Below are 284,919 nucleotides of genomic sequence, written 5' to 3'. Positions count from 1 at the left end.
CTGCTCCAGTAGGAGACACAGGTACTTCAAGAATAAAAGGAGTATCCTTATTAACAGTATGCACATTCTGTGCAGTAAGCACTGACAATTTGGCAGCACTCTGCACCTTCTCTGTCCATTGGAGAAGGTACAGAGAAGGGCAACCAAAATGAAAAAGGGGATGGAACAGCTCCCCTATGAGGAAAGGCTGAAGAGGTTAGGGTTGTTCAGCTTGGAGAAGAGACAGCTGAGGGGGGATATGATAGAGATGTTTAAAGTCATGAGAGGTCTTGAACGAGTAGATGTAAATCGGTTATTTACACTAATTTATTTATTTAAAATGTTTATATACCAGCATTAGTATGCAAACATCATACCGGTTTACATTACAACTGAAAGAATGAAAATACAATGAACAGGAGAAGGAGGGAGGAGTATGAGCAATTACAGAGGTACAGAAGTATAGAATGTGCAAAACAGTAACAATAAATGGTAAACAGTAAGGTTATATGCAATGGTGCAACTTAGCAACTTATATACAAACGGTTCAAGAGAGAGAATATATACAGGGTCCTGTAGGGGTTACAGGAAGTTTTCTAATCTTAATGATGAAGAATTTATTAGAGGCGGATGGGCGCATGAAATTAGAAGGGGGGAGGTCTATGGAAGCAACTATTCTGGGTAGGCTTGTTGGAAGAGCCAGGTCTTTAGTTTCTTTCTGAATTTAGAGTAGCATGACTCAAGTCTAAGTGTAGTTGGGAGGGAGTTCCATTATTTGGGGCCTGCAATGGAGATTGCGTGATCCCTTGTGGCGGATAGGTGGGCTCTTTTAATGGGGGGTACTGTAAGGGTTCCTTTGTTGACGGACCTGATGGGTCAATCCGAGTGGGTGGGACAAAAGGGCTCGTCAAGCCAGTTGGAGTTGTAGGAGTAGATGGATTTGTGAATTATGGTTAGAGTTTTAAAGAGAATACGGGATGTTATGGGGAGCCAGTGGAGGTCTTTGAGTATGGGCGTGATGTGATCGGATTTCCGTGTGTTTGTGATAACCCTGGCGACAGCATTTTGGAACATTTGTAAGGGTTTAGTGGTGGAAGAGGGTAGTCCAAGGAGGAGGGTATTACAGTAGTTGAGCTTTGAGGATAGAGTAGCTTGGATAACAGTTCGGAAGTCATGATAGTGGAGGAGGGGTCTAAGTTTCTTTAGGACACTGAGCTTGAAGAAGCCCTCTTTGAGAATGGAGCTGATATATTTTTTTAAGTTTAGTTGTTGGTCTAGTACTACCCCAAGGTCTCTTACACAGGGTTGGGAAGATATGGTGTTGAAGGCTGTGTCATTGGAGATCAGTGGTTTGGGGGGTTGGTGATGGGGTAGAAGAAGCAGTTTCGTTTTGGATGTGTTTAATGCAAGGTGGATATTTGTGAGGAAGTAATTTATGGAGGCAAGACATGTGTTCCAATATGCTAGGGCAGAGCTTTCCAAACTGTGTGTCGGGACACGTTAGTGTGTCGCCTGCAGTGTGCAGTTGTGTCGCGCAAGCCCGGTCAACTCTGATGCGAGTTTGGGCTTTTTTTTTCCTAGAGATTCACTTTTTTTTTTTCAGTTTATGGGTTGCTTATTATTGGGTGATTTTTGCTGTCAATCGTGTTTTTTTGGGGGGCTTGGTGGGTGGAACGAGCCCAGCCATCCTTGCATTGGCTGCTGCTGCCAATGAGGCCTGGCCATGAGGAGTGCTGACTGCAAGCAGCAGTGTCTGGTGATCATGGAAGGGAGTGAAGCACTTAACTGGCAACAATCAAAAAGACGAGGTACATGAGTGTGGGGGCAAGACATGTGCTGGGGGGGAGAGAGATGAGTGAGTGGGGGGCAAATGTGCTGGGGGGACAGACATGTGCTTGAGGGGGAGAGATATGAGTGTGTGGGGGCCACACATGTGCTGGGGGGAGGAGAGAGATGAGTGTGTGTGGGACAGACAATTTGTTTTATTATTGTTTCTCATAAATTATAACAATAACATGAATCTTGGAATATATATTTTTAATATAAATTTAAGGTTTTCATGAGATAGGTTGTGTTGTGAAACATTTTATTTATGTATATATTTAAGGAAACATACATAAATTGTCAAAATATGTTTCGTTCGTTTAACCTTTAACCTCTGGTTTACTAGTAGACTGAATTACCGTGTCGTGAAATTATGTTTGTCTAAAAAGTGTGTCACCAACATGAAAAGTTTGGAAAGCTCTGTGCTAGGGCATCAGTAAGAGAGTTGTGAATGGGGATGAGGATTTGAACATCGTCTGCATAGAGGTAGAATTTGAGGCCAAGGTCTGTTAGAAGCTGACAGAGGGGTGTGAGGTAAATATTGAATAAGGTAGAGGAGAGAGACGAACCTTGTGGGACACCTTGGGACAGAGAGTAGAGTGTGGATTCGGCATTTCCTATCTTGATGGCGAATTTCCTGTTGGATAGGTAAGATTTAAACCATAGCAGGGCTAGGCCTGAAATACCTATTTCAGCCAGTCGGTTAAGGAGGTGAGTGTGATTGATGGTGTCAAAGGCAGCTGAGATGTCGAGAAGGGCAAGAAGGTAGCAGTTGCCCTGGTCCATGCCTCTGAGTATATGATCTGTGAGGGACAGCAGGAGAGTTTCGGTGTTGAGGGATTTGCAGAAACCAAATTGTGCAGGGTGCAGTATTTTATTGTTTTCAAGGTATTCTGTGAGTTGGATGTTCACTATCTTTTCCATAATCTTGGAGATAAAGGGTAGGTTAGAGATTGGGCGGAAGTTGGAGGGGTCTTTGGGATCTAGCGAGGGTTTTTTAAGGAGGGGTTTAACAATTGCTTGTTTGAGGACATCTGGGACGGAGCCTGAAGAGAGGGAGGAGTTAATAATGTCTGCAATAGGTTTGGCAATAGAGTTAGGGATGGAGAGGAGGGTTTTGGTGGGTATAGTGTCTGAGGGGTGACTTCCTTGGTGGACGTCAGGTCAAGAGTTTCGAGGGTTGAAGTAGTGGGGGTAAGTTGAGGGGGGGAGGGGGGTGGTGGGAGATGGGTGTTGGAATCTGAGGAGGATGTTGGTGAGTTTTGTGTGGAAGTATTGGGCGATTTCTTCACTTCTGGCAGTGGCTTCATTGTCTGGGATAGGGGGTTGAGAAGACTTGGTGAGGTCGGCTACATATGTGAAGAGAGCCTTAGGGTTATACACATATTCGTGGATCTTAGTAGCGTAGAAGTCTCGTTTGGTCTTGAGTGTGGTTATTCTGTAATGTGAAGTGCAGATTTATAGCTTGAGGCGTGCTGGGGCGAGGGGGCTTTGCGCCAGGATCTCTCTCGCTGCCTAAGTTGATTTTTTAAGGCTCTCAGCTCTGCTGTGTACCAAGGTTGGTGGTTTTTCATAGATTGTTGCAGTTCTCGTTTGGAGATAGGGCATAATTTGTCGGCAATATCAAGAGCGATGTTGTACCAGGATGTGATGGCAGTTTCAGTGTTGGAGCAGTCAAGGTTTGGTAAAGCGTTAGAGATTGCAAGGGAAACTTCATCACCTGAGCAGGGTTTTTTGAAAGCAATAGTGGTGTTGTGTGTTGGGCTAGGGGTGATTGGAGCAGTGAAGGGTAGGGAGGCTTCTATGAGGAAGTGGTCAGACCAGGGTATCGGGGAGCAGGTGGGGGGGGGGGGGTGTGAAGATAGAAAAAAGTGGTTAATGAAAATGAGGTCAAGGGAGTGTCCAGCCTGATGAGTCGGGGAGGTGACAATTTGTCTGAGGCCTATTGCTTGAAGGGTGGTGAGGAAAGTTTCGCAAGAGGAGGTGAGGGGGGTGGCATCAACGTGGAGACTGAAATCTCCTAGTATGATGGATGGAGTTTCAATGTTGATATTGGCAGAAATGAATTCAATTAGGGGGGATGGATCTCATTCGATGAAGCCAGGTGGTGCATATACAAGGCAGATCTGTAGCGTGGAGGATTTGAAAAGGCCGATTTCCAGTTTGGGGGTGAGGTTGTGTGTGCAAGTTTGAGGTTGAAGTGTTTTTTGAAAGCTAGGAGGATACCACCTCTTTTTTTTGGTCTGGGGATGGATAGAATTTCGTATGAGTGAGAAGGTAGTTGGTTAAGGAGGACCGTGTCAGTTTCTCTGAGCCAAGTTTCCGTGATGGCACAGATATCTGGTTTGCAGTCGGTGAGAAGATCATTGAGATTTTTTGAAGAGGGACTGGGCATTGAACAGGATGATCAAGAGAGTTGTGACTGGGCATTGAACAGGATGATCGAGAGAGTTGTGAGTCCTAGAATTTGGGTAAAGGGGGTCATGAGGATGGGAAGGAGGGACTTGTGTGGGGGAGATGGAAGGAGGGGTGGGGGCGGGGGCATCTGTTATGAGGGAGGTGAATGCGGGGGATAATGTGAGTGGTCATAGTGGCAAGAGGATAAAGAGAAGGGGAGAGTTAGATTGGATGGGATCCAGTTACATGTAATGGAGAAGGACAGTTTCAGTGGCAGTAAGGTAGGCAATTTCAATGTGTACAGCTGAGAGATATAGAACAATGCAGGTTACAATACTTACAGTTAGGTGTTGGGGAGTAAGGCTAATATTCAGCAGATGTACAGGGGGGGATGTTGGTTGGATACAGGAATGGAGGATAAAAGGAGGAAGAAGACCTGTAGGTAGATGAGGTTAGAGGGGAATGCAAAGGGGTTGTCATATGGAGAGCAAATTACCGCGTGACCCCCGAGCCTGTATGCGGGGGTAGAGTTTGTTCTTTTTAAGGGGGGCACGAAGGGGCGCACAAAGGGTCAGGCCCCTTTGACGCGCTCCTTCGGCGCGCAACGCCTAGGTCAGCGTGCCTTTTTAAAATTCCCTCCGGCCCCTCTTAGTGACGCGATCTGGGGGGCGGAGCAGGGCTGCGATAGTCAGATGCCGCAGATTCAGCCGCGTGGTTCAGGGAGGGCTCCTTCAACCCCGGCGGGTCAGCGCCGAGTGCGCAGGAGCAGGGAGCGAGGTCCGACGGCGAGCAGGTGGCGAGGCGAAGAGAAGGTACCTGCGGGCGGCCTGCCTTTTGAAAGTTCCCTCCGGCTCCTCTTAGTGACGCGATCTGGGGGGCGGAGCAGGGCCGCAATAGTCAGATGCCGCAGATGGGAGCAGGATTCAGCCGCGTGGTTCAGGGAGGGCTCCTTCGACCCCGGCGGGTCAGCCCCGAGCGCGCAGGAGCAGGGAGCAAGGTCTGATGGCGAGCAGGCGGCGAGGCGAAGAGAAGGTACCTGCTGGCGGCGTGCCTTTTTAAAGTTCCCTCCGGCCCCTCTTAGTGACACGATCTGGGGGGCGGAATGCATTCCGTGAAGTTAGCAAGTAGCACATTTAAGACTAATCGGAGAAAATTCTTTTTCACTCAACGCACAATAAAGCTCTGAAATTTGTTGCCAGAGGATGTGGTTAGTGCAGTTAGTGTAGCTGGGTTCAAAAAAGGTTTGGATAAGTTCTTGGAGGAGAAGTCCTTAACTGCTATTAATCAAGTTTACTTAAGGAATAGCCACTGCTATTAATTGCATCAGTAGCATGGGATATATTTAGTTTTTGGGCACTTGCCAGGTTCTTGTGACCTGGTTTGGCCTCTGTTGGAAACAGGATGCTGGGCTTGATGGATCCTTGGTCTGACCCAGCATGGCAATTTCTTATATTCTTATGATCTTATACTGCATATAGAGGACGCAGTATCTGTGAGAGATGTGGTACAAAATTCCACCAGAAATTAAAAATACCACAAACTCGCTGTACCTCCTGCGAGGTGGTGACTGCTATTAGATTTTATTGATCACTGATTCAGGAATATATCGTTTACCTGCCTGCTACCATATACTCAGAAAGTTCACTTTTTTTAAAAATTTTTATTTTACCATTTCAGATCTATTACAATCACTTTCCAAAAGAATAGAGAACTAAACATAATACCAATTATGAAATACCCTTAATTTTCATAAGAACATAAGAACATGCCATACTGGGTCAGACCAGCATCCTGTTTCCAACAGTGGCCAATCCAGGCCATAAGAACCTGGCAAGTACCCAAAAACTAAGTCTATTCCATGTAACCATTGCTAATGGCAGTGGCTATTCTCTAAGTGAACTTAATAGCAGGTAATGGACTTCTCCTCCAAGAACTTATCCAATCCTTTTTTAAACACAGCTATACTAACTGCACGAACCACATTCTCTGGCAACAAATTCCAGAGTTTAATTGTGCGTTGAGTAAAAAAGAACTTTCTCCGATTAGTTTTAAATGTGCCCCATGCTAACTTCATGGAGTGTCCCCTAGTCTTTCTACTATCCGAAAGAGTAAATAACCGATTCACATCTACCCATTCTAGACCTCTCATGATTTTAAACACCTCTATCATAACCCCCCTCAGTCGTCTCTTCTCCAAGCTGAAAAGTCCTAACCTCTTTAGTCTTTCCTCATAGGGGAGTTGTTCCATTCCCCTTATCATTTTGGTAGCCCTTCTCTGTACCTTCTCCATCGCAATTATATCTTTTTTGAGATGCGGCGACCAGAATTGTACACAGTATTCAAGGTGCGGTCTCACCATGGAGCGATACAGAGGCATTATGACATTTTCCGTTTTATTCATCATTCCTTTTCTAATAATTCCCAACATTCTGTTTGCTTTTTTGACTGCCACAGCACACTGAACCGATGATTTCAATGTGTTATCCACTATGACACCTAGATCTCTTTTTTGGGTTGTAGCACCTAATATGGAACCCAACATCGTGTAATTATAGCATGGGTTATTTTTCCCTATATGCATCACCTTGCACTTATCCACATTAAATTTCATCTGCCATTTGGATGCCCAATTTTCCAGTCTCACAAGGTCTTCCTGCAATTTATCACAATCTGCTTGTGATTTAACTACTCTGAACAATTTTGTGTCATCTGCAAATTTGATTATCTCACTCGTCGTATTCCTTTCCAGATCATTTATAAATATATTGAAAAGTAAGGGTCCCAGTACAGATCCCTGAGGCACTCCACTGTCCACTCCCTTCCACTGAGAAAATTGCCCATTCAATCCTACTCTCTGTTTCCTGTCTTTTAGCCAGTTTGCAATCCACGAAAGGACATCGCCACCTATCCCATGACTTTTTACTTTTCCTAGAAGCCTCTCATGAGGAACTTTGTCAAACGCCTTCTGAAAATCCAAGTATACTATATCTACCGGTTCACCTTTATCCACATGTTTATTAACTCCTTCAAAAAAGTGAAGCAGATTTGTGAGGCAAGACTTGCCCTGGGTAAAGCCATGCTAACTTTGTTCCATTAAACCATGTCTTTCTATATGTTCTGTGATTTTGATGTTTAGAACCCTTTCCACTATTTTTCCTGGCACTGAAGTCAGGCTAACCGGTCTGTAGTTTCCCGGATCGCCCCTGGAGCCCTTTTTTAAATATTGGGGTTACATTTGCTATCCTCCAGTCTTCAGGTACAATGGATGATTTTAATGATAAGTTACAAATTTTTACTAATAGGTCTGAAATTTCATTTTTTAGTTCCTTCAGAACTCTGGGGTGTATACCATCCGGTCCAGGTGATTTACTACTCTTCAGTTTGTCAATCAGGCCTACCACATCTTCTAGGTTCACCGTGATTTGATTCAGTCCATCTGAATCATTACCCATGAAAACCTTCTCCATTACGGGTACCTCTCCAACATCCTCTTCAGTAAACACCGAAGCAAAGAAATCATTTAATCTTTCCGCGATGGCCTTATCTTCTCTAAGTGCCCCTTTAACCCCTCGATCATCTAACGGTCCAACTGACTCCCTCATAGGCTTTCTGCTTCGGATATATTTAAAAAAGTTTTTACTGTGAGTTTTTGCCTCTCCAGCCAACTTCTTTTCAAATTCTCTCTCTTAGGCTGTCTTATCAATGTCTTACATTCATATAATCATTTTTTTCACCTCTATTTTACAGAAAGGAAAATGGGGCAAGATGCACTAAAGGAAAAATATAGGAGCTCACCATCTCATTCAGATATAAAGGAAAATAAACCTCTGCTTGAAAAACTTCCCCCCACATTAAATTTAAGACACTTTTCACCCTTTACCGTTCAGAAAACTCCTTAACTGATTTGGTTCAAGAAATAAATACTTTTCTCCTTGACATTTTAATATGCATTTGCACGGGTATCTTAATACCCTATTGGCACCTCGAGATATTACTTCAGGCCTCATTTTAAGGAAATCTTTTCGACGCTCCTGATTGGAGCGGACAATGTCCGGGTAAACCCAAACTTGTTTACCATAAAATGTAGCCATTCTATTTCTAAAGAAATATTTTAAAACTATATTTCTATCTTGCTCAAAGGCAAATGTTACCAATAAAGTACCTCTCGTTTTAATCTCCTTTTGCATTGACATTTCAATCAATTCTGAAATATTCAAAGATTTTTGCTGTTCCCCATTTTCTAATACCGCCTTTTGTGAAACATAAAAAGCTTTTGTAACTACAGGCAAAACCTCCAATGGAATTTTAATACAATCCTTCAAGTATTCCTTAAATATTTCAATAGAAGGTATTTTTTCAATCAAAGGAAAATTAACTACACGAAGATTTAAATATCGCAAAGAATTTTCAATGCCTTCAAATTTCCTATCGGCATAACTTACAGATTTAATTAAATTTGTTTGAATATTTTCATATTTAGCTGTTTTTTCTTCCATACAATCAATTCTCTTACTATGGATATCAACTGTTTTTTCATTCTTAAGTCCTCTTTTATTAGTCTCTAAGACCACTTTAGTCAACAAAGAAATAGCCGATTCAATTGAGACTAATGCATTCCATAGTGATTCCATAGTAATAATGGAAGGTTTCTGAAGAGCAAAACCAATTCCAGGCATTGGCATTACCAAATCCTGCAGTAAGGGCTCCTCGGTGTCTCGTGCCGGTCCTGCCTCAATGGGGTTAGGAGTTGAGGTAGTACCTCCAAACGGGTGCTCTCGTCCTCCCTCTTTCGCGCCGTCTCCATTCCCTCCGTTGGACCTCAGGTCTAGCTCCTCACTCCTCTCTGCTCCATGAGATCGCGATGTTTGTTCGATCTCCACCTGTGTCCGTCCTCGGGGTGGAGATGGCGTTTCAGGAGCCCCAGGGCTAAGCGAGATCAACTCAGCCATGGGAGACATGCCGACCTCCTGGCGCTCTCCCTGCGTGGCCCTCGCTTCCAGCGTCCTCGGGGTAAGTTCGAAAAAACTCTCAATCCTTAATTGCTGGTTGCCTTCCTCAATAGGTAAAATGTTCTTAAGTTTAGCTTTGCGCTTTGTATGAGGCATCAGAAAGGGTCCAGCAAAGCAAAAATTTCCAGGAAATCGGTAACATGTCCAGAGAGGTCATTACGCTATCTCAAGCAGCGGCCATCTTGCCCCTAGAAATTTCACATTTTGACTGGGTCCCTGGACTTTTGTCTGATTCATTAACCACCCATCTTTTTCCAATTCCTGACATAGTAGGACTAAAGCTTCAGCAACCTCCTGTGCATCTCTGGTTGGGCTATGTATGTATCCTTGTGGCAGTCTGGTAAAGGTGCATTGTCGCCCGAGCTATGAGAAGGGGCAATAGGAATACTAAAAAATGCATTACTAATATCTACCATTGCGTACCAGGTATCATTATGTTCTTGCATGCATCTATTAGGTTAGCTATAGATGGGACAGCAGCATGAAGTGGCAGGGTGACAGCATTCAATTTACGATAATCCACTGTAAGGTACCAAGACCCATCTGGTTTTAACACTGACCACACTGGTCTATTAAAAGGAGATTTCACTAATGTTACTACTACTGCTTCTCTTAAATCATCAATAGTTGCCTGCAAAACTGCTGGTGGGCATTTGGTTTTAAACGGTCAGAATGAGCAATCTCTTTAGGTTTGGGAAGGGACACACACTCAGGAAGACAGCCAACATGAACAGCAGACACCATGGTGTGTTTTGGGTGGATAAACATCCGTCCTTGTTTAATTTCCCATTCAAATTGTTTGATAAAGTCAATGCCTAATATGCAATCTTTCTGGGGAGCAATGATAACAGGAAGAAACAGTCGTTGACCATCCTCTGTAATTATATGTGCTAGGACCTGCACAGCTGTTGTAATGGAACCTCCATATCCTTCCAGTTACTGGTTGGCCCCTGTATCGATGTGGGTTACTCCTTATAATGGTGGCCTCCGTCCCTGTGTCCACCACAGCGTTAATCTGTTGCCTACTACCCCCCTTTCCATGAGATAGTAACATTCATATGAGGTCTTTGATCATTCATAGGGGAAATGTATTTTAATGTGGCAACAGAGGCTCGGCCACTTTCCTACTGGAGGTTTGTGGTGTCTGGGAGCTGGGGAGCTGAGTAGCATACATATCAATTTTTCTGTAGGCAAACCATCAATACCCATTCGAATTAAGGTGTGCCAAACCTGAGCCCTAGAGTGCTGCAAGGACGGCTTATGCGAACGATCCTGCACTGAGTAGGGAGGTCGAGGAGCCCATCCACATGAATCCCCCCATCTCCACAGGAAAAATGCCCTTACAGGGCTCCCCCCTTTCCTGTCTCATCTAGTTTCATCTAAACCCAGGCCATATAGTTTCATCTAAACCCAGGCCATATATACCGGAAGACCTCAACAATTACCGCCCCATATCAAATCTCCCATTTGTAGCTAAGATCATGGAGAAAATTGTAAATAAGCAACTTTCAAATTACCTAGAAGACCACAACATACTTCACATGTCTCAATATGGTTTCCGAAAAGAACATAACACTGAAACCCTCCTCACCTCTCTACTGGATCAACTATATATTGGTTTTGTTAAAGGACAGTCGTTTCTCTTAGCTCTCCTCGACATCTCCGCGGCTTTTGATACGGTAAATCACAGTATCCTTCTAAACCGGCTTTCTGACATAGGAATTACAGGTTCAGCCCTCAGATGGTTCGAATCCTTCCTTAGCAATAGAGGCTATAAGGTAAAAATTAAAAATAAGGAATCACCTCATACTAAGCTCCTTTTGGCGTCCCCCAGGGCTCCTCCTTATCACCCACCCTGTTTAATATCTACATACTCCCCCTCTGTCATCTACTCTCAAACCTCAAACTCAAATTTTATATTTACGCAGATGACGTTCAAATTTTAATCCCTATATCCAACTCACTGGACTCAACACTCAGGTTATGGAACTCTCATCTACAAACTATAAACCATTACTTATCCAGCCTCAACCTTGTGCTCAACACTGCAAAAACCGAACTCTTGCTAATTACTCCAGAAGGCAGTCCCATACTACTCCAATCACAAAATATTCCACATATATCACACGCCAGAGATCTTGGAGTCTTAATCGACAGTCACCTGAACCTAAAGCATTTTATAAAACATACCACAAAGGAGTGCTTCTACAAGTTACAAGTACTCAAAAAACTCAATACGCTCCTATTCCACTATGATTTCAGATCCGTCCTCCAAGCCATTCTGTTCTCCAAGATCGACTATTGCAATGCCATTCTGCATGGTCTTCCAGCCTCTACTATTAAACCCCTCCAGCTGCTACAAAATGCAGCGGCAAGAATTTTGACAAATACCAATCGGAGAGAGCATATCTCTCCTATTCTAAAAGATCTCCACTGGCTCCCAGTAAATTTCCGGATCCTTCATAAATCTCTCACAATCATTCATAAAAATATCCACCATCAGACCCCTCTTGATCTGTTTCATCCTCTCAGACTGCACTCGACGGCCAGGCCTTTAAGGGATGCCTACAAGGGATCTTTACACGTTCCTCCAATCAAATTAGTGCACCACGCAAACATCAGAGACCGGTCATTCTCTACCGCAGGCCCTTCCATTTGGAACGCCATGCCTCCGGACCTCAGACTGGAGACCTGTCTAACAACTTTTAAAAAGAAACTAAAGACATGGCTGTTCAGCCAAGCCTTCCCCACTACAAACCCCATTGCCTGATCTAGAATTGTCCACCACTCACCTATGTAAACAAATTTTCCATATTTCTCTTGCATAGTATCTATTAAAGAGGTTGGCTCCTTGCCCCCTCTTCTGTATATAGTATTTATTTTATTTATTTACTCTTCCATTCACCCCTTCTTTATTTCTTGCTCCAAGTTAAGGCATCCTTGTTATAATGTAACTGTATGCTCCGTATCTCTTGTTGATTGGTTAATTATATTTTTATGCTTAGTTCATTGTAAACCGAGTTGATTTGATTTGTATCAAGAAAGTCGGTATATAAAAGCCTTTAATAAATACATAAAATAAAATAGGTCTTCCAATTTAGAAATCAATTATTTAATTGTGTTAACGTTTTCTTCACTGTGTCGCCTCCTTAACAAGAGAGAGAGCCAATCCAGAGCATGATGACCCAGCAGTCTGTACAAATGGGCGCATATCTCTGGCAGTAATATGCATTTTGTCATAATCATCAAGAGGTAAATTCTTTTGGATAGCTTATTGTAACCCTAATTAACATAGTACATGGGCACTCTCATTTCGTGTATTCTGCTTTTCTACTTTACAAGGTCCTGGCCAGTCACCAGGATCTCTATATTTCTCCCAAAGGACTGCCCCAATTACATTAAGGAGACATGGCATTTCTGTCTCAGTAGGTAAAGCAGCAAGTATGTGGCATGCACAAAGCGTTTTTGGCAGATTGGGCCCATCACAGCAAACTCATCATCTGAGAGCTGTACTGACCCAGCAGCCTGTTCTGACAGACACACTAGCCAATCCCCCAAATTCTCCTTTTCTTTTTGGCAAAATCTATCTGCCAAGTGCACTAATTGGGAGTATAAGTTGTGGTAATTGTCTGCCTACTCTGAAGCAGGGATACCTTTTCTCCTGTAGTGTTATCTGTACTTGTTATGGGAACTTCACTTTCCTCTACAGCTTCCTCCCCTCTTGCAATCTCTCATCCTGTGAAAATTTAACAGTGACATTCATAATCTAGTCACTCAGCATCTGCAATGTCCTGCACCTGAGCATGCCAGTATGTCTCAGAAGGATTAGATTTCCAGAATTTAGCAATCGTGAAGTGGGTTTCCAACAGCACATACCCGACTATCTCTACTCACCCAGTAGCATATGGGGGAATCACGTGACAAAAACAGGAGCATAGCAAGGTCAGCAGCACCAGCCTGTACACTTTCTAGTGCAACCCATGATTCATCCAAGCCTGGAGATGTACCAACCGGGAAGCCCAGTAATATAAATGCAAATTGGGCAATGCCATCCCACTTAACTGCTTACGCAGTCAAAGATTATGAAATTGAATTCTGGCGGGCCTATAATTCCAGATAAACCTACCCATCATGCCTTGTAAATCAGAGAAAACCCTGTGAGGAACTTTACATGGGATATGCTGGAAGAGATAAAGTAGACTGGAAAGAATATTCATCTTGAGTAAGTTAATTCTGCCCACCCAAGAAATGAGCATCATGCTACAGAGCTGCATCTTTTTCTTAATATCCCCAATAGGTCCACCAAAACTTTTAGCAAATAAACAATGAGGGTCCCAGGCAAAAAAATCCCCCAAATACACAAAGCCATCTGGTACAACTCAAAAGCTCGAAAAACAATTTGGAATTAGCATTTTTCCAATCAATAGGGAATATCTCAGATTTATGCAGGTTTATTTATTTATTTATTATTTTGTATATACCGACATTCGATCTGAGATATCACATCAGTTTACATTCAGTACTGTAGGTATTTCCCTATCCCCAGAGGGCTTACAATTTTAAGTATTTTAAAAATATAATTAACCAATCAACAAGAGATATGGAGCATACAGTTACATTATAACAAGGATGCCTTAACTTGGAGCAAGAAATAAAGAAGGGGTGAACGGAAGAGTAAATAAATAAAATAAATACTATATACAGAAGAGGGGGCAAGGAGTCAACCTCTTTAATAGATACTATGCAAGAGAAATATGGAAAATGGAGGGTAAAGTGACTTGCCCAAGGTCTAGGGGTTAAAGGGGCACTTAGAGAAGATAAGGCCATCGCGGAAAGATTAAATGATTTCTTTGCTTCGGTGTTTACTGAAGAGGATGTTGGGGAGGTACCCGTAATGGAGAAGGTTTTCATGGGTAATGATTCAGATGGACTGAATCAAATCACGGTGAACCTAGAAGATGTGGTAGGCCAGATTGACAAACTGAAGAGTAGTAAATCACCTGGACCGGATGGTATACACCCCAGAGTTCTGAAGGAACTAAAAAATGAAATTTCAGACCTATTAGTAAAAATTTGTAACTTATCATTAAAATCATCCATTATACCTGAAGACTGGAGGATAGCAAATGTAACCCCAATATTTAAAAAGGGCTCCAGGGGCGATCCGGGAAACTACAGACCGGTTAGCCTGACTTCAGTGCCAGGAAAAAGAGTGGAAAGTGTTCTAAACATCAAAATCACAGAACATATAGAAAGACATGGTTTAAAGGAACAAAGTCAGCATGGCTTTACCCAGGGCAAGTCTTGCCTCACAAATCTGCTTCACTTTTTTGAAGGAGTTAATAAACATGTGGATAAAGGTGAACCGGTAGATGTAGTATACTTGTATTTTCAGAAGGCATTTGACAAAGTTCCTCATGAGAGGCTTCTAGGAAAAGTAAAAAGTCATGGGATAGGTGGCGCTGTCCTTTCATGGATTGCAAACTGGCTAAAAGATAGGAAACAGAGAGTAGGATTAAATGGGCAATTTTCTCAGTGGAAGGGAGTGGGCAGTGGAGTGCCTCAGGGATCTGTATTGGCACCCTTACTTTTCAATATATTTATAAATGATCTGGAAAGAAATACGAGTGAGATAATCAAATTTGCAGATGATACAAAATTATTCAGAGTAGTTAAATCACAAGCATCCACAGACTAATGGTCAAACAGAGCACACTAATTGCTCTTTAAAGACTTTTCTCCGCTCCTTCGTCAATGACAAGCGAGGCAACCGGGTGAGCCTATTACCTCTGCTGAGTTCTCTTACAACAACCACACCCATTCGGTAACTGGCAAATCCCCGTTCCTGACTGTGTTTGGGAAGCAACTCAAACCACCATTGCCTTTGCCAACGTCCAGTACCTCGCCTGCGGCTCAGCTGTCAGCTCAACAGATGCACAACCTCTGGCTCTCCATCCAAGCCAAACTTACTGAGGCAGCCAGGACCGCCAAGAAATGGGCAGACCAGCATCATCAACCTGCACCGGTCTTTCTCCCCGGGGATCGAGTTAGGCTCAGCACCAAAAACATACACCTTCGGGTCCCTTTCCGAAGGTTAGCACCACGGTACTGTGGTCCTTTCTGTGTGGCAGAGAGAGCGGGGTTAGTCTCCTACCGGTTACGCCTTCCTTCTTCCATGCGCATTCATAATGTATTTCATGTGTCGCTGTTAAAACCTCTCATTCTCTCAAGATATCACCCTAAGGTTCCTGAGCCCGCGGACTTGGAGGTACCTGCCGATCCCATCTATCAAGTTCGCGAGGTCCTTGATGTTTGCTTTCACCAACGACGATGGGAATACCTGTTGGCCTGGGAGGGCTGTGTTCCTGAGGACAACACATGGGAGCCCGCTCGTCACATCCTGGACAAGTCTCTGCTTCATCAATTCCATCTCAGTAACCTTGGTAAACCCGGCCCTTCTAAGAGGGGGCGTAAAAGGGGGGGTACTGTTGCGGTCCCGGTCGCAAGCCTTGCGACCGGGTCCTTACCTTCGGCCCTCTGGCGACAGCGGCAGGAGGTTTGGGGCTGCTCAGGATCTTCCGGGGCCCAGCGGCAGAAGGCGCGTCTTGCCGGCCCGGTTCGGGCCTTCTCGTGGCGGCGTCTCCACAAGGGAGACGTCGCCGAGTCTCTGGATCCGGCTCCTCCCTCTCTAGGTGCGTGCGCGGGGAAGCCCAATTTAAAGGGCTTTTCCCGCTAGACCGCGGCCCACCCACTTGAATGACCTCAGACGCCGGCTAGTACTTAAGCTGGCGTCTGCTTCCTCTCTCTGCCTTGCAACGAGGTTCCTCTTTCAGAGTGCTAGTTGCTTCGTGTTCTTCATCCAGCTCCTGATCCTTGGCTCCTGGTCCTGTTCCTGACGTTCCTGTTCCTGCTCTGGTTCCTGTCGCTCCAGTCCTGCATCTGCTTCTGGTGTTCCTGCTCCAGTCCTGCTCCTGCTTCCGGTGTTTCCTGCTCCAGTTCCAGCTTTCCTGCCTTCCGTGCCTCCGCTTCCGTCCTCCCTGGTTGGACTTCCTGGCTTTGATTCTGGCTTGCTCCTGATTCCGCTTCTGCCGCCTGCCTCTACCTCGGACTGCCTCATCTTTTTCCTCGCTCTTGATCTCCTAAGTCCCAGCGGCCTAGGACCTCACGAGCTCCTCTCGGGGGGTCCGCAGGCTTCCAGGGTGAAGACTCCGGATCTTAGTGTGACCTGACACCGCCCGCTGGCCTTCTTCTTCTTCTCTACAGAGTGCCGTCCTCTTCTTCCATCTCACTCTGCCAGGCCGGTCCAAGGGTCCACTACTAAGCCAGTAACAGCAAGCCCTTGCTGCAAGCAGGCTCTTACCTTCTTCAGGCCAGCCGGCCCAGACCCGTCATCCTACCGGCATGGTAGGAGCCGTGCAGGGGTTCTCTGCAGCAGCAGGAGGCTGCTATCGTGCCAGCGCAGCAGGAGCCACCCTGGGGCTCTCTCTCACGGCCGGAGCCGAGCTGTGTCACTCTGTGCGGCCTGTACGCCGCTAAACTGCTCTTCTCACAGCTGGAGCCGCTGCTGGGGTCCTTGGATGGCAGGGAGGCCGTCCCTGCCAGGGCCGGTGTTCTTTGCAGCATGGAGCCGCCCCTGGAGTTTCAGTGCGGTGGGGAGCCACCGCGAGCCAGCCTCCTTTCTCCGTGGTCGGGGCCACTGACGTCATCTGCTTCAGCGCAGTCCAGAGGCCACAGTCCCCGGGGTCCTCTTGCAGCAGGAGCCACCCTCGGACCTCCTCTTCAGCAGCAGGACGCCGCCTCCGTCGGGGCCTGCAAGGCCCAGCTCTGGCTCCCTCTCTCTCAGCAGGGCCGCTGTCCAGGGTCCTGCTGCTTCTTTTTCCTGCTTCTTAGGCGTGGGGCCGTGCCTCCTTACCAGCTTTAAAGGGCCAGTGAGGGAGTGGGCCCTGGATGACCTCATTTCTTGGATCCGCCTCTTCTGCCTACAAAAGGCTCCTCAGGTCAATCCTTCCTCTCCTTCGCAAGGAGTAAGTTCCTCCCTGGAACTTGTCCTCTTCAGGACTCCTGCTCTCCGCTATTGTTGGCATTCTTGTTGTTTGTCTTGGGATCCCTCGTCGTCATTATTCCTGGTCTCTTATCTTCATCGTGATGTCCATCCACTCCTGATGTCTTCAATATCCTGATGTTCCGTTCCAGCCCTGGTGTCTTCGTCCATGTTCCAGATGTCTGTTGCCTTAGATGTCCCTGATGTCTTCATTCAGATGTCCTCAGCTCCGCTCTGACCCATCCCTCGTGGTTCGCAACCAGCCCGGCTGGGTTTAGTAGGGCGCGTAGTGGCCCAGTGGTCCACAACCACCCCTGCTGGGGTGTGTAGGGCGCTGATGGGTCTTCCCATCTGACGGCACCAAGGAGTCATCTCGTCCCTCGTCTGACTTGCCTTGTTCCTGTTATTCCTGACCTCTTCCCAGATGCCTTCTCCTGATTGGTAGTGCAAGCCTCCAGGACCTTCTTCTAGCTTCAGGTTCCAGCCTCGGTTCTGGTCTGTCTCCGAGTCCGCTTCGAGTTCTGCATGCCGAGCCTTGGAGCCTGGGGTTCTACTTTGGATTCTGATCCTGTCCGGGTCTTTGGAGTCCTTCTCCCTACTTAGACCCTTGCCTCTGTCCTCGAATGAACTCTCCTTTGCCTATCCATGGCATGGTCCGCGCCTGGCCTTAGCTGGCTGTGTGTTATGTTTTGAGGTGTGGGCCCTTGGTCGCTGTAAGAGATGGCACCTCCCACAGGGTGGAGCCCTGTGGGGACTTGCAGTGATAGGCTAGCTCCAAGCAGAGATGGACACAGAGAAAGGTAGTCTTTATTATTTATTTATTTTATTTAACATTTTTATATACCGAAATTCATGTAGCAAATGTTACATATCAATTCGGTTTACATTATAGCATTAAACAAGCAAGTATTATACTTGTTCCGGGGCCCAGCGGCAGGAGGCGCGCCTTGCCGGCCCAGTTTGGGCCTTCTCGTGGCGGCGTCATTGCAGTATAAAACAAGTATTATACTGCAATGTAGATGGTAACCCAAGGAACGGGCAATGATCCCTGCCAGAAGAGGAGATCTCTGATGGCAATGTTCTGTCTGAAAGCTGCAGAGTGGCAAGGCAGTCACACAGTCTCACCAGGTTCCGAGAGGGAGATGGGTCCGGTAGTGGTCCACGATGCGGGGTAGGCCAAGGATCTAGGTAGAGAGAGATGAGACAATGCAGAGACAGAACTTGAGCAATAATACTCACTCTGATGCTGGCAGTTGTAGTAGGAGAGAACCCCCGAGGAGTGGAGGTCCGGTAAGGGGTAAAGCTAGCGTGTCGAAAACGTGCGTCGAAAACGCGCGTCCAAACGTGGGTTAACAGTGCGCTCCGCCGGAGCGCACTGTACTGTATCGGCCTGTAGGTTAGGAAATTCTTTGTCACCAAAAAGTGAGGCATTAAATCTCCAGGTAAAACCTCGGGGCTTCGGTGGAGCAAATTGGAGTTGGACTTGAACTGGATGATGATCTGAAATACTAGCAGATGTTGTTGCCGCCAGACATCCACTAAGTGAAACATGTTAACCAAATCATTATCCAGTACACTCCAGAAGCCCCCCTAGTAACCTTGAATGTTTATGCAAAGCAGGGTTAGGACAGATATTTCAGTCCCCCCCAATTAACAATTTATGAAAACCAAAGGAGACAATCTTTTCCGAGAGGAGATGGTAAAAATCTTGCTGATCAGTGTTTGGGCCATAAATATTTACTAGCATGAAGGTTGAATATAAAGTACCCTACAAAATTACATAACGACCCTTTGTGTCTGAATGTGACTGATGTACCTGCAAAGGCAAATTCCTATCAATAAGAATACAGGTCCCACAGCTACAGGAGTTATAAGAGGAGTGGTACCCAGCGCCAACCCAACCCACCTTTAACTTTTCATGCTTCTCTTTAGTCAAATGCATCTCTTGTAATAAGACAATGGAGGCCTTATTTCACCTGGCTAGCTGTAAAATATGCTTTTTTTTTTTTTTTTTAATTATCTTTATTCAAGGATGTACCAAAACAACAAAAACAGTGTCTTAACAATAACATAGAACAACAGGATACAATCCTAATTTTTTGTTTTATATAACTGGTCACCCCATATACCCCCACCCATATCCCCCCCACCCCGAGACAGACATACTCCACCATGAATCAGAAGTGTAACACAAATAATTGTGAAAAACTAAGAAAGTATATTTCTATTACAGAGCCCAAACATCGAGCAGTATCACTGATTAACTAACTGCATTTCTTGGGTAGCGCTTCTGATCTCTAAAAAAAGAAAAGCAAAACATGACCCTAGCCTGTAGACTGCAGGGTAGTCAAACAAACAAACATGGCCCAGTATGGGAAGTGTAGGGCACTCGCCAGGAACCCCCCGCTAATGGTTCAATATGCTTATTTTTAATTGGGGAAGAAATGCCTCTGACACTGAAAGAGAATCATGTTACACTGTTAGTCATGACATAAATCTCGAAGGAACAAAAATATAGTACCTGGGAAGAGCAACCAACCCCAAAGCATCCGATCCATAATAAACAAATCTATCTGAACTGATAAAAAAAGAAGAGCCAACATTTACAGCGGAATTGCCCCCAGTAAGAAAATTAAAGATGTGGAATTGTAAAAAGAACCTGCAACCCATATACGCCTGTTTATCCCCACAACCAAACAGAAACCCATCAAAGAACTCTAAGCCCTTCCCAACATCCCTAATAACCCAAACCAACAGGGATACCATAAGAAGCCCCAACTAGAACAATTACCCCCAGCCCTCCCCCCTGGATCCATCGTCCCTCAGATGGGAAATAAATCGGGATCTAAGGGGAGGACTCCATGACCTCCAACAGCAACCCATGACCCAAAAAGAACCCAAACTTAACAACCCAGGGCACCACCCACCATAGTCACTAGGGTAAGAAAGCGAAACAAACAGAACCAACCACCCCTGCCCAGCCCCCTTCAGTGGTGGGGAGTGGTGACGGAGAGGGCTGAGCCGGGCCTCCAGCCAGCGCGGGTAAGGGAACCCAGTCCCGGACCCGCGTGGCCGGGGATCCTAACAATTACAGTAATTAATTAGCACTAGTAGCTTGTGATTTATCTAATGTTTGGGTACTTGCCAGGTATTTGTGACTTAGATTGGCCACTGTTGGAAACTGGATGCTAGGCTTGATAGACGCTTGGTCTGACCCAGTATGGCATATCTTATGTTCTTATGTTCCTGCCGACAACACAACAAAGTATTGAGATAGTAAAGGCTATAGCGGCCACATATGACCCATAAAATAACACAATAGGACTAGGGAGGGCAAAACCTCAACCAACCCCCCCCCCCTGCACAGAAAGGTCCCATCAACCCCAATGACCAACAAAGAATAAACAATGGGTACCCACAATAATATAGCAATGGACATAGTCCCCAGCCCATCCCTCACCGGAATCACCAAGCGTCTGCTAACCCGAGCACTGGCCGCATCCACTCCATGAGCTGCCCAGGCCCCCAGGCAGCCAAAAACATCTGAAAGATTACAGTGCTTCAGAAAAAAAATATCAAAAAAGATAAAAGAAAGACACTACAGGAAAAGCAACTGACAAGCAGAGAAAAGTCACAGCTCAAGTATCACACTGAGATTTTATGTATTTATTTATTTTATATACCATCAATCTATAAACAGTCTAGACGGTGTACAATAAATAAATACAAAATTCAAAATACATTGCAAGAGTTATTTAAAATTAATTAAAACAAGTGCAAAACAATTAAAATAAGTTCATTAAAATATAAATAACGTCAAGAGAGAAAACAAACTAGGAGTATTTATGCTTAAAATATAGGATACATACATTTTAAAAGTTAGTAAAGTGGATACAAAATAAATTTAAACTAAAATTCTGTTAAAATAGGTAAAATAGTAAGAAGGTTTTCAAGGCAATACATTAAAACAAGGGAAAAGGGAAAAAGAATTGTTTAAGGACAAAGCATCTGAGTGCAAGGTTGCTGCTTAGTCATTGCTTTAAGTTTACATCATCGCGACTGGCTGCTGTATGGGCTTTGACAGTGTTTAGTTTTTGAAAGCCTTTTTAAATAGCCAGGTTTTAAGGGTTTTTTTTTTTTAATATTTTGATGTCTTTTTGGAGTCTAAGCTCATCTGATAACGAATTCCATAATTGAGGTCAATTGCTACTTCCTCACCATATCTTCTTCCCCCGCCTACTCCAAGCAGCGGCGAACCTCCGTAAGAGAGTCAAAACTCCTTGTTTTATTATTGCTAAGGGTGACCCTGAGCCATGCCAGGTAAAGCAGCGCATAGACCATCCCACGTCTTTGCAGCTCCTTCTTGACAGCCCTACTCCGCCCGGGCTTCTGCGTTGCAACAGCAAAGTCCTGAAAGAACATTACTTTCCTGCCTTTAAAGTGAACATTGCCAAGTTCACGAGCCTTGTCCAACACACGCATCTTATTGGGAAATCGTGAACTTGCATGATGATTGTGCGCAGGCACCCGCCCAGCACCAGTGGGGGGGCAAGCGCCCAATGCACTCTTTCAATCTTAATCCAGCCTCCTTTTACCTCCAGGCCCAAGGCTTCAGGAATCCAACACTCAAAAAACGCAATTGGGTTAGACCTTTCTTCTCCCTCTGGGAATCCAACAAGTCAGATTTTTCGGCGGTGCCCACGGTTTTCAAGATCCTCGAGTTTTTCCAAAGCCATTGCAAGCCCTTGGTTGAACCTCTCAGCCTTTCTGTTGCCCTCAGTAGCAGACAGCTTGGCCTCCTCCATACCTGTCTCAAGGCCCTCAATCCAAGTAGAGTTCTCCTGCACAGTGATGTTCTCCATGATGATGGCCAGTTCGCTGTTAATTGTGGAGGTAAGCTTAGCCAAAAAATCCTCAATTGTTTCCGTTGCGTATTAGCATCAAGCAGGTTGACCAGGGCTGCCCATTCCTCCTCTGCCGCATGCTCCTCGGCTTCATCCCCTCTGCCAACGGCCGCTTTTTTTCCAGGAGGTGAAATAATTTTAAAGAAAAAAAATTTTGGTAAATAAATGAAACGGAAGGGAAAGAGTAAATGAGGTGATTGTGAGTGCCACATACACGAAACTGGTTGCAGCCCTTTGTGGGCAAGAGCCAGACAACTGTAGAGCACACGACTATTCTGATACAATTTCCCATAGTAGTAAAAATTTGATTTTGGAATATTTAAATGATAGATTCCTCTAATATTGGGGTTGTTTAATTGTAGGCTTACGTTGAGAGGACTTATAAGCCTAGAAAACAATAATATTTGTGAGTTCATTACGAAGAGATATAGAAAGCACAACTCTAGACATCATGTGAGTGCCAAGTAGCCAATTTTTGACATGGATGTTGAAGGATAAAGAATTAGGGGCCTAGGAGCTCAAGCAGAGCACATCCATTCACATTTAGCTCATCACATGACCCCCTGATATATCTTTGAAAAGCGGAAACACAGCGCTAGGAAACCAGGAACAGTTCATCAGGCACTTCATTAAGCTTTTCTTCTGAACTGTTCTTTTTCTGATTTCAGTTTGTCTCATCTTGCTCTTTTTAAGTTAATTCTTCTGACCTTCGCTCTAGTTTCTTCTCTGGGCTACTCCCATGTGTTCTTGAGGTCCCAACTACTGTCCTTATCACATCGACAGTTAGGTGAGGCTAAGTTTCTACTATCCTGTTTTCCTCTGATATCTGCACAGTTAGCCTCCTGAGTAACTACTCTTTAATATATCTGATCTCATGACTTGTTTTTTTGTTACAAGCAGGCTAATAAAAATAGCATATTTATTCTCAGAACTTATAGGTCTTATATCAAATAATTACACTAATAATATCTGTGATTCTCTGCTTCACTAATTTCTATCGCGGTACAAAATTCTTCATATAAGCTAAATAGCTCCCTAAAATAATTTCCCACAGCCATTTTAGCTTAAACCTGTGTTGTAAAATGCCTTGGAAATCAACCACAGAGTCCCATTTTTTAAAGAATTGCATAGTTGAGGAATCTGGCACAGATGCATGAAGGAGGTCTTTATCAGTACTGAGATGTGCATTTCCATTGTTAGTTGGTGGTTGACTTGCATCCACAGAATGCACATAGAGTCCTTAGGTTGTAAGGGGTTCCTGAGGGTAAAATTGATAAAGACCTTGTCAACTTAACCAAAAGAGTTCAAACTTGAATGGGGTTTGCTTAAGTTTGTGTTTAAACTATTGTTGAGAGACAATCATTGAGATTAAAAATGGTAGTCCTGGGGGAATTCTGCGCTACTGCTGAATGCAGAATTTGCGCAGAATTCTCCCTTCCCATGGATTTCCTTCCTCGCCTCGCAGAATCCACCGCAGCCGAATGCTTCTCCCTTCTGAATGCTCTGCTGGAAGAGGAAGCAAAACCGGAAGCATCACAGCACGAGCAAGGTTCGCTGTGCATGGAGAGTGGAACCATCGCGGCACGTGCACACGCACGGAGAGTGGAGGCATTGCAGAGCCAGTGCAGCACAGGCAAGGTTAGCAAGCTGCACTGTGTAAAGGCCAGGACCCTACAATCCGAGAGAAAGGGGGAGGGAGAGAGAGAATGAGAGGGGGAAGAGAGGGGGAGGGAGAGGAGAAGGGAGAATGGAGGAAGAGAGGGGAGGGATAGAAGGGAAGAGAGAGAGGGGAGGGAGGGGGAGGGAGAGGGAGAAAGAGGGAGGAGAGAGAGAGGGAAGGGAGGAGGGGGAGAGAGGGGAGGGAAGGGGAGGGGGAGTGTTTCTAGTGGGGGCTCGAGGTATGAGGGGAAAGCAGGTGAATGGGGTCAGGGGGATTCATATTTCCATTTGTTCTGAGCCAGAGGTCTGCAGCCTTTGACCTGTCTGCCCTGGCACTGGTCAGTTGAGTGGACTCTGACTTCCACTGCAGAGGTTATGTTTAACCAAACATCTCTTGCTGCGCCAGGCCAGCCCCACAGCAGCGGGAGATGTTTGGTTAAATGCGACTCCTGCTGCTGCATGTGAGGCTTGGAGCTAGCTTTCTGATTCAGGTAGTGGCGGCGACCATTGTCTGCTCACTTGTCCAGTGCCGTGGGTTGCTGCCCCTGGCCTAGAGCTGGTAGAGATGTGAATCCTCCTTTGATCTCTGCTTCTGTTCCTGTTTATCTCCTCTCATGAAAATACTGGATTTTAGACAGTGCTGGGGAGGAGCCGGCTGTCGTGGTACACGTGGGCACCAACGACATAGGAAAATGTGGGAGGGAGGTTCTGGAAGCCAAATTTAGGCTCTTAGGTAGAAAGATTAAATCCAGAACCTCCAGGGTAGCATTCTCTGAAATGCTCCCTGTTCCACGCGCAGGTCACCAGAGGCAGGCAGAGCTCCGGAGTCTCAATGCGTGGATGAGACGATGGTGCAAGGAAGAGGGATTCAGTTTTGTTAGGAACTGGGGAACCTTTTGGGGAAGGGGGAGTCTCTTCCGAAGGGATGGGCTCCACCTTAACCAGGATGGAACCAGACTGCTGGCGCTAACCCTTAAAAAGGAGATAGAGCAGCTTTTAAACTAGAACAAAGGGGAAAGCCGACAGTCGCTCAGCAGCGCATGGTTCGGAGAGATGTATCTTTAAAGGATACTAATGATGCACTAGAATTAGGGCATCCCGACAGTGAGGTTCCAATAATTAGAAAAGTAGTCCAAATGCCTGTAACTAAAAACTCACCTGAGCTAAAAAATTCTAACTTATCCCTATCAATTAAAAAGCAGAATAAAAATACAATCAAAAAACAAACTTTGAAATGTTTGTATGCTAATGCCAGAAGTCTAAGAAGTAAGATGGGAGAATTAGAATGTATAGCAGTAAATGATGACATAGACTTAATTGGCATCTCAGAGACATGGTGGAAAGAGGATAACCAATGGGACAGTGCTATACCGGGGTACAAATTATATCGCAATGACAGAGAGGAGCAGTCGGGAGGAGGTGTGGCGCTTTATGTCCGGGATGGCATAGAGTCCAACAGGATAAACATCCTGCATGAGACTAAATACAAAATTGAATCTTTATGGGTAGAAATCCCTTGTGTATCAGGGAAGACTACAGTGATAGGGGTATACTACCGTCCACCTGGTCAAGATGGTGAGATGGACAGTGAAATGCTAAGAGAAATTAGGGAAGCCAACCAAATTGGTAGTGCAGTAATAATGGGAGACTTCAATTACCCCAATATAGACTGGGTAAATGTATCATCGGGTCACGCTAGAGAGATAACGTTCCTGGATGGAATAAATGATAGCTTTATGGAGCAAATGGTTCAGGAACCGACGAGAGAGGGAGCAATTTTAGATCTAATTCTCAGTGGAGCACAGGACTTGGTGAGAGAGGTAACGGTGGTGGGGCCGCTTGGCAATAGTGATCATAATATGATCAGATTTGATTTAATGACTGGAAAAGGAACAGTGTGCAAATCCAAAGCTCTCGTGCTAAACTTTCAAAAGGGAAACTTTGATAAAATGAGAAAAATTGTTAGAAAAAAAACTGAAAGGAGCAGCTACAAAAGTAAAAATGTCCAAGAGGCGTGGTCATTGTTAAAAAATACCATTCTAGAAGCACAGTCCAGATGTATTCCACACATTAAGAAAGGTGGAAAGAAGGCAAAACGATTACCGGCATGGTTAAAAGGGGAGGTGAAAGAAGCTATTTTAGCCAAAAGATCTTCATTCAAAAATTGGAAGAAGGATCCAACAGAAGAAAATAGGATAAAGCATAAACATTGGCAAGTTAAATGTAAGACATTGATAAGACAGGCTAAGAGAGAATTTGAAAAAAAGTTGGCTGTAGAGGCAAAAACTCACAGTAAAAACTTTTTTAAATATATCCGAAGCAGAAAGCCTGTGAGGGAGTCAGTTGGACCTTTAGATGATCGAGGGGTTAAAGGGGCACTTAGAGAAGATAAGGCCATCGCGGAAAGATTAAATGATTTCTTTGCTTCGGTGTTTACTGAAGAGGATGTTGGGGGAGGTACCCGTAATGGAGAAGGTTTTCATGGGTAATGATTCAGATGGACTGAATCAAATCACGGTGAACCTAGAAGATGTGGTAGGCCTGATTGACAAACTGAAGAGTAGTAAATCACCTGGACCAGATGGTATACACCCCAGAGTTCTGAAGGAACTAAAAAATGAAATTTCAGACCTATTAGTAAAAATTTGTAACTTATCATTAAAATCATCCATTGTACCTGAAGACTGGAGGATAGCAAATGTAACCCCAATATTTAAAAAGGGCTCCAGGGGCGATCCGGGAAACTACAGACCGGTTAGCCTGACTTCAGTGCCAGGAAAAATAGTGGAAAGTGTTCTAAACATCAAAATCACAGAACATATAGAAAGACATGGTTTAATGGAACAAAGTCAGCATGGCTTTACCCAGGGCAAGTCTTGCCTCACAAATCTGCTTCACTTTTTTGAAGGAGTTAATAAACATGTGGATAAAGGTGAACCGGTAGATATAGTATACTTGGATTTTCAGAAGGCGTTTGACAAAGTTCCTCATGAGAGGCTTCTAGGAAAAGTAAAAAGTCATGGGATAGGTGGCGATGTCCTTTCGTGGATTGCAAACTGGCTAAAAGACAGGAAACAGAGAGTAGGATTAAATGGGCAATTTTCTCAGTGGAAGGGAGTGGACAGTGGAGTGCCTCAGGGATCTGTATTGGGACCCTTACTGTTCAATATATTTATAAATGATCTGGAAAGAAATACGACGAGTGAGATAATCAAATTTGCAGATGACACAAAATTGTGCAGAGTAGTTAAATCACAAGCAGATTGTGATAAATTGCAGGAAGACCTTGTGAGACTGGAAAATTGGGCATCCAAATGGCAGATGAAATTTAATGTGGAAAAGTGCAAGGTGATGCATATAGGGAAAAATAACCCATGCTATAATTACACGATGTTGGGTTCCATATTAGGTGCTACAACCCAAGAAAGAGATCTAGGTGTCATAGTGGATAACACATTGAAATCGTCGGTTCAGTGTGCTGGCGGCAGTCAAAAAAGCAAACAGAATGTTGGGAATTATTAGAAAAGGAATGATGAATAAAACGGAAAATGTCATAATGCCTCTGTATCGCTCCATGGTGAGACCCGCACCTTGAATACTGTGTACAATTCTGGTCGCCGCATCTCAAAAAGATATAATTGCGATGGAGAAGGTACAGAGAAGGGCTACCAAAATGATAAGGGGAATGGAACAACTCCCCTATGAGGAAAGACTAAAGAGATTAGGACTTTTCAGCTTGGAGAAGAGACGACTGAGGGGGGATATGATAGAGGTGTTTAAAATCATGAGAGGTCTAGAACGGGTAGATGTGAATCGGTTATTTACTCTTTCAGATAGTAGAAGGACTAGGGGACACTCCATGAAGTTAGCATGGGGCACATTTAAAACTAATCGGAGAAAGTTCTTTTTTACTCAACGCACAATTAAACTCTGGAATTTGTTGCCAGAGAATGTGGTTCGTGCAGGTAGTATAGCTGTGTTTAAAAAAGGATTGGATAAGTTCTTGGAGGAGAAGTCCATTACCTGCTATTAGGTTCACTTAGAGAATAGCCACTGCCATTAGCAATGGTTACATGGAATAGACTTAGTTTTTGGGTACTTGCCAGGTTCTTATGGCCTGGATTGGCCACTGTTGGAAACAGGATGCTGGGCTTGATGGACCCTTGGTCTGACCCAGTATGGCATTTTCTTATGTTCTTATGTTCTTATTTGCAAAAAATAGTTTTATTTTGATACATAAATGTGCAGAGTTTTGCAGAATTTAGAAAATGTGGGCGCAGAATTTTCAATTTTTTTGCGCAGAATTCCCCCAGGAGTAAAATGGCCTATGACTTGTTCTGTCCCTTTTTTGATGAACAGCTTGATGTCATTGGCAAAACAGATGGCATTCAGCGTTGAACAATTGGATGAGATCACATTTCCCACCCAGCATCCGCCTTTGCCTCCTGCTCTACTCAGATTTGCCCTGCCACTCTTTCTCCAGCAGTCCTTGACCCTCTCTTTTTCATCAAACTCCCCCCTTTCTCTCTGCCCTGAGACAACTACGGGTAGAGAAATCTGCCTATTCCACCCTCCTTACTGGTGGTGGTGGTTCTCTGCTGGTCGGCTGGGCCAGTCCTATGGACTCAGTAACAGTCACAGCAGGAAGAGGCACGAGAGGAGGCGGCCACAGCTCTCTGCAGAAACAGCTGCTACATCCACATTTATCTCTGAGGCTGCACCACCCCGGAGGAAGCTGAAAAAAGTGCTGGAAATGACACCAAAGCTGTGGGGCCTCCAAACAGCATTGCATGACTCTGCAGCACAAATGCTGCCCTGCCCTACAGCAACTAGAAATTGCAGGGTCCAGTTACAACAAGAACTGGACACTCCCGCAGCTCTGGTGTCCCTTCCTGGACGCATCCCAATTTCCTTAGGTGGACAGCACAGCCTCAACAGAGGTGCGCAGGACAGTGGCAGGTGCAACAGCTGTTCCTTCACAGCACAAATCATCCCTATATTAAACATTTGCCCATCCTAGAGGATATGTTTAGCATTTTGTAGCATACCTTTCAAAAAAAAAAAAAAAAAAAGGAGACCTATGATATTACTGTGTGTGCATGTGTATCCCTAATTACGTTTCTTAGTGTCCAGTCCACATCAAATTTCTAAGTCAGGAGGATTCTGATGAGGCTGTTTCATTCAGATCCTTTAGGTCTGGATGAAACATCTTGTATAAGAAAAAGGAATTAGTCTAAAGATACCAGTGTTGCCACCAACTGACCCACATCTGAGTAGGGAATCAGCTCTGGATTTGAAAATATTTGGAAATTTATGACTAGAATCTACAAATTATTCCTGAGTAGTCACTCATCAGTTGCTATTCTCCACATATTTCTTATCCCTTAGAATAAGATACTATCTAGATATCTGTGCACATGAAACGTTGAAGGGCCTGGCAGTGCTGCTCTCCTGGTTACACTGTGGAGTCACAGGTGCTGGCCTTACAGGAAAAAGGGGTCACAGTGTGCATACTCGGCACCATGCAAAAGTGGCTTTATTGCACCCAAGAAAATTGTAGCAAGTGTGACCTTTTCAGATCAGTCCTAAAATAATAATGCTGATGTAATGATAATAATAGGCAACCATTTGTGAACGGTAATCATTTTATTAACCATGCCTTTGCATGCTGGACCCTGCAGTCCCTCAAAGGAAATGTCTGCCCCGACGAATCGCTCAGAGACGCTGCCGCCTCCCGACTCCTGACAGCCGCGACGAATCGCTCAGAGACGCTGCCGCCTCCCGACTCCTGACAGCCGGAATCGGTCCTGCGTGCAGCAAGCACGTGCTGTGACGTCACACTGTTCGCCACGCCTCCGCTGCTCCGGGACCTTGTAGAGACTGCAGACTTCTCTGAGCGGTATCAGAAGGGGAGGACGGCTCCAATATCGCCAACTCCCAGTCCTGCCTATGTGAATGCATTTGTCATAAGAATCCAAGGGTAATAAATGCGAGAAGCAGAAAGGTTAAGGTCTGCTCTAGGGAATGCAATAGGCTTTCATGAGCTATTCTGTGGCACTGCCCCCTCGCACCCACTGCGGCTGCTCGCGCAGAACGGCTTCGTCCGCAGCTCTTGACCGCTCGCGGCAGGGAGAAGCACGCGTCGGTCCGCAACGGTCGCCGTTGTGTGATCACGTGCTTGGCTGAGGTTGCGCCGCCCGCAGGGAGAGGGGGAGGACAACCAGAAAGGAGCAATGTAAAGAGAAAGGTGTGCGCTAACAAATAATGGGGTCATGCACAGAGAAAGGGGGTGACAGCAAATAACGGGGAAAGCAAAAGAATAGCAAATGAAGCACTACATGAAGGCATGGAAACTGATATAATGTGTGAGACGCTTTGTATCACAAGATGTGGCAAGGCAATAGAAGACGGAAGGAAAGGCATCCATGGATTGCCTGCGGGGCAGGGCTTGCACCCAGTCGAGCCTCCCCTCTGCCCACTTCCCCAAATCAAAAGACGATCGTACATTATAGTGTGGGGCATGCACTGAGCCTGCCTGCTGAATGAGGAGCTGTGCTTACTTCTCTCTCTGGGGCAGGGTATGCAGGAAACGAGACTATGCTTTAGGGGAGCTTCTCCTCACTGTCCCAGCGCCTATGGAATATGGTGAGCTAGGCGGAGCGCACATTTTTATTATAGCATAAAACTTGCACAGACAGGAATATTAGTACTCTTCCATGCAAATCCCCTATCAATGGAGGCATTACTTATTACTTCCCCATTCAGGGAGGTGCATTAAAGCCCAGAAGGCTATCTGTAAATTTAAGTCTTGGGTCAGAGATGGAAAAGTTGGCTTACATTTCTGGGGCTAGTGTTAGTGTATGGTGCTGTGCCAACATAGTCCCAGACTTGGAGGTCCTACATGCAGGGTCCTGCACTCAGATATTTAATGCGCACTAAGGGGCTGATGCAATATTGTGTGCTAGCCGCTGTGTACATCTTAACATGCGATTGTACACACGTCCATAACTCCCAATCCAGAACAGGGATTAGAGTGTCCAAAACACATGTCCAAATCACCCTGTAGCTAATAGCATTCATCACATGCAAATTCATGTAGATGAGGCTATTAGCTAATCCCCGCAATCCAATATTTATTTATTTGTTTTTATATACCGATGTTTGATTTTACATATCACAACGGTTTACAAACAACTGAGTGGTGCAGGAAACCGGCGTTTCCTTTTGTCTAATACAGGGAACTTTTATAACAGCTAAAAGATTGAGATAAATAGACCTCAATCTAGTCCTATTTATCTCAATGCAGTCAAACCTTAAAACCATTAACCTCTGTTCTTTACTCCAGCTAGTAATAGGCTCCTCAAACTATATTATTTTTATGTTGTTAATCCCAGTTAATTGTATCCAAGTTCAATCATCCTGTTTATTGTAAGACAATCTCTTGTCATGGTTATTGTTTAGAATGTAAACCGATTTGATTGGTAACTCTGTTCACTAGAATATCGGTATATAAAAGTGCTCAATAAATAAATAAAGATAAAAAGTTAAACAAATACATTTTCTGTGCCCTTGAGTGTGGTATATCTTTGGCTGGCGTAAAATTTGCCACGCTGCAAGGGCTCATTGGCGGCAAAGAAAATGTATTATTATTTGAGAAAAAGGAAAAATCCTTTCTGTCATTCCTCCTAATAATACTGTCGCGATACTAAGTAGGAGGAACCAAATAAAGCAGTATTTAGTTAAAAAAAAGTTTTTAAAAAATTCTGGATGCCCAATAAACACCCAAGATACACAGTCCAGGCCGTGTATCTTGTGCTTGTCTATGCCGGTAGTGGAGAAAATGGATGCTCATAGATTGAGTGTCTGTTTTCCCAACCCGCTTGACAGCCACCTCTCCTCCTTTGTAGCACAACCCCTCATTTAAATATTGAATCACTCACCCAGGAGTTAGGAAAACGGGCACTCAACACTGAGCGCCCATTTTCTGTGCACAATTATTGCATGGGCCCCTAAGCATGTTATGCACACATTTTCAGGTCAGATCACTTTTATTTCATTCCCAATGCATTAGCATACCATTAACTTATTGCATCAGGCATAAAGTTGTTTTTTTTTTTTAAAGTAAAATATGGGCTAAATTTCCGCACACATTTTGTACTCACATTTCATCACCCCTGGGGGTGACTAGTCTGAGAGGAAAAGGCCTGTTGAAGCAGCCCAATTGGCTTCCTTAAATCAATGGAAAGGGGCAGGTTTACTCCCCTCGGCTGCAGCTGACTTTTTTTTTTTTTTTACTTTACTTTCCCCCAAAAATGTGAATTTCTAAATTACCACTGAGCTTTTGCTTTTTCTGTCACTCTCATCACCAAGGAAACAGCTCACTGGAAAATATCTGGTGTGTAAACGTGAAAGATAAGTAACAGTTACAGAAGGTTTCTTATCTTGCAGTATCAAAAAAATGCACAGATAAAGCAGAGCAGCGATGCTTTGATCTTGGAGAAATGTTGCATTCATCCGTGCCTTTAAAAGTGGCTCTCGGCCAAGTCCTCCCCATGGTGCCCGGTGGTGGTGGGGAGGGCTTTGGTTTGAGCTTCTCCTGTTCTCAGTTCCTGCAGCTGTAAAAGCCTCAAGCAAAGGAATGGAGGGGGGGCCCGAGCTACAATTTCTGCTTCCAAGGCAAGCCCTGGTCTGTTGGCACGGGAGCAGAGCCAGCGCGGCGCGGCGCAGCGGGTCCCCTGCCAAGCCCCTGTGTTTCCCTTCCACCTGCCATGTGAGATCCTGCAGGGCTGCGTCTCCTCCCCTGGCCCAGATTACAAAAGCCAAGGCCAGGCGAGTTTCTAGCGCAGTGAGGATCACATGGCCTGGGCATGTGAGGGGCTGTTCCAGTTTCTGCGAGGTAGCACCAGCAAGGACATGTGCAAGGGAGGCTTAATCAGGCAGGAGGGTGGGGCTCCTTCCACCTGCCTGCCGCGGGAGCGCCGCCCCGGAACAGGAAAAGGCAGGAGCGGCTGGGCTTTCAGAGCAGTCTGGCGTCCCGTCGCCGTCCCCCTGCGTGATGGCGCTGTAGCTGATACGCCACCTTGCACCACTCTCCACCCAAGAATCATTTCCTTCACAGACTGGGGCGGTCTCGGGGAGACAAGGTGACTCAGCTGGGATCAGACAGTCAGTGACAGAGCTGGGGCACAGGAATATCCCACAGAGGCTGACGATGGCAGATGATGTATGGCTGCCGTAGTTTCCGTGGTGTAAGACTTCTGAGAATCAGGCCGCTTCTAGGTATCCAAGGGCACATTAACACAGCTGCCACCCTTGCCCTCCCTTCCCTAGTTTTATTTGAAGTAGGGGGTCCCAACTTCTAGCCGTTGGGACCCCTGGGGTAAGGGAGAATGGCAGGCGAGACAGTCCCAGGGGCCAGGGCAGGATAGATTGTAGGGCAATTTGCATCCCAGGTCCGGAAGGAAGACGTCTGGGGGTGGATGGACAAAGGGCAGAGGCAGCAGCAGGAGAAAAGCAAGGAAGCTTTACCCCCATCCCCTACCTGCAGTCCCAGCTCACTAGGAAAAGTATTTAGTAGTCTAGGGACTAGGGGCAGGATTTTGTCACACTAAAAGGGCAGCAGCTCACCATTCGGTAGGGGCACCTGGGCTGCTGGTGGGTATTATTCTTAGTCCATTTCACATACCAGAAGAGTAAATAACTCGGTGCAGGATCTGGCTGAACTGGAGATTTAGTGAAAGAATAAATGGTAGGGACAGAACAGCATGGCTCGATGAGGGCAAAGGGGTGGATACGTAATAAATAACTAACAAAAACAAAGAAAATATTGTGAAAAGGCTCCTTGGCAGTAACTTCTGTATTAGCACAGGTGCTAAAAGTTTCTGCATAGCTAATAATTTATTTAAAGTGTTGGCCTCTCTGTTCCACTATTTTGATTCTTTCAACATTGTAGTTGATGTGCTAAGTTGTGTTGGAATAAACTTTGGATTTGAAACAACCAATGTGCCAGTGTTTAATGGAGGAGATGAATGGTGCGGCAAGCACTGTATACATCCATTAGGACTGTGCATTACTATTTTTAGTTTTGTGTTCATGGGGGAGGGTTTATTTCATTTTAGATTTATTGTGCACTACTTTATAATAGCATTGGCGAAATCCATGTCATCTGACTACAAATAAGCCATTCAACCCTCCAAGAACCTCCCTAGCTTTACCCCTCACGCCCCTACAACTAAGGATCCTCTGTACTTATCCCAGGCTTTACCCCTCACTCCCCCAAAGCTAAGGATCCTCTGTGCTTATCCCAGGCTTTACCCCTCACTCCCCCCACAGCTAAGGATCCTCTGTGCTTATCCCAGGCTTTACCCCTCACTCCCCCACAGCTAAGGATCCTCTGTGCTTATCCCAGGCTTTACCTCTCACTCCCCCACAGCTAAGGATCCTCTGTACTTATTCCAGGCTTTACCCCTCACTCCCCCACAGCTAAGGATCCTCTGTACTTATTCCAGGCTTTACCCCTCACTCCCCACAGCTAAGGATCCTCTGTGCTTATCCCAGGCTTTACCTCTCACTCCCCCCACAGCTAAGGATCCTCTGTTCTTATCCCAGGCTTTACCTCTCACTCCTCCCACAGCCAAGAATCCTCTGTGCTTATCCCAGGCTTTAGCCCTCACTCCCCCTACAACTAAGGATCCTCTGTGCTTATCCCAGGCTTTACCCCTCACTCCCTCACAGCTAAGGACCCTCTGTGCTTATCCCAGGCTTTACCCCTCACTCCCTCACAGCTAAGGATCCTCTGTGCTTATCCCAGGCTTTAGCCCTCACTCCCCCCACAGCTAAGGATCCTCTGTGCTTCTCCCAGGCTTTACCCCTCACTCCTCCCACAGCCAAGAATCCTCTGTTCTTATCCCAGGCTTTACCTCTCACTCCCTCACAGCTAAGGATCCCCTGTGCTTATCCCAGGCTTTACCCCTCACAGCTAAGGACCCTCTGTGCTTATCCCATGGGTACCCCTCACAACTTAAGGATCCACTATGCTTGTTACGCCCGTCAGTTGCAGACGGCTGCAACCGCTGTTGCTCATCTCTTTCTTCAAAGCTTTGACTCCGTTGGGAAGACTTTCGGCCTCCGCCAGCTATTGCCGGCCTGCCTACCTCTCCCAGGCCTCCATGGACGCTGCCGACCACCATCCTGCCTTCGGAATACCTTAGGCGCGTGTGCACGGGCCAGTCTTAAGCACATCATGGCAGGAAAATCGGGAGCGTCGCCTCCGGATGACGACATTCCTCTGGGACATTTAAGCCGGCTGGCCCTGCCTACCTACGACTTGGCAATGAGTTCCCTCATTGCTGAATCTGCCTCGCTCACAGAAGACCATTCGTTCCAGCTCCTCCTTCCTTGGTTTGAGACGACCCGGGTACCCGCTCCTCTGAGGCCCTCTCCTCGTCTCTGGCTGTCCGCTCCTTGGAAGGCCTGACGTTCAGGACTACTGCCTGCCCTGTTCCCTGGGGCTTCCCTGGAACCATCGCTACTCCTGCCGTGAGTACCCCGCTCTGCAGATCACTACCATCTCTACTGAGGATCTGTTGCAACCGTCCCTTCCCAACGGCTTCACTACGCCTACCTTTCTTTCTTTGCACCTCCTCTTGCTATGGATGGACGCCTGGCTGCCGCGGCATCTGCCTGCCGTCCTCTCCGGCGTCCCCAGACCGGCTTGGGCGCTGCCTCCCGCCATGTTCAGCCTGTACCTTAGGGGGTGCTCGCGCCGCGTGTCCCTCACTCTTATTTCCTACTTGGCACGAACCTCAGGGGCGTCCCCCTGTGATGACGTCACGCTGCCTGGATATTTAAAGCCTAGGTTGTTTGCTAGCCTTTGAGTTAGCAAGGGGAATTCTTACGGATGGGATTCGCTCTCTGTACCCAGCTACTCTGCCTCTCCAAATTCCATTGGACTTTTAACGCTAACGGGGTACCCGCTCCTCGGGGGCCTCACTTGCTTTTCAGGTGGCTATCAGGAATCCGGTACTCGCTCCTCGAGGGCCCATGTTCCCTGACTCGCTGCCTGCTCCTACCTTCTCTTCTGCCTGGAAGGATTCGCTATCTTCAACACCAGTGAGTACTACCATCTCCACCTCAGAGCTTTCCCTCGAGGGCCTGCCTCCGTTCTAGCCCTAGTGCCCTCTCCTACATGGAACCGCTGTGTGAGTATATCACCTTCAAGCCTCTCAGCTCTCAGGGATCAGGTACTCGCTCCTCGAGGGCCTGCCTCCGTTCTAGCCCTAGTGCCCTCTCCTACATGGAACCGCTGTGTGAGTACGTTACCTTCAAGCCTCTCAGCTCTCAGGGATCAGGTACTCGCTCCTCGAGGGCCTGCTCTCCCTATCCTGAGGTTCTCCATACTGGGGCTTGTGCTTATTCCACTGTACTCATTATTCTCAGTTCTTTCCACTACAGCACTGCTACCGGAGGAGTCGCTGTTCCAGCGCCTGAGGGATATTAGCCCAGCCGGGCTACTTCTACTGCTCGCTACTGCCACCTCTGGTGGCTTCATCACATTGTCTAATAAAAGATCAATCTCTGTGTTTGTGTGTCCTAAGCTGAGCCTGACCTGTGGCCCCACACGGGACTTACCCCCGTGGGCGTGGTCAGCTGCCACAGTGTCCAAGGGTCCACCCAAACTTCAGTAATTATAACAGGATCCTCTTCGGTGTACCCCGCTCCGCGGACCATTAACATCACTACTGAGGATCCTCTTCTGTGTACCCCTCACAGCTAAGGATCCTCTGTGCTTATCCCAAGCTTTACATCTCACTCCCCCCATAGGTAAGGATCCTCTGTGCTTATCCCAGGCTTTACCCCTCACTTCCCCACAGCTAAGGATCCTCTGTGCTTATCTCAGGCTTTACCCCTCACTCCCCACACAGCTAAGGATCCTCTGTGCTTATCCCAGGCTTTAATCTCACTCCCCCCATAGGTAAGGATCCTCTGTGCTTATCCCAGGCTTTATCCCTCACTCCCCACAGCTAAGGATCCTCTGTGCTTATCCCAGGCTTTACCCCTCACTTCCCCACAGCTAAGGATTCTCTGTGCTTATCCCAGGCTTTACCCCTCACTTCCCCACAGCTAAGGATCCCCTGTGCTTATCCCAGGCTTCATCCCTCACTCCCCCCACAGCTAAGGATCCTCTGTGCTTACCCCAGGCTTTACCCCTCACTCCGCCCACAGCTAAGGATCCTCTGTGCTTATCCCAGGCTTTACCCCTCACTCCCCCCACAGCTAAGGATCCTCTGTGCTTACCCCAGGCTTTACCCCTCACTCCCCCCACAGCTAAGGATCCTCTGTGCTTACCCCAGGCTTTACCCCTTACTCCCCACACAACTAAGGATCCTCTGTGCTTATCCCAGGCTTTAATCTCACTCCCCCCATAGGTAAGGATCCTCTGTGCTTATCCCAGGCTTTATCCCTCACTCCCCACAGCTAAGGATCCTCTGTGCTTATCCCAGGCTTTACCCCTCACTTCCCCACAGCTAAGGATCCTCTGTGCTTATCCCAGGCTTTACCCCTCACTTCCCCACAGCTAAGGATCCTCTGTGCTTATCCCAGGCTTTACCCCTCACTTCCCCACAGCTAAGGATCCTCTGTGCTTATCCCAGGCTTTACCCCTCACTTCCCCACAGCTAAGGATCCTCTGTGCTTATCCCAGGCTTTATCTCTCACTCCCCACAGCTAAGGTCCTCTGTGCTTATCCCAGGCTTTACCCCTCACTTCCCCACAGCTAAGGATCCTCTGTGCTTATCCCAGGCTTTAATCTCACTCCCCCCATAGGTAAGGATCCTCTGTGCTTATCCCAGGCTTTATCCCTCACTCCCCACACAGCTAAGGATCCTTTGTGCTTATCCCAGGCTTTACCCCTCACTCCCCCCACAGCTAAGGATCCTCTGCGCTTATCCCAGGCTTTACCCCTCACAACTAAGGATCCTCTGTACTTGTCCTAGGCTTTACACCTCACTCCCCCCATAGGTAAGGATCCTCTGTGCTTATCCCAGGCTTTATCCCTCTCACTCCCTCATAGCTAAGGAACCTCCTGTGCTTAACCCAGGCTTTACCTCTCACTCCCCCCACAGCTGAGGATCCTCTGTGCTTATCCCAGGCTTTACCCTTCACTCCCCCACAGCTGAGGATCCTCTGTGCTTATCCCAGGCTTTACCCTTCACTCCCCCACAGCTAAGGATCCTCTGTGCTTATCCCAGGCTTTACCCCTCACTCCCCCACAGCTAAGGATCCTCTGTGCTTATCCCAGGCTTTACCCCTCACTCCCTCACAGCTAAGGATACTCTGTGCTTATCCCAGGCTTTACCCCTCACTCCCTCACAGCTAAGGATCCTCTGTGCTTATCCCAGGCTTTACCCTTCACTCCCCCACAGCTAAGGATCCTCTGTGCTTATCCCAGGCTTTACCCCTCACTCCCCCCACAGCTAAGGATCCTCTGTGCTTATCCCGGGCTTTGCCCCTCACTCCCCCACAGCTAAGGATCCTCTGTGCTTATCCCAGGCTTTACCCCTCTCTCCCCCACAGCTAAGGATCCTCTGTGCTTATCCTAGGCTTTACCCCTCTCTCTCCCCTACAGCTAAGGATCCTCTGTGCTTATCCCTGGCTTTCCCTCTCACTCCCCCCATAGCTAAGGATCCTCTGTGCTTATTCCAGGCTTTACCCCTCGCTCCCCCACAGCTAAGAATCCTGATAGAATAAAATAATAAAATCTTTCCACAGCATAAGATTGTCCCAAAATAGTAAATAGGACTGAGTAAGGGGGTAAAGCCTGGGATAAGCACAGAGGATCCTTAGCTGTGGGGGGAGCGGGGGGTAAAGCCTGGGATAAGCACAGAGGATCCTTAGCTGTGGGGGGAGTGAGTGGTAAAGCCTGGGATAAGCACAGAGGATCCTTAGTTGTGAGGGGTAAAGCCTGGGATAAGCATAGAGGATCCTTAGCTGTGGGGGGAGTGAGGGGTAAAGCCTGAGATAAGCACAGAGGATCCTTAGCTGTAGGGGGAGTGAGGGGATAAGCACAGAGGATCCTTAGCTGTGGGGGGAGTGAGGGATAAAGCCTGGGGTAAGCACAGAGGATCCTTAGCTGTGGGGGAGTGAGGGGTAAAGCCTGAGATAAGCACAGAGGATCCTTCGCTGTGGGGGTGTAGGGGGTAAAGCCTGGGATAAGCATAGAGGATCCTTAGCTGTGGGGGGAGTGAGGGGTAAAGCCTGGGATAAGCACAGAGGATCCTTAGCTGTAGGGGAGAGAGGGGTAAAGCCTGGGATAAGCACAGAGGATCCTTAGCTGTAGGGGAGAGAGGGGTAAAGCCTGGGATAAGCACAGAAGATCCTTAGCTGTGCGGGAGTGAGGGGTAAAGCTTGGGAAAGCACAGGAGGATCCTAAGCTGTGGGGGAAGTGAGAGGTAAAACCTGGGATAATCACAGAGGATCCTTAGATGTGAGGGGTAAAGCCTGGGATAAGCACAGAGGATCCTTAGCTGTGGGGGGAGAGAGAGGTAAAGCCTGGGATAAGCACAGAGGATCCTTAGATGTGAGCTGTAAAGCCAGGGATAAGCACAGATGATCCTTAGCTGTGAGGGGTAAAACCTGGGATAAGAACAGAGGATTCGTAGCCAAGGCAAAAAACAACAAAGGAACAACCTTATGCCGTGGAAAGATTTTGTTGTTGTTTTTTTGCCTTGGCTACGTGGGACCGTCTTCCGATTTGCTTTATTGGACCTTCCCTATTACTATTTGGCCTTTGTTGTGCAGCCTTGCCCTTGGGTTCTGTCATGTGACATAGTATGCCTGTTGCATCACTCTATGCAAATTAGTGGAGATCACCTGGAATGCAGACAGGCAACAGTTCACCAGTAGTTCACGAACCAGTAGCAACAAATAACATGCATGGAGATTTACATGTGTGTGTGTCAGGTGTTTCTCTTCCTGAATCATGATCACAGTTTGCCCTGGTAGTGTTATTTTCCATTGCTTTGCCTGGGGAGGTGAAGGGATCTCCAAGGTCCCACCCTTCCTTTCTTATTTCAGGAACACTGGTCTTTATTCAGCATGGAAGAAGTTTAGTTTATGGGGATTCCTGGGTTAGATTTTTCTGGAACAAGCCACATTTCCACTTAATAATTTGGCTAGTTTATTAAAATTCTTTATATACCACAATATCACATTAATGTCAAAAAGCGGCATTGCTACCTTCAGATTAATAGAAAGTGCAATCTATCATCTTGTCCTTCCTGCTCCCAGGGAGACCCCTCTGTTTTACATAACACTGGTGATTATTTTGCCAACAGCATTCTTGGCAATAAGATTCCCCTGAATTCAGAAAATTATTTGAATTCCTCCCCAGGAGGAATTCAAATAATTCCCCCCACCAACCTTGTAGTTGGTGGGGGGATGCCTTGAAACACAAAGACTAAAATTAAACTGTTTCCCTCAAGCCATGAGGTCCCTCCACTGCCAACCCAAGGAGCCTGAGGTACAATAGGGGTAAGAAAGGGATTTATCTTCAACCTTCCCCAAGGCTTTTGCAGGTCTTGCTTTTTTAGCTAAAAGCACAGAGATTTTCCAGATTTTTTTTTGTGCTCATTCCAGGCTTCCAGCAGAGGGAGCTATGGAGCTATCTCTGTGCCCTGCTGGAGCTACTCCTATGAGAAATCTCTCCATCCAGCTGAGCATTGCAGAGGCATGGGGACACTAGAACAGGAGGCCAAAACTTCAGCACAGCTGCACTATTTCTAGTGAAAGAAATGGCATGCTCTCCATTTTTTTATTTCTCTCGTGCTCTCATGCAGGAGAAACTCAGATTTCTATGTCAGGAAATAGTAGCAATTCACTCCCACCAAATGAGGGTGTCATGTATCTGATGGCAGCCTAGCATGTCCCTGAATCTGTAAGATGCATGGATTGTGCTGACGATCACTGTATGATCCTTGGTTCCAGGGAGACCATCGGTGTTTCAGCTCTGTGGTGAGAGGAAGACACAGAGCATTGGAAGAAGGGAGAATACTTTGCACATAACCAGGATCTCACTGCATGTTACAGTCATGGCACATTACTACACAGACATGCAGTCACTTCTAGGGTGGATGGTCATGCACATGGCCTGACACATACAGGAATCTAATTCTTTGGGGGTATTGTGAAAAGAGAGCGAATGATATGGGAGAGAATCCCCAGAACAAGGGTATGTGATATAGAGCAAATTAGGGTGGCAGTCGGCACATGAGCTGTTACAAAACTGTGGAAAGCCAAACAGCACACCTCCTAGCTTTGACATTCCTTGAAGACACAGGAGGGCCGTCAGATGCTTGGAAACATCAACAGGCTAATGTCCTCAATACCAGAGAAATGTGGTCCACATCATGAAGCCCTGGTACCTCTACTCCTTTAGTGGAGGAACAGGAAGACTAGATGACCTTCCCCCTCAGTGGGTAATTTTAAAATTGACTGGATAAGCACAAGGTCTGCGGTTATACGAAAATGATCCTGGGGAAACTACCTGCACACATTTACACCTGCTAGTTTGTGTGGGGAGTTTTCTGAAGAAAAAAGTAAGTGAACACAGTTCTAAACCCTTCCACAATGCCTCTTGTCACTGTGGGTTAACTAATCTGCATTCATAGAGGTCCTACGTGCATAAATATGTCTATTTCCTTAGGCTAAACATTGATTTACCTGCAGAAGTGTCTTTAGAAATTACCCTTCTTGTGTCTGGCAGAATGTGACCCTGAACAAACTAAAATAGAATAAAGCAGGGAGATTTACAATCTAATAGCACATTGATATAGTGAACTAGTATGTGCAGTGCTAGAGACGCAATCTTGCTATATTAAATTACTAAACAACTGCTTCGACCTGAATCTGATTTCATGTGGCATATACTAAAACAAGATTTAAATCAAAATATAGAAATATGATGGCAGAAAAGGACCATGAGCCCTATGGGTCTATCCATCCATATCAATCGCTCAGCTCTACAATCCCTACCACTCCCTCTGAGATCCCCTGTCCTCTTCCATACTTTATTGAATTCAGATATTCTCCTTGTTTCCACCACCCTCTCAGTAAAAAAATATTTCCTTAGATTACTCCTGAATCTATCCCCTTATACCCATGTTCCAGAGATTTCTTCTCATCAAAAGAACTTTGTAAACCTTTGTGATCTATAAATGGAACCATGGTATATAAAATGTCTAAATAAAAAAATTAAAAATAAAAGTGCTTCACCTCCTGTGCATGGAAACCTTGAGATATTTAAATGTCTCTATCATATTTCCCTTATCTCGCCTTTCCTGTAATGAGTATATGTTTAGATCTTTAAGTCTATCCCCATATGCTTTAGAACAAAGACCACTGCTCATTTTAATAGCCACCCTCTGGACTGACTCCAATCAGTTTACATCCTTTTGAAGGTGCGGTCTCCAGAACTCTGAGCTCATCAGATGCAATTATCCCCAGATCCCACTCTTGTTTCCCGCTTAGAAGAATTTCACCCCTTATACTTTACCACTCCCTTGTTTTGCCCACATCAGGGCCGGTGCAAGGGTATTAGGCACCCTAGGCAAACCTTACAGTTTGGCGCCCCCTCCCCATACACAATTTTAAATTATGCATTTATAACATATTTTACATGAAAAATGACATTCTAAGGTAAAATTAATATACAAGTTGTTGTGATAATTTCATGCACTGTTGTGATGCCAACAAGAAAACGTTGCATCTTGGAATTCATATGGCCTCATACCTATTATGATATATTTCGGCATGGTCCTCCCGTATCAACACAATACTATCTGCCAACACTCAAAGAATAACAACCCTACCTATGAAAAAGAATACCAAAAATATTACACCAGAATCTAAAATATCAATACACCTCCTATCAGGAAAATAGAACAGGCTAAGCTACTACAAATCCCTACAGAGAAACCACGTTAAAGAATGCTTCATCTCAGTCTTTGCATGCAGAACACAAACCCTCACCAAATACAGAATAAAGCCACATAAAGTATAAATAGAAATGTGCAGACAAAAACGGAACTGTAAAACGCATCACGCCAGACTATATACAGTGTACCAATGGAAAAACAAAAATTTCACCATTCCTCGTGAAACAAATCAGTAAAATAAAGATATATAAATCATTAATCATAATTATAAAATCATACAAATAAAATAATTTCAAAACAGCTGATGAATAGAATATCCAATAATTAAAGACTCATGCAAATTTTGAAAGCTTTACCAAACACCAATAAATATTTCAAACAGCAGACACATCATATACTACCCAATAATTAAAATGATAGTCAATCAAGAAAAATGAACTTAAAAAGCCACCTTTGCTTACCCTCTCCAGCAGTTCTCCTACTCCTTTCCCTTGCAGGCCATACCAGAAGCAGCAGTAGCTGCTGAAGCTGTCCTCACAGATCTCTTCCTTAGGGATCACAACCAGTCTCTTCTCTCTCTCACACACATACACCAGTCACACCCTCAGGACCAGTTTCTGTCTCTCACACACCAATCATCTCCTCAACCAGTCTCTCTCTCTCTCTCTCTCACACACACACACCAGTCATCTCCCTGATCAGCCTTTCTCACACATACACACATCACCTCTCTGGCCAGTCTCTCTCAATCACACATGCTCTCGCTCTCTCTTACTTACACACAGGCTTTCAATCACACACATGCTCTATTTCACTTACACACAAGCTCTCAATCACACACATGTTCTATCTCACTTACAAACAGGCTCAATCATACACATGCCCTCTCTCACAGCCACAAGCCAGCCAAAACATGCTCCATCTCTCTCGCGCACACACATTGACGCACAGAAGCACCCTCCCTGACTCACATATACACCACACACATACAGAAGCACCCTCCCTGTCTCACATACATATTACACTCTCACGGAAGCACCTTGCTTTCAGACTTGCAGCATTTTTCAATTTTATTAAAAGTGAAAGTGATGCTCCCAACCGTTAAATAAGAAAACCACATTCCTATCAAAAGACAAAATGACACCCTTCCTTCAGGTTCTGTCCTCCGAAGGGTCAGCCACCCACACAGTACAGCTTCTCTTGTTTTACGCTTCCAGGCAATAAAGCAAGTGTCTTTCTTCAAACTATCAGTCATATGATTATTCATATGGGTGATATGGAACAGAAAGACATCCTTAGTCAGCTTCCCGTTTAAATGGGAAGATTCCAGTCTTAGTCATTTAAAAATATACATTTTCTAAAGGCTTAAAAAAAAAAAAAGCAAAACCATTTCAGGTTCTAGTCTTCATGCTTAAATTATGCTTCAAAAAAACCCCACCTGGCATCAGTATCTTAAATTTGTGATTTTGCTGAGATGAACATTTTAAATACTTTAATTATTTTTGCTTTAGCATTTGTCTCTACCCACTTTAAGTTAAATTTTATTTTCCTGAAGAGGGATGCTTAAAATTCAGTAATTTCATCTTTCATCCAACTTTTCAAAAGTTCAGGTATATGTATTATCACATTTCATTTTTTTAAACTGGCAGATTCCTTTCTCACTTACACACACATACACCCACACAGAAACACCCCCCCCCCACACACACACACACACACTTACAGAAAGAAGATCGGCACCGAGACTTAGGGGGCACCACGGCAAGCAGGCAGCCAGCTCCCGACTCGCCCTGCCTCCCCCCGAGTGCCACCCTCCCGACACCCCGCTACTGGTCCAGCGGAGGTCACGGGAGCGATCTGCCGCTCCTGGGGCCTCCGCTGCCACTAAGCAAAATGGCGCCGGTGGCCTTCAGCCCCTACCATGTGACAGGGGCTAACGGTGCCATTGGTTGACCCCTGTCACATGGTAGGGACTGAAGGTCACCGGCGCCATTTTGCTTAGTGGCAGCCGAAGCCCCGGGAGCGGGATATCACTTCCGGGACCTCCGCTGGACCACTAGGGGGGGTGTCGGGAGGGTGACACTCGGGGGGAGGAAGGGAGAGTCGGGAGCTGGCTGCCTGACGCGGCGTCCGGTCTCCATCTAGGCGAGTCGAAGGCTGCCAGAATTTTGAAAGGGCACTTTTTGCCCTTTCAAAATTCTGCTGTCTGCCGCGGCGCCCCCTAAGTCTCGGCGCCCTAGGCACAGGCCTAGCTCGCCTAGTGGTTCCGCCGGCCCTGACCCACATACAGTATATTCCCTGATGACCATGCTAGTAAGATGCTTCCTTATTCACTTATAAAATAAATCTTGGTTGTGCTTAAGTTAATCTTTCATCACTGTTCTACCTTTACTTACAAAAGTCCAGACAAAGTAACTCAGAAATTGAACTAAGGTAAAGGTGAGGTAGAGGTGCATAGAATACATGCACTTCATTATGTTTCTATCAAAAATTGGTGTATAGGGTGTAGACTGTGTCTCCGGCTAATATCCTGGTCTTCATGCGTCAGGTACTAGCATATCTTTTTCTGTTGGTCCAATAAAAAGTTTCACAGCTTACAAACATTTCTGCTTTCTGAAGGGCCATTATAAACTCACTCTGGGACCTCCAGCAAGTCAGGCTCAAGCCGTCACGCTTACATTATTATTTGTCTTGATTGATCGCGTTTCTTACATAAAGTAAATGAAATCGATGTACTGGAATTATATACTCTTTGGGGCAGGGACCTGGTAAACAGGTTCCCTATTGTATAATGAAGCATGCGCATTTACTATCTGTTTGTTTGTTTGTTAGTAGTGGCTGGTTTTTATCTTGCAGAGCGAGACCAAAAAGTCTTTCTTGCCCTATACCCGGTAGAGCAATAAAACTATAGAGCTCTTTAACGGCTTGCAGTTGCGGCGCATGCGCAATATAAAGTGCTAGATCCCGCCCCTCCGGAGCTGAGTTTAGGGGCGGAGAGAAAAAAAAAGGCTCGCGGCAGTGACTGCGCAGGCGTGCAGGGCGCTGCGGTGACTGCGCAGGTGCAGGGGGGTGCGCGCGTGTGTGTTTTTTTTTCTTCTTCCTCACTGCGGTTCCGCTGTTGCCCCCGGGAGGAGGGAAAATGGCTGCGGCTCCGCGCCACTGAGGAACTGGAAACTCGACTACCTGTCTATAGACGGCAGCTCCGGACGGTTATAAATTTAATTCTGACAGAACCTCCCTCTCTCCGTCATTGCCCGAGGTGCGGCCCCCGCGGGGCATGGCGGCGGCGGCGGAGGTGGTGGTGGTGGTAGCGGCGACCCCGGCCCGGTGGTGAGAGGAACCCGGCCTGGGAGCTGCTGCTGCCGCCGCCGCCTCCCCCCTGCCTGCCATGCCGTACTGCCGCAGCCTCCGGCCGGAACCCACTGCGCGTTGAGAGTGAGGCGGAAGCCGGGACCATGAGCATGAGATCCACGGCCTTCAAGGCGCTGAGGCTGGAGCTGGAGCCGGCGCGGGAGCAGCAACAGCCGCCACCGCCGCAGCAGCAGCCGGAGGTGGAGTTGGAGGACGGGCCTGGGCTGCAGGGGGGCCCTGAGGACGGGCAGGCGACCGCGGCCTCCGCTCGCAAACCGATGCGCCGCCGGCTGAAGGAAGGACGGGAGGGCTGGGGCGGCCTGCTCCCCCTTCCCGACCCTGACATCTTCGGCAGGATCGGCTCGCAGGCCGGCGCCCTGGCCGCCAAGGAGTCGGCGGGAGGGGGAGCGGCGGCGGTCGTGACCGGGGCTGGGGCGGCTACCACGGCGGCCACCGGCCAGCAGGGCCTGGAGTCATTGCAGGTGACCGCCGAGGGCAAGTGGAAGCAGGTGCGGAAGAGCCCCGGGGGCGGCGGCGGGGGAGGAGGTGGCGCGGGCAGCCAGGCCGTCTGCCTGAAACAGATCGTTCTTCTGCAGCTGGACCTCATCGAGCAGCAGCAGCAGCAGCTGCAGGCCAAGGAGAAGGAGATCGGGGAACTGCAGGCCGAGCGGGACACGGTAAGTGGGTTGGTGGGTAGGGGTGCGGAGATCCCGCCTGGGTCTCAGCCGAACGGGCCAGTCCGCTCTTGCATGGATTTGCAGTCCTGCTAGCCAGGAAGAAAATGAGGACTACAAATCCCTGAATGCAACAGTGCTGAAACCCAGGACTGGATCGGTCTGCTCTTCTGACCCGGAGTGAGGCGGGATATCCCACCTGCATACCCAGCTACTTCCTGTCAATGAGTTTGCCCAGCTGGTACTGAGCAAAGTCTGAGAAATGGTTTAAAAAAATTGGTGACTAAATAGAGGTGGAAACTACCGTAAATAAAGGGTTACAGAATACGGGGGTGGGGGAGCACATTCCATCCCCTCCCCCCCCCCCTGTCGTGGTTTGCAGAGGTGACCCCTTTAATTGAACTTTCTGGAAAGGTTTTATATTAATGATACTGAAAGGGGCTTGGAAGGGAAGTCGTATCAGCATTTTATTGTGTTGTGGAAGTTATTCAACATGGTGCTGTAAATGTTGAACTGTCGGTCCCTTTGCATGCTGGGATTTGTAGTCTTGAGGCGTGGATCAGTAGCCTTGAAGCAGCAACCATGCTCCAGTAATCATTTAACTTGTAGAAACATTGATTTACAGATATTATTAAAGTTGGGAGCCCCTTTCTTCCTTTCCTTTTTTTTAAGTGGCAACTTCCCCCCCCCCCCCCCCCCCAACTATTTAGTGTATGTTTGGTCTTAGCCCTGACTGACTGTTTAGTGTGTTTGGTCTTAACCAGACCTAGCTGGTTTCCAGATCAGCTTATTTTAGTTGTGAATTTTTAGATAAACAATTTTTGTAAACAAGTTTAACTTCCAAGATGGCCAGAATAGGGTGGATGTATGGTTTCCAAAAATCACACTTTGTATCTCTAAAATTAAAGATAATTCCGTTTATTAATACTTGATAGCTAACATAAAGTGATTTCCAGCCCATCCCTGTTTGCAGGTTCAGATCTGAAATACTAATGTTGCATAGGTATTGTTTTTTAGCTCTTACTAAACTGACTGGATAAATGTCTGAACTTGCACTGGCTAACGCTGCTTTTCTCTTTAGCTTCTGGCCCGTATTGAGCGTATGGAAAGGAGGATGCAGCTAGTGAAGAAGGACAGTGTGAAAGAGAAACACAGAAAATGTCAAGGGTATGAGGCAGAGGACAAGGATGAGGCAGAGATTCCTCAGAAAGGACTGAATGCTTGTCTACCGGCGTCTTTAGAAATGCACCAGGTTCCAACATCCAAACCTCCTTCCTGTGGCCGAAGTGGAAAGGGCCACAAAAGGTTTTCTATTCTTTTCATCTTAGATAATGATGCACCTAACACTTTAGAATTGTTTACACACATCATTTTAGGAACACATTTTGATCTTTAATATTGGGGTGGGAAGAATCATCTTTTGAAATTAAATATTTCAAAAGATTTTCAAAACTAGAATTATAAGCTAGATAGCTTATGCCAGAGAAATATTAGTCTCAAACTCTGGAAACTGATAAGCGTTTATTATGATTAGTTTGTGGTAAACCTCTGTCTAGCCTGTTGCCTCTTCCATTCCATAGAACACCTTAAACCTCGCTTTCCAAAAATGAAAAGCCTGTTTGTTTGCAATAAGCAGTGTGGCAATGGCAAAATTCTGACCTCCAAGTACTGTTTGTTTGAGGGAGAAAGGATTAGTAGTTTTATTACCAATACCTGAATGCTTCATGGATTGACTAATAGCTTTTATGATATGAACTAGTTGAGTCTAGTATATTTTAATTTATACTTTTATTCTGGATGTGGCTGATTTCAGGAGTTCAGGGGAGCTACAAAAGGAATTTCAATAATTTTTTAGCAGACTTTTTTTGTGTTTCTAAAGTATTGCTTAACATGATGGGTATAGTTTTTAAATTTTAGTGTGTGTGAAATGCTGTTAGAGAATTTATTTATTTTTTTTAATTTTGGTCTGGCTGCTTGCTTCCTTTTGGATTTTCCACCTGATCAGAAATGGGTATTGCTGTTTCTAGACTGCCGTATCTCTGCAGCATGTCCAATTCCAGTTTGGCTAGGGTCTGGCGTCCCCAAATAAGGGTTGCTGTGAATTGATAGACATCGGATTGACTAACTTTTTTACACACATTGTGTTAGATCTGTTTGATAGCCTGTCTCTTGCATTTTGACTCTGCAGTGGATAGGTCTGCTCTTATCAATTCCTGGGCCTTTTTTATTCTGTGCATTGCTCATTTCTCTCTACTCTTTTTTGCTTTTTAAACAGGAAGTCTATGGGTGGAAACTCAGAAAGAAAAACTCCAGTGAAAAAGTTGGCAGCAGAATTTTCAAAACTAAAAGCAAAAACTCCTAAGCATTCTCCAGTAAAAGATGAGCCTTGCGATTCTTTACCCGAAACTGTTTGCAGACGGGAACTGAGGAGTAAAGAGACTCCTGAGGGAACCAGGTCCCAAGTGGACACGCAGCTCAAATCAGCCACCCCACTGAAAGGGCAGAGCACCCTCCCCAAGGACAAAGAATACACCAGTGAGGCGGAAGAGCTTCCCTACCTTGCAACTACCGAAATGTACCTGTGTTGTTGGCATGAACCTCCCCCCTCACCGTTAAGAGAGCCCTCTCCGAAGAAGGAAGAGAGTGTGGCAAGTAAGAAACCCAGAGCTCCCTCTTGTGTTGCTCAGCCGAACCTGCTTGTTCATGTGAAGACACTGCTACTGGAAATCGGATGTGTTGTGGAAAGTAGTGCAGTCTTGGTAGCTGGAATTGTTCTGGCTCACTCCATGCCTCCCTGTCATTTAATGGTCACATGCACAAGCCAAATACTGTAAACATCACTGTCCTATCACAACAAAACAGCAGTGGGGTAGGGGGTGGAGGCTTCCCTGGGCTGTAACTCAGGTTTCATTCTTGACTGCTAATAGGCTTGTAACAGCATTTCCTTTTGGGTTTGGATGTCACCCTTTGGATTTCTAGTCTGGTTTTTTGGAATATGTAATCTGCTACCCGGAAAAAATGACACAAGTTTTATTGAATAGAATTAAGTATGAATTTAAAAAAAAGACCAGTTTTGACATTTCAATGTCACTTTGTCTGAATTTGGGTTTCTGGAAACCCGAGTAAATTCATCAGTTTTCACTTTCAGAATCTCAGTTACGGGAATTGTGCTGTGATCATATGTTCGGTGTTTTGGTTTAATGAGTTAAAATAATACAAGTGGGAGATATGCAGAGCAAAGAAGCAGTATCTCTGAACAACAGTATTGTAAAAAGCAAGGGTGAGTTATTCTGCAAGCCAAAACTGAAAGCACATGGGCCTGGTTCAGATGTGCTCTGTGAGATGCACAATGGAAGGGACTGGCTGCTCTGTCCTTTCTAGCATGTAACCTCTGTTTTAGAAATACATTCTTGTAGGCAAGTTTAAACCACACCCTTCTTGCTTTCAGTCTTCATTCCACTGATAAGGGCAAAATACATGTCTGTTTTGCTATTATAAATCTCTCAACATGGTAATTTTATAAGTATACCACGCAAGTGATTCCATAAAACAGACTGGTCTGCTTTTCAGGATATCCACAATAAATATGCCTTAGAGATTTGCATTCATTGCTTCCCTTATATATAAATTTCTCATGCACATTCACTGTGGGTCGCCTGAAAACCCGGTTTGTGGCTATCGATGACCGGAGTTGACCACCCGTGTTATAAAGAGTCTGCCAGAGTTCTGCTGGTTCTAGTGCTCTTTCAGAAGGGAGGGATTTTGGGCATCAATCCATGAGGTACTGGGTCGGGCACCAGTGATAAAACAGGGGGTTGCTTGTATTCTTTAGACTCTAGTCTGCTCTAAAAGAGAACTTATTTACTTGATGGTCAGTGAACATGAGCCCTGAAATTGCTTATCAGAGGCTGTAATTTTGCAAACCCCATTTTAAATTTGAGGTCTCTGCTTCATTTGTGAATGTGGTACTGTGATGTTTTGACTATAGAAAAGCAATTAAATCATACTAAACTATGGTTGGAACTTTGGTTTCTGATGTTGCTGCAGGCACATACAGAGTATTGCATTCTCAGCAGTGTGGTAAGCCAAGTTCCAGCATTTTACTGTTGAAATAAGTTACAGCTACCACACTTATGTTCAGAGGACTGGTATTTAAAATGCATTGTTTACAAAATCAGTTGCTATGGTAAGTGATTGCAGTGTAATAATACATGATAAACCCCCTTTATAACACTTCATCCTAGCCAAATGAATTTTAAATGCCACCCGAGGGTGTATGAGAGCTAAATATAGTCTCCAGTTTGTGCTCAGAATAATTTAGGATACTCTTATTTTGTAATTCTGGGACTCTGTTCATGGTGCCATTTGCTAACCTGTATTTTAGAGCTGTACACCCTTGGGCAGCATTTCAACCTAACTATGCAGTGCTGAGTCTGACTGAAGGTGTGTACAGTACCTCATGGCCTGTTATCTGTGCTGCTAATGAACCTGCTGTCTTAAAATAAAATGGTATGTTTAAGCATATTTTGAATGTTCTCACACTTTTTCTTAAGGCTTTAGGAATGTGCATACGAAAAATCCATTGTATATATAGTGCGCACAAATATCCATCTTTCAAATTATAGGTCTTCCAAAAATCAGTATCTCTTTTGTTCTCAGGAATTTGATATACATTGGAAGGTCACTTAAAAACGTGTGCTTATCTGAGTTAGTCCTTTATAACCTCTAGCAGAAGATGGGGTGGGGGGAGGATTTAAGGGAGAAATTGAAGACCTTGGGGTTAAGGGGAGCAAAGGCATTTGCCATCTGAAATAGAATGCAGGTACATCAAGCAAGGATCCCCAACTTCAGGGCTGAACATTTTAGGTTTTATTGGACCAGAAGAGTCTCTTGATAGCGTTACTCAAAAAAATGGCCAAGTTCCTGCTTTTTTCTTTGTGATGGTTCCATTTATTTGTCCCTTCTGATTTTTCTCCCTTATTTTTAACTTAAGTAGCTCCCATAAATTCTTAAAGAAACTGGGTAAAAAATAACCCAGATTTTTATGTACAAAATTGGTGTAAAAGCCTGCCGATGTTTGCATTAATTCAATGTAGTTAATGTTCTTGCTGTCTGGACTATCTCTCTGCTTTGGATCCCTTCTCATTCATTGTTTTCTCAGTGATTGGATTAGGATCTGATTGGCAATCATTTGTAGGCAGTGCTGGGATGGAGGGGGTCTTGAACACTGATGAGCCTTTGGAAGAGATAATACAGAATCCTTCTGGCTTGCCCAGTCACAGCTGGGTAAATGGTACTAGAGGTTTGTTTAGGGCCAAAGGAGGCATTGATAGGGCCCAACAACTCTTCTGTTTCTGTGTCCATACTGTGCCAGACCTGCCTAGAAATCCTAAGGCGTGGAAGAGCATCCTTACTGAAAAGGAATTTTGTTACAAATTCTAAAACTGTAAAACAAAACTGGAGTGTTTATAAAGAAGGTTAGTATCATCTTGTTTGAACAAGTTCTCAGCAGATTTATTGGGCTGTGAGATGCCAGCCCTGTTTGACTTCATACAGTGCATAAGAACCCTCTGAAAAGGGGATCAAGACAGAATGCTAAAATGTATTTGTGTTTAAAAAAAAAAAAAAAAAATTATAGGAAATCCGTGAGGTGCTTATACAGAACGTTACACATGTGGGGTTTTTTTTCACCTGATTTCCCACCCTTTAGAGTGTGCCTGTTTGGATCCGTGTAATACTTACAGTACCTGAATTAATCTGCTTTGAAGTGACTGAAAGGCAAAACATAAATCCAATATAAAATATAGTTCTCTCTATTCTGAGCAATATAAAAGTTAAGTACCAGTTTTGCCTCTTCCAGAATGGTTGATGGTAGAATTTTTAGGTTTTGTTAGTTTTCTCAGCTGAATTAGCCAAGATTGTAGTTCTATGGAGTTTGTTCACAGTACATATGAAATGAATCAGTTTATAGAATATGTAAGAAGGTCCACCTCCATCTAGCGAAGTAAGTGATTCTGGTATTTCCTGGATTTGTTTTCCTCCAAGACTTGTCTGCTCTGTTTGCTAGGAAGTACTACAGAGCTAACTCTTGAACAAGTTCAGGTTCTACTTTTTTTGCACACAATTCTTAAATTTTTCCTCTGAAGTATTTATTTATTTTTATATACCGGTGTTCCTGTATAGAATACATATTGCACCAGTTTACATGGAACTGAACAGTCGCCTCAGGGGCGGATACATTGAAGTAGGAACACTAGCATGATCTGTGCAACAAGCTTGTATTTTAGAGGGCCATGGTTTGTTAGATTTTCAAAATTAGAATATTTTATAGTTTTGTGGCAGGGTAAGTGGACAAGAAGTAAAGAGAAATCAAAGTTCTCAAGATTTTCCTGCTCTTGGTAAAAGTAATAGCAATGTAGTAGAATAATACAGTGATGTTTTGTTTGCCAACAGGACTTGCTGGGAACTTTGACTTACAGGCTCTTTCTCATTTTGGGGGATTTCCCAGGCAGTTGCTGGCAGAACCTCTAGAAACTTTATACATACCTTTAGTCTCTGATCTCAAGTTCCTGTCCCCCCCCCCCCCCCCGCCCCCAAGAAACCAAATTATGAATGTTATATTTATAAATCTTCTTTTCTTTTTCAGTTCCTTCTTGGCGGGAGCAGCCAGTCGAGCCTCTGAGAGACATTAACCTTTCTGATGTCCCAGAGGTATGTAGACAGAAGTTTTAGTGCGAAGGCAAAATAGTAAATTAAAAAAAAAGCCAACCCATACCTGGCTCATTGCTGCTTATGTGACATGGGTCTAACTGCAGCCCCTCTCCCCACAGAACTTGGAAGACAGTGTGTTTTTCAAACGGCATTCGAAACTGGAGCTGGATGAGAAGAGAAGGAAAAGGTGAGAGGAGAATTTGGTATGGGAGATCTTATCCCAGGAGGTGTGGGGCTTGGCAGACAAACTGACATCATCCTATATGTAGCGTATGGGGGATCAATGGAACCCTGAAATACACCAGGATGCCTTTTTTTTTTTCTTGTTCTCATGCAGCAGATCTGTCCAGAGCTTTCTAGGATTCAGGAAACAAAGGAGTCCACATGAAATGCAAGGGACGTGAACCAATGGAGTAGCCTGCTGTTGAAAGTGAGCCTCAGGGTCATGTCTGTCAGAGGGCTTTCCTTATGGTTGCATTTCTTGTTTGCAGGTGGGATATACAGAGGATCAGGGAGCAGCGGATTTTACAGCGATTGCAGCTCCGAATGTATAAAAAGAAAGGAATCCAGGAATCTGAGCCGGAGATTACCTCATTTTTCCCTGAGCCAGATGATGGTAAATTCATTAAAATCCCACTCCCTGTAGAAAGCTCTGTGTAGGTCCTATGCAGCCTTTAAATGTGCAAGGCCTTCTATGGTTAATGCAGTTGTGTTGCTTCTCTTTGTAGTTGAATCTTTGGTGATTACCCCTTTCCTGCCTGTTGTAGCATTTGGACGCCCATTACCAAAACTAACCCCACAGTGAGTATGAATATTTACCAAAGCTTCCTGATGGCTCTCTGCAGAGGGGGTGCTAATGGTGACCACTTTATAGAGAGAAGTTTTTTAAAGTCTCTCAAAGGGGCACTGTTAAATTTGTTTATACTTTTTGTTTATTACTTTATTTTATCCCAGCAGTCTCTGACAAGCCTTCTCCCTAGAGAGTATACTCCATCTGCTCAGGGGCCCTTTGCCACCTCTAGGGCTATCAAAGTAATAGCTGTGTTCTCTGCTGCTCTAGGCCTGAGCACACCACTATCACATCACATGTAGACCTGAATGGATTTCTCATTTGCTAGAACTGCAGCCTGAGCACTACTTTGAGGTGGGGGATGGTTTAGGGACAGAGAATTGACATGTGGCATTGCATAGCAGTGTCCCTGAGTGTATTAGAGCAGTTTTACACCCTACTCAGCCATGTGCCTTGTGACAGGGTCTTGATTTATATGAGATGGCTGAGAGGACAGTGCAGTGGGAATTTTTAAGGTGCAAGTGCTACCTCATTCCTAAATGCAGGGTACTTTTCTGTCCTGGCCCCCTCCCTCCCCCCTCAAAAAAAAAAATTCTAACCATAGGTAGCAAAAAAAAGTCAAACTCTTACTTTCTTTCAGTTTGGGATGGCCCTATCCCAGTAATGGATTTAATTTTGTCACAGTGAATCAGTGTTACCAGTTTGAGTGACAGTCACTCAATGCATGCATTCTGACCTCTGCATGATTACCCTGACACATACATGGAAGAACACTATTTACAAATCCAGTTTTGAAGACCAGAGTGAGGGAAGTGGGGCATTCTCCAGGTTAGCTGTGTTCTATAGCTGCTTTGCTTCACTGTTACCTTGATGCCTTTTCTTCCTGTTCCTGTAGAAACTTTGAACTCCCGTGGCTGGATGAACGAAGTCGCTGCAGACTTGAGATGCAGAAGAAGCAGACCCCTCACCGAACCTGCAGAAAGTAGCTGCAGGGTCATCCTGCATGTCAGAGGCCTGCAAGTTGCACATGGGGTGCCCCGTCTCCACTTGTATAGTCTTGTTCTGCACAGATAAATGATCCTCCTATGAAGTCTGTATGTCCTCTTTCCTATTGGTTTTCCTAGACTGTACAGTATTCCTTTCCTTGCCTAAACAATTATTGTAGCAAGCTCTTAGATCTGCAGAGCAGGAAGCTATGGGATTATAGAAAACCATGGATGTAGGACTGGAGTTCATAAACTGGGCATGGGCAGCGCTGCTATTTAATTCTTAAGACGTGGTGGGAAAACGAATTGGTAGGTTCAGATTTTGGATTTTTAGTTGAATTCAACTTCAGAAGTGTTCCTTACAGCCAGCTCCAGTGGCCAGTGTTAGGAAAGGGGATGAAACAGAGAATGAGAAACTCCACTTAATCCCTGAAATTTTCTGTGTCCCTCCCTGTGTGAATGATGCAGGAAATACCTTAACTATTGGTGCTGGCTGTTTGTAGTGCCCCTTACAACACAGGTTCACTGAACTAGTTTTGGAGTTTATTTCACCTTAGGCTACCACTTTAAGAGGCCTTCTGCTGGCTTAACTATGGTTTTCAAGCTAAGAATAACATTGATGTAAGTTCATTTATTTTCAACAGTCTGTGTTAGAGAGGACCTGCATTTAAAAAGAACAGGTGTGTAGTAGTAAGATTGAAAAATATTCTTCTCACCTAAAAGCCCTCTCCATTATCTCATGCAAAAATGCCTTCCTGCCCTGCAGCTTAACTGCCATCCCCTCAGCCTGAAGTCAGCATGTGGAGCAAAGTAATGAAAGGACGGAACATCTTTCTGTGCTGTTCATAACACAGTGGAGGGGCTAGAGCTGAAGGCCCCTAGTCTTTTAAAGAAACTAGAGTGTTGGATGAGAGCATCCAGACAGACTTTGACATGTTGCAATGTGTCCATTTTAGAGGATGCAGGCAATTGTTTACAAAAGAAATGGCCTTTAAGTGAACTTCAGCTGTAACGTGGAAGCAGTACTGTAGATGGGCCACAGAAAAGTTACAGGAGTGTCACAAAGTAAGGTCTTATCTGAGAAAGGTGGCAGAAGTAGGGTTTTTTTAACTTTATGTTTGTTTTTAAAAAAACATTTACAGCAGAAACACATGCAAATAGCTTAGAGAAAGCTAGGCCAAGAACTGTAAATGTTGAGAACCAGGAAACTCATCCACAGCCGTGACTAGGGCTTACCCCACTTGCTGCTTTCTGGCTGCAGGAAATAGCAGTTATTTAAAACGCTGCTTAAATCTTCTTGAAAGCGTGCACGCAGTGCTTTTGTGCTCCCTCTCAGCCTGGTAGGAAAACCACGTCACACGTGGGTGTCCGTGTTTGTAATGCCTACTTTTGATACCATTTCTAATGTGTAAAATTGGTCCTGTAAATATCTTATTAAAACAGAATACAAAAGTTCATTTGTAAATAAACTTGTGGCTGTTAATTTTTGGTTTTGATTTTTTTTGCTTCAGTTTTAGGTTTAACAGTGTTACTAGGGGTAATAAAAACAATTCTGCTGTATCTTTAAACTTTTTTTTTAAAGAATAAAATTGGAAAAAATTTCCATGAATTTTATGCCCCTCTTTAAAATAACCAGCTGGGGTGATGAGGAAATTAGGGACAGGGGGCACTGTGTGTATGGTAGAAATACAGGGTTACCAGTCCCTGCTCCTAGATTGGGCCACTACGGTTTTACTATTTAAAATCCCAACCAGCTGAGTAAGTATCAGGGGTCGTTCTAGTGCTGTGAAATTGTGCCCCTGCCTCCTCTCCCCTGTTGAAGGAATTTGTTAGTAGGGACTAAGAAACAATTTATTATTCAAAATGTGTATTCTGAAGAGGCTTTGGAATGTGTGAGACCTACCTGAAGGCTTTTTGTGATTGATAGTGGTCAGTTTCCTACAAAGTGAAAGAGCATGGCTCTTCTATCACACACCACCTACATGTTCTAGACATTGTAGGTGGTGCATTCACCAAATGCCATGCGTAGGGGAGTCATGAACTCCAAAAGTTGGCAAATTCTGCACGTGCTGCCTTGTGATGCTATCGGAGAAACTGTGGCTCCAATGTTAAAAAGAGGCAGAAGCGAGAAGGCTGCCAGAACCATGGCTAGTGCAGTAGGTATGGCACAGTATGGGAGTTTTGGAAGGGAAACGATGGCAATTCAAAACTATGTTACAGGTAACTTGATCTCTAGCACCTGGAATAAAGAAAACAATAGAACAGCAGCCTTTTTTTAGTACAGCACGTTGCCTGTCGGCTAGATTATTTTATTTGCTCGGAAAGCTGGAGTCGAATTTACTTGTCTGGTGGGTTATGTCCACGTGCTTCAGAAGGTCCAGCTGGAGGCTGGAGACTAAATCGAACAGATATAGCGAAACATGGGAGAGCGGAGGCAAGGAAAGCATGAAAACAAGATCTTTAATGACATCGTAACAACAGCATTTTAGTTTTACTGTGAGGGTGACAACTAAGGATGGAAAATGCCTGCACCCCCCTTCCCCCTTTAAAAAAGAGGCTAATTCGGCTCTGATTTTGCTCCTACTGCATTTCTTATTTACGCCATTTTTTTTTACCCTATTATATTCTCTGGTTTTTATTTAATTGAACGCCCTAAAACTCAGAACTACAAGTCCCTCTATGCAGCGATTAAAAGCAAGGACCGGATGAACCTGCCCCGTTGATCACGGGGCGAGGGGGCAACCCTTCCCCGCCTCTCAGCTGAGAACAAGGAAGGAGTGGGAGGCACTGCCGTTGTGCCTTCTGGGATGTGTAGTTCACATTGCGCCTGCGCGCTATCTTTTCCCAGCCTGCCCCGCGCCGAGGCGGGAAGATGGCGGACAGGCGGCGGCGGAGGAGGCAACGCGCTTCTCAGGACAGTGAAGAGGAGTCTGGTACTGAGAGCTCGGGATCCGGCGGCCGGGCGCGGGTCGGTTCCGGTTCCGGTGGTGGCCCGAGCGGCCCGGCGACTCCTGCGGTGGCTCCAGTGGTGGGCCGGGGTGCAGAGTGCGTGGCTGGGAAGGAGGAGGAGGAATCCGAGTGTGTGAGTGTCTGGGCCCCGCCGCTGCCTCTAAAGAACCGAATTCAAATCAAGCTTTGGGCCTGGCTCTTCTGGCGGTGGAAACGGTCTCTCCGGGGGTGGAAAACCCCTGGTGCCCTTGATTCATAGTCTCTGGGAGAGGGCTGAGGCTGAATCTGCCTAGCGTTACCGTCTCCGTCTCAGCTCAGGGCAGACCGAACAGGTTGATCCACTCCGGGGCTTGCTCCCCATTGCATGCATGGAGATGAAGTTTGTGCTTGTAATGGGGGTCAAACCAGGAGTGAGTAGCAGCTCACATCCTGAGTTGGACTGAAAATATATATGCAAAAAATAAAGGTGGAGAGGACGAGTGGTACATTCAATGAAAAACGTCCAAAAGGTGTAGCGCTAAGTACATTAGGATATCCAAAGCGACAAGAGGATTCAGTCAATTCCACAAGATTGTGAGTCAATTCCCCTTTTATTATTAATCATCATATCAGAAGGAGTTGATTTCGGTACCCTGGCATGGACCGTGTTTTGCCACTCCGGCTGCATCAGGAGGGACAGAAGTCCAATCCAATGAATAACAGTGTGTTTGAAAAACAGTTTGTCCAAAAAAACCCCCAGCTTCTCCAGACTCAAAGTAGAATACTCAATTCCTCTAGAGAGTTTGTAACAAAATAAATATGCAGTACCCATTAGGGAATTGTCAAGAAATCTGCGTCTAAGGACATAAAGCACCAGGGGAGTTCATCAAAGGCCTTCTAAAGTAAATCCTAGTTATAACAGGCATTCCATCGAGGCATCCTAACATTGGGTATCAGCTTCAGTAACTCTGGGGCCGATGCAATAATTTTCACGGAAAACAGGCACTGACTTTTCAGTGCCCGCTTTCTTAATGTATGCATGGTGCCTGCAAGGGAGGTGCCATGCAATAGGCAAATTAGAGGGTTGCGCTAGCAAGGAGGTGCTAGGGTCGCTTGCGTGCCCTTAGCGCTTCCTTGCTATCGTGACCCCGCAGTGGCTGCCGGTTATGAAGACCGACGCTGGTAAACACGGCATCGGTTTTCATAACCGGCCGTCTGCCAGTAATAAAAACAGATGCCGAGTTTATCGGCGTCTGTTTTCATTACTGGCAGATGGCCGATTATGAAAACCAATGCCGAGTTTACCGGCATCGGTCTTCAATAACTCGGCGGTCTGCTGAGATTTTTTTTTTGTTTCTTTTTTATTGAAGAAATACAGAAAAGCAGTTTTTTCCTTTTCTGTACTACTTTTACATGTGCTCAGCTATTAATGCCTGCTCCAGGCAGGCGTTAATATCTGAGTGATAAATGTGTGTCTGAGATGCACATTTATTTTTTTTAATGCGGAGTGAATGAGTAATAGCCTCATTCACATGTATTTGTATGTGATGAGCGCTATCTCATTCACTCCGCGTTGGAGGAGGGTTAAATAGGCGCTAATCCCCCTATTGCATTAGGGGGTGGATTAGCGCCTATTTAACCCATGTACGTCAGCGGGTTAAACAGTGCGCTCGTGTGAGCACACTGTATTGCATCGGCCCCACTGTTTTTCAGCACACTGTTCATTGGTTTGGGCATCTGCCCAGACCAACACAGCTGGAGTAGCAAAACATGGTCTGTATTGGGGGACCAAGATCAACTCCTCCTGATTTGATTATTAATAAAAGTGGAATTGACTCACAGTCTTGTGGAATTGACTGAATCCTCTTGTCACTTTGGGGATCCTAATGTGCTTAGCACTATACCTACTGTTTTTGGCTGAAAATATATATAACAAGAATAGAAAGGACTCAAATGGAAAAGAAAATTGGAATTTGCTGTTTGTTATACTTTTTTTTTTTTTTTTCAGGGAAGGGTTATACCAACATTTTTTTTTAAATAGGGTGTGGTACGTGGCAGTACCATCTTCTGGGTCTGGTTGTCAGGCTGACTTGGTTTAGGTGCACTGTCACTGTACATTGTTAATTAGAAGTAGGTCATCAGGTTGAGTAGAGGATGGAGGAGGTAGAGAGACCCCTCTCAGCAAGGATCTGCCATTAGACTTTGGCTACAAAATACTTTAGTAGCCATTTCAAATCTTGCTTTACAAAAGTTGCTCTCTTTGTCAAAGAGCATTCATTTCAGTAGTGATAGCCTGTGATTTGGAAATAGATGCCATTTGTAAACGGTACAAAACCAAGTTACTTCGAAATCAGTTGAAAGGTTCTTTTATCAAGGCTGGAAAATTGGAAAAACCTGCAGTAATCTTAATGAGCAAATGTGTGCACATATTCCACTTATGTGATGGGCAAGGAGAGTAATCAACATCAATTCTTGTTCTCTGTCTTTTAGGAGAGCGAAGACTGTATAGCAGAGGATGGTAAGGGTTGCTTTTAGTATTTAATTTGTCTGTACTGTTGAAAAGATGTCTCGGTCAGAGTTCTCTTGTCAAATCCGAGTCTCTTTATTTTTGTCTCCATTTTAGCTGTTCTGTCAGATTATGAAAGTGCAGAGGAAGACTCTGAAGTGAGTATAAAGTGTTTCTCTCCACCAACCCCCCCCCCCCCCCCAAATACATCAGCACAGTTCAGCCTTCCTGACGAGTCCATGCCCACCCCTCCTCCCTGCTGCGTGGAAGAGTGTGAAATAAATAGACTATATATCTCCTCATGCACAACCAGCCATGATTCAGGCAAAATAATGATTACAAGGCCTGCAAGAGCTCCTTGTAAGAACTTTTAACAATGACTGGGTGACCGGCACAGGAATAAATGCCAATGGTCCTGAAGCTCCCCCTGCTGGAATACTGACAAACCAAGGCTGTTTAAGGAGGTGCCTTGTCTGAGAACCAACCAACCCTTTCAAAACATTGGCCCATGTACCAGCAGGGAGGACATCATAGCACATTTCAATCCTCCCCACTGCTCTGTTCTTCTATCCTGACCCCTGAGCAGCAGTGCCAAGGCAAGGAGGAAACGCGGGGTGAATTCAGGCTCCAAAAAAAGGCAATCCACTGCAGTCATTTCTCTTTTTCAAGGTGTTTTCATGCTCTGAGCCTGTTTCTTTTTCTCTTTGGAAATTGTTATAGTTACTGTATAAATGCTGCAAGTTCTGTGGTATAAAAACATGCACTGTATAAAAACAGGAGCCCCCTGAACAGAGGGGAAACTGTGGCTCTTTCAAAGTACCATGAAGCAGTGTCGGCATTGATCTACCCTTTTTTTTTTGAAGGAGGAGGATGAAGAGAGACAATTCAGTGAGGAAGAGCGCCCGAAGGTGGTGCTGAAGCGAGAGGGCCATGCTGCTCAAGAGCCTGCCCCAAAAGATGAGGGGAGGGAAGAGAAAACGGAGCAGAAGGAGTCTGTCACCGGGGAGAGGCAGAGCGGTGACGGACAGGTAGCTCTTGCAGCTTTTCTTGCATATGAGCCCCGTGAGAGGCTGTCTGGAAAGTCTTTTTAACTTATTTCTCAATGGTGGTGGTATTTTCAGTACTGCAGACTCTGGGTGGGGACAGATGATGCATCAGTGCTTTTGGCTTGATGCTTGCTTTACTATTCATGTCAGACTGGTAATGTTCTGATATCACCTGCTGATGAGGGTGCTGATCTTGGGGATTACATCATTAACATGAGTAACTTCACACTTAAAATTACAAGTTGGTCAGTTTTAATTGTGACCATTCAAAAGAAACAAAAAATACACAAGACACTAAAACCAGTTTTCCTAGCATGTAGCCAGATGGACTCAGGACCAGTGGGTTATGCTCCCCTGCCGGCAAATAAAGACAGAGTCAAGTTTCAAAGCTGACGTCACCCTAGATAACCCCTGCAGTGACCTCAGCCCTTCAGTATTTCTCAGTCTCCAGCAGATGCAGACATGCTTTCCCTATGGGGATCACTGTACCTTGTGGAAGAAGAAATTCTACTTTTAAATTGGAGAAAAGGTTGCGCCTCGCTCTCCGGTGATACCTAAAGGTCCCTCCCCCAGTTGAGAATTCCTGAGGTGATTTCCAAGATCCCTCAAAGGTGTGCTTGGTCTGATAGCCGGTTCCCGGCGTGAACTTTGCTGCTGAAGCAGCTGAAAGACAGCGGGTGCAGGAAGCCGAGCGCGGTGGTGACAGCCAAAGCCCTCTCCCCCTGCATAAGAACATAAGAAATTGCCATGCTGGGTCAGACCAAGGGTCCATCAAGCCCAGCATCCTGTTGACAACAGAGGCCAAACCAGGTCAGAAGAACCTGGCAATTACCCAAACACTAAGAAGATCCCATGCTACTGATGCAATTAATAACAGTGGCTAGAGACAGTCTCTGTGCTCAGCCGGTAAGTGCTGAGCCCAGGTAAGTTTGAAAAAAAAATAAAGATTTACCGATCCAGAGACGATTGGAGGGATTTCTGGTAGGTTTCCTCCGGTCTCTGTACTCGGCATGCTGTACTAATGTCGTTTCTGCTCCCATGGGAGTAAGGGGAATTCCTGAACATACCCAGATAAGTCCAGACCAGTGGGTTTTGCATTCCAACCAGCAGATGGCGTCAGAAAAACAAGAATAGCGTTAAGAATTACAGCAAAGAAACAAATTTATTTTAAGGAAGATCGAGCCCTGCTCTCCTGCGGTGATACCTAAGGGTCCCTCCCCCAGTCGAGAATTCCTGAGGTGATCTCCAATATCCCTCAGAGGTGTGCCTTGGTCTGGCAGCCGACTCCCGGCGTGGTCTTAGCCCCCAGTGTGGCTGAAAGGCAGCGGGTGCAGAAATGAGCGTGGCAGTGAAGGTATTTCCCTCTTCCCCCGCAGCTGGAGAAGGTCCGGCAATCGATCGGTAAGCACTGAGACCAGGTAAGAAAAAAATCTTTAAATTCAGGTCTCCGGTCTCCAGAGCTAGGATTGCTGTTTTCGAATCCGTCCCCGGCGAGGTTAGAAGGGAGCACTGAGTGGATGATGTCACCGGGTAAGATGGCCGCCTAAGCCTAGCGCTCGTGCCCCGATCCTGATGATCTGGCAGCATCTGATGCCCTAAGCCCACGGCAAGACCATCAAAATAGAGTGGCCACATCCCTGGACTGACTGGTATGCAATCCACAAAAAAAAGCACGATCTAAAGCGTTTCTCGTTTGCTGCAGTTGCGGCTGAACTTGAACCTGAGCTGGGAAACAAAATGGTGCTTCGGCCTGGAGTACAGCCGGGGGTGGAGGAGGAGACAGGCTTGGAGCAGGGAGGAAGCGAGCCACCCTCGCGTTCGGAATTTCAGACCTGATTCCGGGAATTAAGAAGCACAATATAGACAGGAGATTGGGGAAGTGATCGCTGATATGAGAAGTGAGCTGTCTGACCTAGCCCACCGCGTGGAAGAGACGGAGGAGGGGCTGGAAGAGCAACAAACAGACACCACAAAACTAAAAGAAGATAATCAGAAACTCAGAGAGATCCAGGAGGAAATGTCCTTGCAAATTGAGGTTCCCTGTACGTACCCAGATCAGTCCAGACCGTGGGTTGAGCCTCCTGTCCAGCAGGTGGAGACAGACTAAAACTGAAAGGATATCCTATATCAGGACAGAGCCTAGCCTGCAGCCCTGTAGTATTTGTCTGTTTCCAGCAGATGGATCAGCTCACCCTGCGGTCTCCTGATCTGGGCTACTCAGCCCTTGTTTTCTTTCCTTTTCGGATCAAGCAAGTAGTATCGTACTTTTAACATTAATTTAATCTTTGGCAAAAAAACCCCCAAAAAAACAAAATTAATTTCTTTTGTAATGGACTCTTGTCTCTTTCTTCTTTTTTACAGGAGACGCTTCCATCTCCTGGCTCTTGCCGGACCTAGGGGGGCTGGGCCCCTTGTGCAGGGCATAGCCTAGGTCTGAGACGGCTTCCTCGTGTGGGGGGTCGATACTGGTGGTCCAGTCACTCACCCCCCCCCTCCCCCCTCTGGCTGCCTTGAGGGCTCAGTGCTCTTCCTTTTCTTCTTTGTCCGTCCGTCCCCCCCCCCCCAGCAAGACTAGGGCCTGTTTTTTCGTCAGAATTTGTGCTGCTCCTGCACAAATCATATTTGGCCAGCTTGCAGGAGGAGGAGGACTCCTCCCCTGGTCCTCTGCCGGCAAAAATCCCACGTCCGACTCAGACGCCCGTCCTCCTGGCCTCGGAGCCACAGGGGCCCGTTAGGGTGCGGGTGGTCCCGGGGGTACCCACCATTCCTGACCCCCCGGCGCCCCTAGTCACAGGATCCGGATCCCACCACAGATTTGGCTGGGGTGCACCCCCCCTTGGAGGGGGATGACCCCTGGGTTCTCCGCATGTTTCAAAAAGTCTTCTCTGGCTGGGGCACAGTCTGCCAGTCCCAGTCCACGCAGGGGCTCTGGTCTCCGGTCCAGTCTCGTTGGCACATCAATCGGCTGGAAGCTCAGGCGGTTCATCTGGCTCTACGGGATTTTCTACCCCTGATCCGCGGTAAGGCTGTGAGGGTTCTCTCCGACAACTCCACCACCGTGGCTTATATTGACCGTCAGGGAGGCACCCGTAGTCACCTGGTGGCCCTGGAAGCCAACCATCTCTTCGTCTGGGCGGAACGGCATCTGGATTGCCTGGCGGCCTCCCACATAGCAGGCAAGGAGAATGTACAGGCTGATTTCCTCAGTCGTCAGTCTCTCGATCCGGAAGAGTGGGAACTCTTGGAAGAAGCCATGGACCTGATCGTGAACAGGTGGGGTCCCCCTCAGCTGGACCTCATGGCGACCTTGCACAATGCCAAGGCCAATAGGTTCTTCAGCCGCTGGAGAGAGCACGGCTCGGAGGGAGTGGATGCTCTGGCTCTTCCCTGGCCTGCGGACGTCCTTCTTTACGTGTTCCCTCCGTGGCCTCTGGTGGGAAAAGTCCTCCGGAGAATAGAGCTCCACAGAGGGCCAGTGGTTCTGGTAGCACTCGAATGGCCTCGCAGACCGTGGTTCGCAGATCTCGTCAACCTGGCCACTGACGGACCTCTCTGACTCGGCCATCTTCCTCGCCTGCTTCAGCAGGGACCGGTATTTTTCGACCAGGCCGATCGCTTTTGTCTAGCGGCCTGGCTTTTGAACGGAGACGCCTGAGGCATAAGGGCTATAAGGAGAAGGTTATCTCCACTTTGCTGCGAGCTCGGAAGCAGTCGACTTCTCTAGCTTACGTGCGCGTGTGGAAAGTCTTTGAGACTGTGCGGAATCGGGGATCTCAGCACGCTCTGCTCCGGTTTCGTTGGTTCTTTCCTTTCTACAGAAGGGTCTTTCCAAGGGTCTTTCTTTCAGCTCCCTGCGCGTGCAAGTCTCCGCTCTTGGCTCGCTCCTTGGACGGGTCGAGGGTCATCCCTTAGTGGGCCACCCGGACGTGGTTCGGTTCTTGAAGGGAGTCAAGCACCTCCAACCGCTCGCTCTACTTGCCCTTCGTGGAGTCCTAATCTCGTCCTCCGGGCTCTTTGTCCTGCTCCATTCAAACCTCTTCGTTGGGCTATGGTAAAGAATCTCACGCTCAAGATGGTTTTTCTCGTCTCTATTTCTTCCGCTCGGCGGGTTTCAGAGATTCAAGCATTGTCCTGTCGGGAACCTTTTTTGCATTTTTCCGATTCAGGAGTTTCGCTCGACGGTGCCTTCCTTCTTGCCGAAGATTGTTTCCGTTTTCCATGTTAACCAGTCGGTGGAGCTCCCAGCATTCTCCCCAGAGGAGATTGCGTGTTCCACTGGGGGCGATCTCCGCAGGCTCGATATCAAGCAGGTTCTACTTCGCTATCTCCAGGTTACCAATGACTTTCGGGTCTCGGATCATCTTTTTGTCCTCTGGAGTGGTCCCAATCGCGGCAAACCGACATGTAAGACTACTATTGCGCAGTGGTTGAAGGAGGCGATCTCCTCTGCCTATCTTTGCCAAGGTCGGGCAGTTCCTGAGGGCCTTAAGGCTCATTTGTTGCGTTCTCTAGCTACTTCCTGGGTGGAGGGGCCAATCTGTTTCTCCGCACGAAATTTGCAGGGCCGCTATGTGGACGTCCCTGCATACTTTTGCTCGACACTACCGACTGGATGTGCAGGCACCGATTTTTGGTTCTTTTGGTCGACAAGTGCTTCGAGCGGGACTGTCTCGGTCCCACCCGGTTTAGGGAAGCTTTGGTACATCCCACGGTCTGGACTGATCTGGGTACGTACAGGGAAAGGAAATTTAGTTCTTACCTGTTAATTTTCGTTCCTGTAGTACCACAGATCAGTCCAGACGCCCTTCCCTGTTGCTTTTTTCATTTCACCCACTCGAAGCTTTTCCTACTGGTATTAGGATGACAGTACTGTTTTATACTCTGCGGAACACCGGAAGCATTGGTTATTAATGACCAAGTATATGCAAGAGCGATTCTTCCTACAGAGATCCTTACAGGTTATAAAGTTACTCCATTGAGTTCTTGTTGTTACTTGCTTGATCTTGTTCTTTATCTTGTTTTTCTGCTTTGACAATAGTTATACTGCAGGGTAGGCTCTGTCCTGATATAGGATATCCTTTCAGTTTTGGTCTGTATCCATCTGCTGGACAGGAGGCTCAACCCACGGTCTGGACTGATCCGTGGTACTACAGGAACGAAAATTAACAGGTAAGAACTAATTTTCCTACATTGAAAACAGGGCAAGGAGAGTGAATCTCTGGTTTAGGGGAATCCCTGAAGAAGCGGAGTATGGGGATAGCTTTAAGGTAGTGCAGGAAATATGCACTAATGCCGAAGAAATCATGCCGATTCATTTGGATAGAGCCCTAGGAGTAATCAAGTGAGATTGTCGCATGTTTCCATAATTTCTCTGTAAAAGAGAAGGTAGCGCAAGCTGCGAGGGCGCAAAATACTGTGACCTGGAAAGGACATAAGATAGAAATCTTCCAAGATTTGGCGCTTTCCACTATTAAAAAAACGACGAGATTTCCGGGAGGTGGTGCAGGTGCTACGCAGCAAAAATCTAAGATATCGCTGGTTGTTCCCATTTGGACTGAGTTTTACAATAAATGGAGACACTTCTCCGGTCCGAAAAGTAGAAGAAGCTGAGGAAATCCTGAGAGAAGTGGATCTCTTAACCGGCGAGCAGCTGCATGCGGAGCAAGAGATCCCGGGGACTCCAAGACGTCAGGAGCGACCGAAGTGGCAAAGGGTGGAAGAAGATTACAGCGACACTCTGGAGGGACAACAGCACTGAAAGACATTGGATGAGACATATGGGCCGCCGCTTTCATATAGGAAAGCTGCACAGCTTTGAAGATTGGCTGCATTGGTTTAATTGCAGGTACAGGATCCAAGTTATAGGTTGAAAGTTTGAACTGAGATCGGGACATGGTTAACCAGGGGCTTCGGAACACCAATATTTCTGAGAAAGTTGGGGGGGGGTGAGGGGGGCGGCAGCTTGTACAGTGATGTCATTGCTCTATTTGGGAGGGACCCACAGGAGGGATAGTAGGTCAAGTTGGGAGGGGCTGGGGGAAGGGGAGGAGTCGGGATGGGATCGGGTTCCTATATATCCTAAGGGTAGTGTCAAGAGTGGGGACGAAGAGCTATGGGGGTTCTTTGTCAGTAGATCATAGGATAGGGAATGCAGAACTGAGGGGAGGTCATGGAGTGGGGATATGGCAGACATATAGTGGATAAAAAACAATGGGTAGTATAAAAATATCAATCAATACCAAAGGGCTGAACACAACCATGAAAAGGAAAATTTTCACACATGATATGAAAGCTCAGCATGCTGACATTCGGGCCGATACAGTTCAGTGCGCTCCAATGGAGCGCACTGTTAACCCGCCATTGGACGCGCGTTTTCGACGCGCTAGCGTTACCCCTTATTCAGTAAGGGGCCGAAAACGCACGTCCAACCCCCGAACCTAATAGCGCTCGTAACATGCAAATGCATGTTGATGGCCCTATTAGGTATTCCCGCGCGATTCAGAAAGTAAAATGTGCAGCCAAGCCGCACATTTTGCTTTCAGAAATTAGCGCCTACCCAAAGGTAGGCGCTCATTTCTTCGGGCACCGGGAAAGTGCACAGAAAAGCAGTAAAAAATGCTTTTCTGTGCACCCTCCGACTTAATATCATGGCCATATTAAGTCTGAGGTCTCGAAAGTTTCCAAAAGTAAAAAAAAAATAAATAAAAAAATTTGAAGTTGGCCTGCGGCTGTTGGGTCGAAAACCGGCGCTCAATTTTGCCAGCGTCCGGTTTCCGAGCCCATGGCTGTCAGCGGGCTCGAGAACCGACACTGGCAAAATTGAGCGTCGGCTGTCAAATCCACTGACAGCCACCGCTCCGGTCCAAAAGGAGGCGCTAGGGACGCGCTAGTGTCCCTAGCGCCTCCTTTTGCCTGTTTTTACCTCCGGGCCTCATTTGAATAGAGAATTGCGCGCACAGGAGAGTGGCCTGTGCGCGCGCCGGGCCACTCTCCCGCGGACTTTACTGTATCGGCCCGATTGTGTTTTGTCAAGAAACACATATGACTAAGCGATATGAGCGATTGCTCGCTTCCAAAGACTTTCCACAATGTTATCATGCAGCAGCCACAAATAGCGGCAAATACTGTGGGGTGGGAATTTTGATATCCAATCATATGGTGGTAGAGGTGGTCACAGTTCTGAGGGATGTGATGGGAAGGTACATACTGATGAAGGTCAAAATTCACGATACTCTATATACTTTGGTCAATGTGTATGCACCCAATACTGAACAAGCAGACTCTTTTCATAAGGTGTCTACAGTTATTGTGGAATGGTCAGAAGGACAATTAATTGGGATGGGGGGGGGGATTTCAGTATTACTAGATACCCATATTTTGATAATACTAGATCAGGGGATGTTGGGGGTAGAAAAGGGAGAGGGGCATTGAAGCACTTAATAGAGGATGGGGTCTCATGGATATTTGGCGGTTGATCAATCCCACGTCCCACAATTACACATTCTTCTCCCATCCCCACCAATCGTACTCGCGCCTGGACTTTTTTCTCATTGCAAGGCTTTGGTGACGGAGATAGGCAACGTCATGTGGTCTGACCATTCCCCAATCTGGCTGAAATTACGCTCAGGGGGTGGAGATGGAGGCACTACATTCTGGCACTTAAATGATCAGCTATTAGAGGATACAAAGTTTATAGAAGAGATAAACAACACAGTAAGGACCTTCCTAAAAATCAATGACACCAGCGAGGTGACACACTGAAAGCTTGAAAGCGGTACTGAGGGGAATCTTTATATCAAGAGCTACTTACCTTAAACGGGAGTGATCCCGAAAGAGGGTACAACTGTTGTAGCTGATTGTTAAACTCGAACTTAGACATAAAAGAGCAATGGATGATTTCCCAGCCCAGCGGTTAAAAGAAGCACGGAGAGAACTTAACGAAATAGAGGCCGGGAGGGTGGCATATCAACTAGAATGCCTCAAACAATGTCATTTTGAGTTTGGCAATAAGGCTAGTCGGCCACTAGCAAGGAAATCAAAGGAAAACGAGTCCAAATTCCAAATCCCCAAAAATACATGATAGTAAAGGGAAGTATTTGTATTTACAGGCAGAGATAGGGAAAAGGTTTAATACCTTTTATGTGCAGCCGTACACTTCCGATGATTCAATTACATCACAGGAGATTTCTAAGTACCTGGCTAACATTCAGCTTCCGGCGCTATCTGAGGACGCTAGGGAGTTTCTCAATGCGGACTTGAAGGGGGGGAGGAGGTCTTACAAACGATTAAAGACCTGAATGTAGGAACATCTCCGGGGTTAGACGGATATAATGCAAAATTCTATAAAGTATTTGCCCCACTGCTAATAGCCCCTCTATCATGCATGTTCAATGACTTGAGGGCACAGGGTGAGATATTACAAAATGCTAATACAGCAGGGATCACCATTTTGGCCAAACCGGGGAGGGATCATACATTATGCGGTTCATACCGACAATATTTTAGATATGTCGACTACATTTTCTACCAAGTGTGAACTAGGATAGCCATAGTTCCAAAGTATCTTTATTTATTTATTTATTTATTTATTTTTAGTTTTTTTATACCGATTTTCCTGCATAAAATGCATATCAAACCGGTTTACAATGAAACAGAATAAGCAGGAAGTAAAATTCCTTAGTCTAATACATTTAAACGTCAATAATGAAATAATTTTAAACAAAGCAAAAAGCTAAATAACATTAATACAAGTTAAATTATTAACATAAACATAAATATAATTATATTAGAAGGAGCACAAAGGTTAGCACAAAGGAGAAAAATGCCTGGTGGAATCGCGCTGTTAATCAGGTCTTTAAATTATGATGATGCATTCTGTCCCTGGGTAGAGAGGGTTCCCATATTTTTTGAAACTGGGATAACCGATTATGCCTGATCACTGAAAGATGACTCATGTAATAGATTTTGTCCAGCCTATTGAGCACACCTCCCAGGGTTGGGGTCTCCTGCTTTTTCCACCAATATGAAGTCTCACACCTTGTTGCTACTATCACTTGCATAGCTAGGTACCTTTGCCCAGGTAGTGCCAACATCAGGCACAATGTGTAACAAACACATCTTGGGGTTTGATATCACTGGTATCCCCAATACCCTCTTAATATACGTTCCCTGTACGTACCCGGATCAGTCCAGGCAGTGGGTTAAGCCTCCCTTCCAGCAGGTGGAGACAGACCAAAACTGTAAGGACGTCCCCCTTAAGGAGAGACCCTATCCTATAACCCCTTCAGTATTCGTCTGTCTCCAGCAGGTGTAGCAGCTCCCCTTCGGTTCTCTGCCTTAGGCTAGTCAGCCTTCTCGTCTTCTTCTGTCTTAGGCTTGGGCTGGGGCGCGGTGTGCCTCTCTCAGTCTACCCAAGGCACCTGGTCCCCGACTCAGTCTCGCTGGCACATCAGTCATTTGGAGACTCTGGCGGTCCGCCTGGCCCTTCAGGAGTTCCTCCCTCTTCTTCATGGCAAGGCGGTGCGAGTCCTCTCCGACAACACCACGGTGGCCTACATCAACCGCCAGGGGGGCACTTGCAGCCCTCTGGTGGCTCTGGAAGCCAGCCATCTCTTCAGCTGGGCGGAACGCCATCTGCAGTGCTTAGCGGCCTCCCACATTGCGGGCAAGGAAAATGTTCAGGCCGACTTCCTCAGCCGACAATCACTCGACCCGGGGGAGTGGGAGCTCTCGGAGGCGGCTATGGCTCTGATAGTGAACAGGTGGGGTCCTCCTCACCACGATCTCATGGCGACCCTGTGCAATGCCAAGGCCAATCGGTTCTTCAGCCGCTGGAGGGAGCACGGCTCAGAGGGCGTGGACGCTCTGGTCCTGCCTTGGCCGGCGGACGTTCTTCTGTACGTGTTCCCTCCGTGGCCCCTGGTGGGAAAAGTTCTCAAGAATCGAACTCCACTGGGGACCAGTAGTTCTGGTAGCTCCCGAGTGGCCGCGGAGGCCATGGTTCGCGGACCTCATCAACCTGGCGACGGACGGGCCCCTGCGCCTCGGTTATCTACCTCGTCTCCTCCGTCAGGGGCCTGTATTTTTCGACCAGGCCGATCGCTTCTGTCTAGCGGCCTGGCTTTTGAACGGCGACGCCTGAGGCGCAAGGGGTATAAGGAGGAGGCCATCTCCACCTTACTGCGGGCCCGAAAGCAGTCCATTTCCTTGGCCTACGTGCGCGTCTGGAAGGTCTTTGAGTCGGTTTGTGCGGAATCGGGTGTCCCTGCTCGCTCCGCCTCGGTCGCAATGGTTCTTTCTTTCCTTCCTTCAGAAGGGTCTCTCCAAGGGCCTCTCTTTCAGTTCTCTGCGTGTACAGGTTTCTGCGCTCGGCTCTCTTCTGGGTCGGGTGGAAGGTCATTCCCTGTCGGGCCATCCGGACGTGGTTCGGTTCCTCAGGGGCGTTAAACATCTCCGCCCTCCCCTTCGTGCTACTTGCCCGTCGTGGAGTCTCAATCTGGTCCTTCAGGCCCTCTGCAAGGCTCCGTTCGAGCCTCTCCGCCATGCTACGCTAAAGGACCTCACGCTAAAGACTGTTTTCTTGGTTTCTATCTCCTCTGCGCGGCAGATTTCCGAGCTTCAGGCATTGTCATGTCGTGAGCCTTTTCTGCGTTTTTCCGATTCAGGGGTCTCCCTCAAGACAGTGCCCTCCTTCTTGCCAAAGATTATTACCACCTTCCATGTCAATCAGTCGGTAGAGCTCCCGGCGTTTTCTCCTGAGGAGCTTGTGGGACCCACGGGCGGTGATCTCCGTTGGTTAGATGTCAAACGGGTCCTGCTTCGCTATCTTCAGGTTACCAATGCCTTTCGTGTTTCAGACCATCTCTTTGTCCTTTGGAGTGGTCCTAACCGTGGTAAGCAAGCTTCTAAGACCACTATTGCTCGGTGGTTGAAAGAGGCGATCTTTTCAGCCTATCTCTGTCAAGGTCGACCGGTTCCTGAGGGCCTGAAGGCTCATTCTCTACGCTCTCAGGCTACGTCTTGGGCGGAGAGTCAAGCTGTTTCTCCACAGGAGATTTGCAGGACCGCCACTTGGACGTCCTTGCATACTTTTGCTTGACACTACCGTCTGGATGTCCACGCTCCGGTGTTCGGTTCCTTTGGGCGGCAAGTGCTTCGAGCGGGACTGTCTAGGTCCCACCCGGTTTAGGGAAGCTTTGGTACATCCCACTGTCTGGACTGATCCGGGTACGTTCAGGGAAAGGAAAATTAGTTCTTACCTGTTAATTTTCGTTCCTGTAGTACCACGGATCAGTCCAGACGCCCTTCCCTGTCTGTTGTTTTCTCTGTCCTCTCGAAGCTTGTTCTTGCAGGTTTACAGGTTTTCATACGTTTCTTTTTGTGCAAGAATACTGAGCAATTACACCAGAAGCCTTGGTCTTTCTTTTCCGTACCAAGTATATGCAAGAGCATATAGGTTTGTCCTGTTCTCTCTCTGTTCCATTGTTGCTCTATTGAGCTTATGGTTACTTGCTTGACCCTAGTTGGGTTTTGTTATTTTTTTTCTGCTTTGACAGTCGTTATACTGAAGGGGTTATAGGATAGGGTCTCTCCTTAAGGGGGATGTCCTTACAGTTTTGGTCTGTCTCCACCTGCTGGAAGGGAGGCTTAACCCACTGTCTGGACTGATCCGTGGTACTACAGGAACGAAAATTAACAGGTAAGAACTAATTTTCCTTTATGACTGCTGCCCATGTTCGCTCAATTTTAGGGCACGTCCACCACATATGGTAAGTGTCTGGTAGGCCACATTATCTCCAACATGCCTTTGTATTCTGTAATGACATTTTATGCAATCGTTCAGGTGTCAGATACCAGCGATATAAGAGCTTATAACCATTTTCCTTAATAGTCGCCGATACCGAACTTCTGCTTATGCTAGCATGGCAGCTATCCCAAACCCTCTCAGACAAGGTTTCCACAATATCGCCTCCCACTGCATTTGATGGGATAGCTTGACCCACTTTGCCTCATTCAATAAAGCGTATAGACGGGAGATTAGACTTGTAAAAGAGTTAGCATTTTCACAGTATTTGATAAATATATGCTTCCCTTGCTTTAACTCTCCTGCTATTTGTTGTGTGGTAAAGAAGTGTGACAGTTGTGAGTAGGAGTTAATATCTGATGTGGGAAGAGCATACCGCTCTTGAAGTTCCTGGAAGGAAATCATTTTATGGCCCTGCATAACTGTCCCACTTGGGCGAGTCCCTTCCTCTGCCGTCTACGGATAAATGCTCTATCCATACCCGGAGGGAATTGAGGGTTATACAAAAATGAAGTATGATGGTATACTTTCCTCTTCCCCCATAAGTACCTGTCGCCACTTTGTCCATACGTGCATCACTACTGTGGTGAATTGGGTGGCTCTGGTTCTTGGTCATCTGGTTGGGCACCAGACCCTGTTTACCAATGGTGGATCTCCTGCTATCGCTCTCTCTATCGCCACCCATGGTTTAATAACACCCTCAGTATGCCACATCGCAGGAAAAGTCAACGTCTCAGCAGACTTCCTCAGCAGAGAGAACCTGGACCTGGGGAATGGACGCTGTCAACCACAGCCTTCCAACTGATAGTTAATCGCTGGGGCCTCCCAGCCATGGATCTACTGGCCACCCGTCAGAGTGCCCAAGTCCCCAGGTTCTTCAGCTGCAGATGAGAGCCGCAATCCCAAGGAATCTACGCTCTTGGCCAGACGAAGACCTTCTTGATTGCCTTCCCCCCATGGCCACTACTTGGCAGGGTCATCCACAAGATAGAACATCACAAGGGACTAGTTCTACTAGTGGCCCGGGTTTGGCCAAGACCATGGTACGCAGACACGCAAAGACTTGCGGGGAACCCTCTGTGCCAGCTCCACACAGGGACCTTCTCCAGCAGGGCCCAATTCTTCACGAAGATCGGTCTCTATTCTCTCTTAAGGTCTGGCCCTTGAGAGGACTCGCCTGAAGAAGAGTGGTTACTCCAAGGCCGTGATTGACACCCTGCTCCGAGCAGGGTGTCAATCACGGCCTTGGAGTATGTATGACATACTCCAAGGCCGTGATTGACATCCCTGTCATACATACGGATCTGGAGCGTATTCGAAGCCTGGTGTGAGGAGCGCGGGATTCTCCCGTGGACAGCCAAGATTCCCATGATTCTTGAGTTCCTACAGGACGGTATGAAGGGGTTGTCTCTCAACTCCCTCAAGCTCCAAGTAGCCGCACTGACCTGCTTCAGAGCAGAAGTGGACGTTATCCGGCTATCAACCCATCTGGACTTGTCTCGCCTCCTGAAAGGGGTTAAACAACTCCGACCACACCTAAAGTGGCTGGTGCCTCTATGGAATCTCAATCTAGTATTAGACTTCCTAGGTGGGGCTTCCTTCAGACCAACACGCGATCTGTCACTACGCCTTTTAACATTGAAGACGGCATTCCTGGTGGCAATATGTTCAGCTCATCGCTTCTCCGAACTACAGGTTCTATCCGCTCTATCCTGTCTATCCTGAGGCTCTATCCTCAGGTTCACACCTGGAACCATACAACTGCGCACTGCCCCTCCCTTCAGAATGTGGTTTCCGAGTTTCACTTGAATCAAACCATTTTCCTACCAGCTCCGGATGAACATAAGGACTCTGAAGACTCACGCCTTCTTCGCCACTTGTATATCGGCAGACTCCTGATGTGATACCTGGAAAGATCAGAACCGATGCGCAAAACGGATCACTTATTCGTTCTTCACAGTGGGAAGAAACAAGGAGAAGCGGCCTCGTGGGCAACCATAACCCGCTGGATCAAAGATGTAATCAAAGCAGTCTACACAGAGGCAGGACAACCCTTACCTCTACAGGTTAAGGCTCATTCTATGAGGGCCCAGGCAGTCTCCTGGGCAGAAACCAAGCTGCTGTCGCCTGCTGAGATCTGTCGGGCGGTGAAGTGGTCCTCCATACACAGCTCCAGGTTCTGCCGCCTGGATGGTCAGGCCCGGGAAGACGCAGCCTTCACAGGGGCAGTATTAAGTGGGCCACGGTCAGCCTTCCGCCCTGACCGGGAGTAGCTTTTGTATCCCATTGGTCCTAAGTGCATCTGGCTACATGCTAGGAAATGGAGAAATTACTTACCTGATAATTTAATTTTCCTTAGTGTAGACAGATGGAGTCAGCATCCCGCCCACGGTTACCCCGGAAAAGGAGAACCTCGGATAACAAACCTAGTGACTAAGGAAATTACGGGTAAGCCATGGCCTACCCCTAGTTCAAGACACCCATAGTTTGTCCGGTGTTGGTGTTAATTGATTGAGTGCACTGGCCGTCTCCAGTTTAGAAGTTAGTTGAACCAGTTCAAGTTTTACTCAAGTTAAATCAAGTTATTTAAGCAAAGATATATCCACAATCACTTTTCGAAAAGAATACTGAAGAGCTGAGGTTACTGCAGGTGTATATCTAGAGTGATGTCAGCTTTGAAATCTGACTCCATCTGCTAGCAGAAGAGCGCAATACCCATTGGTCCTGAGTCTATCTGTCTACACTAAGGAAAACGAAATTATCAGGTAAGTAATTTCTCCATTTTTGTAGATTAAAAAAAAACCAGCCAGGCCTCCCGAGGAGGCGTTTCATTTTCTCCTCGGTGGTAGGCCGGCCAGGGAGCTCCTCTTCGCTCCCACGACCCAGGAGAAGCTGCCGGTGAGTGACGGGGTGGGTTTACTGGTGGGCCCGGTCCCCTCTCCCCGGCCCAGAGACAACCGCGGGTTGTGAGGCCAGCGCGTCTGTTTTTCCGGATTCAAAAAAAAGAAAAGTGTTATTTTTCGGCGGCGCTGCTTTCCTCTGGCCTCCTGGGCTCCGGCATTTATTTGAGCGCCTTCCCCTCTCCCAGAGCACGGCGGTGCCACACGCTTCAGCATGTTGTGCCTGCGGGGAGCTGGCGACCCACTCTCCCGCAACAACCTCTGCTCCCAGTGTCTCCCCGGGGGTGAAGGTTCGTTGGTTTCAGCGGCAGGAGATCTGCCTGTTCCCCCAACAGGCAGATCGTTCCCGTGGTGCGGGCAACCTGATCCTGCCTCATGGCGCTTGGCCTGCCACACTCCTGCGAATCTCGGGAACGGCGGCCATTTGAGGGGCTGCAGATGCCGTTGCAGATAGCTCGGCAGGGGGAGTGGATCTCTCTCCTCAGCTTTTTCCGCATGATTTATGCCCCGTGTCTCCCCGTGACTCCTTTCCCACCTCGCCAGCTCCTTTGGAACCCCCCCCTCCCACGGGAGAATTTAAAGGGCCACCCATCATTTTCTGCTGATTCTGTGTTGCTGATGGCTAAATCATATTTAGCTAGCCTTATGCCCATGGGCGATCCTGACCCTCCTGCAGGTCGGCCTGGGGCTGGGTCCTCTCCTCCTGCGAAGGTTCTTAGGCCAGATCCTCTGGAGGTTTCCCAAATTCGGGTGGTCCGGGAAGGGTCCGGTTCCGGGGACCAGGGGACTGTTTCGCTGGGGGATCCGCTTCAGGCGGATGTGAATGAAGAGTCCGAGCGTGTGGCGCAGGTGGAAGTGCTTAGGCTTTTTAGAAGGGATGAATTGGAGCCCATGACTCCGCATGTCCTCGCGGAGTTGAGCATACCAGCCGGTCAGGCGCCTCAGGATCAGGGCACAGTGGATCTGGTTCTGTCTGGTCTTCGTCCCCCGGCTAGGACTTTTCCGTTTCATCCTATGCTTCTTCAGCTGATATTTCGGGAGTGGGATACTCCGGAAGGTAGCCTTCGTGTGGGCCGCACTATGGACTAATTGTACCTGCTGCCGGAGGACTCTCTCGATCTCCTTAAGGTTCCTAAGGTTGATGCGGCCGTATCCGCAGTCACGAAGCGTACAACTATTCTGATGGTTGGGGCGGCTGCCCTTAAGGATCCCCAGGATCGTAAGCTTGAGGTTCTTCTCAAATGTATCTTTGAAGTGTCGGCTCTTGGGGTTCGAGCGACTGTTTGCAGTAGTTTGATGCAGTGTGCGACTCTCCAGTGGGTACAACAGCTCCTGAGTGCCAGGATATTTCCCCGGAGGAGACAAAGCAGGCTGATCATCTGGAAGCGATGGTGGCGTATGAGGTGGATGCCTTGTATGATCTTCTTCGTATGACTTCGCGTACTTTGGCTTTGGCGGTGTCGGCTCACAGACTTTTATGGCTCCATAATTGGTCGGCCGATGTTTCGTCCAAATCGCAGCTGGGGGCCTTTCCGTTTAGGGGGAAATTCCTTTTTGGGGATGATTTGGAGCAGCTCATTAAGTCATTGGGGGAGAATAAGGTGTACAAGCTCCCGGAGGATAGGCTGAAAGCTTCTAGGGGTTTCGGCCCTTCCTGTTCATGTTTTCGAGGTCAGTGCCGTTTTCGCCAGTCTAAGCCGGCGCCTTTTAGCCAAAGGCAGGCGGATCTCAGACTTGGTCCCATTCCTTTCGTGGCCATAGACCCATCTGCGACGGCGGTACCCCAGGTGCGGCAGGAGCCAAATCATCCCAATGAGATAGTGCCGACCCATTCCGGTCGTCGGGGGACAGCTGTCCCTATTTTGCGAGGAGTGGGTCAAAATCACGTCGGACCCTTGGGTTCTAAGCATTATAGAACACGGCTACGCCTTAGAATTTGCTCGTCCCTTGCGCGACCTGTTTCTGGTTTCCCCTGCGGGTCCCTGGAGAAAAGGCACCAAGTGTCTCTGACACTTCGTTAGTTGATAGACCTAGGGGCGGTGATCCCGGTTCCTTTGGATGAAATACGGACCGGCAAATATTCAATTTATTTTCTGGAAGAAGGAGGGCACCTTCCGTCCGATTTTGGATCTAAAGAAGGTCAACAGAGCTCTCTGCGTGCCCCGTTTTCGTATGGAGATGTTACGTTCCGTAATCGCCTCAGTCAGAAGTGGGGAATTTCTGGCATCACTCGATTTGACGGAAGCGTACCTGCACATTGCAATTCGGGAGGACCATCAGCAGTATCTCCGGTTCATGATCCTTGGCAAGCATTACCAATTTCAGGCCCTTCCCTTCGGGCTGGCTACCGTCCCCCCGTACCTTTACCAAGGTGATGGTGGTTGTGGCGGCGGCTCTCCGACGAGAGGGGATCCTGGTCCATCCCTACTTGGACGGTTGGCTCACTCGAGCGAAGGTGGTGCAGGCTCTTCAATCCCTGGGGTGGATAATCAATTCGGCCAAGAGCCAGTTGTCCCCTGCCCAGGTCCTGGACGTTTTGGGGGCCATGTTCGATACGTGGATCAAGAAAGTATTCCTTATGCAGGAATGGATAGACAAGCTCATGTCTCAGGTTCGGCATCTATTTCCCTACCAGTTCCCAAGGCGTGGGACTACTTGCACGTGCTTGGTTCTATGGCATCTACTCTGGAGTTGGTCCCATGGGCTTTCGCCCATATGAGGTCATTGCAGAGGGCTTTGCTGACACGGTGAGATCCCAAATCGGAGGAATTTCAGGTTCCCTCACCGCTCCAGTAGCCGGCCAGGTCCAGTCTAGCTTGGTGGTTGATCCCCGAACATTTGTCTCAGGGAGTGGATCTGGAAGTCCCTCAGTGGATCATTTTGACGCCAGATGCCAGTCTTTCCTTTTGGGGGGCAGTTTGCGAGTCTCAGGTGGCGCAAGGCCAATGGACACAGCAGGAGGCGCAATAGTCAATCGTCTGGAGACAAGGGCAGTATGGTTGGCCTTGCAGAAGTTCCTGCCTCTGGTTCATCATCGGTTGGTGAGAGTTCTCTTCGACAACGCAATGATGGTGGCATACATCAACCGGCAAGGATTTTTCCCCAGAATTTATTCTTCTTTTACATGAGGCCTACCTAGCCAGGAGAGACTCCGGGAGAAAACGGGCTGCAGAGCGTCTCCACTGCCCCTCATAAATAAAAAGCCCGGGAGGGCCTCACATGGGGCTGTTGATATCCTATGTCGCCTGGGGTGGGGATGGTGAGGATTCAGATCACTCGCAGGATGACTGGACGGATCCAGAGGCGACGTCAACCCCCGATGCGAATGGCTCCAAGGATGACCCTGATCCAGATGAGTTTCCAGTGTCTGAAAGGGATGATCCGCAGGGGGTGTGTTTGTTCAGGCGGGAAGAGCTGCGGCCTTTGATTCCCCAGGTTCTGGAGGAACTAGGCATGAAGGTCACTCAGGAGGAGTCTGATAACAAAGGGGTCAGTCCAGTCCTGGATGGGCTAGAGGGCCCATAAGTGCCTTTCCTTTGCTGAGGAAGATTCGGAAGTTGATGAACTGGAAGTGGGACTCCCTGGACACGGGTCTGAAGATGGGCAGAGCAATGGCTAAGCTGTATCCCTTTTTGGATGAAGCCCTTGACCTGCTGAAGGTTCCGAAGGTAGACATGGCTGTTTCGTTTTTTTACTAAGAAGACAATCCCAGTGGTGGGGGTGGCCGCTCTGAAGGATGTTTAGGACTGCATACTGGAGGTGCAGCTCAAATGGTTGTTCGAGGTCTCTGCGTTGAGTCTTCGAGCGGCAGTATGCGCCAGCTTGATGCAGAGGGCCTGTCTGTGTTGGGTTCAGAAGGCCCCGGAGCATACGGCGTCAGGAGAACGTGGTTCCCTGCAGGCGGCCCGTCTGAAAGCTGGGATCGCCTGTGTGCCACGTACGTCAGCTCATAGCATGGTCTTGGTGGCAGTTCATATGCTTCTGTGGCTGCGTACTTGGTCGGTGGATTAATTGTCTAAGGTCCAGCTCTGTAACTTCCATTTCAAGGAGAAGCTTTTGTTCGGGGAGGACTTGGATCAGTTGATGAAGGTGTTGGGGGAGTTGAAGGGGAACAGGTTTCCGGAGGACAGGAAGCCCACTAAGGTGTTTCCAGCTCAGACCCTTTTTCGGGATTCGGCAAGTCCTCTTCTGGCTTTGAGGCGAAGCAGAACATTGGACGCCACCAGTCCTTTCGTGGAACCCGCAGGTCAGCTAGAGATGGGACAAGTCAGGGTTCTGGAGGCGGAAAGTCAGTCCAGTGAAGACAGGGGCCCTCACTCATTTGTAGAAGCTGTAGGAGACAAATTGTCCAGCTTTTACAAGGAATTAACTCAGACTGCTGGGTTCTGGAGGTAATGTGAGAGGGCTATGCTCTAAAGTTTTCATGCCCGGTAAGGGAGACGTTTGTGGAGTCTCATGTGGTCTCTCTCAGCAAGCGGGAGGCGGTTTTGGGGACTCTGCAGAGGTTACTCGACCTAAAAGCCATTGTTCCCATCCCAATGTTAGAGCAGGAACAAGGAAGGTATTCAACAAACTTTATGGTGCCCAAAAAGGAGGGCTCCAGCTGCTAGGTCCCCTTCCGGGACCGGACCAACAACCGCCCTTGCCGCTGTGAGTGGGAGGAGCCGGGAGCCGTGAGCCATAAAAACGCCGCGGCGGCGGCGCTCCACCGCCGCCGGCGCGCCACCAAAGCCGTGCGCACCTAAGGGGTGCGCACGGCTTTGTCCGGCTTAGTCCGGATTACGACGGATCGAGGGGAAACTACAAGCCTGAGTCTCCAACTGAGAATCAATGGACAACAGGTGCTAAGTAAAGCGTTTATCTTACTGTTTTTGTTTGGATTTTACAATGCCTGCTAAAAGAAAAGGGAAGGTAAGGGTGTTCCCCTCAGAACCCCTGCCTCCCCTATTGCAATTGGAGATAGACCGCTATATGACCCAGTTTAAAAAAGGAAATGCTGAGGATTCCTTTGGAGGCCACTTGGTAGGAGAGCAAGCAGCCTCCCAGGAAGAGGCTTCTCTTAGTCCTGTCTATCGTCCGTCTCCTTTTCAACGAGGTACAAACGGAGGAACTGAATCTTTGCCCACAGAAATTGTGGAGTCAAAGATTTCATCTGAGGGAGCTACTTCTGTTTTAACATTGGGAGTTAAAGGAAATGAGGAAGTTCCTCCAGAGATAGGGGAATCCTCAATATCCGCAGTAGGTCCACAACAACGACCTCCTCCTAATGATACCTCTGTTGAAACCAGCCAAATAACAACTAGGCCAGAGACAGTTACACTGACAAAGCTCATTTGTTAAAAGGTGTAATATCGAAATGTTATACTATTCTTAATGGAGCTTTACCACATACAGTGAGACATAAAGCATGGGAAAAAGACCTGGGAGTTTCTCTGATGGAGGGAGAATGGGATGCATGTTTCTTGATGGTAAGCCGCAGCTCTCTTGCTGCACAAATGGTGGAACATAGCTATAAAGTATTGTTTAAGTGATACTTAACTCCATACAAGCTACATAAAATGGGGCTAAAGAAGGACAACTTATGTTGGAAAAAATGTGGGATGGTAGGTGATTTTTATCACATGTGATGGACATACCCCGTTATTCAACAACTATGGGAGCAGGTAGAGAAATGGCTTAATGATTTATTACACGTAAACATGCGATGGACTGCGCAAGGGGCCTTATTACATGCTTCAGTGGATAATATGTCCTCCTTACAGCAACATTTCCTCAGAGCTGTGGCACATGCTGTGCGGGGGGAGATTGCGAAACACTGGAAAGAGGATCGTGCGCCGCCTTTGTCCTCTGTTCTTCAGAGACTAAAATGGATTCATTATATGGAATACCTCACTGCCTTGAAGAGAGACAACATGCTACGATTTAATAACATATGGAAAACCTTTCAACAAGGGATTTGTTCCAATAAATGTTAAGTGGCTTCTTCAGAGTTAGGTGAGATAAGAGGGATGGGAAGGGGGGGGGGGAGGAATATCATGACTATATGGTTATACTGTTTGATGCATAGCAGAAGACAGGAGGCCCTCTTGCTTATTGCTATTGTTACTGCACCTAAACTGCTTTGCAAAATGTGTACATAGGTTATATGATATATGATGTTCTTGTACTAAAGACAACAGATTATGTAACATTGTGATGACTGTTGTATTTTATTTGTAACCATTTTACAATAAACAGATAATTACAACAAAAAACAAGAGGGCGGCTCCTTTCGGCCCATTCTTGACTTACAGAAGGTAAATTAGTCCCTTTGAGTTTCCCGCTTTCGCATGGAGGCACTACGTACCGTAGTAGCGGCGGTGCGCAAAGGGGAGTTCTTGGCTTCTCTAGATCTCATAGAGGCGTACCTGCACGTTCCCATCCGGGAGGGATCATCAGAAATTTCTTCGTTTCATGGTATTGGGTCAGTAATTTCAGTTCTGGGCCCTCCCTTTTGGTCTGGTGACGGCGCCACACATGTTCATCAAAGTGATGGTTGTGGTGGCGGCGGCCCTTCACAAGCAAGGAATTTTGGTTTATCTGTATCCGGACGATTGGTTGATTTGAGAAGTCCAAGGAGGAGTGCAAGAGATCTCTCCAGAGGAGGATGATCACCTTACAGTCGCTCATTTGGATCATAAATGTGCAGAAGAGTCATTTGGAGCCGATGCAGTCCTTTGTGTATCTGGGAGCCCTTTTCGACACTTGGTGGGGCAGAGTTGTCTGGGCAGCAGTCCGGGTAGGGAAGTTGCAATCCCAAGTGAAGCATCTCCTTCGGTTCACGGTGCTAACAGAGTGGGACTATTTACAAGTCCCGGGGTCCGTGGCTTCCACATTGGATTTGGTTCCCTGGGCGTTTGCACACATGAGGCCTCTTTAACTAGCGCTGTTGTCCAGGTGGAGTCCTTTGTTTGGAGTATTATCTTCCATTGCCTCTGCCTCAAGAATCCAGCTCCAGTCTCTCGTGGTGGCTGTCTTATCTAATTTAGAGAAGGGCATGGCCCTGGAACCCCCGGATTGGGTGGTAGTTTCCATGGATGCAAGTCTCTCCGATTGGGAGGCAGTTTGCTTGGGCCGGTTGGTGCAAGGTCTTTAACTACCAGGAGAAATATCCTGGTCCATCAGTCGTCTCAAGACAAGGGTGGTCCATTGAGCCCTGGAGGTTTTCCTGCCCTTGGTCAGGGGGCGAATGGTTCGGGTATTCTCAGACAACGCTACCGCTGTGGCGTACATCAATCGGCAGAGCGGTACGAAGAGTCATGCTGTGACACTGGAAGCTCGAAGGTTGTTTGCTTGGGCGGAGCGCTATCTCAAAGGTCTAGCAACTTCGCATGTAGTTGGGAGTAGACAATGTGCAGCCGGATTTCCTTAGCAGCCTCCCACTCTCCTGGATCCAGGAGCCTCCCACTCTCCTGGATCCAGGAGAGTGTTCCCCCCGTGGCCCCTCATCGGTTGGGTCTTCAGGCACATAGAGATGCATCCTGGGAGTGTGGTGCCGGTGGTGCAGGAGTGGCCATGGCGACCGTGGTTTGCAGATCTGGAAGAAGGTCCCCTCAGGCTAGCTAATCTTCCAGGGTTGCTGCGTCAGGGGCCCATATTTTCGAATCGGGAGGATTGCTTATGTCTCACAGCCTGGCTTTTGAGAGGCGGAGGCTGCCTTTGAAGGGTTACTCCGAAGAAGTCATTTCCACGCTTCTGCAGGCTAGGAAACTGGCTACGTCCATGTTGTATGTAAGGGTCTGGAAAATTTAAGAACATGCCATACTGGGTCAGACCAAGGGTCCATCAAGCCCAGCATCCTGTTTCCAACAGTGGCCAATCCAAGCTACAAGTACCCAAAAACCTAAGTAGATCCCATGCTATTGATGCTAGTAATAGCAGAGGCTATTTTCTAAGTCAACTTGATTAATAGCAGGTAATGGATTTCTTCTCCAAGAACTTATCCAAATCTTTTTTTAAACCCAGCTACACTAACTGCACTAACCACATACCCTGACAACAATTTCCAGAGTTTAATTGTGCGTTGAGTAAAAAAGAACTTTCTGATTAGTTTTAAATGTGCCACATGCTAACTTCATGGAGTGCCCCTAGACTTTCTGTTATCTGAAAGAGTAAATAACCGATTCACATCTACCTGTTCTAGACCTCTCAAAATTTTAAATACCTCTATCATATCCCCCCTCAGCCGTCTCTTCTCCAAGCTGAACAGTTTTAAACTCTTTAGTCTTTCCTCATAGGGGAGCTATTCCATCCCCTTTATCATTTTGGTCGCCCTTCTCTGTACCTTCTCCATCGCACTATATCTTTTTTGAGATGAAGTGTGGTGTCTTCGGAGTCGGCTTGATGACTTGCATATCTTAGAATTTCTGCATCACGGTTTATCCAAAGGTTTAGCATACAACTTGCTTCGTTATCTATTTTTTATTTTAATTTAATTTGCAAAATGTTTTCTCTCAATCCTACTTACGTTTCCAATTAATACATTGTCCCTTATTTTTACTATTATTTTATTTGTTGTATGCATTCTATTTTAAATTTTTATGTATATACTCTTGTTACCCACCCCAAACCTTGGAGGGCGTGAGATACAAATACAAATAAATAAGGTGGTAGCTTTGGGTGCGCTCAAGGGCAAGTTTCATGGTCAAACTCTTGCCGCTTATCCTGATGTAATCAGGTTCCTCAAGGGGGTAAAGTATTTGCAACTTGACCAGATTGGAGTCTAAACCTGGTTCTCCACGCAAAGTTTTTCAGTTTCAGGGGTTTCCAACCCTCTGATTCTGCCCGTTCGAGGGGTGTTTAGATGAATCTTGGCTTGGATACCGGTCAACACTGAGGGACTACAGGTGGCACTCTGTTATGTAGCAATGCCTCAAAGTTTAGTTTCTCTGACTCCGTCTGGGGGTAGGGAAGCAAAACCCACTGATCTGAACTGATCTGTGGTATTACAGGAACGAAAATTAGCAGGTAAGAACCAATTTTCCTTTGGGCCTCCGAGCGGGTTGAGTAGCACCCAGTGGGCTAGGCCCCGCTTTTGGTACACCATGTGGTCAGCCTCATCAGCACCATCTTGCGTGCATTTGTGAGTGCGGCACGGCCCTGCATAGGACATCAGTACGCAAGTGCATCTGCTCTGGGCGCGCCTAGTGCGCATGACGTCAGTGTGTACTTGCGCGCACGTCATAAGTGCAAACAAGCAAAGCTGAGCGCACGGACTGAACGTGTGCCTCGTGCGCCCCATCTGGGTGCTCTAAATTTGGGCGCATATAATTTTTTTAAGCACAAACTGATTGGAACACACAGTTAATGCCGCCAATGGTGCTGGCACCAAGAAACCTAAGTGCCTTGCTCTCTGCGCTGCTTGTCGTATTAGGGCTTCACAGCCTGACCTGAGTTCCAACCTGTGTCAGCACTGTGAGGAAGCCCTAGGATAGTTGGCTTCCTCAGACTTTCCTAAGCCCGGCTCCTTCCATTCAGGTGATGGTTAGCCACAGTTTTAACTGGAAGCCAGATCAGAGTCATTTGTGGGAGAGGAAAATTCAGCGGCACCTACCCCAGTACCTCCTGGGCTAGGCATGGACCCGGCTACCTTCTCTTGGATGGAATTTTTCCAGGGCCTTCAAGCCTTCGTACAGGCGCAGTCTGCTACCTCACTTGCTCCTGTCCGTATGGTACCTCAGCCGGTAAGTCTTCCAGTCCTATCAGCAGACCTCGAGGCATGCCTCGCCTCACCAAGGGTATCCCTGGCAGGGACCCGGATGACACGCAGGAGGATACAGATTCCTTGGAAGATGGGGAAATTCCCCCTGGTTTAGAACTGTATTCAACCATATTACGGTTTTTCCATAGAGACTAATTGCTGGTCCTGGTTTCCTAGACCCTGAAGATGGTGGGAGTTCCTGGGCCGGACTGACAGAACCAAACAACAACCCCATTCTGATTTCCCTAAGGAAAGCCTCTTGCTACTTTGCAGTACTGGAAGCCATCCTAGAATTGATTGACCTGGAATGGGATGCTTCAGAAGCAAGTTTTAAAGGTCTATACCCATTTGATCTGGCAGTGAAAGAACGTTTGCATTTCCCTATAGTGGATTCGCTGGTCTGTGCCATCTCTATCCCAGTGGAAGGAGGAGTGGCCTTAAAGGATGCACACGATAGATGGATGGAGTCCATCCTTTAAACAGGCCTTTGACGCTGTAGAAATTACCTTACAGATTGCTGCTTCTTGTGTCCTGATAGCTCGTTCTTACCTACTCCTTTCAGGAAGTGGATGATTCGGGGGGTGAATTCCAGAGCAGTTTATTTATTTTATTTATTTATTTAAAGCTTTTCTATACCGTCGTTTAGTAGTGCACCATCACAACGGTTTACAGTTAGGCACAAATATGTGGTTTCTAAATTATCCATGGGGTGCCATTATTTTTTTTTGCGAGCAGGACTCTCCAGATCCCACCCCAGCTAGGGGGCTTTGGTACATCCCAGGAGTCTGGAATGATCCGGGTATGTACAGGAAAAGGAAAACTGGTTCTTACATGCTAATTTTTGTTCCTGTAGTACCACAGATCATTCCAGAGCCCGCCTGCTTGATGGGAGGTGGAGAGTCTTCCACTTAGCTGTACTCTTTTTGCTATGCAGATTTTTCTTCAGAGCTTTAACAAGTGTATTCAAGTTTTTGCAAGTGAGTTTTTGTGCTTGGGTACATATTAATACTGAGGAACTGCAGGTGACACCAGTGTATATGAAGCAGTGTCAGTTAAACTTTCTCTGTCTCCATCTGTTGGCATGGATGCATAAAGGACTAGGGGGCATTCCATGAAGTTAGCAAGTAGCACATTTAAGACTACTCGAAGAAAATTCTTTTTCACTCAACGCACAATAAAGCTCTGGAATTTGTTGCCAGAGGATGTGGTTAGTGCAGTTAGTGTAGCTGGGTTCAAAAAAGGTTTGGATAAGTTCTTGGAGGAGAAGTCCATTAATGGCTATTAATCAATTTTACTTAGGGAATAGCCACTGTTATTAATTGCATCAGTAGCATGGGATCTTCTTAGTGTTTGGGTAATTGCCAGGTTCTTGTGGCCTGGTTTTGGCCTCTGTTGGAAACAGGATGCTGGGCTTGATGGACCCTTGGTCTGACCCAGCATGGCAATTTCTTATGTTAACCCAGGAATCTGGAATAATCTGTGGTACTACAGGAACGAAAATTAACAGGTAAGAACCAAATTTCCTTTCATTGCCATCCTTAGGTAAGCACAAGGATTCGAAAGAATACTGCCTCCACCATTTGAATATCAGTAGGCTTTTGGTGTGGTATCTGGAAGTGGAAGGAAGCAGGGCGAACCAGCTTCACGGGCTACCATAGCTTGCTGGATTAAGGAGGTGGTCACAGGAGCCTATGTGGAGGCAGGAAAGCCATTACCCCTTCAGGTTAAAGCTTATTTATTTATTTATTTTTAATTTTTATATACCGATGTTCCTGTAAAGAATACATATCGCACCGGTTTACAAGGAACTGAACAGTTGCCTCCAGGGCGGAAATACATTAAAACAGTCGCCTCAAGGCAGAATACATTAACACAAGTATACAGGAAAACTATTAAAAGAGAAACTTTCATAATTATTCCACTCATAGATGCCCACTAGGGCTCAGGCAGTTTCAAGGGCAGAAGCTAGACTGCTGTCTCCCGTTGACATCTGCAGAGCGGCAACATGGTGGTCCTTGCACATCTTCTCCAGGTTCTATCGCCTGGAAATTCAGGCTTGCGAGGATGCAGCCTTTGCAAAAGCAGTGTTATCTGGACTGCGGGCAGCCTCCTGCCCCAATTGGGATTAGCTTTTGTACATCCCATTGGTCCTAAGTCCATCTGACTACACGCTAGGAAATGGAGAAATGACTTATCTGATAATTTCATTTTCCTTAATATAGACAGATGGACTCAGCATCCTGCCAATGGCTGCCCAAGAATGATGCCAAGGATTCGCCCATGGAGTGGATATCAATTCCTAGAGATTACGGGTAAACTGTCATCCAGTCCCTAGATCAGGGCATCTAATGTTTCGTTATGCTTAACTAATGTTTCGTTATGCTTATTACGGTTACCTAATTTGAACACAGTTACCATGTATTTTCAAACATTGCTGTATATTTAACTTTTATATTTCAAACATTGTTGTACCTTTTTTTTTGTTTCATTGTAAAGCATGTTGCTGCATTATGTTCCACTGTAAACCGAGGTGATGTTCCAAACGTGCCGCGGTATATAAAAAACCCTTAAATAAATAAATCTATAGTCTTACTGGGGTTCATTGTTTCATTGAGTACAGTTACGGTTATCCATTTTTAATCGTTTTTTTTTTCGATAGTAGGTCTACAGTGGCTTTTGAGAATACCGAAGGGCTGAGGTCACTGCAGGGGTGTATGTAGGGTGACGTCAGCTTTGAAACTTGACTCCGTCTCCATCTGCTAGCAGTGGGGCATAAGCCCATTGGTCCCGAGTCCAGCTGTCTAAGGAAAACAAAATTATCTGGAAAGTAATTTCTCCATTATTCCTGCCCATTATAAGATGGTAGGTGCTGTTCTAAGATTTCAGGGTAGCGGGGTTCCAGGCATGTTTACCTTCATGGATTTGTTGCTTAAGAATGCAGAGGGCAGCATCCATAATCTGAGTACCTGGGAAATTTTCTGTTTTATCCTTGCATGGTACCTGTCTATTGATCTGTTGAGAAGAACAGTTCTAAAAGAGTTTGTGGGATTGGCTGCTGCCACCCAATAAAAAGATATCCTTAGCATGCAAGATGTGTTCAGTAACCTTGAACAGGAGGTCAAAAACCTATTTGATGATATCGCACCAAGGGAGAAAGCATAATGGGTCTTCCCTGTACGTACCCAGATCAGTCTAGACCACTGGTTATGCCTCCCTTCCAGCAGATGGAGTCAGAGAAAAAAGCTGAAAGGCACCCCTGATATCCCGGTGTGCCACCTGCGATCCTTGAGTATTTCTCTGACTCCAGCAGATGAAGGATGGCATAACCTGCAGTCCCGATCCTTTTCCAAATTTTGGTCCTTATTTAAGTGAGAGGGGTTGTATCCCTAGTCACCTTTGACTAGATCAACTTTGAGTAAGTTCCTTTAAACAAAAAAAAAAAGGTCTAAATAGGAAATGGCGTACAGGCCTCCCAAGGAGGGGGGCAGTCCCTCCACTTGGTAGCAGGCAAGGCTGGGCTGGGTCCCCTATAGCCTATATACTCGGAGATTTTTTTGCCAAAGCCCGGTGAGTAGGGGGGTTAAACCAGTGGGCCGGTCCCCCCCCCTAACAGTCCAGAGAACTTTATTCCTCTGTTGGGAGCTCCTATTAGTCTGTTAAGCCCAGGGACGCGTCATTCCCCTGGTTTACCGGCACAGTTTATTTATTTATTTTTATTTATTTATTTATTTCAGATTTTTATATACCGGCATTCGAGACAGCAGTCACATCGTGCTGGTTCACATAAAACAGGGGTGCATAGTAAACATAACTATAACAATGGTGCTGAAAAGGCAGTTACATATAACAAGGTGATAAGAACTTGGCTGAGAAGGAAGAGAAAGGACAGGTTATTAATTCACACAGGTAAACGATAGAAGATATGGTTAACCAAGGTGTAGTTGGAGATTAGTTGACCATGTTGGCGTCCGGGAAAGCTTGTATGAATATCTTTAGTCTTTTTTTGAAGGTTGAGATGCATGGTTCTGTTCTGAGATTTGACAGAGCCGGTTTCAATCTCCCGGGTCTCCGGAGGGGGTAATTTTTTTACCCGGCTGATTTTTTCTATTACAGCTCAGCCAGTCATGCCGCAGGGAGCACGGTGCTCCGCCTGTGGAGAGCTGGCAGTGCAGCTCTCCCGTGATGGACTTTACCTGTGGCAGGCAAGAGAACATCTGTTCTGCAGTCGCGAGGGTTGGAGAGAGGAGTCTGCTTGCTCAGAAGCCGAGTGTTGCGTCTGTCGGTTTTAGACAGCTTCGACCCTTGTGCCTCACCTTTTTCCCCGGAACGGCTATGGCAAAGCCTCACGCCATGTTTCTCCTAAGGGCCTCCTAGAGTGCGCGCGCACACGCCATCCACATCTTTATCCATGTCATGGCGGGAACCTCGGGGGCGTCCCCCTCGAGTGACGTCATGTCATCTGGGTATTTAGCCTATGCTTGTTTGCTAGCTCATCGAATTAGCAAGGATTGGATTGAAGGATTGGACTCGTTCGGTCTAAGCTACTCTGCTGCTTCCGTACTACCGCTGGAAGCTCTCTCTGCCCTTTGGGGTATTCTCTAACCTGGGTACCTGCTCCTCGGGGGCCCTCTGCTTTCTTTCAGGTGCCTTACTGAGATCAGGTTCTCGCTCCTCGAGGGCCTGCTCTCCCTGCCTCGATGCCTGTAACCATCTACTTCAGCCTGGTGGAAACATCAACCTTACAGCTACCATCTAGTGAGTAATCTATTTCTCAGTCTGTCTCATCTACAGCTTTGCCGTGCTGGGAAACCTACACCTGGATCTCCCTATACAAACTTGGTGAGATGGTTTCTCTTTGCCGAGGGTCCCTGGACTGCTACCTCTGGATCATCTCACTACTGCCACCTCTGGTGGTATGCATCAGCTGTACAATAAAAGACATAACTCTGTGTTTGTGCGTCCTGAGTTTAGCCCAGTACCGTGGCTCCCCACGGGGCTCCTCCCCATGGAGGAGCCCCGTGGGGAGCCACAGTACCCAAGAATCCACCCAAACACCGTTAAACCATAACACCGAGGCCTGACCCGTCCCCGAGAAGTGCGGGAATGGCAGCCATTTTGCCTAACTCAGGCTCCAATGATGCTCAGGGCTCCGGGAGAGGGGATTTCCCACTGCAGCTTTCTTCTCCAAATTTAAGCCCTGAAAGGCCTCGTGATTCGGGTCTTGATTCCCCGCCTCGTTCCACCGTGCCTCTGGGGGGGGCCTTAAAGAGGCAGCACCCCTTTTCCTCTCAGTTTGTGTTATTACTACACAAAGCTTACATGGAGGCAGAGGCAGATTTGATTTTACAGGGTCCTCCGCCAGCAAAGCTCCCTAGACCTTTGGAGGGTCCAGAGGCTCCTAGGGTCCAGCTACCCCATACAGTTCCTGATGCGGGGGTACCACCACCCTCTATCCACCCAGATCCCGCGCCCCAGGATCCTCCCGAGAGCGATGACGTTGACAATGCCGCTCCGGTTGAAGGGGATGACCTGCGGGTGCTCAGGTTATTTCGCAGGGAGGAGCTGGACCCTTTGATCCCTCATGTGCTAGCGGAACTCGATATTCAGGCTCTGCAGCCAGTGGCAGAGTCTTCCTCGGGGGATCCGGTTCTGTCGGGTGTTCGGGCTCCCCCTAGAACTTTTCCCTTTCACCCGATGCTATTACAGCTTATGACCCGGAAATGGGACACGCCTGAAGCCAGCCTGCGGGTTAGTAGGGCCATGGAAAAGCTTTATCCGCTTCCGGAGGAGGCCTTAGATCTGCTTAAGATCACTAAAGTGGATGCAGCCGTGTTGGCGATTGCCAAGCGCATTACCATTCCAGTGATGGGAGCGGCAGTGCACAAAGATCTCCAGGATAGGAAGCTGGAGGTTCTTCTCAAAAGGATTTTTGAGGTGTCGGCGCTAGGTGTCCGGGTGGCCGTCTGCAGTAGCCTTATGCAGAGAGCTACCCTTAGGTGGGTGCAGCAGGTGCTCACATCTCAGGAGCTTTCCCCGGCAGAGGCAGAACAGGTGGAGTGTATGGAGGCGGCAGTAGCTTATACAGCAGACGCCTTGTATGATCTCCTCCATACCTCCTCACGAACAATGTCCTCGGTGGTTTCAGCGAGAAGGCTCCTTTGGCTCCGCAATTGGTCAGCGGATGTCTCTTCCAAGTCATAGCTGGGTTCCTTCCCGTTTAAAGGGAAGCTTTTATTTGGTGATGATCTGGAACATCTCATTAAGGCCTTAAGATACAATAAGGTTTACAAATTCCCTGAGGACAGACCCAGATCTTCTTGGCCCTTCAGCTCGTCTCGGGGTCATTTTCGGGGTCAACGCCTTTTTCATGCGAGTAGAGCCCTGTCCTTTGCTCCTCGGCAGCTGTCGACGTGGTCACAGGCTTGGGCTCATTCCTTTCACGGTAGGCGGCCTCCTCATGATGGAGCCTCCCAGGGATTCTCCGCAAACAAGTCTACCCAATGAAGGTGTGCCAGCCCATTCCTCTGTTCCGGAGATCGGAGGTCGTCTCTCTCTCGGTTTTACGAGGAATGGGTGAAGATCACTTCAGATCAGTGGGTTCTAAACATTATAGAACACGGTTACGCTTTAGATTTTGCTCGCCCGCTATGGGATTTCTTCTTGGTGTCTCCGTGCGAGTCCCGGACAAAACAGCAGATGGTACTCCAAACCCTGTGTCGATTGAAGGCTCTGGGAGCGATTGTTCCAGTCCCGCCGACCGGACAGGCAGGTACTCCATTTATTTCGTGGTCCCCAAGAAGGAGGGCTCCTTCCGCCCGATCTTGGACTTGAAGAAGGTCAACAGGGCGCTTCGGGTACCTCGCTTTCGCATGGAGACTTTGAGATCCGTCATTGAGGCTGTCTACAAAGGTGAATATTTGGCATGTTTGGATCTGATGGAGGCTTACCTTCACATAAGAATCCAAGAGCATTATCGGCGGTTTCTGTGGTTCATGATCTTGGGCGAGCATTACCAGTTTCAGGTGCTTCCATTCGGTTTGGCGACAGCTCCCCGCATTTTCACCAAGGTAATTGTGGTAGTGGCAGCGGCTCTCAGGCGGGAGAGGATTTTGGTGCATCCCTATTTGGATGATTGGCTCATTCGGGCAAAGTCGGAGGACCTTTGCAAGATGGCGGTTCAATCAGTATTGCATCGTCTTCAGTCGCTCAGATGGGTCGTCAATTATTGCAAGAGCCAGCTGGTACTGTCCCAGGTGTTGCAGGTCCTGGGAGCCCGTTTCGACACAGTTGTGGGCAAAGTTATCCTTCCACAGGAGAGGATGGACAAGCTGATGACTCAGGTTTGCCGATTTTTGGCCCTCCCCTTGCCCAAGGTATGGGACTATTTGCAGGTTCTTGGCTCTACGGCATCTACTCTGGAGTTGGTCTCATATGAGCCAAGAACCTTCACTCATATGAGACCTTTGCAGAAGGCGTTGCTTTCCCGCTGGGTCCCCAAGTCTGAAGAATTCCACTAACCCTTACCGCTCATGGATCCCGCCAGGACCAGTCTCAAACGATGGTTAGTTCCCGAGCACTTACAACAGGGAATGGATCTGGAGAATCCCCAGAAGTTGATTGCAACAATGGATGCCAGCCTCTCCGGTTGGGGGGCGGTTTGCTAGTCGCCATCGGCACAAGGCCAGTGGACAAGTCAGGAGACCAAGTGGTCCATAAATCGTTTGGAGACAAGAGCGGTTCATCTAACACTGCAAAGCTTTCTGTCTCTCGTCCAGCACCAGTCGGTAAGGATTCTATCCGACAACACAACAACGGTGGCGTACATCAACCATCAAGGGGGGGCACAAAAAGTCAGCTGGTGGCTGACGAAGCGGACAAGCTGATGGTCTGGGTGGAACGCAATCTTTCCCGGTTGGAGTCTCACATAGCCGGGGTGGGAAACGTGCAAGCCGATTTTCTCAGTCGTCAACGGCTAGACCCCAGAGAATGGGAGCTGTTTGAGGAGGCGATGCAGCTCTTGACTCGTCGATGAGAAGTACCCCGACTGGATTTGATGGCAACTCATCTAAACACAAAGGCGGCTCGATTTTTCAGTCGCAGAAGAGAGCACGGGGCGGAGGGAGTGGATGCCCTGGTCCTTCCGTGGCCCCACGATGTGCTGCTCTATGTGTTTCCCCCTTGGCCACTGGTGGGCAAAGTCTTGAGGTGAATAGAGTCTCACCAGGGGTCAGTTATCCTTGTGGCCCTGGAGTGGCCATGCAGGCCTTGGTTCGCAGACCTGGTCAACTTGGCTGTAGACGGCCCCTTGCGTCTAGGGCACCTTCCGAATCTACTTCGACAGGGTCCAGTATTTTTCAATCAGGCGGCTCGCTTTTGTCTAGCAGCTTGACTTATGAGCGGAGACAGTTAAGATAGAAAGGTTACCCGGATGCGGTTATTTCCACTCTTCTATGTGCGAGCAAGACTTCTACTTCTCTCACCTACGTTCGAGTTTGGAAGGTGTTTGATTCATGGTGCAGCGGGTTGAAGGTTTCCCCGCGTACAGCCTCTATTGTGCACATTCTCGCCTTTTTGCAGGACGGCTTAAAGAAGGGATTGGCGTACAGCTTGCTCCGGGTTCAAGTAGCAGCACTGGGCTGTTTAAGGGGAAAGGTTGATGGTACGTCCCTTGCAGGCCATCCGTGGTGCGTTTTCTGAAGGGGGCCAAGTATTTATTTATTTATTTATTTTTAATTTTTATATACAGATGTTCCTGTATAGGATACATATCGCACCGCCAAAGGGCGGATACAATGAAACATGAGTTACAATGAACATTCGGAAACAATGGACAAGTGGAACATTAGAAATACACTATAATATAATAATAAAAGTAAAAATAATAGTAAAATAATAATAACAATAATAAGCAATAGAAATGTAGGGCTATGCCTAATGGAACTTCTAAATAATCTTTAGGAAAATGCCATCAGGATGGGAAAGGAGGCGTAACTGATGGATAACAGGTTAAGGGGGAAGAAATTCACAAAGTGCAAAAAGGCGTTTAACTTAAAAGGAATCATGGAGGGACTGAGTGACTTGTAGCTGTGTGAAGGTCCGCGGCTAGCTTGGGAATTAATGTAGTCTTTGTCTCCTGGAGTAGTCCCAGATCTGGGGGATATGTGGAGTGCCGGTATAGATAAGAAGGCTTAGAGTCGCGAATCTAGTCTATAGTTGGACCTAAACCAGGGTAGCCTTAGTGCGAGGAATTATCTCTCCGAGAAGGCCTGGCTGAAGAGCCATGTTTTCAGTTTCTTTTTGAAAACCAGAGGGCAGGGTTCTTGGTGGAGGTCCGGCAGGAGTGAGTTCCAAAGGGGAGGACCAGCTGTGGAAAGGGTGCGCTTCCTTAAGGAGGTTTTATCAGGACAAGCCGATTTCACCCTCTAGTTCTCAAAGGGTTGTGCGGTCCTCCCTTTGAGCCTCTCAAGCGGGCTACATTGAAGAATTTAACACTCAAAGCGGTGTTCCTTGTGGCTATCTGTTCAGCCAGGTGAATATCTGAGATTCAAGCGTTGTCCTGCTGAGAGCCGTTCTTGTGGATCTCAGAATCTGGAGTTTCGCTTAGGATGATGTCTTCTTTTCTACCAAAGGTGGTATTGGCATTTCATGTGAATCAGGCAGTAGAGTTGCCGGCCTTTCCTGATTTGGACAGAAATTCTCCTTTGGCTCATGATTTGAGGAAACTGGATGTTCGCCGGGTACTTCTTCGGTACTTGGAAGTGACTAATGCTTTTCGATTGTCAGACCATCTTTATGTCTTATGGGAGAGGTCCTAAGAAAGGACATAAGGCATCCAAGGCTACTATTGCCCGATGATTGAAAGAGACACTAGCTTTGGCTTACATATGTCATGGGCGGCCGGTGCCAGATGGTCTTAAAGCTCATTCGATCAGATCTCAAGCGGCATCTTGGGCAGAAAGCCAATGTGTTTCGCCGCAGATTTGCCAGGCAGCTACTTGGAAATCTTTACACACTTTTGCTAAGCATTATCGTTTGGACGTCTGAGCTCCGGATGTCGATTGTTTTGGCAGCAGTGTGCTTCGAGCGGGACTTTCCGGGTCCCACCCCATTTAATGCAGCTCGGGTACATCCCAGGAGTCTGGACTGATCCGGGTACGTACAGCAAAAGGAAATTTGGTTCTTACCTGCTAATTTTCGTTCTTGTAGTACCACGGATCAGTCCAGATGCGCCCTCCCAGGGGGTATAATGTTCTGGTTAGTCCGCTCAATTTCATTCTTTTTCTGCAGTGTTTGGAAGACTATGAAGAATTTATAAATAAATAAATAAATAAATAAAAGCATCTCCATCCATACTCCTTTCATGTACGTAGTTCTCATAGGTTATTTTTCAGATAAGTTCTCTTGATCTAGTCATTGGTTGTTAAATTTACTTCATTCTGCTTTGATGTTGATTATACTGAAGGATCGCAGGTGGCACTCCGGTATATCTAGGGGGTGCTTTTCTCTGACTCCATCTGCTGGAAGGGAGGCATAACCCAGCAGTCTGGACTGATCCTTGGTATTACAGGAACGAAAATTAGCAGGTAAGAACCAGTTTTTCTTTCGCCATTCTGTGTTGAGAGCTGTTATCTTTACTCAGGAGAGCACGGAACCTGCTGAGAACAAAGTTGGTAAAAAGTCCCAGAAGCCCCTGGATGATGATGAGGACAGAAAAAATCCCGCATACATTCCTCGCAAGGGGCTCTTTTTCGAGCATGACCTGAGAGGGCAGATCCAGGAGGAGGAGACCAGGTAATGCTTTAGTATTGTGTTTTCCCCTCTGGGGAGTGGGGGGGGCGGGCAAGAGAAGGGCTGCAATATCTTCCCTCTGTTCCAGACACAGTGGCCTCTGAATGTCTAGTCTGTTTCTGTTGTAGGCCAAAGGGCCGCCAGCGGAAGCTGTGGAAAGATGAGGGACGTTGGGAGCATGACAAGTTCCGCGAGGACGAGCAGGCTCCCAAGTCCAGGGAGGAGCTGATTGCCATGTATGGCTATGATATCAGATCTGTGAACAGTGCTGAGGACATACGTCCGAGAAGACTGCGGAAACCAAGGTGAGCAAGACTGAGACTTTTGCATGGCTTTGTGTCCAGACTACAGCATCTTGACTACGGCATCTCAGTAGTCTATATCATTATTACCATTGGGATTTGCATAAAGGTACACATGCAAAGCAATAACTCGCTCTGATTCAGGAGCTTTTATTGTACATCCTTTGTTTATCCAGTTGGGTATTCACGATTTCCACAATCAATATGCAAGGATAGAGGCGCATACCCCGGGTCTCCACTGTAAGCAAATCTTATCTCGATGGATCTCCTGAAAACTGACGGGTTAGGTGTGCTTTCAGGAACGGGTTGGGAACACTTTTCTAGATGTTTAAATTACTGTCCTATGGTCCCCCCTTAACACTTGGAAACAGGCATGTGGAGCAGTATCGGAGAGCAGCTCTCAGAAGCTCCCGGTCGGATCCATTGTGCCCTCCATGACTTTTCCCATGCATAGCATGAAGTATCCCTGTCCTGTTGCAGCTTGGGAAATCTGTGTTCCCTGTACGTACCCGGATCAGTCCAGACTCCTGGGGTTTGCCCCCCCTCTAGCAGATGGAGGCAGAGAAGTTTTCAAAACAAAACTCCGCCTTATATAGGATGGTGCCACCTACAGTCCGGCAGTATTTCTCTGTCTCCAGCAGATGGTGGAGGTGCAAGGCCTACAGTCTGTGCTGATTGCTCATTGGAGTTAAAGTAGTGAGTTCTATGAGTTTTAGGGAGTTTTTGGTCTGTAATAAAACTTTTTTACTTTGATTTAAAAAAAAAAAATAGAGCAGTTTCTGTCCTGAGCCTCCCAGGGGGTTTGTAAGGTCCTGAGGGGACCATCCCCCGCTGGTTGTTGAGGCAGCTGTATTATAGGGTCGAGGGCCCTCTTGTCCAAGCTAGCAGCTCTGGGTGCGACACCGGGAAGCCAGGTTCAAGCCACCCCGTCGGATCAGGACCGTGGACCACTGCCGGGCAAGTCTTTAAAAAAAAAAAAAAAAGTTTTGATTTTCTTTCATTTTCTGTCAATGTCACCGGCACTGTGGCTCTCTCTTCCCTCCCTGACTCTGCGCTTGGGCGGACCGCGATTATTTTTCTGTTTTTTACAGAATTGAATTTTAGCTTTCTCAGGCCCGCTGCCCGATGCTTGTCTGCGTGCCGCGCATGTCTTTCTCAGGAGAGGCTGTGCTTGGATTGTCTTCCCGGGGGGAGGGATCCTCCGTGGCCGCGAAAATGGTTAAAGGCAAGGCTGTCCGAGCTCCTTCAGTGTTAGCTGCACCGAGATCAGCTGAGGCAGATCCGTTCCCGTTGAGCGCAGGAACGGAGGCCATTTTGGAGTCTTTTAGATCAATGACTTGTGCATCTATGGTGGAGGGGATTCTCCTGCCTCCTCTCTCTCCTCAGCCAGGGTTTCCTGGAGGGAGCGAACCTTTACAGCCTCTCTCACCTGCAACGAAGGATAGCCCCAAGGGGGCTTCTGACTCCTCCTCCTTCTCCTCGGAGTTAATTTTATTTCTCCATAAGGCTTTTAAAGCCAGGAGGGAAGGGAAACTGCAGGCTGGGGGTAAAACGTCCTTTAGTGGTCTTAAGTCTCTTTCTCGAAAGCGGTCTAAGTCTAAGGGAGTCTCTGGGTCCTCCAAAGCTAAGCACCCTTTGTGTACAGGGGCCCATCAGACCGATACTGATTCCACGAGTCAGGATAATGGACCCAGGGGGCCAGGACCTGCAGGGCAAACCTCCGATGGGGGTGGATACAGACCCTGATCAACATCCACAGGATCCAGCACGAGGCTCTCACATTGTGAAAGGAAATGACCCTAAGGTGATCCGTCTGTTTAGGAGGGAGGAGTTTGCTCCGCTTATCCCTGCCATACTCGAAGATGGGCCGCCAGTGTTGTTGGGTCTGAGGGGCCCGGCTACTTCCTTTCCTTTTCATTTTTCTGCCACGAACTTGCTTTATAGAGAATGGGATACCTCGGATCTGAAAGTTAGCAAGGCTATGGATAAGCTATATCCTCTTCCGGAGGAAGCAATTGACATACTGCGGGTGCCCAAGGTGGACGCGGCGGAGTCCGCAGTCACCAAAACGCCAACAATCCCGGTTACGGATGCTACAGCCCTGAAGGACCTGCAGAATAGAAAGTTGGAGCTGCAGCTCAAGAAAAGTTGTGAAGTCTCGGCACTGGGAATGCAGGCAGCTATGTGCAGCAATTTTGCCTTACGAGTGGGCCTTCGCTGGGTTCAGCAGTTACAGGCTAATGCTGGTCTTTCCGATGCAGAAGCAGGGCGTCTGGAAGCTTCAATCGCTTATAGTGCGGATGCACTTTATGATCTGTTACGGACTTCGGCCAGATCCATGGTGTCGGCAGTCTCGGCTCGTCAGCTCCTGTGGTTAAGAAACTGGCTGGTGGATATTTCCTCCAAGGCTCAGCTGGGGTCGTTGCCTTTCAAGGGTAAATTGCTTTTTGGCAAGGACTTTGAGGATATGATTCAATCCCTGGGGGAAAACAAGGTTCACAGACTGCCAGAGGATAGGCCCAAGTTGAGGGGCTCCTTCACGGTCTCTATTCAGAGGGAATCAGATTTCATCTGTCCAGAGCTCCAGCTTCTTCCTTTCAGCAAGCGTCCAGTCGCCAGCAGTCCTAGTCTCAGCCCTTTCGTGGCCGACACTTTGGCAGAACCGGGGCTACCGAGTCCGCATCTGGGGCCATGTCTTCCCAATGAAGGGACGCCGACCCATTCCTCAGTTCCTGCTGTCGGGGGCAGATTGTCCCTGTTTTACGAGGAATGGGTCAAGGTGACGTCGGACCAGTGGATTCTTACTGTGATAAATCAAGGCTATGCTTTAGATTTTGCACACCGCCTTCCGGAGCGGTTTCTGGTCTCCCCATGCGGTTACGAAGAGAAACGACAGGCATTACAAGATACCTTGCAACGCCTTCTGCAACTCAGCGCCATCACCCCAGTTCTTCAGGTGGAGCAGCGAAAAGGGCATTATTCCATTTACTTCATAGTCCCCAAAAAAGATGGGTCCTTCCGACCCATTCTGGATTTGAAGTGCGTAAACCGCTGCCTCAGGGTGCCACGTTTTTAGGGCGGAACCAGGAGTCAACCAGTGGTGATCACATGGGCAGAGCAGAACTTAACATAGCGGCCTCTCACATTGCTGGGGTGGAAAACGTCCACGCGGACTTCCTCAGTCGACATTGCCTAGATCCAGGAGAGTGGGAGCTCACGGACGAAGCTTTTCAGATCATCTGTGCCCAGTGGGGCATGCCTTGCATGAATCTGATGGCGACGTTCAAGAATTCCAAGGCTCCCCGCTTCTTTGCTCGTCGCAGGGACACGGGAGCGGAGGGAGTGGACGCCCTAGTACTCCCCTGGCCAACAGATGTTCTGCTTTATGTGTTTCCACCTTGGACTCTTCGCCGAATAGAATTGCATCTGACGCAGGTGGTACTGATAGCTCCCGAGTGGCCGAGACGTCAATGGTTTGCAGATCTGGTCAATCTGGCCATAGAGGGTCTCTTGCGGTTTCCGAACCTGCCGAACTTGCTTCATCAGGGACCCATTTGTTTCGACCAGGTCAAGCACTTTTGTCTAGCGGCATGGCTTTTGAGAGGAAGCGGCTGAAGTCCAGAGGTGGTACTTGGATGCTGTGGTGACTACTTTATTGCGGTCATGTAAAGTTTCTACTTCATCTTATGTACGAGTCTGGAAGGTCTTTGAGGCTTGGTGTCTCACCAGGGGTATTGTGCCTACCCGAGCGGGCATACCAGACATTTTGAGTTTCCTTCAGGCTGATTTGGCGAAGGGGTTATTGTGTAGTTCCTTGCAAGTGCAGGTGGCAGCGCTTGGTTCTTTACGCGGTAACATTCAAGGAGCGTGCTTGGCGGCACATCCCGATGTCTCGTTTTCTTTGGGGAGTGAAGCATTTATTTATTTATTTTTAACTTTTATATACCGATGTTCCTGTATAGGATACATATCGCACCGGTTTACATATAAACTGAACAATCACTGTGAGGCGGATACAAAGAACATGAGGTATAATGAACAAGAGGCAACAAAGAACATTTGGTACAATAGAAATATACTGAGGTATAATATAAACATGGGGCTATATTGGATGAAACCTCAAAATAAAATTAGGGGAACGCCATGGTAATGGGAAATACTGGAGTAGCTGATGGATAACCGGTAGAGATGAATCAGCTAGTGGGCAGTTACAGTGGAAGGATTATCTATCCACGAAGGCCTGGCTGAATAGCCATGTTTCAGCTTCTTTTTAAAAACCAGGGGGCTGGGTTCTTGGCGGAGGTCCGGAGGGAGGGAGTTCCAAAGGTTGGGACCAGCTGTGGACAGGGCACGCTTCCTTAATGCAGTTTTAGCGGTCCTCCGGTGAGACAGCCGTGTCCATCTTGGAATCTGAATTTGGTTCTTTAAAGCCTTTTGTGCAGCACCCTTTGAACCTTTGTGAAGGGCAACCTTGAAGGACCTCACGTAGAAAGTGGTATTTCTGGTGGCGATTGCGTCTGCGTGTAGGCTGTTGGAGATTCAGGCCTTGTCGTGTGGGGAGCCCTTTTTGAGAATTTCGGATTCTGGAATTTCCCTGCGAACGGTTTCTTCGTTTCTTCCCAAGGTGGTGTCTTCCTTCCATTTAAATCAGTTGGTGGAGCTTCCATCCTTCTCCAATCTGGATAGGTCGGATCCCTTTTATAAGGATATACGGATCTAAAGAAAGTCAGAAATCACTTGATAACAAAAAAATCAATCGAAACAATCTCATTAAAGTAAAGACAACAAAAAACGCAACCTCACTAAACCTAAATAGACTAATAACCTTAACTTTCATTCTAGTAAATGCTCAATCTGTAACTAAGAAATTCCCTATAATTACAGACCTACTATATGACATTAAACCCAATTTCATAGCTATCACTAAACATGGTTAAAAAAATCTGACATTGTCATAAAAAATCATATAGCTCACAAAAACTATGACGTTTTCTCAATTCCAAGGATAAATAAACGTGGTGGTGGAATAGCTCTAATTATTGAAAAAAAATTTAAATGTAAAATGATACCAACAACACCCCCTCTAAACCATGAAATTGTACTATTTGACACTGAGCACACCCAAATATGCATTATCTATTGCCCACCCAGCTTACTTGACCTAAATATATCCCCATTAATAGAATATTTAACAATAAATCTAAACACATCAAAACCAACCATCATATTAGGAGACTTCAACCTTCACATGGACGTATCTCCATTATCAAATACATGCCAGACACTAAACGATATGATGGAGGCACTGGGATTCTCTTTAATTACAAATAAACCCACACACAAAGCAGGCCATTCACTTGACCTAACATACATCAATCATAGCTTCTTTGAACACATGAATACTAGCTATAGTCAAATTCCATGGTCCGATCACTTCTTAATCCAGTCCGACATTAAATTCACAAAACCAAAAGAAACACAGAAAAATGAGCCCTTAGAATTTAAATTTCGTCCCCCCTTTAACCATGACATACTGAAAAGCAAATTAGAGGATAACCTCTAATTGAAGAGGCTGGCCGGTCACGCGGCCAGCCTCTTCGCTCCGCCTACAAGAAACCGCAGCAGCCAATCGAGGAAGCCCTACCTTGACGTCAGCGGTAGGAGCGGGGGTTTTAAATTTGAAACGGCTCCTCGGCTTCCCTTTCTGCCACGATCCCCTCAGCGCTTCTCCCGGACGAAATTGCTGCTAGGCCTGCGCATCCAGCGCTGAAGCCCGTCGGGGCAAGGCCTTTTAAAATCACTCAGCACTTGTCACCGGAGCTCCGACGCCGGTCACACGGCCAGCCTCTTCGCTCCGCCTACAAGAAACCACAGCAGCCAATCGAGGAAGCCCTACCTTGACGTCAGCGGTAGGAGCAGGGGTTTTAAATTTGAAATCCCTTCCTCGGCGCCGCGCAACAAAGGGGCCTGCCCCTTTGTGCGCCCCTTCGTGCGCCCCTTCGTGCACCCCTGACGCACAACACGCTCCCATAACCGTCAACTTCCACCACTTTTCTTCAACTACCAGGTCATCAATTCATCCGACCATTCTCCAAGTCTACAAGCAATCCGCAATCAAACTTCACCTCTCATTCAAGCCTCAGTCACAAAATCCATTGTGAAACTTTCCTACCTATCCACCCCCATTCACACAACAGACCACTAATTTCTACTCTTCAACATTAACAACAAGACCTCCAACCTTTTCTAACCATCATGCTCTGCGGTCTCCTGATTCCGATTCTCCATCACAGGAGACACAACTCAACTAGGAACTCTCTTTTGACCTCTCATCCTCACACCTATAAAGCCCTCATTCCCATTATAGCTTCCCCCTTTACACAATTACTAGGGCTAACATTATTCTCACTATTTCTATTCAACGCCCAATCCATCACTAAGAAAACCCCCATTCTCAATGATCTTCTCCTAGACGCAAATCCAGACATATGCGCTATTACAGAAACTTGGCTCAAACCAACAGACACTGCACTAATTAACCAATTACCTACACATTCATATGACTTCTTCTCCATTCCCCGACAGAAAAGAAAAGGTGGAGGAATTCTTCTTGCTACCAAAAAAGATTTGAATTTCACCCAATACACAGTCAACTCTCCTAACAAACTGGAAACAGGCCTTTTCAAATCAAACCTTCTTCAAATCCTTCTTGTATATGCCCCCCCAGGCCTTCTCGACTCAGATACCTCCCCTCTCCTTGAACTAATAGTCTCCCACATTAATCTAGATTCTCCAGCAATTATACTCGGTGACTTCAATTTACATGTCAACAATCCCTCTCTATCTACAAATGGGAAAACTTTCATTACCGCCTTGTCTGCTTTAGGTTTCAATCAAATTATCAAGAAACCCACCCATAAAGCAGGTCATACATTGGACCTCATCTTCACCAATTCTGGTATCTCTAACTCAACTCAACCGATCTGCGAACCAGTACCCTGGTCGGACCACTCTCTAATCTCGACCACCATCACACTGGCACAAAAAAACAGCACCCTCGCCCCTCAACAACAATTCTCCTACAGGAAAATATGTGCATCTGAGGACCTCCACAACCACCTAGTCTTAGAACTACCACACTTGGACCTTTCCTCTCCTAATTCAGCACTTCATTCTTGGAATAATATTACAGAAACTGCAGCTAATAAACTCTGTCCTCTAACAACTAAAAAACTAAAACACAACCTTCCAAAAAAACAACCTTGGTTTAATGACGAACTACAAAATCTAAAACTTTCCCTCAGACGGAACGAAAGCAAATGGCGCAAATCTCCTTCAGTTTCCACCCTCTCTGCCTACAAACTTGCTCTCCACCACTACAAAAATTCCTTGCTAAAAATCAAAAGAGACTTCTATGCTCATAAGATCCATCATATGATCTTTGATGCTAAAGCCCTTTTCGCCTACGTCTCCAACTTAACTCAAATCCAAATACCTGACATTCCATTTAACAAAGCCCAAGAAAAAGCAGAGGAGCTTGCCCTCTTCTTCAACAACAAAATAGCCAACCTTCTTTCTAAGAATTCGCTCATTACCTCTTCCCCTCACAGTACCTTTATACACCATAACAAAAACATCTCACTCAATTCATTTGAACCCACTACAACTTCGGAGATCCTTAGAATACTGAAAAATATGAAACCATCGACACACCCATTAGACCAAATCCCTTCCAAATTACTCCTCCTTATTCCGGACACCATATCCAAAGCTCTGACAGACATAATCAACTGCTCTTTATCTAAAGGACTCTACCCTGACGACCTCAAAATGGCATCAATCAAACCGCTCTTAAAAAAACCAAAGTTAGACCCAGACGACCCCTCCAACTTTCGCCCTATCTCAAACCTCCCATTCATTGCTAAAGTCATGGAAAAACTGGTTAACTCTCAATTATCAGACTACCTGGAAGACCACAAAATTCTCTACCCTTCACAATATGGCTTCAGGAAATCGTTAAGTACAGAATCTCTACTAATTTCCTTAATAGACTACCTCACCCTAGGCCTAGACAAAGGCCAGTCCTACCTTTTGATTCTCTTGGACCTCTCAGCCGCCTTTGATACTGTTAACCACTCCATGCTCCTAAACCAACTATTGAACATCGGCATAACAGGCTCTGCACTATCCTGGTTCCACTCATTCTTAAAAAACAGAGGCTTCAAGGTAAAAATTCACAGCAAAGAATCTAAACGCTACCCTTCATCTCAAGGAGTTCCCCAAGGTTCATCCCTCTCACCCACCCTCTTTAACATTTACCTCCTCCCTCTCTGCCAGCTATTAACCAACTTGAACCTTAAACACTACCTTTATGCCGACGATGTCCAAATTGTGATACCAATCAAAGAATCCATTAAAAAAACCCTCGATCTTTGGGATTATTGTCTGCAAGAAATGAACTCCCTCCTTTCCAGTATGAATTTAATCCTAAATTCCTCAAAAACGGAACTCCTTCTCATATCCTCTGAGATCTGCCACACCCCCACAATTCCTCAAACTAATTTACAAACAACAAAAGTAAGAGATTTGGGCGCAATCATCGATAATAGGCTTAACTTAAAAGCTTTCATAAACCAAACTACTAAAGACTGCTTTCATAAACTACATGTTCTAAAAAGAATAAGACCACTGTTCCACAACCATGACTACAGGACTATCCTACAAGCAATAATCTTCTCCAAGCTAGACTATTGCAATTCTTTATTATTAGGTATCCCATCAGCTCACACCAAACCGCTACAAATGGTTCAAAATACGACAGCCAGAATTCTAACAAATACAAGGAGAAGAGAGCACATCTCCCCAATCCTTAAAGATTTACACTGGCTGCCAATCCATTTCAGAATTCTTTATAAGTCAATCACCATAATCTACAAATCCATACAACAAATCGCTCCTCTCAACCTACAAATCCCTTTCATAAAGCATACATCCTCCAGACCCATAAGAGAGTTCTACAAAGAGTCTCTACAAGTACCGCCTTCCAAAACGTCCCTCCACATAACTTACAGAGATAGGGCTTTCTCCACAGCAGGACCCACTCTTTGGAATTCCATACCAACGGAACTTAGACAGGAACCCTGCTTACTGACATTCAGGAAAAGACTTAAAACATGGCTTTTCAAACAAGCCTTCCCAGACTCAGATTAAAAACATTTCTATCCGATATTCAACCTCCAAGCAACATCTTTCTTATTATAACCATCCTGGTAACCTACCCCTAAGCATTATAAACATTCAGAATTTTCATTACTTATGATTTATTCTTTATTGTTAAAAACTACATATTTATACTGAACAATTCATTGTAAATCACTCACTTCCATTATTGGAAATTCTACCATTCTACGGGTTTACACACTATGTTAAAGTTACTATCTTTTCTTCTTCTTGCTCCTAGTTGTACGACTCGTTGTTTATTGTAACTGCATTTATATTTTGTATTGTACATATTATCACCCCATTGTTTACTGTAAACCGGCTTGATGTGATATTATCACGAATGCCGGTATAGAAAAAATTAAAATAAATAAATAAATAAACCTAAAAAACTTTGAACACAAAAACTGTATAGACGCAACAACAGAATGGCTAACAAACACAAGTAAATTGGCAGATGACATTAATCCTACAAAAACGATGCAAATACATGAGCCCAAACAAAAAAACCCTTGGTTTAACGAAAAAATAAAGGAAATCAGACAAAATCTAAGGAAAAAAGAAAAAAGTGGAAAAAAGACAAATCTGCAGATAACCTAACTAAATTTAGGAAACAACTAGCCTATTATAAAAAAGTAATTCTTGATACAAAAAAACAATTCTTTAGTTCAAAAATTGAAAAATTCTCAAATAACCCAAGAACACTATTCAACATAGTAAAAAAATCTGACCATTGATAAAGCAGAAATGCCCCAAACACCACAAGAAAGCAAATGCAATGAATTAGCTCACTATTTCTCAGACAAAATCACTAACCTTAGGGCTAAGATTCCGATCCTAAATAAACAAGAAATCAAAATGCAAAAAAGAGATGTGACACAGTTCTCCACATTTGACGAGGTATCACAAACCGAAGTAGAATCCTTGATAAAAAAATTAAACCCTGCTCCACATATAATTGACACCATTCCAACCACAGACATAAAAAAAACTAGCTGACATAACCTCCTACACATTAGCAAAAATAATTAATCTATCACTCAATGAAGAAGTAATGCCAGACCCACTGAAGAATGCAATAATCAAACCAATTCTGAAAATAACCCTAACGTCTTAAGTAACTATAGACCGGTTTCAAACCTGCCTATGCTCGCAAAATTAATAGAAAAAGCTGTACAAAGCAATTAGCAGAACATCTAGACAACAATAACATACTCTACCCATCACAACATGGTTTCAGAAAACACTATAGCACCAAAACATTACTAATCTCACTAACAGATTGCGTACTACGCGGATTTGATAGCGGCAAACACTACATTTTGATACTACTAGATCTGTCCGCAGCATTTGACACAGTGAACCATAACATACTATTAAAAAGACTGGAAGGAATTGGATTACAAAAAAAAACAATTGACTGGTTCACATCATATCTTACAAATAGATCTTATCAGGTAAAGATAAAAAACACAATATCAGACAAGATTGGCCTAAAAACAGGAGTCCCCCAGGGCTCAGCACTCTCAGTGACTCTATTTAACATTTACATGCTCCCCCTCTGCCACCTACTAGCAGGGCTAGGTATCAGACACTACATATATGCTGACGACATCCAACTAATTCTACCAGTGGAAGAGTCAATTGAGAAAACACTGAACTTTGCAATGATGTATCTAGACATAATAAAACAACTATTAACTCAAATGGAACTAGTAATTAACATAGAAAAAACGGAATTTATACACCTTGAACGAAAAAACATTGTAAGAATTCAAAATCCCATCAAACTTAAAAATGATAAATTAGTGGAGTTAAACAATAAGGTTAGAAACCTAGGAGTTATTGTGGACACGGAAATCAGCCTTAAACAACACATATCAATAAAAGTAAGAGAAGGCTATGCCAAACTAATGGTCCTTAGAAGACTAAAACCCTTATTAACCCAGGAACACTTTCGTACAGTATTACAAGCACTAATATTTGCCAGCACAGACTACTGCAACACACTCTTCCTAGGTTTACCATACACCACAATCAGGCCACTGCAAATACTACAGAACTCAGCTGCCAGAATACTTACTGGAAAAGGCAGAAGAGATCATATTACCCAAACACTTGCAGATTTACACTGGCTCCCAATAGAACAGAGAGTACAATTCAAAACACTTTGCACAATTCATAAATTAATTAATGACGAAAACGCCGACTGGCTAAACACTGCTTTACGATTACATGTCCCACAAAGAAATCTCAGGTCGGCCAATAAAGCACTGCTAACCATACCCGCAGTCAGAACAGCAAAGTTGACCCAAATGAGAGAGAGAGCTCTATCTTTGGCAGGACCATTATTGTGGAACACATTACCACTTGAACTGAGATTAATGAAAGAATTAAAACTTTTCAAAAAAGGCCTAAAAACTTGGCTTTTCAAAAAAGCATTTCACAATGAGAGCGATGACTAACAATACATACAGCTGAAAGTCACCAACAAACGGAAAATTTGACAATTTTATTATTTGTTACCCATTATTAAATATTAAATTGAAACAGTATACACATATATGATTATCCCAAAATCATATAAATGGTAACCCCAACCCATCTCTCATTTAGAGTATATTACTGAACTATGTAACCATAAAATATTGGCACACCATGGATAACCTAGAAATCTAACCAACCTATTTCGTGCCGAAATGTAAACCGTTGTGATGGTATATTACTAAATGACGGTATAGAAAAATTTTAAATAAATAAATAAATGTTCATAGGATGTTGCTGCGCTATCTGGAGATTACCAATGGTTTTCGGGTCTCGGATCATCTCTTTGTGCTCTGGAGTGGGCCAAGAAGGGGTAACATGGCTTCTAAGACTATGATAGCTCAGTGGCTGAAAGAGATCATAAATTCTGCTTATTTATTGGGCGGTTGGTCCTTGCCAGTGGGTCTTCGGGTTCATTCTACTCGTTCTCAAGCCGCATCCTGGGTGGAATGTCAACAGATTTCTCCAGAGGAGATTTGCAGAGCGGCTACATGGAAGTTATTACATACCTTTGCCAGGCATTACCGGCTGGATGTTTGGGCATCAGGGACAGGAGGATTTGGAGAAGGTGTGCTGAGAGCGGGCCTCTCCGGATCCTATCCCAAGTAAGTAAAGCTCTGGTACATCTGTTAAAAAGACTCACACCCCTTCTGTACCTCCACGACTTCAGGACAGTCTTACAAACCATGCTCTTTGCCAAGATAGATTATTGTAACGCTCTCTTCCTCGGACTCCCCATCTCCACCACCAAACCTCTACAAGTGCTGCAGAATGCCGCAGCAAGAATCTTGACCAACACCAATCATGGAGAACACATCTCCCCCATCCTCCGGAACCTACACTGGCTGCCAATCAACTTCAGAATCCTACAGAAATCCCTCACCATAATACATAAAACGGTCCACAATCATCTACAGCTCGACCTTGAAATCCCTTTCAGACTCCACACCTCAACCAGACCAATTAGAGAAGCATACAAAGGAACTCTGCAAGCCCCCCCAACCAAAGCCACACGGCTCACTATCACAAAAGACCGGGCATTCTCGATAGCAGGCCCTACTATCTGGAACAACATCCCCACAGATCTTAGATTGGAACCATGCCATCTAACATTCAGAAAAAAACAAGACATGGCTTTTCCGCCAAGCCTTCCCGCAACCTTCTGAAGCACACTAACGGCCCTTAGCCACAATTCACAAACTCTGGAATTAGAAACCCCTAAGCAGCCAAAATATACAAAATTCTAACCTGTATTGTTATTATGTTCTCAGCTATTTGTCTCCTACTCTTTTTTCCAGCTACCTATGCTTCCAAGTTTATCCTCCTTGTTGATTGTAACTTTGCTTCTTCTGTTAAATGATTATTTATTATTTATTGTTAAAGTTCCTCCCTGTTTTGTGTAAACCGATTTGATATGGTTATTACCATGAAGGTCGGTATAGAAAAATGTTAAATAAATAAATAAATACATCCCAGGAGTCTGGACTGATCCGGGTATGTACAAGGAAAAGAAAACTGGTTCTTACCTGATAATTTTCGTTCCTGTAGTACCACGGATCAGTCCAGAGTCCCGCCGATTTTGGCACTTGAAGGTAATGGAGAGTCTGCGCTATTTTTCAATCTTTGTTTTCTTTTATCGGCAAATCAATCAAGTTTTTTTCCGAGTAGCACGGGTTCTGTACCCATTTGGGGGTTAATGAGCCAGTTTAAGATTGACAGGTTACTGATTATAGTTAGTTTGGGTTTTTGGATCCATTCTGCTTTGATATTAAGTAATACTGCCAGACTGTAGGTGGCACCATCCTAGATAAGGCGGAGTTTGTTGGTAAACTTCTGTCTCCATCTGCTAGAGGCGGGGCAAAACCCAGGAGTCTGGACTGATCTGTGGTACTACAGGAACGAAAATTATCAGGTTAGAACCAGTTTTCTTTTTGGCAGCAATTGTGCCATGGGAGGAGTGGGACCCTCCTCGGGGCCAGCAGCTGACTGGAGAGCTACCTGATCTCAGGGCCCTGTCAGAGAGGCTTCCAGAGGGAGATTTTATTGCGGCAGGCAGGAGAGCTGCATGTGGCAGGAAGCAGGCACCTTCTTGTGAACCTTGCAATTCCCCTTCCCCTTTGTCTCCAGCAATGCAGACCGGGGTTGAGGATCAGGGGAAGGAAGCCCTATAGGTGCCAGATTGTGGGGGCAGTGGTGGGGAGGATTTTTCCACTGATTTCATTTTACTTCTTCACGAGGCCTATTTGACCAGGAAAGGTGTAGGGGGTAAACAGTCCCTGAGTCAGAAAGTACAGTGGAACCCAAAGAGGTCTAAAGTGGTCCCCAGCCAGGAGTTCAGGGGACCTACTCTGCCAATTAGGTCTTAGCCAACCTACTGGGACTGTGGAATTGGATGATTCAGAGGATTTTCAGGATGATCCAGGTGGTGATATAGCAACTAACGACGGGTCAAGGAAAAAGCAGGACTGAACTGGAGAATTTTCTGACCCCGAGGAGATACCAGTTGCGGAGGGGAATGATCCGCAGCTGGTCCTTTTCCACAAAGAGGAGTTGAGACCCCTTATTCCCCATGTCCTGAAGGAACTGGGTATTAAGTTGCAGCAGGAGGAGTTGGATAATGGAGTGGATCCGGTTCTGGATGGCCTTCGAGGACCCCAAAGGCGTTTCCGCTCCCCAAGAAGGTTAAGCTGGTGAACCGGAAGCATTTCTTAAGGTGGACAGGGCGATGTTGAAGTTATATCATTTAACCAAGGATATTTTGCAGCTTTTGGTGCTGCCTAAAGTAGATGCTTCATTTTCGGTGGTCACTAAGAAGACAATCCTTCCGGTTGTGGGGTCGGCCATTCTAAAGGATGCTCAGGACCACAAACTGGAAATCCAGTTGAATAAGATGTTTGAGGTTTTGGCCTTAAGTCTTCAAGCGGTGATCTTTGGTAGTCTGATGCAAAGGACTTGTTTGCGCTGGGTACAGAAAGCCCAGGAGAAGGCTGTGAGTTCCTCTGACAGTTCTAAGCAGGCGGCCCAGTTAGAAGCTGGGGTCACATGTGGCCAACATGCTATATGATTTGATCTGGACTTCAGCTAGGAGTATGGTATTAGCAATGAATACAAGTCCTCAGCTCTGTAGTCTTGCCTTTAAAGGAATGCTGCTATATGGAGAGAATCTGGAGCAGTTAATGAAGCAGTTGAGGGAGTCAAAGGGAAACAAGCTGCCAGAATATGAGTGGCAGGAAGACTTTTCCTGCTTGCTCCTGTTTCCGGGGTATAAGACGTTTTCTCCCAACAAGAGTTCTTTGACATTGCAGAAGCAAGGAATTGGACGGCAGTAGTCCTTTCGGGGTTCCCAAAGACCTTCCAGAGATGATGCCGGTCAGGGTACCAGAGGTTGTAAGTCCTCTCAATGAAGCCAGTTCAGTCCACATTCTCGAGGAAATGGTTGGGGGACACCTGACACGATTTTTGAGGTGATAAGAGACAGCTATGTTTTAGAATGTTTTCATCCCAAACCAGAAGCCTTCATGGAGTCTCATTTCAAGTACCGCAGCAAACGAGTCAGTCCTGGATTTGTTGCTTCGCCTTCAGAGGTTAGGAGCAATCATTCTGATACCGGCAAAGGAGCAGGGTCGAGGGAAGTACTCAATTTACTTTGTGGTTCCCAAGAAGGAGGGACATTTTGGCCCATCCTCAACCTGAAGACAGTCAATGCAGTGCTGCAGCTTCTGCACTTTTTGTATGGAGGCGTTGAGAACAGTGATAGTGGAGGTTTGTAGGGAAAATTTATAGCCTCGTTGGATTTAATGGAGGCTTACCTACATATCCACATATGCATGGAACATTGGCGATTTCTTCGCTTTATGGTGTTGGGGCAGCATTTCCAGTTTTGGGCCCTACCTTTTGAGTTAGCAACGGCTCTGTGGACTTTCATGAAGATGATGGTAGTGGTGGCGGCTGTGCTGCAAAAGGAAAGGGGTTCTGGTTTACCCTTATCTGAATGACTGACTTATCTGGACAAAGTTGGAAGTAGAATGTTGCCAGTCTGTTCAAAGGATGCTAGAGATGTTTCATTCACTGGGTTGGATTGTGAATTTAACAGTCATCTCACTCCAAGCCAGTCATTGGAGTACACGTTGCCTAGTCACAGTCGACTGGGCAAGGTGTTTCTTACCTCAGAGTATTCTGAAGTTGCAGTCACAGGTGACCCGATAGTTACATATGCCAGTGACCCGGGCCTGGGATTACCTGCAGATTCTGGGTTCTATGGCATCTACGCTAGATTTATTGCCATGGGCCTTTCCTCACATGTGTCCGCTTCAGAGGGTGCTTCTGGCCCATTGGACTTCGTTGTCGGAGGAGTTTCTTTGGCCCTTAACTGCGGCAGGGAGCCTTCATATCCAATATCATGGTGGCTGTCGTGATCCAGTTTGGAGAAGGGGGTGGATCTGGAGGTTCCAGATTGGGTAGTGGTGATCACGGATTCCAGCCTCAGAGCAGACTGTCAAGGATGGATGGCCCAAGGGCAGTGGTCACTAGTAGAAGTGACCTGGTCTATCAATCGTTCGGAAACTAGGGCAGTTCGCAAAGTGTTGCGGGTGTTCCTTCTTCAGGTTCGGGGGCGAATGGTGAGAATGTTCTCAGACAATGCAATAGTGGTGGCACATGTCAATTGTCAAGGCGGGACAAAGACTTAGGCGTGGCTGTGGAGGCCCAGGAATTTTGTCTGGGCGGAGCAGTACCTACAAGGGATTGTGGCATCTCGTGTTGCAGGAGTGGACAATGTACAGATGGATTATCTCAGCAGGCAGCAGTTGGACCCAGGGGAATGGGAGTTGTTGATGGAGGCCTTGGATTTCATCTGGGCCAGATGGAGCAATCCCCAACTGGATTTGATGGCATCGCTGCAAGCAATGCCAAAGCAGGAGATTGTAAGGAGCCGAAGAGATCAACCCTCTGGTTCTTCCGGACCAATAGGGATTCTTCTGTTCTTGTTTCCTCCATGGCCTCTTGCAGGTCAAATCTTACGGCGCATAGAGGCAACAGCCAGGCAAGGTGGTGTTGGTTGGCGCCAGAGTGGCCATGGCATCCGTGGTTTGCGGGATCCTGATTCATCTCACCATGGATGGGGCCCATCAGGTTGTGACTCATCTTTAAGGTCTGCTCAGACAAGGATCTTTATTTATTTATTTGTGTGTGTTTATATACCGAAGTTTGGTAGAAGCCTTCACTCCAGTTTACAAATATAACAGCTTCTTACAATGAATGTTATAGCAATTAAAACATATACACCGTGTTAACATTTAACTTTACTAATGGTAACATGGTGATATTTCGCTTTACTAATGGTAGGATGGTCATATTTAACTTTACTAACTGGCAGGGTAACTATTGGTTACTGTTAATGGTAATATTTATTTGTCCGAATTTTTTTTGGTGCAGAGGTTTCTTATCTTGACTAAGGTTATTGAGGCTTTTGTTAACCAATGCCTTCTTTGTAAGTTTGTTGAAATAGCCATGTTTTAAGTTGTTTTTTGAATAATTTCGTGTCACTTTGTAACCTTAGGTTTTCAGGTAAAGAGTTCCATAGGCGAGGTCCGGCTATTGAAGCTGCTCTTTCTCTAATTGTAGTGAGACTAGTAGTTGTTACTGATGGGATGGCGAGCAGGGCCTTATTAGCTGATCTGGTGTTGCGTTGTGGGATATGTTTTTGGAATATAGTATTTAGACATTCTTTTTCACTGTTATTTATGTTTTTGTGTATTATGGAAAGTAATTTGTATTCTATATGTTTCTCTATGGGCAGCCAATGTAGTTCCTTTAGTACTGGGGTGATGTGTTCTGCTCTTTTGTGGTTGGTGAGTATGCTCGTTGTAGCGTTCTGTAGTAGCTGAAGAGGGCGTGTGGTTGATTTGGGTAGTCCTATTAGTAGTGAGCTGCAGTAGGGATTGAAGAATGGTTCTGAATTCAGGTTGGTTTAGGAGTGGTTTTAGTCTTTTAAGTATTGAGAGCTTGTAGAATCCTTCTTTGGTTTTCATGGCTATGTGTTTTTTGAAGCTCAGTTCAGGGTCGAGCCAAATCCCCAGGTCTTTTACATTTTCACTTAGATTGATCGTGGTGTTGTCTATTTGTATTGAGTTCTTGGGTTGGTTAAGTTGGCTTTTTCTTTCAAGCAGTATACATTCGGTCTTGTCCATGTTAAGGCATAAATTCATTTGATTTAGAGTATTTTTTATTGTTGTGAGATGGGTGGCGGCTAGTTTGAGAGCATTTTCAACGGTATTAGTTATGTGGATGAGTATTTGAATGTCATCTGCATATAGATAGTAAGTAATGCTGAGGCTTGAAAGTAGTTGGAATAAGGGGAGTATGTAGATGTTGAATAGTGTGGCAGATAGGGCAGAGCCCTGTGACACTCCGGTTTCAAGAGGAATTAGTTCTGAGATGGAGTTGTTAATGTTTACCTGAAATGATCTGTTTAGAAGGAAGGAGTTGAACCAGTTTAAAGTTTTTCCAGTTAGCCCAATTTCAGGTAGTCTGTGGAGAAGTGTTTGATGGTCGACCGTATCGAAGGCTGGGGAAAGGTCTAGTAGTATGAGGATGTATTGTGTCCTTTGTTGAAACCTTTTAGTATTGTGTTGGATAGTTTGAGAAATAGTGTTTCTGTGCTGTGATATTTCCGGAATCCATGTTATGTGGGAGTATAGAATGTTGTTTAGATCTAAGTGTTCATTCAATTGTTTCAGGACCACCTTTTCGGTTAGTTTGGCCAGGAATGATAACTTTGAGATGGGGCGGAAGTTATTGAGCTCAGTGGGGTCCATGTTCTTTTTTTTTTATTATAATGGGTTTGATTGATGCCATTTTAAGGGTGTCTGGAAGATCGCCTTCTTCGAGAGATTTGTTAATGATTGATGTGATGATTGGGGCGATGGTGTGGGATAGCTCTTTTAGGGTTTGTGTTGGTATTTTATCGAGATTGTGGTTCGCTGGGTTGAGGGTTCTGATTATATTCTCAGTTTCGATGGATGATCTGGTTTCAAATGATGACCATGGTGTTATGTTCTTGTTGCTTAGTTGTATGTTTTGGTTGGGGGTTTTGATTGTTTTCGGTAATTTTACTAATTTTGTTTTTGAAGAAAATTGCTAGATCTTGGCTTAGATTTTTGTTTGAATGTGTGTTAGTGGTGGTGTTGACTGAGGTAAGGTTTTTTACTATGTTGAACAGAGTTTTTGGGTTGTTTGCGTGGTTTTGGATTCTTTTGCTGTAGTCTCTTTTGGCATTGTTTATCAAGATTTTGTTGCATGCTAGGTTGGTTCGATATCTGGCTAGTGTCAGGGGACATTTGTTTTTGCGCCATTCTTTTTCTTTTTTTCTTAGTGTTGATTTGGCGTTTCTTAGATCTTTATTGAACCGTGGGTTATCATTTTTTCTTTTATTATCAATCTTTTTTGTTCTTTCCGGGTCTATATTATTGGTGATTTCCGTGGTAATTTGTTGCCATGATTGTGTGGTGGTGTTTATGCTGGTTAGGTCTGTGTTCTTTAGTTGTTTTCCAAGTTCTTGTTGAAGTGGTTCTAGGGGGAATGGAGGTCTCTATTTGAAGGAGTATGGTTTGTTAGGTTCCTGGTTAATGCTGGATACAACTTTTGTCTTGCAGTTTTTGAAGTGGTGGTCAGACCATGGGACAGGCGAGCAATTTACTGTGGGGTTTGTTAGGAATTTATCATTAGTGAATATTAAGTCTAATGTGTGGCCTGCTTTGTGTGTTGGTTTGTTTACTATTTGTGTGAAGCGCGGTTAGGATATCTGTCAGGGTTTGGGTGGGGTGGGATGGAGGGGTTTTATCGGTGTGGAGATTAAAGTCTCCAAGTATGATTGTCGGTTTCTTGTTTTTGATGGTAGAAGTGAGGAACTCGATTAATGGAGAGATGTTCTCAAGTAGTTTGGAGGGACAGTAGATCAGGAATATTTGGAGTTTTTTAGAATCAAATAGGGCTATTTCATATTGTTTGGGAAGAGAGTTAGGTATTAGTTTCATAGCAAGACTTTTTTTTTTTTACTATTAGCATTTTTCCTCCGGTTTATCCTAGGAATTGAGAATGTCGTAAGCGCTATTGGCTAATTGGTTTGTTATTACATTGTCTGTATTTTTTAGTCATGTTTCAGTTATCGCAATGAATTCAGGTTTTTGATCTTGAAGCATGTCTGTGATTAGCATGATGTTTTTAGTGATGGTTTGAGCGTTTGAGTATGAAGGTGAGGCATATCAAGTATTTTAGAGAGTCATTGATGGTTTTATTTATCAGGTTTTGTTGCTCATTAATGGGAGTTTTGAGGTCTCGTGGATCATCATTTTGTTGAGTAGTTGCATGTTGTCTGCCTGCGCTGTCTTGGGTTTGGCTTAGTTTACTATGTTAGGTTTGTATTTGAGGTGCGGTTCTGAGGGTTAGGTTGTCTGATCGGGCTCCTTAGGTGTTCTAAGGTCTGCACGCAAGGCCTGCGGCCTTGGCTCGTCGAGGTGTGGGTTTCTCCTCTGTGGGGGAGGGTGTTTGCCGTGGATCCCAGGGTTGTTGGATGCCTGTGAGAGGTGATGCTGGGTTCTGCAGGACTCGTGATCCCAATGGGTCAGTGCCGGTTGCGGAGAGCGTGTGTTGCATTTGGGCAGAACTGAAGTGAGATTCAGGAGATGTTTCAAATGGTGATGTAGGTCAGGAGGGGTTTCAGGAGATCTGTAAGAGGAGGTGGTAGCTTGGAGGGCGACTCAATGGGGCGCTCTAAGGGGCAGGCCCTTGGTCACGCTCCTTAGGCTCGCTACGCCAGAGGCCTGCGCTTGGCCTTATGGGCGTCTCGGTGCCCTGCTGACGTCACTGGGGGGCGTGCCTTACTGCTGTGATGGGAGGGCTGCTGCTCTGATGTTTCCCTCGTCTCACCAAGGGCTCTGGCAGCTGGTGGTTGGCGTCTGCGAGGGTCGCTGGCTGTGGGCGTTCGGTGAGGAAATGGCGCTGGGCAGAGGCCCACACTTGGCCTTATGGACGTCTCTGCGCCCTGCTGACATCACTGGGGGCGTGCCTTACCGCCACGATGGGAGGGCTGCTGCTCTGATGTTTCCCTTGTCTCGCCGAGGGCTCTGGCAGCCGGTAAGTGGCGTCGGCGAGGGTCACTGGCGGGGAAGCGGCTGTGATCATCTGGCGAGGATCTATCTTTTTGGATCAGGTGGATGTCTTTTGTCTCACGGCTTGACTTTTGAGAGGAGACATTTAAGATCAAAAGTGTACTCTGAGTCTGTTATTACTACATTGTTTCAGGCTCGGAGACCTGACACGTCGCTAGGTTATGTCAGGGTGTGGAGAGTGATTTGTCTATAATTCGCTTTGAGTATAGATGGCAGCCGTGGGATGCCTTCGGGGAAAAGTTGCAAAGAAGGTTGATGTCGTCTCACCCGGATATCATATGATTTCTCAAGGGAGCCAAGCATCTGCGACCCCTGATGCGGAGGATATGTCCTTCTGGGAACTTAAACTTGATGTTGTGAGATCTTTGTGGTCCATTGTTTAAGCCTCTGCGGAAGGCTTCATTGAAGGACCTTGCTTTGAAAGCTGTGTTTCTTATAGCAGAAGGATTTCAGAGCTTTAGGCTTTGTCCTGTAGAGAACCATTTCTGCGGATTTCAGAATATGTTGTGTATCTGTGATGGTACCCTCGTTTTTGCCAAATACTCTTTTGTCTTTTCACCTCAACCAGACAGTAGAGCTTCCAGCTTTCCTGAGTTTGGCTGGGGAGGTGCAGCACACGAGGAAACTACACTTTCTGGATGTTTGTTGGACTCTGTTGCGATATCTTAAGGTCACTAATGGTTTCCGACAGTCAGATCATCTTTGTCTTGTTCAGAGATGCAAAGAAAGTAACTAAGGCTTCTAAAGCCACTATTATTGCTCATTGTTTGAAGGAGACTATTTTTTTCAACCTATCTCTGTAAGGATCGGACAGTCCCAGATGGGTTGCAGGCAACCTTCTGGGCGGAGTGTCAGTTGGTGTCACCACAGGAGATTTGTAGAGCAGCCACTTGGTCGTTGCTTTATACTTTCACCAAGCATTACCATTTAAATGTGCGGGCGCCAGAGGAGGTGAATTTAGGTAAGAGTGTTCTACGTGTAGGTCTTTCAGGTTCACGCCCGCTTGTCTGGAGTGATTTGGGGTATGAACAGGAAAGGAAAATCGGTTCTTACTTGTTGTTTTTCGTTCCTGAAATACCACAGATCAGTCCAGAGGCCCATCCCCTGGATTCCAAAAGACTGTATTGTTGGAGTTAGTTCCTTAGAGCAGAGATTAGTTTTGTATATAGTTGGAACCTTGGACTAAAAGGAGTTTTTTTTTCTGTGTCCTTGGATGTGAGGGCTCCAACCTTGGGATTCCATGTTCGCCCTAGGAGGGGAAGTTGTTACTTGAGTTGATCTGACTCTACATTGTCTTGGGTACAAGTCATTACTGAGCGACTGCAGTTGGCACTCTTGGTTAAATAGCAATGCCTGAAAAGCTTTTTAGTTCTCTGCCTCCATCTGCTGGTAGGGATGCAAAACCCACTTGTCTGGACTGATCTGTGGTATTTCAGGAATGAAAATTAGCAGGTAACAACCAATTTTCTTTTACCTGGGAATACCTTAGTATTTATTTAAAACTTCTTATAAGCAGCTTCAAACAATTGAACTATAAAACATACTCAGCATTTACAGAAATGTCGGAGAAAGAACAAAGTGCCAAGAGTCCGTTTCTCCTGACTCACAGCCAGAAACAATTTTCTTTTATCCTGTGTTGCTTTTGTTAAATCTGGAAAAATCCAGATCCATTGCCCCATAAATTTCTAACTATCCTTTCTAAAATCCAGATGCATAACCCTGTCAAGATCTTGATAGGAAGGAGGAGAGGAATAGACAAGATCTGGGGTCGAGTTAATTTGACGCTATTACTTATTTACTTCAGGTTTGGAAGCCCGCCAAGACGAGAGCAGAACTGGTCCAGTGAAAAGCCGAACCGACCTCCCCCACGGTATCAGGTCCCCAGCAGCGAGCTGCCCCCACGCGCCTTCAATAGCAGGAACTCCAGTGGATCTGGGAGATCGTCACAGCCCAGCAGCTTCCAAAAGTCAGGAGGCTACAAAGAGAACCGGCCCAACTACCGAACCTCGGAACCCTCCGAGCGCTTAAAGTCAGAACATGGCTACCATCGGACATGGAGCAGCGAGCAGAACGTGGCAAGGGAGCCATCTCCAGAGCCAGACGCTCTGCCTGCCAGTCAGAATAGCCCTGCCAAGAAAGACGAGATCACTCTTGAAAGTCAAACGGCAACTGTAGTGGACACTGTACAACCACCACCACCACAAGACAGGCCGGTGGAAAAGAAATCCTATTCCCGAGTGAGGAGAAGTAGGATCAAAGGCGGTGATGTAGCAAAACCACCTGAGGAAGCACCACCAGTTGAGACACCACCCCCTGTGCCGCAGAAACAGGTTCAGGTGGTGCCACCACCCCCGGCTGTGAAGAGTGGTGGATGGGAGGTGCCTGCAGATCACAGCATAGGCACACTGGAACAAGAAATAGCGGAACTGAGTGTCAGTGAGCAAAACTGGAGCCCTCCTGCAGGGCAGCCCCAGTTTATCCAGCCTCGAGAGCTGCAGGGTAGGCTGAAACTTGTACATGTACAGCGGTGTGGGGGGGGGGGGGGAATGGGCAGAGAGGAAGCCCTGCATCACCATCCCTCGGGTGGTATTTACTGTACCCTGTAAAGCCACCTCCACTTCTCTGCCACCACTCAAGTGCGCATGTCTGCAGGCTGTTTGGGGGCCTTGCTGGCCATTCCCAAAGATTTGCAGCTGTGAGATTGCTTTGGGCTGGCCATGCTACCTTATTCAGCCTCTGTTTGAACATATATATACTGGTGTAGTTACCCCTCAGGTTAGAAACGTTTCTGTCTTATGTCATGTGCTGAACAGAATGATTTGCAAACCCAGTTGTTTGAGCCTCTTGATTCTGTGAATGTGTGTGCACACTTGGAGTGCTTTAATCTTGACTAAATCGCTCACTATAAGATTTTTGGCCAACAGAAGGCAAACTCTTAACCTCTCTGAAAGTTCTGGTGTCCAGTGGTCTTTGGTGTTTCAGTTTTTGGTCAGTAAATTGATTTGTGTTGTAATTAATGCTGTGCTGTGTTGCAGGGATCCCGAATCATATGCACATGGGAGGTGTGCCACCACGGTTTAACCGCCTGGAGGAGATGGTATGTACACTGCACTATGTTCACTGCTTATAAAGCTCTGCTTGTCTACGCAATGCTCCAAAGAGTATAAACTCACAAGTGAGCAGTGAGAGCTGAATGTGAAGTATGTACTTGTTCTAGTCATCACAAGTTCTTAAAAAGTAGTAGTAATTTGTTTTCATAGAAACATAGAAATGACGGCAGAAGAAGACCAAACGGCCCATCCAGTCTGCCCAGCAAGCTTCACACATTTTTTTTTTCTCATACTTATCTGTTTCTCTTAGCTCTTTGGTCTATTTCCCTTCCACCCCCACCATTGATGTAGAGAGCAGTGATGGAGCTGCATCCAAGTGAAATATCAAGCTTGATTAGTTAGGGGTAGTAGGGGAAGTAACCGCCACAATAAGCAAGCTACACCCATGCTTATTTGTTTTACCCAGACTATGTTATTCAGCCCTTATTGGTTGTTTTTCTTCTCCCCTGCCATTGAAGCAGAGAGCTGTGCTGGTTATGCGTGAAGTATCAGTTTTTTCTTCTCCCCTGCCGTTGAAGCAGAGAGCTGTGCTGGTTATGCGTGAAGTATCAGTTTTTCTTCTCCCCTGCCGTTGAAGCAGAGAGCTGTGCTGGTTATGCGTGAAGTATCAGTTTTTCTTCTCCCCTGCCGTTGAAGCAGAGAGCTATGCTGGATATGCGTGAAGTATCAGTTTTTCTTATCCCTTGCCGTTGAAGCAGAGAGCTGTGCTGGTTATGCGTGAAGTATCAGTTTTTCTTCTCCCCTGCCGTTGAAGCAGAGAGCTGTGCTGGTTATGCGTGAAGTATCAGTTTTTCTTCTCCCCTGCCGTTGAAGCAGAGAGCTGTGCTGGTTATGCGTGAAGTATCAGTTTTTCTTCTCCCCTGCCGTTGAAGCAGAGAGCTGTGCTGGTTATGCGTGAAGTATCAGTTTTTCTTCTCCCCTGCCGTTGAAGCAGAGAGCTATGCTGGTTATGCGTGAAGTATCAGTTTTTCTTCTCCCCTGCCGTTGAAGCAGAGAGCTATGCTGGATATGCGTGAAGTATCAGTTTTTCTTCTCCCCTGCCGTTGAAGCAGAGAAACGGTACTACTGAAAACGGTTGAAGCTGTTTTCAGTAGTACAAATCAGAGAGTACTCGCAGGTAAGGTTAAGGACTTTAATCATTCACTCTCTGATTGAGCTCACAGGCAAGGTTAAGGATCTTAATTTTTCAATCTCTAGTGGGATCACTCACAGACAAGATTATGGACTTCGGACATAAGATGGAGCAAGGGAACACACTGCCAAGCCCAGATCGCCACCCGGGAATCCTCCAGGAGAGAAAATTTAAGACCCAAAAAATGTTTTTCTAAATTTGTGCAAAAGCACACAGCAATGTGATCTGTTGATTTGTAGCTATGGTGTGTTATGGGCCCATACGTGTATGTGTTTGTGGTATTGTGCAGATTACTGTGGAAGGTTTCTCATGGTAACAGTTTGTTCCTGTTCATACCCAGATCAGCCCAGATCAGGTTTCTGCCTCCCTACCAGCAGGTGGAGGCAGAGAACAAAACTTTGAGGCACTGCTGCATATCCGAGAGTGCAACCTGCAGCCCCTCAGTATCTCTCTGTCTCTGGGAGATGGTAGAGGTGCAAACCTGCAGTCTGATAGTATAAAAATCTAAATAAATAAATAAAATAGTTTTAGAAAATCTAATAATAAGATTAGTTTAGTGTTACAGATAGAAGACGGAGCTCCCAGAGGTGTTAGGTTACTTCATCGGCCATCCCTCTAGTTCCCTGTACGTACCTGGATCAGTGCAGACAGTGGGTTATGTCCCCAATCCAGCAGATGGAGTCAGACCAAGCTTTGAGGGGGCGTCACCATATATACCACTACCCCCTCTGCAGGAGTTCAGTATCTTCTGACTCCAGCAGATGCGAGTAGGGTACCCTGGGGTTCCCCCATCGGAATAGGTTTTCTCTGTGCCTTTTTACCTTGTTTATTTCTCTTGGCTTCTGCCTATTGTTGTTCTTTGGATCAAGTTTTGTAGTTTAAAAAAAAAAAAAAAAAGTTTGTCAATTTGTGGGGAGGTGTGTCTTTGCATCCTTGCTTACCCTCTGTGTCTTTCCTCTTATCTGGACTTCGTTTTGGCCTGGGTAAGTTTGTTTTTTTGTTCTGTGCCTTTCCTTTGCAGCTCCCCAACCTCCTGTGCATCGCAGTTGCCGGTGGTGCCGGCATCTCCGCGCTGATTTCTCTGCCGGCGGCCATCTTGCAGCTCCTCGGGGGCTGCTATGGCAGGCAGGAAGGACATCGTTGACGGGTTGTGAGGCCAGGAGGGCTCCCCCGCAGCACTTTGGTTTTCTCCGGCGGGTAGCGCAGGCCGACCTCGGCCCCCCCGCGGCGCCGTCTCTCTCTCTCTCGCGCGGCCCCCCCCGAGGCTCATTTAATTATTTAATCTTCTCTTCGCTGCCGTTTCTCCCTGCCACGCGATCCCAATGCCGCGGCCGTCTCGCTGCTCGGCCTGTGGCGAGCCGGGGTCTCGCATTTCTCGGGAGGGCATCTGCGCTCGGTGCCTTCCCTCGCCGATTTTGCCTTCCTTCCTAGTTTGCCCGGGCAGCATGGGCCGGCCCCTCCCCCATTCCTGGCGGGAACGGCGGCCATTTTACACACCCAGCGCCCTGAGGGGACTCAGGGAGCGCTGGAGGATAGGGAGGCTGTTGCGGTTTCGCCCCCGACCCTGGTACCGGAACCGGGCCTGCAGGGACAGGGTACCACGGCCTCTCCTCCGTCCGGAGCCCCCTCGGGCAGACCGGGCTTTTCTCCAGAATTTATTCTGCTTATGCACACGGCATATTTGCAGGGGCTGGACACGCCTGCGGAACCTCCCCCGGCTAAGGTACCTCGCACGTTGACTTCTTCACCGGCCCCCCCCCCCCCGTCTTGACGGGAGTGGGGGCCCCCAACCCCCCCGTTAGGGTCCGGCCTCCCCCAGGACCAGTGGGAGCGGCGACCGGATCAGCGGCGCCCGACCCTGATGTTACGGACTTGGGCCTAGCGGACTCCACGCCGGAGGGGGAAGATCCGCGCATGCTGCGTCTCTTCCAGAGGGACGAACTGGATGACCTGATCCCGCTGATTATTCAGGAGTTGGACCTGGACCCTCCACTGGAACCGCCCGCGCCGGTAGCGCCCGCGGTTGTCACATCGTCGAAGAAGGGGGATCCGGTCCTGGCGGCTCTTCGTCCGAGGGCCCGGACTTTTCCCATCCACGAATCTTTCCTCCAGCTTCTCACTAGGGAGTGGGACACCCCGGAGGCTTCCCTGAAGGTCGGACGTACCATGGAAAAGCTATATCCTCTGCCTGAAGATTTCCTGGATCTCATAAAGGTGCCAAAGGTGGACTCCACAGTGTCGGCAGTCACGAAGAGGACAACGATCCCAGTGACGGGAGGAGTGGCTCTGCGGGACATGCAGGATCGCAAGTTGGAAGTGTTCCTTAAAAGGGTCTTTGAGGTCTCCGCGCTGGGGATGCGAGCAGCGATGTGCAGTTCCCTTGCCCAGCGGGCAAGCCTCCTCTGGGTACAACAACTTCTCACGTCCCAGGCCCTGCCTCCCGAGGAGGCCGCCCAGGCGGATAGACTGGAGGCGGCGGTTGCGTACGGGGCGGATGCCTCGTACGACCTGTTCAGGGTACTGGCACGATCCATGGCTTCGGTTGTGGCGGCTCGGCGTTTGCTGTGGCTTCGCAATTGGGCGGCGGATACGTCCTCCAAGTCGAGTCTAGGTTCCCTGCCTTTCAGGGGTAAGTTCCTCTTCGGGGAGGATTTGGATCAGATCATCAAGTCCCTGGGGGAAAATGCGGTGCATCGGCTGCCAGAGGACAGATTTCGGTCTTCTAGGGTGTTTTCATCATCTCGGACCAGAGCCAGGGCACAACGCCGCTACAGGAACTACAGACCGACGGGCTCCAGATCCTCCGTTCCCAGGTCTCAGCCCTGGTCGCGCTCCTTTCGCGGGCGCTGGCCCGCGCGCCCTACCCCCGGGGCGGGACACCCCGCTCCCAAGTCCTCGCAATGATGTCAGGCTCGCCCACTCCGCCGTCCCCAGGATTGGGGGCCGGCTGGCGTGGTTCTACCAGGAGTGGGCGCAAATTACAACAGACCAGTGGGTCTTGGACACCATAGAACACGGCTACGCATTGGAGTTTGTCCGCGCTCCGCAGGGAGGTTCATCTTCTCCCCCTGCGGATCGGGACCCAAGCGCAGGGCGGTGCAGCTGACGCTCGACAGGCTTCAGGAGATCGGCGCTATTGCGCCCGTGCCCTTAGGAGAGGTGGGCTTGGGCCATTATTCCATCTACTTCGTGGTGCCAAAGAAGGACGGCTCCTACCGACCCATCCTGGACCTCAAGGAGGTCAACAAGTCCCTCCGGGTGGTCCGGTTCCGCATGGAAACGCTGCGGTCTGTGATCGCGGCGGTGCATCGGGGGGAGTTTCTCGCCTCCTTGGACCTGACGGAGGCCTACCTACACATCCCCATCCACCAGGAGCATCATCACCTTCTCAGGTTCAAAATCCTGGACCAGCATTTCCAATTCATAGCCCTCCCGTTCGGGTTGGCGACGGCTCCGCGCACTTTCACCAAGATCATGGTGGTGGTGGCGGCTGCCCTGCGGAAGGAGGGCATCCTAGTTCATCCTTATCTGGACGATTGGCTCGTTCGAGCGAAATCTTTCCACCACGGGCAGGCAGCGGTAGCCCGGGTGGTACAGTTCCTGCAGTCCCTGGGATGGGTGGTGAATTTCTCCAAGAGCTCCCTCGTGCCCTCGCAGCGTTTGGATTTTTTGGGGGCGACCTTCGACACCCGTCTGGGCAAGGTTTTTCTACGTATGGACAAAGCGCACTCCTTGCGGGATCACATACGGCGGTTCTCTGCGTTACCAGAACCCACCTCCTGGGACTACCTGCAGCTCCTGGGGGTGATGGGCTCCACCATCGATGTGGTCCCTTGGGCGTTTGCGCACCTCCGGCCCCTACAGAGGGCTCTCCTCTCTCGTTGGAAACCGCTCTCGCAGGACTACCAGGTGATTCTCCCGTTGCCGCAGTTGGCCAGGAACAGCCTGAGCTGGTGGATGGATCCAGCGAGTCTGGCTCGCGGCGTGTCCCTCGAGCTGCCGGATTGGGTGGTGGTCACCACCGATGCCAGTCTTATCGGCTGGGGAGCAGTGTGCGACCGCAGCGCCACGCAGGGGACGTGGTCCGAGGAGGAGTCGAAGTGGTCCATCAATCGCCTGGAGACCAGAGCGGTCAGACTAGCTCTGCGACACTTCCTGCCCCTTCTTCGGAACCGGGAGGTCAGGGTCTTGTCCGACAACGCGACCACCGTGGCCTATATCAACCGCCAAGGCGGCACTCGCAGCCCGCAGGTCGCGCTCGAAGCAGCGATGTTAATGCAGTTGGCAGAGCGACATCTGGTCCGCCTAGCGGCCTCGCACATCGCAGGAGTAGACAACGTCCAGGCGGATTTCCTCAGTCGCCAACTACTGGATCCCGGAGAATGGGCCCTATCCGACGAGGCGATGCAGCTGCTTGTCCATCGGTGGGGGTCCCCCCACCTGGATCTGATGGCGTCCGCTCGAAACACCAAGGCTCCCCGGTTCTTCAGTCGCCGCAGGGAGCGAGGCGCGGAGGGAGTCGATGCCCTGGTGCTTCCATGGCCGTCACACCTTCTTCTCTACGCATTCCCGCCGTGGCTGCTGGTGGGCAGAATACTCCGCCGAATAGAGGCTCATCAGGGGACTGTGATCTTCGTCGCGCCAGAATGGCCCAGGCGTCCCTGGTTTGCAGACCTGCTACAGCTGGTTATCGACGGACCCATCCGGCTGGGACATCCTCCCCATCTCTTGCACCAGGGTCCGGTATTTTTCGATCAGGCAGAACTCTTCTGTCTTGCGGCCTGGCTTTTGAAAGGCGCCGACTCCGACGCCGGGGCTACCAGGAGGCGGTAGTGTCAACGCTGTTGCGCTCACGGAAGACGTCGACGTCGGTGGCCTACGTTCGAGTCTGGAAGGTGTTCGAGTCCTGGTGTTCCAGCCAAAACACGGGACCCACTACGGCTTCTGTTCCTCAGATCCTGCAGTTTCTACAAGCGGGGGTGGACAAGGGGCTCGGGGTGGACAAGGGGCTCGCCTATAATTCCCTGCGGGTTCAGGTGGCCGCCCTTGGCTCGCTCTTGCGCGATGGGGGCTCTCTGCTACAGCACCCGGACATTGTGCGTTTTCTCAAGGGTGTTAAACACTTGCGGCCTCCGTTGCGAGATCCTTGTCCCTCCTGGAGTCTCAACCTCGTCCTTCGCTCCCTGTCGGGACCTCCGTTCGAGCCCCTGCGGAGTACAACGCTTAAGGATCTCACCCTTAAGACAGTTTTTCTGGTGGCAATCTGTTCCGCTCGCCGCATATCGGAACTGCAGGCTCTTTCGTGTAGAGAGCCTTATCTACGTTTCTCCGACTCTGGAGTTTCCATCCGAACCGTTCCATCATTTCTCCCGAAGGTGGTGTCTGCGTTTCACGTGAATCAAACGGTGGAACTGCCGTCCTTCTCTTCGTCTGAGCCGAAGTCTCTCCGTCTCTTGGACGTCAAGCGCACTCTGCGTCTCTATCTGGAGGCTACGAATGATTTCCGGACATCTGACCATCTCTTCGTGCTTTGGTCCGGCCCTAAGAAGGGGGCCCAGGCCTCGAAGATGACCATTGCCAGATGGCTGAAGGCTGGCATTGCAGCTTCCTATATTGGGATGGGGCGGACTCCCCCTCCCGGCATTGTCGCGCACTCTACACGTTCTCAGGCGGCCTCCTGGGCGGAGGCTCGCTCGGTTTCTTCTCAGGAAATCTGTAGAGCAGCCACCTGGAAATCGTTACATACGTTCTCGAGGCACTATCGCCTACATCTCGCCTCTCCAGTCTCTGGGCATTTTGGCGAGCAGGTTCTCCGAGCAGGCCTCACAGGACCCCACCCGATTTAGGGAAGCTTGGGTACATCCCACTGTCTGGACTGATCCAGGTACGTACAGGGAAAAGAAAATTATTACTTACCTGCTAATTTTCGTTCCTGTAGTACCATGGATCAGTCCAGACGCCCACCGCGTCTGGGTTTTCTCAGCCTGCTCGGATCTTCTCTGAGTCTGTCCTTCATGACTCTTTCAGATTCTACTGTTTTTCGCAGCTCCCTACAGGTTGTCTAGCTGCGTTCATTGTTCCCTACCCGTTGGTAGGGTACTTGCAGTTTTGCGTTCGTTATTATAGTTGCACGGCTTCTTGTTGCCGGTTACTTGTAAACTTGATCCAATAAGGGGTTCTGTTTTCTACTCGGGCTTTGATATACTCGATACTGAACTCCTGCAGAGGGGGTAGTGGTATATATGGTGACGCCCCCTCAAAGCTTGGTCTGACTCCATCTGCTGGATTGGGGACATAACCCACTGTCTGGACTGATCCATGGTACTACAGGAACGAAAATTAGCAGGTAAGTAATAATTTTCTTTTGAGCCAAGCGAGAGGGAGGTTGGAAATCCTTGGCCAGACTCGACCCTTGATTCCAGGGTGAGGGAAAGCCAGGGGTCCTGGTTCCCTCGCTTCCTCTGAGGTCTTCTCACCCAGGCCAGCCGGCTCCAGAGCCCTGGAGTGCCAGACACAGGAGAGTATTGCATTCGTTTGCTGTTTCTGTGTAACTCAGGAGGCTGTTTCTTTAAGGGCTGAATTTTAAAAAACAAAAAAAAAACAAAAGCAGTGAGCCCTGTTTATTTTTCTCTATCCGGAGTGCCTGAGGAGGGGCGAGGAGGAAACCTGTGTGGCTGGGGCTGTATTTCAGCACCCAGAGTCAGGACAGCAGCGGCAGCTTTATTTTCTTCTCCTCTGGGTTATTTTTAGCTGCGGGATGCGTCGTGTGTGATGCCGTCTCCTACTAATCATGGGACAACCTCTCGCCTCAATGCGGCCCTTCTCTGCCCTGCCTGTGTCTCTGGAGGCGAGGGATCAGGGGGCAGGCCCTGTGCAGGAGGGAGATGGGTGAAAGAGACAGCGGCCATTCCTGTACATCCTCAGATCATTCCAGACCAGTGGATTTCTGCCTCCCTACCAGCAGATGGAGTCAGAGAACAAAAACTTTGGACACTGCTACATAAGAGAGAGAGCTACCTGCAGTCCCTCAGTATCTCTCTGACTCCAGCAGATGGTAGAGGTGCAAACCTGCAGTCTAGGGTTTAGTTATATAAAAAAAAAAAAAAGTGTAGTTAGTTTTTAGATTAGCTGAGCTGAGATTTTGCTCCCTGAGGTGTTAGGCACCGTTGCGGGCTGGATGTCCAGGGGGTTAGATACCCCTCACTGTGTGTTGCCTGCACCCTGCCAGAGGGCCTGATAACCAGAGGCTTCTGGTTCCCTTGGCCTTCAAAGCTGTTCCCGGTTTACTCTGGACCTGCTGAGGCTAAAGTTTTTATTTAAAAAAGAAAAAAAAAAAGTGATTTCATCAGAACCTAAGAAATTCCTCAGGTAGGCCTCTAGATTTAGTCGGGGTAAGGCCGGGACAGTGGGTACTGCGGCCCGAGGAGGAGACCGGTCAGTGTCTGGGGCGTGTGAGGGTCAGCAGCCCGGGGCTCCAGGTGGCTGCGACATCAGACGTGATCGCTTGCTGAAGGTAGGGGGCTCCCTCTGCTCTTTCAGGGTGCGTGCTGGTTCTTTCTCGCGTCCCGCGGTGTGAATGACGCTTTCGGGGCAGGCATGTGCAGGCCTTGGTCCACAGGCGCTTTGGTCCACCGAGTGCAGTGGCCAAGTGTGGCTTCTTTTCGGCAGGTGCCATTTTCATTGGAGCTCTCCCGCGGTTTTCTGCATGGTGCCAAAATCCAAGATGGCCGCCTGCTGCGCATGTGGCTCGGCAAGGGGAAGGTTGTATTCGTGCTCCTTCTGTGTTAACTGCAGGTCGGGAGAGGAGGGCCCCTCGGGAGGGGTCCACTCAGTTAGGCTAGGCCTCCATTCAGCCAGGCCTCCTGCCTCTGCCTCGGAAGTCGAGGCTTCTGACCTCATGGTGCCGGGGGGGAATTCCCCTCCCCCCCTTCCCCTATGGAGCTGGGTTGCGTGCCTCCGGACGATGCTCTACAGCCTGCACCCCCACAGGGGGTGGCGGAGCAACCTGTGCTGCTTCATCAGGCTTTTTTGGCCAATCAAAGATCCAGAATTAAAAGGACAGCGGAGCGGTCGGCGGACCCATCCAGCGGGGGATCCAAACGTTCTTCTCAGGATCCCCTTGCAGGCCCGGGGCTCTGTCAGGCGAGGGGTGACCCGGCCTCCAGCGGGGACACTATGGGGGCACTGCAAGGTGGTCCCCCAGACACGCAGGAGGCGGACCCGGGATCTGATCCCTCTCCAGACCTGGGAGAGCCTGACACGGATGATCCGGCTTTGGATGGATTCCCAATCCCGGAGGGGGATGACCCTCAAGTTGTCCAGCTGTTCAAGCTGGAGGAGCTGCACTCTTTGATTCCCCAAGTTTTAAAAGAGTTGGGGGTTAAGGTCTCCCAGGAAGAGTTGGATAATGAGGGAGTCAATCCGGTGCTCGATGGTCTGCGAGGACAGACAACCGCCTTTCCTCTGCCCAAGAAGGTCAGGAAGTTGGTGAGAAGGGAGTGGGACCCTCCTGGTTCCGGCTTGAAAGTGGGCCGAGCGATGGCAAAAGTTTATCCCTTCTCTCTGGAAACCTTGGACCTTCTGAAAGTGCCGCAGGTGGATGCGCTGTTTCGGCAGTCACCAAGGAGACAGCAATCCCAGTGGCTGGGGTGGCTGCTTTGAAAGACTTGCAGGACCGCAAACTGGAAATTCAGCTGAAGTTTTTGTTTGAGGTCTCCACTCTGTTGCGACCGTCGCTGCAAGACGTCTCCACTATGCCCACCTTACCTCTTTGGCGACTCCCTCTTTGCCTGTTGGAAGTTTGGCTGCTGCGGCGTCATCTTGCTGTTCCCCTCCAGCGTCCCCGGACTGGCTAAACGCTGCACTCCGACATGTTTCCCAGCAGCCTAAGAGCGCGCGCGCAGCGCGGTCCTGACTCAAGTACCAGCAGTGGCGCGAACCTCAGGGGCGTCCCCCTGAGGTGATGTCATCTTCACCGGATATTTAAGGTCTCTGAATTCGCTAACTAATCGAGTTAACAAGGGCTTTCCTCCAGGTATCGGCGGATGGGATTCACTCTCCGCATACCTTGCTACTCTGCCTCCTTGGACTTACCAAGGGTACCTGCTCCTCGGGGGCCTCGCTTTCTCTTTGCTTTTCAGATCGCAGTCTGGAATCTGTACTCGCTCCTCGAGGCCCCACATTCCCGGACTTGCTATTGAATACCACTTCTGCCAGGAAGTCATCGCTGCCTACAATACCAGTGAGTTACCATCTCTCTCTGAGCGTTCCCTGGAACCAAGTACTCGCTCCTCGAGGGCCTGCTTCATTCCAGCTCCTGGGCTGCTTCTAAGAGACTTTAGTAAGAACATAAGAAAATGCCATACTGGGTCAGACCAAGGCTCCATCAAGCCCAGCATCCTGTTTCCAACAGTGGCCAATCCAGGCCATAAGAACCTGGCAAGTTCCCAAAATCTAAGTCTATTCCATGTTACTGTTGCTAGTAATAGCGGTGGTTATTATCTAAGTCAACTTAATTAATAGCAGGTAATGGACTTCTCCTCCAAGAACTTATCCAATCCTTTTTTAAACACAGCTATACTAACTGCACTAACCACATCCTCTGACAACAAATTCCAGAGTTTAATTGTGCGTTGAGTAAAAAAGAACTTTCTCCTATTAGTTTTAAATGTGCCATATGCTAACTTCATGGATTGCCCCCTAGTCTTTCTATTATCCGAAAGAGTAAATAACCGATTCACATCTACCTGTTCTAGACCTCTCATGATTTTAAACATCTCTATCATATCCCCCTTCAGCCGTCTCTTCTCCAAGCTGAAAAGTCCTAACCTCTTTAGTCTTTCCTCATAGGGGAGCTGTTCCATTCCCCTTATCATTTTGGTAGCCCTTCTCTGTACCTTCTCCATCGCAGCTATATCTTTTTTGAGATGCGGCGACCAGAATTGTACACAGTATTCAAGGTGCGGTCTCACCATGGAGCAATACAGAGGCATTATGACATTTTCCGTTTTATTCACCATTCCCTTTCTAATAATTCCCAACATTCTGTTTGCTTTTTTGACTGCCGCAGCACACTGCACCGACGATTTCAATGTGTTATCCACTATGACGCCTAGATCTCTTTCTTGGGTTGTAGCACCTAATATGGAACCCAACATTGTGTAATTATAGCATGGGTTATTTTTCCCTATATGCATCACCTTGCACTTATCCACATTAAATTTCATCTACCATTTGGATGCCCAATTTTCCAGTCTCTCAAGGTCTTCCTGCAATTTATCACAAGCTGCTTGTGATTTAACTACTCTGAACAATTTTGTGTCATCTGCAAATTTGATTATCTCACTCGTATTTCTTTCCAGATCATTTATAAATATATTGAAAAGTAAGGGTCCCAATACAGATCCCTGAGGCACTCCACTGTCCCACTCCCTTCCACTGAGAAAATTGTCCATTTAATCCTATTCTCTGTTCCCTGTACGTACCAGGATCAGTCCAGACGGTGGGTTATGTCCCCCGTCCAGCAGATGGAGTCAGAACAGACTTCGAAGGGTGTAGCCATATAAACCAGTGCACCCTCTGCAGGAGCTCAGTATCTTTCTGACTCCAGCAGATGAGAGTAGGGGAACCAGTTGCTTCCCCAGGATTTGCAGAGATTTGGTTTTCTCCTCTTTTCTCTTGTCTCTGACTTCCTCACAGTTTGGATCAAGTTCTTTAAAAAAAAAAAAAAAAAAAGTTCAGTTTTTGGGGCGGCGTGGTTTACAGTCTGCCTCTTTCTCTCTCCCCTTCTCCTTCCTGGCTTCGGGGGTAAGTTGCGGTGTTTTGTTTGCAGCGTTTTGGTTTCCGTTTTAGGTTTCTTCAGCTGCTTGGTGCCACGTAGAAGCCGGTGGTGCCGGCCTCTTCACGGTGTCGGCTACCGCCCTGCGGCCCCGAGACGTTTCTTTCCCCGGGGCCGCTGCAGCAGGGAGGGGAGATTCCCCTGCTGCCGTCCGGGGCATTTAAGCGGGCAGTGCAGGCCGGTTTTGGCCCCCCCGCAGCACCTCTTCGTTTCTGGGCCCCCCCCCCCCCCCCGCGGCATTCCTATTCCTCCCCGGCGGCCACCATGCCTCGGCCGTCACGGTGCTCGGCCTGTGGCGAGCCGGAGTTGAGGATTTTGCGGGAGGGGATCTGCGCAAGGTGCCTTCCCAGGGGGGAAGGCACCTCGGAACCGGTCAGCTCTTTTTCTTTTCTCCCCTCCGTGCAGCGCGGGCCGGCCCCTTCGCCGGGAACGCCGGCCATTTTTAATTCTCAGCGCGCCGACTTTGCTCACACAGCGGAGGAGGGAAGGGACTCTCGAGAGGTCTCTCCCCCGAATCTGTCCCCAGCGGAGACCCTCCCTGACCAGGGGGCCTCAGCTGGCTCCTCTTCAGGCCCCCCCCCCCCCCCCCGAGCATGCCGAGGTTCTCTCCGGAGTTTATTTTACTGATGCACAGCGCATATTTGCAGGGACTGGAGACTCCCGGTGGGCTGTCCACGGGTCCCCCCCCCCGCTAAAACACCGCGCCTTCCGGCTGCTCCACAGGGCCCCCTCGACCTAGCGGGGATGTTTTCTGGGGCCCCCCAAGTGACCGCCTGGGTACATTTTGCCCCGGGAGGGGCGGGCGCAGCTCCGGCTCTGGGGGGGGATCCCCCGGCTTTTCCGGACCCTGCCCCGCCGGACGCTCAGTCGGATGGTGACGACCCTCGAGCGCTCCGCATCTTCCAGAGGGAGGAGTTAGATGACCTGATACCTCAGATCCTCGCAGAACTGGACTTGGATCCACGCCAGACCCACCAGCGCTAGTTGCCCCAGTCATCTCGACGTCTTCCAAAAAGGGGGATCCAGTCCTTGCCGCCCTGCAGCCGCGATCCCGGGCGTTCCCCACACATGACTCCTTCTTGCAGCTCCTGGCTAGGGAATGGGACACTCCTGAGGCCTCTTTAAAGGTCAGCCGAGCAATGGAAAAGTTGTATCCGCTCCCGGAGGATTTCCTGGAGTTCATCAAGGTGCCAAAGGTGGACTCGGCGGTATCGGCGGTCACCAAGAGGACAACTATCCCGGTGACGGGCGGCACGGCATTGCGGGACACTCAGGACCGCAAGCTGGAGATCTTCCTCAAAAGAGTCTTTGAAGTCTCAGCTCTAGGGATGCGAGCGGTCATGTGTAGCTCGCTCGCGCAGAGGGCCAGTCTTTGCTGGGTTCAGCAACTTCTTACCTCTCAAGACCTGCCTCCCGAGGAATCCTCCCAGGCGGATCGTTTGGAGTCCGCCATAGCGTACGGGGCGGATGCCTTGTATGACCTGTTCCGAGTATTGGCGAGGTCCATGGTGTCGGTAGTCGCCGCAAGACGTTTCTTGTGGCCTCGCAACTGGGCGGCGGATGCCTCTTCCAAGTCTAGCCTGGGCTCTTTACCCTTCAAAGGCAAGTTCCTCTTCGGCGAGGATCTGGACCAGATCATCAAGTCCCTGGGAGAGAATGCAGTTCACCGCCTCCCTGAGGACAGACAACGTACCTCCCGGTCCTTTGCCACTTCTCGGACCAGGGCCAGAGCGCAGCGGCGCTACAGGAGTTACAGGCAGACGGGTCCTCGAACACCTTCCTCCAGGTCCCAGTCCTGGCCCCGGTCCTTTCGTGGGCGCAGGCCCGCGCGTGACGGGTTGGGACAGGGGAACCTCCCCAAGTCTACTCAATGATGCCAGCCTCGCCCACTCCTCCACCCCCAGGATCGGGGGTCGACTCTCGCATTTCTTCCAGGTTAAAGCACCATTAAACTTCAACCCGTGCGCCCTATGATATAACTTCATATTTATTTCCTGCCTTATCTTCTTTCCAGCTTATTGCAAGCTTCCAAGTTCTCTTACCCTGTTGATTGTAACTTTGACTCATTCCTACCTACTGTTTACTTTTTGTTTACTTGAATTGTTACCCCAGTTATATTCTTTGTTAATTGTAAACCGGTCCGATATGGTTATTTACTATGAAGGTCGGTATATAAAACTGTTAAATAAAATAAATAAAATAATAAATTTCTACGAGGAGTGGGTTCGCATCACCTCAGACCAGTGGGTCCTGGATACTCTAAAGAACGGCTACGCCTTGGAGTTTGTCCGCCCCCCGAGGGACAGGTTCCTCTTTTCCCCATGTGGGTTGGACCTCAAGAGGATAGCGGTATAGCAAACTCTGGACCGGTTGCAGAAGATAGGGGCCATTTCTCCCGTCCCCTTCGGCGAGGTGGGCTCGGGCCATTATTCCATCTACTTCGTCGTGCCCAAAAAGGACAGCTCCTACCGGCCCATCCTGGATCTAAAGGAGGTCAACAAGTCCTTACGGGTCCTCCGATTCCGCATGGAGACGCTACGCTCAGTCATCGCAGCAGTGCATCAGGGGGGAGTTCCTTGCTTCTCTGGATTTGACGGAGGCCTATCTGCACATACCCATCCTTCCGGCTCACCGGCGGTTCCTCCATTTCAAGATCCTGGATCAACATTTTCAGTTCCAGGCCCTTCCCTTCGGGTTAGCGACCGCTCCCCGAACATTCACCAAGATCATGGTGGTAGTGGCGGCAGCCCTGAGGAGAGAGGGCATTCCTTTTCACCCCTATCTAGACGACTGGCTGATACGCGCAAAGTCTTTTGTCCACGGACAGGCGTCGGTAGCCAGGGTGGTCCAGTTGCTTCGCTCCCTGGACTGGGTGGTGAACTTCTCCAAGAGCTTCCTCGTTCCTTCTCAACACTTGGACTTCTTGGGAGCGCGCTTCGATACGCGTCAGGGCAAGGTCTTCTTGCGCCCGGACAAGGCCCAATCCTTGCGGGAACACATACGGCGGTTTTCTGCGTTGCCAGAACCCACCTCCTGGGACTACCTTCAGCTCCTGGGCGTGATGGCCTCCACCATCGACCTCGTGCCCTGGCCGTTTGCTCATCTACGCCCCCTGCAGGCGGCTCTCCTTTCACGGTGGAAACCAGTCTCACAGGATTATCAGATGGTGCTTCCTCTCCCGCAGTTTGCCAAGGACAGTCTGCGTTGGTGGTTGGATCTGATGCATCTGGCCCGAGGCGTCTCCCTCGAGGTACCCAATTGGGTGGTAGTCACCACCGATGCCAGTCTCTCCGTGTGGGGAGCCGTCTGCGAACGAAGCTCCGCGCAGGGGACGTGGTCGAAGGTACAAGCGGCGTGGCCGATCAATCGCCTGGAAACCAGAGCGGTGCGTCTGGCGCTCCTACATTTCCTGCCGTTGGTGCGGAACTGGGAGGTCAGGATACTCTCGGAAAACGCCACCACCGTTGCCTACATCAATCGCCAGGGAGGCACGAGGAGCCGGCACATATCGCACGAGACGTCGCGTCTGATGGTGTGGGCAGAGAGTCATCTAGCCTGCCTCGTGGCTTCACACATCGCGGGGGTGGACAACGTTCAGGCGGACTACCTGAGTCGACAACAGCTGGATCCCAGGGAATGGTCCCTCTCCGAAGCGATGCAACTCCTTGTCCACCGATGGGGGTCGCCACACTTGGACTTGATGGCGACCTCCCTCAACGCCAAGGCCCTCCACTTCTTCAGCCGCAGAAGAGAGCGCGGCGCGGAAGGGGTGGATGCCCTAGTCCTCCCTGGCCGCTGGTGGGCAAAATTCTACGCAGAATAGAAAGTCATCAGGGGCTCGTGATCCTCGTGGCTCCAGAGTGGCCCCGTCGACCCTGGTTTGCAGACCTACTACAGTTGGCGATCGGTCCGCTTCGGCTGGGACATCTTCCTCGTCTACTCCACCAGGGCCCGGTATTTTTCGAGCAGGCAGAACTCTTCTGTCTTGCGGCCTGGCTTTTGAGAGGCGCCGACTCAGACGCAGGGGCTACCCTGAGGCGATAGTCTCGACTCTGCTGAAGGCTCGGAAGACGTCTACCTCGGTAGCCTACGTACGAGTCTGGAAGATCTTCGAGATGTGGTGTTCCAACCAGGGCACTCGTCCCACGAGGGCGTCGGTGCCTCAGATCCTGCAGTTCCTCCAGGATGGACTGGATAAGGGACTCGCCTATAATTCTCTTCGGGTCCAGGTGGCCGCCCTTGGCTCGCTCGTACAGTATGGTGATCATTCTTCCCTCCTGCTCCAGCCTGATATCGCATGGTTCCTCAAGGGGGTTAAACACTTGCGACTTCCGGTGAGGGACCCCTGCCCCTCCTGGAACCTCAATTTGGTACTTCGAGCTTTGTCAGGTCTGCCCTTCGAACCGCAGCGCGGCGCGACTATCAAGGACCTCACCCTCAAGACCGTCTTTCTCGTGGCCATCTGTTCCGCCCACCGCATCTCGGAACTTCAAGCATTGTCCTGCAGAGAGCCCTATCTCCGATTCACGGACTCGGGCGTCTCCCTCCGCACCGTTCCCTCTTTCCTCCCGAAGGTAGTATTGGCCTTCCATTTGAACCAGACGGTAGAGCTTCCGTCCTTTGCATCCGACGAACCACGGTCTCTCCGTCTTTTGGATGTCAAGCGCACGTTGCTTCGCTGCCTGGAGGCTACTAATGACTTCCGGGTCTCAGATCATCTGTTCGTGCTCTTGTCGGGCCCGAAGAAAGGTTCCCAGGCCTCGAAGGCAACGATTGCAAGATGGCTAAAGGACGCCATTTCCGTGTCTTACATCGGAGCGGGACGGACTCCTCCTCGTGGCGTCATAGCTCACTCTACTCGCTCACAGGCATCCTCCTGGGCGGAGGTGCGGTCCGTCTCCTCTCAGGAAATTTGTCGTGCGGCAACATGGAAATCGCTCCACACTTTCTCGAGACATTATCGCCTTCACCTGGCGTCGACAGCCTCTGGGCATTTTGGCGTCCAGGTTCTCCGAGCAGGCCTCTCATTTTTTTTTTTTTAACAATGACCATGCCTCTTGGACATTTTTTACTTTTGTAGCTGCTCCTTTCAGTTTTTTTCTAACAATTTTTCTCATTTTATCAAAGTTTCCCTTTTGAAAGTTTAGCACGAGACCCTTGGATTTGCACACTGTTCCTCTTCCAGTCATTAAATCAAATTTGATCATTTTATGATCACTGTTGCCAAGCGGCCCCACCACTGTTACCTCTCTCACCAAGTCCTGTGCTTCACTGAGAATTAGATCTAAAATTGATCCCTCTCTCATTGGTTCCTGAACCAATTGCTCCATAAAGCTATAATTTATTCCATCCAGGAACGTTATCTCTCTAGCGTGTCCCGATGATACATTTACCCAGTCAATATTGGGGTAATTGAAGTCTCCCATTATTATTGCACTACCAATTTGGTTAGCTTCCCTAATTTCTCTTAGCATTTCACTGTACGTCTCACCATCTTGACCAGGTGGACGGTAGTATACCCCTATCACTATAGTCTTCCCTGACACACAAGGGATTTCTACCCATAAAGATTCAATTTTTTATTTAGTCTCATGCAAGATGTTTATCCTGTTGTACTCTATGCCATCCCGGACATAAAGCGCCACACCTCCTCCCGGGTGCTCCTCTCTGTCATTGCGATATAATTTGTACCCTGTATACTGTTCCATTGGTTATCCTCTTTCCACCATGTCTCTGAGATGCCAATTAAGTCTTTGTCATCATTCACTGCTATACATTCTAATTCTCCCATCTTACTTCTTAGACTTCTGGCTTTAGCATACAAACATTTCAAAGTTTGTTTTTTGTTTGTATTTTCATTCTGCTTTTTAATTGATAGGGCTAAGTTAGAATTTTTTAGCTCAGGTGAGTTTTTAGTTACAGGCACTTGGACTACTTTTCTAATTATTGGAACCTCACTGTCGGGATGCCCTAATTCAAATGCATCATTAGTATCCTTTGAAGATACCTCTCTCTGAACCATGCGCTGCTGAGCGACTGTCTGCTTTCCCCTTTGTTCTAGTTTAAAAGCTGCTCTATCTCCCTTTTAAAGGTTAGCGCCAGCAGTCTGGTTCCACCCTGGTTAAGGTGGAGCCCATCCCTTCGGAAGAGACTCCCCCTTCCCTAAAAGGTTCCCCAGTTCCTAACAAAACTGAATCCCTCTTCCTTGCACCATCGTCTCATCCACGCATTGAGACTCCGCAGCTCTGCCTGCCTCTGGTGACCTGCGCGTGGAACAGGGAGCATTTCAGAGAATGCTACCCTGGAGGTTCTGGATTTAAGCTTTCTACCTAAGAGCCTAAATTTTGGCTTCCAGAACCTCCCTCCCACATTTTCCTATGTTGTTGGTGCCCACAAGTACCACGACAGCCGGCTCCTCCCCAGCACTGTCTAAAATCCTATCTAGGTGACGCGTGAGGTCCGCCACCTTCGCACCAGGTAGGCATGTTACTAGGCGATCCTCACGCCCACCAGCCACCCAGCTATCTACATTCCTAATAATCGAATCACCAACTATGACGGCCGACCTAACCCTTCCCTCCTGGGCAGTAGGCCTTGGGGAGATATCCTCAGTGCGAAAGGACAATGCATCACCTGGCGAGCAGGTCCTTGCTACAGGATCCTTTCCTGCTGCACCTGGTTGATGCTCTCCCATCATGAGACCTTCTTCCTCCAAGGCAGCACCAGGGTATTGTGTGAGTGTTACCATCAAGGTTCTGTTACTGAACTCTGCATACCCTGCCTACTCACTATATTCAGTTTCTCTACAGCTCAGTTATCCAGAATCGCTGTTCCAGTATCTGAGGGACTACAGCCCAGCCGGGCACTTCCAGCTCACTACTGCCACCTCTGGTGGTTCCATATACTGTTTAATACCCGGGGGCGTGGTCATCTGCTACCGGCCCAAGGATCCACCCACAACTAACACGAACACACACTCGGCCTTTGCACAGCAGTGTGTGCCAGCATGATGCAGCGTGCCTGTCCTTGTTGGGTCCAGAAGGTTGCAGAGGCGGTAGCAGCGGATGACTTTTTACCTTTGCAAGTGGCCCGCCTTGAGGCAGGAGTGGCTTATGGGGCAAATGCTCTCTGTGATTTGGTTCGCACCGTTGCACATAGTATGGTTTCCTCTGTGGCGGCTCGCAGGCTTTTATGGTTACAGAACTGGTCCTCTAAGGTGCAGCTCTGTAATCTCCCCTTCAAGGGAAACCACCTATTTGGGGAGGATTTGGACCAGTTGGTGAAGGTGTTGGGGGAGACTAAGGGCAATAGGTTGCCAGAAGATAGGAAGCAGAGTAAGAAGGTTTTTCCTTCATGAGCTCGTTTTAGGGATTCTCAGCATTTTCGTTCTGGTAAACCTGTTCCTCCCCCTGTGTCCAGGCCAAGCTCTAGTCATCTGCAGTCCTTTCGTGGCAGTTGTTGGACTCCCAGAATATGGTACAGGTCAGGGCTCAAGAGGCAGTAAGCCTCCCCAATGAGGCCAGGGGCTCCCACTCCCATGTGGAAACTGTAGAAGGCAGATTATCCAGCTTCAACGAGGAATGGGAGAAGATTACCTCAGACAGGTGGGTCTTGGAGGTAGTCCAACATGGTTACACTCTAGATTTCTTGTTTCCAGTTTCAGGACGCCTTTGTAGAGTCTCGCGTGATTTCTCGTGGCAGGCGAGAGGCCGTGTGGGCGATTCTCCAGAGGTTACTCTATCTCAATGCTATTTGTGCAGTCCCTCCTGCAGAGCAGGGCCAGGGTCGGTACTCTGTGTACTTCGTGGTTCCCAACAAGGGAAGGGTCCTTTCGCCCTATCCTTGACTTGCAGAAGGTGAACCGGTGCCTTCGAGTTCCCAAGTTGTGCATGGAAACGCTCTGAACAGTTTTTGCAGCAGTACGAAAAGGGGAGTTCCTCGCGTGCTTAGATATAACAGAGGCTTATCTGCACATTCCGATCTGGCAGGACCATCAAAGATTCCTGAGGTTCAAGATGCTGGGTTGGCATTTTCAGTTTTGGGCTTTTCACTTGGGGCTGGCCATGGCTCCTCGCATGTTCACCAAGGTGATGGTAATAGTAGCAGCAGCTCTGCGCAAAGAAGGGATCTTGGTGTATCCATAATTATGGACGATTGACTCATCCGGACAAAGTCTCGGGAGGACTGCAAGAGATCTCTCCAGAGAGTGATGATCACCCTACAGTCTCTTGGTTGGGTCATCAATCTGCAGAAGAGTCTTATTTGCCCGGGCCAAGAAGAGAGACAAAGCATCGAAAGCTACCATTTCTAGATGGAAGTTATTGCTTCCGCGTACATTTCTAAAGGAAAGCAGGCTCCTGTGGGGTTGAGAGCCCACTCCACAAGGGCACAGGTGGCCTCCTGGGTGGAGTGTCATCTTCTTTCTCCGCAGGAGATTTGTAGGGCGGCTGTCTGGTCTTCCCTAGGGGAGGATGTTTCCTCCAAGGATTCCAATGGTGCTGAATAGCAGGGCAGCGATCCGCAGGACCCACAAGTGGACCAGGGCGCGGATCCGATGGCTGGTCCCTTGGAGGACCTGGATGCAGACGAGGTCCTTTTGGCAGAAGGGAATGACTCAAAGGTGGTCAGGTTATTCCATAAGGAGGAATTGTGAACTCTCATACCTCAGGTTCTAGAGGAGCTAGGAATTAAGGTTGCGCAGAAGGATTCTGACAATGAAGGGGTAAACCCGGTGTTGAATGGACTGTGTGGACCGCCGAGGGCATTTCCTTTGCCAAAGCAGGTAAAGAAGCTGATTGACCAGGAGTGGGATTTCCTGGAAACTGGATTGAAGGTGGCCAGGGCTATGGGCACCTTAGAGCTGTGGAAGGTGCCGAAAGTGGATGCAGCAGTGACAAAGAAAACAATGATTCCTGTAGCAGGGTCAGAGGCCTTGAAGGATGTCCAGGACCGAAAGCTGGAGATCCTGTTGAAGAGACTGCTTGAGGTCTCTGCTCTGAGCCTTAGGGCTGCAGTCTGCGCTCGTCTAATGCAGAGGGCTTGTTTGTGCTGGGTGCAGGAGAAAGCAGCGGGAACCTCTGCGGAGTCTGGCCAGGATGCTCGGTTGGAAATGGAAGTGGCCTGTGTGGCAGATGCCATCTATGATATGCTTTGCACTTTGGCTAGAAATATGGTGTCTGCGGTAGCCGAGCGAAGGCTCCCGTGGCTACATAATTGGTCAGTGGATGTTTGGCTTTGTAATCTGCCCTTCAAAGGAAAGTTATTGTTTGGGGAGGACCTGGAGAGGCTGATGAATCATTTGGCAGATTCTAAAGGGAATAGGTTGCCCGAGGATAAGAAGGGAAATAAGAAGACCTTCCACCTCGCACTCGCTTCTGTGAAATGAGGAGATTTTGCCCCAACAGAAGTTCTTTCGGTTCTGCGCAGAAATGCAGGTTTCAGGAAGACAGCAGTCCTTTCCAGGGACCCGTAGGCCGGCCAGAGAGAGAGTTCCAGAGGTGCGAAGCCTGTCCAATGAAGGCAGGTTGGTCCACTCCTCTCTGGTGGCTGTCGGAGGAAGATTATCCCGGTTTTACGAGGAGTGGACCACAATCACTTCGGACCAGTGGATGCTGGAAGTAATAAGGGACGGCTACGCTTTAGAATTTTCTCACCCCCCTCAAAGATGCCTCATGGTGTCCCGTTGTGCTTCGCCCTGCAAGCAGGTGGTGGGGCAGGACACTCTGCTGCAGTGATTGGAAGCCATTCTTCTGGTGCCGCAAGAGGAACATGGTCAGGAAGGTATTCCATGTACTTCATGGTTCTCAAGAAGGGAGGACTTGTTTCGGCCTATTCTGGATCTGCGAAGCGTCAATATGGCATTGCGGGGTACCATATTTTTAGATGGAAACGTTAAGGACTGTGATTGCAGTGGTGCGCAAGGGGGAGTTTCTGGCCTCCTTGCATCTTATGGAGGCATATATTCACATTTCCATCAGAGCAGACCATAGAGGCAAAAACTCATAATAAAAACTTTTTAAAATATATCTGAAGCAAGAGACCTGTGAGGGAGTCGGTTGGACCATTAGATGACCGAGGGGTTAAAGGGGCTCTTAGGGAAGATAAGGCCATTGCAGAAAGACTAAATGAATTCTTTGCTTCTGTGTTTACTAATGAGGATGTTGGGGAGATACCAGTTCCGGAGATGGTTTTCAGTAGTGATGAGTCAGATGAACTGAACGAAATCACTGTGAACCTGGAAGATGACAAACTAAAGAGTAGCAAATCACCTGGACCGGCTGGAATGCATCCTAGGGTACTGAAGGAACTCAAAAATGAAATTTCTGATCTATTAGTTAAAATGTGTAACCTACCATTAACTCATCCATTGTACCGGAAGACTGGAGGGTGGCCAATGTAACCCCAATATTTAAAAAAGGCTCCAGGGGCAATCCGGGTAACTATAGACCAGTGAGCCTGACTTCAGTGCCTGGAAAAATAGTGGAAACTATTCTCAAGATCAAAATCGTAGAGCATATAGAAAGACATGATTTAATGGAACAAGGTCAACATGGATTTACCCAAGGGAAGTCTTGCCTAACAAATCTGCTTCATTTTTTTGAAGGGGTTAATAAACATGTGGATAAAGGTGAACCGGTAGATATAGTATACTTGGATTTTCAGAAGGCGTTTGATAAAGTCCCTCATGAGAGGCTTCTACGAAAACTAAAAAGTCATGGGATAGGAGGCGATGTTCTTTCGTGGATTACAAACTGGTTAAAAGACAGGAAACAGAGAGTAGGATTAAATGGACAATTTTCTCAGTGGAAAAGGGTAAACGGTGGAGTGCCTCAGGGATCTGTACTTGGACCGGTGCTTTTCAATATATTTATAAATGATCTGGAAAGGAATACGACGAGTGAGGTTATCAAATTTGCGGATGACACAAAATTATTCAGAGTAGTTAAATCACAAGCAGACTGTGATACATTACAGGAGGACCTTGCAAGACTTGAAGATTAGGCATCTAAATGGCAGATGAAATTTAATGTGGACAAGTGCAAGGTGTTGCATGTAGGGAAAAATAATCCTTGCTGTAGTTACACGATGTTAGGTTCCATATTAGGAGCTACCACCCAGGAAAAAGATATAGGCATCATAGTGGATAATACTTTAAAACCGTCGGCTCAGTGTGCTACAGCAGTCAAAAAAGCAAACAGAATGTTAGAAATTATTAGGAAGGGAATGGTTAATAAAACGGAAAATGTCATAATGCCTCTATATCGCTCCATGGTGAGTCCGCACCTTGAATACTGTGTACAGTTCTGGTCGCCGCACCTCAAAAAAGATATAGTTGCGATGGAGAAGGTACAGAGAAGGGCAACCAAAATGATAAAGGGGATGGAACAGCTCCCCTATGAGGAAAGGCTGAAGAGGTTAGGGCTGTTCAGCTTGGAGAAGACACGGCTGAGGGGGGGTATGATAGAGGTCTTAAAGATCATGAGAGGTCTTGAACGAGTAGATGTTGCTCGGTTATTTACACTTTCGGATAATAGAGGGACTAGGGGGCATTCCATGAAGTTAGCAAGTAGCACATTTAAGACTAATCAGAGAAAATTCTCTCACTCAACACACAATAAAGCTCTGGAATGTGTTGCCAGAGGATGTGGTTAGTGCAGTTAATGTAGCTGGGTTCAAAAAAGGTTTGGATAAGTTCTTGGAGGAGAAGTCCATTAATGGCTATTAATCAAGTTTACTTAGGGAATAGCCACTGCTATTAATTGCATCAGTAGCATGGGATCTTCTTAGTGTTTGGGTAATTGCCAGGTTCTTATGGCCTGGATTGGCCATTGTTGGAAACAGGATGCTGGGCTTGATGGACCCTTGGTCTGACCCATCATGGCAATTTCTTATGTTTTTAGAAGTTTCTGTGCTTCGTGGTGCTAGGAGAGCATTTTCAGTTTTGAGCTCTTCCCTTCGGGCTGGCTGCTGCTCTGAGAAAATTCACAAAAGTGATGGTGGTAGTGGCGGTTTCCCTCAGAAGAGAAGGGGTACTGGTGCATCCATACCTGGACGATTGCCTCATTCGGGCGAAGTCGGAGGTGGAGTGTCGCTGTTCCATTCGCCGAGTGACGGAGTGCCTGGGATCCCTGGGCTGGGTGATAAACCAGGCAAAGAGCCATTTGGAAACCATCCCAGACCTTGGATTATCTGGGAGCACGATTCGACACCCAGTTAGGCAGGGTGTTTCTTACCCCAGAAAGGGTGCTCAAGTTGTAGTCACAAGTGGTTTGGCTGAGGGACCTGCCGGTCCCCCAATGTCTGGGATTATTTGCAGGTGCTAGGGTCCATGGCTTCTACGCTGGAGTTGGTCCCATGAGCTTTTGTGCACATGCGTCCACTTCAGAAGGCACTCCTGTCCCTTTGGAATCCGATGTCTGAGGAGTTTCAGCTGCCCTTGTCTCTGCAAGAGGAATCCAGGTTCAGTCTCTCACCACGAGAGACTGAACCTGGAGTTGCAGTCCAGTTTGGAAAAGGGAGTGGATCTGGAGGTTCCGGACAGGGTGGTAGTAACCATGGATGCCAGTCTCAGCAGTTGGGGAACAATATGTCAAGGATCTGAAGCCCAAGGGCAGTGGTCTCTGATGGAAGTGTCATGAAGGGCAGTCCGGAGAGCACTGTTCTTTCTTCCTCAGATTCAGGGACAGACTGTACATATATTCTCGGACAATGCGACGACGGTGGCGTATATCAATCGATAGGGTGGAACGAAGAGTCACTTGACAATGTGCAGGCAGATTATCTCAGCAGACAACAGCTGGACCTGGGGGAATGGGAGCTGTCAGCAGGAGGCTTTTGCGCTCATTCAGCGCAGGTGGGGCAAGCCTCAGTTCGATCCCCTGGCAACATGGAAGAATGCCAAGGCCACAAAGTTTTTCAGATGCCGAAGGGAGTTCGGCTCTGCAGTTATCGACGTTCTAGTTCAGCCGTGGCCAGGGAGGCTCCTGCTATATGGCTTTCCTCCATGGCTTGCTCGTAGGTCAGGTGTTGCGTCACATTGAGCAGCATCAGGGGCGAGTGATCCTGGTAGTACCGGAGTGGCCATGCCATCCGTGGTTTGCGGAGCTAGTTCGGCTAGCAGTAGATGGTCCCATTCGGTTAAGCCACCTAAGAGGAGTGCTGCGTCAGGGACCCATCTTGTCGGAACATTCAGATCGCCTGGCTTTTGAGAGGTGACATTTCCATTTGAAGGGGTATTCCAAGCTGGTGATTACTACTACTCTTCAGGATAGAATATCCTCCACTTTTTGGGCATATATCAGTTTGGAGGGTGTTTGAGTCCTGATGTGGGGTGCTTGGCGAGGATTCCTTGCAAGCGAACGTGGCCCAGGTCTTGGCCTTTTTGCAAGAGAGCTTGTCAAATGATTTAGCTTATAATTCTCTCAAAGCCCAGGTTGCAGCCTTGGGTTGCTTCAGAGGGAGGTTGCAGGGGCAGCTCTTAGCATCTCACTCAGACATAGTACGGTTTCTTAAGGGAGTGGAGCCTTAATTTGGTTTTGTGAGTATTGTGTGGGCCTCCTTTCAAGCCTTTGCAAAGGGTTTCTTTGAAGGACCCTACCCTGAAGACTGTATTTCTAGTGGTGATTTGCTTGGCAAGACGAATTTCTGAGCTCCAAGCCTTATCATGCAGCGAGCCTTTTTTGAGAATTTCCGATGATAGTGTCTCATTGCGGGAGGTTCCTTCCTTTTTGGCCAAGGTAGTGTCTGCTTTTCATCTTAGCCAGACAGTGGAGTTGCTGGGGTTTTCCCCATGCAAGATGTCAGATTTTCACCATGCAAGGGAACTTCATCTTTTGGATGTGCGTTGGGTTCTTCTATCTCAAGGTGACTAATGGACTCCAGTGCTCAAACCATCTTTTTGTGTTATTCAGTGGACCAAAGAAGGGGTTGCAAGGCAATTAAGAATACGATTGCTAGTTGGTTGAAGGAGGTAATAGTTTTGGCCTATATTTGTGGTTGGGGATTCCTGAGGGATTGCGGGCGCATTCCACTAGGGCTCAGGCCGCCTCTTGGGTCAGCTGGTGTCACCACAGGAGATTTGTTGGGCAGCAACTTGGACCTCTTTGCACTCTTTTACTTGACATTCTCGTTTGGAGGGCTCCTTTGGTGAGAGTGTGCTGCGTGCAGGTCTTTCGGGATTCTACGTAGTGTAGAGGGGCTTGGGTATATTCCACTTGTCTGGACTGATCCGGTGTATGAACAGGAAAGTAAAATTGGTTCTTACTTGCTAATGTTTGTTCCTGGAATACCTCAGAGCAGTCAGACTCCTGGCCCACTATAATGATTTTTCGAAAGATCTCTCCTGATGTTCCTGGTGCTCCTGGTGATGCAGAATTTGGTGCTCCTGGTGATGCAGATTTTGTTTTGTGCTGCACAATAATATTGTATATAGTTCTCAATTGTTTGAGACTAAAAATTCCTTTTTCTTGGCCCTATTTCAGGGGTCAGCTTGGTTGGGTGTTCCAACTTGTTACCCAGCTCTTTTTAGAGGAAGAAATCCTAGAGATTTGGGGTTGGACATCTTGGCTTGGGTACAGGTCAATACTGAGGAAATGCAGGTGGCACTCTGTTATGTAGCAGTGCCTCAAAGCTTTGTTCTCTACCTCCATCTGCTGATAGGGATACATAAACCCACTTGTCTGGACTGATCTGTGGTATTCCAGGAACGAAAATTAACAGGTAAGAACCAATTTTCCTTTTCCTAACATGTAGCTAGATGGACTCAGAGATCAATGGATTGTCCTCCCCTGCCAGCAGATGAAGTTTGAGTCAGGTTTCAAAGCTGACGTCACCCTAGATACACCCACCCAGACTCCTGGGTTTTTCTTCCCTGCCAGCAGATAGAGACAGAGAGAGTTTTACTGACACTGCTACGTAATCTACAGGCTGAGTCAATAAAATGTCTTGGTGGGTGTCTTTTTTTTTTTTTTTTTAACGTGCACATAGCCACGTCTCCTGAGTGCCCCATGCATTATTTAAATGAGCTGCTGTTAAAAGGAAGATTTGTGCGTCCCTAGCACTCAAATGCATCAGGCGCCCAGGAGACATAGCTGTGCGCTCACAAATGCAATGGATGCACAATACAAGCATGTGTTTTATCCCACCTCATTTGATTTTTGCCCAGTATACACGCTCAATATACATGCCCAGTATACACGCTCAATATACATGCTGAGATAATTTTTGCGTCCAAAAATTTGTTTTTTTTTAGGTCAAGTTGTTACATTATCCTTTAAATCTTGAACACCGCAAACAGTAGATCTAAGTATCTCATACTTGGAAGGGAACCACACAGAACAGTATTTTCCCTGTATGTACCCGGATCAGTCCAGACCGTGGGTTGAGCCTCCTGTCCAGCAGGTGGAGACCGAGAAAAACTGAAAGGATATCCTATATGAGGACAGAGCCTACCCTGCAGCCCTTCAGTATTCATCTGTCTCCAGCAGGTGCAGGCAGCTGAACCTATGTTTCCCCTTCTTCTTCCCTTAGTTTCCCTGAGGGGATTTTCTTTACTTGGTCTGGATCAAGCAAGTATTTAATTCTTGTTTTAAAAAAAAAAAAAAGAGGACTTTGAAAGTTTTCTCCCTTTTTTCCTCACAGAGACAGTTCAGTCTCTTCGCTCTGCTGGGAGCCTGGGGGGGGGGGGGCGGGGGCTTGCCCATCCTAGGCCCCTTTTTTCCCGGTGACCAACTGGGGTGATACTGGTGGTCCAGTCCCTCCCCCATTACCTAGCTGTCCACTGTAAAACAGTACCCTCTCAGGGAGTGTTTTTCCCCTGGCTTACCTGAGCAGTTTAAAAAAAAAAAAGGTACAAGCAGGGCTGTATTTGTTACTTTTTAAGAACTGTGGACAGCTCAGTCGCTGCCTCCGCTGACCGGCTTCAGCCCTGCACAGCTCAGCTGTTTTTACTTTTTTAGCAATTTTTTTTTTCTTCAGCGCTGATGCCGCGTTCCAGCGCCTGTAAAGCATGTGGAGAGTCTTCCACACGTTTTTCCCGCGGAGGCCTCTGTTCAGGGTGCCTACCGGGTGAGGATGGTCCCTCTTCTGTCCCCTCACCCACAGCGACCCGGGGTATTGGTCTCCGACCCAATCTCACTGGCACATCAATCGACTGGAAGCTCGAGTGTCCGACTGGCTCTCAAGGCCTTCCTTCCCCTACTCCTCCACAAGGCGGTGCAGGTCCTGTTGGACAATTTTACCACTGTAGCCTACATCAATCGACAAGGGGGCACCAGGATTCACTCTGGAAGCCAGCAGGCTCTTCACATGGGCAGAACATCACCTAGAGTGCTTAGCGGCATCCTATATTGCGGGGAAGGAGAACGTTCAAGCGGATTTCCTCAGTTGCCAGAGGTTAGACCCAGGCGAGTGGTAATTGTCAGACGCAGCGATGAACCTGATCCTCCGCAGGTGGGGTCCCCCTCCCTTGGATCTGATGGCCACCATGACCAATGCAAAAGCTCCTCAGTTCTTCAGCCGCAGATGGGAACATTGCGCAGAAGGGGTGGATGCCTTGGTCCTTCCCTGGCCCCGCAACATTCTACTGTACGTGTTCCCTCCCTGGCCGTTAGTGGGTAAAGTACTCCGAAGAATCTAGCTTCATCGCGGGCCTGTCATTCTAGTGGCTCCGGAATGGCCCCGCAGACCGTGGTTTGCAGACCTCGTGAATCTAGCCACGGACAGTCCCCTATGCCTCGGTCATCTTTCCCATCTTCTTCGGCAGGGTCCCGTATTTTTCGATCAGGCGGATCGCTTCTGTCTAGCAGCCAGGCTTTTGAACGGCGGAGATTGAGAAAGAAGGGATATAAGGAAGAAGTTATATCCACTCTATTATGGGCCAGGAAGCCGACTTCCTCGTTTGCTTATGTCAGAGTATGGAAGGTCTTTGAAAATGCGTGTGTCGCCTCGGGTATTTCGGCTCGTAAGGCTCCGATTTCCTGGGTCCTTTCTTTTCTCCAGAACGGTTTCGCCAAGGGGTTGTCATTCAGTTCCTTGCGAGTGTAGGTCTCCGCTCTCGGTTCCCTCTTAGGCACCATTGATAGTTATTCAGTGGCGGCTCATCCAGATGTCGTCCGTTTCCTCAAGGGAGCCAAGCACTTGAATCCTCCGGTCCGGGTTACTTGTCCCTCGTGGAGTCTTCTTGGTTCTCCGGGTTCTCTGCGAAGCCCCTTTTGAGCCCTTAAGGAAGGCTACGCTCAAGGATTTGACTCTCAAAACTGTCTTCTTGGTGTCCATTTATTCAGCCAGAAGAATCTCAGAGCTCCAAGCGTTGTCGTGCAGAGAACCTTTTCTACGTTTCTCGGATTCAGGGGTATCACTTAAGACGGTACCCTTTCTTGCCAAAGGTCATGTCTTCTTTTCATGACAATCAGTCCATGGAACTTCCAGCATTTTCTTCGTCAGAAGTAGCAAATACAGCTGGGGGTGATCTGCGGCGCCTCGATGTGAAACTGGTCTTGCTGCATTACCTTCAGGTTACAAATGAGTTCCGGGTCTCTGACCACTTGTTTGTTCTGTGGAGTGGGCCAAATAAAGGTAAAATAAGGCTTCCAAGGCCACTTTCGCTCATTGGCTAAAGGAGGCCATTGTGTCGACTTACATCTGTAAGGGTCGGCCCGTGCCGGAAGGCTTAAAAGCTCACTCCTTACGGTCTCAGGCTTCTTCTTGGGCGGAGAGTCAATCGGTCTCTCCGCAGGAAATATGTAGGGCAGCTACTTGGAAATACCTGCATACATTTGCTCTTCATTACCGTCTGGATGTGCAGGCTCCAGTTTTTGGCTCCTTCAGGTGGCAGGTTCTTCGAGCGGGACTATCTCGGTCCCACCCTGTTTAGGGAAGCTTTGGTACATCCCGTGGTCTGGACTGATCCGGGTATGTACAGGGAAAGGAAAATTGGTTCTTACTTGCTAATTTTCGTTCCTGTAGTACCACGGATCAGTCCAGACACCCGCCCATACTAGTTCTGATCAGGGCCGGCGGAACCACTAGGCGAGCTAGGCCTGTGCCTAGGGCGCCGAGACTTAGGGGACACCACGGCAGGCAGCAGAATTTTGAAAGGGCAAAAAGTGCCCTTTCAGAATTCTGCCAGCCTTCGACTCGTCTAGATGGAGACCGGGCGCCACGGCAGGCAGCCAGCTCCCGACTCTCCCTGCCTCCCCCCGAGTGTCACCCTCCCGACACCCCCCCTAGTGGTCCAGCGGAGGTCTCGGAAGCGATCTCCCGCTCCCGGGGCCTCGGCTGCCACTAAGCAAAATGGTGCCGGTTACCTTCAGTCCCTACCATGTGACAGGGGTCAACCAATGGCACCGTTAGCCCCTGTCACATGGTAGGGGCTGAAGGCCACCGGCGCCATTTTGCTTAGTGGCAGCGGAGGCCCCGGGAGCGGCAGATCGCTCCCATGACCTCCGCTGGACCAGTAACGGGGTGTCGGGAGGGTGGCATTCGGGGGGAGGCAGGGCGAGTCGGGAGCTGGCTGCCTGCCTGCCGCGGTGCCCCCTAAGTCTCGGCGCCGATCTTCTTTCTGTGTGTGTGGGTGTGTGTGTGGGTGTATGTGTGTGTATGTGAGAAAGGAATCTGCCAGTTTAAAAAATGAAATGTGATAATACATATACCTGAACTTTTGAAAAGTTGGATGAAAGATGAAATTACTGAATTTTAAGCATCCCTCTTCTGGAAAATAAAATTTAACTTAAAGTGGGTAGAGACAAATACTAAAGCAAAAAAAATTAAAGTATTTAAAATGTTCATCTCAGCAAAATCACAAATTTAAGATACTGATGCCAGGTGGGGTTTTTGGGGTTTTTTTGAAGCATAATTTAAGCGTGAAGACTAGAACCTGAAATTGTTTTGCTTTTTTTTTTTAAGCCTTTAGAAAATGTATATTTTTAAATGACTAAGACTGGAATCTTCCCATTTAAAAGGGAAGCTGACTAAGGATGTCTTTCTGTTCCATACCACCCATATGAATAATCATATGACTGATAGTTTGAAGAAAGACACTTGCTTTATTGCCTGGAAGCGTAAAGCAAGAGAAGCTGTACTGTGTGGGTGGCTGTCCCTTGGGAGGACAGAACCTGAAGGAAGGGTGTCATTTCGTCTTTTGATAGGAATGTGGTTTTCTTATTTAACGGTTGGGAGCAGCACTTTCACTTTTAATAAAAGTGAAAAATGCTGCAAGTCTGAAAGCAAGGTGCTTCCGTGAGAGTGTAATATGTATGTGAGACAGGGAGGGTGCTTCTGTATGTGTGTGGTGTATATGTGAGTCAGGGAGGGTGCTTCTGTGCGTCAGTGTGTGTGCGCGAGAGAGATGGAGCATGTTTTTGGCTGGCTTGTGGCTGTGAGAGAGGGCATGTGTGTGATTGAGCCTGTTTGTAAGTAAGAGAGAGCGAGAGCATGTGTGATTGAGAGAGACTGGCCAGAGAGGTGATGTGTGTATGTGTGTGAGAGGCTGATCAGGGAGATGACTGGTGTGTGTGTGTGTGTGTGTGTGAGAGAGAGAGAGACTGGTTGAGGAGATGATTGGTGTGTGAGAGACAGAAACTGGTCCTGAGGGTGTGACTGGTGTATGTGTGTGAGAGAGAGAAGAGACTGGTTGTGATCCCTAAGGAAGAGGTCTGTGAGGACAGCTTCAGCAGCTACTGCTGCTTCTGGTATGGCCTGCAAGGGAAAGGAGTAGGAGAACTGCTGGAGAGGGTAAGCAAGGGTGGCTTTTTAAGTTCATTTTTCTTGATTGACTATCATTTTAATTATTGGGTAGTATGTGATGTGTCTGCTGTTTGAAATATTTTATTGGTGTTTGGTAAAGCTTTCAAAATTTGCATGAGTCTTTAATTATTGGATATTCTATTCATCAGCTGTTTTGAAATTATTTTATTTGTATGATTTTGTAATTATGATTAATGATTTATATATCTTTATTTTATTGATTTGTTTCACAAGGAGTGGTGACATTTTTGTTTTTCCATTGGTACACTGTATAGAGTCTGGCATGATGCGTTTTACAGTTCCGTTTTTGTCTGCACATTTCTATTTATACTTTATGTGGCTTTATTCTGTATTTGGTGAGGGTTTGTGTTCTGCAAGCAAAGACTGAGATGAAGCATTCTTTTAGCATGTGGTTTCTCTATAGGGATTTGTAGTAGCTTAGCCTGTTCTGTTTTCCTGATAGGAGGTGTATTGATATTTTAGATTCTGGTGTAATATTTCTGGTATTCTTTTTCATAGGTGGGGTTGTTATTCTTTGAGTGTTGGCAGATAGTATTGTGTTGATACGGGAGGACCATGCCGAAATATATCATAATAGGTATGAGGCCATTTGAATTCCAAGATGCAACGTTTTCTTGTTGGCATCACAACAGTGCATGAAATTATCACAACAACTTGTATATTAATTTTACCTTAGAATGTTATTTTTCATGTAAAATGTTATAAATGCATAATTTAAAATTGTGTATGGGGAGGGGTTTGCCTAGGGTGCCTAATACCCTTGCACCGGCCCTGGATCTGATACGTCCGCTCGAATGTTCTGTCTTTCTCTTACAGTTTTTTTTCAATTATCTGAATTTTTGTCTACTATTACTAAAGGCACCGGAAGCATCTAAAGATGAAAATAAAATTGTATGCAAGAGCGTTTTTATTCATACAGAATCCTTTCAATTGTTCACATGTTCAATTTGTTAGTTTTTTCTTATTGCTTGCTTGATCCTTGGGAAGTTATATCTGCTTTGAAAGTACTTTATACTGAAGGGGTGTAGGGTAGGCTCTGTCCTGATATATGGTACCCTCACAGTTTTGGTCTGTCTCCACCTGCTGGACAGGAGGCTCAACCCACGATCTGGACTGATCCGTGGTACTAAGGGAACGAAAATTAGCAGGTAAGAACCAATTTTCCTTTTTGCATTTCTCAAGTAACCTTGACTGGCGGAATGACTTAACACCAGATCCGGGGCTGGACTTAAATTTGCTGCATTGAAAAGTGTGTGTTGGACGACTGGAGATTTACTGCATCAGGGGTGAAATAGTTAATAGCCTCATCTACATGAAATTTACATGCATTTTGTATGCACTAATCTCCTTATTGAATCTGGTGCTAGTCTAGCGCATCCAACTGCTCGTTAACCTGTGAGCTAGGCTGGGTGCACTTTATTGTATCGGCCCCCTAGTGTGCCACCTGCGGTCCCTTATTAGTTTTCCGGCAAATGGTAGATAGTGTAAAACATGCAGTCTATAGAGAAAAAAATTAAAAGTAAGATTAGAAGATTTCTGGAGCCTCCCAGGGGTTGTGAGGCCCTGATTCGGGAGCCTCCCACTCCCTAGAGCATCGGATGGAAGAGCCCTAAGTCCTGCCAGGACCGGGCCCACGCAAGCCGGCATTGCGGCCGAAAACTCATCCACTGCGGGGCACTCTATCCCTAGCTCCTGAGAGATAAAAGGGATAAGTGGCTCCAGTTCCTCCCTTCTGAATAAACATAGGACCCTGGGGTCATCCCCCTCTAGAGGGGGGGGGGGTTTCAACAAAATACTGATCTGGATCCTGGTCATCCAAGGGAGCGGGGAGTTCTGGGGGAGGAGGGACAAACCCCTGCGCATCAGGAACCGCTGGGGCGGACGGTGCAGCAATCGCTATCGCTCAAGCACCTTCTGGAAGGCATATCCCTTCAGACCCCGCAATGGATTGTCGTCATGACGGACGCCAGCCTCTCCGGCTGGGGAGCAGTCTGCCAAACACAGGCCAAGCAGGGGTACTGGTCCCCTGCCCAATCCCACTACATCAGGGGCAGCGGTGCAGCAGACTGAACATTTAGAAGTGGCTGTGGTATACGAGGGCGTATGCCTTGTATAACTTGAGCAAGACATCTTCCGAGATCATGTCTGCTGTGTCTGCCAGAAGATTTCTATGGTGAGTCGTCCAAATCTCAAATGGTGTTCTTCCATTTAAGTGCAATCTCTTGTTTGAAGAGGACTGGAGCAGATAGTGAAGCATCTGGGAGACTCCAAGGTGCATAAGTTACTGGAAGACAAGCCAGAGGGCTTGGGCTTGGTTTCAAGACAATAAGAGATTTCGCCAAACTAAAGGTTCTTCGGACCCTCAAAGGCAGACCGCGGTCAGATCTCTGTTCTGGGGTCAGTCCTTTCAGGGTGGTCAGAAGCCATTCAGAGACAACCCCCGGTACAGGCGCAAGAGGAGCAGAGTTCTCATGAGGACGGTCCGCTTTTCAGTTCCTGCCATCGGAGGGCGCTTTATTTATTTGTTTGTTTGTTTGTTTGTTTGTTTGTTTGTTTTAAGAGGAATGGACCAAACTTACCTTGGACCAGTGGATCATAAGTGTGATAAGAAGGCTTTGCGTTAGAATTTGCTTGCCCACTCTGAGATGCTTACAGTGTTGCCCCCTTGTGCTCATCACGCCAAGTGGGTAGCTGTTCAAGGGACAGTAGACCATTTGCGGCGTCTGGAGGCTATTGTGTCCGTTCCTCCAGAAGAGTAAGGAACAGGAAGGTACTCCATTTATTTTGTCATACTAAAAAAGGAGGGACATTTCACCCCTGCTCGTTGTGGGAGTTTGCATTCATGATTTTTAGTGTTATCATCTTGGCTTTGGGTACAGGTCAATACTGAGGGACTGCAGGTGGCACACTGGGTTATGTAGGAGTGTCAGTAAAACTTTGTCTCCATCTGCTGGCAGGGAAACAAAACCCAGGAGTCTGGGCTGATCTATGGTACTACAGGAATGAAAATTAGCAGGTAAGACCCAATTTTCCTTCATTGTGAGGTTTTGAGCAGAGCATGCCCTATGACTGATGTCCTGCTGCCAGCCAGATCCTCCCATCTCTGCCATGCTTCTGAGCAGAGGAGATCAGGAGCCCTGTGATTGGAGAGTGTGAAGGGGCTGACTTTTGTTTCTTTTATCATCGCAGGGAGTGCAGGGTGGCCGTGCAAAGCGTTACTCCTCCCAGCGTCAAAGGCCTGTTCCTGAGCCTCCCCCCGTGCATATCAGCATCATGGAAGGGCATTATTATGACCCCTGTGAGTCTCTGTTCTCGTTTGTTTCCGATCTCAACTGCAGTCTCCTCTTCAGGCCTGTAGTTCATTTTTATTATTGTTTTTTTATTTTACAGTGCAATTCCAGGGTCCAATCTATACGCACGGCGAGAGCCCTGCACCTCTGCCTCCCCAGGGCATGATCGTGCAGCCAGAAATGCACCTCCCTCACCCAGGTAGGTAAAGGAAGGAGGTAGCTTTAACCTTCAGCAGTCTGGCCACAGACTCCCTTTTCTGAGCCTTGGTTAACATGTACTGTGCTAATTTGAGTCAACACCTTCTTTTGCAGGTTTTCCGCAGTGACTTTTGAATGGGGTTTTCTTTATGGGTTATTCTGCTCTTTTACTTTTTCTGTTTCTACTGACTCTCTTAATATCCCAAAGTGGCTTACAATACAAAGATTTCAAAATGCAGTGCATAAGTAACAAAGCATAGGATCTAGCTCTTTACCATCTGTAACCACAGAAGCTTTGCAAGGGAGTTTTTTTGCGTCTTTTACTTGAGAGAAAAAATGGAAAAGTACAGAGATGTTTAGCCAGGTTCGGGAACAGAAACAGGGAGATAGAAAGTAAAAAACAAAACATCATTTCTGGTCTTTGAGGAGATTTTCAGAAGATGACATAAGAATGGAGAATCATCTTGAGAGAGGTTTAAAGGGACTTGTTCATGAGAGGACTCCTCAGGTCTCCTGGATTCTGCTGGGAGCCCCTTACTCCTCTGGTCAATTCATTGCTAGCTGGTCCCTTCCAAAATGTTGTTTTCCTAGTGTGTAGCAGATGGACTCAGGACCAATGGGTATAGTGTACTCCTGTTAGCAGTTGGAGACGGATCAGATTTCAATCTGACGTCAACCCCTAGTACATATACCCCTGCAGGAAGTGCAGCTCCTCAGTATTTTCCATCTCCAAAGCAGTTAGGGACTATCTGCACGCTCTCAGAGCGTTAGAACAAGAATCAAGGAGAAACCCAAATTTAAGAAGAAAAGAATTTACTGAAGAAGAGCCCCGCTCTCCTGCGGTGATACCCTCGGGTCCCTCCCCCAGTTGAGATTCCCGAAGTGATTTCCGTGGTCCCTCGGAGGTGAGAGCCTCGGTCCGGTGGCCGATTCGCGGCAGGGACCTAGCCCCCGAATCCTCGGGCGCGGCGTAGAGGCAGCCTCGGTCCGGGGGCCGAATCGCAGCGAGGACTTAGCCCCCGATCTCGGGCGCGGCTGAGAGCAGCGGGTGCACCCCTCGAGCGCGGCAGTGAAGGTAGTTGCCCTCTCCCCCCGCAGCCGGAGACCGCCCGGGGCGAAACCGGGAAGCACCGAAGACAAGGTAAGGTGTAAATCTTCTACTTGAACCGGTCTCCGAGGATCGAGGAGGAGCACAGGTCGTCGATTGGAACCAGTGCCACCGGGTTGATCCGCCCTAGCAGGGCTAGGCCCCGGCTATTTCCAGGGTCTGCCCACATGGAGACCCTCTGAGGAGGTCGCCATATTGCCTGCATGCTCGCCGTCGCCATCTTGGCCCTGTTCGCCGCACCGCCTGCCGTCCGAGCCGAGCGCACAAATGGAGCTAAGCGTACAAATTTACATGTGCGCATAAGCTTAGGCGCACATAAAACTTTACGCGTATAAGTCGCGCCCACAGAACAAGGCACACATCTGCGCGCACATCTCTGACGCACTGGAGTGCATAAGAGCTTACGCGTCCATAGACATGGCACCTCCAGAAACAGGAATAAAAGCTCGAGGCCTCTGCCCAGCATGCCAACTCAGAGCCGCTCAGAGCGAGGAAGCCGACGCCCTATGAGCACATGGTGAGGAGGCCCTGAGAGACCCAGGTCAGGGCCAGTCCCACCCAGGGCCCTGTGCTAGCTCCTCAGGGGCCACCCCGGACCTAGCAGGCCCCAGGGAGTCCACTCCACAGTCGGGGACCCCAGAGAACCGGCATCCCTCAACCTAGACCCAGAATCGAGCTCTTGGGTAGAGTTGTTCAAGGGGATTCACGCCTTGGTTAAAATACAGCTGGAACCTGGAGCGTAACAGCCACATGCGACACCAGAGGACCCTCATGCCCCAGGACCCTTGAGGCCTAGGCACAAGTTCACACTGTCCAGAAATCCCACCTACGGGGACACAGACTTCTCCGAAGAAGAATTCGAGCCCCTGGAAGGGCCCCCCCCCCCCCCCGGGGGACAGAGCCACCGAACATGAGACGCTTCTTCACGAGGGATGAGCTCCCGGACCTGATATCCCGATGCCTAAAGGAGCTCGCTATCCTGGGCCAAAGCACCTCGGGGGAACCTAAAAACCCCCTGCGGGAGGGCCTTTGCAGACGTCGCGCCACTTTCCTCTCCCACAGGCGGCGCAACAGCTAATTGACCTAGAGGGGAATGCTCCGGAATCCTCATGGAAAGGGGGTCGAGCCTTGTCTGCCATGATGTACCCCCTGGACCCAGCAACCAAGGAGCTCCTGACGTGCCCTAGAGTGGACGCCATAGTCTGCTCGATCGCCACGAGCACTGCCATCCCAGTGGAGGGAGTAGCGGCGCTCAGGATACACATGACCGGCGCCTGGAAGCCATACTCAAGCATTCATTCAAAGTTGCAGCTCTGGCCTACAGTTTGCGGCCTGCTGCACCGTGGTGACACGTGCCTGCTTATCACAAGACAGGAGTAACACCCCGGGAGAAGACATTGAATCAGCACTATCTTCTCTCACGGGCGCGGCTTCCGATCTAGTGCACACAGCGGCCAGAGCAGTCTCGTCCACAGTGGCAGCCAGCAGAAGGATCCCTCCTGTTTGGCAGCGAACTAGAGAAACTGGCCAACAAATGGGGCGACTCCCCATTACCGCGCATGCCGGAATACAAGACAAAGGGAAACCAGTGTCCCTTCCCCAGGTCCACCAGGGGCAGAAGTTCACAGCGCTTCAACCCTCACATGAGCAACTATCAAGCGTCCCGCCCTACGGGCAGGAACCAGTCCTTCCGGAACAAGCACACCAAGAGGGGAACCAACTCGGGTACAGGCCTCGGCCACACCCCACAATGAGAATCAGCCGACCCATCCAGGGGAAGTAGCCATAGGGGGCAGATTAAGCCTAGTCTACCGCAGATGGGTCGAGATAACCTCGGACAAGTGGGTCCTAGCCATCATCCGAGAGGGGTACCACCTGGACTTCTTTCGAACCCCTCCGGACAAGTTCATGGAATCCCCCTGCCACGACCCCCACAAGAGGGCAGCAGTGGAAGCTACACTGAACAGGCTTCTGGCCCTCAAGGCCATAACTCCGGTACCTACAAGGGCCAGGAATACTGGACATTACTCCATTTACTTCATCGTACCCAAGAAAGAGGGTACATTCAGGCCCATCCTGGACCTCAAGTCGGTCAACCGCCCTAAGGATCCCCCGCTTCCACATGGAAACCCTACGATCCGTCATACGGGCAATACAACCAGGAGAGTTCCTCACATCCCTGGATCTGTCGGAGGCCTACTTACACATCCCAATTCATCAGGAACACCAGCGCTTCCTATGCTTCAAGGTCCTGAATAGTCACTATCAGTTCCGGGCACTACCCTTTGGGTCAGCCAGTGCACCCTGGACGTTCACCAAGGTGATAGTAGTGTTGGCGGCAACACTCAGGAAGGAAGGAATCCTCATCCAGCCCTACATGGACGATTGGCTGATCAGGGCAAAGCAGAGTCATAACACTACTGGAAAGCCTAGGATGGGTGATCAACACCCCTACAGCCCTCACAGTCGCTGGAAGACCTAGGAGTCGGATTCGACACCAAGGAAGACAAGATCAGCCTGAACCCCACGAGGAGAACAAAGCTGCGGAACCGGCTTCAGACCTTACCGAGCGTCCCTCGTCCCACAGCATGGGATTACAAGGCCTTGGGCTGATGGCGTCCACGCTGGAAGTAGTGCCATGGGTGCTAGCCCACATGAGGCCCCTACACGCTCACTTCTATCGGGCGGAGTCCACGATCCCAGAACTACACCGTACGTCTACCACTTCCGGGCAGATTCCAGAACCAGCTATGGTGGTGGCTGCAGAACTGCCACACGAGCCGGGGATCAAAACTATCCTCCCCAACCTGGACCCTGCTCACCACAGATGCCAGTCTACACGGGTGAGGAGCACACTGCCAAGAGTTAACCGCCCAAGGGCAGTAGAACGCAGAAGAAGCGGGATGGTCCATCAACTGCCTAAAGGCGCAGACAGTTAGATTAGCCTGCCTGCGGTTCGCCCACACATTCCAAGACAAAGGGGTCAGAGTGATGTTTAACAACGCCACGACGGTGGCCTACATCAACCAACAGGGCGGAACCAGAAGCCAACAGGTGTTCCTAGAAATAGACCCTCTGATGGCGTGAGCGGAAGCAAATCTCCAGGAGATCCCTGCCGCCCACATCGCCGGGAAAGAAAACATCACGGCAGACTCCCTCAGCAGGGAAAGTCTAAACCCAGGAGAATGGAAGCTGTCGCCCACAGCCTTAAAGATGATAGTGAGTCGGTGGGAGTCCCCAGACATGGACCTTCTAGCAGGCAGGTCCAACGCTCAAATACCAGATACTTCAGCCGCAGGCGGGATCTGCAGTCCCAGGGGATCGAGGCCCTGGTACAGACCTGGCCACCGGGGACCTGCTATACACCTTCCCGGTGGGAAGGTGTATAGCAGGGTCCCCCGGTGTTGCTGTAGCAGGTCCCCTGTGTTGCTGTATCACGAGATACAGCAACACAGGGGACTAGCTCTTCTGGTGGCCCCGGATTGGCCAAGAAGACCCTGGTACACAGACATGAGAAGACTACGGGCAGGGAACTCATTACCCCTGCCCCCACACAGAGGCCTGCTCCAACAAGGCCCGATTCTTCACGAGGACTCAGCTCAATTCTCAGGGCCCGCCTGAGAGAGAACGGATTCTCGGGGGCAGTAATAGATACTCTCCTCCGAGCACGCAAGTTCGCCACATCTCTAAAGTACATAACGATCTGGAGAGTTTTTGAGGCCTGGTGTGAAGGCCACAATGTCAAGCCACGTCCCTCTAAAAGTTCTCGTGATTCTGGAATCCTTACAGAGTGGACTACAGAAGGGCCTGTCCCTCAACTCCATCAAGGCACAGGTGGCAGCATTGTCATGCTACGGCTCCAGGAGCCAGGGCGAAAGCATAGCCTCGCAACCAGATATATCACCCTTCCTGAAAGGAGTCAAACACATTCGGCCACCCCTGAAATGGCCAGTACCTCTGTGGAACCTCAACCTTGTCTTGGAGTTCATAGCGGAACCCGCCTTCAGACCCCTCAGGCCTCCTGTTCCTCCGTCTGTTACCTTAAAGACGGTGTTCTTGCTGGCCGTGTGCTTGGCCCGCTGCACCTCGGAACTACAAACCCTGTCCTGCAGTGAGCCGTTCTTCAGACTCACCCCGGGGTCCATCCATCTATGCACGTTTCCCTATTTCCTCCCCAAAGTGGTCTCACACTTCCACCTTAACCAAACCATCTCACTTCCAACGATGGACGGCTTGAAGAATTCGGAAGAAGCCCGTATACGCTACCTCGCCATCGGCAGACTCCTATCCAGATACTTGGAAAGGTCGGAACCAGTACGAAAGACGGACCACCGTTTCGTCCCCCAGAGCTGAAAGCGAAAGAGTTGAAAGCTGAAAGAGACAAGGGGAAACGTCCTCGTGGGCAACCATTGCCCGCTGGAGCAAGGAAGTCATCAAGGCGACCTACGTAGAAGCGGGAAAGCCACCACCTCTACAGGTCAAGGTCCATTCTACCAGAGTCCAGGCGGTGTCCTGGGCAGAAACTAGAATACTGTCACCTGCCGAGATCTGCAGGGCGACAACTTGGTCCTCCATCCATACCTCCTCCAGATTCTACCGTCTGGATGTACAGACTCAGGAGGACATGCCATTTGCAAGGGCAATCCTAAGTGGGCCATGGGCAGCCTCCCACCCAGTTCGGGAGTAGCTTTTATACATCCCATTGGTCCTGAGTCCATCTGCTACACGCTAGAAAATGGAGAAATTACTTACCTGATAATTTCGTTTTCCTTAGTGTAGACAGATGGACTCGGCATCCCACCCTTGGCTGCCGTTAAGCATGGTTTTCAATGAAGTATGGGTAAGCCATGTTTTAACTTACATAGAGCATCCACCTGCCGGGTGTCGACGCTTTCCGGTTGAGTACACTGGCGGTCGCCAGCTATAGCCAATCAATCAGTTCAAGTTAATCAAGTTAAGTTTAATTAAGTTAACCATATGATGAAGTTAATCAATCACTCAGTCACACATATATCCACAGTGCTTTTCAAGGAAGAATACTGAGGAGCTGCACTTCCTGCAGGGGTATGTACTAGGGGCTGACGTCAGATTGAAATCTGATCCGTCTCCAACTGCTAACAGGAGTACACTATACCCATTGGTCCTGAGTCCATCTGTCTACACTAAGGAAAACGAAATTATCAGGTAAGTAATTTCTCCATTTGTTTTGTTTTTGTGGTTTAGATTTTTATTGATTTTGTAAACAGGATGCATAACTTATCAGTAAAATACAGAAATCAGAATTTTCCTAGCATGAGGCCAGATGGATTCAGGACCAATGGGTTATGTGCTCCATGCTAGCAGATGTAGACGGAGTCAGGTTTCAAAGCTGACGTCACCTTAAATACATCCCTACAGTGACCTCAGCCATTCAGTATCTCTCCGTCTCCTAGCAGATGTGGATTGTACTCTTAAGAATGGGAAATTTTACCTTTAAATTGGAAAAAGATTGAGCCCCGCTCTCCTGCGGTGATACCTAATGGCCCCTTCCCCATTTGAGCATTCCTGAGGCGATTTCTAAGATCCCTCAGAGGTGTGCCTTGGTCCGGTAGCCAGTTCCTGGCGTGGACTTTGCTGCTGAAGCAGTTGAAAAGCAGCAGGTGCAGGAAGCCGAGCGCAGCGGTGACTGCCTATGCTGTCTCCCCCCACAGCTGGAGACAGTCTCTGTACTCAACCTGTAAGCGCTGAGCCCAAGTAAGTAAAGAAGAATTCCTCCGATTCAGAGATGTGGAAGAGCTTTGGTAAGTCTTTCCTCCAGTCTCCTTGTTCGGTGTGCTGTACCGACGACATTCCTGATCCCGTTAGGGCAAAGGAAGGGGGTTTCCGAGCGGGTTGAGCAGTCCCCTGATGGACTAGGCCCTGCTTCAGACTCATGGGCACTCCACATGGCAGGCTGCAGTGGTGCCATCTTTCATACAGTTTGGTGCGGCGCATTTCCCCCCATTGACCATTGGTACGTGTGGTGCAGGCCGACCCTGTTATGTGTCTAATGTGCGGATAACCACACGTATAGATTTGCGCATAACTGGACGCTTATACTTATGCGCATCTGTGCAGACTTATGCGCGCTCGGGCGCTAACCAGCTGAATGCACAAGCTACACTTAACTATGGCTCCGGCAACAAAGAAGCACAAGCGACACTCCCTTTGTGATGTCTGCCATATTAGGGCTGCACAGTCTGACCTAGAATCCTTCCTGTATCAGCACTGTGAAGAAGCCCAGGGAGGGCTGGACTCTCAGAACTTCTCCAAGCCCGGCCCTTCCCAGTCTGAGGACAGGTCAGCCACGACCATATCTGGTAGCACCCCGGATCTGAGCAATCCCGGGACTGTGTCCTCCCCGGGAGAGGGCAGTTCAGCGGCCCCAGCTCCAGTTTCTCCTGGGCTAGGTATGGACCCAGGAGAAACTTGGGTGGAATTCTTTCAGGGTCTTTCAAGTCTTTCAGGGCCTTTCAAGTCTTTGTTCAGGCGCAGTCAGTTGCTGCCTCTGCCCAGTCTGAGCTCCAGCTTGGAATGCCTCGTCCTCCCAGGCCTATCAGCTTGCCTCAGGACATGCCTCACCTCACCAGGGTATCCCTGACAGGGACCCAGACACCACAGATGGAGATGCAGACTCATTAGAGGATGGAAAAATTCCTCCAGGCCTGGAGCTGTACTGGACCATGCTACGGTTTTTCCACAGCGATGAATTGCCGGCCCTGGTCTCCCAGATCCTGAAGACTCTGGGAGTACCCAGCATGGACCCTATGTCGGAACCAAAGAGGAATCCCATCCTGGTTTCTCTATGGAAAGCCTCTTGCTATTTCCCAATGCTGGAAACCATCCAGGAGTTGATTGACCTGGAGTGGGACGCCCCAGAAGCCAGTTTTAAAGGAGGTCGGGCCTTGGAGGCTTTGTACCCTCTGAACCCGGCGGTCAAAGAACACCTGCGCGTCCCAAAAGTGGACGTCCTGGTCTGCGCTGTCTCAAAGCGAACTGTCCCAGTAGAGGGAGGAGCTGCCTTGAAGGATGCACACAATAGGTGGCTGGAGTCCATCCTTAAGCAAGCCTTTGACGCGACAGCAACGACAATGCAGAACGCTTCCTGTTGTTCCCTGGTGGCTCGTTTGTGTCTGCTTCGAGAGAGAGAGAGGGGCAGATAGCTCAGGGGCGGCTCTCAGAGAGGCGATAGAGCCCGCCGTGGCCTTCCAAGCGGATGCAAGCTCTGACCTCGGCCAGAGGAGTAGCCTTAGTGGTGGCGGCCAGAAGACAGCTATGGCTGCAAAATTGGTCAGCGGATGCAACCTCTAAGGTAAAGCTCACAAAGATGCCCTTTAAGGGATCCCTTCTATTCAGAAGCACATTGGAAAAGCTAGCCAGTAAGTGGGGTGAATCTCCAGTGCCTCGGCTACCGGACGATAAGAAAAATAGGTCATAGCGCCCCTTGCCCATGAGGGGTCAGGCTAGGGGTTCCCAGTGCTTCCAGCCCTACAGAAACTCGTCGTTTCAGACATCTTGGTCCTCGGGAAGGTCTCCGTCCTTTCGGAGCCGACAAACAAAAAGAGGAACTGGTTCGGGCTCAGGTTTGACCCGAACTTCCCAGTGAAGTTTGGCTGACCCATCCACGGAACAAGGAGATAGGGGGCCAACTACCCCTCTTCTATCAGAGGTGGGTCGAGATCATGTCTGACAAATGGGTACTAGACATAATACAAGAAGGATATGCTTTGATTTCACAGTATCCCTATGGACATGTTCATGATATCGCCTTGCCACTCCCAGCACAAAAAACTGGCATTAGAATCTACATTGATAAGGCCCCTCAATTTCCAGGCCATAACCCCGGTACCTACATCCCAGGAAAATACAGGGCATTATTCCATCTATTTCATCGTACCCAAGAAGAGAGGATTCATTTCGCCCCATCCTGGATCTAAAGAGCATCAATCGTCATCTGTGAGTAATTCACTTCTGCATGGATACTCTTCGTTCCATCATAATGACCCTACATCCAGGAGAGTTCTGAACATCCCTGGACCTCTCGGAGGCCTACCTTCATATCCCAATCCGTTAAGACCACTAGTGTTTCCTACGCTTTGCGATACTGGGTCACCATTTTCAGTTCCGAGCGTTGCTTTTCGGCCTGGCAACCACCCCCAGAATATTCTCCAAAATTATGGTAGTCGTAGCGGCGGCACTAAGGAAAGAAAAGATCCTGGGGCACCCTTACTTAGATGACTGGCTGATCCAGGCAAAGTCATTGGAAGAGAGGCTCCAGGTGACCAGCCGGGTCATTTCCCTGCTTCAGGAACTCGGTTGGGTCGTGAACATGGACAAGAGTAGTCTCAAGCCCTGCCAGTCCTTAGAGAACCAGGGAGTCCAGTTTGACACCTTGCAGGACAAGATCTTCCTCCCTCCCTCGTGAATAAGGAAACTGATGCGCCAAGTGCGTCGGTTGACGAATACAATGTACCCCAGGGTATGGAGGTATCTCCAGGTCCTCAGCCTCATGGCGTCAACCCTGGAGGTAGTACTGTGGGCAGGGGCACACATGCGCCCACTCTATCGCTCACTGCTGTCACATTGGAACCCACTGTCTCCAAGACTACTCAATTCGCCTCCAACTACCAATGGAAGTATGTTCTCGGCTCCAGTGGTGGCTACAGGAAGTACATCTAAGCAAGGTGTAAGCCTGCCCTCACCAAACTGGCTAGTCCTCACGACGGATGCGAGCCTCTGGGGGTGGGGAGCCCACTGTCAGGAATTGATAACCCAGGGGCGATGGACCAAGGAAGAGGGGCACTGGAACATAAACGGCCTGGAAGCCCAAGCTGTCAGATTAGCATGTCTGCAATTCAGCCATAAGCTCCTGGGACAAGCAGTCTGTGTGATGTTGGACAACGCAACAACTGTAACTACATCAGCCACCAGAGAGGAACCAGAAGCTATCAAGTGTCTCTGGAGATAGACCCCCTTATAGAATTGGCAGAGTTAAATCTACAAGGGATCTCTGCCTCCCATATTGCAGGAAAAGACAACATCAGAGCAGACTTTCTCAGCAGGGAGAGTCTGGATCCAAGGGACTGGGCTTTGTCGACCAGAGCCTTCCAGCTCCTAGTAGATCGCTGGGGCCTCCCATCCATCGACCCACTGGACACATCTCACAATGCAAAGGTCCCCTGCATCTTCAGTCGCAGAAGAGATCAACACTCCCAAGGGATCAATGCTCTTGTCCAGACCTGGCCAGAGGAGGAGGACTTACTGTACACCGTCTCTCTGTGGCCTCTGCTGGGCAAGGTCATTTGTAGGCCCAGATGCCCGTGGTACGCAGACATGCGGAGGCTTCTGGTGGAGAGCCCCCTATGCCTCCCCCCGCACAAGGACTTTTTCCAACAAGGTCCGATCCTTCACAAAGACCCACCTCTGTTTTGTCTTATGGTCTGGCCCTTGAGAGGGCTCACTGGACGAAGCGTGGATATTCGGCGGCTGTAATCACCACCTTGCTCCACGCGTGGAAGTTCTCGACATCCCTGGCGTACGTGAGGATCTGGAGAATATTTGAGGCCTGGTGCGAGGAACATGGGAGTGCCCCCTCAGATAACCAAGGTCCCTATGATTCTGGAATTCTTACAGGAATTCCAGAATCTGTTCTTCCGGTTGACTCCAGGAGCGTTACAGCTTTGCACCGTCCCTTCCTTCTTGCCAAAGGTAGTCTTGGAATTTCACCTGAACCAGTCCATTTCCTTACCATTCCTAGATAGACACAAGGACTTGGAAGACTACCGCCTCCTACGCCACTTAAACATCGGTAGGCTGTTAGTATGGTACCTAGAACCCTCAGAACCGGTGCACAAGACGGATCGCTTGTTTGTTGTTCACGGTGGAAGGAATAAGGCGAAGCAGCTTCGCGAGCTACCATAGCTCGCTGGATCAAGGAAGTGATCACAGGAGCTTATGTAGAGACAGGGAAGCCTTTACCACTTCAGGTTAAAGCTCATTCCACTAGGGCTCAGGCAGTATCCTGGGCTGAAGCTAAGCTATTGTCTACCGTCGACATCTGCCGAGCAGCGACATGGTCTTCCTTGCACACCTTCACCAGGTTCTATCCCCTGGACATCCAAGCCTGAGAAGATGCAGCCTTTGCAAGGGTGGTGCTAACCAAGACCACAGGCAGCCTCCCGCCCCCTTTGAGAGTAGCTTTTGTACATCCCATTGGTCCTGAGTCCATCTGGCTACATGCTAGGAAATGGAGAAATTACTTACCTGATAATTTTGTTTTCCTTAGTGTAGACAGCATCCTGCCCACGGCTGCCCATGAACAGTTTCAAGGAATCGCACATGAATCTCGATCCCAAAGAGATTATGGTAAAGCCATCACCCTATCCCTAGATCTGGGCATCTGTAATAATACTGGGAGTCAGCGCTTATGTTTGGTTGAGTACAGTTATGGTCACCAGTTTTAATCAAGTTTTTAATCAAGTTCTTAAGTTATTAAATTGTATTCAAGTTTTTCAATAGTATGTTCACAATGGCTTTTGAAGAGAATACTGAATGGCTGAGGTCACTGTAGGGGTATATCTAGGGTGACGTCAGCTGTGAAACCTGATTCCGTCTCCATCTAGCAGGGGAGCACATAACCTATTGGTCCTGAGTCCATCTGTCTACACTAAGGAAAAAAAAATTATCAGGTAAGTAATTTCTCCAATCAATACAATTTTTCCTCCCCCCAGATTCCCCCCCCACCTCCCTCTTGACCATCATGCAACATAATAAAAGAAGATACCATCACCCCATATATATCAATAATGCAATTTACTATCCATCCCTAACCACATTATGTAAGGATGGCAAATGTTGAAAAATGTATCTACATTTTCCTGAACATACCCAGATCAGTCCAGACCAGTGGGTTATGTACTCCCACTAGCAGATGGAGGAGAGAACAAAACTTCGAGGCACTGCTATATACTAAGTGTGCCAGCTGTAACTCCTCAGTATTTCTCTGTCTCCAGCAGATGGTGGTGGTGCATACCTGCAGTTCTTGGCTGAGTTCTCTGGAGTTGGTTGCTCCCCGAGGTGCCAGGTTCTGTTTTTGGGCCATCCCTGGCAGTGATAGCCCGAGTGTCCCGGGACCCCTGAAAGCCAGGGGACTGGCTCCCTCAGCGGTTACGAAGCCTCCCTCTGAGTGTCTGCTGACCCAGGGAAGTATCCCCTTTGGAGAAAGTTTGTTATTTTTCTTTTGGCAATGTTAAGTTAAAAAACAAAAAACAGTTCCCTTGATTTTTTTTTGTCAGCAGCTCTTGTTGGGTGCCTCAGTCTGCTCGGCAGGGCTGAGCCCGGCAGTCTCTCAAGCACAGGGGGCTCCGGATGGGTTTCGGGGCCCACCCAGCGCCTTTCCTATCCGAAGAAAATCCAGAAGCTTATTAGTCTGGAATGGGACTCTCCGGAGGCAGGCTTCAAGGTCGGCCGGGTGATGACTAAACTGTATACAGTGCTCGAGGAACATTTGGAGCGCCTGAAGACTCCAAAGGTTGATGCGGCAGTGTCAGCGGTCACTAAGAAGACTACCATCCCGGTGGCGGGAGCCACGGCTCTAAGGGATTTTCAGGACTGCAAGCTGGAACTTCACCTTAAGCACCTGTTTGAGGTTTCCTCCTTGGGTCTTTGAACAGCGGTTTGCATGAGCATGCTGCAGCGATCCTGCTTGTGTTGGATTCAGAAACCTCAGGATCCAACTTCCTCCGGGATTTTGTTCCCGTCCCAGGTGGCCCGGCTGGAGGCAGGAGTCACTTATGTGGCAGATGCTTTGTACGATCTGGGGCATACCTCGGCCCAGAGTATGGTCTCTTCGGTAGCGGCCAGGCGATTGCTGTGGTTTCGAAATTGGGCGGCAGATGTATCTCAGTTATGTAACCTTCCCTTCCAAGGGAAACTTCTCTTTGGTGAGGATCTGAACCAGCTTATAAAGTCCCTGGGAGACACCAGGGGTAACAAGCTGCCTGAGAATAAGAAGCCTTTCAAGAAGTCCTTCGCTCTGTGGAACAGTTTCCGGGACTCTCTAAGATTCAGGTCTGGGAGGGGCAGCCCCTCCTCCTCTGGTTCCAGACAATCATTGGCTCGACAGCAGTCCTTTCAGGGATCCAACAAGTCTGCAAGAGGCGGGAGCCGGGAAGCCTGCCCAATGAAACAGGCCCACCCACTCCTCGTGCTTAGCGGTTGGGGGCAGACTGTCCCAGCTTTTTGAGGAGTGGGCCAAAATCACCTCAGATCAGTGGGTTTTGGATGTAATAAGAGTCTGCTATGCCTTAGAATTTTCTCACCCACTCAAGGAGGCCTTTCTGGAATCGAGCTGCATTTCCCGCAACAAGCGGGCCGCGGTAGAAGACACGCTACAAAGATTACTCTGTCTGGAAGCGATTGTTCCTGTTCCACTGGACGAGCAGGGAAGGGGTCGGTACTCCTTTTATTTTGTGGTCCCAAAAAAAGAGGGTACCTTCCATCCTATCCTAGATCTACAGCAGGTGAACTTGAGATTGAGGGTTTCGCGCTTTCGGATGGAGACTCTAAGAACGATCATCACAGCCGTCCGTAAAGGGGAATTCCTCACTTCCTTAGATCTCACCAGTTCCGGGCTCTCCCCTTCGGCTTGGCGATGGCTCCGCGCACCTTTACCAAGGTGATGATAGTCATGGTGTCCGCCCTCCGGAAGAAGGGGGTGTTGGTTCACCCGTACATCGACAATTGGCTGATTCGAGCAAAGTTTGAGGAGAATTGCTTGCGAGCGGTACACCACGTGACGCAATTACTCCAGTCGCTGGGCTGGGTGATCAATGGGACAAAAAAATCATCTGAACCTATCGCAGTCCCTGGAATATCTGGGAGCTCGTTTCGACACTCGGGTCGGCAAGGTGTTCCTCACAGCAGACAGGATGCGCAAGTTGCAGTAACAAGTGCTTCAAATTCTACATCTTCAAATACCCAGATTTTGGGACTATCTGCAGATTCTGGGCTCTATGGTGTCTGCTTTGGAGTTAGTGCCGTGGGCCTTTGCTCACATGAAGCTGTTGCAGAGAGCTGTCTCGATGGAACCTGGTGTCGGAACAGTACCAACTGCCGTTACCGTTGTCACAGCAGGCTAGGTCCAGCCTGGAGTGGTGGTTATCATCAACTTACAGAAGGGCATGTCCCTCGAAGTCCCAGATTGGGTGGTCGTGTCGACGGACGCAAGCCTCCAAGGCTGTGGGGTGGTGTGTCTGGATCATGCAGCCCAGGGCACCTGGTCCTTGCCGGAACAGTCCTGGTCCATCAATTGCCTCGAGACTAGAGTGGTCCGAAGGGCATTGGTGGCGTTCCTGGCTCAGGTTCGGGGAAGAATGGTTTGCGTCTTCTCGGACCACACCACCACAGTGGCATACCTCAACAGACAGGGAGGGAACCAAGAGCTCGACCGTAGCTCGGGAGGCTCATCTACTCTTTGCTTGGGCCGAGGGTCATCTGGCAGGAATCGCGGCCTCTCACGTGGCAGGCATGGACAACATACAGGCGGACTTCCTCAGCCGACATCAGCTGGATCCCAGGAAGTAGGAACTTTCCCAGGAGGCTTGGAATCACATTTGTGCCAGATGGGTTCCCCAGCTGGATCTCATGGCAACCCGGACCAACTCAAAGACAATGTTCTTCAGTCACAAGGAGGAGGTTGGGGTGGTCGGACTGGATGCACTTGTGTGCAAATGGCCGACCGGGATTCTACTCTGCCTTTCCTCCTTGGCCTCTCATCGGTCGGGTTCTTCAGTGTATAGAGGAGCATCCAGGTTCAGTGGTTCTGGTGGCTCCAGAGTAGCTATGGCTTCCCTGGTTTGCAGACCTCGTCCAGCTAACGACAGATGGTCTGTTGCATCTGGCCCAACTCCTGGATCTCTTACATCAAGGGCCCATCTTTTCGGATCGGGAGGATCGCTTCTCTCTCACGGCCTGGCTTTTGAAAGGTGGCGGCTACACATGAAGGGTTATTTGGAGCCGGTGATTTCCACCCTCCAGGCTACACGTCCCTCCACTTCCATGGCGTATGTTCAAGTGTGGGAAGTGTTTGAGGTCTGGTGTGATCAGCAAGGCGTAGTGTCCCTTTCGGTGACCATTCCCCACATTTGGCTTTTCTGCAGCAGGACTTATCTAAGGGGCCTGGCTTATAATTCCCTCTGAGTCCAGGTTTTGGCTCTAGGATGCCTCAGGGACCGGGTAGGCGGCAAGCCCCTGGCCAGCCATCCAGATGTGGTCCATTTTCCTAAAAGGGGTAAAGCTTCTTCGCTCTCCAGTTTGTAAGTTGTGTCCAGACTGGAATCTTAACCTGGTTTTAATGACTCTTTGTGCTCCGCCCTTTGAGCCGTTGGGACGGGCCTCCCTAAAAGACCTTAGTTTGAAGACTGTTTTCTTGGTGGCCATTTGCTCGGCTAGACGTATTTCCAAATTGCAGGCTCTCTCCTGTCGGGATCCTTTCCTACGCATTTTAGCTGATAAGGTGTCCTTGCATGTACGGTACCTTCCTTCCTGCCTAAAATGGTATCTGCCTTCCATGTGAATCAATCCATGGAGTTGCCTGGTTTCCCGGATTGGTCTCGAGATTCGTCGTCTGGTAGAGACCTTCACCTGTTGGATGTTCTCCAGGTCTTGATCCATTATTTAAGTCACTAATTCCTTTCGAAAGTCGGACCATCTTTTTGTGGTGTTTGGGGGTTCGAAGAGAGGTGTCCAAGGCCTCCTTGGCTCGCTGGTTGAAAGAGACCATTTGTTTGTCCTACATTTTCATGGGTTGGCCTATTTATTATTTATTTATTTATTTTTAATTTTTATATACCGATGTTCCTGTATACAATACATATCACACCGGTTTACATGGAAACTGAACTGTCGCCTCAGGGGCATAATACATTGTAACATGTTGACAAAGAACTTTTAGTGAAACTTTCATAAACAAGATTAACTGAAACAGGGTACAAAATCAGAAAAGTATGTACAGTGGTATGGATAATGTTTATCGCTTCATCAAGTTTTAGCTCTCAGGGAAGGCTTGGGTGAATAGCCAAGACTTTAGCTTCTTTTTGAATGATGGCACAGGCGGCTTCCTGGGCAGAGTGTCAGCTGGTATCGCCTGAAGAAATATGTAGGGCCACAGTCTGGTCTTCTGTGCATACCTTTACAGGACATTACCGTCTGGATGTCTGAGCACCGGAGATCACATTTTTTGGGGAAAGCGTTCTGAGAGTGGGTCTTTCGGGTTCCCACCCAGTGTAGTGTGGCTTTGGTACATCCCACTGGTCTGGACTGATCTGGGTATCTTCAGGAAAGGAAAATTGGGTCTTACCTGCTAATTTTCGTTCCTGTACCACAGATCAGTCCAGAGGCCCACCCTGGTAGAACTACCGAAAGACTGACTTGCCTGGTAGTTAGCCGCTGTATATAAGAAGTATCTAAGGGATATTCCTTATTCATTTGAATGTTATGGGCTAAGGTCCGGAACTGGGGTTCCAGGTTCAAGGGAAACCAACCCTTGAGTTTTTGTTTTCTGGTTCGCCCTGATGGGGTTTTTAGGTTTTTTTTTCTATTGTATCTTGGCTTGGGTATTAATCAATACTGAGGAGCTGCAGGTGGCACATTTTGGTATAAAGCAGTGCCTCGAAGTTTTGTTCTCTGCCTCCATCTGCTGGTGGGAGTGCATAACCCACTGGTCTGGACTGATCTGTGGTATTACAGGAACGAAACTTAGCAGGTAAGATCCAATTTTCCTATCCTGACGAATCGCAGTCAGTTTACCAAGATAGTATAATGAAAAGAATTTCCGTTCAGCCTTTAAACCAGTTGGGCTAGCCTCTTGTTTCCAAGAAGAAGCAATCACCAGGCATGTAGCTATTATCTGTGAGAACAAGATTTATTGAGACCTATTGAGTTCTAATGGGGGGAGAGTCAATAAACAATGCTTGGGGTCCTTAGATACTTGACAATCTAAAATTTCAAATACTAATATTATCCCAGAATCTAGAGATGTTTGCACAGCCTGACCAAATATGGTACAGAGTGCTTTTATGGCCAGCATTTATTAGAAATATGTGGTTAAATCTTATGTAGTTTAGATGGCATCAAATACCAGCGATAAAGCAACTTATATCCATTCTCTGCAGTGAGGGCTGAGATGGAACATTGTTTAAGAGAATTCCTTCCAAAGTTTTTTACATATTTGCTTAGAAGCTGCAGCGCTTCTTCTCAAGGTGATATGAACATACAAGTTTTTCAGTTCCAGGTTTACATCCGCACCAGACACCGGCTCCTATGACAAATCCCAGCTTATATCCACCACCGGTCTCCCTCCCTCCTGGACAGCCCCCACCGCAGCAGCTGCTGCCACCACCGTATTTCTCCCCAGCTGGGGTCATGAACTTTGGAAACCCCAGCTATCCTTACGCCCCAGGAGCCCTGCCACCACCTGCACCGCCTCACTTGTACTCCAACACACAGGTAATGGAGGGGGCTGGGGGCGGTCTCCAGCTCCATGCCTTCTCTGCTCTATTTTTTTAAACTTAATTTTTATTAACATGAAACACAAACTTTTAATCATTAAATGCCAGAAGCATATTTTCTTCCACTTTGATTTTTATAGAATGATGGTTTTTTTCTTTTGTGATTAATCAGACCCTCCCGTCCCTTAAGCATCATCCTTTCTGCTCTGTTCCAGTATCAGTACTTTTCCTCTTTACTTACAGGCAATCCTGGCCCTGCTATCATTAGTTTTCCCTGGTGCTTACCATCCTACAGTGCTGTAAACAGTGTGGGAAAGGAAGCATGTGCAGCCTCCCTGGGATTTCTCTTTTCCTCTGGTTGCTTCTAGCAGCCCGCATCCCATCTAACTATGCACTAATGCCTCTGTCTGCTAGGGTCTGGCCGGTTGGGTGGTTTTGGACATGCAGCTTCTGATCTGATTAGAATCGAAGATTCTAGCGTTCTGGTCTTGCTGCTTACAGCAGTGGGTTAATGGTCTCTGTTCTGTTTTTGGTTTTTTTCTCACTCCAGGCGCAATCTCAGGTGTATGGAGGAGTGACCTATTACAATACTGTACATCAGCAGGTGCAGCCTAAACCTTCCCCCCCACGAAGAACCTCTCACCCGGTCACCATCAAGCCGCCACCCCCTGAGGTAACCCAGCATGTGTTGGCATACATGCAACTAACAATCCCTTTGTTAAATAATACCAAGAATCTGCATTTCCCTGTATGTACCCAGATCAGTCCAGACTCCTGTGTTTTGCCTCCCTTCCAGCAGGTGGAGACGGAGAAAGTTTTACTGACACTGGCATAATAACCTAGTGTGCCACGTGCAGTCCCTCTTGTCTCCAGCAGATGTTGGATGTGTGAAACCTGCAGTCTGGACTCAGTTTAAAAAGAAAAAGAGTTGGTGATTCCTCCCAGGAGGTTGCTGGGCCCTGGTGGGGCTATCCCTTTGGTCTTGAGGTGGACAAGCAGGGGATTGGGGACTCTTAGTTTGCTCGGTCGCCGTGGGTTGAAAGCTGGTGAATCTTGCTCTCTTTGCCCCAGGAGGATCAAAGGAGCCCGCTGCAAATCTTCAGGACAGGGAAGCGTGCCTCTTGAATTTCTTTTTCACTGTTAAAAGTTTAAAAAAAAAAAAAGAGAGTGGTGAGGCTTTCTGGAGAGTGAGAGGCACTGCTGCTTTGCAGTAGCGACCAAACTGTGTTTGGCGTTAGGAGGCTCTGTCCTGTGCAACTTTCCTCCAGCATTGGTTTCCCACCGGCGGCCACATTTTGAATCATGCTGTGTAGCTCAAAGTGTGCTGGCTGTGGAAATTTGTGCGCGCGACTTGTGAAAAATGGCCGCTGCCTCCCGGAGGATGAGGACAGTCCAGGCTTGCCCACAAGGGGATCCGAGCAGCAGTGCGAGTCGGGAGGACTTGTGCAGGTGGTATGGGAAGCCCCAGACCCGTTTCCCGACAGCGTGGGAAAATTGGCCATCTTGGCACATTCACAGGACGGTAGGCTGCTGCTATTGAAGCCACGGTGGGGGAAGGGGGATTTCCCTCCTTCACACTCCCCAGCCAATTTGAGCCCTGTGCAGGCCCGGGGGGGGGGGGGGGGGGGGGGGGGACACAGCAGATGACCTGATGGAGGACTCATTTCTGCCTCTTCTTCGGATTTTGTGCTTTTATTGCACAAGGCTTATCTGGCCTGGAGATCCGTGTGGCGGCAGGGGCCAAAGTGGGAAGCTTCTTATGGGTCTTGGCCCAGGAAGAGATCCAGTACCCCAGGGAGGCCAGGGGCTACCAGGGTTCAGCAGGCTCTTGGGGAACCTGTGCTGCATGCTGAAGGGACGATCTTTCAGAGGATTCTGATATTGGCGTTCCAGCAGGTTCTGGTCCTCCTCAGATGGAACCTTCCTTGCGGGGGGAGGGGGGGGGGCAGGATTCCGAAGAAGGGCAGGGGGATAGTCCGCCTGTGGACAGGGATGATCTGAAAGTGATACGTCAGTTCCGCAGGGAGGAATTGGGGCCCCTGATCCCCGCATGTTTTGGAGCAACTAGGAATAAAGCTTCCGGAGGAAGAGTCTGATCAGGAGGATGTGGACCCGGTCATGGCTGGCTTATGGGGCCCAGCGGACACTTTTCCTTTTCACAAGTCCATCAAGAAGTTGGTGGTCAGAGAGTGGGAAACTCCGGAGACCGGCCTGAAGGTGGGCCAGGCAATGGATAAGTTATATCCTTTGCCTGATGACACCCTGGATCTCTTGCGGGTTCCACAGGTGGATGCCTCTGTGTCGGCTGTAACTAAAAAGATGACGATTCCGGTAGCCAGTGTGGCTGCTTTAAAGGATCTTCAAGACAGGAAGCTTGAGGTCCATCTGGAAAAGATCTTTGAGGTGTCAGCGCTTGGCATTTGGGCTGCTGTGTGCAGCAGTTTCATGCTTCGAGTGGGGCTGTGTTGGGTACAACAGCTGCAGTCTGACAGGGCCATGTCCTCTCAGGAGGTGAAGCAGGCTGAGTGGCTGGAAGCTGTGGTAGCCTATGGCATGGATGCGCTGTAGGACCTTATCAGGACATCTTCTAGGACCATGATGTCGGCAATCTCAGCAAGGAGATTGCTGTGGTTAAGGTACTTGGTCGCCTGATGTCTCGTCCAAGTCTCAACTAGGAGCACTACCTTTCAAGGGGAAGCTGCTTTTTTGGAGATGATTTGGAGGAGCTGATAAAACATATAGGGGATAACAAGGTTCACAAGTTGCCTAAAGATAAGCCTAGGGGGGGCAAAGAATTCTTCTTCTGGGCGTGTTCGCTTCCAAGGGAGCAGGCATTTTTCGTCAAGGAAGGTGCTCGATAGTTCAGAGATAGGCCTCGGGGAGGCAGCAATCCTGGAACCAGTCCACAACAGGGATGGCTTCGACCAGAGTGGTTCTGGAGCCAAGTCAGCACAATGAAGCGAGGCTGATTCACTTCTCCGTTCCGCTTATAGGGGGTTGGTTAACTCTGTTTTACGAGGAGTGGACTGCAATCATTATGGACAAGTGGGTCTTAAGCATGATAAAACAAGGTTATGCTTTAGAATTTGGTCATCTGCTTTGAGATATGTTCATGGTCTCCCCTTGCACCTCTGCAGAAAAGAGACGAGTCTTTCAGCCGACTCTGGACTGGCTACGGAGCCTGGGAGCCATTGTCCCAGTACCCGAGGAGGAGCGTGGGAAGGAACATTACACCGTGGTTCCAAAGAAGGAAGGGACTTTTCGTCCCATTCTGGATTTGAAGAAAGTAAACATAGCTCTCAAGGTCCCTCGTTTTCGCATGGAGACTCTCCGCTCCATCATTGCGGCGGTATGCAAGGGGGGAGTTCTTGGCATCCCTGGATCTGACCAAGGCCTACTTGCACATAGGCATCCGGCCTGACCATCAGAGGTTCTGAGGTTCAACATCCTCGGCATGCATTTTCAATTTTGCACCCTGCCATTTGGGCTGGCGACGGCCCCAAGGACTTTCACCAAGGTGATGGTGATAGTGGCAGCAGCCCTCAAGAAGGAGGATACATCCATATCTAGATGACTGACTTATTCGGGTGAAGTCGGAGGCCCAATGCAGGCAAGCGGTGGATCTGGTGCTGCAGCTCTTGCAGTCCCTCAGCTGGATAGTGAATTGGACCAAGTCATCTCGTCCCGTCTCAGGAGTTGGAGTTCCTGAGAGCACACTTCAGTACCAAACTGGGGAAGGTTTTCTGATGGAGGAGCGCATAGTCAAGTTGCAGTCAAGTTGCAGTCACAAGTGCGCAGATTGTTGGAGAGCCTTGTGCCCAGGGTCTGAGATTACATTCAGGTTCTTGGCTCCTTGGGTTCCACGTTGGAGCTTGTGTCTTGGGTGTATGCATATATGAGACCTCTGCAGGCGGCGTTGCTTTCCCAGTGGCTTTCTTTGCCACTTACACAAGTAGCCAGGTCCAGTCTCTCGTGGTGGCTTGGTCGGCACCAGTTGTGTCAAGGGGTGGACTTAGAGATCCCAGAGTGAAGGGTGGTCACCACAGACGCCAGTCTCTCCAGTTGGGGAGGAGTCTATCAAGATCAGTCAGTGCAAAGCCAGTGGTCGGCGGAGGAGGCAGCAGCATGGTCTATTAATTGCCTAGCGACGAGAGTGGTATGTTGGGCACTGAGAGCTTTTCTCCCCTTTGTGCTTGGCCATCCGGTCAGAATTTTGGCTGACGATTTGACGACAGTGGCTTATGTCAACCGGCAGGGTGGTACCAAGAGTCGAGCGGTGGCTCAGGAAGCTCGGGAGCTGATCCACTGGACAGAGCAACATAGCTGGGGCCAACAGCGTTCAGGTGAATTTCCTCAGCCGTCAGAAACTGGATCCCAGGGAATGGGAGCTGTCAGAGGAGGCAGTGGCTTTCATCAGTGCCAGATGGCGTCAACCCCACATGGACTTAAAGGGTACTCAGCGAAATGCCAAGGCAGTCCACTTCTTCAGTCGCAGAAAAGAACGCGGAGCAGAGGGAATCGATGCCTTGGTTCTTTCTTGGCCGAAGGACGTTCTGCTGTATGTGTTTCCGCCATGGCCATTAGTGGGCAAGATATTGTGGCGCATGGAGGTCCACCTGGGAGATGTAATTCTAGTGGTGCCAGTGTGGCCTCAAATACCTTGGTTTGCTGATCTAGTCAATCTGGTGATAAACAGCCCATTGAGGCGCTCTCATCTGCCAAACCTTCTGCGTCAAGGACCCATATTTTCGGAAAAGGCAGCTCGCTTCCATCTCGCGGCTTGGCTTTTGAGAGAAAGCACTTAAGGGACAAGGGTCACTCAGAGGATGTTTGTACTATTTTGCAAGCTAGGAAGTCCTCCACCTCCTTAGCCTATGTGAGGGTCTGGAATGTATTTGAGGATTGGTGCGTGAAGTTTGTCCTCTCAGGTCGTCGGTCTCTGACATTTTGTCCTTTTTGCAGGATGGTTTCGCCAAAGGCTTGTCTCTTAGCTCACTTAGGGCAAATAGCGGGCGTTGCCTTCATGATAAGATTAATGGTTCATGTATTTCCGCACATCCGGACATCCTCCACTTCAAGTTTGTCCATCCTGGAATCTTAATCTTGTCCTCAGGGGTTTATGTGAGGCTCCTTCTGAACCGTTTCGGAGGGCAACTTTGAAAGACTTGACTCTGAAGATGGTTGTTCTGGTGGCCATATGTTCCGCTAGGAGGATTTCCGAGTTGCAGGCGCTGTCATGTGATCCATTCCTTCAGGTTTTGAATTCGGGGGTCTTGTTGGGGAATAGTACCTTCTATTTTGCCGAAAGTGGTATCAGCGTTCCATGTGAATCAGACTCTGGAATTTCCAGCCTTTCCCATGCTGGACGCGTCTACTCATCATGCGAGGAAACTCAGGTTGTTAGTTGTCCAAAGAGCTTTGTTACTTTACCCCAAGATAACAAATGACTTTAGGAGATCAGATCACCTCTTTGTTCTGTGGAGCGGCCTCAAGAGAGGTTTTCAGGCTTCTAAGGCTACCATTGCTTGTTGGCTTAAGGGAGGCTATTGGTTCCACCTACATTCTACGAGGCCGGCCAGTCCCGGATGGGTTACATGCTCATTCTACACATTCACAGGCGGCCTCGTGGGCGGAAGGTCAGCTAGTTTTGCCCCAGGAAATTTGCAGAGCAGTGACTTGGAAGTCGCTACATACTTTTGCTAGACACTATCGTCTGGGTGTGGGCGATATGGACTCCCCATCCTTTGGTGAAAGAGTCTTGTGAGCAGGACTTTCCAAGTCCCACCCTGTCTTAAGAACATGCCATACTGGGTCAGACCAAGGGTCCATCAAGCCCAGTATCCTGTTTCCAACAGTGGCCAAACCAGGCTACAAATACCTGGCAAGTACCCAAAAACTAAGTATATCCCATGCTACTGATGATAGTAATAGTGGCTATTTTCTAAGTCAACTTGATTAATAGCAGGTAATGGACTTCTCCCTCAAGAACTTATCCAATCCTTTTTTAAACCCAGCTACACTAACTGCACTAACCACATCCTCTGGCAACAAATTCCAGCGTTTAATTGTGCATTGAGTGAAAAAGAACTTTCTCTGATTAGTTTTAAATGTGCCACATGCTAAATTCATGGAGTTGCCCTCTAGTCCTTCTATTATCCGAAATACTAAATAATCAATTCACATCTACTCGTTGAAGACCTCTCATGATCTTAAACACCTCTATCATATCCCTCCTCAGCCATCTCTTCTCCAAGCTGAACAGCCCTAACCTCTTCAGCCTTTCCTCATAGGGGAGCTGTTCCATCCCCTTTATCATTTTGGTTGCCCTTCTCTGTATCGTCTCCATCGCAACTATATCTTTTTTTGAGATGAGGCGACCAGAATTATACACAGTATTCAAGGTCTAGGGAGCTTGAGGATCTTCCAGGAGTCTGGACTGATCTGGGTACGTACAGGGAAAGGAAAATTGATTCTTACCTTCTAATTTTGGTTCCTGTAGTACCATGGATCAGTCCAGAACCCGCCCAGTTATTGAGGGGGAGAGACATCCAGTTTTAATACAGAGTATTTTCAGATATTCATGTTTTTGTAACGGTTTAAAAGTTGAGACTTTTTTCCTTTTTACTGTGTTTGGCTTGGATATAGATAAGTACTGAGGAACTGCATGTAGCACGTGTGGTTAAGTAGCAGTATCAGTAAAACTTTCTCTGTCTCCATCTGCTGGAAGGGAGGCACAACCCAGGAGTCTGGACTGATCCATGGTACTACAGGAATGAAAATTAGCAGGTAAGAACCAATTTTCCTATGATGGAGATGCAAAACCTGCAGTTCTGAACCTCAAAAAAAAAAAGAGAAAGGGGCTAGAAGTTTGTCTTCCAGAGGAGATTTCCCTCCTAGGAGGTTGTCTGGTCCTGGTGGGACCATCCTTGGTTGTAGGAGTGAACGAGCAGAGGTTGGGGATTCTCAATTGCTTTTGGTGACCCGATGGGGGTAAAAGCTGGTGGTCCAGTTCCTTACCTCCAGGAGTCCGGGAAGAACCCTTTGCCATGCTTCAGTTACGCCTGTTTTCTGGTCTGTGTTTCCTTTTGTTTCTAAAGTCGGAAAAAAAAAATAAAGCAGAGATCACTGTGCAGGGAAACGGTTTGGGGATAGTTATTTTTTCTTTTTCGCTCTCCTGGTGGTTTGCTTCCCCGGTCCACGTGATTACCACTGCACCTCAGAATGCTGCGGGAGCTCCGATTTCCATTTGTGGAAGTGAATCTTTGCGCCTGTCGGAGGATGGAGGAACAAGGGATCAAGGTCACTCAGGAGGATTTGGCCAATGAAGGGGTACACCCTGTCCTGGATGAGCTGTGTGGGCCACCAAAGGCTTTTCCTTTTACCAAAGAAGGTGAAGAAATTGGTTGACCGGGAGTGGGATTCTCCAGAGGCAGGCCTGAAGGTAGCCAAGGCTAACGCTAAGTTGTATCGCTTGCCGGAGAAGACCTTGCAGCTTTGGATACTTCAGAATATAGATGATGCGGTGTTGATATGACAAAGAAGGAAACCATTCCTGCAGCAGGGTCAGCCTTGCTGAAGGATGTCCAGGATCGAATGTTGGAAATCCAGTTAAAGAGATTGTTGTAGTTCTCAGCTTTGAGCCTTCGAGGTGCAGTCTGTGCTAGCCTGATGCAGAGAACTTTGTTTGTGCTGGGTGCAGAAGGCACAGGAGAAAGACATCAGGATCTTCAGCTGATTCCAACCAGGTGACTCAGACGGAAGCAGTCATGGCCTAGGTAGCAGATGCCCTGTATGACATGGTGCAGGGTGTACCCCTTTATTGGCCAAATCATCCTGTGTGACCTTGATATCTTGTTTTTCCATCCTCCGACTGCCCCCCAGGCCTCCTCGGGGCTTAAATCAGCCAGGGAAAGCATGGGCTGCTGCAAGCTGTGCTTGAGACGCAAAGGTCCCCAAGATGGCTGCTGGAGGAGGATTTCAGGGGCCCAGCTGGTTTCTCGGCAGATTTTGTGCTCCTTATGCACCAGGCCTTTTTGGCCAGCCAGGCCCAGCCCGGGGGGTTGATTAGGCTTCGGGTTCCTGAGGGGCTGCCAAGGAAGGTCCCCAGATGGCTGGAGCCACAGGGGTCTATCCAGGTACAGAAGATTAGGGTCACCTCGGAGAGTTTCATGCTCCAGTGGAGCACGATCACATGGTTGCCTTGCAGGATGACCCTTCCTCGGCCCCTCCTCTTTCCTCAGGAGCGGACCTGGATGAGGTGGAGAAGGCGGTACCCTTGGATGGGGATGATCCTAAGGTCTTTTGTCTTTTTCAACGGGACAAATTAATCCTCTCATCCCGCATGTCCTGGCGGAGCTGGGAATCATGGTCCCTCCAGAGGATCCTGCCCAGGACACGGTGGATCTGGTTTTGGCGGGGCTACGAGGTCCAGCGAAGACCTTTCCCTATCCGGCTTTGGTTCAGCAACTGATGGTCCAGGAGTGGGATACTCCAGAAGTGGACCTGCAGGTAGGGAAGAGCAATGGACAAGCTCTACCCGTTGCCGGAGGAGACTCTGGAGCTGTTAAAAGGTACCTAAGTGGATGCTTCAGTGTCAGCTGTCACCAAGAGAACAACCATTCCGGTGGCCAGGGCGGCAGCCCTCAAAGACCTCCAAGATTGAAAGCTCGAGGTTCTCCTTAAGCACATTTTTTAAGTCTCTGTGCTTGGTATTCAAGCGGCGGTCTGCAGAAGCTTGACGCTTTGGGTGAGTCTGCGATGGGTACAACAGCTTCTGAGTTCCAGAGATCTTCCCCCCCACAGGAGGCAGCTCAGTCGGAGCGCTTGGAGGCGGCTGTAGCCTATGGGGCGGACGCCCTGTATGATCTCCTGCGAACCTCCTCCAGGACTATGGTGTCTGCCGTTTCCGCTCAGAGGCTTTTGTGGTTGCGCACTTGGGCGGCAGATGTTTCCTCCAAGGCCCAGCTCAGTGCACTTCCCTTCAAAGGAAAGTTCCTCTTTGGTGAGGACTTGGAACAACTGATCAAGTCTCTGGGGGATAACAAGGTTCATAAGCTGCCGGAAGACAAACCTAAGGGCCCAGATCTTTTCAGCCAACCCGCTCTCTGTTTTGGGGTCTGAGGCGATTCCGTCAGAATAGACCGCCTGGGATGGGCCAAAGGCAAACCTCGGGGAGGTCTCAAGCTTGGTCTCAGTCCTTTCATGGCCGACGAGCAGGCCGAGATGCAGCCGGACAGGGATCCCTCGTGGCCAAATCCTCTCAATGAGATGCGGCTGACTCATTCCTCCATCACAGTTTTAGGCGGACAGTTGTCCCTCTTTTACGAGGAATGGGTCAAGATAACATCGGACCAGTCGGTTCTAGATATCATCGCAACTGGTTATGCTTTAGAATTTGCTTGGCCTTTCTGGGACATCTTTGTAATCTCCTTATGTGGCTTGCCGGTGAAGAGGGGAATAATCAAGCAGACCATCCACAAACTGGAATGCCTGGGGGCTATAATTCCCATTCCCCAGGACGAGTGGGGCACGGGATGATATTCCATTTATTTCGTGGTGCCAAAAAGGAGGGTTCCTGCCGTCCAATACTGGATCTGAAGAAGGTAAACAGGTCTCTCAGTGTCTCACGTTTTCTGATGGAGACCCTCCGCTCGGTCATTGCAGCTGTGCGCAGAGGGGAGTTCTTGGCTTCCCTCAATTTGATGGAGGCATATCTGTACAGGGCATATCTGTACAGGGCTCACCAGAGATTTCTTTAGTTCACGGTCCTCGGCTTGCATTTCCAGTTCTGCGCCCTTCCTTTTGGCCTGTGCACTTTCAGCAAAGTGGTGGTGGTGATAGCGGTAGCCCTTCGCAAGGAAGGGAGTCTGGTCCACCCGTACCTGGACGACTAGCTCATTCGGGCAAAGTCAGAGGCCCTCTGCAAGCAAGCGGTGGATACGGTCCTGCAACGTCTGCAGTCCCTTGGTTGGCTTGTAAATCAGTCCAAGAGTCATCTTCATCCTGCTCAAGTCCTGAATTTCTTAGGGGCGCGGTTCAGTACTTGTGTGGGCAAGGTCTTCCTGCTGGAAGAGAGAGCCGTCAAGCTGCAGTCAACGGCTCCTAGTGGCATCTCTGCCCAGAGTCTGGGATTATTTGCAGGTCCCTGACTCTATGGCGTCCACACTGGAGTTGGTTCCTTGGGCCTTTGCTCATATGATGCCCTTGCAGAGAGCATTGCTGTGCCGTTGGGATCCAATGTGGGAGGAATTTCACGTCCCCTTATCTCTCACCGAATCCGTCAGGTCAAGTCTTAGCTGGTGGTTTATTCAGGACTACCTGAGGCACGGGATGGTTCTCGAAATACTTCAGTGGGTGGTAGTGACTACGGATGCCAGCCTCTCCGGTTGGGGGGCAGTGTGCCAGTCAGTTGGTCGATGGTGGCAGGAGTAAGCATCACGGTCCATCAATCGCCTGGAAATGAGAGCAGTGCGGTTAGCTTGGCAGAGTTTTCTTCCGCTCTTGCTCATCCAGGCGGTGCGAGTCCTGTTGGACAATGCGACAACAGTGGCCTACATCAACCGTTAAGGGGGGGACCAAGAGTTGCCCAGTGGCCTTGGAAGCAGAGCAGCTGATGTCCTGGGCGGAACAGCATTTGGCCTTGCTGGTAGCCTCGCACATAGCAGGGATCAACAACGTGCAGGTGGATTTTCTGAGCCGTCAGAGGCTGGACCCGGAAGAGTGGGAGCTCTCTGACGAAGCAATGGGCCTCATCTCTCGCAGATGGGGTCCTCCCATCTGGACTTGATGGTGACTCAAGGGAATGCCAAGGCTCCGTGCTTCTTCGGTCGCAGGAGAGAGCACGGAGCAGAAGGAGTCGATGCCTTGGTGCTCCCATGGCCTACCAGTATACTGCTCTGTGTGTTTCCTCCATGGCCTCTAATAGGCAAGATTCTCAGAAGTATAGAAATTCATCCCGGAAAGGTAATCTTGATGGCTCCGGAGTGGCCCCGGAGACCCTGGTTCGCAGACCTAGTCAATCTAGCTGTGTACGGCCCCCTGCACCTGAATCATCTTCAGAATGTTCTGCGTCAAGGCCCTATATTTTTCGACAGGGCGGATCGCTTTTATCTTGCGGCCTGGCTTTTGAAAGGCGGCAGTTGAGGAAGAAAGGCTATCCTGAGGATGTCATTACAACCCTGCTTCGAGCAAGGAAGACCTCTACTTCTTTAACTTTTGTCCGGGTTTGGAAGGTTATCGAATCTTGGTGGTCCGTTTTCTCCACAGGGTGAAGCATTTAAGTCCCCCAGTCCGTCATAGAGTCTGAATTTGGTGCTCAAGGTGTTGTGTGAGGCCCCTTTCGAACCCCTTAAGAAGGCCTCTTTGAAAGACTTAACTCTGAAGATGGTGTGTGTGGTGGCCATCTGTTTCGCTAGGCAAGTGTTGGAGTTGCAAGCCCTTTCTTGCCGGGAACCTTTCCTATGCTTTTCGGATCTCTCTCCAAACAGTTCCATCCTTTCTGCTGAAGGTTGCTTCAGCTTTCCATCTGAATCAGTTGGTGGAGCTCCCGGCTTTTACCGAGAGTTGCAGCATCTAGATGACAAGAGGGTTTTTTTGCGTTATCTGGAGGTCACGAACGCCTTTCGTCTCTCAGATCATCTTTGTCTTGTGGAGCGGTCCTAAGAAGGGCCAGAAAGCATCCAAATCATCTATAGCCCGCTGGTTGAAAGAGGCATTGCTTCCACATATATATGTCGTGGGCAGCCTGTCCCACAGGTTTGAAAGCGCATTCGACTAGGTCGCAAGCGGCTTCCTGGGTGGAAAGTCATTTGGTTTCGCCGCAGGAGATTTGCAGGTGACCTGGAAGTCACTGCATACCTTTTCCAGACATTACCGTTTGGACATCCAGGCTTCGGACATCAACAACTTCGGTGGCAACATCATCCAAGCGGGACTCTCAAAGTCCCACCCTAGTTAGGGGAGCCTGGGTATATCCCAGCAGTCTGGACTGATCCGGGTACATATAGGGAATGGAAAGTTAGTTCTTACCTGATAATTTCTATTCCTGTAGTACCACAGTTCATTCCAGACGCCCACCCGTAAAGGTGTTGAGTCGTAAAAGAGAGTCCGCTTGAGCTGTTGCTGCAGTCTTTTCTTCTGGTTATTTTTCAGACCCTAGGAGGGTACAGGTTTTTCCTTATCCTACGCAGAGAGTTCACATGCTTGACATGCCTGTTCAATTGTTACATATTTCTGCTTGGGAATTCTTCATACTGAGGAGCTGCAGGTGGCACATCGGTTAAGAGGGGGTGCCCTCAAAGTTTTTCTCTGTCTTCATCTGCTGCAAGGAGGCAAAACCCAGCAGTCTGGACTGATCCGTGGTACTACAGGAATGAAAATTATCAGGTAAGAACTAATTTTCCTATTTAATCCTACTGTTCCTGTGTCTTAACCAGTTTGTAATCCACAAAAGGACATGGCCACCTATCCCATGACTTTTTACTTTTCCTAGAAGTCTCTCATGAGGATCTTTGTCAAATGCCTTTTGAAAATCCAAATACACTACATCTACCGGTTCACCTTTATCTACATGTTTATTAACCCCTTCAAAAAAGTGAAGCAGATTTGTGAGGCAAGACTTGCCTTGGGTAAAGCCATGCTGACTTTGTTTTTTAGATCCTTCAGAACTCTGGGGTGTATACCATCCGGTCCAGGTGATTTACTACTCTTCAGTTTGTCAATCAGGCCTACCACATCTTCTAGGTTCACCGTGATTTGGTTCAGTCCATCTGAATTCATTACCCATGAAAACTTCTCCGGAATGGGTATCTCCCTAACATCCTCTTCAGTAAACACCGAAGCAAAGAAATCATTTAATCTTTCTGCGATGGCCTTATCTTCTCTAACTGCCCCTTTAACCCCTCGATCATCTAATGGTCCAACTGACTCCCTCACAGGCTTTCTGCTTTGGATATATTTTAAAAAGTTTGTACTGAGAGTTTTTGCCTCTACTGCCGCCAACTTTTCAAATTCTCTCTTAGCCTGTCTTATCAATGTCTTACATTTAACTTGCCAACGCTTATGTTTTATTACCCTTGAGGTTGGGGGGTCCAGATTTGTTTCGGGGCTCCAACCTGGATCCTTATCTCGCTTCAGATGAAGAAATCCTTTGTGGTTTGGGAAATAGTCATCTTGGCTCGGGTACAGGTCAATACTGAGGGAATGCAGGTGGAACTCTGTTATGTAGCAGTGCCTGAAAAGTTTATTCTCTGCCTCCATCTGCTGGTAGGGATGCAAAACCCACTTGTCTGGACTGATCTGGCTTAATGCAGGAAAGAAAATTAGCAGGTAAGACCCAATTTTCTTTACAGGTGAGCAACTCCGCTTTCTGGGTGGATGATGACCGTGGTCACTGGCGTGACTTGAGTGCTGGATTGGGATTCAGCGTGATATACTTTAAAGGGGCACAAAAAATGTGGAGAGATGAGCAAACACACTAGACTGGATACCAAGAAAGCAGGGGTGTTGCAGTAAAATTTGCAAATGGTCCTACAGCCTCAGAGTAAATGTACTGAACAAGCAATAATAGCCTTCAAGATACGTATATAGCAATATTTATTAGAGGATTGGTTCAATACATTTATTCTGAGGTGGTTGGCTCATTTGCAAATTTAACTGCACCACACCTGCTTTCTTGGTATACTTTAAAGGGGAACACCACCCCTAACATTCAAGCTAGGTCAGAATTGTCCCTGCAGCTCCCTCTCTCCACCTGCATGAAGCACTGCAGATTGGGTGAGTGGGTTGTTTCAGGAGGCCTCAGTACTGAAGCTAGGAACAGCCACATACATAGTGTCACAGAACGGCCTCATTTCCCATGGTGGGGAGGGCTTCCAGACATCACTTTCTTTTCTGGTTGTTGCAGCAGGAAGCTGGCTTTCAATGCACAAGAGTCTAAAACTTAGCACTTGCTTTCTTTTACCTTCCAACCTAATAGTGTCTGATCTTATTCTGTCCTCAGGAGAACCACAAGGAGAAGACCAGCACATAGAGGCCAACTGGACAGGGAAGTACCCTGCAGAGAGCTGAGCACGCATGCCCCTCTTTCCAAGCAGGAACTGGCAAAGCACAAGTCCCCATTTCCCATGCTGTGTTTTCTCATATGATCTTTGGGAGGTTGGGAGGGATTGGCAGAGAATCCACCACCCCTTGAAATAAGGCGTAAACATTTCTGAGGATGGGTCTGTTCTCCTTTGTCCAGATCCATGTTCCCAGTACTGCTCATGCGGTAAGGTCATGGTGTTTCTCGTGTGTGCGTGTGCAGAGCGACTAGAATAGACAGCACCAACATCCAAAGAGCAGCTTAAGCAGAATCCTGCTCAGAGGTGCACACAGGCACCACGGAGAGCTCATTCTTGACACAACTGTCCCCACTTCAGTTGTCACATGAAGCTGCCTGCTGCATACATAGGTCTAGTTTGCAGCGTTGGAGATGGATTTTATCGACCTTTTTTGCTTGTGCAGAATATTCTCTGTAACAGCATTACCTACTTGCTAGGAAAGTGATAGCTTTTAATCTCTCATTTAAAAAATGGTTCGCTTTTTCTCTTGAATCCCATGAGAGCGAGGCACAGGTACAGTGTTATCGCAGCTGGAAGTGTTGCTCTCATTCCAAGCCCTCCCTGATCAAACACTATTTCTGTGTGTCTCACTTTTTCCTCGCTCCCACCCCAGGTGTGGCCCGGGCAGTCTGTGGACAGCGTTGGGCAGCCATGATGCAGTGGGTGGGGGTGAGGAGAAGGAAGCAGCACCCCCACTGCCTTGAACATTCCATGTTTTGTACGGTGCAGCCCCGAGCGCTATACTGAGGGTCTCAATAAGGAAGCCCCTTCCCTCCCTTGTGTTTCAGGCACCTGTCATTTTGTTTCTGTGTGCAGCTTGAATGTGGCTGTGCCCTTGGGCCCTCCATGTAAGAGCTGTCCACCCTCATTCTCTACCAACCCAAAATCCTCCAGCCCACCTACCAGTTAGGTTCTATTTGTGTGAAGTTTGGCTGAGCTGAAAGGCTCTGCCCTGCCCTGCCCTGCCATCAGAGGGCATTACCTTAATGTTCAGGACTGCTACTGTGCATCTCACACTCGGAACTTGGGCAAGCCATTCCCAAACATTGTCACGTCCTGGACATTTCTAAGTGGGTACAGGGCTTAAAAGAGAGCTTTTCAGTTTATCTTTCAGAAGGTGGGAGCTTACTCTCTGTTTAACCCCCACCCCACCCCCAAAATTGCTGTGGTGTTAATTGTGCCATATTTAAACTTTGGGGTCTAAAATAGGTTCCTGATGATTAACGGCACAGCATCACCATTATTTGGTGCAAGGCTTCCTGAAGTCTGAGATACAGCTGGCGGAGTGAATGACAAAGGAAGATTCTTGGTGCTTTTTGTTTGGGCTGTGTTCCTTAAATTGTTTAGCAGTGCTGCTGCTGCTTATGGTTCAGGGTTTTGGGGTCAGCCTCCATGCACCGGACAGCTTTGGGTACACAGCTTTCTGTTCCCTTTGTTTTTCAGCTGAGGACATGTCTGTTCTGAATTTGGAAAGTCAGACACATTAAAACAAAACCCTGAGCCTTTGCTTTATTCTTGTGTGATGATGTTTTGTTTGCCTGCCTTCAGGCTTCATGATGTATTTAACATGTTGGTCCTGTTATTTCTCTTTTAGACCTAACACTGTGATGGTTTCCTCTGTTTTAAGTCTAGGTCTGCATATTTGTATTTTGTGGTGAGCTGGTGGAAATGAATAAAATTTTAGAAAGGTAGCACTGCGTTTGTGTTTTTTGGAGTCCTGGTGCTGCAGGTTCCTTCCATGATCTCCTCCAGCCTGATTCAGTTTCCCGACTGACTGTGGTGTACCCGCCGAGGTGCAGCAGTTTACTGCTTTCCAGCACACAGCACAGGCCCTTGCCATCCTTTACCTTGTTCATTTTTTGTGAACAATTCCCCCCCCCCCCCCCCCCAAGTCTTGTGTTCCCTTGATGCAAAACACATTACAAAATTATTATGCATACACTCTAGGGAACTGGTATCAGTCTACCCCTGAAAGCTTGGCAGGGTACTGGGTCCTTATCTTTCTACAGGAAGGGAAAATACTGCTTTCATGTTAACACAGGAGTAGAAGTAAGAAGATAATTTCTTTTTGCACTTAGTCCAGGACTGCTCCTGGAGAGGAAACTGAAAACAAGGCATCACGCAATGCGGCAGAATGAGGCTTGGTGCAATGGCCATAATAGTGCAAGAGGAAAGCTGTGAGAATATCACGTGTGCAGTATGCGCCTTCTGTTGGTGTCACAGAGGCACCAATGCTACTGCTGGGAATGCCATTCAGGGAGCACCAGCGTAGTCGAGGGTACATGATGCTCCTGTAGTAGGTTCTTGAAACATTGGGTGCCCAGTAAGGCCCACTGCATACCTTTCAGCGCTCTCCTCAGTGCTAGGCAATGTGCTGAAAAGCTACAGTGTGTCTATAGCATAATCTGAAAAATTCCTTTCCAGCCCTCAGCTATGGTGAAGAGCAGCCTTTATTTTTATATATTTACTTTTTTGCTAGTCTGATTTTTTTTCCATGCGTAGTCCTGAGGCTTTTCTGTCCTAGTGATTGCTGTGCATGGTGTCAGACAGCCAGCAGGTGGCACTGCATGGCAGACAGGCACTTGCTTAGTGAAGCCTCAGAAAGCTTGTTAAAAGTCTTGGAGCCTGGCCCTTTCATCTGGTGGTTTTACCACTGGCCAAGGCAGACAGCCATGTGACTGCTATGCCCAGAGCTTCCTGCCCCTGGCCATTGTAGGACACGGTAGTCCTCATCCTAGAAGAGCAAAAGGCTTTTTCCTGTACCTACCCGGATCAGTCCAGCCTCCTGGGTTATGCCTCCTTCCCAGCAGATGGAGACAGAGAAAGTTTTACTGACACTGCTACTTAACCACACATGCCACCTGCAGTTCCTCAGTATTTCTCTGTCTCCAGCAGATGGTAGATGGGTGCACACCTGCAGTTCTGTGACTGAGACAATTTTTATTTCTCCTTTTGAGCCTTCCTCCTGGGTGTTTATTATTTTTCTGAATCCTGAGGGGTTCTCCCTATCCAGTTGAGGGGCAGGCCAGGGGTTGGTGACCCTTGTGTGTTCCCGACCCGAGGGGTGTAAATCTGGTGGTCCAGATCCCTCCCCTTCACGAGGCTGCTTAGATGGCTGTAGGCTCTAGGTATGTACATTTTTTTGTTTGAGACAATCTATACATTTTATTTTTGTTGTAGGCTCAGTCTCAGTTGGGATACTTTTCATTAAAGCTAAAAAAAACCAAAACAGTTTTCAGCTCTGGCTGAGTGGCAACCCTTCCTCACTTTTTAAAGCGGTAGGTTTCATCCTTTGTTTATTTTTAGTGGCTCCCTTTGCTGTTGTCACCAGTAGCGTGCAGTGATGGGCCACGGGTCAGCTTGCCGCACGTGCGCTAATACTTGGTCACATCTCAGCCACCTCGGCCTCTCTGCCACATGTTCTGAGGGTGGGGAGGGCCGTCTGACTGCCGGGAAACAGCACCGGGGTTCCTCTTCCACTGCCCCGCCATCGCATCGGGTCGCTGACCAGAGTGCTGAACCTTCCCGATCAGTGTGGGAACAGCAACCATCTTGGATTTGCATTTGGCCGTTCCCGCGCTGTCGGGGGCAGGAGGGGGAAGCTCCTCCACGTTTGTCACCGGGCCCATTCCATCTCCAGACTTAGAAGATCCCATGCTGCCACTTCCTGGTTCCTTGCCTGAGAAGGCAGGAACTGTGAGACCCTTTTCTGCAGACTTTGTGCTGCTGCTGCAAAAGGCTTATCTAGCCAAGCAGGCAGCTTCTGCAGCCAGGGAGCCATGGTCTTTGCATCCCAGTTTACGAGGGGTTGGGGGGGCTTCTGCTAGACCCAAAACAGGTTTGATCTGGTTGACATTGGGTCCCTCTGCTGCAGGGTTCATCGGGTTCCCCCTTGGGTTCTGGCCCAGGGGAAGGTGACTCCGATGATTCTGACAAGGCCCCCGTAGAGGCAGAGGAGTCTCAGGTTCAAGGTGTTCCGGCGGATCTGGTAGCTCTGGTGTTCAGAGATGTAGATCCAGGGGACACTATGGCAGCCCAGGTGCCTGAGGGAGTGACCCAAAGGTTGTACCTCTTTTTTTTAGGAAAGAAGAGCTCGACACCTTGCTTGCGCTGGCTTTTCAGGTTCTTGGGGTTAAAATCCCACAGGAGTCCTCTGACTTGGATGGGGCAGATCTGGTCCTTGATGGGATGTGGGGTCTCCTCACGGCCTTTCCGTATCACAAGTCTGTGCAGAAAATGGTGGAAGTGGAATGGGGGTCTCCCGATTCCAGTTAAAGGTGGAAAGAATCATGGCACAGCTTTATTCGTTACCTGAAAAGGCATTGGAGCTATTTGCTCTTCCTAAGGTCGATGCGGCAGTATCAGCGGTTACGAAGAGGACTATCCCGGTGATAGGGTCCGCAGCGTTAAGAATGTTCAGGATCGTAAGTTAGAAGTTCACCTCACCAGGATTTTTTAGGTCTCAGCCCTGGGCTTGCACGCAGCTATTTGTACTAGTTTTATGCAAAGAGCAGGTCTCCGATGGGTTCAGCAGTCCCACGAGAACCTCCCAGCCTCTGGTGAGGACGCAGACAGGGCCGAGAGAATTGAGTTGGCAGTAGCTTATGGAGCAGATGCTTTATATCAGTGGTTCTCAACCTTTTTTCGGCCGGGACACACCTGACAGGGCTACATGTAAACACACACTGCATCCACAGGAACCCCCTCGACAATGGGTCAGAACAGAACTAGGTCATTACCCATACAACTCACCATACAAAAAAGATGTTATGGTGACATCTTAGTAAAAGCAAAACAAACTCCCTTTACTACTAGGTACAATAGCCTTCCTTATGAAAAGGCAGTAATTTACCACTAATGCATATCCTATTGAGAAAACACAACAAATAAGATTGAAACAAATGCCTACACGCTAGTAAAATACCTCATCTCAGTCACACACAAAGCCAACCTTCACCAAGGACAGAAAGACCACAAATTATAAATTTGGAGAGACAAACTGGATTGGAAAACCAAAAAAGCCACTCTGCATGCAGTGCAAACCTGGAACAATGGAAACAAATATAGAACCTAACATAGTCCCAGGATCTGCAATAATGCACACAAACTAATCTGCACAGAGTTACACCTGCATTACGGCATGCACTACAACAGTGACAACCCTATCTATGAAAAGGTAATACTACAAATATTAAACCAGGCCCTAAACACCAATATACTTCCTATTAGGAAAACGGAATAAGCCAAGCTGCTATAGAACCCCAGGCAGAAATAATTGTAAAACTATACTAATAAATGTTTCAAAACAGCTGATGAACAGAATAACATCCAACAATTAAAAACTCATAAAAATTAAAAAGTTGTCCAAATACCAATTAAATATTTCAAAACAGATTACATAATACCCAATAATTAAAATGGCAGTCAATCAAGAAAAATAAACTTAAAAATACACCTTTACAGGATGTCTCTTTTTGTGGATACAAGATCCAAATATTCCCAGATGTTGCCAGAGCCACCCAAGCAAGGAGGAAAACCTTCCTTATTTATTTATTATTTATTTATTTATAGATTTTTCTATACCGGGGTACGTAAATAACATCACCTCGGTTTACATTCAAACAGTAATTCAGGGGGAAGTGACGTCATCCAAGCAGCATGGATGTCTGAGGCGATCGCTCCGCTCCCATTCATCCTACATTGAGCAATAATAGCTGTTTTCTGGCAAATTTTTGATTCTGGATCGCATTAGGGGTCGTCTAAATCCCCACTGATGCATCCCAGGAGGAAAACTACGGATCTCAAGGCGTTTTCTTATGAACCTGGTGGTTCTCGATTCGCGGCCTTGTGTGAGGAGCCGGCACCGGGAGCTCATGAAATGGCGGATGCCACGCAGCAGGCTGATCTACCAGCCTCGGGGGCAGAGGCTGCCGGAGCAGAATTACCACGAGGGTCGGAGTCGACTGAACCTACTAAAAATGACTTTCAGCTTTGGTTTAGAGAAATCCAAACTGATATTAAATCAATGCGCTCCGAAATGCAAGCAGCGCTAACCGAGTTCCGATCCGAAATCGGGGATATTGGCCGGCGTGTTGAAGATGTGGAGGGGATTGTCGAGGGGCAGCTGATGGAAACGTCGACTCTCCGGAAAGATGTCGAGTTGCTTCAAAAGGCGAACGAGGAGCTGCACCTCAAAATGGAGGATTTGGAGAACCGCTCCCGCCGTGCAAACATAAGGGTGAGGGGTATACCCGAAACGGCGGAATATGCGGATGCCGCCTCTGTGGTCCAGAGAATTTGTGAAACTATTCTCAGTTCTGGCTCCGAGTCGGGGGGTACTAGAGCTAGTGATATTATTCTGGATCGAGCCCACAGGACATTACGGGCACCGAGGCCAAATGTACCCAGGGACATCATCGCCTGTCTTCACAGTTTTCGCCTGAAGGAGACTATAATACAACAAGCCCGAAAGATGACCGCTATTAGCTGGGAAGGGCATAGTGTTACAATTTACAATGATTTGGCGGCGGCCACCCTTCAGAGACGGCGGGACTTTCAGCCGGTAACGATGATACTACGAGAGGCAAATCTGAAATATCGCTGGGTATATCCGACAGGCCTCGCTTTCACTAAAGATGGCCGCACGAGATTCATCAAGATGGCGTCAGCAGCAGCCGCCGTTATGGCGGAGGAGGGTCTCACTGTGCCGGTGATGGGGAATGGAGCCCCTAAGCTGCAGGTTGCTGACCGCCCGCGATGGCAGCGCAAGGGACCATCGGGCTCGCGACTGCGGAGGAATTCTTCGGATTCTAATGTTACTATGGCGGCCGGATCCACAGTGCCTGTTACCTGACATGCCTCCTTTATTCTTCAGCCCAGTTGGGCGGGTGTTCTTTTTATCGTGCCTGTTCAGAGGGTGCCTTTTTCCATGCAGTGACTATCTTTTCTGTTCTTCTCTGGGAGAGCATGGCATGAATGGTCACCAGTGACTGAGTTTTATATCCTGTATGATTGTTTTATGATTACTGCTGAATTCCTAGTTACATGTTTGTGCACAGTTATCAGCTTCATTACAATTTGTATGATAGGATGATGGGAGGGGAGTGGAGAGACGCACTTCACCTCAAAATTTCCTTGTCAATGTTGTTCTGGCAGGGAACTGGTATAAGGGAGGGGGGATGGGGTAGTGGGAGGGGAGGGAAGGGGGTGCGGAGGGTTGGGGTCTTTGTTCTACTGGGGGTTTTGCGTTTTTTGGATTTCCGTGGGGTAGGGTGGGGTAGCCATTGTTGGACCGGTGTGACGCTTTCTCGGGTAAGGCAGGTTGGGATGCGACTTCCAGGTTTCAGCGAGGGGAGGGGTGGCAGGCCTTGATCATGTCAGATATTAAAATAGTGTCCATGAATGTGAAGGGTCTTAACCACCCGGCTAAGCGTCATAGTCTGTTTAAGGATGCCCTTCGGATGAAGGCAGACATCATATTTCTCCAGGAGACGCATTTGCGTAAACGCCATGAGAATTTATTGCATCATGTGGGCTTCCCGCTGGTATTTTTAGCTGCCAGTACCCCTAAATTTAAGTATAACGGGGTAGGGATTCTAATTTCCAGAGATCTGGTGGGGCAATTGGCATCTGTGTATCGTGATCCAGAGGGTCGTTTTATAATAGTGTCCATATATTTTCATCAGACTCTGTATACATTGGTAAATATCTATAATCCTAATAAAATGCAGAGGGACACTCTTCAGAGGCTAGATGATCAATTACTTAACTCATCTTGTGGGCGGTTAATTATTGGGGGGGATTTCAATTTAGTTTGTAATGTGCAACTGGACTGTTCCACTGGCATAGGACATTATGCTACAGTGGACAGCAGGGCTCTCCATACATTTATCGCAAGATGGCGACTAGTGGATATGTGGCGGGAAAGCCATCCCACGGATAGGGATTACTCCTATTTCTCGAAAGCGCATGAGGTTTATACTAGAATTGATTACCTGTTTGCAGATTCTTCCTTTGTGGGGGAAACAGTGGATACTGGTATTGGTCAACTTACTTGGTCTGACCATGCTCCTATTTGGTGGTCCTTTCGTACTACAGGGACAGATACTGGTCGCCGCTTTTGGCGGCTGAACGATTCTATCCTTAAAGATAAACAAGCAGAGCAAGATATTCGAATAGCCATTCAAGAATACTTAACTTTGAACGATACGGGGGAGGCTACGCCCGTGGTGATTTGGGATTGCCTGAAAGCGGTCATAAGGGGCAAATTAATTGCCATTGCCTCTGGCAGGAAGAAGGAAAAACTTAAACAAGGCAATATTTTGAGAGCTAAGCTGGAACAAAAGGAAGCGGCTCACAAAGCAGCGCCTTCTAAGGCCCTCTTACGTGAATTAGGGGATATCCGATATCAGTTACAGCAGCTTGATGCTGATGAACGGGCCCACCAATTGGATATGGTGCGTCAAACTTACTATGAACACGGGAATAGGGCTGGGAAATTGTTGGCTCATACTTTGAAGTCTAGGGCAGTGCAATCCCAGATTACCAAGATTAAGTCACAGGAGGGGGAGGTGACGACGGTAGGGACAGAAATCAGAGTGCAATTTAATACATTTTTTGCGCATCTATATTCGAAGGACAACGATGCTTCAGAGGAACGTATACAGGAATATTTAGATGGGGTACAGCTACCGTGTTTGGAGGCCTCCCTGACTGAGGGTATGGGGCAGGCTATTACTTCTGCAGAAGTGTTGGCCGCTATAGCAGAGTTGAAACCTGGCAAGGCCCCTGGATTAGACGGGTACACCCCTCTCTTCTATAAGAAATTTAAGGATGCGCTGGTGAGTCCTTTGGCGGCTATGTTCAATGCTCTGGGGACAGGATCTCATATGCTACCAGCAGCTAACGTGGCGGGCATAACGATCATACCTAAACCCGGAAAGGATCCGCTGTTATGCAGTTCCTATCGTCCCATCTCTCTTATAAATATTGATTTAAAATTATTAGCAAAAATACTAGCTAACCGTTTAAAGTTTGTCATTCCTTTATTGGTGCACGATGATCAAGCTGGCTTTATGCCTGGTAGGATGGCGGGTGATAATATCCGCAAAGTGGTCAATATCATACACTTTGCTAAACAGAGTTCCACTCCATCAGTGTTGTTTGGAGTAGATGCTGAGAAGGCCTTTGATCGGGTTCATTGGCCCTTCCTGTTTCAAGTGCTGAGAAAGGTGGGGCTAGGCGGGGGATTTCTCACATGGGTTCAAGAATTATATCGCTCCCCGGCCGCCTGTATAAAAATTAACGGGGGATACTCTGAGAACTTTGAGGTGCAGAGGGGAACCCGCCAAGGGTGTCCGCTGTCACCTTTGTTATTTGCATTAAGTTTAGAACCCTTAGCTACACGGATCCGGGAGGCGGAGGGGGTTCAAGGGATTCAAATTGGAGATAATATGTATAAATTGGCGCTTTATGCAGATGATGTACTATTTACTCTGGCAGATCCAGCCAGCTCGCTAGCGAGCTTATTACCCATTTTGGAGGATTATGGTCAGGTATCTGGGTTCAAAATAAATAAGGAAAAGTCGGAGATCTTGCCGATTGTTCTCTCCCAGGCCATGATTTCTGGGCTTAAAGCTCAGTTTCCCTTTGTATGGGCCACTAAGTCTGTGAAATATTTGGGGGGTATTTCTGGGACCAGAGTACCACGAGCTGTATAAGCTCAATTATGTGCCTTTAATTAAAAAACTAGAAATGGATTTACAAATTTGGGACAGGTTGACGCTCTCCTGGATGGGACGAATTGCAGCCCTTAAGATGACCTTTCTGCCTAGGATTGCATATCTTTTTCAAACTTTGCCCTGTTTTGTACCAGCTCTTGTGCTGAAAAAGTTGCAGGTTAAAGTTTTCTCCTTTATATGGAAACGGCGACCTCCGCGAGTAGCCCGGGCGGTGTTGTATCAGCACAAACGGGATGGAGGAATGGGGGTCCCTAACTTCTTCAAATATTATATTGCATCTCAATTACGCGTAATGGTGGACTTCCACAATTGTAAAGATGTTAAGCAGTGGGTGCGTTTGGAGCAGTTCTTGACGCGGGGTGTCCACTACGATGATTGGTTCTGGGGGATAACGCCCATACCTTCTGATTTGGGTACTCGATCTCCGTGCACCTTAGTTACCCTGGGGCTGTGGCGGAGATGGAGGACGCAGTTTATTGGGGATAGGAAATTTTTACAAACAGTAATTCAGCATTGCGCTTTACAATATAACAAGGAAACTAAACGAAAAACAATACAGTATATAACTTTATATTAATAGAATATCAGCAATATATGAGAGATTGTGGCAGTTAGGAAGAGTAGTTGAGGATTCAGATCATTGATAGTAGGCTTTTTTAAATAGCCAGGTTTTAAGGTTTTGTTTAAATTTTTTGTAACAGAGTTCCTGGCATAATTCAGAGGGCATGGTGTTCCATATTGTTGATCCAGCAATGATGAAATTGCATTAAAACAGCGAGTGGTGGCTCTAGGGGCAACTTTCTTTTTGAAATTCCCATGCATATGTTATATAAATTATAAAGGGAAGAAATTTGGATTTACGGATCCAGTTCATTTAGAGACATTCTTGTTAGATAAGTTGGGATCTGAAATTGAAATATTATGAGTAAAGTGTCCTTAAGAGTAAGTAGAATAAACTCCTTTACTCCATTTATTGAATAATTAATGTCTAATTGTAGTCTCAAGTGAGAAAATTGAGACTATATAGATATTATATTTCTTTAAAAACTGTTTGTTTTTCTCCCTCTATTATGTTATATGTACCCATTTAGATATAAATATACCTTATGTATAAATGATTTATTATTTTTTTCCTTTTGTTCTTGAACTATTGGGATACATATTTGTATATGTTTTTCATGATGTAATCACTGAAAAATGAATAAAGTTTAAATTAAAAAAAAAAAAAATACACCTTTACTTACCATCTCCAGCAACTCTACTACTACTTTCTCTTGCAGGCCAAAAGTACACATCAGAAGCAGCAGCGGCCGCTGAAGCTCTGTCCTCACGATCCTCTTCTTAGGGCCCACAACCAGTCACTCACTCACACACACATACCCCAAATTAGACCCCATGACCAGTCTTGGTCTCTCATGCACACACCAGTCATCTTCCTGACCAGTCTCTCTCTCTCACCCAGAAACACATCACCTCCCTGACCAGTCTCTCTCAATCACACACATGTTCTCTCTCATATAATAGCTCAAAATCACACACAAATGCTCTCGCACTCGCCCTCACCCACACACACCCGCACACAGGTGCCCACACACACCAGCCCTCACCCAGGCCCCCATTCACACCCACAGTCCCATTTTCACATGCATGCACCGGGCCTCACCAGCAAACCTCTTCCTTCGCTGCAGGGCTGGGCTCCAGTTCTGCTGCGGCTTTACTCCAGCGGGACTTCTTTTTCGCCACCGCAGGGCTGGGCTCCCGTGGTGGTTTTGCTTGGCCAGGGTCAGGCTTCCTCTTTGCCGCCACGGGGATGAGCTCCTGTGGCAGCCTTGATTCGTCGGGGTCAAGTTTCCTCTTCACCTCCATGGCGATAAGCTCCTGTGATGGCCTTGCTTCGACACTGCCACTCCTCCCAACCCCTCACCCCCGGCCTATGTTATGTCCCTTCCTCCTGCCTCACCAGCCAATCAGAAGCTTCATCCCTTCTTTCTACTCCCACTGGCAGGTAAAAAGGAGGAGGCTTCCGATTGGCCTGCACGGGGGCAGGAAGAATGGAGGAGGCTTGCCATTGGCCCATGGGGCAGGGAACGGGGAAGCACAACCGGGGCAGTGGGACACCAGGAGCCGTGATACACCTGCCGGTGCTTGGCAACACACTGGTGTGTTGCGACACACTGGTTGAGAATCGCTGCTCTATATGATTTGGTTCGTACTTCATCTCACATTATGGCATCGGCGGTTTCCGCCAGAAGGTTGCTCTGGCTATGAAACTGGGCAGCAGACATTTCCTCCAAGAGGCAGTTAGGCTTGCAGCCCTTTGAAGGTTGACTTTTACTTGGAGAAGACCTTGAACAATTGATGCAGTCTCTTGGGGACAATAAAGTCCTCAAGTTACCGGAGGATAAGCCTAAGGTCAAGCGGTTTTTTAGACATATTCTCATTTTCGGCTAGATAGGAGGTCTCGGCAGTCAAGACCTGTGTCAGCCCCAAAGGCAGTTTTCCTTTCGGGGGCTTCCAGAGGTCAATCCTTTCAGGAGGCTCGAAGGCCATTCCGGGATGCCGCCGGGGGGAGTGCTTCCGGTATTAAATCTTCGCAATGAGGCAAAGCTGGGCCACTCCATTGTTCCCACTATAGGAGGTCGCCTGGCGAGGTTCCACGAGGAGTGGGCCAGTATAACTCAGGATCAGTGGGTTCTCAGTGTGGTAAGGGATGGTTACGTTCTAGAGTTTGCTCATCCCATCCGCGATTTGTTCCTAATCTCCCCGTGCGGCTCCTTAGTGAAACGAGTAGCAGTTCGAGATATGTTAAACTGTCTGCGTCGCCTGGGGGCAGTGGTTCCGGTGCCCTGTGAAGAGCTTCCCAGGGGGTGGTATTCCATTTATTTATTTATTTATTAGCTTTTATATATCGACATTCGTTGGTACATCATGCCGGTTTACAATATAACTAAAGGAGGAAATTACAAAAAAAACAGGGTGGGGGGTTACTTTGTGGTCCCAAAGAAGGAGGGGACTTTCCGCCCGATTTTAGATTTGAAGAAGTTGAATGCAGCACTCAGTTCCGCGTTTCAGAATGGAAACCCTGAGGTCCATGGTTGTGGCAGTTCGCAAAGGGGAGTTTCTGGCGTCCCTGGATCTGACAAGGGGCCTAGCTGCACATCCCCATTCATCAAGCCTTGCAGCACTTTCTGTGCTTCATGATTCTAGGACATCATTTTCAGTTTCAGGCCCTGCCTTTCGGATTGGCCACAACGCCACGCACCTTCACCAAGGAGGAGATTCTGGTGCATCTGTATCTGGACGACTGGCTTATCAGGGTGAAGTCGGAGGTTCTTTGTCGCCAGTCGGTTCAAAGGGTTCTCGAAGTGCTCCAGTTGCTGAGTTGGGTTGTGAATGTGGCAAAGAGTCATCTGTCACAGACGCAGTCCATGGAGTATCTGCGGGTTCGATTTGACACCCTAGTCGGCAAGGTGTACCTCTCAGAGGAGCATGTTCTGAAGCTGCAGGATCAGATTCGGCGGTTGTTGCAGTTACAGGTGCCCAAGATATGGGATTATTTGCAAGTTCTGGGCTCTATGGCCTCGACACTGGAATTAGTGCTGTGGGCCTTTGCTCACATGAAACTATTGCAGAGAGCACTTTTGTCTCTGTGGAGCCCCAGTTTCCATTGCCATTTGAGGGCGTCGCACGGGAGAGCCTTTCCTGGTGGCTTCTAACTTCCAATCTGGTCCGGGGTGTGGACCTCGAAGTCCCGGATTCGGTGGCAGTTACTACCAATGCCAGTCTCTCTAGTTGGGGAACAGTGTGTGTCAGCACCAGTCAGCTCAGGGTGGCTGGTCCAGGAAAGAGTCCGTGTGGTCTATCAACTGGCTAGAGACCAAAGCGGTCCGCTTAGCCTTGCAAGAATTTCTACTGTTGGTGAAAGGTTGGTCAGTGAGGGTTCTCTCTGACAATGTGACGACGGTGGCTTATATTAGTCGTAAGGGCAGAATCAAGGAATAGCCCAGAAGGCACAGGAGTTAATTCAGTGGGCAGAGCAAAACTTGGAGCACATAGAGGCATCCCACATTGCTGGGATCGAAAACATTCAGGCAGATTTCTTGTCAGATGGTATTAGATCCGGGTGAATGGGAGTTGTTGTAGTCAGTGATGCAGCTAATTCGCGAACAGTAGGGCTCCCCCTTGTGGATCTAATGGCTACTCATCGGAATGCCAAAGCAGATCATTTTTTCAGTTGGAGGCGAGAGCACGGAGCCGAGGGGTTCTATGCTCTGGTACTGGAGGGTGGCCAATGTAACCCCAATATTTAAAAAAGGCTCCAGGGGTGATCTGGGTAACTATAGACCAGTGAGCCTGACTTCAGTGCCGGGAAAAATAGTGGAAACTATTCTCAAAATCATAGAGCATATAGAAAGACATGATTTAATGGAACACAGTCAACATGGATTTACCCAAGGGAAGTCTTGCCTAACAAATCTGCTTAATTTTTTTGAAGGGGTTAATAAACATGTGGATAAAGGTGAACCGGTAGATGTAGTATATTTGGATTTTCAGAAGGCGTTTGACAAAGTACCTCATGAGAGGCTTCTACGAAAACCAAAAAGTCATGGGATAGGAGGCGATGTCCTTTCGTGGATTACAAACTGGTTAAAAGACAGGAAACAGGGAGCAGGACTAAATGGTCAGTTTTCTCAGTGGAAAAGGGTAAACAGTGGAGTGCCTCTGGGATCTGTACTTGGACCGGTGCTTTTCAATATATATATAAATGATCTGGAAAGGAATACGACGAGTGACGTTATCAAATTTGTGGATGATACAAAATTATTCAGAGTAGTTAAATCACAGACTGTGATACATTACAGGAGGACCTTGCAAGACTGGAAGATTGGGCATCCAAATGGCAGATGAAATTTAATGTGGACAAGTGCAAGGTGTTACATATAGGGAAAAATAACCCGTGCTGTAGTTACACGATGTCAGGTTCCATATTAGGAGCTACCACCCAGGAAAAAGATCTAGGCATCATAGTGGATAATACTTTAAAATCGTCGGCTCAGTGTGCTGCAGAAGTCAAAAAAGCAAACAGAATGTTAGGAATTATTAGGAAGGGAATGATGAATAAAATGGAAAATGTCATAATGCCTCTCTATCGCTCCATGGTGAGACCACACCTTGAATACTGTGTACAATTCTGGTCGCCGCATCTCAAAAAAGATATAGTTGCGATGGAGAAGATACAGAGAAGGGCAACCAAAATGATAAAGGGGATGGAACAGCTCCCCTATGAGGAAAGGCTGAAGAGGTTAGGGCTGTTCAGCTTGGAGAAGAGATGACTGAGGGGGGATATGATAGAGGTCTTTAAGATCATGAGAGGTCTTGAACGAGTAGATGTGTCTCGGTTATTTACACTTTCGAATAATAGAAGGACTAGGGGGCATTCCATGAAGTTAGCAAGTAGCACATTTAAGACTAATCGGAGAAAATTATTTTTCACTCAACGCACAATAAAGCTCTGGGATTTGTTCCCAGAGGATGTGGTAAGTTCAGTTAGTGTAGCTGGGTTCAAAAAAGGTTTGGATAAGTTCTTGGAGGAGAAGTCCATTAACGGCTATTAATCAAGTTTACTTAGGGAATAGCCACTGCTTTTAATTGCATCAGTAGCATGGGATCTTCTTAGTGTTTGGATAATTGCCAGGTTCTTGTAGCCTGTTTTGGCCTCTGTTGGAAACAGGATGCTGGGCTTGATGGACCCTTGGTCTGACCCAGCATGGCAATTTCTTATGTTCTTATGTTCTTACTCCCTTGGCCGCGGGGAGTGCTACTCTGCCTTTCCTCCCTGGCCGCTCGTGGGGAAAGTATTGCATCGTATAGAAAAGCCTTGGAGAAAAGTGGTCTTGGTGGCACCAGAGTGGCTATGCCATCCATGGTTCATGGATCTGATCAATTTAGCTGTAGAAGGACAATTTGATTGGGTCATCTGGAGAGCCTCCTCTGGCAGGGATCCATATTTTCCAACCAGGCTGCTCACTTTTGTTTAGCGGCCTGGCTTTTGAGAGGTGACACTTAAAACGTGGGGGTTATCCAGAGGCAGTTATTACTACGTTGTTGCAAGCCAGGAGAAAGTCTACTAATCTTTCCTATGTATGGGTTTGAAAGATATTCGAGTCCTGGTGCACCACCAACGAGGTTCGCCCTCTCAGATCGTCAGTTTCTGACATTTTATCTTTTCTGCAAGATGGTTTTGCCAAAGGCTTGCCTCTCAGCTCATTTAGCGTGCAAGTGGCAGCTCTAGGTTTCCTTCGTGGCAAGATTGGTTCATCTATTTCTGCACATCTTAACGTTCTTCGGTTCCTTCGGGGGGGGGGCAAAGAATTTGCATCCTCCTTTTTGAGTTTGTCCATCCTGGAATTTTAATCTTGTCCTCAGGGGTTTATGTGAGGCTCCTTTTGAACCGGTCCAGAGAGCGACTTTGAGGACTTGACTCTTAAGGTGTTTTTTCTGGTGACCATATCTTCCGCTAGAAGGATTTCTGAGTTGCAGATGCTGTCGTGATCCATTCCTTCAGATTTTGCAGTCGGGAGTCTCTTTGAGGACCATTCCTTCCTTTTTGCCAAAAGTGGTCTCGGCATTTCACGTGAATCAGACTGTGGAGCTTCCAGCCTTTCCCATACTGGAAGCATCTGCCCCGCATGTGAGGGAGCTCAAGTTGTAAGATGTCAGATGAGCTTTATTGAATTACCTCAAATTAACAAATGACTTTAGGAGGTCAGATCACCTTTTTGTTCTGTGGAGTGGCCCGAAGAGAGATTTCAGGCTTCTAAGGCTACCATTGCTCGTTGGCTTAAGGAAGCTATTGGTTCCATCTACATTCTTCGAGGTCGGTCAGTTCCAGAGGGATTACGTGCTCATTCTACGCGTTCTCAGGCAGCCTCGTAGGCGGAGGCTCAGCTAGTTTTGCCCCAAGAAGGTTGCAGAGCAGTGACTTGGAAGTCGCTGCATACTTTTGCTAGACACTATCGTCTGGGTGTGGGCAATACGGGCTCCCTCATCTTTTGGTGAAAGTGTCCTGGGAGCGGGACTCTCCAGGTCCCACCCTGACTAGGGAGCTTTGGTACATCCCAGGAGTTTGGACTGATCCGGGTACATACAGGGAAAGGAAAATTGGTTCTTACCTGCTAATTTTCGTTCCTGCAATACCACGGATCAGTCCAGACACCCGCCCAGTCTATTGAGAGGGAGAGTTGTCTGCTCATTCACGTTTTTATAGTAGACAATATTTTTATATTTTCATGTTTTGTAAGTATTTAAAAGTTGAGATGTTTTTCAATTTTGTTGTGACTGGCTTGGCTATAAATCAATACTGAGGAACCCCAGGTAGCAGGTGTGGGTAGTTGCAGTGTCAGTAAAACTTTCTCTGTCTCCATCTGCTGGAAGGGGAGGCACAACCCAGGAGTCTGAACTGATCCGTGGTATTACAGGCACGAAAATTAGCAGGTAAGAACCAATTTTCCTTTGGGTGGGTGGCTGGGTTTAAAGGAACTGGGTCCTGTTTTTAATGTGCTGGAATAACTGGACAGATTGGTTGGGCTCTTGGTCAGCTGCTGGAGGGACTGTGCCTATTTTGTTGAGCTTATTGCTTATTGTCAATGTCTGTGAAATGCAGCTGTGGCCTGCCAGGGCTTCCTGAGCAGGAAATAGTTTTTATTTCTGGAGCTTGTATATAATTTAGTGGGCAGTGAATCCATGGCCTTGCCAGAAGCTCTGTTTAGTATGTGGCCTTATTACCAGCGGCTTTTGTTCAGCGATGGCTCCTTCATTCATTGGTAGATGAATCTGGCAGTCGTTGGTGGGTTTTCCTGTCTAAATAACGCCCCTGATCTTTCCCATTAGACTGAAGTGCCACGGCTCAGGCTTGGAGAGGCCTTCCCCCGTTTCTTTTTCTGCCCTTGGCTGCTGCCACCCTGGGTCTCTGCCCACGGGTGAAGCTGCCTGGTAACATCCAGCAGAAAGCGTGAGCTTGCTGGAGCTCTGCCGCACAGCTGAAACAACATGTTTAAAGGTGCAGGGGTGCAGAAGGATCCTAAAACTGTGGGCCTAGGTTGAATTTAAGTTCTGTGTCTCATGTGCCAGGCCATATGGCCACCAGTGACAGTGCAGACTTCACCCAGATAAAGGGTAATGGGTGTACTACCACGGCACCCACACTACTTATGCCAGAGTTTGGGAAGCCACTTTGAAAGTATGTGTACAATACACCTAGCATGCACACAGTCCTGTGCACAATAACCTGCATGAGTATGGGGATCCCTTCCCAGATGAGCTTACAGCTGTGGTCTGAAATTGGTGCTTAGCTCTGTGGGTACCTCTGCTGGACTCTGTGACAGCTCTTTCAGATCTTTTAGGGCAGTAACCTGACCCCAGTGCTGGGCCTTTGCTGGCTTAGCTGATTGAAGGGTGCCTCTCTGCATCACGCTGATGGAGTTTGGGCTGTCCTTAAGCAAGAACCTCTCCTCCCTGGGCCTTGTGCTTATGACAGTGAAAGGTGAATTTCAGATTGTACCCAGAGCAGAGTCCCCACCCTGGATTAGTTCACAAACATTACAAGTTCCAACCTGACAGTTTACCAACTGGAATTCCAGTTGCCAGACAAGGTAACAGCAGCCAGGGAGCTGTTCTCTTAGATAGGGGGGGGGGCCCACGGCCAGAGTTTCAGTCCTTATTGTAGCTTAATGGGAAGAAGCATTTATCCTCTGTTTTATTTTATTGCAACATTCATTCTACTTTTCCTTGCAGTCCCTCGTTATCTCCCCATGCGTGCACCCCTGCCTGAGACAAGCGGCAGGATCATGCATGGGGCCAGAATCTCTCCCTGCCCAGTGCTTTATATGGGAGGCATGTGCTCCAGGCAGAGTCTAGTATATGCCTTGCTGTGAAAGGGGCTTGGATCACCCTGCCAGCTCTACGGATGCAGCTGGAGGAGCAGGGTGCTGGACTATTTTGGGCTTTCGGTGGCTGCTGTTGAGATGGGGGTTGTAGAAATGGAAGTCGGGGCCCTTACAACAAGCTCCGAATTGCATAGTCTGGGTGGACGGAGGCATGGGTGTAGCTTGCTTGTTGCGGCAGTTACTACCCCTAATTGAGCTGGATATTTCACTTGGATGCAGTTCTGGCAGTGCTCTCTGCATTAATGGTGGGGGGGGAGGGGAAATAGAAATAAAAGGTACTAAAAGCCAAGAGTAACAAGTATGTGGACAAAAAAAAAAAGTACATAGCTTGCTGGGCAGACTGGATGGGCCATTTGGTCTTCTTCTGCCGTCATTTCTATGTTTCTATGTTAAGTTTGAAACTGGTCTCTCCACTAGCGCTGTGTGCCCTCAGACAAGCCACAGAGCTTCATCCAACAGAAAGAAAAAGACCAAATGGTGCATCCCAGCAAATTTCATAAGGTAGCAACCGCCGATCCATGCAGGTTGCCCCATGTCTCTGTTTAGGGTAGAAACTGCCACTCCAGGCTGGTTACCATCAAGCATTATATGCAGTGGTTGTAATGTTCTTGCAGCCATGCACAGGCACACACACCCTGGCAGTGACTCCAGATGTGCTTTATGTAATCGTAAAATACGTGGGAATTGTATTTTGGGTGCCTCTTGCACACACTGCCACCCTGATGCTGTTCACATTACAAAGAAGGAGTCTTGCAGGACGGCCTCTGCACACACCAGAAACACGTTTATTCTGTGGTTTACCCAGCTCCCTGTAGGAGCAGATGTGCCATAAATGCTGGCGTGTGTTCTGTTTGACTGTCTTTCTGGCTGGTGTGCTTTTCTCTTTTGGAGGAAAGGCCTTGCCTGCTACACCAATGTTTTATTAAAAAGTAAAAATGCTTTGCCATACTTCTTCCTTGTCCTGGGCTTTAACTTTCACCCTTGCCTGCCCCAGTTCACTTTTCGCATAGAGAATACTAAAACAGCAGGCCTAATAAAATCAATGTTTAGTCAATTCAACATGTTAAAATAATTAAGATCCAGCTTCAAATTCTGACTTTTGGTTAAAGCTTCAGAAAACTCTTCATACTCACTACTGTGAGTAGGGTGCAGCTGTGCAGATCAGCATCAGATCCTCCATGCAGGCATTACAGGTAGAGTCTCGTACGTTTGGTGATTCATAAATTGTAAAAACTGTAAACTGTCCACGGATACCTTTAAAGCATGAACACAGCTCCGAGAGTGGATTTTCAGCAGAGCCCCATGTAGGCCCCAAACTATGAATACAGCATGGACAGCTGAAGAGAGGACCTGTGCCAGGAGAAGAGATCTGAGCCTCTATTCCAAAGCTGGCAAACCTTCAGGAGCCGGGAGCTGCAGCACGTCGTCCAAGAGTGGGGGGCCTGGAGATGGCCTTGGACCCAGGGACTGCATCCTCCACTGCTGCTGCTGCTTCTGCGTAACCACCTCGCTCATATAAGAGTGGCTAGCACCTGTAATTAAAACTGAATTGAAATGCACACATGAAAGAACCTGCCAAGCATGGGGCGGCTCCGACCTTACACAATTCCTGCAGAGGGTCCGCTGCAAGTGAACTGGCGGCAACTCCTCAAGCACTGTCCCAGGGCTGGAGCAAAGATCCCCCTCACTTCTACCTCTCTTGCCTCGATCATCGCGTCCCAAAATATGCAAAAAAAAAAAGTTGCTGCAAAGGAGAAAACTGACTGTGATTGGTTTTTTTAACTTCAGAATCAGGATCTGATGTTTCTTTGACTCCTTAAATCAGGTAAATACAAGGGCATGGGGATATTTGTTTTTCACTTCCAAAATGTATCTTTTTATTTCTTAGCTGCCTCTCTCTCCCGGACGTAATTCCAAAGTGTGATGTTGGAATAGGCAGGCAAAGACAACCTGAAAGGCCTCCGTCCCATCCAGACAATGCAAGTGTACCACCTGGAGATCAATCCGCACTCCAATCTGACTGTAGCCAAGTTTCCAGGCCCCCAAAATATAGTGGGAGGGAACTGGGTCATTATATCAGCAAATAAACTGGAAAAGCTTCATTACTGCACCAGACCTGCCCACACAACAGGGCTATGCAGAGATCCAAGGTCAGGCCTCCCTTACCCTCCTGCTGCTTTCTGGTACTCAGCCTGATTATCTTTATTATTAAACTTTTGTAGTCACCTAAGAAAATACATGCTCATTTCAAATGGAAAAAGCAGGGTCTACAAACCCCACAATGCACTGGGACTTAAATCAACCTCCCCTCACACACACACATCTATATAGAGAGGATTAATCTCAAGCTCTCCCTCTACAAACGAGAACCCTTGCTAGCAGGGATGGCAGCCTACAAACCTGCCAAAAAATCCCCCCAAACCAAGAAAAGTCAAGCAGGCCAATGCAATAAGATGCATGTTAAAACAGGCATTCGTACTGATCGCCCATTTACCTAATGTGTGCACAGCCACACCTCCAGGAGCCCCCAATGCAATATTTAATGAATTGCTGAGTTAAAAAATCAAGCACTAGGGAAGAGTTGTGCGTCCATAATGTTCAAATGCATTGGGTGCCCACAATTGCAACGAGCACTCAATACGAGCGTCTGTTTTATCCTGCTTCAGGTCGATTTCGCACAATGTACACGCACAACAGCAATGGGTGAAATCGTCCTGGAGCGTGTACGAGCGTCTGTTTTATCCTGCTTCAGGTCGATTTCGCACAATGTACACGCACAACAGCAATGGGTGAAATCGTCCTGGAGCGTGTACGAGCGTCTGTTTTATCCTGCTTCAGGTCGATTTCACACAATGTACACGCACAATAGCACTGGTAAAATCGTCCTGGAGCGTGTACGAGCGTCTGTTTTATCCTGCTTCAGGTCGATTTCGCACAATGTACACGCACAATAGCACTGGTAAAATCGTCCTGGAGCGTGTACAAGCGTCTGTTTTATCCTGCTTCAGGTCGATTTCGCACAATGTACACGCACAACAGCAATGGGTGAAATCATCCTGGAGCGTGTACGAGCGTCTGTTTTATCCTGCTTCAGGTCGATTTCGCACAATGTACATGCACAACAGCAATGGGTGAAATCGTCCTGGAGCGTGTACGAGCGTCTGTTTTATCCTGCTTCAAAATCGTCCTGGAGCGTGTACGAGCGTCTGTTTTATCCTGCGTCAGGTCGATTTCGCACAACGTACACGCACAACAGCAATGGGTGAAATCGTCCTGGAGCGTGTACGAGCGTCTGTTTTATCCTGCTTCAAAATCGTCCTGGAGCGTGTACGAGCGTCTGTTTTATCCTGCTTCAGGTCGATTTCGCACAATGTACACGCACAACAGCAATGGGTGAAATCGTCCTGGAGCGTGTACGCGCGTCTGTTTTATCCTGCTTCAGGTCGATTTCGCACAATGTACACGCACAACAGCACTGGGTAAAATCGTGCTGGAGCGTGTACGAGCATCTGTTTTATCCTGCTTCAGGTTGATTTCGCACAATGTACACGCACAACAGCACTGGGTAAAATCGTCCTGGAGCGTGTACGAGCGTCTGTTTTATCCTGCTTCAGGTCGATTTCGCACAATGTACACGCACAACAGCAATGGGTGAAATCGTCCTGGAGCGTGTACGAGCGTCTGTTTTATCCTGCTTCAGGTCAATTTCGCACAATGTACACGCACAACAGCACTGGGTAAAATCGTCCTGGAGCGTGTACGAGCGTCTGTTTTATCCTGCTTCAGGTCGATTTCGCACAATGTACACGCACAACAGCAATGGGTGAAATCGTCCTGGAGCGTGTACGAGCGTCTGTTTTATCCTGCTTCAAAATCGTCCTGGAGCGTGTACGAGCGTCTGTTTTATCCTGCTTCAGGTCGATTTCGCACAATGTACACGCACAACAGCAATGGGTGAAATCGTCCTGGAGCGTGTACGAGCGTCTGTTTTATCTTGCTTCAAAATCGTCCTGGAGCGTGTACGAGCGTCTGTTTTATCCTGCTTCAGGTCGATTTCGCACAATGTACACGCACAACAGCAATGGGTGAAATCGTCCTGGAGCGTGTACGAGCGTCTGTTTTATCCTGCTTCAGGTCGATTTCGCACAATGTACACGCACAACAGCACTGGGTAAATCGTCCTGTAGCGTGTACGAGCGTCTGTTTTATCCTGCTTCAGGTCGATTTCGCACAATGTACACGCACAACAGCAATGGGTAAAATCGTCCTGGAGCGTGTACGAGCGTCTGTTTTATCCTGCTTCAGGTCGATTTCGCACAATGTACACGCACAACAGCAGTGGGTGAAATCGTCCTGGAGCGTGTACGAGCGTCTGTTTTATCCTGCTTCAGGTCGATTTCGCACAATGTACACGCACAATAGCAATGGGTAAAATCGTCCTGGAGCGTGTACGCGCGTCTGTTTTATCCTGCTTCAGGTCGATTTCGCACAATGTACACGCACAATAGCACTGGGTGAAATCGTCCTGGAGCGTGTACGAGCGTCTGTTTTTTTCTGCTTCAGGTCGATTTCGCACAATGTACACGCACAACAGCACTGGGTGAAATCGTCCTGGAGCGTGTACGAGCGTCTGTTTTATCCTGCTTCAGGTCGATTTCGCACAATGTACACGCACAACAGCACTGGGTAAAATCGTCCTGGAGCGTGTACGAGCGTCTGTTTTATCCTGCTTCAGGTCGATTTCGCACAATGTACACGCACAACAGCACTGGGTAAAATCGTCCTGGAGCGTGTACGAGCGTCTGTTTTATCCTGCTTCAGGTCAATTTCGCACAATGTACACGCACAACAGCACTGGGTGAAATCGTCCTGGAGCGTGTATATTGTGTGTCCAGAATGTTTTTTTTTCCATCAAGCCATACATTATACCTTTATTCTTAAACACTACAAGCAGTAGATTTAAGTATCGCAATGATACTATTAGGAGGAACCACAGAGGACGGTATTTTTAACATTTCTCCTGAGCCCTTGACTCATAGATTGACTTAGCACCACTTCTGGGGCTGGAGTTAAATTTGCCAGGTTAAAAAGTGAGTGTTGGGGGTAATAGCTACTAATAGCCTGATCTACATGGCATTCACATGTGAAAAGTGCTATCAGCTATGCATTTGTTTGGGACGCACTAATCTCCTTATTGCATTAGGTGCTAGTCTAACACATCCAAAACGCAGGTCCCACCATGCATACACCTGTGCGCTCGGCTGGCTGCACTTTGTTGCATTGGCCCCAAGGTATGTATGGATAACATCAAACCAGACCTTTTAATCCATTCAGAGAGAAACGCACTTACTCCAGGGAAGAGGTTTGACGGGGGCTGTGCTGTGGCCTGATGACTTCAATGTGCCCAAATTGTTCCTTCACCCTCCAGTGCCGCAGGTACAAGTTTAGACTGTGAGCCCTCTGGGGACAATGAAATACCTCCAGGACCTGAATGGAATCTGCTCTGGAGTGGCTGAGCAGCCAAAAATTCATATTTAACTTCTGTCATTTTTTTTCCCTTTCTATTCTGCCTCCTGTTCAGCTATTGATTTTGCCTCTATTATAACCAACTCCCCCGCCTCCCACCCCGAGTACTGGAGCTGGCAGTGCTCTTTCTCCCTCTGTCCTGCCGCCTGGCCGTGCAAGAGCCTCCTGGCGCTGTGTTCTGGGGTCTGCCCGAGAGCTGCCATAGCCTGGCAGGAGCACTGGCTGCTTTCCTCCTCCCACTCCCTCTCACTCTCTTCTGAGCTGGGTTCTACAACTCCTCTTCCCCACCGTTTATATGGGAAATAACCATTAACACCCACACCCCCCCCCCCCCCCCCCAGCAGAGTATGTGAAGGTGGGGCAGTGCATAGATAAGAGGGATTCACCGATGCTAATGCCTTAGCCGCAGTCTCTAATTAATAGCATCACTCCTTAGAGGGAATGGGATAGATTTCAGTTATAAAGGTGCTTCAGAGCCTCTACCACTGGGACTTAGGGTTTTACGCAGATAAGTCCAACCCTAATGCAATTATAGCTAAGCCGCTTTCTAGCGTGTGACAGCTTCCAGAGCACCTCTACTGTGAGCTCTTTACAATCCCCGGGAAACCAGCTGAGCCATAATAATTAAAGACATACTGTCCATATTAGGGGCTGTCATATGGGGCTGAGGGATTGGGGAGGGGGGTAGGAGAGAGAATGTCCAAGCCTGAAAAGCGGCTCAAGGCCTGGATGGACAGGGACTGGAGAATAAAACAGAGAATATCATAACACCTCTGTATCGCTCCATGGTGCGACCTCATCTTGAGTACTGTGTGCAGTTCTGGTCACCACATCTCAAGAAAGATAGAGCAGATATTAGAAAAGATACAGGGGAGGGCGATCAAAATGATAAAGGGGATGGAACAACTCCCCTATGAGGAAAGGCTGAAGAGGTTAGGGCTGTTCAGCTTGGAGAAGAGACGGCTGAGGGAGTAACGATAGAGATCTATAAAATAATGAGTGGGATGGCACAGGGAAATAGGGAACACTTATTTACCCTTTCAAATTACGCTAGAACTAGGGGACACTCCTTTCAGCTAACATTTTTTTTATTTATTTGCTTTTATATACCGACATTCATTGGGGTACATCACATCGGTTTACATTAAAACAATTGGAATAGTATGACGAGGGTCATATTATTTTACATTTTAACATTAACTGAGAATGAGGAACTTATACATTTTAACATTAACTGAGAATGAGAAACATAAACAAAAGTCATTTAACATATACAGAGGTCATTTTTTCTTTTTTCCACTCAATTAACAATCAAGCTGTGAAGTCTGTTGCCAGAGAACATGGTCAAGGCAATTAACATAGCTGGCTTTGAGAAGAAAAGTCCCTAAATAGTTATTGAGCCGGTGACTCAGGGAGACCCACCACGTGTCAAAGGGAGCAAACGGCATGAAACTGGATCTATTTTAGGGTCTGGCCACTGACAGAGGCAGCAGGATGGACTTGATGGACCTTTGGTCTGACCTAGCTCCAGACTTCCCATGTTCAGTTCCCTCTGTAAAGCGCAGGAAATGGCAGCAGTGGGTGTGATACAGGCACCGCTTCATTGGGTGCCCGGTGTCTCTTGTCACTGCGAGGTGCTAGTCTGGGCGCTGACTCTCCCGTGGCACACCTGATCAGGGGACACACCTTGCATGTGCCAAAGGAAAGGACGCACACTCTCGGCGGTGTGCGCTGTTTAACATGGGTTTGGCCGCCTGTTTTCAAGGGACGTCTGTTACTCCTTATAGTGTGAGGGGTTGAGCGCCTCGAACATTCGCAGCCAAACCCCCTGAAAACTAATAGCGCTCATCACATGCAAACGCACGTCGATGGGGCCTTTAGTCAGTCACCCAGGATTCAGAAAGTAAAATGTGCGGCCAACCCGCAGGCGTTAATTTATGAGCAGCCCGGAGAAGTGTATGGAAAAGCAGAGAATGCTGCTTTTCTCTACTCCCTCTGACTTAACATCCTCGCGATATGAAGTCGGAGGAACCAAAAATGTAAAATAAATAAATACAAATTGTGGCGGACATTCTGGTTAGGAGAACGGACGCTCAATTTTTCTGGCATCTGTTTCCCTAACCGATCGCTGTCAGCGGGTTCGGAAAACCGACGCTCGTAAAATTGAGCATTGGTTTCCTGAACCCGCTGACAGAGCCACCTCTCCTGGGCCAAGGAGGCGTCAGGGGCGCGTAATCGTCCCCAGCGCCTCCTTTTAGTGCGACCCCTCATTTACATACAGGATCGCGGGTGCTCAACACGGGGCCCGTTCTCCCACGATCCTTTCTATATTGGGATGCAAACTTCCAGAGCTACAGCATTGGGAAGGGTCCTGGCCTGAGAGGCAACGGATTTACCCGAGGAAGGGACCTAGGATGATCATTACAGCTTTCCTCTTAAAACATTATTTAGCCCTGGCATGAGCTCTACCTGGCTACCTTCTAGGTTGTTTTTTTGACTAATATAATTTTTCACGGGTTAACAGTGCTCCCTTTTTACTTTTCACCTCCCACTGCCCGTCTTATCACCTCCCACAGCACGGCCATGTGCACACAGAGAGGGCCCTCCCAGGACTTTATACAGTACCCACGCTGGGTCCCATTGACAGAGGTGAAATCAGAGCAAGGTTAAACCCAGGGAGATGTGCTGAAGGCCACGGCAGCAGGTGGGACATGGGATGTCACTGTCGAGGAGGGCTCTCCACTAGTAATTAAAGCCATAGATAAAGCACAGAGAAAGGCACGCAGTTCCCTGCCAGTGCACAATGGATTATTAACACAGAGACGCCATTAATGTTTGATGAGGCGGTTGTGAGGGGGGAGGATGACGTAGACGTGTCATGAAGGCACGGGCTCTTCATTTCATAAGTGAAAAGCTGTGAAATATTTATAAGTGATTGCAAGCCGACCGTGTCTGCGCCTTTCACACGTCTCCTCTCATGGGCTGCTGGAAAAGCTCCTGCTCAGGACTGGGAGTGGGAGCTTGGCCTTCAGCCCCGATCCTGTTCTGCTGCTTGCAGTCCTGCTTTATCTCAGTGAGGCCAGCAGAGCTGAAGCTACCAACATGAGAGGCTGCAAAGGAAAGAGCAGGGGCCTGATCTTTGCTCTTTCTCTAGGAGGCCGTGGGCAAAAAGCGGGATCCCCATTAGACTCTCTTTTCTCACTGTGACCCTCTGATGAGCCTCCGTCTTCCATAAACAGGCTCAGAACAAACTCCAGCTCCAGAAGTACTGACCCTGTCACACAAGTCAGAGGAGAAACTCCGGGGAGGACGACTCAGGACCAATGTCCGGAAATATTTCTTCATGGAGAGGGTGGTGGACGCCTGGATTGCCCTTCCGGAGGAGGAGGTGATGACAAAAACAGTAACAGATTTCAAAAGGGATTGAGATAAACGCTGTGGATCCCTAAAGGCAAGGGAGAGGGTAATGAAGTAAGAGGTATGGGGGATAACTTGCTGGTGTGGCGGATACTACCCTTAACAAATAAGCCTTCATACTGTTGAAGCAACTCCATCATTGCTTGCTGCTTCAACAGCAGGGGGAAGAGAGGAATTGGATTCAGACAACAACCAACAAGGACATTGAACTGTACAGTCTGGGAAAACAAATAAGCATGGGGGTAACTTGCTTGATGCAGCAGTGACTACCCTTAACCAAAAAGCCTGATCCTACACTTCTGATGCAACTCCAACATTGCTCTTTGCTTCAATAGCAAGGGGTGAAAGGAATTGGACTCAAACAGTAACCAAGAGCCTTGACCTTGGCAGTCTGGGTAACTAATAAGTATGGGAAATTGATAACTATGGGAGCTTGCTGGGCAGACCGGATGGATCATTAGGTCCTTTTCTGCCATCACTTCTATGTTTCTCAGTTGCAGCACTAGTTGTAGTGATATTCCCTGTTCAGCTAATAGCAGGAGCACCTGGAGATGTTTACTTGCCATTACAAGAGTCATAAGACAAGCCAGCAGAGGCTGAGGGATTCAAGGGCCTGAGGAGGGCTGAAATGCAGGCCAGACCCGGAGTATTATACAGTTCAATAGATGTGTATGTATTTTTGGAACTGGATTTTAAAAAGTTTGAGATGTCAGTGTTTCAGGTAGGACATCTCCATGCTAGTGCAGCCTTCATGGTGTTTGTTGCTTAGACTTGAGGTAGGGAGTGCCTGTGTCAGCCAGAATGGACCCTTGGCGAGCAGTTGCAACCTGTGGGTCTTCCAGCCTAAGCGTGGTGGATTACAGCCCTGACATGGCGCGCATGACCTGGAGTGCAACCTGGCATTAGGATTTCAAACCATGCTCAGTAATTAGTGCAAGCAGCACGCTTCCATAACACGCCTCCCTCGCTAGCCTTACACAACTCACTGCTTTCCAGGCCTGAACTTCCCCGTCCCGACCGGGACTAAGGCCCAGGACCCAGAGCACTAAGACTAAATCCTCAAATGGACCCTGGCCTTCCCTCTAGGATTTCTTCTTCTTTTGCAGCAAAGAGTAATGTTCTGAGCTTATCTTATCTTCCTTCCTTATTCCTCTGCGCTTCTCATGTTCTCCTCTGGTTCACTTGCAATCAGTGAGCAGCTGGGTCTTAGCACCTGGATTTGGGGAGATTTCTGCTGTCAGCAGACTCCAAGTTTGTTTGGTTTTCTTGCTGCAATGATCAGAGAACTTGCCAGGGCAATCAGAGGAATGAGAGAGGCTGCCGCAGGAGACCAGCTCCTTCTCATGGCTGAAGCCTTACAGGACAGTGCTGAAGCCACTTCACACGCCCTGCCCCTCTGGGAGATCAACATTAGAAGTGCTACCTTTAAAATATATATTTTATTCCCTTGGGAGCAGCCATGTTGATAAATGATATCATAACATAGGAACAGGGTAAAGACGGCAGATAAAGACCAGCTGGACCATCCAGTCTGAACAGCAGTTTGCTTATGGTAGTAACTGCCACTCCATGCAAGCTACCCCCATGCATTTGGTTAAGGATAGGAATGGCTGCTCTGTGCAGGTTACCCCATGTGTCCTGTTGAGGGTAATAACTGCCGCTCCGTGCAGGTTACCCCCATGTGTCCTGTTGAGGGTAATAACTGCCGCTCCGTGCAGGTTACCCCATGTGTCCTGTTGAGGGTAATAACTGCCGCTCCGTGCAGGTTACCCCCATGTGTCCTGTTGAGGGTAATAACTGCCGCTCCATGCAGGTTACCCCCATGTGTCCTGTTGAGGGTAATAACTGCTGCTCCATGCAGGTTACCCCCATGCAGAAATGTTACACCATCCCTTTCTTCATGCCTTTAGGGGTCTGCAGTGTTTATCCCATGCCCTTTTGAATTTATTAACTGTTCACCTCTTCTGGGAGAGCATTCCAGGCATCCACCACCCTCCCCATGAAGAAATATTTCCTGACATTGGTTCTGAGTCTCCCTCCCCGGAGTTTCATGTCCCCTAGTTCTACTGTTTCCTTTCCAGCAGAAAAGGTTTGAAGTTTGTGCATCGTTAATACCTTCCAGGTATCTGAAGGTCTGAATCATATCTCCCCTGCACCTTCTCTCCTCCAGGCTATACATATTTAGTTCCTTCAGCCTCTCCTCGTACGTCTTCTGAAACAGACCCCACACCATTTTGGTCGCATTCCTCTGGACCGCCTCCATCCTGTCTCTATCATTTTTGAGATATGGGCTCCAGAACTGAACACAACACTAATATAATCAATAATATAATCAAAACATATACCTCTATGTTTTGATTATATTATTATACAACTTTTATCTGATGCTAATTGCTGCTACTATTTTATCCCCTTTTGATTTTATTGTTTTATCGTCTAATTACATTGTATTTGTAGTCTTTTAATATTTCCCATTTGTGCTTATAAAACTCTGTAAACTGTTGAGATGGTCCTCGAATGACGGTGTATAAAATGATTAAATAAATAAATACTCCAGGTGAGGCCTCACCAAGGACCTGTACAAGGGCATTATCACTTCCTGTTTTCTTCAGTTATTCCTCTCTATGCAGTCCAGTGTTCTTGTGGCTTTAGCTATCGCCTTGTCACATTGCTTCTCCATCTTCAGATCACCAGACACTATCACCTCAAGGTTTCTCTCCTGCTCCAAGCACGATAGACTTTCACCCCCCCATCAGATACAGCTCTTTTGGATTTCTGCACCCCAGGTGCATGAATCTGCACTTCTTGGCATTGACTCACGACTGTCAAATCTCGACCTCTCTTCCAGCTTTCTTAAATCACTTTTCATTCTCTCTACTCCTTCAGGCAATGACCACTCTGTTGAAGATCTTAGTATCATCCACAAATAGACAAACTTTATCTTCTATCCCTTCTGCAATGTCACACACAAAGATATTGAACACATCCAGACCCAAAACTGATCCCTGTTGTGCTGCATTTCTTTATTTTATTTCTTTATTTTTAATTTTTATATACCGGAATTCCTGTATACAATACAAATCAGTCCGGTTTACATGAAACGAAAAGATAGCCCTGGTCTGGGAAGTCAGACCGGGGTTTTTTACAAAGAACATTGAACAATAATATATAATACATTGAACAATAACATATAATACAATCCTTGAACATTGAACAATAACAATAAATACTTAAATTAAGCCATTTAGCATGTTAAACTTAAATTAAACTTAAATCTAAATTGAATTTTAATTTTGGAAAATATTGTGTATTATTAACTGTAATACAAAATATTCCCAAGTTCAGTCAGGATAAGGCGCTTAGTTAAATTCTGGAGATTGCTTAGTTCAGTCAGGATAAGGCGCTTAGTTAAATTCTGGAGATTGGAACGCTTGCCTGAAAAGCCAGGTTTTTAACTTTTTTTTGAACTCTGGTAGACTGGGTTCGAGGCGTAGGTCTGGGGGGAGAGCGTTCCAATGATGTGGTCCTGCAGTTGAGAGTGCTCTTTTTCTTAGTAATGATATTGCTGGAGGGGCGAACAATGTGCCTTTGTAGGCGCTTCTGATGGGTCTGGAGGATAAGTGTGGACGAAGTTGAGTTTGGAGTGAAATTGGTGCGATGTTGTGTATTGATTTATGAATAATGGTGAGGGTTTTAAAAAGGATTCTCTGTTTGATGGGTAGCCAGTGGAGGTTGCTCAGAATGGGGGAAATATGTTCTCTTTTATTGGTGTTTGTTAGGATTCTGGCAGCGGCGTTTTGTACCATCTGTAGAGGCTTAATACTGTTGGCAGGGAGGCCAAGTAGAATTGCGTTGCAATAGTCGAGTTTTGAAAAAATAATGGATTGTAGGACGAGGCGAAAGTCGTTGAAGTGAAGGAGTGGTTTTAACTTTTTGAGGACTTGTAATTTATAGAAACAGTCCTTGGTGGTGGTATTTATAAATTTTTTTAAGTTAAGTTGACTGTCGAGCCATGCACCTAGATCCCTGATGTCTGAGGGGAGATAAATGTTTAAAGAGGATAGTTGCGAGAGGCTGGGTGAGTAGATACGTGGGTCTAGTGAGATAAGTAGCATCTCTGTTTTGCTGGAGTTTAAAATCAAGTTAAGGTTGGAGAGGAGTTGTTTAATTGGTTGTAAACAATCCTCCCAGAAGGAGAAGGTTTTTTGAATAGATTCTGTGATGGGTATGAGGATCTGGATATCGTCTGCATAGAGGTAGTGCTTAAGCTTGAGATTTGATAGCAGATGGCAGAGGGGGAGGAGGTATATGTTGAACAAGGTGGGTGAGAGAGATGAACCTTGTGGTACGCCTTGGTCTGATAGGATGGGTTCAGATTCCTTATTGTTTTCTCTGACCTTGTAGAACCTGTTTGATAGGAACGATTTAAACCAACTGAGAGCAGTGCCTTTAATTCCTATGTTTGATAGTTGGTCTAATAGTAGTGAGTGGTTTACCGTGTCGAAAGCTGAGGATAAATCTAGAAGAACCAGTAGGTATGATTGTTTTTTCTCCAGATTCAGAAGCAGGGTATCCGTGAGAGAAAGCAGTAGGGACTCTGTGCTTAATGATTTCCGAAAACCATATTGTGCAGGAGAGAGAATGTTGTGCTCCTCGAGATATTCGGAAAGTTGTTTATTGACAGCTTTTTCCATCAGTTTGGAAATCAATGGTAAGTTTGCAATGGGTCTGAAGTTTGCTGGGTCAGTGGGTGATGCGTTTGGTTTTTTCAGTAGTGGTTTAAGAATTGCTAGTTTTAACTGATTGGGAACCGTACCTTGGGCTAACGAGGTATTAATGATTTCAGCAATGGGTTTTGCTACGGTGTTTGGGATGGAGGTGAGCAAGTTGGTTGGTAGAGGGTCTGAGGGATGTGCAGCTGGTTTGATTTTTTTGAGTATGTTTTCGATCTCCATGGCGGATGTGGGTTCAAATGCCTCTAGTCTGGCATTCTGAGTGATTTGGTATGTACTCGGAGGTGTAAGTGGGGCATTGTGGGTTGTAAGAGGTAGAGTAAGGTTGGAAATTTTTGTCTTAAAATAAGTGGCCAGTTCATTGGCCTTGTTGAGTGCTTGTTGGTCTGGAATGGAAGGGGGAGTTGGTTTGGTAAGAGATGAGACGTAAGAAAATAGAGCTTTCGAATCAAAGATGAAATTGTGAATTTTTTTGCATAGAAGTCCTTCTTTGCTTTGTGGATGGCATTTCTGTAGGTGTTGAGTGTGTTTTTGTAGTCCAGTCTTGCTGTATGTGAGGGGTTGTTTCTCCAGCTTTGTTCTTTATTTTGTAGTTTTTGTTTCAGGGATTTGAGTTCCGGAGTGAACCAGGGTTTTCTGTTGTCTCGTGCTGGTTGTATTATTTTGGAGGAGATTGGGCAGAGTTGATCTGCTATTTTGTTCGTATACATTTTATACATTTAACACGGTTCTCTCTTCAGAGTATGTTCTATTACCTCCTGTCAGTCAACCAGTTTATAATCCACTTCACCACATTGGTGCCAAGTCCCAAGCTTCTCATTTTATTCACAAGTCTCCTATGTGGGACCGTATCAAAAGCTTTACTGAAATCTAATTAAATCATATCGAGCGCTCTTCCTTGATTGAGTTCTCTAGTCCCCCAATCAAAAAAGTCAATCAGATTTGTCTGACAGGACCTTCCCTTAATGAATCCATGCTGCCTCGGGTCCAGCAACCCACCAGATTGTAAATAGTTCACTATCCTTTCCTTCAGCAGAGTCTCCATTCATTTTTCCACCACTGAGGTGAGGCTAACCGGCCTGTAGTTTCCAGCCTCCTCTCTGCTCCCACTCTTGTGAAGCGGGACCACCACCGCTGTTCTCCAATCACTCGGCACCACTCCTGTTTCCAGGGATCTATTGAACAGGTCACACAGCGGAGCCGCACTAGTACATCTCTGAGCTCCCTCAGTATCCTGGGATGAACCTCATTAGGCCCCATGGTTTTGTCCACTTTCAGGTTTCCTAGCTCTTCCCATACTTTCTCTTCTGTAAACAAGTTTGGATCTACTCCATTCCCATCCATGGTTTTGTTAATCAACAACGGTCCTTTCTCCAGGATCTTCTTTAGTGAACACAGAACTGAAGTATTTGTTGAATAATATCTCTGCTATTTCTTTGTCTTTCTCCACACATTGCTCCCCGTCACTTTTCAATTTCATTATACCACTTTGGGCCTCCCTTCTTTGATATATCTGAAAAAATGTTTTGTCACCTCACTTTACCTCTTTGGCAATGCTTTCCTCTGCTTAACCTTTTGCTTTCGTGATTTTTTTCCTCATCTCCCTCAGTTTCACCAGGTAGTCTTCCTCTTTTTGGGATCCTTTATAGTTCTTGAACGCTGTTCTTTTTGCCTTTATTTTTTCAGCCACCTCCTTAGAGAACCAGATCGGATTCTTTTTCCTCTTATTTATTTATTTATAAATTTTTATAGACCATCATTCGAACTATACCATCATAATGGTTCACATAATTAAATAATTAAAAGAAATACAACTCGATAAAAACAAATAAAATGAAATACAATAATAAACAACTATAAAAATAAGCAAATACAAAAAGGAACATAGCATAACATAAATCAAATGGCAATAAAAAAATAAAAACAAGAACATCAAAAAGACCAAGTACTTTTAAAGATTGAGTTCATATCAGCTGTCCTGCATAGTTGCACAATCCCAATCATGGTCATTTTCATCATAAGCCTTACAGAAGAGCCATGCTTTTATATCCTTCTTAAGTGATTTCAGGTTCTGCATAGTCTTAACTTTTCAGGTAGCATATTCCAAATTTTTTGGGCCAGCTAGGGAAATGGCTCTGTTTCTAACTTTACTCTCCTAACATATAGATTTGTTGCCTTTTCAATATCTCCTTTTACTGTTGGGTTCCACCTCACCCATTTTCTCCCAGTCTTCTAGTTCTTCCTTCAGGTACGTCCCCATGTTGACCCAATCCGTATTTCTGAAATTCCAAACTTGGATCATTGCACCTACACTTGATCAGTCCATGCTGGGTCAGATGAAGGTCTATCAAGCCCAGCACCCCATCTGTGGAAGTGGCCAATCCGGGTTGCAGTTATCTGGCAGATCCCAAAAAGTAGATCTACTTCTTCTTACTCACTCCTGGGGATCAGGAGTGGCTTTCTCAAGTCTACCTGGCTAATGTGTTAGGGACTTTCCTCCAGGAACTTAAACCTCTTTTATACCTGCTATGCTTGACTCCTTGACCACATCCTCTGGCAGCAGATTTCACAGCTTGATTGTGCGCAGAGTGAAAAAGCTTTCTGTGATCTGTTCTGAATCTGCTGGCTGTTAGTGACATGGAGGGTCCCCTTGTTTTAGTATCATTTGAAAGGATAAAGTTCCACTCCACTCATAATTTTATAAACTTCTGTCCCCTCTCAGCTGTCTTCTTTTCCAAGCTGGAGCCCTGGCCTATGTAGCCTCTCATTATAAGCAAGACACTCCATTCTCTTTATCATTTTTGTTGCCCTTCTCGGCACCTTTTCTAGTTCTGCTATGTCTGTGTTTCCCTACCCTCTCCTGGAGGCACACCTAACCAATCACATTTTCAGGCTCGCTACAATGAATATGTATTAGATAGAGTTACATATGCTGGGTCTCCAAAATATGCAAATCTATCTCATGCGTATGGATATCCTGAAAAGCTGACTGGTTAGGAGTGCCCCCAGATGAGTGTTGGGAAACACTGCACTATCAGGCAGATTTTAAAAGCCCTGCTCGCCGGCGCGCCTATTTTCCATAGGCCGCCGGCGCGCGCAGAACCCCAGGACGCGCGTAGGTCCCGGGGTTTTTGGAAGGGGGCGTGTCGGGGGCGGGGCGTTCCGGGGGCGTGGCTGCGCCCTCCAGAACCGCCCCCGGGTCGGGTCTCGGCGCACCAGCTGGCATGCGTGGATTTACGTCTCCCTCTGGGAGGCGTAAATCCATGGATAAAGGTAGGGGGGGTTTAGATAGGGCCGGGGGGGTGGGTTAGGTAGAGGAAGGGAGGGGAAGGTGAGGGAGGGCGAAAGAGAGTTCCCTCCGAGGCCGCTCCGATTTCGGAGCGGCCTCGGAGGGAATGGAGGCAGGCTGCGCGGCTCGGCGCTCGCCGGCTGCCCAAAATCGGCAGCCTTGCGCGCGCCGATCCAGGATTTTAGAGGATACGCGCGGCTATGCGCGTATCTTATAAAATCCAGCGTACTTTTGTTTGCGCCTGCTGCACAAACAAAAGTACGCGATCGCGCAGTTTTTAAAAATCTACCCCAATGTCTTTCTTGAGACGGGGCAACCACAACTGCACACAATACTCAAGGTGCAATCACCCCGTGGCTCAGTACAGAGACAATATGATATTTCTGGTTTATTCCCCATTCCTAACATTCTATTTGCTTTTCTGATGTGCACCACACACTGAGCTGAGGACTTCAATGTATTGTCCACAAGAACTCCAAGGTCCTTTTCCTGAGTGGTGACTCCCAATACAGAACCCAGCATCGTGCACCTGTAGTTGGGATTATTTTTCCCTGTGTGCATCGCTCTGCACTTTTCCACATTAAGTTTCATCTGCCTTTCAGTTGCCCTGTCTCCCAAGCTTCTTCCGCAGATCCTCGCAATCCACTGCCGTTTTAAGAATTTGGAATCATTTTGTGCCATTTGCAGATTTGATCACTTCACTTTTCCTTCTTTTTTTTCTAGATCATTTATGAGTATGTAAAATGGCAGGGATCCACTCATGGCCTTTGACCATCTAGACCTACCCTGTACCCTGTCTTTTAAGCAGTGAGCTGGGCTAATGTCACAGTGCGGGGCCCATTCAGAGGCTGCTGAGCAGGGTTCAGCTCATGGCGGGTCTCGCTGGCGGAGGAGATCTGAGCGTTCTTCCAGCGGCCTGGCTAGTGCACGAGAGACGGGGCTCGGGCCTCCTTCTTCCTGAGCCACCCAATGCTCTGTGTGTGCTCCTCTTTTCCTTCCATCTCTTGGATGCTGGCTTTGTTCACCTTTGACATTCCTGTTTCATCCTGGCTCTGATGGGCTCATGTCCCTCTCTGCTCTCTGAATCAGTGCTTCCCAACCTTTCTCAGCCCAAGGAACACTTACATAAACAGCAAAAACAAAATGTGTGGCTCACCAGCATCCTGGCCCCCACTTCTCATCCTTCCCCGCCACACACATTATTAATAATACAAACCAAAAATGGACTCTAGTGTTTACTTTATGGGCCTGATTTTAAAAAGCATTTACTCGAGTAAAAACCAGGTTTACTGGAGTAAATTCACTTTACTTGAGTAAGTGGGTTTTTGAAAATTGCTACAATATATGCCACTGACTTGTCTATAGGATTTACTCACATAAGTGCGCTTTACTTGAGTAAATGGCTTTTGAAAATTGCTACAATAGTAGCTACATTTACGCATGTAACTCCTTTTGAAAATTACCCCCTATGTGTATTAAGTTTCCTTAAACCGTGGTCCTCAGTCCCATTGCCCCATTCCATTCCTCCGTGGATGGAAAAGTGGAAGAGCAAGAGGAAGGCTGTGATGGGGCAACAGGAGAGCTCTGCAGATTGGGTTTGGTGGAGGGAGGGGCAGAGAGTGAGAGAGGAAGGATTTCATGCCTTACAAGCCCATCGCAGAGACTGAAAGCCATTTCCTTCCTTGCCCCTTTCTATTCAGTAGCATTCACTTACTTTTCTGCAGGTTGTGAGCTCTGCTGTGCGCTTACCCTGCTCCAATTGCCACCAGCACCTTAGGCCGACCAATGTAACACTGCTCCCCCCAAAACCCACCCTGAGTTGCAAGTGCCCCTCTTACAGTGGGAGATATAGATATATTATATATATAGTCATATTCTCCCTCTTCCAGTGCTTGCTCTCCCCACAAAATTGATCCTGCACCCTCCCTCACCTGCAGGCTGCTTCCTACATGGTTCTCAGCGGCAGTGGACATGCGCGCCTTGCCTCACTCCCGGCATCGTCTTTTATTTTGTTAAAGACCGCGAGTTGCAGGACGGGCTCTGCAGCTGCAGCCCCTCTGGGGACCCGCTGTGGCACACCAGTGTACCACGGCCCACCGGCTGGGATAGGCTGATCTAAATCTCACAGCCCTTGACTCTCCAGGAAATTAAATCCCATTAAAATAATAACAATAATAATAATAAAATGTAAAACAGGAGCTGCAGGAACTCAGCCAAACTGAGTGAGTGGGGCTTCCTATACTAAACAAAGGAGGTGTCCAGACCTGTTCAGGTTTCCTGTCCTGACCTGAAGGAGGCATTCACCTGGCACAGTGGCACAAGAGACCGGCTATTAGCCACAGGAAGCCATGCAGGGCCTTACAGCCTTATTCCCTGCCAGCACTACTGCGTTATAGGGGGCAGATGTCTTGTGACCAAAGAGGTTAGCGGCTCTTCTAAAGCTTCCCTTTTCCTATGAGCTCCCTCAAGGAGAGCCTGGCAGAATTTCCTCTGGCCCCCATGAACTGTCCTTTTGAGATGGGTCCAGATCAGGAGCGTTGCCTCTGCCAGAACTTGGACTTTTTCCCCCTGCAATACAGTGAATCAAGCGTTGGACTCCTCAGCACTGGGAACTGCCATCAGCACAGCCAACTTTGGCAGAAGATCACGGACTTCACTCTAGATCGCAGTCAGTGGGGTTGGCCCAGGAGCCACTTGGCTGCACCACATATGGGAGACTTCTCAGCTTCTGCGGACCTGCCTGACTGCGGATGAGAAGCTGCAAAGGCAGGGAGGAAGGTCCAGGAAGGAAGGCCCAGGAAGGAAGGCTGCAGGGAGGAAGGCTGCAGGGAGGAAGGCCCAGGAAGGAAGGCTGCAGGAAGGAAGGCTGCAGGGAGGAAGGCCCAGGAAGGAAGGCTGCAGGAAGGAAGGCTGCAGGAAGGAAGGCTGCAGGGAGGAAGGCCCAGGAAGGAAGGCTGCAGGAAGGAAGGCTGCAGGAAGGAAGGCCCAGGGAGGAAGGCTGCAGGAAGGAAGGCTGCAGGGAGGAAGGCCCAGAAAGGAAGGCTGCAGGGAGGAAGGCCCAGGAAGGAAGGCCCAGGGAGGAAGGCTGCAGGAAGGAAGGCTGCAGGAAGGAAGGCCCAGGGAGGAAGGCTGCAGGAAGGAAGGCCCAGGGAGGAAGGCTGCAGGAAGGAAGGCTGCAGGAAGGAAGGCCCAGGGAGGAAGGCTGCAGGAAGGAAGGCTGCAGGAAGGAAGGCCCAGGGAGGAAGGCTGCAGGAAGGAAGGCCCAGGGAGGAAGGCTGCAGGAAGGAAGGCTGCAGGAAGGAAGGCCCAGGGAGGAAGGCTGCAGGAAGGAAGGCTGCAGGAAGGAAGGCCCAGAAAGGAAGGCTGCAGGGAGGAAGGCCCAGGAAGGAAGGCTGCAGGAAGGAAGGCTGCAGGGAGGAAGGCCCAGGAAGGAAGGCTGCAGGAAGGAAGGCTGCAGGGAGGAAGGCCCAGGGAGGAAGGCTGCAGGAAGGAAGGCTGCAGGAAGGAAGGCTGCAGGGAGGAAGGCTGCAGGGAGGAAGGCCCAGGGAGGAAGGCCCAGGAAGGAAGGCTGCAGGAAGGAAGGCTGCAGGGAGGAAGGCCCAGGAAGGAAGGCTGCAGGAAGGAAGGCTGCAGGGAGGAAGGCCCAGGAAGGAAGGCCCAGGAAGGAAGGCTGCAGGGAGGAAGGCTGCAGGGAGGAAAGCTGCAGGGAGGAAGGCCCAGGGAGGAAGGCTGCAGGGAGGAAGGCCCAGGAAGGAAGGCTGCAGGGAGGAAGGCTGCAGGGAGGAAAGCTGCAGGGAGGAAGGCCCAGGAAGGAAGGCTGCAGGGAGGAAGGCTGCAGGAAGGAAGGCTGCAGGGAGGAAGGCCCAGGAAGGAAGGCTGCAGGAAGGAAGGCTGCAGGGAGGAAGGCCCAGGAAGGAAGGCCCAGGAAGGAAGGCTGCAGGGAGGAAGGCTGCAGGGAGGAAGGCCCAGGAAGGAAGGCTGCAGGAAGGAAGGCTGCAGGGAGGAAGGCTGCAGGGAGGAAGGCCCAGGAAGGAAGGCTGCAGGAAGGAAGGCTGCAGGGAGGAAGGCTGCAGGAAGGAAGGCTGCAGGGAGGAAGGCCCAGGAAGGAAGGCTGCAGGGAGGAAGGCTGCAGGGAGGAAAGCTGCAGGGAGGAAGGCTGCAGGGAGGAAAGCTGCAGGGAGGAAGGCTGCAGGGAGGAAAGCTGCAGGGAGGAAAGCTGCAGGAAGGAAGGCTGCAGGGAGGAAGGCTGCAGGGAGGAAGGCCCAGGAAGGAAGGCCCAGGAAGGAAGGCTGCAGGGAGGAAGGCTGCAGGGAGGAAGGCCCAGGAAGGAAGGCCCAGGAAGGAAGGCTGCAGGGAGGAAGGCTGCAGGGAGGAAGGCCCAGGGAGGAAGGCCCAGGAAGGAAGGCTGCAGGGAGGAAGGCTGCAGGGAGGAAGGCCCAGGAAGGAAGGCCCAGGAAGGAAGGCTGCAGGGAGGAAGGCTGCAGGGAGGAAGGCCCAGGAAGGAAGGCCCAGGAAGGAAGGCTGCAGGGAGGAAGGCTGCAGGGAGGAAAGCTGCAGGGAGGAAGGCTGCAGGGAGGAAGGCCCAGGGAGGAAGGCTGCAGGAAGGAAGGCTGCAGGGAGGAAGGCTGCAGGGAGGAAGGCCCAGGGAGGAAGGCTGCAGGGAGGAAGGCTGCAGGGAGGAAGGCCCAGGAAGGAAGGCTGCAGGAAGGAAGGCTGCAGGGAGGAAGGCCCAGGAAGGAAGGCCCAGGAAGGAAGGCTGCAGGGAGGAAGGCTGCAGGGAGGAAGGCCCAGGAAGGAAGGCTGCAGGAAGGAAGGCTGCAGGGAGGAAGGCTGCAGGGAGGAAGGCCCAGGAAGGAAGGCTGCAGGAAGGAAGGCTGCAGGGAGGAAGTCTGCAGGAAGGAAGGCTGCAGGGAGGAAGGCCCAGGAAGGAAGGCTGCAGGGAGGAAGGCTGCAGGGAGGAAAGCTGCAGGGAGGAAGGCTGCAGGGAGGAAGGCCCAGGAAGGAAGGCCCAGGAAGGAAGGCTGCAGGGAGGAAGGCTGCAGGGAGGAAAGCTGCAGGGAGGAAGGCTGCAGGGAGGAAGGCCCAGGAAGGAAGGCTGCAGGGAGGAAGGCTGCAGGGAGGAAAGCTGCAGGGAGGAAGGCCCAGGAAGGAAGGCTGCAGGGAGGAAGGCTGCAGGAAGGAAGGCTGCAGGGAGGAAGGCCCAGGAAGGAAGGCTGCAGGAAGGAAGGCTGCAGGGAGGAAGTCTGCAGGAAGGAAGGCTGCAGGGAGGAAGGCCCAGGAAGGAAGGCCCAGGAAGGAAGGCTGCAGGGAGGAAGGCTGCAGGGAGGAAAGCTGCAGGGAGGAAGGCCCAGGAAGGAAGGCTGCAGGGAGGAAGGCTGCAGGGAGGAAGGCCCAGGAAGGAAGGCTGCAGGGAGGAAAGCTGCAGGGAGGAAGGCCCAGGAAGGAAGGCTGCAGGGAGGAAGGCTGCAGGAAGGAAGGCTGCAGGGAGGAAGGCCCAGGAAGGAAGGCTGCAGGGAGGAAAGCTGCAGGGAGGAAGGCTGCAGGGAGGAAGGCCCAGGAAGGAAGGCTGCAGGGAGGAAGGCTGCAGGGAGGAAGGCCCAGGAAGGAAGGCTGCAGGGAGGAAGGCTGCAGGGAGGAAGGCCCAGGAAGGAAGGCCCAGGAAGGAAGGCTGCAGGAAGGAAGGCTGCAGGGAGGAAGGCTGCAGGAAGGAAGGCTGCAGGGAGGAAAGCTGCAGGGAGGAAGGCTGCAGGGAGGAAAGCTGCAGGGAGGAAGGCTGCAGGAAGGAAGGCTGCAGGGAGGAAGGCTGCCGGGAGGAAAGCTGCAGGGAGGAAGGCTGCAGGGAGGAAGGCCCAGGAAGGAAAGCTGCAGGGAGGAAGGCTGCAGGGAGGAAGGCCCAGGAAGGAAGGCTGCAGGGAGGAAGGCTGCAGGGAGGAAGGCCCAGGAAGGAAGGCTGCAGGGAGGAAGGCTGCAGGGAGGAAGGCCCAGGGAGGAAGGCCCAGGAAGGAAGGCTGCAGGAAGGAAGGCTGCAGGGAGGAAGGCCCAGGAAGGAAGGCTGCAGGAAGGAAGGCTGCAGGGAGGAAGGCCCAGGAAGGAAGGCTGCAGGAAGGAAGGCTGCAGGGAGGAAGGCCCAGGAAGGAAGGCTGCAGGAAGGAAGGCTGCAGGGAGGAAGGCCCAGGGAGGAAGGCTGCAGGAAGGAAGGCCCAGGAAGGAAGGCTGCAGGAAGGAAGGCTGCAGGGAGGAAAGCTGCAGGGAGGAAGGCCCAGGAAGGAAGGCTGCAGGAAGGAAGGCTGCAGGGAGGAAGGCCCAGGAAGGAAGGCTGCAGGAAGGAAGGCTGCAGGGAGGAAGGCCCAGGAAGGAAGGCTGCAGGAAGGAAGGCTGCAGGGAGGAAAGCTGCAGGGAGGAAGGCTGCAGGGAGGAAAGCTGCAGGGAGGAAGGCCCAGGAAGGAAGGCTGCAGGAAGGAAGGCTGCAGGGAGGAAAGCTGCAGGGAGGAAGGCCCAGGAAGGAAGGCTGCAGGAAGGAAAGCTGCACGGAGGAAGGCTGCAGGGAGGAAAGCTGCAGGGAGGAAGGCCCAGGAAGGAAGGCTGCAGGGAGGAAGGCCCAGGAAGGAAGGCTGCAGGAAGGAAGGCTGCAGGGAGGAAAGCTGCAGGGAGGAAGGCCCAGGAAGGAAGGCTGCAGGAAGGAAGGCTGCAGGGAGGAAAGCTGCAGGGAGGAAGGCTGCAGGGAGGAAGGCCCAGGAAGGAAGGCTGCAGGAAGGAAGGCTGCAGGGAGGAAGGCCCAGGAAGGAAGGCCCAGGAAGGAAGGCTGCAGGGAGGAAGGCCCAGGAAGGAAAGCTGCAGGGAGGAAGGCTGCAGGGAGGAAGGCCCAGGAAGGAAGGCTGCAGGGAGGAAGGCTGCAGGGAGGAAGGCTGCAGGAAGGAAGGCTGCAGGGAGGAAGGCCCAGGAAGGAAGGCTGCAGGGAGGAAGGCTGCAGGGAGGAAGGCCCAGGAAGGAAGGCTGCAGGAAGGAAGGCTGCAGGGAGGAAGGCCCAGGAAGGAAGGCTGCAGGGAGGAAGGCTGCAGGGAGGAAGGCCCAGGAAGGAAGGCTGCAGGGAGGAAGGCTGCAGGGAGGAAGGCCCAGGAAGGAAGGCTGCAGGAAGGAAGGCTGCAGGGAGGAAGGCTGCAGGGAGGAAGGCCCAGGAAGGAAGGCTGCAGGAAGGAAGGCTGCAGGGAGGAAGGCTGCAGGGAGGAAAGCTGCAGGGAGGAAGGCCCAGGAAGGAAGGCTGCAGGGAGGAAGGCTGCAGGGAGGAAGGCCCAGGAAGGAAGGCTGCAGGAAGGAAGGCCCAGGAAGGAAGGCTGCAGGGAGGAAGGCTGCAGGGAGGAAGGCCCAGGAAGGAAGGCTGCAGGGAGGAAGGCTGCAGGGAGGAAGGCCCAGGAAGGAAGGCTGCAGGGAGGAAGGCCCAGGAAGGAAGGCCCAGGAAGGAAGGCTGCAGGGAGGAAGGCTGCAGGAAGGAAGGCTGCAGGGAGGAAAGCTGCAGGGAGGAAGGCTGCAGGGAGGAAGGCCCAGGAAGGAAGGCTGCAGGGAGGAAGGCTGCAGGGAGGAAGGCCCAGGAAGGAAGGCTGCAGGAAGGAAGGCCCAGGAAGGAAGGCTGCAGGGAGGAAGGCTGCAGGGAGGAAGGCCCAGGAAGGAAGGCTGCAGGAAGGAAGGCTGCAGGGAGGAAGGCTGCAGGGAGGAAGGCCCAGGAAGGAAGGCTGCAGGAAGGAAGGCCCAGGAAGGAAGGCTGCAGGGAGGAAGGCTGCAGGGAGGAAGGCCCAGTAAGGAAGGCTGCAGGAAGGAAGGCTGCAGGGAGGAAGGCCCAGGAAGGAAGGCTGCAGGAAGGAAGGCTGCAGGGAGGAAGGCTGCAGGGAGGAAAGCTGCAGGGAGGAAGGCCCAGGAAGGAAGGCTGCAGGGAGGAAGGCTGCAGGGAGGAAGGCCCAGGAAGGAAGGCTGCAGGAAGGAAGGCCCAGGAAGGAAGGCTGCAGGGAGGAAGGCTGCAGGGAGGAAGGCCCAGGAAGGAAGGCTGCAGGGAGGAAGGCCCAGCCATTGCAGAACAGCGACCTCTACAGGTAGCATTCAGGCCCTTCGTGCTCCAGCATCTGAAGTGGTTGTGTTACGGAAGGAGCGAGACGAACCCTAGCCAGGGGGAATAAAATCCCAGGGCACCTCAGCTTCAGAGCTCCCATCAAGCAGAGTTGGGACTGGTTCTTACTGGGCAGGAAGCTGAAGTGCGCAGGAAGGGGAATCAGAACAAAATACAAATCGCTGTCACATTAAAGTTATCATTAAGTTAAAAGTGGTACGTGACATCCTGTGTCTCCCTCTCTGGTTCACAGCTGATTTCTCTGCTGCCTGGGAGATGGGTGCTGCTGCTGGCTGATCATCTTGTGCCAGGGCCATGGAGGCGGGCAGTATGCCCGGGCTTCACGACACACAGCATGAGGGGGAGTGGGGTGCCACAGGGGTAAAGCACCGTTACTCAGGGGCAGTGCACCAGTATCACAAGGGTTTCGAGCACGTCTTCCTCTCGCATACTGCTGCAAATCCAGGCACCAGTGCTCCTTTCCAAATCTTCTGTACGGTTAAGAAAAATAATAATGGAGTACCAGAATTTGCCTAAGCTGGGAAACTAATGAGTCTCAGGTTCCCAATCTAGCATTTTGCAGGCTAGGGTCGGTGACTTTTGGCTAAGGGCTAGTTATAGCACACTGGCTATCTTACCATCACTACTGGACATGCAGAGAAGCTCAAGGTTGGGCAGGGTCTGGCAGATCTTCCAAGGTGAAAAGGCTTTCCTGAGCTTTTCTTAAGCCAAAACATGAAAAAAAAAAGTACTGGGGGGGGGGAGGGTGTTTCAACTGACTAGATATGAAAGAAGTTGGCTGTAGAGGCAAAAACTCACAGTAAAAACTTTTTTAAATATATCCGAAGCAGAAAGCCTGTGAGGGAGTCAGTTGGACCGTTAGATGATCGAGGGGTTAAAGGGGCACTTAGAGAAGATAAGGCCATCGCGGAAAGATTAAATGATTTCTTTGCTTTGGTGTTTACTGAAGAGGATGTTGGGGAGGTACCCGTAATGGAGAAGGTTTTCATGGGTAATGATTCAGATGGACTGAATCAAATCACGGTGAACCTAGAAGATGTGGTAGGCCTGATTGACAAACTGAAGAGTAGTAAATCACCTGGACCGGATGGTATACACCCCAGAGTTCTGAAGGAACTAAAAAATGAAATTTCAGACCTATTAGTAAAAATTTGTAACTTATCATTAAAATCATCCATTGTACCTGAAGACTGGAGGATAGCAAATGTAACCCCAATATTTAAAAAGGGCTCCAGGGGCGATCCGGGAAACTACAGACCGGTTAGCCTGACTTCAGTGCCAGGAAAAATAGTGGAAAGTGTTCTAAACATCAAAATCACAGAACATATAGAAAGACATGGTTTAATGGAACAAAGTCAGCATGGCTTTACCCAGGGCAAGTCTTGCCTCACAAATCTGCTTCACTTTTTTGAAGGAGTTAATAAACATGTGGATAAAGGTGAACCGGTAGATATAGTATACTTGGATTTTTAGAAGGCGTTTGACAAAGTTCCTCATGAGAGGCTTCTAGGAAAAGTAAAAAGTCATGGGATAGGTGGCAATGTCCTTTCGTGGATTGCAAACTGGCTAAAAGACAGGAAACAGAGAGTAGCATTAAATGGACAATTTTCTCAGTGGAAGGGAGTGGACAGTGGAGTGCCTCAGGGATCTGTATTGGGACCCTTACTGTTCAATATATTTATAAATGATCTGGAAAGAAATACGACGAGTGAGATAATCAAATTTGCAGATGATACAAAATTGTTCAGAGTAGTTAAATCACAAGCAGATTGTGATAAATTGCAGGAAGACCTTGTGAGACTGGAAAATTGGGCATCCAAATGGCAGATGAAATTTAATGTGGATAAGTGCAAGGTGATGCATATAGGGAAAAATAACCCATGCTATAATTACACAATGTTGGGTTCCATATTAGGTGCTACAACCCAAGAAAGAGATCTAGGTGTCATAGTGGATAACACATTGAAATCGTCGGTTCAGTGTGCTGCGGCAGTCAAAAAAGCAAACAGAATGTTGGGAATTATTAGAAAAGGAATGGTGAATAAAACGGAAAATGTCATAATGCCTCTGTATCGCTTCATGGTGAGACCGCACCTTGAATACTGTGTACAATTCTGGTCGCCGCATCTCAAAAAAGATATAATTGCGATGGAGAAGGTACAGAGAAGGGCTACCAAAATGATAAGGGGAATGGAACAACTCCCCTATGAGGAAAGACTAAAGAGGTTAGGACTTTTCAGCTTGGAGAAGAGACGACTGAGGGGGGATATGATAGAGGTGTTTAAAATCATGAGAGGTCTAGAACGGGTAGATGTGAATCGGTTATTTACTCTTTCGGATAATAGAAAGACTAGGGGGCACTCCATGAAGTTAGCATGGGGCACATTTAAAACTAATCGGAGAAAGTTCTTTTTTACTCAACGCACAATTAAACTCTGGAATTTGTTGCCAGAGGATGTGGTTAGTGCAGTTAGTATAGCTGTGTTTAAAAAAGGATTGGATAAGTTCTTGGAGGAGAAGTCCATTACCTGCTATTAAGTTCACTTAGAGAATAGCCACTGACATTAGCAACGGTTATATGGAATGGACTTAGTTTTTGGGTACTTGCCAGGTTCTTATGGCCTGGATTGGCCACTGTTGGAAACAGGATGCTGGGCTTGATGGACCCTTGGTCTGACCCAGTATGGCATTTTTTTATGTTTCTTATGTTTCCTTGAGATGAGGACAAGACAGAGGTAGCACAGTTGGTGGGGGCCCAGAGACTTGCTCTCTCCAAAGGGTAACATTGCTTAGAAGGGACAGGCTCCCTTTCTATCTGAAGGGTAAATTGCCTAGGAAGGACAGGGTGGTTAGGTTTTGGGTCTCTCTGTATCTGAGGAACAGGATGCTTGGAAGAAAGAGGCTAGTTGGAGACTGGATGTGTCTTTTTTCCTGGCAGGAACAGGCTGGCCGAGGCCTGGCTCTCTCTCTATCAGCATTGCTTAGGAGGGACGTTCTCAGAGAATTCTGTCCTGATCATTTCTCTGCAGCCATTCCCGTTGCCATGGCCTTGTACCCAACCTCTGTACTTCATAAGCTCATGTAATGCTGCAAACACTCTCTCTCCTGGGGGGTGAGGGTCCTGCCAGGGCAGTGGTAAGGTGGAAGAATGGCCCACAAGACCCTGCCACTTGGATCAATGTTGTCATTCTCTCTCATTTTTAGTGGGCTACATGTTCAAACCATTCTCATGTGTAAGCAAATATACAAATGCATGCACTGTGATCTCTCACCCAGTGTTTTGTCTTCCTTTTCTTGTGCCTGCTCTGTTTCCTGTGTCTCACACACACATTTTACATGGTCAGGATATAATTCACGAGTGAGCTATAAGACAAAATTAAAAAGCTGGTGCAAAAGTGTAGAGGAGAAGTGTGACAGACTCTTTGCTAATAGTGAGGCACAAAGTTACGTTGTATTATACCGTGATTGTGCTGCAGACTCTTTGCTGACAGATACAGACTTACAGTGTGTCACACTGTGGCTGATAGGTTTAGAGTTACATTGTGCTATACTGTGGATGATATGTTTAGAGTTACATTGTGTTACACTGTGGCTGACAGGTGCAGAATTACATTGTGTTACACTGTGGCTGACAGGTGCAGAGTTACATTGTGTTATACTGTGAATGACATGTTTAGAGTTACATTGTGTTACACTGTGGCTGACAGGTGCAGAGTTACATTGTGATACACTGTGGTCATGTTGTGGACTCTGGTGATAATGAGATGTGCAGATACATTGTACTACATTGTGTCTAACAGGTAGAGTTACATTGTGTTACACTGTGGCTGACAGGTGCACAGTTACATTGTGTTATACTGTGAAGGACATGTTTAGAGTTACATTGTGTTACACTGTGGCTGACAGGCAGAGTTACATTTTGTTACATTGTGGATGATATGTTTAGAGTTACATTGTGTTACACTGTGGCTGACAAGTGCAGAGTTACCTTGTGTATTACAATGGCTGACAGGGTTAGAGTTACATTGTGTTACACTGTGGATGACAGGTGTGGTGTTATATTGTGTTACACAATGGCTGAGATGTGCAGATAAATTGTATTACATTGTGTCTAACAGGCAGAGTTACATTGTGTTACACTGTGGCTGACAGGTACAGAGTTACATTGTGCTATACTGTGGATGATATGTTTAGAGTTACATTGTGTTACACTGTGGCTGACAGGTGCAGAATTACATTGTGTTACACTGTGGCTGACAGGTGCAGAGTTACATTGTGTTATACTGTGAATGACATGTTTAGAGTTACATTGTGTTACACTGTGGCTGACAGGTGCAGAGTTACATTGTGATACACTGTGGTCATGTTGTGGACTCTGGTGATAATGAGATGTGCAGATACATTGTACTACATTGTGTCTAACAGGTAGAGTTACATTGTGTTACACTGTGGCTGACAGGTGCACAGTTACATTGTGTTATACTGTGAAGGACATGTTTAGAGTTACATTGTGTTACACTGTGGCTGACAGGCAGAGTTACATTTTGTTACATTGTGGATGATATGTTTAGAGTTACATTGTGTTACACTGTGGCTGACAAGTGCAGAGTTACCTTGTGTATTACAATGGCTGACAGGGTTAGAGTTACATTGTGTTACACTGTGGATGACAGGTGTGGTGTTATATTGTGTTACACAATGGCTGAGATGTGCAGATAAATTGTATTACATTGTGTCTAACAGGCAGAGTTACATTGTGTTACACTGTGGCTGACAGGTACAGAGTTACATTGTGATACACTGTGGTCATGTTGTGGACTCTGCTGATAATGAGATGTGCAGATACATTGTACTACATTGTGTCTAACAGGTAGAGTTACATTGTGTTACACTGTGGTCATGTTTTGGAGTCTTTGCTGATAGTGAGGTGCAGAGTTACATTGTGATACACAATGGCTGAGATTTGCAGATACATTGTATTACACTTTGTGTAACAGGCAGAGTTACATTGTGGCTGACAGGTGCAGAGTTACATTGTGTTACACTGTGGTCATGTTGTGGACTCTGCTGATAATGAGATGTGAAGATACATATTATTACCCTGTCTAACAGGCAGAGTTACATTGTGTTACACTGTGGCTGACAGGTACAGAGTTACATTGTGTTACACTGTGGTCGTGTTGTGGACTCTGCTGATAATGAGATGTGCATATACATTGTATTACACTGTGTCTAACAGACAGAGTTACATTGTGTTACATTGTGGCTGACAGGTGCAGTTACATATTGTTACACAGATAGAGTTACATTGTGTTACACTGTGTTCATGCTGTGACTCTTTGCTGATAGTGAGGTGTGGAGTTACATTGTATTACAGCGTGGCCATGTCAGGAAGCAGCTCATGCTATGCCCAGTGCAGGCTGGAGCTGGCCCACATTTTTGGCACCATGCTGCACATATATGCCATCCTTCTGCCAAAGCTTTAAGTAGCTTTGCAGATTAATGCCCAGGTAAGTGGAAATCCATTCCCACTGAGGTCAGATATGGGCCATGGTGGTGACTCTCCCCCTAGGGCTACAGCTCTGCTCCTTGGATTTTTTTACTGGGAAAATAGGGACAGCAGCCTTGCTCTTCTGGGCTGGCTGACAGAAAGCCTTGCTGCTGTTATATTTATAGGCAGGGTTTTATCAATCAGTGCATCCCCTGGAGGGTCAGGGCTCTTTATTTCACAATGAATCGTTCTGGCCCATGCTGGAATACGGAAGCGCAGATTCCAGGGCAGGAATGTGGAAAGTTTACAGATGGCTCCCCAGGGCAGCTCCAGCACTTCTGAACACTCATCCTGCTGGGCCGCCCTCTGTCCTCTGCGCCTGTCATCAGCCGGTCCACGTGCTGCAGACAGGCTGCCAAGGCGCCTGTGCCCCAGAGGTGGCTGCATGTGTCTTCTGCAAAAAAAGCTCTGACCCCAAAGCAGATTTGGCTGTGCAGTGTGATATAAGTTCACCTTATTCTTTATTGGAGGATATTTATAACCTTCAGCTCTGGAGGGAGAGGGGGATGCAATAAAGCTCACAGTTAATAAGCAGGGGAGCCTCTCCCTTGCATCTTTCCTGCAGCCCCCTTCCGGAGCCTTCACCTCTCCCTCCCGCCCCCTCTTTACCATTCATTTGCCTCTTGCTTTGTCACAGTAAAGTCCTTCCTTTGGCTTCCCGCTCTGCTACGAACCCCGAGCCAGAAAACCATCAAGTAGGAGGATCCTGGGCGGGGGCGGGACGAGGTAGGAGGAGCCTGGGGCGGGGGCGGGACGAGGTAGGAGGAGCCTGGGGCGGAGGAGGGGACCCCTTTACCTTTCCTCCCCTTCCAGCCAGGCAGAATCCAACCCTACCTGGCGATCCAGCAAGGAAGAGGAGAGAGGGGGAACAGGCAGGCAGGAAGGAGGAGGAGGAGGAGGGCGAAACAAGCGAAGCAGAGGCAGGCGAACGGGAGGGAGGGAGGGGAGAGAAGAGAGATCCAGAGGGAGGAAGAGACACACAGAGCAGAGAGAGAGAGAGAGAGAGACGGCAGCCTGCAAGATACAGGAGAGGGAGGAGAGAAGATCGGGCCGTCGGAGGGCACCGGGCATGGCGGGGTAGGAGGGCCGGATGAAGCCGCTGGAGAAGTTGCTGAAGAAGCAGAGCTCGCTGCTGGCCGGGTCGCGCCGCCCCGCCGGCCCCCCCATGCTGCCCGGCCTGAAGGAGCCGGAGCCGCCGCTCAGCCTCGGGCCCCCGGACACCCCGCCACAGCTGCTGGGCCGCCTGCTGGAGCAGCTTCTGGGGGCCCCCCGGCCCTGCCCGGCCGCAGGTAAGGAGGCGAGGTAACCCGATCCTCCACCCCATGACCTCCTGCACAGGGAGCCCCCGATCCTGTAACCTCCTCTGTCCCTGGCCCTCCAAGGCCGATCTCTCCACAAACATCGCATCCCCTGACCCTGTAACTCCTGAACCCCTCCCCCCATAGCCCCAGAAACGCAGGGATCCCTCGCAGGTAAGGGGGGGGGGCTACTTCTATACCCTCCTCACCCCCCCCACAAATACCCAGCGGCCAGGAGCTACCCCCTCCGCCATTCCATCCACAGGGACCTGGCCTACCCTGCCCGCCTTATCCCCCCATCAAGGATGTGAATGGATGGAAGGAGGGGCAGGCAGGTGAGCTTGGCCTTGCTTCTACTTTCTGCCATTGCGGGGTCTCTGGGCAGGACAGGTGAAGAGCACCCCCCCTGTTCTGTGTTGTACGGATATTGGGGGGGGGGGGGATCCTCTCCAAATGAGAGCAGACCTAGAGGTCCCCCCTGAGCCCCACTTATTTCGCGGTTCCTTCCTCGCTATTCAGCTTTTGTCATGGAAGCAGTGAAAATGTTTCTTTTGGAGGGGATTTCTGAGGGGTCTGAGCCGTTTTGGACGCTCACAAATGATAAAGGAGATGTTAGGTCTTGTGAGTGCATCTCTTACTTGGATAGTAAGGAACACAATTTCCTGGTGTCACGGGTCAGAGGTCAGAGCTGGGGAGGGGGAAGTAGGGGTGAGGGTAACCCTGGTACAGTGAGCCCATGTCAGGGGACATTGCTGGGGAAATAAGGGTGGGATAACCCTGGTGATGTGATCCCTTGCCAGGAGTCAGTGCTGGGGAGAGGGAGGCAGGGGTGAGCCCCTGTCAGAGCTTTGTACTGGGGAGGGTGGAGTAGGGGTGAGGGTAACCCTGGTACAGTGAGCCCATGTCAGGGATTAATGCTGGGGAGGTAAGGGTGGGGGTAATCCTAGGTCAAGGCTGGGGGTGGGGAGATAAGGGTGGGGTAACCCTGGTACAGTGACCCACTCTTGGGGGGTCAGTGCTGGGATTGGGGTGAGTTGGTGGTGCTTTGATTATGGAGGTTGGGGGTCAGAGGCCTTTTTGTGATGAGTGTTGGCAGAAGGCTCAGCAAATGGCACCAGAACAGTTCTCCTGCCTAGCCAGACCTCTGCTGGAGTGAGGGGGGGGGGGGTGTCAGTCGGAATCTTCTCTGCTCACCCCCCCTCCCCTCCTTCTCTATCACTTCAGCAGCAGAGCTTTAAGGCAGAGACTGTGGATGTGCGGTTAATCTGTAACTAGCCCTATTGCTAGCCTTCAGACCCTGATAATTGAGTTGGGCAATATGAGCTCTGCCTATTTGGAGGGCTATTTTGAAAGTCTATATTTACCCGGTAGTTGCCCTGTCTGAAAATGACCGTCTTCAGGCCGTTTAAAAGTGCGCGTTTTAAAGAGGTCTTCCCGTGGCTATGTCTATGTGGGGGGAGTCGAAGCGTCCGCTCCCGCACAAGCAGCGGGTGCAGTTTTATGGTCCCTTTTAGCGCGTCATCTCTGTGGCACCCAATTTCCAAAGAAGAATCAAGGCCAGCGCTTTCCCCTTCTTGATGCACCCCTGGTCCTGAAAGCACAGGATTCAGTGGGAGATTCCAAAGAAGCAAACCAGCCGATGTTGGCCTGATGCAGCCATTTAATCGGGGGTGGAGAGAGGGGATGGGAAGCCCCCAGGTTCAGGGATCCTGGCCTTCATATATCTTGCTGCTGCTTCTGGGCAGGCTTTATCCGGCTCTTGGGCATTTTCCCACCGTTTAGCCCTGGAATGATGGGGGGATGCTTGTGCTCTGTGGTGTCCGGTGAGACGTACATCGTGCACCCATGCTGGGCATCATTCCGCAGTCCCGGGCACTGCAGGTTGATCACTTTCCCTTGTTTCCCTGTTTCCAGTTCTTGGGTACCAGCTGTACCGAGCAGGTCATGGAGACAGGACTGGGCAGTGCCGGTCACCTACCAGGGCTTGATCCATGGGGGCCAGCTCTGTGGGCACAGTATTGAGTAAGGCCCGGCTCTGTGTCTAGGGAGGGCGTTGCACCCCCAGTGGTTTGGCCCCTTGGGCTCCATTTATCACAAACATTGCCAGAAAAGGGGGAAGTCTTTAGGGCTGAGGGGCGGGGCTGGGAAGACTCCTGTGAGGTCACCGCTTCTCCCGCGGTCTGCGCCCCGGGGGCCTGACCCGGGATCCCATTGGTCCCTACCGGCCGTGAGCTGTGGGTGACGTCACGCAGAGCGCACGTGGTTATAGTTTGGCCAATCGGCCCCCTCCTAGCCCGTGGTGGGAGGAGGGAGGACTTTGGCCCTGGCTTGACACGTGCTGCGATCCCCGTGTGGGCGGGAGGGTTTGCTCGGTGCAGGCTGCAGCGTCCCGGCTGTACTGAGCTCTTTGGCACCGCTTCAGAGCTCGGGCTTGGCCTTTTTCTCATTTCACTGCTTTGTTTTTTTTTCCTGCTCTGCCTGTCTGCCAAGAGTGTAGGTTCAGGCACCCGATGAAAGGGAAGGCTAGACGGCCTCCCCGGATCACATGCGATTCTCCTCTCCTTGCATCGGGAAATCTCGGACTCCTGTTAATCCGTACAGCTTCAAGGTTGAGTTTATCCGGGTTACAATCTGTTTGGGTTTAACATGGACCCGGCTGAGAATCTGCCGGGCATCACAGGATTCACGCTCGTCTGCACTCACTTTGAGGTCCCGATGAGATGATGTCTTGTGCCTTAATAGACCTTACCCCCCAAGCACCATTAGCAAGGTCTGTTTGTGCTGCTCTAGCCCAGTGTGTTCTGCGCTCGGTAAGTGGGTCAGCGAAGTCCCTGGGCTGAAGAGCTTCCATCCTTCGGTTGGCATATGTATGATTGCTGAGGGTCACGTGGTGAGTGGTGGAGTGGGGCCAAGACAGACCGAAGAACCGTGGCAAAAACACTTCCTTACAGATTTTCCTTGAAGTAGCTTCCAGTTTTAAGAAGTGAGTCTGCAGGCTTGGGGGACAGCTGGTAGACAGGCTGCTAAGGCAGAGGAGCAGGTGTCTGGGAACTGCTTTTCTTGGCTCTTTACAAGTGAACATTTTTCTTTCTTTTTTTTTTTTCTCAAAATTGTCTTCAAGAAAATTGCTTTCTGAAGTTTTCTACATTCTCTGAAAGTTTGGTAACTGAGAGGACTCTAACTAGCATCACACAATTGTTTTTTCATGTGTCATGGAAATAATTTTTTTGTAAATTGTCAGCAGACATTTTTAGAATGAGTTTTATCAAGAAGGTGAAAGTCTATAAAATCTCACCTGGTTTATCCGTGCGCAGACAGCATTAGATTTGGATTTTGGGTTTAATGACTCAAGCTCAAGGATTTCAGGTACATTAGGTAGATTCCTGCCCCACAGAGCTTATAGTGTAAGGGCCTGGTTTTCTAAGCTTCCCATGGCCTTCTTAAATCAGGCTCTAAGTTTGTACAGGAGGTGATGGAGGGGGACGTGATTTGCCCAGGGTCATAAGGAGCAGGATTTGAACTCGGGCTTCCCTGGTTTGCAGCTTTCCTGCAGATGGTGGAACACAACCCAGCAATGAGCAACCTGGCTTTTGACCATCTGATGCTCATCAGGGAGCCATCATGCCTGATCCCCTTGTACTCCTTCTCACATGGCTTTTATCATTTTCCCTGTATCCTCCCATGTGTGTAGTGGCCTTCAGTGGCTGAGAGCAGGATGTGGCTCGTTCAGTCTTCCATGGGCTGGGAATGCCTTTGAAGGCCAAGAATGGAACCCACTAGAGTCTTATCCTTCACGTTACATTTTTAGTAATTAATGGTTTTCCTGAGCGGCTTATGGATGGAGTATCTAGCTCAGGGGTCGGGAACCTTTTTGGCTGAGAGAGCCATGAACACCACATATTTTAAAATGTAATTCCATGAGAGCCATACTAACTACAACCCCCTACTCTCCTGACGCCCCCAAGACCTGCCAAATTAATTTACTACAACCCCCCATCCTCCTAAACCCCCCCCCCCCCAAGACCTGCCAAAAGTCCCTGGTGATTCAGCGGGGGTCCAGGGCTCGTAGACAAATCTTTAATAAAAAATGTAAAAATCTAACAAAACCCCCCACCCTCCTGACGCCCCCCAAGACCTCCAAAATTAATTTACTACAACCCCCACCCTCCTGACACCCCCCCCCCAAGACCTGCCAAAAGTCCCTGTTGGTCCGGGAGCGATCTCCTGGACTTGGGCTGTCAGCTGCCAGTAGTCAAAATGGTGCCGACGGCCCTTTGCCCTCACTATGTCACTGGGGTCAACCAATGGCGACGGCAGCCCCTGTGACATAGTAAGGGCAAAGGGCAGTCGACGCCATTTTGATTACTGGCAGCCGCCGGCCCTTTGCCCTTACTATGTCACAGGGGCTACCGTCGCCATTGGTCGACCCCAGTGACATAGTGAGGGCAAAGGGCCGTCGGCGCCATTTTGACTACTGGCAGCCGACAGCCCAAGTCCAGGAGATCGCTTCCAGACCGCTCCTGGACCACCAGGGACTTTTGGCAGGTCTTGGGGGGGGTCAGGAGGGTGGGGGTTGTAGTAAATTAATTTTGGAGGTCTTGGGGGCGTCAGGAGGGTGGGGGATTTTGTTAGATTTTTACTTTTTTATTAAAGATTTGTCTGCGAGCCAGATGCAACCATCAAAAGAGCCATATCTGGCTCCCGAGCCATAGGTTCCTGACCCCTGATCTAGCTCAAAAGAATCAGGTTAACTTGTGTATACTGTTTACCCAGGATCATAGGAGAAAATGTTGCTTTCCTGATTTGATGACAAATGGACTATTTATAAGCTGATTTCTTCCCTTGTGGGCCCTTTGGGGGGGGGGGGGGGGAAAGCAGTTTTATAAATCAGACCCTAATAAAGTTGCCATGGGCACAGGCCTATCTTCTGTGGAATTTGGTGGTGTGCAAAAAATTCTGCACAGAACTGAATCTCTGTGGGACAGAGCTGAGAATCTCATTTGTGGCAGGTGTGTGCTGAATATCCCCATGCAATGGGCTGTTCTGACGAGGCTCAGAAGACTTCAGTCCAAGGTTTTGAATTGTACTGAAGTCTGAAACAGAATGGAAGAAGCTTGAAGCTGGTGGCAGTCAGCCGGCAGGTTCTTCCAGTTGGCGCAGCCTTCCTGCAATAATGTTTGTACTGGAAAGCTTCATCCCCTCACCTGAGCCAGCTTTCAGTAGGACATGGAGCTCTGCCCAGTGATTTACACTGTACACCAGGGTCTGTTTGTATCACATTTGGATCTTTGCTTCATTTGCTGCTTTTTGTCCCCAGTCTTTGGGTCTTCCCAGTCATCTGAGCCATCTTGGAGCCAGTTGATCACCCCTGGTGCTTCCTAAACACGCAGGGCCCAGAGCCTCGCCGACAGCCCGGGGCATGGCTGGGGGGGTCACTGCAGGGGACTGGGTTCTGCTTCTAGGCTAGGGGACAGAATAAATAGGGTCAGCTCTTCTGGAAGCAGGTTTGGATGGGACTAGCATGGGCTGTGCAGGGGAGAAGGTGGCAATATCCCGCACAGCCTGCTGGGTTGACAGGCGTGCTGTGAAGCACAACTGGGCTGCTTCACCGCTAGGCGAGTCCCTGACCACAGCTCTCTGTAGTGTTCGATGGGGAGGCAGTGTTGGCCTTGGAGACACAGAAGGCAGGTTGGCTCTCGCCCCTTGGTGGGGACAGATGTGCAATCGATAGGTTAATATGGGGCAGAATAGCAGAGCACAGCGGGCTTTGAAAGAAAGTAGGAAAGGGCTGTTTGCTGAAGCTGGAGGCAGGTTCCTGTACATGTGTTGCTCTTCCGCTGCTGTTAAAAAGAAAGAGAGCTGTTTTGGATACCTCAGAATGTGCAAGCTTATTCGCCTCGTTGCTAAATTGATTGAACCCAGCATAGCTTTGCTGGCTTCTGGATCCTGCATGGTTGGGATTTCTGAAAGGGTTTAGCACGGAGATGGTGATGACATCACTGCTGGATGATCTGTGCCCACCATTGGCATGTGCCCAGCAGTGGCAGGAACCTGTTTGGTTCCAGCACGACAAGTGAAATCCTAGCCATCGTGTTAGACTCTTCACTTGCCATGGGCGACTCCCAGTGCCACTGGCCTTTCCTAATTTAAGAATTATCTTCAAGCTTGTTTTCAGCGGCGTCCTGACTGCTGGAACATACTTTATCTTGGTCTCCCAAACAAATCATTCCAGATCCTCCCAAAAATGCAGCAGCTGGACTGGTCCTGGGTTGTCCCAGATGGACAGGGCGGTGGCACTGCCCGGGCCTCTCCCTTGCCTGGATCTGAAGGTAGAAAGTAGAATTCCCCCACTGTGACATCCGATTCCCACTGAAAGAGGGGGCCCGGCTGGCCAGAAGTAGAAACCGAGCAATTTCTGGGCATGGATCGCTTTTACTTTTGAGATAATGCCTGAGGTGAATTGCCAGGACCTTATTATTTAAGGCTTTTTCAAAATTTCTCCCATTCTTTTGAGTTTTTCACTTTTCTGAGCAGTGACTTCTGTTGATAAGGTTGTTCCCTTGTGTGAATTGTTTTATTATTCGGGATTGGGGATCTTTTTAGAGTTTGCTATTTTATCTCTGTCAGGACAGTATATGGCTGGCATATTGTGTTATTTTTTTATTGGGTATGGTATTGATTGTTTGTGTCTGCACAGTTATGTGTATGTTTGCATTGTTGGTGTGTTTTGTGTTGAATGGGTTATTAACCTTGGAAAGACAGATGAATTCCAAATTCAATTAAAACAGCTATGAGAACGAGCGTCACTCCCCAAGCTCCACCCAGTAGGTAATTTAGTGAAGCCGAGCAGCTTTGATTAATATTCGCTTCACTGAAGTAGTGGCCACTGTCAGCCCAGCTGTACGATAGAGAGCCCCCGCCCCCCCCCCCCCCCCCGCTGCGTGGCACAGAGACGGGGAAAAGGGGCTCGGAGTTGAGGAGACATCTGGCTGATGTCTCTGGCATTCTCCGCATCTGAGAATTCACCCAATATACCCAAGTCCCCTGCAAAATCATCAGATCTCCCAACTGGATCCTGGGCTGGTGGCAGGCAGGTAAGTAGCGTGCCATGGCCTGACCTATATTGTTATTCAGCCAATGGAAGTGATTGTCCACCCAGCACGGAGATGCAAACTAGTTGTAGAGGGGCTAGAAAGACAGGAGATGATAAGAGTGCAGCCAAGGCGGGTGAAGCATGAGGGTTTGGTTCCTGGACTCCAGGGGAATGTAAAGTAGATGTGGGCAGGGAAGTTCAGTGACAGCATCTTATTAGAATAAGAGTGCTCCTCTAGTCAGGTCTGGGCATTGGTAACCTAGCCCGGGGGGAGTAACGCGCTTTCAGAAGCCCCTGGCAGATGCTTCTTTGTTTTCTGCCCCGGGATTTCCAGGTATAAGAGGTTTGGCTGATACAAGTAGCACCCTCATGGTGAGGCAGCCCAGGGGGTGTTCAGCCTTTGACCCCTCTCCCACCCTGCCTACCTCATTTGGACATTGAGGCTCCTTTTAAACCTTAACCCCTGTTCCCTGTACGTACCTGGATCAGTCCAGACAGTGGGTTATGTCCCCAATCCAGCAGATGGAGTCAGCACAAGCTTTGAGGGGGCGTATCCATATATACTACTACCCCCTCTGCAGGAGTTCAGTATCTTCTGACTCCAGCAGATGCGAGTAGGGTATCCTGGGATTCTCCCATTGCTATAGGTTTTTCCCTGTGTTTTTCTTTCTGATTTTCGCTTTGGCTTCTGCCTACTTGTCTTGTTTTGGATCAAGTTGTTGTATTTAAAAAAAAAAAAAAAAAAAAAAAGTTTCTCTTTTAGAGAGCTGTTTTTCTCTTACCCTCTGTGTCCTCTCTCTTGCCTGTGCTGCGTTTTGGACGGGGTAAGTTTTGGATTTGCTGTGTTTCTTTTCCTTTGCAGCTCTCCAACCTCCGGTGCCTCGCGGATGCCGGTGGAGCCGGCCTCTCCGCGCTGAATTTCTTGCCGGCGGCCATTTTGCAGCTCCTTAGGGGCTGCTGTGGCAGGCAGGAAGGACGGTCTCGGCGGGTTGTGCGGCCAGGAGGGCCCCCCCGCGGCACTTGGAGCTTCATCCGGCGGGCAGTGCAGGCCGACCGGGCCCCCCCGCGGTGCCGTTTTTCGCTCTCTCGTGGCCCCCCCGAGGCTCAAGGCTTAATTGAGGCTGTTTTTCGATGCCGTTTCTGCTGCCACGCGCTTCCGATGCCGCGGCCGTCGGCTGCTCAGCCTGCGGGGACGCTCGGTGCCTTCCCGGGAGGAGGGCACCTCGCAGTCCCTCGCCGATTTTGCCTTCCTTTCCAGTTTGCCCGGGCAGCGTAGGCCGGCCCCTCCCCCATTCCTGGCGGGAACGGCGGCCATCTTACACACACAGCGCCCTGAGGGAACTCAGGGAGCGCTGGAGGATAGGGATGCGGTTACGGCTTCCCACCGACCCTGGTACCGGAACCGGGTCCGCCGGGGCAGGGTACCACGGCCTCTCCTTCGTCCGGGGCCCCCTCGGGCAGGCCGGGGTTTTCCCCGGAATTTATTCTGCGGCATATTTGCAGGGGCTGGACGCACCTGCGGGGCCTCCCCCGGCTACGGCTCCTCGGATGGCGACTGCTTCTCAGGCCCCCCCCGTCTTGGCGGGCGTGGGGGCCCCCACCCCCGTCCGGGCGCGACCTCCCCCCCGGGGCCGGGGGGAGCGGTGCCAGGCCCGGCGGCTTCTGACCCTGATGTTGCGGCCATGGACCAGGCGGACTCCACGCCGGAAGGGAATGACCCGCGCCCGCTTCGCCTCTTCCGGACGGAAGAGCTAGACGACCTTATCCCGCTGATTATCCAGGAGCTGGATCTGGGTCCGCCGCCGGATCCGCCCGCGCCTGTAGCGCCTGCGGTTGTCACCTCGTCAAAGAAGGGGGATCCGGTCCTGGCGGCTCCTCGGCCGAGGGCCCGGGCTTTCCCATCCTCGACCGGCCCATGGAAAAGTTGTATCCACTGCCGGAATTTTCCTGGATCTAGGCACTAAAGGTGGACTCCGCGGTGTCGGCGGTCACGAAGAGGACGACGATCCCAGTGACGGGAGGCGCGGCCCTGCGGGATACGCACGATTGCAAGTTGGAAGTTTTACTCAAAAGGGTCTTCGAGGTCTCCACGCTGGGTATGCAAGCAGTGATGCGCAGTTCCCTTGCCCAGCGGGCAAGCCTCCTCTGGGTGCAGCAACTCCTCACCTCCCAGGCCCTTCCTCCCGAGGAGGCCGCCCCGGCGGATAGGCTGGAAGCAGCGGTGTCGTACGGGGTAGATGCCTCGTACGACCTGTTTCGGGTGCTGGCACGATCCATGGCTTCGGTGGTAGCGGCCAGATGTTTGCTGTGGCTTCGCAACTGGGCGGCGGATACGTCCTCCAAGTCAAGTCGGGGCTCCCAACTGGGCGGCGGATACGTCCTCCAAGTCAAGTCGGGGCTCCCTGCCTGTCAGGGGTAAGTTCCTCTTTGGGGAGGATTTGGATCAGATCATCAAGTCCCTGGGGGGAAAGGCGGTTCATCGTCTGCCAGAGGACAGATACCGGTCTTCTAGGGCATTTTTCTTCGTCCCGGACCAGAGCCAGGGCTCAACGACGCTACAGGAACTACAGTCCGGCGGCCTCCAGGCCCTCCGCCCCCAGGTCTCAGCCCTGGTCGCGCTCCTTTCGCGGGCGCCGGCCCGCCCGCTCCAGCCCCGGGACGGGACCTCCCTTTCCCAAGTCCTCGCAATGATGTCAGGCTCGCCCACTCCGCCGTTCCCAGACTTGGGGGTCGGCTGGCGTTGTTCGACAAGGAGTGGGCGCACATCGCCTCATACCAGTGGGTCCTGGACACCATAGGACGCGGCTACGCTTTGGAGTTTGTCCGCGCTCCGCAGGGACGGTTCATCTTCTCCCCCTGCGGATCGGGTCCCAAGCGATGGGCGGTGCAGTTAAGGCTGGACAGGCGTCAGGAGATAGGCGCTATTGCGCCCGTGCCCTTCTGAGAGGTGGACTTGGGCCATTATTCAATTTACTTTGTGGTGCCAAAGAAGGACGGTTCCTACCGGCCCATCCTGGATCTCAGGGAGGCCAACAAGTCCCTCCGGGTGGTCCGGTTCCGCATGGAAACACTGCGGTCTGTGATCGCGGCGGTGCACCGGGGGGAGTTCCTAGCCTCCTTGGATCTGACGGAGGGCTACCTGCACATTCCCGTCCACCGGGAACATCAGCGTACTCTCAGGGTCAAGATTCTGGACCAGCATTTCCAATTCATAGCCCTCCCGTTCGGGTTGGCGACGGCTCCGCGCACTTTTGCCAGGATCACGGTAGGGGTGGCGGCTGCCCTTCGGAAGGAAGGCATTCTAGTCCATCCTTATCTGGACGATTGGCTCGTTCGAGCGAAGTCTTTCCGCCACGGACAGGCAGCGGTGGCCAGGGTAGTACAGTTCCTGCAGTCCCTGGAATGGGTGGTGAATTTTCTCCATGAGCTCCCTCGTGCCCTCGCAGCGCTTGGACTTTTGGGGGCGACCTTCGACACCCGTCTCAGCTCCTGGGGGTGATGGGCTCCACCATCGACATGGTCCCTTGGGCGTTTGCGCGCCTCCTACCTCTACAGAGAGCTCTTCTCTCCTGTTGCAAACCGCTCTCGCAGGACTACCAGGTGATTCCCCCTCTGCCGCAAGCGGCCAGGAACAGTCTGAGCTGGTGGTTGGATCCGGCGAATCTGGCTCGCGGCGTGTCCCTCGATCTCCCAAATTGGGTGGTAGTTACCACCGACGCCAGTCTCGGCGGCTGGGGAACCGTGTGCGACCGCAGCTCCACGCAGGGGACGTGGTCCGAGGTGGAGTCGAAATGGTCCATCAATCGTCTGGAGACCAGAGCGGTCAGACTGGCTCTACGACACTTCCTGCCACTTCCTCGGCACCGGGAGGCCAGGATATTATCCGACAACGCAACCACCGTGGCCTATATCAACCGACGAGGAGGCACTCGCAGCCCGCAGGTCGCGCTCGAGGCAGCGATGTTGATGCTGTGGCCAGAGCGGCTTCTGGTCCGCCTGGCGGCCTCGCACATCGCAGGGGTAGACAACGTCCAGGCGGATTTCCTCGGTCGTCAACTACTGGATCCCGGGGAATGGTCACTATCCGATGATGCGATGCAACTGCTTGTCCATCGGTGGGGGACCCCCCACCTGGATCTGATGGGGTCCCACGCAAAACGCCAAGGCTCCCAATTTCTTCAAGTCGCCGCAGAGAGCGAGGTGCGGAGGGAGTCGATGCCCTAGTGCTCCCGGGGCCGCCCCATCTCCTTCTCTACGCATTCCCATCGTGGCCACTGGTGGGCAGAACACTCCGCAGAATAGAGGCTCTTCAGGGGGCTGTGGTTTTCGTCGCACCAGAATGGCCCAGGCGTCCCTGGGTTGCGGACCTGCTACAGCTGGTCCTCGATGGACCCATACGACTAGGACGTTTCTCCCGCCTCTTGCATCAGGGTCCAGTATTTTTCGAGCAGGCAGAATCCTTCTGCCTGGCGGCTTGGCTTTTGAGAGGCGCCGCCTCTGGCCCCGAGGCTACCAGGAGGCAGTAGTGTCCACGTTGTTGAGTGCGCGAAAGACGTCGACGTCGGTAGCCTATGTTCGAGTCTGGAAGGTGTTCGAGGCGTGGTGTTCCAGCCAGAACACGGGCCCAACTAAGGCTTCTGTTCCTTACATCCTTCAATTCCGACATGCGGGGGTGGACAAGGGGCTCGCCTATAATCCCCTACGGGTCCAGGTGGCCGCCCTTGGTTCGCTATTGCGCGATGGGGGCTCTCTGCGGCAGCCCCCGGACATTGTTCGTTTTTCCTCAAGGGTGTCCCACACCTGCGGCCTCCGTTGCGGGATCCTTGGGCCTCCTGGAGTCTCAACCTCGAGCCACTGAGGAGTGCAACGCTTAAGGATCTCACCCTTCAGACAGTGTTTTCTGGTGACAATCTGTTCCGCTCGTCGCATATCGGAACTGTAGGCACTCTCGTGTAGAGAACCTTATCTGCGTTTCTCCGACTTTGGAGTTTTCCTCCACGCCATTCCATCATTTCTCCCGAAGGGGGTGTCTGCGTTTCATGTGAATCAGACGGTGGAACTGCCGTCCTTCTCGTCTTCCGAGCCGAAGTCTCTACGACTCTTGGATGTCAAGCGCACTCTGCGTCTCTATCTGGCAGCTACGAATGATTTCTGGACGTCTGACCATCTCTTCGTCCTTAGGGCTGGCCCAAGAAGGGGTCCCGGGCCTCCAAGACGACGATTGCCGGATGGCTGACGGCTGGCATTGCGGCTTCCTACATTGGGGTGGGGCGGTCTCCCTCACCCGGCATTGTCGCGCACTCTACGTGTTCTCAGGCGGCCTCCTGGGCGGAGGCTCGCTCGGTCTCTTCTCGAGAAATCTGTTGCGCAGCCACCTGGAAATCGTTATATACGTTCTCGAGGCACTATCGCCTACCTCTCGCCTCTCCAGTCTCTGGGCCTTTTGGCGAGTAGGTTCTCCGAGCAGGCCTCGCAGGACCCCACCCGATTTAGGGAAGCTTGGGTACATCCCACTGTCTGGACTGATCCAGGTACGTACAGGGAAAAGAAAATTATTATTTACCTGCTAATTTTCGTTCCTGTAGTACCATGGATCAGTCCAGACGCCCACCGCGTCTGGGTTCTCTGCCTGCTCGGCTCCTTTTCTGTGGCTGTCCTTTCTAACGTCTTCAGCTTTTACTGCTTCTCGCAGTTCCCCACAGGTTGTCTTACTGTGTAGGTTGTCTTCCTGTGTTTATATAGCTTCCTACCCGTTGGTAGGATCTTTGCAGTTCTAGTTATTATAGTTGCACGGCTTCGTTGCCGGTTCCTTTTTCTACTTGATCCATTAAGGGGTTCGGTTTTTCTACTCGGGCTTTGATATACTCGATACTGAACTCCTGCAGAGGGGGTAGTAGTATATATGGATACGCCCCCTCAAAGCTTGTGCTGACTCCATCTGCTGGATTGGGGACATAACCCACTGTCTGGACTGATCCATGGTACTACAGGAACGAAAATTAGCAGGTAAATAATAATTTTCTTACCAGCCTGCTCGTAGCCTTGCTGATTTTAACCATTTTTCAAATACGTGAAATTTGCAAAGTCTCTTGCCCCGCCTGCTTCTCCTGGTTCGATTGTAGACTTTGCTGAGCAGGGACTGTCGTGTCTGTGTTTCTGTGCAGCGCTGGCTCCGTTGTGCAGCACTAGAGCAGCCATAAGAGGTAGTACCAGTAGTTGAAGACTGTTCTTTCCCCATGGTACGTTTACAGAGCCCTAATGCATGTTAAATGGCTGTGAATCGGAAATTAAGTTCTTTTTAATAGGCTGGTTGGCAGGTCTGGCTGGCTGTTTGCAGGCCTCTTAAGGAAATCGCAGCTCAGGGTCTGTGCCTGCAGGCCCTGCTCTGTTTCTCTTTCTCTTGTCAGCTCAGGGGGGGGCAGCGCTGTCCCATGGCCAGGTTACTTTGAAGCCTCCTAATCCAGGAGTTGTAGGGTGCGAGTGCTCCTGGCAGCGCCCGTACCTGCCCCCTGCTTTCACCTTCCCCAGCTGTATTCCTACCTCAGGGCTTTAGAGGATGGAGGACCCTGAGCCTTGGGAATTTGGGTTCCACGTTGTATGTTGCATGTCTGCTCTCCTGCCCGTCACTTTTCTCGGGGCTGCACCCGTGGGCAGAGGATCAGGGACAGGAGCTTTCAGCAGGGGGCTCCCTGAGCACCTGCCTATGTTACTTCGGCCCTGACTTTTCTGGTGTTTAAGGTTGCAGACTCACACACAGAGGTAGCCACAGACAGGCAGGTGTTTTATTCAATTACGTGGTCTCCAGTGACCTGCGCCGTGGCACTGGAAGCCTCTGCTCCTAACTCCCGGCGTGCTGGCACTCCTCAGGGCCGGGAGATTTTCTCGTCGTTCCTGGACTGGAGGGAGATGAAAGGTCTGTTCAGGTGCTGTGCCACGCGTTTAATGCTTCCTCTCATCATCTCCTCTCTGTTCCAGACGTGTTCCTGGACGATCTGATCCTCACCCATTCGCTCTTCCTGCCGGCGGAGAAGTTATTTCAGGAGCTGCAGCAGCAATATCCTTTTTGGGGGTGGGGAGTTGGGGGCTCTGGGGCGGGATTGGGTGCTGTGAGTCACCAGAGGTGCCAGAACATTACTGATCTCAGCCCCCCCCCCTGCTGCGAAGACTGGACGTTGACCTGAAAGCCAGCGGCACGGAGTTGGGGGAGGCCAATATTTTCCAGGGGTTTTGAGATTAGGGCAGAGCATGGAATTGGCGTGCGAGTGCTCCCGTATCCCTCTCGCCCTCCATGACTTTAATGCCCCCTTCCCAGCAGCCTTGTTGCCCACACGATTTGCGTTTTTTTAACGTATTTGTTTTCCTTAATGGCCATTTTACTTTCTTGGGGACCAGCGATTACTCCTCCCCCTGCTGGGACCAGAGTGGGCTGCTGCAGCGAAAGCGGGCGGTGCTGGCGGTTCTGCTGCACTTCATGGAGACCTACAAAGACATCTTACAGGAAGAGGAAAGCAGCTTCAAGTTAGTCAAGGTAAAGGTTCCCCAGTAAGCGCAGGCAGGTAAGAATGGACTGGAAGCATCGCCGGTGAGGGAAGCACCAGTGCACTTCCAGCCCCACTCCTGCAGAAATTTACCATTCAGGCTCCTGAAATCACACGAAGGGCTTCCCGCTCGCTGACCGAAGCCCAGAGTGCATTTAATGTAACACGGAGGGTGCAGACACGGAGTTCCCTGTACGTACCCGGATCAGTCCAGACTGTGGGTTTTGCCTTCCTTCCAGCAGATGGAGACAGAGAAAAACTTGAAGAGCACCCTCTCTTAAACTGGTGTGCCACCTGCATCTCTTCAGTATTTCTCTGTCTCCAGCAGATGGTGGTGGTAATCCCTGCAGGCTTGACCTTTCTGTGTGGTTAAGTGAATCTCTTTAAAAAAAAAATAAAAAAAAAAAAATATATATATATATATATATATATATATAGGAAGCAAACCAGATCAAGCAAGTTTCCCTAATCCTCCCAGGGGTAGGCAGGTCCTAGTTGGACTATCCCCTCAGGAGCTGGGGTTGGTGACCCTACAGGTAAGGCGCCTGGGGTGGAGATACCAGTGGCCCGGTCCCTGTCCCCTCTCCTTGTTCCCCGATCCACTTTTGAAAAAAAAAAGAAAATTTAAAATAAACAAACGAGCAGGAAGCAGCTTGTCAGCTTTCGTTCTAGTTTTAGGTAATCCGGCTGTTTCTTTAGTTTTTTTCTTACCGGCAGGCCGTCTTTGTTTTCGCTGCTGGCTTCCCTTTTACTCGCGGCTCTTTTTCGTGCCTCTCTAGGCTTACCTTGGGCTGCGTCCTACCCGCTGCGTTGCCTGTGGAGAGTCGGCTTCGCGCCTCTCCCGCGCAGGTCTTTGCTCACGCTGCCTCTCCAGGGATGAAGGCAGCTCGGATCGGGGAGCAGAGCCTGCTACTAAGACCTGCACAGTGCCTAAACGCCCTGCTCCTCGTGAGCCTCTGGCTCCTCCGTTCCAGCTTAACGTGGTAACGGCAGACATTTTAGATTCTTTAGCAGCCCGGGCCCGCGCCATGAGCGGAGGGGATTTTCCTCCCCCTGATTTGTCTCCCGGGCCGGCCAGTCCAGAAGATCCTTCTGACCAGGACCAGGACTTTTTGGATCCATAGCCTGATCCCCCTGGTGGAGGAAGGGGGCGGAGATAATTCATTTTCTCTGGATTTTGTGCTTTTAATGCACAAAGCTTTTCTGGCCACTCAAGCACAACATTCTGAACCTTCCTGTTTAGGGCGCCCTGCGGGGCCCCCCCAGAAGCTACCTAAGCACCAGGACCCCCAGATCTCCCTTTGCATTGCGAAACTTCGGAGCTCCTCCCTTTCGGGCGGTTCTAACCCTCTGGACCGGGTGCCCGCTGGATCTTCAGAGCCCTCTCTGTTCCCACCTCCTCCCTCGGGAACAGAACCTGAGGAAGAACTGGGAAAGCCATCTCACCTTGAGGGCAACGACCCTAGAATAGTTTGTCTTTTTCAAAGGGAGGAATTGGATCCTTTAATACCATGGATCCTTTCGGAACTCAGTTGACTTTCCGCAAAGCGTACTCCCCAAGGGTTCGGTGGACCTGGTTCTAGCGGGCTTGTGCAGTCCAGCAAAAACATTTCATTTTCATCCCATGGTTCAGGAATTGATGACTAGAGAGTGGGATGTGCCTGAGGCTGGGCTGCATGTGGGTCGGGCTATGGACAAACTTTACCCCTTGCCTGAAGAGACCCTGGACCTGTTAAAAGTTTCCCAAAGTGGATGCTTCGTGGTTCCCAAGAAGGAAGGATCCTTCTGGCTGATTCTTGACCTTAGGAGAGTCAACAGAACGCTCAAAGTTCCGCATTTTCGAATGGAGACCCTACGCTCGGTCCTTGTGGCGGTATGCAGCGGCGAATTTCTAGCTTCCTTGGATCTCACGGAAGCGTACTTGCATATAGCCATTCGCAAAGCTCACCAGAAGTTTCTTCACTTCAATATTCTCGGAAAGTGTTTTCAGTTCGCTGCCTTGCCTTTTGGACTCGCCACAGTGCCCCGCACGTTTACCAAGGTAATGGTAGTTGTCACAGCGGCCCTGTGAAGAGAGGGTATTCTGGTGCACCTGGTACTTGGACGACTGGCTCATTCGAACGAAGTCCTGGGAGTTCAGCGAAGATGCAGTCTTCAAGGTCCTCAGTCTTCTCGAATCTCTTGGATGGGTTGTCGATCAGGCCAAAAGCAAGCTTCTTCCCTCTCAAACCATGGAGTTTTTGGGTGCTCGGTTCGACACCAGTCGGGGGAAGGTGTTCCTCCCGCCGGAGCGGATCGACAATTTGTTGCTGTGGGTCCGTTGACTGTTGGCTCTCTCTCTGCCCATGGCCTGGGACTATTTGCAGGTTCTTGGGTCCATGGCATCCACCTTTGAGTTGGTTCCCTGGGCTTTTGCGCATATGAGACCATTGCAACGAGCGTTACTGGCCCGCTGGGATCCAAAGTCTGAGGAGTTTCAAGCCCCCTTACCTCTCACTGATTCCGCCAGGTGCAGTCTTGGCTGGTGGCTTGTCCCAGAAAACCTGAGCCGAGGTGTGGACCTCGAAGTTCCACAATGGATAGTGGTAACCACAGATGCCAGTCTGTCAGTCCCAGTCTGTCCAGGGCCTATGGTCGGTGGAGGAAGTGAGTTGGTCCATCAAATGCTTGGAGACCAGGGCTGTTCACTTGGCGCTCAGGCACGTTCGTCCTCTTCTTCGCAACTGAGCAGTCAGAGTCCTATCCGATGATGTGACAACTGTGGCCTACAATCAGCCATCAAGGCGGCTCCAAAAATCAGGCAGTAGCGGCAGAAACGGAGATACTCATGGACTGGGCGGAGAAACATCTTGGTCTTCTAGTAGCATCTCACATTGGCGGAACCGACAACGTACAAGCAGATTACCTAAGTCGGCGAAGGATAGATCCGGGGGAATGGGAGCTCTCCGACCAAGCGATGGACCTCATATCGCGCAGGTGGGGACTTCCTTACTTAGACCTGATGGCTACGTTTCAGAATACCAAGGCTCCTCGCTTCTACAGTTGCAGAAGAGAGCACGGGGTGGAAGAAGTTGATGCAATGGTGCTCCCCTGGCCACCTTCAGTGCTTCTTTACGTCTTCCCTCCTTGGCCTCTGGTTGGCAAGATTCTTCGCCGGATAGAGGTGCATCCAGGGAGGGTGATTCTGTTGGCACCGGAGTGGCCCAGGCATCCGTGGTTTGCCGACCTGGTCAATCTCCTGAGGCTTGGACATCTTCCACATTTGCTTTGTCAAGGGCCTATATTTTTCAACCAGGCAGATCGCTTTTGTCTAGCGGCCTGGCATTTGAAAAGTGGCGATTAAGGAAGAAAGGATTACTAGGACAACCACTACTTCCTTTTCCTATATCAGGGTTTGGAAAGGTTTTGAGTCCTGGTGTTGGGAGCAGGGTGTTCTCCCCCATTTTCCGCCAGTAGCGCATATTTTGGCATTCTTGCAGAAGGGCTTAGCCAAAGGTTTGTCTTTCAAGTCCCTCCGGGTTCAAGTAGCTGCCTTGGGTTCTCTGGTAGGTAGAGTTCATGGCAAGTCTCTCACTTCGCATCCAGATGCGGTTCGTTTTCTTCAGGTGGGGGGGGGGGGGGGCGAAGCATCTACATCCCCCAGTCCGATCGGTGTGTCCTTCGTGGAATCTTAATTTGGTACTGAGAGTTTTGTGTGACCCACCTTTTGAACCTCTCAAGAGGGCCACACTAAAAGACCTCACCTTGAAAACAGTATTTTTGGTGGCTATCTTCTCGGCCCGTTGGATATCTGAGATCCAAGCCCTGTCTTGCAGAGAGCCCTTCTTGTGGATTTCTGACTCGGGAGTTTCTCGTAGAACGGTACCTTCCTTATTACCAAAGGTGGTTTCGTCTTTCCATGTCAATCAGTCTTAGAACTCCCAGCCTTTTCAGATACCTCTCCTGACGCTCTTCATGCCAAAGAGTTAAGAAGTCTGGATGTTCGAAGGACACTGCTGCTTTATTTGGAGGTCACTAACCCTTTTTGTATGTCCAATCATTTGTTCGTCTTGTGGAGCAGGCCTAAGAAAGGACAGAAGGCATCTAAAGCGACAGTAGCTAGGTGGTTGAAGGAAGCTATTTCGTTGGCTTATATTTGTCATGGTCGTCCCGTTCCGAAAGGGTTGAAAGCCCACTTGCTTCGTTCCCAGGCGGCTTCGTGGGCTGAATGTCAGTTGGTATTGCCACAAGAAATTTGTAGAGCGGCAACCTTGAAGACGATACATACCTTGCTTGTCATTACCGCCTGGACATCCAGGCTCCGAATGCTGGCGATTTTGGCAGTGCTGTCATTCGAGTGGGACTCTTGTAGTCCCACCCTGTTTAGGGAAGCTTTGGTACATCCCACAGTCTGGACTGATCCAGATACGTACAGGGAAAGAAAATTGGTCCTTACCTGATAATCCTCTATGACAGTACTTCATTATGTAGAAAGCTATGGAAGAAGGCTACAGGTTTCTTCTAATTCACTGTTTGGCATCAATTTCTTTGCTAGCTGAAGTTAACAGTTCTCTATTTATAAACTTGCTTGATCCATGTTTGCTCCTGGTTTGATCTTATTGTTAATTTTGCTTGGATATTCTTTATACTGAAGAGATGCAGGTGGCGCTCCAAATTAAGAGGGGTACTCTTCAAGTTTTTCTCTGTCTCCATCTGCTGGTGGGGAGGCAAAACCCAGCACTCTGGACTGATCCGTGGTCCTACAGGAACGAAAATTAGCAGGTAAGAACCAATTTTCCTCTGCTGCCCCCGTCTCCTCTAGCTCGGGGGTCTGAAAGCTTTTGGATGGTTTGCCCCCCCCCCCTTTCACCGGGTGCTGTGGAACCCCTGGTACTGACGTTAGCTTCCCTCATGCCAACGGAGGCGTCTGTGCTTGCAGGACCTGTACCTGCTGGTGATGAAGGATGTGCCCCTTTACCCGGAGTTAGAAGAGGTGGTGATGAAGCTTCATCAGCTGCTGGAGACGGCGCAGCTCAGGTATGGCTCTGATTGGGGGTTGGGTGGGGGGCTCACCTAGACACGGGCATGGAACCGCCATATTTGAAGGGGTGGAGGGAGAAGGAGGGTCCATGACTGAGCCTGGCAGGGGTAGAAATGGAGGCTCCTGAAGTTGGTGCAGGGTTACCCGAGTTTGAATCTTTCTCCCTCCAGCAGGTGCACTGAGGGAAGGAGCCTCTCCTCTAACATACACAGACACTTTCCAGTCGTGCACTTATTTATTTAAAAAATGCTTATACCGCATTATCAAACTTTCTAAGTGGTTTACAATGAATCAGCCATAAAAATATAAAAACATAATCAATAGGAATCTGATAACGTAAAACAAATCAGACTAAGAATAAAATATAAAATAACAACAACAAACTAAAAAGTGCATGGGTTACAAGTTAGGTTTCCTGTCATTCTGGTCACCGCATCTCAAAAAAGATATAATTGCGATGGAGAAGGTACAGAGAAGGGCTACCAAAATGATAAAGGGGAATGGAACAGCTCCCCTATGAGGAAAGACTGAAGAGGTTAGGGCTGTTCATCTTGGAGAAGAGATGGCTGAGGGGGGATATGATAGAGATGTTTAAAATCATCAGAGGTCTAGAACAGGTAAATGTGAATCGGTTATTTATTCTTTCAGATAATACAAGGAAAAGGGAACACTCCATGAAGTTAGCAAATAGCACAGTTAAACATTGGAGACAATTATTTTTCACTCAATGCACAATTAAGTTCTGGAATTCATTGCCAGAGGATGTGATTGAGGGTGTTAGTGTACCTAGGTTTAAAAAAGGTTGGATAAGTTTGTGGGAGAGAAGTTTAGGGAATACCACTGTTTATTACTGGCATCAGTAGTATGGGATCTATTTAATGTTTGAGTACTTGCCAGGTACTTATGGCCTGGATTGGCCACTGTTGGAAACAGGATGCTGGGCTTGATGGACCTTGGTCTGACCCAGTATGGCAACTTCTTATGTTATTGCCCTATAGCAAAGTTGCGGCAGGGCCTCAGTGTTGCTGGGATCAGGAAAGGGCGCTTTGAGACATAGCGGAAACTTTGTATCCTTCATGCTGCGCTCTCATCCTCCCCGCAGGGTCACCGAGGAGAGCACAGCCCCTGCAAAACCGGTGAAGCCCCTTTTCCGGCACTTCCGACGCATCGACTCCTGCTTGCAGCCGAGGGTGGCCTTCCGGGGCTCAGATGAAAGTGAGTTGAATGTGACAGGGGAGGTCTTGGATCGGCACGGTGACATGCCGGGCCCTCTCGGGGGGGGGGGGGGGGGGGGGGGTGCCTCGCGGAAAGCGACCCTAGGAGTCTTGGCAGGAGACTCCCGTTGCCTCTCTCAGTGACTGGGAGCTGTCAGGCTGGGGAGGAGATCTCGCTGGCTTTTGTTTTACTTGAATCGCGTTGAATTTACGGAAAAGCTGAAGTTTTGCTCTTCCTGCCTGGGTCTTTAGCGCCTCTGTTCTTCGAGGCGGTCTTTGATCCTGAGCCTTTGATCCAGAGCCTAGAGTCAGGGTTTAGACGCTCGCTCCACACTTCAATCAGCAGAATGTGTAATTCCTCTCTTGCTGGATTTTGGATTCTTCTCTCAAGGCTCAGACTGCAGGTGGCTTAAAAAATTTTTTTTTAAATGAAAATCCCCAAGATGTTCTAGTGCTTGAATTGTTGTGCTGGGAGAAACTTCAAAGCAATTGTTTCCTAAGGCCATTGGATATGTGCTAAAACAAGACCTAGCAAGAGAGAATGTGAAACAGGAAATCTTGTCTTCAGATATGGCCATGGAGGTTGAGGGAACAGTCTTCCTGTGCACTGCCCCTCCTGGAAGTTAATTTCCTTCTACACCAAGCAGCCCCTGTCCTTACAGCACTATTGTTTTCATTATAAAGCACTTTGGACAGTAGAATAACTTTATCAGACAAATCATATTAAATTATATTCTGTGGTTGGTGGTGGGGTATCTGGAGCTCTGGACCAATGGCTGAATGATCTGATCCAGGGATGATTGACCTCAGTCAAACAGAGCCTGGTTTCCAGGATAGACGCTATCAGGAAAGAAATGTAAAATGCAAAGAAAGCTGCTTTTTCATGTTAAATTATTGTGTAAAGCTCTCTAAAGAGCAGAGTTGCTGGGGTTAGCCATCAGTCCCCGGTATGTTATCTTTCAGTTCTCTGCAGTTTCTCATCAATGTTGGTCTTTCTCCCCCACCTCACTTTCTGTGCAGTTTTCTGTCGTGTTTACATGCCGGACCACTCGTACGTGACAATCCGAAGCCGCTTGTCGGCCTCAGTGGAAGACATCCTGACCTCTGTCTCGGAGAAGCTACAGTACTCCGAGGAGCCCAGTGGCCGGGACGAGGCGCTCATCCTGGTGGCTGTGGCGTCCTCAGGAGGTAGGAATCATGTTGGCATTTTTATTACATAGCTCTGTAAGTAAATCTGCTTGGCAGCAGCAGTCAGGGACATGCATGTGGTGAAATAACAAGGAAACAATCACCTCTGCAAATCCATCCAAGCAATCGTATCTCTGGTGAGTTAAAATGAAGCAGGTGGACAGTCCATGTTTCACTATGGCTTCATTGGCTGTGGGGACAGGGGAAGATGGTGGGCAGGAGACCTCCTTCTGATGGGTAGTGCCGCACTCCCCTTGGATTCAGCCCTGCCATGAGGGTGCAGTGGAGGTTGAGCTGTGGTGCCGGTCTCGGCAAACCAAAAGAGTGCACATTCAAACTTTTCATGTTTTCCCCTTCAGAGAAAGTCAATTTGAAGCCAGATGAAGATTGTGTGTTTACAACGCTGGGGATAAATAGCCATCTTTTCGCCTGCACTAAAGACAACCTTGAATCTTTGGTAAGAACCTGTCCTGAAGCTTGTAAAAAGAGACAAAGCGATGGCACCCCCTCTCTTGCAGCCTGTGTCAGTGGGACCCCCTTCCCACTAAAAACAGTAAGCTGAATCTGTCCATGTTCCTGATGTAAACCTGTTTCCTTGGGGACATAACAGAGCTGTGACACTCATGGACCTGGCTTTTCAAATCTGCCTGTGCTCCTCATTGTATTGTAAGCTCTTGAGGCCAGGGACTCTGTAAATGTATTCACTGTCAGTCCTCTATAAAGAGCTCCCTCTTTATAACAATTATGCTGGGAGCCAGTTCTCTGCTTGTGAATTTTTATTTTGCTGGGGGTAGGGGTGCAGGGAGGGGAGACTGTGATTCGCTCTAAAGGGGGAGAGTGTTGTAATAAAGGGGATCTGATTACAGAGGTTTTGTTCCCCTTCTCCCCCGAGGTCCCTCTGCCGGAGGAGATCCAGATCTCACCAGGAGACACCGAGATTCACGGGCTGGAGGCAGAAGACGTTGCCACCCACCTGTCAGCTTTTCACTGGGAGCTCTTCAGGTGTGTCCACGAGGTCAGTGTCCTTTTGCTCTCCTCTTTCATTGATACCTGCATGCTTGCATAATAGAGGGGCGGGGAGGGATTGCCTCTTGTAGGAGTAACTGCCACGGTAAGGAATTCCTCAGTTGTGGATTATCTGACATTAAAATCAGATTACCTGGGAGCAGAATATCCACACCTTTTTACAGGTAAATAATGAGTTTTATTGTAGAGGCATAAAATAAACAGTGGGTTTTTTATATGGTAGATAATTGTTTTTAAGTTTCTAGTTCAACAGAGTAAATCACTCTTATTACAACCCCCCCCTGCATTTAACTCAAAGTTAACTTGTGCTCATCAGATGCATCGCCAATGTCCTGCCCCAGTTTAAAGGAGTAATTTAGTGCTTATCTTATGCTGATTTCTCCGCAGTTGGATTGTCCTAGACAATCTGGGTCCTGTCTCAGTACAGAGGGCAGCCAGCTGAACCTCTGGCAGGCACACGACAGGTTAACGCCACAGTCTCAGGGGGGCAGACCCAGATCTTACAGACACTTCTGAAAGTTATGCAGGCAAGGGTGGTGCGAAGATGGCTTGGCTTGCCAGCCAGGGCTTAAACAAGGATAAGATTGGCAAGTACTCTACAGTTACAAGAGCAGGGATGGGGTAAGCTGTGAGCTCCGTCTCGAAGCCGAGCTTGAGCTTCGTGAAAAGTCTCAGGTGCCGCGTTCAGAGGGCGGAGTTTGCTTGAACACCAGCAAGGAGTGCGGTCTGGAATCTGTAAGTGCAAATTCCCTGCACGGACCCGGCTCAGTCCAGACTCCTGAGGTTATTCATCCCTGCCAGCAGATGGAGACAGAAAGTAAAACTGACACTGCTTCAGATAACCCTGGTGCCACCTGCAGCTCCTCACTATTTCTGTCTCCTGCAGCTCTTTTTTTCCTTAGTGATTTTTCTTTTTGCTAGTTTTGAACCTTACTCCCAGGGGTCGGGGTTCCTGAAAAAGGATCCCTACCCTGCTTGGTTGAGTCGTACGCCCGGTCCAGGGTACTGTGGGGTGTGCATCTGGTGGTCCAGGTCCCTCCCCTCCACGAGGTCACTTGCGTGAGTCTTTTCTTGTTCTCCTTTTCCTCACTTTCCCTCTCCTGTTTGTAACTTGCTGTATTGAGCTGGACAGCTCTCTTCAGTTTCAGGAGGGGGAACTTTTAGTGACCAAGCCTCGTTGGTAGATGTAGTTTGTGTCGGGCAGATGCTTGCCGTGAAGAACGACGCCAGCTGCTTCTCTGTGCAGTTCTCACAGGAATTAAAGCTGCAGGGGCCAGCAAGGAGCTGGACTTCCAACTTGTGTTGCTCAGGCCTGCAAAGTTTGGCTCAGTTGCACTTTCCTTTCAGGGAGACTGAATTATCCCCTATACCTCCCAGAAGAGGGACCATTTAGAAGTGAACCCCCCCCCCCCCCAAAAAAAACCCCCAAATAGCTGTATATTCAAATGTGGAAATGTTTTAAGTATTTTCATTTTTGAGTGGAAATAACATAATGTCAAAGACATGCAGACAGTGGACAGTGCCTTGCCCGACATCCCCACTTCCTTGGAAGCAATGGTTGAATGGGGGGGAGGGGATCTCCAGAGATGGGGGAGGGGGGCTAGAATTCAATCTGCTCAAATGACCGGGTGAATTATCCTGTTCAGCGCTGAGTATATCTGAGGAGGGGTCCTGCCAGCTTTTGATTTTCTCTTCTCTCTGCACCACCGGCTGCAGCTGGAGTTTGTGGATTACGTTTTCCACAGTGAGAGGGGGAGGAGGGAGACGGCCAACCTGGAGCTGCTTCTGCAGCGCTGCAGCGAGGTGCAGCACTGGGTCACCACCGAGGTCCTGCTCTGCGAGTCCCTGAGCAAGCGAGTCCAGCTACTGAAGAAGTTCATCAGAACTGCCGCCCTGTAAGTGCTTTTGGCTCCAGGTGGGGATTACAGCATCCAGGCCTCCCGGGTATGGGCTTCTGGTGAAATGAGAGGGCGATGTAGCTGACAGCCCAGGCCACTAATCCCTGGCCCATCCTGCTGGATCTTTGTGTGTCAGCTGGCATGACGTGATGCACCCTTGGAGAGCCTGGAACTTGGGCGCAGTTAGAGCAGAGCCCGTGTGCCTTGGCAGAGCCTCTCGCTGTGAGCAATCCCTGTTTCTCTCTTCCCTTCCTGAGACTAATGCTCCCTTTCCGAGAACTGTTGCATAACCACGTTCTTACAGGACTTCAGGATAGGGGGCGGGATATGGGAGCGGCTCTCTCTGGGAGTGGCCTTGTGTCTGCCACTCATTCCTAGACAGGTGTGCTGCTCTGTAGTATCTGCTTTGCATGGTTTATTGCTCCTGCCAAATATGTAGCATGCTTCTTGGAAGGAGACACTAAAAGCACGTCTAGTCATGTACTCTGACCTCTCCACACTACAAAGCACCTCTGTATAACTGGGCATTGGATTGGCAGCACAGTGGGATGAAAGCATTGAGGAAATGTATCTGAGAGTGAGCCCCTCCACAGGCTCCAGGTGGCTTTTGGGGGTGTGTATAGTGTACCTTACGTCCCCTCTTGTGACTCTCCCGCTCTCTGCTTCCAGTTGTAAACAGAATCAGGACATGCTGACCTTCTTTGCTCTGGTCCTGGGATTGGACAATGCAGCGGTCAGCAGGCTGCGGCTCACCTGGGAGGTAAGCTGGAGACAGGACCTGCCTGCTGTCCATTCCCACATCACGCGTATCCTGGGGTCTCTGGGGTCCCATGAAGCTGGAGGGGGTGGGGCGGGGAGTGTCACTCGATTGAATTGCATGGCCATGCTATCTTCCCCTCCACTGCCACCGTCGCTGGCAGCTTCCTGACGTGTGAAACATAGAGCCATTCTACCTAATGTGAGAACCGAATGTCCGTGTGCAGCTTTCCTCCCCCAGGAGTCCTCTTTTTAATGTGGAATGTTGCATCGGGAGGGTGGCTCTGAGTCGGGCTGTTTTACTCGGGTAAAAGTCTGTGCAAATTGCCCTCTACGTCTCCTCTGGGGGTCTTCTCAGGACCGCCTCCACACTACCAAATTCTCTCCAGCGATGAGGCCTCCAGAACTAGGGACAGAACGCTCTCTGGACGCCACTGGGTAGAGCAGATAACCTGCTTCCCCGCTTGACCTGATGTCTGCACATCTTGTGCTAGTGCTGCTCCGCTCGCCTTCTGTCTCATCAGAAGTTTATTTGGGCCGCCTGTCCTGTAGAGCCCTGGTGGAGAATGGGAAACTTCTGTTTTATCTGTGGCTTTCTTTTCTGCTTTTCAGAAAATGCCTGGAAAATTCAAGAGTCTGTTTCGCAAGTTTGAGAATTTAACAGTAAGTTCCTGTGCAGGAGCTGACATGCGGCCTGCATTGAGTTCAGCCCACAGGTTGTTAAAGGCTATCGCCGAGGAGCTGGCGTCTGCGTCTTGTCCTGGGTCATTGAAGCTTTGTGCTGGGAAATAGAGGAAATCTTAGGATTGAGGTTAAAATCTTGTATTTCCTAGCGTGTAGCCAGATGGATTCAGGACCAATGGGTTATGTGCTCCCCTGCTAGCAGATGGAGACTGAGTCAGGTTTCAAAGCTGACGTCACCTTAAATACATCCCTGCAGTGACCTCAGCCATTCAGTATCTCTCCGTCTCCTAGCAGATGTGGATTGTGCCTTCCCTATCGGGAACACTACTCCTTAGAAGAGGAAATTTTACCTTTAAATTGGAGAAAGATCGAGTCCCGTTCTCCTGTGGTGATACCTAATGGTTGAGTATTCTTGAGGTGATTTCCGAGATCTGGTCACCGGTTCCCAGCGTGGACTTTGTTGCTGAAGCGGCTGAAAGGCAGCGGGTACAGGAAGCCGAGCGCGGCGGTGATGGCCTATGCCCTGTGCCCCCGCAGCCGGAGACAGTCTCTGTACCCAGCCGGTAAGCGCTGAGCCCAGGTAATTAGAGAAGAACTCCTCCGATTCAGAGACGTGGAAGGGCTTCGGTAAGTCTTTCCTTCGGTCTCCTTGCTCGGAGCACCGTACCGACGACGTTCCCAGTCCTGTAAGGGAAAGGGTTTCCGAGCGGGTTAAGCGCAACCCCCCCTCCCCCCCCCCCCCCCGATGGGCTAGGATCCACTTCAGGCTCGGTGAGCACTCCACGTGGCAGGCTGCGGCAGCACCATCTTGCGCGCAATTCGGTGCAGCGCCATTTTTCCCCTTTGACCGTTTGTACGTATGGTGTGGGCCGGCCCTCTGTGCGCATATCTGTGTATGCACATACCTGAGCGCATAACTGCACGCATAAGTGCATGCATACGCTCGCGCACAACCGGACGAATACGTGCTCAAATCCAAACACCAGCCGGCTGAACGCACAACACAACTATGGCTCCGGCAGCAAAGAAGTGACTCTCTTTGTGATGCTTGCCATATTAGGGCTGCACAGTCTGACCTAAAATCCTTCCTATGTCAGCACTGTGAAGAAGCCCAGGGAGGGCTGGACCCTCAGAACTTCTCCAAACCCGCTCCCTACCAGTCGGAGGATGGGTCAGCATGACCTTATCCGTACCGGTGGTGTTCCCGCTCCCATGGTGGGTAAGGGAAATTGGGCCTCCCAGCGGGTTGAGCAGTCCTCAGTGGGCTAGGCCCCGCATTAAGCACACCACGTGGTCTGCCTCATCGGCATCATCTTGAGCGCGTTTCTGAATGTGTCGTATGGCCCTACGTAGGCCGGTACGCGCAGTACGTCGGCTGTGCGCGACGTCAACGTGTACTTATTCACACAACTGTGATAGCGCTTACGCTAAGCACGTGTCATAAGCGCGTACCTACTCGCACAACTCTGGGAGCTGTGTGCATGACGTCAGCGCATTCTTACGCTCACAACTGAAAGCGCTGTGTGCGTTTCGTCAGCACTCACCTGCGCGCACAACTCTGAAAGGTGCTGTGCGTGTAACAGCGCATACTTACACCGACGACTCCGAAGGCACTGTGTGCGTTATGGTCAGCGCATACTTAAGCGCACAACGTCATAAATGCATACAGGAAAAGCTGAGCGCACGACCCGAGCGTGTGCCTCGCAGATAACCTTTTAAGCATGAGCCGATTGGAACATACAGCTACCACCGCCAATAGTGCCGTCAACCAAGAACCCCTAAGCGCCTTGCTCCTTGTGCTGCTTGTCATCTTAAGGCTTCTCAGCCTGACGTAATTTTCAACCTGTGTCAGCACTATGAGGAAGTCCAAGGAGAGTTGGCTTCCTAGGACTTGGATAAGCCAGGCTCCTTCTATTCAGAGGAGGGGTTAGCCACAGCCTTAGCTGGAAGCACCCATGACTGGGCTATCCGTGGGAGAGGGAAATTCGTGCGGCACCTACCCCAGTACTCCTGGGGTAGGCAGGGGCCCTGCCGTCTTCTCTAGGATGGAATTATTTCTCCAGGGCCATGAAAACCATTGTACAGGCGCAACCTGCTACCTCACTGGCCCCTGCCCGGACGGAACCTCAGTCAGTTGAGAAAAAAACCCCAAAACCTTTCCCACCGCTATTGACAGACCTCGAGGCATCTCTCGCCTCACCAAGGGTATCCCTGGCAGGGACCCGGACGACACGGAGGAGGTGCCAGATTCCTTAGTCCAGTCTGATCTCTACGGAAAGGCTCTTGCTACTTTCTAGTTCTGGAGCCGACTATCCCTCTTCTATTGGTGGTGGGTTGAGATCACTTCAGACAAATGGGTACTGGACATAATATGAGAAGGATACGCTCTGCAATTTCACAGCATCCCTTGGGTCATGTTCATGATGTCGCCATTACACTCCCAGCACAAGAAACTGGCAGTGGAATCTACGTTGCTAAGGCTCCTCAGTTTGAGGGCTATCACTCCGGTACCTATGTCCCCAGGAAAATTTCATTGTACCCAAGAAGGAGGGTTTGTTTCGCCCCAATCTGGACCTCAAACGCTTCAATCGTCATCTGCAGATATTCCGGTTCTGCATGGAAACTCTCTGCTCCATCACAATGACTGTACAATTGGGAGAGTTCCTAAACTCCCTGGACTTCTCGGAAGCCTACCTTCATATTACTGGCAACCACCCCCAGAACATTCTCCAAAGGTATGGTGGTTGAGGCGGCGGCACTGAGGAAAGAAGGGTTCATGGTGCACCCTTACTTAGATGACTGGCTGATCTGGGCGAAGTTATTGGAAGAGAGCATCCAGGTGACCAGCAGGGTCACATCCCTGCTTCAGGAAATTGGTTAGGTCATAAACATGGACAAGAACTGCCTCAAGCCCTCCCAGTCCTTAGAGTACCTGGTCCAGTTCGACACCAAGCAGGACAAAGTCCTCCTTCCTCCTTTGAGGATAAGGAAGCTGATCGGCCAAGTGCATCGGTTGACGAACACAATGCACCCCAGGGTGTGAAGCTGTCTTCAGGTCCTCGGCCTGATGGCATCAACCCTGGAGGTGGTACCATGGGCAAGGGCTCACATGCGGCCACTCCAATGCTCCTGCTGTCACGTTGAAAGCCACTGTCTCAAGACTACTTGATTCGCTTCCACCTTCTGATAGAAGTATGCTCTCAGATCCAGTGGTGGCCACAGGAAGTTCACCTAAGCAAGGGTGGAAGTCTGTCCCCATCAAACTGGCTACTCCTTATGATGGACACGAGCCTCCGAGAGTGGGGAGCTTACTGTCGGGAACTGATAACACAGTGGTGACGGACCAAGAAAGAAGCATGCTGGTGCATAAACCGCCTGGAAGCCTGAGCTGTCAGATTGGCATGCCTCAATTCATCCACAGACTCCAGGGCCAGGTGGTCTGCATGATGTAGGACAACTCAACAATAGCCTACATCAATCACCAGGGAAGAATCAAAAGACACCATGTGTCTCTGGGAATAGACCCCCTTATGGAATGGGTGGAGTTAAATCTACAAGGGATCTTGGCCTCCCACAACATGGGAAAAAAACAACTTCAGAGCAGACCTAAGCAGGGAGAGTCTGAGTCCAGGAGAATGGGCGTTGTTGATCAGAGCCTTCCAGTTCCCGGTAGATCTCTGGGGCCTCCCATCCATCGACCTATTGGCCACATCTCACAATGCTAAGGTCCACCGATTCTTCAGTCCCTGAAGAGATCAGTACTCCCAAGGGATCAATGCCTTTGTCCAGGCCTGGCCAGAGGAGGACTTACTGTATTCCTTCCTCTGTGGCCTCTCCTCTGCTGCGCAAGGTCATTCGCAAGAACACCACAGAGGATTAGTCCTTCTGGTGGCCCCGGATTGGCCCAGATACCCATGGTATGCAGACATGTGGAGGCTTCTGGTGGAGAGCTCCCTATGCCTCCCTCTGCACAAGGACCTTCTCCAGCAAGGTCCGATCATTCACGAGGACCCAACTCTGTTTTGTCTTACAGTCTGGCCCTTGGGAGGGCTTGCCTGACGAAGCGTAGATATTAGACGGCGGTAATTGCCACCTTGCTCTGCGCGCAGAAGTTCTCAACATCCTTGGCATATGTGCGGATCTGGAGAATATTTGAGGCCTGAAGCGAGGAGCGCAGGGTGCCCCCTCGCACAATGAAGATCCCCATGATTCTGGAATTTTTATAGGATGACCGGAACAAAGGGTTGCCCCTCAACTCTTTGAAGATCCAGGTGATGCCTCTCTCCTGTTTCAGAGGCGAGGTGAAAGGAGTCCACCTGTCGACACATCCAGAATTGGCCCATTTCCAAAAAGGGGTTAAACACCTCCGACTGCACTTAAATTGGCCGGTCCCCCTATGGAACCTCAATCTAGTATTGGACCCTTTAGCAGGGCCTTCCTTTCTGCCGCTGTGTGCTCTGTTTCTACGCCTGTTAACACTGAAGACTGTATTCTTGGTGACGATATGCTCGGCTCGTTGCATCTCTGAACTACAGGTGCTGTCATGTCGGGAACCGTTCCTCCAGTTGAATCCAGGAACGTTATAGCTTCGCACCGTTCCTTGCTTCTTACTAAAGGTAGTTTCGGAGTTTCACTGAACCAGTCCATCTCCTTACTGTCCCTAGCTAGACGCAAGGACACGGAAGACTGCCGCCTCCTACGCCACTTAAACGTCAGTAGGCTGTTAGTATGGTATCTAGAACCTACAGAACCAGTGCACAAGACGGACCACTTGTTTGTTCTTCACAGTGGAAGGAAACAAGGCAAAGCAGCTTTGTGAGTTACCATAGCTCGCTGGATCAAGGAAGTGATCACTGGAGCTTATGTAGAGGCAGGGAAGCCTTTACCCCTTCAGGTTAAAGCTCATTCCACTAGGGCCCAGGCAGTATCCTGGGCTGAAGCTAAACTACTGTCTCCCGTCGACATCTGCCGAGCAGCGACGTGGTCTTCCCTGCGCACCTTCTCCAGGTTCTATCGCCTGGACGTCCAAGCCCGAGAGGACGCAGCCTTTGCGAGGGCACAGGCAGCCTCCCGTCCCATTCGAGAGTAGCTTTTGTACATCCCATTGGTCCTGAGTCCATCTGGCTACACGCTAGGAAATGGAGAAATTACTTACCTGATAATTTTGTTTTCCTTAGTGTAGACAGATGGATTCAGCATCCCTCCCACGGCTGCCCAGGAGAAGCACCAAGAAATCGCCCATGAAGTGAATCTCGTTTCCATGTGGTTACAGGTAAGCCGTTATCCTAGCCCTAGTCCAGGGCATGTATAGAATTGCTGGGATTCAGCGCTTATGTTTGGTTGAGTACACTTATGGTTACTAGTTTTTAATCAAGTTATTAAGTGGTATTCAAGTTTTTCGATAGTATCTCCACAAGGGCTTTTGAAGAGAATACTGAATGGCTGAGGGCACTGCAGGGATGTATCTTGGGTGACGTCAGCTTTGAAACCTGACTCCGTCTCCATCTGCTGGCAGGGGAGCATAAACCCATTGGTCCTGAGTCCATCTGTCTACACTAAGGAAAATGAAATTATCAGGTAAGTAATTTCTCCATTCTGTACTGACCAATTTCGTCTCCCCCAGGCTTCCTGCCACCCTGACTGTTCTCTTCTGCTCCAGAGGTGGCTGCGCAGACTGCCGAGCTCCACTTTAAAGCTAAAGACAGGCTGTACAGCCCTGAAGTAGCTGGAAGGGTCCTATACGGGGTTCACACTGGGCTGGGTACGAGGAATCGTGGGTTCTAATCTTGGCTCAATTACTCGAACACTGAAGAAGCACAGTGCAGAAAAGTGATAGCTGTGCCGCGCTGCCTCAGCTGGGATGAGGCGCCCACTGAGAAGTTCAGTGTTTGCTGGTCTTCCCTCTGGCAGAAATCGACGACGTTGGTCGTTTGCCAGGTGCCTCGAGGACACGGAAGTGTAGCTGGGGGGGGGAAGGTGGTGTTAGTCCTGGCCCGCAGCCCCCTCTCTTGGCCTCCTGGATGCAGGTGAGCTGCAGGCAGTGACAGAGAGAGAGCAGGTGCTTGGTGAGGAGGCCGGGGTGAGGCTCTCTCAGGGGAGGACGTGCCCTGACTCGCTAGCTTGACATGGCAGGAGCGTGGTGCTCTGTGCCCTGTCCCGGGACACCACACGTGTGCCAGCAGCTCTGCCCCCACCCCTCCCTGTGGGAACTGTGCCGCGCACCGTTCTGCCTCTTACTGAAATGCACGGTCTCGCACAACTGTCGCACGCCTTTCCTTTGTACACATCTTGGGTCGTGAAAAGCCCTTTTGTCCCTGTTTTGCCAGGATCCATGCAGAAATCACAAAACCTATCGAGAGGTGGTTTCAAAGATGAAGTCACCGGTGATTCCCTTTGTGCCTCTGATACTGAAAGGTGAGTGCTAGGGGGAGGGGTGAGAAGCTGAGGGCTAGCATCTGAGCCATAGAAAGGCCTCATGGCAGAGTCGGGAGCCTTCTCTCCAGAAATGACTTAGCTCTGCTTTCTCTTTTGTGACTTATTAATTTTGGTCACCGTTTAATGCTTCTGATTCTTTCTTCCGTCTGTGCAGCTCTCTCTCTGCATGCGGCTCCATCTGCTGTCTCCTCACTGCGCCATCTGTGGAAGGAGATACTTGAAGAAAAGTATTACATCCTTTTTACTTTTTTTTCTTTCCTTCACCAGATCTAACTTTTTTAAATGAAGGCAGTAAAACCTTCCTGGATGGGCTCGTTAATGTGGAAAAAATGGTGAGTCTGTGTCTGCCAGCAGAGTCCCTATGCTTCCCATAGGTGAGTGCCTGCTTCCCTACTGCACGAGGGGGAGGGGCTCCCTATCGTGCACTAGCCCCCCAGGTGCCAGGGTCTCTCCCCCCCCCCCCCACCCCAACCCCCACCCCGACACACTGCAGATCTGCAATTCTGGTGGCAGCCTGAGAGCTGCTGCCTGCAGGCCCACGCAGCAAAACCAGAGCCAAGGTTTCCATGGCAACCTCACACTTTCTCCAGCAAGAAGCAGACAATTTTGTTAAAAAAAAAAAAATAAAAAATTGGGGTTTGATTTTGACTTAACTCTGAAGAGTCTGGATTTGAGAGTCTGCCCGCACACATGCATTCCTGGGGCGTGGACGTTATCCCTTGTGTGTGGCATTGTTTGGCGCGATCACCACGAGGCCGGCGCGTGGCTGCACAGTGATGCCGGCACCTGCTCTGCCAAGGGACTTGGGCGGACGGTAAATGGGGGAACGTGCTGGGTCCCGGGGGCCAGTTCTTGCTTTACAGCACAGCGGGCACAAATCCGTAAATAAAGCCCCATTTATAACCGTAGCAGCTACAGGGAGAGGGAAAGTTTGCAGCCCCCGGGGAGAAGTAGTAAAGCTGGTATTGGGCAAGCGCATCCAGTCATTAGGTGGCACCGGCCATGATAACGGAGTAAAGCTCCCACATTTTGGTCACTGTTCGTTCACCAAGACATGTGGCCCAAACGCAGATCAGATCCAGTCCTTTCCGTCACTCTCTGCTTCTGTCTCCCCTGTGTGAGTGTGGGGGGGGGGGGGGTGCAGAACAGCAGGGTCTGATCAGATCTTGGGGGTGACCAGTAGTCACACTGGCAACACAAATAACATCGCATTATGTATCTCATGCTTAGGAAAAACAGAAAGTGAATTGATGTTTTTAACGCAGAATGAAGAGGTATAGCGTGGCTTGGGATGCAGCACAAAGTTATTCCAAGTTGTTAAAACTGCAGCGCATTGTGAGGAACTGCAGAAGGACCTTGGAATACTGGGAGACAGGGCGGCAGAATGGCAGATGCCATTTAATGTGGAAAAGTGCAAAGTAATGTACATAAGGAAAAACAATCCCAACTACAGGTGCACGATGCTGGGTTCTGAATTGGGAGTTACTACCCAGGAAAAGGATCTTGGAGTCCTTGTGAATAATACATTGAAATCCTCAGCTCAGTGTGTGGTGGTGGTGGTCAAAAAAGCAAACAGAATGTTAGGAACCATCCGAAAAGGAACGGAGAATAAAACAGGGAATATCCTGTTACCTCTGCATTGAGCCATGGCGCGACCGCACCTTGAGTTCTGGTCACTGCATCTCAAGAAAGACAGAGCGGAACTAGAGAAGGTGCAGAGGAGGGCGATGAAAATGATTGATTGATTGATTTTATTTATTTAAGTGATTTTATATACCGTTGTTTGGAACTGACCTTCACAACGCTTTACAAGAGAAACAGCAGTACACAGAACAGCTAACAGGTGCACTGAACGAACGTAAATAAGATGCACTTTGTGATCAAAAAGAGTGGCATACAAATTAGAGGCATTGTGGGATTACAAAGTTTGGAAGAAGTAGTAGTGAACTATAGAACATTTAGAGAGGTATTAAGAACTGTAAACATTTAACTATCATTGGTATACTATACATAATGGTGGATTAAATTATTTAACAGGGTCGTGATTAAGTGAGTGTTGTGTGGTATCTGCTTGTTTAGCTTATCTGATGCCGTCTTAGTAGGTTTGTTGGAACAACCAGGTTTTGAGGAGTTTTTTGAACACTTTGATGTTACTTAGATTTTCAGGGAGCTTATTCCAGAGGGTCAGCCCAGCTATTGAGAATGCTCTTTCCTGTACTGTAGTAAGTTTGGCTGCTACAACTGTGGGAATTTCTAATAATGCCTTATTTGCAGATCGTGTGCTACGCCGTGATATATGTGTGTGTGTATATATCGTCATTTATCCATTTGACTTCATTCCCGTGTATGGTTTGGTGGAGTATGGATAGTGTTTTGAATTCTATCCGTTTGTCTATGGGGAGCCAGTGAAGTGATTTTAAGACAGATGAGATATGGTCTGTTTTCTTTTTTTGCCGGTTAGAACTCTAGCTGCTGCATTCTGTAGGATTTGGAGAGGTCGGGTAGTTGATTTGGGTAGACCTAACATCAGAGAGTTACAATAGTCAAAGCTGGAGAAGATCAAGGATTGTAGAATGGTTCTGAAGTCCAAACAATTTAGCAGAGGTTTTAGGCGTTTCAGTATCATTCATTTATTAAAGCCTTCTTTGACTTTTGCCGATACGTGTTTCTTGAGATTCAGTTCTGTGTCTATCCAGATTCCTAGGTCCTTGACTTTGTCACTGAGTTTGATAGTGGTATTATTTGTTTGAATGGTGGTGTTTGAGATAGGTGTGGGAGTTTTTCTTTGGATGAGTATGCATTCCGTCTTCTCCATGTTGAGACAGAGTTTCAATTGGTTTAGGAGATTTTTTATTTTATTAAGGTATGAGGCAGCGAGATTGAAAGCATTCTCGAGTGTGTCAGTTACTGGTATGAGAAGTTGTATATCATCAGCATAAATAAGGTAAGTGATGCCGAGACTCGAAAGGAGTTGACATAGTGGGAGAAGGTAGATATTAAATAGTGTGGCTGATAGTGTTGATCCTTGTGGGACTCCGGTCTCAAGAGGTAATGATTCAGATTTGGAATTATTGCTCATTACTTGGAAAAATCTGTTGTGTAGGAAGGATTTGAACCAGTCTAGCATTGTCTCTGCCAGGCTGATTTCCACTAGTCTGTGTATCAAGCATTTATGGTCGACCGTGTCGAAGGCTGCAGATAGGTCGAGCAATATGAGTATGTGGCTATGTCCTTTATCAAAGCTTCTTATAATTGTATCAGGGTGAGAAGTAAGGTCTCTGTGCTGTAGTGTTTCCTGAAACTGTGCCGTGCTGGCTGAAGTATGTTGTTTTGTTCTAGGTGATCATTGAGTTGTTTGAGGACTGCCTTTTCGGTTAGTTTGGCGAGGAGGGATAAATTAGAGATGGGTCTGTAGTTATTAAGGTCTGAAGGATCTAGATTCTTTTTTTTTTTTAATATGGGTTTGATTACAGCCGTTTTCAGGCTGTCAGGTAGAGCTCCTTCTTCCAAAGATTTGTTTATGATGTTGGTGTGATAGTATGGGGTATTTCTTTAAGGGTGCGTATTGGTATTTTGTCTAGATCATGGTTTGCAGGGTTTAAGGTTTTAATCAGTCTTTCGATTTCTGCGGTTGAAACATATTCGAAGGAGGACCATAGAGTGAGTTATGTCTTTCTTGTCTAGAGTTGTGCTTTGGAGGGGGATATTATTAATGGCGTTGGTTATTTTATTGATTTTGTTTTTAAAGAATTTGGCTAGGTCGTGGCATAGATCCTTGTTTGTGTTGGAGGTTGCTGGATTCATATCAGAGATGAGGTTGTTCACTATGTTGAAAAGGGTTTTCGGGCTGTGAGTGATGTTTTGTATTTTTTTGCTATAATATTCTCGTTTGGTTGAGTTAATTATGCTTTTGTAGTTGCGGTAGATTTAGAGTTAGGGTGGATTTATTATTGCGCCAGGCCTTTTCCTTTTTTCTGAGGTTTGTTTTGGTTTCCCTCAGTTGCTTGTTGGACCATGGATTGGTGGGTTTTTTTTGAGGTGTTAATAAGTTTGGTTTGTTCGGGGCTGATGGTGTTTGCAATTTGTTCTGTAATTTGGAGCCAGGAATGGGTGGCGCTGTGAATACTGTCCAGGTTGATGTTTGTTAATTGTTGTGTGAGTTCCTGCTGTGGCAGTTCCATGGGAAAAGGTGGTCTGAAGTTGAAGCAGGTGGTATTCGTGTCTTCTGGTGTGATTTTTGTGCATAGTTCTGTCTGACCGCGTAGAATGAAGTGGTCAGACCAAGGAATTGGGGAGCAGGTTACTGCGCAATTCTTGGGGAACTTTTCATTAGTGAAGATCAGATCTAGTATGTGGCCGGCTTTGTGAGTTGGGTCACGAACATTTTGTGAGAAATTGAGGGCAGACAGTGCATCGAGGAGGGTTTGTGGAGAGTGTGGTAAAGGTGTTTTATCAATGGTGGAGATTGAAGTCTCCTAGGATCATTATGGGTTTTTTGTGGTTGAGGTTCGCTATGAAGAATTCTATAAGAGGTGAAATATTTCGATCTAGAAGGCCAGGAGGGCAGTAGATTAGGCATATCTGAAACTCGGGATTTTCAGATAGAGCAACCTCGTACTGGGGTGGGAGTGAATGATGTATTTGTTTCATTGCAGAGGTTTTTTTGATGATTAACATTATGCCTCTTCCCTTGCGTTTAGTTCTGGGATGGAGCATCTCCCCTATGATGAGAGGCTGCGCAGGTCAGGGCTTTTCAGCCTGGAGAAGAGACGGCTGAGAGGGGACAGGATAGAAGTTTTATAAAATCATGAGAGGGGTGGAATGGGTAAATAAAGGACGGTTATTTATCCTTTGAAATAACAATAAAACAGGGACATTCCATGAAACTAACAACCAGCAGATTTAAAACAAATTTGAAATTGTTTTCACTCAATGCACAATTAAGCTGTGGAATTTGTTGCCAGAGAATGTGGTCAAGGCTCGTAGTAGATGAGTTTAAGATGAGTTTCTGCCACACAAGTCCATAAATAATTATCAGACAGACAGACTGCGGCGTTTCTACTACTTACTTCTGTGAGTAAGCAATGAGGAATGGACTTTTCTTACCGGGATCTGCTGGGTACTTCCAAGTGATCTGGACTGACCACTGTCGGAGGCAGGATGCTGGGTTTGATGGACCATTGGTCTGACCCAGCATATCACTTCTCATGTGTTTATAGTTCTGTTTTTTCTTCCGTGGGTGCCATCTGCCTGAGGTGAGGGGTTCTTGGGTGTCCTAAGCCCCTGTCACTTGTCCTTCCAAAATACTGACGCCAGCAGAGGAGTGACTCTCCAGTCTCACACACTATGTGCAGGGTATCTGTCTGTCTCCCGAGACACGGATATGGCAGGAGACTAACCTTATGCTTCCTTTTCTGTAGCACTCAGTGGCGGAGAAAGTCAGAACCATCCGGAACTACCGCAGTAGTCCACTGCGTAAGTATTAGTATTTACATTTATGTTCTGTCACATATGTGTGTCAGAAACATTATATTCACTAGAGAAAAACATTTGTACAATATTAGAATTATTATATGTACTGACCTTTTCTAAACATATCTATATCCTACCTAATAAACGAAGGATGACCGATGTGCCGCAAATGCGCAGTAGAGACCAGCTCTACCGCGCATGTGCGGGCGAGCACGTCGGTCTGAGCCAGAAAAAAAGAAAAAAAATGGCGGCGTCGGGAGGCAGCGGCGGCGGCGTTGAGTGGCAGCGGCGGCGGCGTCCGGTGGTAGCGGCGGCATCGGGAGGCAGCGGCGGCGGCGGTGTTGAGTGACAGCGGCGTTGGGAGGCGGCGGCGTTGAGTGGCAGCGGCAGCGGGTGGCAGCGGCGGTGGCGGGCGTCGTCGTCGTCGGGTGGCAGCGGCGGCGGCGGCAGCGAGGGAGGAGAGAGAGAGGGAGGGACTGACAGAGAGAGGAAGGGACTGAGTGAGAGGGGAGGAGAGAGAGGGAGTGGGACTGAGTGAGAGGGAGGGAGTGGGACTGAGGGGGAGTGAATGGGACTGAGTGTGAGTGGGAGGGAGAGAGGGGGGAGGGACTGAGTGAGAGGAGAGGGAGGAGTGGGTGAGAGGGAGGGAGGTAGGGGGTGGTGAAGAGTGAGGGGAGAGAGAATGAGGGGGAGGTGAGAGACAGAGGGATGTAGCCCGTTTTAACGGGCTTAACGGCTTGTTTATATATAAAAGGCTTGGGTCGGTCACACTGTCATGTTTGAGGCCACCATATGGTGCCTGGAATCGTGGAAGGTGCACTGTGTAAAAACAATGTGCTGTTGGCCGGGCACACACAGGGAGAGACAGACAGACAGAGTGGTACACACCCAGGCAGAGGCACTCACATGCACACACAGGGAGAGGCAGAGCGGCACACACACAGGCAGAGGCACTCACGTGCACACACAGGGAGAGGCAGAGGCACTCACGTGCACACACAGGGAGAGGCAGAGCAGCACACACACAGGCAGAGGCACTCACGTGCACACACAGGGAGAGGCAGAGCAGCACACACACAGGCAGAGGCACTCACGTGCACACACAGGGAGAGGCAGAGCGGCACTCACGTGCACACACAGGGAGAGGCAGAGCGGCACACACACAGGCAGAGACACTCACGTGCACACACAGGGAGAGGCAGAGCGGCACACACACAGGCAGAGGCACTCACGTGCACACACAGGGAGAGGCAGAGCGGTACACACACAGGCAGAGGCACTCACGTGCACACACAGGGAGAGGCAGAGCGGCACGCACACAGGCAGAGGCACTCACGTGCACACACAGGGAGAGGCAGAGCGGCACACACAGGCAGAGGCACTCACGTGCACACACAGGGAGAGGCAGAGCGGCACACACACAGGCACACAGGCAGAGGCACTCTCGTGCACACACAGGGAGAGGCAGAGCGGCACACACACAGGCAGAGGCACTCACGTGCACACACAGGGAGAGGCAGAGCAGCACACACACAGGCAGAGGTACCTGCGGCACATGCCCCTACACCCACAACTGCACACAGACTCAGGCTGTTCTTGACCAGATAATCTAAACAACACTGGGTATTATTTGCTAAGATGCTCTTTCTGCAAAGCCCCATCTCCCACGCTCCCACACACAGGGACAGGCAGGCATAGGCACACACGCGTCAGCGCACACAAACTTGCACAGGCTCGCCCATGTACAATCACGCACACTCAGACAGACGCAGGCAAAAGCCCCGCCCAAAGATACACACACAGGCTGTTATAGACTGGACTCCCTGAGCAATGCTGGGCACGTTTTGCTAGTTGTATCAGGAATCTGTACTTGTTAGGTGTCACAATTTTTATAAACAGCACTGTGGCAGAATCTGTGCTCAGCTGCTTGTGGACTCTTGGTATTGCAGCAGATGGCATATTGGCCTGATTATGGACTTTTGGCAGTGCTGTAAATTGGTAGATTGGGTTACTCATGGATCTTTGGTGGCACTGTGGATGGTGTATTGGGTTGGTTATCAGTTAATTTTTAACAACATAACCAATGCCAATGACATTGCCTATTTTGTTTCATATTATTTCTAAACTAAAACAATAAAAACACTCACAAAATTTAGTTTTGTTTTTTTTTAACTTGTTTAGTGCACACTGTTTGAGTTAACTGTATACTATTACAGATCAAATAGTGTGCAATAACTCATACTGGGCAGTAAATCGAAGCAGTGTGCTCTAAACGAAAAATGTAAGAAAATGAAACAAAATGTAATGAAACAAAAAGGAGGAGAGAAAAACAAAATGAACCAAAAATTTTATTGATACACATCCCTGTTGGTTATAGGCCCTCAGCAGTGATGTGGATTACATATTGCACTTGTAATGGGCTCGTGGTGGTGCTGTTGACTGCATATCGGTTTGGTTCCAGATCCATGGAGGTACTGTAGATAACGTATTGGGCTGCTCATGGATCCTTGATGCTTCTGAGGATAGAAGTTGGGGTTGGTTATGGCCTCTCGGCAGTGCTGTATTTGCAGTATCTGGCTGGTTACTCTTGAACTATTAGAAGAAGAATGGGCGCCCTCTGCTGGGGGGTCCCGTAATTACAGCTTAGTTCATTTAATCCTTTATTTTTTTTCTCCTTCCTGTGCAGGTCTCGATACTGAATCATCCCCAAACCACTTGCAGACGAAAGCTTACGTGCGGCAGTTCCAGGTTATTGACAATCAGAATTTGCTCTTTGACCTTTCCTATAAGCTGGAACCGAATCATCAGTAAATAGAGGGCTGTGAAAGCCCAGGCTGGCAGCAGGACAAAGGCCTTTGGAGCCCCACCACAGGATGGACGCACCCTCTCTACAGCAAAATGCACAATATATCTCTTCCTCCCCCCCCCCCCCCCCCCAGCGCTGCTTCTGTCAGTCACTGCCGTCCTGACGTGGGCTCACCGTCAGCCAGCAATGCTTTCGTGTGCACACAGACAGCAAAGCAAAATAGGTTTACGTGGAGATGAGTGCAGCATGCGTCGGCCTTGGGATGGTCACAGGTGAAGGCGACGCCACAAGCACCAGCGTCTGGCGGCCCTCGGATGGGTTCGCAGGCAGAGGTGGCGTGGCAGCTGCTGGCGTATTTCTGCGAGCTGTGTCTCTTGGGACCTCTTTTAAGAAGAAATCTCGCAAAAGACACTTAAAGAAGGTTTACAGATGAACCCGGCTCTGCGTGGTGCAGGGAAGAGTTGTCTGACATGCCTGCTGCATTTTTTTTCTAAGATTCCTTTCGTCCTTTCCTGAAGGTGGGGATTCATCGATGTCATCCTTGCACTATTTTTCGGCCCAGGCTGTGGCCAGCTCCGTGGCATTTTTATGTTCACTCTATCACTGGATGCTGTGCACAGACTTGATTATGGAGCACAACTGCACTTTTCCCGTGCGAGCACTGCTGGGGTGCTTGGCCCCAGAGCACTGTACTGGAATTGGCTCCGTAATGGTGGGAGTCAGTGTCTTTCGGATGCTGGAACAGGACTTGAGGCCATTAAGAAACGATGGAGATGGCCTGAAGAGAAGCTTGGTGCTGCTTTCTCAAATGGAAGTGGCGGTTCTTGTGGTACAAGACTTTGGCGATGGGGGGAGAAGCTACATATGACCCCCCCTCGGTCTGCCTCAATCAGCACAAAAACTGCACAGCACGAGCCTAGGGTACAGGGAGGGAGACAAATGGTAACAAAATTCAATAATACCTGGGGGGGAATGAGAGGTAAAGTCTGGGATAAGCACAGAGGATCCTTAGCTGTGGGGGAGTGAGGGGTAAAGCCTGGAATAAGCACAGAGGATCCTTAGCTGTGAGGGAGTGAGGAGTAAAGCCTGAGATAAGCACAGAGGATCCTTAGCTGTGGGGGAGTGAGGGGTAAAGCCTGGGATAAGCACAGAGGATATTTAGCTGTGAGGGGTAAAGCCTGGGATAAGCACAGAGGATCCTTAGCTGTGGGGGAGTGAGAGGTAAAGCCTGGGATAAGCACAGAGGATCCTTAGCTGTGAGGGGGTAAAGCCTGGGATAAGCACAGAGGATCCTTAGCTGTGAGGGAGTGAGGGGTAAAGGCTGGGATAAGCACAGAGGATCCTTAGCTGTGGGGGAGTGAGGGGTAATGGCTGGAATAAGCACAGAGGATCCTTAGCTGTGGGGGAGTGAGAGGTAAAGCCTGGGATAAGCACAGAGGATCCTTAGCTGTGAGGGGTAAAGCCTGGGATAAGCACAGAGGATCCTTAGCTGTGGGGGAGTGAGAGGTAAAGCCTGGGATAAGCACAGAGGATCCTTAGCTGCGAGGGGTAAAGCCTGGGATAAGCACAGAGGATCCTTAGCTGTGGGGAGTGAGAGGTAAAGCCTGGGATAAGCACAGAGGATCCTTAGCTGTGGGGGAGTGAGAAGTAAAGCCTGGGATAAGCACAGAGGATCCTTAGCTGTGGGAGAGTGAGGGGTAATGGCTGGGATAAGCACAGAGGATCCTTAAGCTTTGGGGAAGTGAGAGGTAAAGCCTGGGATAAGCACAGAGGATCCTTAGCTGTGGGGGAGTGAGGGGTAAAGCCTGAGATAAGCACAGAGGATCCTTAGCTGTGAGGGGTAAAGCCTGGGATAAGCACAGAGGATCCTTAGCTGTGGGGGAGTGAGAGGTAAAGCCTGGGATAAGCACAGAGGATCCTTAGCTGTGAGGGGTAAAGCCTGGGATAAGCACAGAGGATCCTTAGCTGTGAGGGAGTGAGGGGTAAAGGCTGGGATAAGCACAGAGGATCCGTAGCTGTGGGGGAGTGAGGGGTAAAGCCTGGGATAAGCACAGAAGATCCTTAGCTGTGAGGGGTAAAGCCTGGGATAAGCACAGACGATCCTTAGCTGTGGGGGAGTGAGGGATAAAGCCTGGGATAAGCACAGAGGATCCTTAGCTGTGAGGGGTAAAGCTTGGGATAAGCACAGAGGATCCTTAGCTGTGGGGGAGTGAGGGGTAAAGCCTGGGATAAGCACAGAGGATCCTTAGCTGTGGGGGGAGTGAGGAGTAAAGTCTGGGATAAGCACAGAAGATCCTTAGCTGTGGGGGGAGTGAGGGGTAAAGCCTGGGATAAGCACAGAGGATTCTTAGCTGTGGAGGAGTGAGAGGTAAAGCCTGGGATAAGCACAGAGGATCCTTAGCTGTGGGGGGGAGTGAGGGGTAAAGCCTGGGATAAGCACAGAGGATCCTTAGCTGTGGGGAAGTGAGGGGTAAAGCCTGGGATAAGCACAGAGGATCCTTAGCTGTGGGGGCGTGAGGTTAAAGCCTGGGATAAGCACAGAGGATCCTTAGCTGTGGGGGGAGTGAGGGGTAAAACCTGGGATAAGCACAGAGGATCCTTAGCTGTGGGGGAGTGAGGGGTAAAGCCTGGAATAAGCACAGAGGATCCTCAGCTGTGGGGGGAGTGAGAGGTATAGCCTGGGTTAAGCACAGAGGATCCTTAGCTGTGGGGGGAGTGAGAGGTAAAGCCTGGGATAAGCACAGAGGATCCTTAGCTGGGGGGAGGGGGGAGCAGTGAGGTGTTAATCTGGAGCTCAGTTCAGGTTTGCAGTATTGTTGTTATTGGAAGGGAGAATGGACAGATGGGGTAGACCTGAACAGTTTTTATCTTTTGTCATAATTTGATTCTCTCCTCAATTGAAAGACATTATTGGCACTACAATCTCACTTTGATTAAAAAGGATCAGGGAGTGGAAGGCCCCCTGGTCATTCTGCTGCTCTGGAGGGGGCTGTACACAAGGTAAGAATTGGGGGAGAGGGGAAGGCAGTTCTTTTAGCAGCCTGGTTGTTTCCGTTAATGTTTACAGAACTCTTAATTGACTTTTTGGAGAAGTCTACGGGAACTGAAGGCACCCTTCTGAGCGGAATGATGTTCTGATTTAAACTTTAATTTTTCTGTCTGAAGATTTTTGGAAAATTTCTAATGGGTGCTGATAAATATGGTCAGAATCTCCTTGGCCTCCCCTATCCTTGGTTTACAGGTACCTTCCTCCTTGTTTGGCTCTTAAGATGTTTGCTGGTTCTCCAGTAAAAAAGAGGCAGGATCATGGCCTTCCTAGGGGCTTGGCTACAATTTATCTGGCTTCCTCCAATAGCGAGAATTGGATCAGCTTAGTCTCCTAAGTCAGGTCTGAAGAATCAGTGTCCTAAAGTTACCCGGCTGTACTCCACAGCGTGCTTACTGGGTTACATTTCCCAGCTTAGCCATGCTGGAGCTTGCAGCTCCTTTTACTTCCAGATATTAGAACGAGCCATGCATGCAGGCAGGACAGCACCAGTCCCGGATCTGCTTCTGTGGCTTGCCCAGGCCCTGCTGTTGCACACTGAGTTGTCCTTGCATTCAGCTAAAGGAAGAGCTGCAGTTCCTTGGGTGTTATGACAGGGACTGTTGTATATCAGAAAGGCAACTCAGATGCGACAGCTGTAAAAGTTTGCTAACATGCTGCCAAAGAGCTCGTTCAATGTTTGTGAATTAAAACCCCTCTCTGCATTGCAGGCTGCTGTGTATCCATGGGGAGGGTTTCAGTGATCTCAGCTGCCTCATTAGGGGCTTGTGATGTCATACAGCATGGCTGTGACATCACCAGGCAGCCCTGCTTGGTCCCTTTCATTGTGGCTTTCATGGAAGCCTTTTAAACATAGGAGGCAGACAACAGACAGGGGGGTCGAGGAGACAACTGCTGGCTGCTGAGCGTGTTCCGTGCTGTTAAAATGTAATTCTATTTTTGTAAAGTGACTGTCCGGATGTGGTTTTATTTTATTTTATTTTTTTGGCAGGGTGGTATCTGAGCACTGAAATCGCCCCCTCCATCCCCCACCTCTGTGTGTTGGGGTGAGTTGCAGAGGGGAGCACCTAAGGAATTTTAACAAAGGATGTAAATATTTTGTACTGGGTGATTCTCTTGCTTGTAAATTTTTATTTTTGGAGATCTTGTATAGTTGGGCTGTAAAGTACCTTTTCTACGTCAAGGCTCGCTCCTTTTCTGCCCGCTGCTTTCTCAGGGGTGGGTGGGAGGGAGTGGGGTGTCTCTTGTCATGTTTTGTATGTGGCAGACTGCAGGCCACAGCATCTGCTTTTGTATTTTGTTTGACTGGAGAAGCACTTAAAGAAGAAAAAAAAAAGCTTATAAACTGGAAAATAAATATGATGAAATTATCCATCAGCTGTACTTCTTTTTTGTGGCCTGGGCTGGGCCCTGCTGGGAGACCTGCCCAAGCGCCAAAGGAAGGGTTGGGACACGGTACCAGAGCCGCTGGGAGTGAGGAACTCTACGTGCACACATTCAGTGCCTCGTTCCTTCCTGTCTGCCTCTCAGCAGGGAGCCACCATGCACCAACCTCTTTTCTGAGATTTTTTTTTTGTTTCTGGTCCAAAGAAGTCTTCACCTTCCTTCCTCCCCCCAGCCCCACCATCCATGCAACAAGTTCTTATCCTGTGAAGCTCTTGTGTCATCGTATGTTCTACAGAAATGAATTAAAGAGAAAAGATGGAACTTGAGCATTGAGTGGCTGAGCCCGTCCGTGTCAGTCTCTGATCTTGGTTCTGCTTGGGCTACTTTACTCTCTCCAGGAATGAGCAACCCCTCAGTTACGCTTTAGCTCATTGTCCCCCCCGTCCCCCCCCCCAAGCCCCCATCTGGAATGTTCCCTG

At 48.7% G+C, this 284,919-nt stretch overlaps 3 protein-coding genes across 3 annotated transcripts; all 3 read left to right on the top strand.

The window, feature by feature from the left end:
- The first annotated feature begins 45,798 nt into the window (after window positions 1-45,798).
- Window positions 45,799-56,780, top strand: MSL1 (MSL complex subunit 1). The gene is made up of 8 exons (XM_029572954.1): window positions 45,799-46,773; window positions 47,852-48,075; window positions 49,046-49,422; window positions 53,417-53,481; window positions 53,601-53,668; window positions 53,973-54,097; window positions 54,210-54,282; window positions 55,167-56,780. Exons 1-8 carry the CDS (start codon window positions 46,201-46,203, stop codon window positions 55,255-55,257), a joined length of 1,596 nt encoding a protein of 531 aa, XP_029428814.1. The 5' UTR covers window positions 45,799-46,200; the 3' UTR covers window positions 55,258-56,780.
- A 1,205-nt stretch (window positions 56,781-57,985) lies between these two features.
- On the top strand, window positions 57,986-189,954 carry CASC3 (CASC3 exon junction complex subunit). Its single transcript, XM_029573781.1, has 13 exons — window positions 57,986-58,339; window positions 60,676-60,703; window positions 60,809-60,849; window positions 61,555-61,719; window positions 96,819-96,970; window positions 97,096-97,272; window positions 120,004-120,698; window positions 121,235-121,296; window positions 156,232-156,340; window positions 156,433-156,531; window positions 173,942-174,162; window positions 174,715-174,837; window positions 188,164-189,954. Exons 1-13 carry the CDS (start codon window positions 58,130-58,132, stop codon window positions 188,191-188,193), a joined length of 2,112 nt encoding a protein of 703 aa, XP_029429641.1. The 5' UTR covers window positions 57,986-58,129; the 3' UTR covers window positions 188,194-189,954.
- A 48,590-nt stretch (window positions 189,955-238,544) lies between these two features.
- Window positions 238,545-281,098, top strand: RAPGEFL1 (Rap guanine nucleotide exchange factor like 1). Its single transcript, XM_029572958.1, has 15 exons — window positions 238,545-238,869; window positions 252,947-253,025; window positions 253,349-253,499; window positions 258,428-258,525; window positions 259,632-259,744; window positions 260,764-260,931; window positions 261,291-261,388; window positions 261,824-261,946; window positions 263,674-263,852; window positions 264,525-264,615; window positions 265,224-265,274; window positions 271,622-271,709; window positions 271,998-272,062; window positions 277,151-277,205; window positions 279,889-281,098. Exons 1-15 carry the CDS (start codon window positions 238,671-238,673, stop codon window positions 280,011-280,013), a joined length of 1,683 nt encoding a protein of 560 aa, XP_029428818.1. The 5' UTR covers window positions 238,545-238,670; the 3' UTR covers window positions 280,014-281,098.
- The last annotated feature ends 3,821 nt before the right edge of the window (window positions 281,099-284,919 follow it).

The sequence above is a fragment of the Rhinatrema bivittatum genome, chromosome 12 (genome assembly GCF_901001135.1).
Source record: "Rhinatrema bivittatum chromosome 12, aRhiBiv1.1, whole genome shotgun sequence".
NCBI classification, from domain to species: Eukaryota; Metazoa; Chordata; class Amphibia; order Gymnophiona; family Rhinatrematidae; genus Rhinatrema; species Rhinatrema bivittatum.
The sequence above is the reverse complement of the archived record's forward strand: the minus strand, read 5'-3'. Positions and strand labels throughout refer to the sequence as shown.

What these genes read in the sequence shown, in the direction of transcription:
- CASC3 (XM_029573781.1), top strand. Translation starts at nt 58,130, where the DNA reads ATGGCGGACAGGCGGCGGCGGAGGAGGCAACGCGCTTCTCAGGACAGT. An exon ending in ATCCAGGAGGAGGAGACCAG is followed by an intron (nt 96,971 to 97,095) that starts GTAATGCTTTAG and finishes TTTCTGTTGTAG; the next exon opens with GCCAAAGGGCCGCCAGCGGA. An exon ending in TCAAGCCGCCACCCCCTGAG is followed by an intron (nt 174,838 to 188,163) that starts GTAACCCAGCAT and finishes TTCTGTCCTCAG; the next exon opens with GAGAACCACAAGGAGAAGAC.
- RAPGEFL1 (XM_029572958.1), top strand. Translation starts at nt 238,671, where the DNA reads ATGAAGCCGCTGGAGAAGTTGCTGAAGAAGCAGAGCTCGCTGCTGGCC. An exon ending in TTTCAGGAGCTGCAGCAGCA is followed by an intron (nt 253,026 to 253,348) that starts ATATCCTTTTTG and finishes TGGCCATTTTAC; the next exon opens with TTTCTTGGGGACCAGCGATT. An exon ending in TTCATCAGAACTGCCGCCCT is followed by an intron (nt 263,853 to 264,524) that starts GTAAGTGCTTTT and finishes CTCTGCTTCCAG; the next exon opens with TTGTAAACAGAATCAGGACA.
- MSL1 (XM_029572954.1), top strand. Translation starts at nt 46,201, where the DNA reads ATGAGCATGAGATCCACGGCCTTCAAGGCGCTGAGGCTGGAGCTGGAG. An exon ending in AGTGGAAAGGGCCACAAAAG is followed by an intron (nt 48,076 to 49,045) that starts GTTTTCTATTCT and finishes CTTTTTAAACAG; the next exon opens with GAAGTCTATGGGTGGAAACT. An exon ending in TTTCCCTGAGCCAGATGATG is followed by an intron (nt 54,098 to 54,209) that starts GTAAATTCATTA and finishes TTCTCTTTGTAG; the next exon opens with TTGAATCTTTGGTGATTACC.